Genomic DNA, 288358 nt, shown 5'->3' on the forward strand with positions numbered 1-288358 from the left:
TGGATGAAAGCGGAAAAGCAATGAATGGGGAGATGTCAGCCAGGATGGAGGAGGGACCTACTGCCAAGTTCATTTCCAGACCAACTATTTGGAATTTATTCCAAAGACAGCTGTCCCTTGATTTACAGTAGGGAGAAAATGACATTTGTAAGACTATCGTACCATACTTCAATAAACTTCTACAGTTGGGGTGGGGGCTAGCTTCAGTTTCTGTGGTCAGAACCCCACCTGGAGGAAGCCAGGAAAAAAATATCTGGGGAACGAAGGAAAATCCTTAGGAAACACAGGAGGGCTGCAATGTGGTTCTAGCCCTGGAGAGCTGTTCTGATTTGTAGCCAAAGCCCACGAGGGTGGGGGAGGGGAGTGGGTCGTGGTGCAGATAATGGACGGGAGAAGAGGATAGTGCAGAAGACAAAACCAGAGTATAAACCCCAGGGAATTCCATTTTCGGAGCAGACAAAGAAGAAAAATGGACTGCAGAGCTTGAGGCACACAGACCCGTCTCTCTGTTTCCTTGTGAACTGGGCAAGCCTGTTCGTTCCCTTGATTGTGAAATGAAACACAAAAGCTGTCAAAAACTCCCAGGCATGTGTCTAACATTAGTCACAGGTGATGCCGAGCCAATCTGCACTGTATTGAGCACAGTCGAGGGGCGGCTTGGGTGGAGGACATACAGTCAGCCGGGGGTGGGGGCCCTGTTTTTAACCCTCCATATCTCACAGTCTGTGGGAAAGTGGCTTGGGTATAATGTAAGTCCTGTGTTACACCCTGTTCATCTGGGGTGAGTGGCAGTTATGGGGCCTCACCAGGAATGTTCACGAGTGACTTTTAGAAGACATGCCAATTCTGATTATATGATTATATATATATATATATATATATATACACATACATATACATATATGTATAAATATATATATACATACATATATATGTATGTATGTATGTGTGTGTGTATATATATATGTGTGTGTGTATGTGTGTGTATATGTGTGTATATACATATATATATATTCCTTTTCTAGATGATGAAAATATATCAATAAAAGTATCCAGGAAGCATGAACTGCAGGAGACTCATGAGGGGGTTTTCTTTAGCTTGTTGAGGGCATTGGTGTCCAGTGTACTCTGGTGTCCAGTGTACTCTGGTGTCCAGTGTACTCTGGTGTCCAGTGTACTCTGGTGTCCAGTGTACTCTGGTGTCCAGTGTACTCTGGTGTCCAGTGTACTCTGGTGTCCAGTGTACTCTGGTGTCCAGTGTACTCTGGTGTTCCAGTGTACTCTGGTGTTCCAGTGTACTCTGGTGTTCCAGTGTACTCTGGTGTCCAGTGTACTCTGGTGTTCCAGTGTACTCTGGTGTTCCAGTGTACTCTGGTGTTCCAGTGTACTCTCGTGTCCAGTGTACTCTGGTGTCCAGTGTACTCTGGTGTCCAGTGTATTCTGGTGTCCAGTGTATTCTGGTGTCCCTACCCCCCACAGAGTTTCCTTTCTCTGCATATCTTCCACATCTCTTTTTCCCTCCTCTGTCTAGCTATATTTTATTGATGACTGTAAGTACTGCTTCTTGGCATAACTCTTTAAAGAGAGAGGGAGGGCTATGGCTTTTACATAGAACAGGAGAACAAAAAGAGGAAGGGAGGGAGGGCTGGGTGGGGGGAGGGGGGCAATCCATCCCACACACATTTTGGTTCAACCATTCAATCAGACCAACCTAGCTGAGCAATCTCCTTGGTTGGTTGAGAAAATAGATTCACTGAGCTTTGGGCTTTGTTTGCATAGGACTGTCTGTTGTGTTATATGGATCAGCATTGGGATGTGTGTGGTGCATGTGTGGTATGTATGCAAGTGTGGATGTATGGATGTAAACCCATATTTCCTTCATAATACTGTTACCTGCGTCTGCAGGCCACTCCATAGCTGAGACCACTGGCTTTCAAACTATACGGGCAGAGCAGAAAGCACTTAAAAATTTCCAGTCAGTCACGCTTGTGTGAAATATAACAAAACAAACGAAAAAAAACCATTTTGTTAGAAAAATAGAACATAAAAAAGTCTCTAAATCATGTCACGTTCCTCCAATGTTTACTATTTAATTTAACAGACAAGAAGAAATCATTTGCTCAGTGGTAAGAGAAGTTTCTGAGAGCTGACGCCTCCTTTTGTGCTTAATGTTACCCTAGGCTTCCTTTAAAGAACAAGGCTCCAGAGCAGGGGGTCTCAAAGATCCTGACGCTGTCACCCTTCAATACAGTTCCTCATGTTGTGTGATCCTCCAACCACAAAGTTATTTTGTGGCTGCTTCATATTGTAATTTTGCTACTTTTATTAATAGTGATGAAAATATCCAATATGCAGGCTATCTGATATGAGACCACTGTGGAAAAAAGTCATTTGACCCCCAAAAGGGTCATGACCCACAGGCCGAGAACTGATGCCCTAGACAGGGCGGCAAAGGTACAGCTTAGGACTTTCCAGTTCAGAACCACTAGCGATGTGTTTGTTTGTTTGTTTGTTTGTTTCTTTGTTGGAGACGGAGTCTTGCTATCTAACCCAGTCTAGACTTGAACTTGTGACCTTCCTGTTTCAAATTCCTGAGTGCTAAGATTTCAAGTATGGGTCATCACACCTGTTTATTTGTTACTGAAATGTAGACAAGATCAATTCTTTGTTTTCTTATCTATTCAAGTGATCTTATTATTTCAAACAAAAATATTTAGTGGCCTGGGTAGTGTTGACTCATAAAAACCACTTGAGAGTTTGCTTAAGTAAAGATACTCACTGTACAAGGAATGGCTCTCTTAGAAGCTCCCCGTTTGTGTTAAAAAAACAAAACAAAACTGGAATAAGCCATTTGCTTTAACACTGAAATAGTTTTAAGAACAAAACCATTTCGAAAATGTAAATAAAGATGCAGTATTCTGAAGTGTACACAGATGGCCGACCAGATATACACATATAAGCACGCCACGTTAGCTTTCCCCCAATTGATCTTTATCCAAATATAATGAGTGAATGTGGGCTGTTGCCCAAATCTAGTGTTGACTGAAGCGGCAGCCATGAGTATTCAACCAGCAATATCACAGAGAGCCGAGAAGTTTCTAATGTGAACGGCCCACTTTGCTCTTAAACTAGCAGCCATTTACCTGGTCCCACTGGTCCCAAGCTTCCCTAACAAACTTTCTGCACACAGCCTAATAGAATTTATGCGCCTAAAAGAAATAACTTGAAGACATGGACACTTGAGTCACAAAGAAATTCCCTTTGCTATAAATTTATTATTTGCCAGGAAGAGTTTTTCTTTCTTTTTCTTCTTCTCTTCTTCTTTTTTTAAACAAAGAGAAAAACGCAGAGCAGAGCTATGGCTTATTGTCCCCACATGGACGGAGTGGTGAAAGGACTGTGGTAGCGTGGAAGCCATATTTATTTTTATCATATGTTTCCCTTTGCTGTAGCTATCAGAGAGCACCTTCTGGAGAGGGTATTATTCACAATACCCTATTGTTTGACATCCAACTTCACGGTCCTATTTCAATGGTTATTTCCGATGGTGGTTTATTTCTGTCGAGTCCACTCATGCCCCTGCTAGATTTGATTTGAGATTAAATGGGACACTCAAGTAATGAGATTTTAAGAATTACTCAGCAATTGGAGCATGAGAATTCAAAAGTCTGTAAGGCTGGAATCTATAGAAATTAACCAAGCAAGCAATGTTGGTTGAGTGACCATGACAGAGGTGCACTTAAATATGTCACTTGGAAAACACAACTAAAATCTGTAGAACAGGAACAATGGACTGATGTGAATTGGCTTTGCCATGATTAAGGAGAGGACCTGGCTTTCTGATGACTTCATTCAAATCAAGGACAGTGTCAGGTTCTGATAGGGGCCTCTGTAGGTAATATATATATGCCCATATGTAAAGGTTTGGTCCATTGCCATAGTGAAGTCACTTTAGGCTGAATTTAAATGACTACCCTCCCTAACGGGACTCTTCTAAGGTTCCTAGATGACAGGAACCTTTAAAAAAATATATATATACATACATATATATATATATATATATATATATATGTAATGTATAAATCTCTGGGGGAGCTGTGATCTGTGAAGACAATCACTATCTGTGTCCCTTGAATGGATCTGGGTTTGACCCAAAGATGTGATTCACAATCTTTTGGTATGCATGAGTCTTTCTCTTCCATTTTCTTGACCATTCTCATACATCCCAGCCCCACCTCCAGTGGCCTCTTTGTTTTCTTTCTTTTTATTATTTATTTTATTTATTTACATTTCAAATGTTATTCCTCCCATCCCTTCCCCCTCCCCCTGCTTCTATAAGGGTGCTCTCCCACCCACCCATTTCTGCCTTACCACCCTAGCATTCCCCTATGATGGGGCATCGAGCCTCCACAGAACCAAGGCCCTCCCCTCCCATTGATGCCAGATAAGGCCATCCTCTGTTGCATATGCAACTGGAAACATGGTCTCTCCATGTGTACTCTTTGGTTGGTGGTTTAGTCCTTGGAAGCTCTGGGGTAGGGGTGGGGTGGGGGGGAAATGGAGTCCAGTTAATTGCTACTGTTCTTCCTATGGGGTTGCAAACCCCTTCAGCTCCTTCAGTCCTTCTCCTAACTCCTCCATTGTGGTCCCTGTGCTGTCTGCTGGTTGGCTGTGAGCATCCGAATCTCTATTGGTCAGGCTCCTGTCAGCAAGGGTTTCTTTGGCATCAGTAATAGTGACTGGGTTTGGTGTCTGCATGTGGGATGGAGCCCTAGGTGGGGCAGTCTCTGGATGGCCTTTCCTTCAGTCTCTGCTCCACTCTTTGCCTCTGCATTTCCTTTAGACAGGAGCAATTCTGGGTTAGTATTATTGAAATGAATGGGTAGCCCCATCCCTCAACTGGGCCGTGTCTAACTTCTGGATACGGTCTCAACAGGTTCTCTCTCCCCTTTATTGGGCATTTCAGCTAATGTCATCCCCTTTGGGTCCTGGGAGCCTCTTGCTTTCCTGGCATCTGGGTGTTTCTAGTGGCTATCCCTGCTTCCCCATCTTTCTAAGTATTGTTTCCACAGTGATGATCCTGGTTGCTTCCATTTAACATACAGAAGTAGCTGCCAATCAAGAGACAGAGAATGAAGGATAATCCTGAGTAACTTGGCTCATGATGCTGGTTTTTAATTAATTCTTCTTCCTCTTCTCTTCCTCCCTCTCCTTCTCCTTCTTTTCTTCCTCTTCTTCCTCCTCCTCCTCATCCTCGTCATCATCCCAGTGCATGTTCTCTGGAGGTGAGAGGATTGCTTTTGGCACATGGTTCTTCTCTTATTTTGCTGAAGCAGGATCTCATTTTCCCTAGTGTATTTGCTAGCAGACCAGCAAGCCTCCAGGTTATTTTGTCTCGGCCTCTCAACAGGAATCCTGGGATTTGATGCCCGTTGGCTCTCTATGGGCATTCCACGGGTCAGACTCAGACTGAGACACTTCCATACGTGGCTTTTTTTTTTTCCACCCTCTAACTCATTCCACCAGCACCATAACATTGGTATTGGGGGCTTTGTGTTTTTACCTCCTGGGTGGTGCAGATACAAAAAGGATACTATCCTTTAATCCCAGCACTTGGGAGGCAGAGGCAGGCAGATTTCTGAGTTCGAGGCCAGCCTGGTCTACAAAGTGAGTTCCAGGACAGCCAGGGCTATACAGAGAAACCCTGTCTCGAAAAACCAAAAAAAAAAAAAAAAAAAAAAAAGGAAAAAAAAAGGATACTATATAGAGAGTTGACAGCAGAGGAGGCCCATTGTAACCTCTGTCCCCTTGAACTCTTCTCTACAGATCTGACATTTGCATGTTTTAAGAGGCAGGGCAGGGCAGGTTGTACACTCTGATTCTGGTTTATCCTTTGCCTTAGATAGGTAGTTTCATTTTTCTAGTGGAAACATACGTTTCACATCGTGAAATGAATCCTATATTGACTATCCTTAACCGTGCTGTGCAGCAGATCTCTCTCCGAAGCCCTTTCCTCCTGTGAAATGAAACTTTGTATCCCTCTTCTGACTACCAACTTTCCATGGCCTTGGCTACCTCCAGCCTGTGTAATCACAATTCTGCTCTTCTATTGCTCTGTAAAGTTCCACTTGTAAATGACACTGTGTAGAACTTGTCCTTTGCTTTGTGCGATTTCTGTGACCACATTGCCCATCCTGGTTACCACGAGTCATACAATTTTCTAAAGGAGTTATATATTCTAGCTAGCCCATATGAAAAGACACACGGTCCAGGTATTTTATTTACAATCTGTGAGCCTAGATTGGGCAGGTTTGGAGCTATTCTAACTCATATCCCAGCCATATGTCCCTTGTTATTTGCTGTTTCTCCTGGCCACGTGCTCTCGGTCCATCTCCTCTCGTGGCAGTCTCCTCCTCTCTTCCTGTATTCCTGTCCTTTCTCTTTTCTCTCTCATCTCTACCTGTGACTCCCCCAGCCAAGTAATTGAAAACCCACTTACCTCTATCTACTGCCCAGACACACTCTTTAGCTTTTCATCGACCAACTACTTGGGGAGCAAGGTTATATAGCATCCATCGCCTGGTATATGACGAGATTATCCTCTTTGAGGGCAACCAGATCTTGGAGGCCAGCATTTGAAAACATAGCAGCATCAGACCAACCCCAACAGAATTTGGTTTTATTTATTTATTTATTTATTTCATTTGTTTTTTTCCAGACAGAGTTTCTCTGTATAGCCTTGGCTGTCCTGGAACTCACTCTGTAGACCAGGCTGGCCTCCAACTCAGAAATCCACCTGCCTCTGCCTCTCAAGTGCTGGGATTAAAGGCATTGTGCTACCACTGTCTGGCAGAATTTGTTTTAAAGACTGAATAGTGTTTGGTTTTATATTTGCATATGTATATTGTCTGCTGATGGAAACGTAGGTCTTACTGTTTCCTCAGCTGTGACTAGTACTGTAGCACACAGGCGAAGGCAGAAGTCACTTCATCCTACTGACTTCAATCCCTTGAGAACTGGGATAACTGAATCACATGGAAATTTTTGTAGTGTATTTATTTTTAATCCATACTGCTGTCCATAATGTCTATTTTAATCTACCTTCCTGCTAGTAGTATAGAAAAATTCAATTCTTTATAATCTTCACCAACATTTGGTGTGACAGCACCACATAGTCTGTAACTTTTTTTTTTTTTTTTTGCATTTCCTGATAACCAGTGCTGTTGAGCATTTATTTTGGTCATTTATTTATTTATTTTTAAACAGGAAAATCTTGAACTGAATCGTATGTGTTCTCTCTCTCTCTCTCTCTCTCTCTCTCTCTCTCTCTCTCACGCACGCGCACACACACACACACATCCTGTTTTAAATATTCATTGAGCTTGGATTGAGAATGAAAATGATACAGCTCTACCATTGCTTGAGTAAACTGAAAGTTATTATTTGTAAAAACCCCCTTCACTTCATGTCTACTTAATCAGGACCCTTTTGATCTGGACTTTACTGAAATATCATTTCAAGGTGGGAAATGTCAGTTGCCCATTTGAGAATCAGTGATGACAAACACATTGTGTTTTATTAATAAGTGTGTCAGATGTAGGACTATAGTAACCCAGAGGAGGAAATATGTATGTGTGAAAACCTATTGGCTATGGATCTGACGAGTGCTAAGAGGGATTTGGGCGGAGCCACAGCAGGGGACGCCTAACCATTTGTCAGTGTTTGCACACTAACAGGCTACAGCACAGAAGTGACCACAGTGAAGAACTAGGTTTTCTGAACAACTACAGAAATGTTTTCTTTTAGTGTGAAATTTGAAGTATTCTACAGAAGGGTTCTCTCGTGTCTCCACATCTGAAACAATTCAGTGCTGTCTTATTTGAAGTCTTTTCTTGCTAGGGAGCTGGCTGTTGGAGACATATCACATGCAGTGGTTTTCTGTGATGTGGGTTGCTGACCACAGCAAGATGGATGAGGACCGCAATCACATTAACTCTGAGGGCCACGGTTGGTCGTAAACCATCGGCCTTGAGGGGCATGACTATGTTGATTTAGCAATGTCTTCATTTTTAAGAACGAAATCTTCTTAAGGTTGATGTACACCCTTGTGCTGTGTACAAAAGAAGGTATGATCTTATGTACTCTCCTACCTTCACCGATAAGAGTACATTTTTTTTTTTGAGGAATGGAAAGAAATGGCAAGCTTTATTGAGCATCTGTATATTCAGCGACCATGAAGAGAATAATGGCTGCTGGCAGCAGGTCAGATTTCTCTGATACACACTATCTCCCAAGTGCTTCTCCCTGGATACGTGGTGTGCACAGTTCTATTTATAAGTGATGGTGAGTTTACTACATCATTTCCAACTCATTTGAATAACAGCACTCTGGGATATTTTCCCTCCTGTGTGCAGTTCCCAGTTTGGTGACATTTCTGCTTTCTAATAAATTCCAGAGGGTCTATGTGGACACCCAGAGCTTGCCCTGTGCATTTCAGGTCTCTGGGCTCATCTACACTTTGTTTGGAAGGTGTCTGACTAGGGAGTTACTTAAATTTATGAATATTTGGAGAGCTATTTGCAGAATTGGGGGGTCGGAGACTCACATAATCCCACTATGTGTAGAATACCATTTCTTGCTTTGTATTTCAGTTTTGGGGGATTTTTAATATAATGTGTGGCGTATAACCTGTGGAATTAATCACATTGTTTACTTGGTTTTGAACGTAATCTCTTCCTAACTTACCATGAGAAGGTTGTAAAAGAAAAAAAATCTTATGTCAACTCTTGGATAGATACAAAAGGTGTCTCCTTTATTCCCATGGCTGCTTTGTCTTTGAAAACATCAACTCTTTAACTCCTACAACCATCATGGGATTAAATATAAATGCTTTGGCTGCCTTAATGTGTTAGCAACACACAGTAGCCACTTATGTCTGCTTTTTTTTTTCTTCACTTTTTTTTCATTTTTCAAACAGAAGTCAGCTTTTTCTATGTCTTAATAAATATCAGAATCATATATATGTATGTACTTATTCTAATATTTCTTCTGATATTCTGATATTTATGTTGATACTAACAGCATTAAGTAAATGTCTTTGGACAAATAACTATTCAAATAGTTACCACCAAGTTGACAAGAGTTGGCTTTGAGTTTACTAAAACAATAAATAAAACAGGGAATGCATTGAGATCCAAGCATCCAGTCTCTTAGAGTGAAAGAAGCCGTGCATACTCTATTGAGATATTGATGCAGATGTTCTCAAATTTAAGGAAAAAGTCCCTCTCCCATCTCCAAGATATGTGTAACAGAATGGCTCAGCTGTCCGGCTCAGTGGGCTAGGACCCCATCGTATGGGAATGCAAAGGAAATTTCAGTGTAGCATTTCTGGTTAATGGTTTTAACCACCCATCAATCCAATTTTCACTTCCTTTGACTTAGGTGGCTAGATTTATGCTGCAACAGGAAGCCCCGAAGGTAGGGGTAAGAGAAAGTCCAGTCCTGTCCAAGACACAGCCCATGCAGACCAGCAGTTACCTGAAAACCAACTGCCGCGTATGCCGCTCGGCTGATTTCAATACTATATTCTCTACTTTTAAGAAAATCACATGTGGGCACGCCCGCCAATAAACACAGGGAAACAATCCCAAACATTAAGGATTAATTGAGGCGATCATTTGCAGATAGAATTCCTGTATTATAGAAGGCTCTGTCTCAACCCTTTTCTCTTTAACTCAAGCTGTTGCGTTAAAAAAAGAAAAATAGTCCACATAAAAACTAAAACTTTCAGGGTAAAATCTTAGTAGATGTGCTCTTAACGGGTTTTTATATAGCCTGTGAAGTGCCAGTGCTACTCCACACACAGGGCTAGTACTGAATTTTGTGGAAACGTTTTCCTCGTCTCCCATGTAAGAAAGTCTGAGTTTTCTTATCCCTCTTTCTCCCTCAATACCAATTTATGGCATCTTTGGTGTGTGAACCAACTATGAACATTTGGTCAGAGCCAGGCAAACAAAGAACAGAAACTGATAATTAAATGAGAGTCATTAAGGGGCGCTGGGTTGTGTGTGTAATAGTTATGGGATGGGTGGCTTTAGTGTCTGATTTCAAAGTGATTGTTAAATGGTGCCAGCCCTGTTCAATGCATTTTAAATTATTTAGAACATTTTATGTTCTTTGGTTTTTCAAGACGGGGTTTCTTGACATGGAGATTTCTGGTTTCTTTGAAGACTCCGTTGTGTCATTTGATGTTTTTCTGGAAACTATCTTATTAGGGGAGTTTTGGCTGAGGACACGTGGTGTTCTTTCTGGAAGCTTCCTGGGGGAAAAGGCATGCGATGTTTTGCTCTAGCGGATGCTTGAGAGGACACGTGATGTTTGGAAAGGGTATAAGTATGACCCACCAGACAGTAGAGGGCGCTCGCTGTGTGGCAGTGGTTTGCCTTGCCGCTCTTTGCTGCTCTCTGTTGGGCTTTGCTGACACTGGTCTTCCTTGATGACGCTGTGGCATTGGTTCTCCTTGCCTTCTTCGTTGATCATTCTTTGTCATGACTTTGTAGAGAGAAACACACCAAAGACCTTCTGGTGGTGTTCCGGAGGCTTCTTGCCGCTTCTACCTCTCAGGTATCTTCTGGATGGAACTTCAGTTGCTGATTGGTGGAAAGGCGTTTGCAAGTGGATAGCGCCACTGCTGCTGATGCCTGTGAGCTGAACTGCTGCTATCCTGACCACGAAGATCAAGATAACTCCAAAGAACCTATTTCTATACGGGGGCACATCCTCTTTTGCCCTCTTAACCTTTCTTTTCCACTAACTCTGGTGTTAAGGCATTTAAGTATGCTTATTAAACTAGGTTCTGAAAAATATAAGCCTATAGTTTTTCTTTGTAGCTCTGGATTCCCTGGAACTTGCTTTGTAGGCCAGGCTGGTCCTGACCTCAGAAAATCCATGTGCCTCAGGCTACTGGGTAATGTGATTAAAGGCATGTGCCATCACTGCCTGGTTTAGAATTTATAACGTTGTGGTTTCCCTTCCCCCACCCTGGAACCTGCTTGCTCAAGGGTGGAGTTTCCTGCTCATTCGTTCTGCCACGCCCACTGCTGGATCCTGTCGCTTTGCTGCTTGGAGGCACACACGTGTTCATCCTGCTACTGGACCCCGAGTTACTTGGCGGGACATCGGGTTCCCTCCCCTTTCCTTTATAACTGAATGTTGGAATTAGTAAAGGGGGGCCTTGAACATGAAATCGTCTTGGCCTCGTTCTTTCTCCTGCCCCGTCTAGCTTCCTCTCTTTTCAGCTCGAACTGCCATCCTCAGTTGAACCGTTCGCGTTGCGGACTGCTGGAAGGGCCACAACATAACGTGACATATCTAAGTAACTTGGTCAGAAAACATGATAAAGCCTACCCTGATTAATCTTGATCTTTCTTTTTCCCACCTGTCTTTCTCTCCCATCCATTTCACACCCACGTGCTCCCTTAGTCTATCCCTGAGATGGTAGAGATACAAAGGAGCCATTAGTTCCTGCCTGCAGGGAGCTTGATATTAGACATTGATAAGGCACTCTTTTAGACAAGGATATAAACACTGATCCAAAAAAAATGCTAGTTGTCTACCATATTGGCCAGGAAGTATATAAGCACTCTGAACAGAAATATAGTGGGGAGATGGGATGAGATGTGGACATTTTGTTTTTATCATTTTAAGCAGAGGTCAGAGAAAGATTCAGTGTTCGAGGACATCTGAGCAAACCCCTACAGGAGGAGAGGGGGTAGACCATTTGTGTATGCTGTGCATCCCTGCAGGGATGTGATTTTCAGGCTCAGGGAACAGTGTGGCTAGAACAAAGGAGAGATGCGAGCCTAGTAGGAGATGAGCTTGTCAGAAAGGTTCATCATGGGCAGACAGGGTCATCAGCTACAGACTCATCAGCTCAAGTTTCAAAACACCATTCCATTTTCTCAGAGTTCTGGGGACTGCCAGGAGACTGTCTTTGTGGGTGAGCTTGGTCTCTGTGGATCCCAGGCTTTGTCTTGGTGGGTGAGCTTTCGAGGGGCCTGTCTTCACCGGTATCAGAGTCTGTCTTCCCACCTGTTACCACTGGACTTTTCTCTGTTTGCTTTGGTGTCTTTTCTTAATGTTTTGACATCAGTCTTTCTGAGTTAGGGCCCTACCCTCAGTTTCCCTTTAAGCTTCTTAAAGGTCTTAATCTACAGTATGACTATGTAGGGGAGCAGGACTTCAATGTATGAATGGGGGCAACACAGTTCTGTCTCAAGCAGCTCATTACTGCCAATGGTTGTGACCAGAGGTGAAATGGGCAGGAAAGAAGCAATGCCCAAGTGTCTTTTTCAGTGGACTGCCATGGTGGACAGCCAGCAAGGAGAGGAGGGGATGGTGACAACCAGGGTGGACATGATCACCTATGCAGAGGAATTCAAGCATCCTCTGTGTCTTGCCATTGAGCCTTGCTGTGGGTCTCTCAGTTCTTCCGATGTGAATCTTTCTGACCTGACGTGACTGCTGGATCTTTATTATGAACCACATAGAGAACGGCACGTTATTATCAAGAATAGCAGAATATCAAAGCTCATGAACAGACTTGGCAGTTCAGGAGTATGACTTGGCTCTTCTTGGGCTGGTGCTCTCACTCACGTGCAAGCTCACAAACCCTCTGGGGAAGATAAAAGGCAGGGTAAAGAGAGCATGGTGGGAAAGCCTAGTAAGTTCTGCTGCAGTAGAAGCATGTCTTTCCTTCTGTCTTCATGTGCCTGGCTGCAAAACCTGAGTTCATCTCTGACTCAGATTAATGCTGTTGTTTTTCATATGGTCACTCTGCTTTTATACACACACATACATACACACACACACATGTATATATATATACATGTGTGTGTATGTATATATACACATATACATATATATGTGTATGTGTGTATATACATATATAATATACTTAATATATAATATTTCAATTAATTTTATATACTTTAATATATCATATATACATTTTATCATATATCATATATACATTTTATATACTTTAATATATCATATATACATATTTATATTAACATTTATTACATGTGTGTTAACATTATATTAGCATTAGCATATATTAACACAAAATATATTTATATATTAACACATACATGTTAACATTCTTTAACATTGTTAGTTAAATGTTAATTATTATATTAATTATATATAATATACAAACATATTTTATAATTTAATATATAATATATGATTATATAGTTAACTGTATATTTGATTTTACATATATATAATATATGGTATGTAATGTGTAATGTATAATGTATAATATGTAATGTGTAATATATATAAATATATACACAATTATATATACATATATACGTGTATATATATGTGTGTATATATATATATATATACACACACATACATACATGCACGTATATGTATGTATATATATATATTACTTTGCTGGAAATAGAACCCATGACTTTGTACTTGCTGGTCACGTGGTAAGCCCTGGACCCATAGCATTTACCCTCCTTGATTTTTCTATAACACTACTCATGGGCCTCTTGTCTTTTTTCTGCTGCCCGTCTACAACCCTCAGTCCTACAGAACAGACTCTCTTCCTGTCGTCTACACCGGTACCTGGCACATATTGACACTTAAGAAGTATTTGTAGAGAGCCGGGAGTGGTGGCGCACCCCTTTAATCCCAGCACTTGGGAGGCAGAGGCAGGCGGATTTCTGAGTTCGAGGCCAGCCTGGTCTACAGAGTGAGCTCCAGGACAGCCAGGGCTATACAGAGAAACTCTGTCTCAAAAAACAAAAACAAAAAAATAAGTATTTGTAGAATGAACAAATAAAAGACCAGCCGTGCGAAGCTGGTCCTGCAGCTAATCAGACCACAGAGTGTGTAAGAAGAAAGGAATCGCTCTGTCATGCTGCTTGGAGACCAACAGGGACCATACAGCAGCCAGAGGTCTCAGATTTAAAGGCTGGAAGGTTTGTTCTTTGGGTGGTTCCTACATCAGCCTAGGAATCCAGAGGCCGGGGCTTACATCTGTTCTATCTCTGGCTCTCCAAGTGAGAACAGTACAGGTCTCCAGCTTTTACTAGTGTTAGTCTCGCCATCTGCGAGGTGTTACTGGCTAGTTTAAATGTTTAGAAACTGTCATTGGCAAATCCGACTCTGTTTACGCTGTTTCTTTCAGGAGACTGAGTGTTTTGTGGAAGGAAGCCCTTTGGTTCCTGCACTGACCCTCGTGGGCAGGTGAAGTGATTGATTGTCCCAGATTTTTACCCCTGTCCCTTTCCTAGCCGTCATCTTCCTGGAGTGCCGCTGTGTGAATTGCATGGCCTCCAAGGTCATAAACCCTTGAGCCCCCACTTTAATGTCATAGCCCACACTCATTCCTCTTGACCTGCCTCCTTCTGTTAGTTGAAGCCGCTAGCTCACACAATCCCGATACTTAAACCCGGTCAACATGTGGGAATGAGGGGCTGGTGGGTAGCTGTTACTTGTCTTTTCACTTTGCATTGTCATTGGGAAAGGAGCCAGTGTCCCAGATCCAAGAGGCTGTCGGTAGACATTCCATTTTCCTTCCTGGCTAACCAGACCTCCTGTGCCAGTGGTGTTGGGTGGATCTCAACCCCAGGAACCTTAGCTGTTGTGTAAGTTCCTTCTTGGTGACATTTTGCCTTTGACTCTAGGCTCCGTCTTCTGGCCCTGCCTAATTCTGAGTCGGGGTGGGTATTGTGAGTGGCGGCCAAGGGACTCTGCTTTAGATTGAACCAGATGTGGCTTAAAGCCCCTCTATGGGACGGATGAAATAGTTGTGGGTTAAGACCTCCAACTACGGTCTGGAGGAAGTTGCACTGTCTTGCTGAGCAACAGTTTCCTCATCTGAAGCTTGAAGACCAGTAGGGCTTATCAAAAGGAAGTCCTATGGGCGGTAGAGAGGGCTCAGGTGGTAAAGTGTCTGCTAGATAATACAGATCCCCAACACTTATGGATAAGGCTACAGAGTGGCTTAAGTTCAGGTTGTATGCAGCTCTGAAATTCCAATATGGGTGGAGCTCATAGGGTTTACCAAATTGCTGTGGAATGTGGAGAAGCCCTGTCTCCAAAAAAATTAAGAGAGAGAGTGATCAAAAATACCTCCTGTCTACCTTTAGTCACTACACATAGGAAAACACACATATGTGTAAACACATGAACTAACTCTCTTTCTCTCTCTCTCCCTTTCTCTCTCTCTCTTTCTTCCTTTCTCTCTCTCTCTCTCTCTCTCTCTCTCTCTCTCTCTCTCACACACACACACACACACACACACACAAAAACACAAGCAGTAATAAGATACAGCCAAGAATCAAATTGAGAGCCTGAGAAGCAAGCCTGGTGTTTTCTAATACGGATTGTATATGCCCTCCTCACAGAGCCAATGAAACCGCCTATGACTGGTCAGAGCTCATTCCTCTCACTCCCAGAGGTTGTTGATGAGAGCCCCTGTTTCATTTAGAAAAAGCTACTCTTCACCCTTTTGAGACCTCTCATTTGTGCAGTGAGACAGCCACCAAAGTTTAGCCCAGTTGTCACCTACTCAACAGCTTGTGTCTGAAGGCTTTTCCTGGTACCCTAAAACATAACTCTAAAAAAGGACAGCACCCAACAGGATGTCTGCACAGACAAGATCAAAGAGGAGTTTCCTCTGCTTTCCAGACAATGAGGATCATAGAAACAGCAAATGCCGACAGTTTTAATCAGTTTATAAATGTGAATATTTTATGGGCCATTTACCTTTTCTTCAAATGTCGATGCCGGTTGTATTTTTTGAAAAATAATTTCATTTTGGAAAGTGACGTGGCCTAATCTTTTCCATGCAAAGAAAGCCGTATACATAGGCTTCCTGGATGGCATAGATTGATGAGATATTTGCTTAGTTCCATGGGTGGAATTTGCATCCCTTTAAAAAGAAAATCTCCCCATAGGGTGTTTAACATATGTCTTCTGACTTATCAGGTTGTATAGCAGACTTTCTTCAGTGGTGTGTCACGCTGCTGTCTGTGTGTAAGCCCTGAGCTCTCCTGTACTTAGCAGTGAGGCAGAACAGAGCCCAGAGCCCACCGATGTTAAGAAATGTCTACCGTGGAATGAGAGAAAGGGGAGGGGAAGAAGAGAATGAGGAAGGAGCCATGGTGAAATGGACAATAAAGGCATTGTAAGAAATATTTATGAGTCATATGTCAACAGAGGAAAAACTCCAAACCAAAATCCATTTCCAAAAATGTTGGAGGAAATGGTGTATCTTATTATGCACTTGAGAAAACAGTTAAAAAGAAGAACAACTTTGAAACATTGGGTCCCTGAAGTACACTTATTCCAGTGATTTCCCAGGTATTTCTAAGTTCCACTTAAAACAGAAGTCTCCTGTCAAGCAATCCTTTGAAATTATTTACTCTTTTGTGGTTGTAAAGTACAGAAACCTAATACTTTTAATGGAGGCCATAATAAATGGAGCACGCTAAAAAGAGTCTACGGATGTACTTTATAGGTTGGGCTTGTGTATCAGCAGAAATTTCTAGCCTCCTCCTCTGCTCCGGTAAAGTGCTCAGTGATATGGAAGAAGGCATGGGGTGGGGTGGACCGTTCAAACTCAGCAATAACAGAAGGGGAGCTTGTCGGGTCGGAGGCGGATGTGCCAAGAGCTGGAAGCGGAACTGTGTTTGAAGGAAGGACTTTGTTTCGGCGAATGGTTGTTACCAAACCTTGAGAAGAGGGATGATGTCCTGCATTTAACCTAAAATGATATTCTGTTAAAACCTGGAAGTGAACTCCCAGAATAAAAAAAGGATGTGACCAATTTTTAGCACATATGTGATTGGAAACGATGAAGTAAAGGCACTCAACTTAAGACATTGCTGTGGATCACAGAGGAAATCAACTTCCAAGCAAAAGCAATTTTAATATGTGCCCCCTACCCCACCCCAAGGCATGCTTCCAAATCAGTGTTTAAGCCATAGGCCCTTCGCTTTATCCTGAAATGATACTCTCATTTGCATTACCTCCCTCTGGCAAGTTAGTTCTTACCGAGATGCTTTCAGGTCACCTTGTTCCCGCCTGGGTCCATGTTAACAATTTGGCCATTCTGCATTAAACACTAATTGACTTAGTGACATTTGATAGATTCATACTCACGCTCCACAGTTTAAATATCTTGTTAAAGTGTTGTTAATAATCTGTGGGTATATATTTCAAATAACTGTCATTAAATGCAGAATAACTGTCATTAAAGAGAGAGAATTAAATTTAATAGAGTAGTTACTATATACTTAAATACCAATGGGTGATTAGAAACAGATTTATCGGGGACTCGATCATGCCTGGGTAGATTCGTGCCTATTTAGCGAGGTCAGTCCGCTGTATCTTTTTCTATTTTAAATCAGATGGTGAGCAGGTGCTTAAGTTAGAGGTGCTTAAGGTGGTACAGCGCCAATTAACCAGTGTTCAAAACGTTGGAAGCCATTCCACTTCTTGGGGCAGTTCAAAAGTGTTCCTTCATCCCCCAGATATGGAAAAGATCGTCTCTGTGAAGTCACAGCAGGAGGAGGGGCAGAGAGATGGGAAATCCACCCCAGGCTGTTCATATTTCCCGCTCAGTAAAGTGGTCACCTGACCTTTTAAAACCGTCTGGGATGCTCTGGGTAGAATATCAAAGACCCGTACTTCCAACCACACCATTCAGAGATGTCAGTTTGATAAATTCAGACCATCGTGCTTTGGTTTTGTTTTATTTTGAAATAACAAGACATATCTCCCGAGCTATCTGGAGAGGTTGGTTTCTTTACATGGCTTTTGAGCTCAGCCCACTCTGAGTTTGAAGTATTTTGTTGAATCTCTTTGATCTTCTATTTGACTTCTGCTTCATGGTGGGGGGGGGGGACCAAAAAACTGCTCATAAACCTTCCAAGGAAGGCTTTTTGACTTTCAGCTTTATTTAAGAATTATAAACAGTGGACAGGTCTATAGCAGCATGATTTTAAGAGCACTTAGGACCCGAATGCTAATTTATTTCCTCACCACCGAAAAAGAGACTTGTTTGGTTTAAAAAAAAAAAAAGTTTCGGAGAGTTCAGCTTCGCTCAGTGAAAAAGAATGCTACTTTTAAGTGGCTAAACGTATTGCCTTTCTTCTCTTTCTTTCCTTTTTTTTTTTTTTTTCCTTTAAATATTAAGATCTCTAGAGTAGCAATTTCCTCAAAGATGTTATGTACCAGGATTGGTATGACATTTGAAATGGCTTCAAGAGAGCCCGGCTACCCTTGACATGCTGGCAAACACTTCACAGATGTGCTTCTTGTGGCTGCCACACCGAGAGAGAACACAGGAGCGCTGACTGCAAACAAGCATCTCCATGTGTCAGTGTGAGGGAGAGGAGGCCTGAGGTGCTAACCACCTCCATCCCAGTGCATCCCAGCTGTACGAGAGCCCCTCCTCGGATCTTGGCATCCACAGCTGATATCACATTAGTGGATGGATGCTCGTTCGTGTGATTTCCCATAACAACAACACACAAGCCAATAAGGAGCATGAAAACACTTTGGCAGCCGACTCTCGTGACTCCCAAGCAAACGGGTGCAAGACTGCATGCTTCCTCTCTAATAGTACATACAGGCTTTGGAAGTAGTCCTGAGCTGGCAAACGCGTCTCGAGGGCTCAGTCAGTTATATCGAGGGGGTGGGGGTGGGGAATCACTTAATTTTATGTAGAAACTCAGATGACAATATCTAAGATCAGGTCACACTGTATTTCCTCCAGAAATATCAATTAAAAGTAATAGTGTTCTTTTTTTTTTTTTTTTTTTTTTTTTTTTTGGTTTTTCGAGACTGTTCTTATAACGATGGTTATGCTTAAAAAAAAAAAAAAAAAAAAAAAAAAAGGCCATTGAGCCCAGCAAGATGGCTGAGCAGGCGACACAAACCTGACCACCTGAGTTTGAGTCCCAGAACACGTGTGAAGGTTGAAGGAGAAGAGACCTGACCCCTGAGTTGCCCTCTGACCCCTAGGACCCGCCCTCTGACCTCCATGATGCCCACCTGCACACCGTGGCACGTGAATTGCCCACACCTTCCTTCCTTCAGGTTTCTTTTAAACATAAAACAATGGTTTGAAACATCAGGCTAACCCGAAGAACTGATCGGAAGAACACCGGAAGCATCCGACCAATTGCTGACGTTGCTTTTTTGTTCTACGGAATCGTTTCACCGGCCAGTGGTGGGCACTGCAGGCAAGCAGGGTGAGCGAACTGGGCGCAAGGAAGTTGTCGGTGAAGCCTGGATCCGTGAGTATTAAGATGCCCTGTGTTAAGGTGGATTCTCAGCTTTAGACTCCCTTTCCCACATTTGACCTCCCTCACCCCATCCTTTCTCAGCAGAAAACCTGAAGGGCTGAATTTCCTCTGGACCTCCCCTTTGACCCTCCGGACTTGAAAGCCTACCTCAGACTTCCACAGCTCCTGGCCCTTGTCCATGCTTCCTGTTGCTTGCGTCTGCTTTGTCTCAGGTCTTCATAGTTGTGTGTACAGCACCGTAATCCTACTCCAATTCCTGATTTCTCCCTTAGCCTAGCAGGTTTGGGCTGTGGATCTTTGACCTTGAACGGTAGCCAGACACACACAGCACTGCACTGGGTGAGACGGGAGGCCCTGGCCTTGCAGCTGGACTAGTCTAAACAAGTCAATACTTGCCTGACTTCTGTGATTGTATTTGGTTTTCCTTGTGGTGGAATTATGGGGTAGCTTAGCGTTGTTTTAAAAGTCATTAGTTGAGAAATGCTTATGAAAGAATAAAATCAATGACTTTGTATCTAAAAAAAAATAGATAGCAAAACACTAACAAACACTAAATAATTATAAACCCCAAATGGAAAGGTAGACCTGAAGCAAAGGGAAAACAGGGTGACCATCATACTGGGGTTCCTTTTTGTCTAGATGGCACATTTGTCTATTCTTTTTGATAATTCATTTATTAAAATATAAAAGCTTGGGGGTTGGAGAGATGGCTCAGCGGTTAGGAGCACTGACTGCTCTTCCAGAGGTCCTGCGTTCAATTCCCAGCAACCCCATGGTGGCTCACAACCATCTGTAGTGGGATCTGATGCCCTCACCTGGTGTGCCTGAAGACAGCTACAGTGTGCTCATATACATGAAATAAATAAATAAATAAATAAATAAATAAATAAATAAATAAATAAAAATTTAAAATATAAAGGCCTAATTTCGAGGCAGTGGAATTTACCTTTTGAAGTATAAATTTTTTATGAGTTAGGTAAAATCTATGCTTTCTGGCAGTCACCTTGACCACTGAGTCATCATTTCAGACACTCTACCTCATATAACTCCCGCCTCACTTGAAATATAAAATAGTTCTATCGTGTCCCTCATCACTATGTCTCTTTGTAGTCAACCCCACCCCCACCCCCATCTCCAGCTTCAGGCTGTTCTATAAAATATGTGAGTGTTTCAACCACGTGCAGTTGTCCTGGGGTACTCATATAGGAAGTGCTAGAGGAGCCAACAGAAGGAAAAGCTGATGCTCTAGTGTAAACGTAACTTTTATTTGTCTGATACACCCTCTCCCTGCACTGATCTTAAATAGCTTTTCTCCTGAGACTTGGGTGTATTCTACTTTTGACTCATTCTGTCAAACCTTTCTCTGAGTCGTCACTTTTTCTTCCCCTCAAGTAGATGGCATTATTTGGGATTAAAGACATGTACTAAGGGTGTGTCTGAATTCCAGCCAATCACACAGACCTAGAAGGTCTTTGGATGTGATCAGAGCAACCATGTTGTTAAAATTCCTCTACACTCTGAGAACAAATGGGAAAGAAAATATTTTTCTCTGATCAAAGGGCATTATACCCTCTGCCAGCATGAGAGAAAGGCAGCCAGCTTATTAACGTGCAGGTAGAGTGAAATTGCAGTCCCCTTACATAGTTCTTAACAGTTTAGTTCTTTCTTTCCAACTACAGGCATTTGGCTGATTTTTGTGCCTTATTGCTTTGTCTAGGACAATCATGTTTTTAGTAGAAGTATTAAATGTGGGTGAGGCTAGAGATGTAGCTCGGTTGCTAATGGCCGACTGCGAGAGCTCGGTTGCTAATGGTCGACTGCGAGAACATGAACACCTGAACATGGTCCCTAGCACTCCTGTAAAACACTGGTGTGCTGTTGTCCCTCTAATGTCTTCAGTGTCCCCCAAAGTCTCGTGTACTGGATGTTTACACAACCAGCGCTGGGAGCCCATTCGTGTGTTGTGGGACTTTTTAAAGGATAGGGCTGGAAAAAACTTCAGGGCCCAACCTTCGAGTTTTTAAGTTCTGACATTACTAACTGTAGTTTTCTCAAAAATCTGTCTTTCCTTGCTAGGCTACTCGTTTCTGTTGCTAACATTTCCCTGTGTTGCTGACTTTGCTCCATGTCCTAGGTTGAACTAAAGTGCTCATGTGTAATCAATCCTTCAGATAAGTGATCGTTTTTACCACTTAACTTTTACATCTTCCTATTGCCTTTATTAATTTTGGTCCCTTTGAATCCAGTGCCTGAGGAATCTCTGTCCTTTTGGAAGCGCCATGTTGCCTTGCGTTCTCATGTTGCTTGCATCTCGGTGTTGCAACGGGTTAAACCTGTTGGTTTGGATTTCTCTTATAATTCATCGTGGGCACATTTTTAAATTAAAAAGATACACTTATTGATTTTGTGTGTCTGAGTGTTTTGCCTGTGTGTATGTAGGTGGAACACTTGTATGCCTGGTGTCTACAGATGTCAAAAGAAGGCATTGGGTCCCCTGGAACTGGAAGTATATATTTTTTGAACCATCATGTTGGTTCTGGGAACTGAATTCTGAATTCAGTTCTTTTAACCACTGAGTAGCTTTAATATCTAGCTTTTATTAGCTTCATACAAATCATTATGGAGTTTCTTTCTTCTCTAGCCTCCAGAACTGTAAGGACTTACCGGAAGATAGATATATCTTGGAAAGTTTGGTCAGCTCCTTTGGCTCTTTAAACCACATTGACAATAGTTTAAGATCCTTTGTTTTATCTCTCCTTCTGTCTCCCTTCTTCTTCCTCTTTTGAAGAGTTCTACCACCTTGCTGCCACACTCTCTTTGTTCTTTCATGGGAACTAAGTAGTTCAGGTTGCTCTGGAATTTTTCATCCCTCTGCCTCAGCTTCCTGGAATAACTAAGATTGTAAGTCTATATAACCAGGCTGAGCTAATGATTTATATTTGTGATTTTTGTCTATCTTTTGTGAGCTTAGTAATTCTTCTTGATTGAGTAAGCTTCAAAAATTTGTATTTGACTCAGGGTATTCAACATGAAGATAATAGACCACCCAATCACATGCCCATTCTATTGGTGTTCTTAGTGTGTGAGATATTAAAAAGCACAAAGAGTGTTGGGCAACTGACGAATAGGTACATTCCATTTTAGGGGTACACCTGTGATGACACACGTCCTTCAACAAATTCACATTTCCTCATCCTTCCCAAACAGTTCTACCAACTAGAGACTAGACATTCACAGAGATGTGCCTATGGGAGCCATTCTCATTCAAGCCACCACAGCTGGTATGAATAATTAAGACAAATAGTAACATTCCCTTTTTAAGAATATACGCAAACTTGGGAAGCGATACATACAAATGACAAAGTAGTTGTTGTTTGAACTATGAAAGCGTATCAATGAATCGGACACTTGAAAAATGTACACTCACTTCTACGTATATATAAATAGTATGCTCCATAATATAACAGTAAACAATCAAAAGTTTTTCTATCACTTCCCAAGTCACAAGAAAAATACTCATTACTAATAAAGCTGGGAGCGGGGGAGGAGCATACCAAATGGTTTAGTGCCAAGCAGTCAGCCTTGAAAATGTACATGCCAGCAACATTGTAGAGGCTCTACAGGCTATATTTGGGAGTATATGTGTATATACATATATGCATGTAATAACAACTGATAAAAAGGGACTATAAATTTGAAGACGAGTGGGGAGTTGTCTTAGTTAGGATTTTACTGCTGTGAGCAGACACCATGACCAAGGCAACTCTTATAAGGACAACATTTAGTTGGGGCTGGCTGACATGACAGGTTTGGAAGTTCAGTCCATTATTATTGAGGCAGGAGCATGCCAGTGTCCAGGCAGGCATGGTGCAGGAGGAGCTAAGAGTTCTTCAGTTCTTCATCTGAAGGCCACTAGGAGAAGACTGATAGCTCTAGCATGGATTAAGTTAACACACTTATACTCAAGCAACCCCAACATACAACCACAGACAAGACATGCAGAGGAAGCAACCCCAACATACAACCACAGACAAGACATGCAGAGGAAAGCTACTCCCTGGCTTCTGTCTCCTTAGTGCTTACCGAGTAACCTGAGAATTACCCGACTGTAGCATTAAAATCTTCCGAGGATCACAAACAAAGGGATTCATAGGTAAAGTCAGTTTTTGACCTTTCTCGTGGAGTCTTGCACTTTCTCAGCGGTCTCTGAATGAACCTCGTGCATACCTAAAGTATAAGAGGAGTTTATTGGTTTGAATCACCTCAAGCCATTTAAGCCACTTCCCATGATACCTTGCTGCTAAGGTGTTCTACCTCACCACAGACTTAGAAACCATGGAGTCAGAGGACTGTGCGCAGAAAGCTCTGAAACCCAGGGTCAAAGGATTGTTCCTCCTTTAAGATGATTTTCTGAGGTTCTTTTGTAACCCTGATGCTGCTGCCTAACATGCAAAGGGGTGGAGAGGAAGGGGGAGAGGGAGATGGAAAGTGAGAAGGAGAGGAGGGAGATCTTAACGTCTTACAATTTGAAGACATCATGTTGATGTCCTTAGACCACCATGAGAACTGCTAATGTCTGCATCGAGAGAGCCAGGAAGCCTGTCGGCATGTGCAGGGCCAGAGTCGGTAGAGGATCGGTCCATTGAGGAGAGGAGGGCAGAAGGACCTTTCTCAGATGAGTTCTTATGGTCAGAGACTGAAGAGTTCTGCAAATGGCTATCTGCTATCTGGGGTGCCGGGAAGCCAGTTGTGTAGTCCTAAGAAAAGAGACTCCTCGAATCAAAGGAGAGAGACTGATGTCCCAGTTCTAGTCAGAGAGTCCTCCCCTTTTCCCCCCAGGGCCACCAGAGCAGATTAAAGTCTGATATCCAGAAATGAGAACTGCAGGAAGTGTGGCTCTCTGGAAAGAAAAGCAGGAAGGGGTGGGGGGACACTACGACAGAGTCACAGAGAGAGACAGAGACAGACAGACTGAGACAGAGACAGACAGAGAGACACAGGGAGAGAGAGACAGAGACACAGAGAGACAGAGAAAAAGAGATTGAGAGATAGATAGAGACAGACAAAGACAGACAGGGTGCAGGGTGTGTGTGTATGTGTTTGAGGAATGAAGTCCCCCTGTCTTTCACTCTTTCTCTTTATCTGGGATGCGGCCTACTCTACGTGCAACCCACTCTGTCAGGATGGGTCTTCCTCTCATTCTGCTGAGCCAGAGATCATAACTTGCTTCCCATTGTGAGGATGGTACTAACCATGACATCACTGATGTGTTTGGGGCCAAGTTCTCCTAGTCTGGGTCCTGATGGTTCTTTACCTTTAAGATTTGAGGGTGTCATGGATACCACAGGTTCAAAACCTCACTTGGGGTTTTCTTTTTACCAGTCAAGGGGCGACAGTGTACTGGCTGGTTTTGTGTGTCAACTTGACACAAGCTGGAATTATCACAGAGAAAGGAGCCTCCCTTGAGGAAATGCCTCCATGAGATCCAGCTGTAAGGCATTTTCTCAATTAGTGATTAAGGATGGGAGGGCCCACTGTGGGTGGTGTCATCCCTAGGCTGGTAGTCCTGGGTTCTATGAGAAAGCAGGCTGAGCAAGCCAGGGGAGGCAAGCCAGTAAGCAGCACCTTCCATGGCCTCTGCATCAGCTCCTGCTTCCTGCCCTGCTTAAGTTCCAGTCCTGACTTCCTTTGGTGATCAACAGCAATGTGAAAGTGTAAGCTGAATAAACCCTTTCCTCCCCAACTTGCTTCTTGGTCATGATGTTTTATCCAGGAATAGAAACCCTGTCCAAGACAAACTGGAAGTGCGGTATTCCTGTGACAACCTGACCATGTTTTGGGGAGGACCGTGGAAGGACTTTGGAATGACTTTGGAACTTTGAGCTAGAAGAGCCATTGGGTGTTAAGAGCTCTGTGGAATGTTCTGTAGGAGTACGGAAGATAATGTTGAGAACACTGCAAATGACGGAGGCTTGGCTTGTGAAATTTCAGAGGTAAGATTAAAGAGTCTTATCAGGGCTGTTGCTGTTTTGATTGTGAAGATTCTGTGGTTTTGGTCAGCTGGGGCTGAAGAATCAGCTGTGATTAACAAGATACCAGAGGTACTAAGGGGAAACCTTTGCATTAATGGGACGATTGATGCTGGTTAGCTGGAGCTAAGAAACTAGCAGTGATTAAGAAGAGACCAGCAGCACTAAGGTGAAATCATCTGGGAAGTGTTTTCTGAGAGCACAGAGAAGCTGTGTTCCAGAGGCAGCCACAGTTGTACCTCATGTTGGCAGCCAGACTTGGTAATGTGTAAGAGTCACCCGGGTGGTACTGGTTTTGAAACATGAAGGGGTAGCACCTGATGCTTGGCACTGTGAGAGGCCAGGAGAGGCCATTGGTGAAGGTGCAGCCTCTGTGGCAGTTGAAGGCCCAGGACTGAAGGGGTCATGCAGAGAAATTGAGGCTTAGCACCATGAAAAGAGCCTATGAGAGGCTGCAGCAGAAGATAGCAATGTTTTGGAGATGCTAGTACCATGAGATGACCACCAAGAACAGCAGCAGCAGTGGAGTACAGGCAGCTGGAGCCTAAAAGACAGTGTGTATGCTACAAAGGGCAGAGCTGGAGAAGTGACCCAAGCCCATGGAGGAGACCAGAAGATCATGAGTGGATCCCAGACAGTTAGAGTTTGCTTTTGCTTTTGAATTTATTTATTTATTTTATGTAGAAGAGTATAACAGTGTAACTCATAACTGATGGTTGTGAGCCATCATATGGTTGCTGGGAATTTGAACTCAGGACCTCTGTTCCCTCCGGTCCACCCCACTCGCTCTGGCCTAAAGATTTATTTATTATTATATCTAAGTACACTGTAGCTGTCTTCAGACACACCAGAAGAGGGCATCAGATCTCATTTCAGATAGTTGTGAGCTACCATGTGGTTGCTGGGATTTGAACTCAGGATCTTTGGAAGAGCAGTCAGTGCTCTTAATCACTGAGCCATCTCTCCAGCCCTTGATTTTGTTTTTGATTGTGACCGTGCCCTAATACTTTTCCCTCTTGAAGAAAAAGTATTTTAGTGGAGACCACAGTTAAGATTGTAAAAAGATTTTGAATTTCAAAAGAGGTTGGATATTTTAAGGAATTGAACTTTTAATATGTAAAGACTGTGGGACTTTTAAAGTTATTTAGATCTTGGGAATAATTAAGAAAGTAAGGGTTGAGGCTTAATAGTGATGTGCTTGTGTGTCTAGTTGAAGAGGGGTCAGTTGTACTAGCTGGTTTTGTGTATCAACTTGACACAAGCTGGAGTTATCACAGAGAAAGGAGCCTCCCTTGAGGAAATGCCTCCATGAGATCCAGCTGTAAGGCATTTTCTCTGTTGGTGATCAAGGGTGGGGAGGGCCCATTGTAGGTGGTGCCATCCCTGGGTTCGTAGTCCTGGGTTCTACGAGAAATCAGGCTGAGCAAACCAGGGGAAGCAAGCCAGTAAGCAGCACCCCTCCATGGGCTCTGCATCAGCTTCTGCCTCCAGGATGCTGCCCTGTTTGAGCTCCAGTCCTGACTTCCCTTGGTGATAAACAGCAATGTGGAATTGTAAGCTGAATAAACCCTTTCCTCCCCAGCTTGCCTCTTGGCCATGATGTTTTGTACAGGAATAGAAACCCTGACTAAAACATACAGTCTTGGATGAGAAATAAGAAAAGAACCTGAGCTCTCACAGCATCCCTGGTATCGATTTTACAAAGAGACTCTTTCTGCCACAGTGTTGCTTCTGTTCCCACAACTTAGGAGCCAGCAGGCAGGAGCTGCCTCGACTCACACCCAAGCCCCTGCATGCCACCGGCCTCACTCACAGCTCCTGTGGGCTTGTTTTTATTTTTGTTTTTTTAAACCAGGACGGTAAAGTTTCAAAACATACTCTCTGAGGCAAAATAGCGTCAGGAAAAGATTTGTGCTAACAGAGTCAGGCAGGTGGTGCAGCTCATTCAGACCTCTTACCCACAGCAGGATTTGAGAATTACCAAGGGTTGTTTTTTTTTTTTTTTTTTTTTTTTTTTGAAAGAAAAGTGCACAACTTCATTCTTGTGGTTTTGCATCCCAATTTCAGACAGGCTTGGACAGATTCTCCCATCTATTCCTAAGTGATGGATCTGAACCGGGTTTCAGAACTTAAGAGGAGAAGAAAGACAAAGACAGCAGGCTAGGGAAGATGTGCCGCACCCCAGGGACCACCCAGACAGCCACAGGAAACTGTTGCCACTCACCTTTCAATCCTTTTCAGTTTGTGTCATTTCCAAGGAGGTTGGCGGCAGATTGTAGGAGGCTCCAGCCTGGGGCAGCTTTGGTACTGCAGTGAGTAGCATCCAGAACTGATCCAAACAAGCCCAGCCCTTTATGTTCTGAGTGTTCCTTGCAAAATCTGAGGCTGAGTATTTGAACAGTTCTCTCATTAGTCCATGCTGTCAGCCCTTTAAAGAGCTACTTAAGACAGGCTAACTGTAAAGGGTAGGGATTTATTGAGCTCACCTTTTGGAAGAATAAATTCTTGTTTTTTAATTGGATATTTTCTTTATTTACATTTCAAATGTTATCTCCTTTCCCATTCCTGCCCCCAGAGACTCCCATCCCATCCCCCTTCCTCCTGCTTCTATGAGGATGGACCTCCAATCCTCCCACCCCACCCCCACTCCCACCTCCCTGACCTCCCATTCCTCTACCCTAGGGCATAGAGCTTTCATGAGACCAAGGGCCTCTCCTCCCATTGATGCCCGAAAAGGCCATCCTCTGCTACATATGCTGCTGGAGCCATGTGTCCCTCTGTGTGTACTCTTTGGTTGGTGGTTTAGACCCTGGGAGCTCTGGTTGGTTGATATTGTTCTTCCTATGGGGTTGCAAATCCCTTCAGTTCCTTCAGTCCTTTAAGAGCACAATGCAGGTTCTGGTGAGGGTCCCCTTTGGTAGTGTCATGCATGGCAAGTGGCAGTGTGGGAAGAGGGGAGGGAACCCATGATTACAGACAGGCCAATGGGAATTCAGCTGAGTGATAACAACTGTAGAGTTTTCCAATAACTCTCTTGAGAGAACTACCGGAGACTCAGGAGAGAACTTTAGTCCTTTTTCAGGCCTGAGGACATCCCATTATCCAACCTCTTCAAGAGTCTGCATCCCCTTCCAATCCCATGGCCCTGGGCCAAGCTTCTAGCATGAACTGGGGCCCCACTGAAATATATCAGGTTTAAAACATGATGCGCATCAGACAGAAAGAAAAAAACCATGAGTCGGGTGCAGACAACGAGCAATCGGCCCAGAACAGGTTTAAAAGCAAGGTCAAGAAAAATGCTCAGAGTGTTTTGGAAGGAGACACAGATCACATTGGCAGTGTGGTGAGAGAAAAGGTCTACAGAGCCCAACAGAGAAGCAAATCTCAATGTCAGCGATGACACAGTTGTACACACACATGCATTAGGTCATATGGGAAAACACGGACATAACCCTGTTGTCAGAACAGTGTCTTGGGAAGGGCCAAAGGAGTAGCCTCAGCAGGCACAGATGCGTGAACACACTAGGTAGGGAGACAATTCTAGAGGGTGGCCATTGAGTCAGGACAAAGGAGGAGGACCCACTGACAGGCAGGTCTGTGATGGGACTTTGTCCTCACTGAGAAGGAGAAGGACTTGCTTTGAGTTTCATCAGAGAATGATTGGTGTGTTTGACCAGGGTGGCACTCATCCTTTTCGGGTTTCTTGGCCACATTGGTCTTCTCAAACACTCCAGGCATCCCCCCCACCCCCTGTCTCATCTGCACTTCACACATGTCAGATGCTGACACTCTGATCTTTCTCCAATCCCTCCCTGCACCAATATTAGCTTATTTAAAATGATTTCCCTTCCCTTCCATATAGCAGAACCCATCCCCCCATGAAGCTTTTGTAGAGGTTGATTGATTTATCTTACTAGTTTACTGGTGTGTGCATGTGTGTGTGTGTACACGTATGTGTGTGCGCGCACGCACATATATAATGCATATGCAACGACACTCACAGAGATGACTTTCAGGAGTTCATTCTTGCCTCTCACTCTGTTAGAGCTGAGTGTTTCTTGTTGAGCCCACTGTGCTTCGTATTACAGGCTGCCCGGCCTGACCATCTCTGGAGCTAGTCTCCTGTCTCCACTTCCCAATAGGGAGTGGGGTTATAGACATAAGCCACCATGTGTAGCTTTTTTTTTCCCCATTATAGGGTTAGGATTCACCATTTAGCTTGTGCATTTTTGACCACTGAGACATATGGCTTCCTTTACCTGTAGCTTTTTGTTATTGTGATTATTCCTACAGACATCTTAGCTTCTAGAAGCTTCTAACTTCTAGTATTAGAAAAGGCTCATTATGTCTGATAGCCCCCACATGCTAGTGTTTAGGTAAACAAAAATTTACTTTTCCCACAACATAACCAATTGGTTCATCAGTTCATGGTTATTATTTATGCCACAGAAGAAGAAGTAGTAATTTTTTTTTGTTTTATGAGACAGGGTTTCTCTGTGTAGCCCTGGCTGCCTTAGAACTCCCTCTGTAGACCAGGCTGGCCTTGAACTCACAGAGATCTGTCTGCCCTGCCTCCTGAGTGGAACGCTGGGATTAAAGGTATACTACCTCCTTAGCCAAGGGAGAAGCACCCTTTAACACAGATTCTCACGTCACTGCCACAGTGTGAAGGACAGTCTTTTGTGCACTGGCCCTTAAAGCTTCTGCCTGAAAATGACACACAAAATTCAACACCTCAGTCATTGGTCATAACAAGTCATGTTTAATGCCACAGAGGAAAAGCCATGTCACCACACACCCAGTAGACAGGCCCAGAGACATGTGGCAACTACAGCAAGCTGGGCATAGTACAATAGATAGATTATATAGTTATTTCATTATTTGTCTCCCTCCCCAGAATACACAATGACTTTTTGTGTTTCCTACAGTTTTCCTATGCTGGGAGTGTGTTTGCTGTGCAGTCCGTGGTATGCAGTAAGCACTTAATAAATACGTGTTGAATGATTGAACACACATCTGAGCACTCTCTCCAGACCGTAACTCCTCCAGGGCATACACAGTGCTCATTTATCTTGGTTTCACCTTTCATTTCTGGACAGCGTCTTGGACCTAAGCATTCATTAAACATCATCTCAATGGAAAAACAAGCCAGGGCGGAGGAACACACTTCCTTATTTTTCAGAACTCTAGAATATTTTCCAGTTCAGAGAATACTGGAAACAAAGTAGAATAGTGAAGGGAGACAGGAATGCAAAGGAAAGAAAGAAAGAAAGAAAGAAAGAAAGAAAGAAAGAAAGAAAGAAAGAAAGAAAGAAAAGGAGAGGGGAGGGGAGGGGAGGGGAGGGGAGAGGAGAGGAGAGGGGAGGGGAGGGGAGGGGAGGGGAGGAGAGGAGAGGAGAGGGGAGGGGAGGAGGAAGGGAAGGGAAGGAAGGGGAAAGGAAAGGAAGGGAATTGGAGGAAGAAAGGAAAGTAGGGGAAGAGAAGGAAGGAAGGGGAAGGAAAGGAGGGAAAAAGGATGGGGAAGAGAAGGGAAGGAAGGAAGGGAAGGAAGAAGGGAAGGAAAGGGAGGAAGGGGAAAGGAAGGAAGAAGGGAAGGAAATGGAGGAAGAAGGGAAGGGAGAAGGGAAGGAAGGAAGGAAGGAAGGAAGGAGGGAAGGAAGGAAAGGGAAAGGAAGGGAAGGAAGAAGAGAAGGAAGGAAGGAAGAAGGGAAGGAAATGGAGGGAGAGAGGGGGAAGGAAGGAAGGAAGAGCAAATGAGCAAATGAGTGAACAGGGGACAGGCTAGAGCCTTTGAGTTTAGAGTGAGTGTGGAGAACTCATGTAGGCCACGAGGTCATCTCGGTGAAGATTTCTCAAAGGATGCTCGCTGCCTGCCCTAGATTAACACTAACTTACAGTGCAAAGCCTTCCATGCTCTTTAGCCCTTGTCTCTGACTTCAAGGGGAGGGGGCAGTTTGAAACCCAGAAAGGTACAAGGCTCTTGGAGATATATTAATGAGAAATCGACCTTCCTTGATTTGTATCAGTCTCTTTGCCAGTTAACTTTGAGTTTCTCAATTAATCAGAAACTTGACCTCAGGGGAGAACTCAGCAGTGGTGACACCGCAGGGTCCAAATGGGAGTGGGGAACTTAGTCACCATTTCATGACTGAGAGAAAACAGAAGGGAAGGAAGATTGACTTTGGACCATGGTTTCTCGAGTTTCTGGATGTGGCTGCTTAGCACTCTCTAGACCAGTGGTTCTCAACCTTCCTAGTGCTGCGACCCTTCAACACAGTTCCTCATGTGGTTGTGACCCCCCCAAGCATAAAACCATTTTTCATTGCTACTTCATAACTGTCATTTTACCACTGTTATGGGTCATCATTACCTGATATGGCCTTGGGCGACCTCTGTGATGACCAAAAGGATGGAGACCCATAGGTTGAGATCCGTGACTCTGTAGGCATGTGGCAGAGAAGGGCATCTAAGGGGAGTGTATGTAACACAATGGGCAGGTGTCGAAGGTCTGACTCCTCCCTCGTGATCCTACTGGGAGGTCTGGGGTGGATGGGCTTCCGTAGAGGAAGGAAGCCATTAGGGACCATGTCCTTGATAAATATGCTGGGACTCCGGCTCCTTTTAAATGCCCAAGGAGCATTTAGGAGCCAAACCATAACAAAAGCAAATGGAACCCTGAATCTGAGGTGTGTCATGATGGGTTGGAAAGGAAGTCAGATTTGCTTGCCCTGGAGGCTGTTGGCAAGCATGGCCACTGTTCCCTGCTGGCCTCTGGGTCTCATGTCAGGAGCTGACCCCCGAAATGGCCTGAGCAAGTGAGTGAACCCTCAGCCTTGTTCAGAAGTCCTGTGTTCAGACGAATGTATTTGTCCTAATGTTCCAATTTATGAATTGGAAACACCATATACATACCTCCCTGCTACAGAAAGACATGCCCAGACCTATGGTTTGGAAAGAGCTTCGAGGCGTTTGGGTGGGCACATGTGTATGGAGGCTAGAGGCTGTCTTTGGCTGTCTTTCTCAAATGCTTCTCTACTGTATGTTTGACACAGGGTCTGCCGTGGGGTCTAGAGCTAGCCGAGTTGGCTACACTGGATGGCCAGTGAGCTCCGCGGGAACACTGGACTTACAGACTCACCCAGACTCCTTTTTCTCACATCCTATAGCAAACACCTGATCCTAGTGATGACAACTTCAGAAGAACTCTTCAATGTGGTTGTGTGTGGCGTTTCTGTCATTGGTCCTGTCCTCTCTCACGGCTACTCTGCCTCTTAGCTCATCTGCTTCCCTTCTTCCTCTACTACTTGATCCTCCTAAAGTTTGTAAGAGCTGGTAGTCAACCTCTTAAAATTTAAGTAGCACTCAGTCAGCCCTGCACCTAAATACCTTCAGTAGACATACTACTCCAAGAATCCAATCCATCCTACTTGAAGTCACGAGCTGTCCTCCGCTTGCCTTCTCTCCACCTTTCTCTCCTCATGTCCTACCTGTTGGTTGCCCTCGATTCACTGTGATTCACACACGTGGTCCGTGACTGTCTCTCCAATATTCCCAGCACACACCGCCTTCCCATTAAGCTCTTGTTCTCCTCTGCTCTTGAAAGAGCAACCCCACTGTGTTCCTTTGCTTTCTACTCTCACATTCTCTTGGCCCTTTTCTAAAACATAACAAAACAAAACCAAAACACCTTCCTCATCTATTTCTGATTTTACATTATATTTATTTAAGATATTTATCACCGGGTGGTAGTCACGTCCATCTCAGAAGGCCGGGGCCCCGCTGCCCCTGTCCACAGGGATCAGTAAGAGGGACAAAAGAAGCGAATGAGTATTCATTTCTGAGCTGCCCCCACCACAGTCTAGAAACCAAAGCTCTGGTTTTGTTGAAGAGGCCAAATCGGAGTGATTAGCAGCTCAACAGCCTGTGAGAGAGACTGCTTGAGAAATAATGACCACAGAGAGAAAACAGAGTCACAGAGAGAAAGAGCGAGCCCTGAATACCTAATTGGAGCACTGGCATTTTCAGTTGAGTGACCTGATTCTCTTTTCACTGGCCCCTGTGGTTCATGGCCCCAAGTGTCTGACACATGTGATTATTCTGTGCTGTGTCACAGCATCCTTTTACAAAGATGCACACATCAAATTTCACCAAAGGATGCAACTTCTAAGGAGAATTGCCCCGTGAAGTTGGTAGCAATATGTTAATATTATGTTTGTAATATAGCACAACTCTACAATAATATAATAATGGGTTAGTAATGAATTGGAAACTGTATACCAAGTGCCACAGGAAAAATAACCTTAGGAATTGGCTAATCACATGCTTCCCCCTCAAAGTCTCATCTAGCCTCCTCCCCAGTCCTCAGCTTTGTAGCTCTCTAACCTTTTCCCTGCTAGACTGTCTTGGGAGAAGCTATAGCCGCCTTTTACGAAATCCTGTGCTTCGGCCAGGATTTGCTTTTATTCCAGGGCTCATCCTTCTTCCTCTCTGCTGCCTTGACCTAGAATGTTGTTGTCCAGTCTACACCAATGTGCAGAAGCAGGAGTTAGATGAGGAAGGGGAGAGGAGGGAACTCCACAGGACCGTCTGGTACCCGGCATCCCAGCAGCATCAGTGTAGCCCAAGGAAGATACAGCAATTCTAGATTCAGACTCCTTTGGAGTTTCTGCTGGGGTGAATAGCAGAGCCTTGTCCAGGACATGTTGACTTCCAGGCAGTGAATGATTGGGTCACACAGAGACACTTGTGTGGCGTAGTCCTCTGAACAAGTGAGAAAGAAACATTTTCTACACATCTCTCTGGAGCCACACAGGGTGCCGTCAGATCTTTCTCTCGATTTTGCATCCAAACTCTATCAAAAATGGTGCTCTATCAAGCAAATGGAAATCTGAAAAGGTCTCAGTAATACTGAAGCCTGCAGCCCAGGTGCCTGTCCTCAGTACAGAGAGGGCAGAGGAGGGGAAGGAGGAGGAAGAGGAGGAAGAAGAGGAGGAGGAGGAAGAAGAGGAGGAGTTGTTTAGGAATGGGACAGCCTTGTTATTTTAGTTAAAATTGCTTTCTCTGTTTTTGAATCTGGGGCTTCTTGAGTTTCCCATCGAGATAGACCATGGATAACTAGGTGTTCAATAACTGGCGAAGATGACCAGCATCTCAATCGTAGCAATGAATCGCTCCTAGCTTGTAATGAGTCTGACTTACAGGTGTTACTAAACACACACCGTTTCCGAATCTTCTTTGGGCTAAGTTCTTGTGTTTTCCAGACATTGCTAATTATGATGACAATATGGTCTGTGATGAAACGTTAATTAGGTCATAAGTGCTCAATAAAATAGATTGGTTCCTATAGTCCAGAAGAAGGTGGAGTCCTATGGAAATGGGACAGGGACAGCTTTATTTGGACACCACAAAGGCTTCAGAGCATGTGGCACCGCCCAGAGGAAGCAGTGATAATATTTCTTAGGCTAGATGTGTAGGCAGAAATAAACTCAAGAAGCTGTTAGGAACGAGGTTCTAAAGAAGTGTATTAAACAGTCTCCGAATCTGCCGTTTATTTATTAATTCATTCCATCCGATATCACCAACCACCTGCTATGTACTGGACACAGTAGCTGGGAATGAGAATATATCCTCTAGAGAGAGAGAATATAGAATATAGGAAATAAATGCATGTCTGACCCAGGGAGCTATAGAAATGAAGACAAAACTACAATGGTAAGCATGATTGTGAACTAGAACCATAAACAAGACAAAACATAGAAGAGCATGGTAAGAATAACTTTAGGGGCTGGAGAGATGGCTCAGTGGCTAAGAGCAAAGGCTGCTCTTCCAGAGGTCCTGAGTTGAAATCCCAGTAGCCACATGGTGGCTTACAACCATCTGTAATGGGATCTGATACCCTCTTCTGGTGTGTCTGAGGACAGCTACAGTGTACTCACATACATGAAATGAATAAATCTAAAAAATAAATAAAACATTAAAAAAGAATCACTTTATGCCCAGGGACAGCTAACACACTCTGAGGTGTTCAATTGGAGATATTTGAAGGGTGATGTGGAAAGTTGGGAGAAATGTGGTCCAGGCCTTGGGCATAGTGAGAATGAAGCCCTTGAGGTGGAGAGGAGTGGAATGTCCCTGGAGGTGAAGAGGCCTGCACTGTATTGAGGAGGGTGTTGGCCTAAGAAAGATTTGGTGACTTGAGGGGAAACTGGAGCATTTGAATATTCGTGTATGGGCAATAGGAAGCTGTTAAGGGTCCCTCCATCCCTTTCTTTCTTCCTTCCTTCCTTTCTTTCTTTCTTTCTTTCTTTCTTTCTTTCTTTCTTTCTTTCTTTCTTTTTTATAAAACAACCTTATTCTAATTAACTCACAAATAGAATCATTACACAGCTGGCTTGAGAAAACCACTTAAAATTTTTTTTGCCTAGTTCCCAACTCTACACACATTGTCGAACTTCAACCCAGTTAGAATACCCATTTTGGATCAATGGAGCTTTGCTTAGGAATTTAAGGTCTTCCCTATCAATTACATTTTAATTAATTAATTAATTAATTAATTAATTAATTAATGTTCATGGCTCTTGTTTCTTCAACGCCCAGAAAGCTGAGTTTACTTATTCACCAATGGGGGGAGGGAGACTATGACAGAGCTGATACTAGAGGATACAAAAATTACAGCTTTGTATCCTCTTTGATGTCTGACTGATGTCTCTTCATCCTTATCTGACACTACTCTCTCTTTGGTCTTTCTAAATTTTAGACTATACCTGCATTTATGCATTTTTACATTATGCATGTATACATTATAGACTAGGACCTCCAGACGAAGGAGAACATGCATTTTTGTTTTAGTTTTCTGAGTTTGGGTCACTCACTTGGCATTCTGCTTCATGCCATATCCCTGCAAATCCCACGATTTCCCTTTTCCTTACAGCAGAATCATATTCCACTGTGTGTGTGTAGCACAATTTCAGTATACACTCCTCTGTTGATGGACATCTGGGTCGGCTCCATCTCCTTGCTGTCTGTCATAAGCTGAATAGAAATAAGTGTATATCTAGATATTTTCACTATAGGGAAATGAAAATAGCAAAAGGAAGCTAAAACATAGCAAACAAAGGTTTTAGGTGGCATTGTATTCACTCTGTCCTGAAACTCCTTGTATCTCTTTATCTGATACACTCCTTGTATCTCTTTTATCTTGCTAAAGGGTAGATGACCAAGCATTCATACAAAGGAAAACTACCCAGGAATACAACAGGAAGTCAACAAAGTGGATACATTTGTAAAACATCACCAAGAGAAGGAATCCAAACTCAGAAGGGATAGTAAGTAGGAGGGAGTGGGCAGAGAGGGAGGGAGGGAGAGACCCTGGTATAGTCTTTTATCAAGTCTCTTTAAGCAACAGCCCTTCTGAGATGTGTCACAGGGAGATCAGTGAACCGGGAGTGAGGAAATCCAGATTCCGGTACTAGACAGTGACAACCATTAGCTCAATACGTGATTTGACACAAATCACTTGAACCTTTGGTACCGCCGTGTCCTACTTAAAATGTGAATAAATGACCCCGCCTACCTCGTGACATCTTACGATTATAAAAGCCAAATGGAAAGGTTCATGGAGGTGCTTGTCAAAGCTGTTTCCTTCTGCCTCAGCATATGATCTCTTTCTAACTTAAATAGCTTTCTAATACTTAGTAACCTCTGACTCTGTGTAGCAATGCAAGCCGCAAGCCTTGTGTGCTTGGTGATCTGGAATTGTCACACAGTCCAGCTGGCTGCACTACTACGGAAACTGTCATGGAAATGGACATCACAGAGGCTCTGTAGGAGTACCCACATCACCCAGCTAACAACAACAGGTAAAAAGCAGAGACAGAATTTCCTACCACCTAACCGATAGGCCCCTGGTCATATTCTTCATGCTATTTCTGCTTTTCTCAGAAATGTTTTCAATTTGGAACTATCGTGTCCAACTTAGGGTATTATATGTACAGACAGAGAATTATAGTGCCCATGGCTATGCTTATTATATAAGCATTATATATATACACACACACACACACACACACACACACACACACATACATAAGACATATGAGAAAGCCAAAGACCTTAAAACTCAATGGTTTGGATCAACCCAGATATAAAAGAGATGGAAAAAGTACAGTGAATGAGTTCAGCATTCTTTTTACCTGACTGATAGGAATTTCAAAAGCTCAGGGAAAGTAAGGATTGCTTATTTACACAATAATGCATATAAACTGAAGATGGCAACTCACTCTGGTCTCCAGAGTGACTGGTGGGCTTTCTGGAGGTAAGTGCTGTTTATTTACAATATCCTTTGAAAGAAACAGTCGAAGCCTTAGCCATATCTTTGAGCCACTTTCGATATGCCCCGTAATTTTCTGATATACATTTTGTGGTTGTTTAGATTTTAAATATGTTGTGATTTTCAATGTCGTTTCCTCTTCTTTTCATGAGTTGTTTGTAGGCACAGTTAACTCAGATGTGAATCAAAGTGTTTCTCCCTCCGAACTGTTATTGTTGGTGTCATAAGTGGAGGGTGAAGTGGCTTTTAAAGCCTAATCTGTATGTAATCGAAGTATGGAGAAATTTTGAGCTTTCCTTTGTGTCGTGGTACATGGTCATTTTTAATCAGTATTTTGTGTGTGCTTGTGTAGAGTGTGTTTTTGAGTTTGTAGAATAAAGGGTTTTCTACCGCTGTAATTGGAGACCTTAACCCATGATGCTGTCAGCAACCAAACAGCAATCTTCAACCTAGTGAGTGGGTGGAAACATCTCTGTCCCTGGTTCAAGTTGTGGAAACGTGGTCTCTTTCCTGAGAACTTTTAAATATGGGTCCTGCTTTCACTGTGGCCCCAAATCACTTCTTCTAAAGCTGTGTTGGGCACTGTTTTTCAGCATATGGCTGTGCATCCAATGGAGGGTGCTGCTTGGTCTGCTGAGGTCTGTGGATGCCTCTGGCTCCTGCTCCCTGCTCCCCAGCCCTTAGCCTGCTGCTCCTTAGAGAGTGGACCAGCATCCATAGCCTGGATCATCCAGACTTCTCACCCTGCTTGTTAACTCTTTCCTGGCTGGACCCATCTTGGTTCTCTGCCTTCTGCATCTCCTCACTCCAGGCCAGGCACCATTTGTCACATCTTAGATCACTGCAGTCCCCTGGTGACTTCATATCTGTTTGGCCACTGCTAACTCTGTCCTGTTGGAGCCACTGACTTTTCTAAACTGTCCATCTTAGGGAGTCATTGTCCATTGAAGTCAGAGGAGACATCTCACATTGATTATTTGTGAGTCTAGCTCTGTTTTCCCCAGCTCTCTGAAGTACTATCTGTGATCATTCATGTCGCCTGAAAACAAATCTAGGCCCTAGTCTTTTTGCAATTCCCAGCGAAGTTTTATGCCTTGCACCTTAAAACATGATGTGTAATATTTTGTATCTTTGACAGTAATAACATTCATTTACTTTTTAAAAGATTTATTAAGCTGGGCGTGGTGTCGCACTTCTTTAATCCCAGCACTCAGGAGGCAGAGGCAGGTGGATTTCTGAGTTCGAGGCCAGCCAGGTCTACAGAGTGAGTTCCAGGAGAGCCAGGACTACACACAGAAACCCTGTCTCAAAACAACAACAACCACAACAACCACAAAAAAACAAACAAACAAACAAACAAAAAAGCCACTGAGACATCTCTCCAGCCCAATTTATTTACTCTTTAAATGGGGAAGACAGTAAGGTAGTTTAGTGACTAAACATACTTGACATACCACCCCAGTGACCTGAGTTTGATCCCCAGAACACAGAAGGAGAGAACCAACTTCATAAAGTGTCCCTCTGACCTCTACAAGCATGCTGTGAAAGGTGTGTCCGTGCACACACATCATGCACAATACTAATAAGTAAACTTTATCTTTATGTTTTGCAGTGTATTGTTTTGACACAGGGTCTAATTCTATAATTCTACAGCAGTCCCCCTGCCTCAGCCTTCTCAGTGCCAGGATTACAAATGTAAGCTACCAGAACCAGCTTTTGAAAGTAGTGTTTACATAATAATGGAATGATGGGAAAGAGATTACACACACACACACACACACACACACACACACACACACACCATCCATATGTGCTCAATTTCTTGCCATTGTGACAAAATGCCCAAGGAAAACAACTGAAGAGGGGTGCTTTCTTTTAGCTCAGGATTTCACATGCCCAGTGCCCGCAACTGGCCCTGGTTTCTGGGTCTGTGTTGAGGCAGTGGATCAGGTGGGAAGGAGTGGTGGGGTTCACTTCATGGTGGTCACCACTTCATGGTGGTCAGGGAGCAAAGAAATGGGGCCCGATCATGGGACAAACCTTCTGATTCCCCCATTGACTCACTCACTTCTTCCAACCAGGTCCTGTCTACTAGTTTCTGCCACCTCCCAATAAAGCCATCAAACAAAGACTTGGTTAATGTGCTTGTCAGGTCAGAACCTTCATGATCATGTGACTTCCACAGGGTCCCACCTCTGAACACCGCACAGGGCACCAGCCTTTAACATAGGAGCCTCTGGGGCGGGAAGAATAGTTTATATAAACTCTAATACTTCATATAAACTCCCCTCCCCGCACCACACACAGTGAGAGAGAAAAAGAGAGAGACACAGAGCTAGAGAGAAACAAAGACAGAGAAGGAGTAATATCTATTCATCTGTTGATGGTCATCTCAGCTGCTTACATAGTTTGTCCACTGTGAATCCTGTCACAGGAAACACATGTGCATCGATGTGGTGTCTTAACTTGCATTCCTTTGGGTATTTTCCCAGGAGTGGTATGTTGGGTCCTATGATATGACTGTTTGCAGTTTTTCAAGCAACCACCGTATTTTATTTCTACTGTGGCTGTGTTACACACTCAGAAGTGAGAGTTTAAGTGAATCAGCTTCAAAGGAAGGTAGAAGATGGTTTTTTTTTTTTAATTCCTTAACCTTTCCTTACCTAATTTCATTGTTCTTCATTTTGTGTTTGGAGAGAGCCTCAAACTTGTTCTGCGTGTTCGTTTATGGCGTGCTAATTATACCTAGGATGGGCACTCAAATTCTGTAATCCTGGGACTATAATTACCAGTTAGCTTTCCCTTTAGGTGTCTCACCTACTCAAACACCGCGCGCACACACACACACACACACACACACACACACACAGAGAGAGAGAGACGGGGTATACATACATGTTTGTGCATGTGATGGGGATTATAATAATTAACACTTCTCAGAATCACTCGTGGATAGTTACTGATAAACAGCAGATCAACGAACACATTAATTTCTTCCTCCTTAGACCCCATCAGAATCAAGGTTAGATGATGAGATATATAAGTTGATGGGGGCCAAAGGACTGGAATTGAAACACATACCTCACTAGGGTATGCATCAGACCTAAAGGCCTCTCAGCCTACATATGAGTGGAGAAGGCAAAAGCAATCAGGAGGCTCCCAGGAGATGGAATTCCAGGCCCAGTTGTGATGAGATGTAGGCTCAGGTCTAAAATCAGGGTGTTCAGATGGCTCCATTGACTGACAACTATTTATTCAGGCGTATAGCAGCAATATCTGGGAATGTGTCTCAAGCGAGGGGTTCAGGTGACTTTTAAAGAGCTCCAAAGTCTCTAAGGAAAAAGACTTCCACATTCCATTTCCATGGAGAGTTATAAAACCAAATTAGGAGAACCTCCCAGAGAATGGCATGCAAAGATTAAGGTAGGAAAACACACAGAAGCCAGGCAGTGGGGGCCCATGCCTTTAAACCCAGCATGTAGAAGAGAGGACCAGGCAGATCTCTGGTTTGAGGCCAGCCTGGTTCTACTGATTGAGTTCCAGGATAGCCAGAGCTACACAGAGAAACCCTGTATCCAAGAAAAAAAAACAAACAAACAAACAAAAACACACAGCAGAAAATCCAGGTGCTCAAGAGGATAAAGCATCAGGGTCACCATGTAAACCACAGGGAAACCAGAGAGACAGATCGGAGACAGCAGAGGTGAAGACATTAATAAAGAAACATAAGAAAAATGTCAAGGTTAGATAGAGGCTGCTCAAGTGCTAGCTTTTTTTTTTTTTTTTTTCCGGAGCCATCTAGAGTGTAGCTGTTGTTTGTGTCTTCTTTGTCAGTGTCTGGCACATTGTGCGTGTGCATGTGTGCACGTGTGTGTCCTGCACTGTGTACTTTTCCACTGAATGTGTGACATTTGACTTGCTGTGTGTTGTGTCTTCGTACTTCACTTTCCCTGCTGGAAGAAGGGCATCTTGAAGGTGTGGTCCATCACCAGTTTCTTTCCCAGTGTTGCCCTGGAACATCGGTCCTCAGGCCACAGGTAGTGTCTTTAGCCCCATCTCTTTCTTCTGTTCCTCTGTTTATTTTAGCATATTTCTTTATAGACTCTGTACTGCCCGCTTTCCCATACAAGTGACAACTGTTGATGGCTGAAGATTCCAACTGTATACTTCTACATAAAGATACCTAACTGATGTAGGACCAGCCTCTAATTCAGTGGTTCTCTGTGGGAAGCCACATATGCCATTACAAGATGGCACCGCTGGCTACCGCTGGCCACCGCCCGTAAGTTCGGGTAAACAACCAATGTGCACATGTGCATAAGGGTTTCGCGCCAAGTCACAGCCCATCCTGGGGAATGTAAATGAGGTACTGAAAGCACATCCAATCAGGTATAGACACGCCACTCCTAGGCCTATATAAGCAGTGCTAGTTCTGGGGCTCGGGGTCTTTCGCCTTCGCTATCAAGCTCTCCCAATAAATGTGTGCAGAAGAATCCTGTTGTGGCGTCTTCCTTGCTGGCGAGTCGGGCGTCCACAGTTCTCAACCTGTGGGTCCCTGTGACCCCTTTGGGGGTCAAACAACCCTTTCACAGGCATGGCCTGAGCCCATCAGAAAGCACAGATATTTGCATTGTGACAAACAGTAACAAAATGATAGGAAGTAGCAACAAAATAATGTGTTCACAGGTGGGGGTCACCCCAACACGAGGCACCGTATTAAGGGTCGAAGCCTTAGGAGAGGTGAGAGTGCTGTCCTAAAGCATTGCTCGTGCCTAGCACAGTGCATGTGCAAAAGTCTTAGAGAAACGAGCGCTGCAAGGGAGTTGAGTGGTGTCAGCTATGAAAGATGGCATTTGGTAATGGCTCGGGTGTCCTAAGCAGTAGCAGGTTAGGTCTATAAGGGAGAGGCACGGTGGCAGTCACTGGAGGGGACAGATAGTGAGCTAATAACTGACTCAGATGCATCTGAAGACTAGCACAGGAGGAGGCAGGCCACTGTTGCTTCTCATTATAAGATTTTTTATTTTTTGCAAATGATCTGCTTTCTTTCTCTTCGCCAGATGTGTGTACTGTCGATTTAAAGGGTGCACACGCCTCTGACAACACTGTGTGTGTATTTACTCTACATACGTCACATCAACAACAATACCAGGTAACATCTATGGAGCACTTATTACAGGCAAGGTGTTGTGCTAAGCTGCCTATGGATTATTGAAGAATATACTACAGATCTGTCAGTTTGCATGCATGGAAAACATCTGGATTTACCCTATGTAGAAAAAAAACCAAATCTCCAGATATAAATATTCAGCGACATGAACCCAGCTGAATAAGTTCTGCTCATCAGTCCTTACAACAGAGGGGGAGGGGGCACTGGGTAAGACTCTGTAGGAGCGCAGACAGTCGTCCTGTCAGTGGGAGATGCTGCAGTAGAAAGTCCAGAGAAGGAGAGGAAAGCCGTGCGAGACTTCATTTGCAAATGTTTGTGAGTGCCATCTGTCTGCTTCCCTCCATCTTTCTCTCGCACAGTCAGCTCCTCTGGAGGGTACTGACCTCCGTGTCAGGAACCCACCGAGCTCGTCATAGGCGAGGCAGCTTCTGACACCATCTCAGAATGTTAGCTCTGATCTCCCCAGCCTGTGCTAGCTTGTGCCTACCACAACATGGTCATCTGCTGGATGTGGTTGCTCCGGAGCACTGGATCTCATGGCTGTAGTGATTCATTCCTCAGGCAGTCTGAGAGTGCGATTTAAATAACACTGCTTGTTCAGAAAACATTCTTTGGCATAGTTCTTTTGCTTGGAAGCATCTGCTGTTTACAGTGTGGATCTATTGGGGGATGTCCTTCCCTGCCTCATTTCTCTTTGCGTGGCTAACCTCTATTCCGTCTTCCATGCTTCCATCTGTGTCCTCCCCGCTAGAAAGCCACCCTGTCTACATGGACATTCTGCACTCTTCTCAACTCCTGGCACACGGTACTGGCTTGTCACCTCACAGACCTACAGCCACCGCGTGTTTACTGTTACATTTTGTGTGGACACAGAAGCTGGACTGGGCAGTAGTTTTGCAATAGTCTAGAGGTCTTTCATTTTTTGACTTCTGTTAGCTATGAATTCAGAGAATGACTCCAGCACGCCTCTCTGGATAGAGCAGGCTGGAGTGTCCACTGAACCCAGGTATGTTTCTTCCAGCCTTCCTTTCCTGATTTTCTTTTCTGTTCTTTTTTGAAAAGTTTTGTTTATTTTATGCATATGAGTACACTGTAGCTGTCTTCAGACACACCAGAAGAGGGCTGGCTGGGATTTGAACTCAGAACCTCCGGAAGAGCAGTCAGTGCTCTTAACCTCTGAGCCATCTCTCCAGGCCCCCTCTTTCGTTATTTTCCTTTACCCGTTCAGGATGTTATCTTGACTCGGATTCTTTCATACTCTGTCTGCACATTATTCCTCCTGGCAAGACTCTTAGTCTGCCTGTTTACAGCAGTGCCAACAGCATGATGGGTGACATTGTTCGTTCTCATAGTTTTAGTTTCGGGTCATTCCTTCTCAACAGGTACTTATTTTCTTGTTGTCTGTGATATCATCCTTCTTGGAAAAGGGTCTTAAAGTTTCTGCAGCTGAGATAAAAACACCTCGACTAAAAGTAACACTGTAAGGAAAGAGTGTATTACATTTTATACTTCCACAGCTCAGTCCATCATCAAAGGACATTAGGGCAGGAAACTGGAGGCCCTGGACTGATGAGCAGGCCATGACGCAGTGCTGCTTACTGGCTTGCTCTCTAAGGCTTGCTCAGCCGGCTTTTGTATAGCATCCAGGGCAACCAGTCCAGGGGTGGAACCACACACAGTGAGATGGGCCCTCCCATATCAATCACAAATATGGACTGGCAGTTTGCGTACAGCCCAGTCTGTTGGGGGCATTTACTCACATGAGATTCCCTCTTCTGAAGTGACTCCAGTTTGTGTTGGGCTGACACAGAACTAGGCAGCACAGAGATTCTCTTGTGAGTGGTCCAAGGGATAACTCCAATGGGTTCTAAATGGCATAGACAACATGCAGAGGTAAGAGTCCTCTTTCTGTTTCTGTTTGATATTTTGTGGAACTTACTGTTGGATGGTAGTTCTGCTAGCCCCGGTTTCGTGACTGCCAGAATGGGGCTCAGTGCCTGGTACATAGTGGGCACTCACCAAACATTTGCTGGGCGCGGAAGCAAATGGGCGAACGTCATTGCCACTACAGAACAATTCTGCTGTAGGTTTTGCTTGCTGTCCCTGAAAAGTGAGCACTTTGAGGGAAATGCTGTTTATTTACATCCATTGAAAGAAAGAGTTGAAGCCTTGCACACATCTTGGAGCCACTTTCGATATGCCCTGTACTTTCTAATGTTCATTGGTGGCGGTTTTGATTTTAGGTAGGTTGTGATTTTCAATGCCATTTCCTTGTCTACTCATGAGCTGTGTAGAGGACCAGGAGACAGAGCCCACAGAAGACAATGGGGCTTGGGGAGTAGCAATGGCAATGAGGTTGAAAACGAAGCAGAAACATTTTTGAAGGTTTTGAAGGTCTTGAAGCTGCGAGTACTACATCAGTTAGGCAGCCAGGACACTGTGCTTTAGGAATCTGGACAGGCAGCACATATTCATTAACTAGTTGAATTGCAGGTTTTATTTTTCATGGCAGTATGAAATTGGCCAGGGAGTCAGCTGCACATAATGGCTTTATGGCTAAACGCATCCCGTCGTCATAAATAATAGTCATAGATCAGCCTGCCTAGTGCCTGATTTAAGAGACAAGGCCACAGGGAACTCTATCCAGCCTATGGATTTGGAGACTAAGCTGGAGGTGAAGGGATAAGACCCTGAACCCCGGGCGAACAGGGTGAATCCTGCAGCCAGCATGCTTGCTGCCATTAGACCACCCATTGTGTATGTCAGAGCATGTTACTACTCTTCCTGGGTCCGTTTCTCAATGGGTTATACATCCAGGTTACAGTGCTCCCTCTGTAATGCAACTGAAGATTTCCATCTGATAACACTAGGGGGTGGTGTGTGTGTGTGTGTCTGTGTGTGCCCGTGTGTAGATTAGGTAGGCTGTCCTTTCAGTGGTTCCCCAAGAAGCCAACTTTGAAAGTAAGGAGGAAAGGCTAGCTTACATAGGAACCAGGAGGATAACAAATACCACATAATACTTAGGCCAAATTCTTAGAAGCATTTTACTTGCATTGACTTATCTAATTTTCTTTTTTTTTTTTTTAAGATTTATTTATTTATTATATGTAAGTACACTGCAGCTGTCTTCAGACACTCCAGAAGAGGGTGCCAGATCTCGTTACGGATGGTTGTGAGCCACCATGTGGTTGCTGGGATTTGAACTCTGGACCTTCGGAAGAGCAGTCGGGTGCTCTTACCCACTGAGCCATCTCACCAGTCCGACTTATCTAATTTTCAAGACTAACATTTGATGACGTAATATGTAAAGGAGTGACTGGACCAGGCGATTTGGCCTAAATGATCAAGGGTGATGGATAGATTTCAGTCATCACCTTTGTTTTGTCTTCTTTTCGAGACAGGGTTTCTCTGTAGCCCTGACTGTCCTGGAACTCACTCTGTAGACCAGACTGGCCTCGATCTACCTTCCTCTGCCTCCTGTTTTGGAAAGGTATTGACTCATATACACTTCATTATTAATGTTGTCCTTGTCCAGAGCATGATTTGGCCCAATGACACTCCCTGACAACTCCTCTTTTTTCCTCTCATCTCATCACCTAGAGATGCCCATCTCTAATCACTTCATGACTCCTCAGCTTCAGACTTGTCCTAGACCTGACTTACCAGCTCAGCAGAGCAGCCAGTCATGGATGCAACACGGCTGGACAGGAGTTGAGATCCTAAGGAGTTCAGAAAAAACAAACAAACAAACAAAAAAACATGGTGTGTAAAAGATTTCTGTTTCTTCCCATCTTTCTGGGTTCTCGGGGCAGCAGCCACAGCTGGACCTCTATTTACCCTTCAGCTTTCATGGTAGTTTTCTTTGAAGGTAGCTGCCTCCGTGTCCTGGGTAGGGTCTGGTGGTTCACAGTTTTTGAGAGTTGTTATTTCATGTTTCCAAGAATATATGTTTAATCTAAGACAAATGCAGCCATGGGATAGAAAAACTCTTGGCAAGAAAATAGGTGATCAGATGACAGGACGAAAGAGAGTGGATAGATGGACAGGTCACATAGGCACAGCCCCACACTTAGTCACATGGGCTCAGCCTCCAGCTTGGTTAAATTCAGGGGAATGAACTGAGGCCCCAGGAAAGATGGTTTAAGTAAAGACAAGATCTCCATTGTTACAAATGGGTAGTTGGAAGCAGCTCATTGCTGCCTTGAGTCAGGCTCAAAGGAGTAAGACAAGATTTAGAGTATTGTCAACTGGATACAGAGGGGTACTTCACACCAACATGAGGTGTGTTCTCAGACGCCATAAGTGGATGCTGTGATAAGAACAGAGGAATGCCTGGCTTAGAATGGATGAAGTCTTGAGTGCAGAGGCCCACATCTACAACAGATTGCAAAATTTATAGACAGCTGACACAGAAGCTATAACCCCTGCCTTGACTATGGTCATCATCTATGTGCATAACACATGTCAGAATGATCATGACTAAAGGGGCTTCTTGCTCACTTTGAAGGCAGACCTTGTCTATCTCAAGAGCCAATGCTCAAGGATAACTTTAGTCTTGCTCAGTTAGGCAGCCATGTTGTACAAATGAGCCTTGAAAAGCAGCTTGTCCCTTGCCCTGGTCTCTTGGGCTTCTTAATCTCCCAGGTCTACGAAGTTTTATTGTGGTCTGGTTTGCATCCTAGGCTCCCACTGGGTGGATCGCTACTGATTTTGTTATTACTCTGTTTTTATTTTTTTGTGTTTCTGAACCACCAACCATTTCTGAACTCACCAGATAGTTGAGCATTTCTGGCTGTATTGAAAAATATACTTCCTCCCTACATCTCTCACACTAGGTGGTACCTTGGCTGTAAGTCACTGTCTATGCTAACCTAAGATCTCTTCTGTGGTGGGGCCCTTACACTCTTTTCTAAGAGGGCTGGCGACTTTTTTCCCCTAGTACCAATGGAGAGTACAGGATGCATTCAGTTTTCACAATACCCTCAGGCTCCTTGGAATCCACTCATTGATTTTTGACACCATGAGCCAGGGTAGAATCTCACTTAACCTTTATTGCCCCAGACAACATTAAGTGCACACAAGGACTCACTGTTGCTGTGTTGGCTGATTTCTTCAGGACATGATTCTTGGAAGTTACAGATAAACTTGAGTTTCTTCCATATATCCGTCATGAATGTGTTTTCATTGTGTGAAGGTAATTCTTTAGTTGAAACACACCTTATTTCAGAGGTCAGTTACTAAGCCTCACGTCTGGAATATAAACATCTTAATCATGCATTTATCCTCATCTGGAGATCATGTCTTCTTCCATACTCTCTAGCTTCAAGGCAATGATTCACTTTTCGTTTGTTTTAAAGTAGTAATGCTTGTTATATGCTTCAAAAATGAGCAGATTAAGTATGGGCTGTGTTAAATGTACTTGGCCAGTCTCTGTACTTTGGGGCTGAACTAATGGTAAAGTTAAGCCCTTTAGGAAGAATGGCTTTCATCCTCTGACTCCTTGCAACTTCTTCCCTGCAGTTCACCTGATCCTTTTCACATAGGGTCTGCACTGTAACTATTCCTAGATCTACACAATGCTCCCAGTTATATCCTGAAGCAATACCTCTTGGTCTGGGACCTAGTACAGCTGGACACTCCCTAAATATCAGCTGTGAGAATGGATCTGCGAATGAAGGGATACATCTGATTTAAAAAAAAAAAATATCTCAACAATCGATGTCTTAGACAGGGTACATTCTTGGAAACAACCTTGCCTTTGAAGGAGCCAAATGAAATTAGTAACTGTGGCTGTAGCTCCAACCAGAGGCATTAGCTTTCTGAAAAGAAAAGCTGGGGATTGGAATGTAGAGATGACATTGACCTTAGTGACACCATTCTGGTTCTGCTGGTCTGGTAATGGTTTTTACAGAATTACAAAACCATTGTGTAGAACCTTTGTGGCTTTTGTTTATTTATGTCACTAACCCTCTGTGTGTTTTCTCCAAATGTTACTTCATGGACAGCTGGCTTGCTGGTTCCTTGTTTCTTTTACTACGACTACTATTATTGTTGTTGTTGTTGTTGTTATTGGGTGTGAGTGGGTGGGGGTATGGTGTGCATATGGTACTGTATAAGTGTGTGCACATGGGTGAAAGTATGTGTGTACGTGTACACGCACAGAGGCCTGAGGCAGATGTCAAGGGTCTTTCCTTTATTACTTTTTACTGTGTTATTTATTTACTTATTCTATTTTTGAACATTATAAATTACTTTCAATCTATGGATAGTTTGTCTGCATATATATCTGTGTACCACTTGCATACTTGGTGTACAAAGAGGCCAGACAAATGGTATCACCCTAGAACTGGAGTTATAGGTGATTGTGAGCCACCATGTAGGTGCTGGAAATTGAATCCAGCTCTTCTGAAAGAGAAGCCAGCCAGTTCTGTTTACCTCTGTCTCTCCAGCCCCTCCACATTATTTTCTTGTGAAAGGGTTTCTCTATGTAACTGATGCCCACTGATTTGGGTAGGCGCAGGTAGGAGCAGGGATTGGCCTGTTTCCCTGCCCCCGAATTCAACCCCCAGGCTGGGTTTACAGGCATATGCTACTATGCTCAGCTTTTTAAAGTTAATTTTTAAAATTCTATGTGTGTTTCCTGCATATATGCATGTGTACCACATGCATGCCTGGAGCCAGAATAGGCCAGAAAATAGCACTGGATACCCTAGAATTGAAGTTACAGATGGTTGTGAGCTACCATATGGTTCTGGAAACTGAATCCAGGTCCTGTGTTTAAACTGCTGGGCCATCTTTTCAGCCCATGGGTCCAGCTTTACATGCGGGTTTTGGGGATTCAAATTCAGGCCCTCATGCTAAGGGGGCTGACATTTTACCGACTGAGTCATTTCCCTGGTCCTACCCTGTTTCTTTACACAACTGTTGAAGGCACTACTCCTAAGGCTGGGTGGTTTTAAATTACACCCTTTTCTTCCTTTACATTCCTTCTCAGCTGGTTTTTGGTGAAATTCAACATCAGACCAGCCCAGGTAAGTTCAGCTGTGTGGTGCTGTAAGAGAAGTAGACTTTAAATCACATTCCATGTCAACGTGTGCCTAGAGGCTTGTAGTACATTCCAGGGTAGACCAGATGGACTCGATAGCCTCCCCTCTTGTTTTGAACCAACTTTATTATTTATTTAATGGAGGTGAGAACAAGAAGAGGAAACTGAACGCACACACCACGGGGCCCACAGAGGCTGTTATGTTTATTGTGCAGACAGTGATAATCCACTAGAGAAGGTATTGCCACAAGCAAGCCGTCCAAGTACAATCACAGACAGCGACTCTACACAAGGAACAGAGAACGAAGTCAGAGGGCGCACAAAGGAACGGGAAGAAAGTCGGATGCAGTTAATCGTCTTGATGAGTTTCTCCTGCAAACATGCTTAGCTTGCAGAAATGGTAGAGAAGTTAGCTGTCCAGTCTCACTTAGCTGTGACCAACAACAGTAAAAAACAGTCTTATAAAATTTATCTCCCACAAAAATAAACTATATATATAAAAATTTTATGATGTTCTCACTGTTCCATTGGACACAAGCCTTTTTTTTTCTCTTTTTTTTTTTTTTCTTTTTTTTTCAGTATGAGAAATGAGGTATACTGGGACTTAAGAGGTAGTAGTGTGTTTTGATTGTACAACATACAGGAAATAAGGAATAACTTCATCAGAGATGGAAATTGCTCGGTGTGCCGAGTCTGGCCAACGTGAGAAACTGCTTCAGTTTTTAGGAGCTGGCCAAAATGAGGTTTCTGTAAGGCCCATCCGAAGACCCGGAATGAGAATCTGATATTTATAAGCCACTGTTTATTTGATTATTTAATGCATTGTTAACAGTCACGTTGAGTTTTAATCTCTCCATAGCTCCTTTGGCGACTCACGACAGTGAGTCATCTGCCAGTCTCAGAGTAGCGCATGGCCTTTGAAATGACCTCCCTGAAAACAGCTGGAAGAGACACGGTTGTTTGTTTGTTTCACTTGGCTTCAGTATTAAAAGTCATACTGACACAAGCCACTATGAGAAACTACCTCCTGGCCCAGTGGGTAACACTCAGGAAAGTCAGCACACTTAATAGGAGAGAAAGGCATAGAACTCTACACAAGAAGCGTCCAAAACAAATCTGCTTGAGACATTTTTTTATAAAATCACATTGTGTAAAATACATGAAAAAATATCGGTCAAGCATATTCTTCTAGGCAACTAATCTTAAAAATCTATTTTTTTTTTTCCTTTTTCATTGCATCAGGCAAAAGGCTGAGCTGGTTGTAGCAAAATTTCAAGTTTCTTTGAAGGTTGGCTTGATTTTAATTCATTTATTTTTGCAAAAGTATGTAAAAAAAATTGTGTTTCTATCAAGGGTCTTTTACAAAAAAATAGTTTCGATGAGGGAGAGGTGAGGTTTGAGCTCCTTCAAACATGGGGGAAGGAAATCAATGAGTGATATAGGCTGCAAGTTTGTTCCTTTGGAAGGGTGGAGGTAGTTCCTTGCAAATCAGGAAGTCCATTTGTTTCAATAATTCATTTGAGGTACAAACTTGGAGACTTATATTTGAACACTACAGATGTGTGTGTGTGTGTGTGTGTGTGTGTGTGTGTATGTGTGTGTGATACAAAATAGTGTCACTGAAAAAAAATTCTCCTTAAGAACCTAGGAGCAATTTGACTCAAAAATGTTTCAAATTAATGTAAGAATCTAGCAGGAAAGCTGCCACAAGCATTTGTAACATTTTAATTAAAAAAAAAAAAGTCATAGAAATATGCATAGCCTGCTGAGACGGAGTAAGAGTACAGACAAGAATGGTCAAGAACTGGGGATGGCTGAGATGCCGACCCAGTAAGGTTTGGTTTGGTTTTGGTTTTGGTGTTTGTTTTTTTTTTTTTTTTTTTTTTCCTTTCTCTTGCAGGGCTTGTGTCTAGCAGCGTGTAACAAATGCAGGGCTGTAAATTCACTGTAGCATTCAGAGGTAGTATTGAGTAGTGGGGATTATTGCATCTCTGGCTAAAAGTGCAGCGTGAATGCAGAGATGGCAGTCCGAACCAAGATAATGCACCCCGGCTAGCCATCTTATGTCAAAACGAAAGGTGTTACAGGATGTAACACGCAGGCTTCATCTGAGGTAAGTGGTACTGCGGTCTTTCACGGACACTGGTACACAATGAAGAACAGAGAATATAGAGAGGAGAGAGAGGCGAGGGAGAGAAGGGAGGGAGAGAGGACAGTGAGCGGGAGCTGTTTTTATTATTTTTTTAAAAATAGTGTCCTTTATATAGCAAAAGAGATTTCGGTTTCGCTCCTCCCACGGCATCATTTGGGTGAGTTCATTGGGTACTGTTAACCTTTTCATTAAATTCCAAAAAAAGGATCATTTTACTCAGCTAGTTATCTCAGATGCTTCAAGGCTGACAAGTGTCATATATGGCTAAGTGGCTTTCGGCTGTGTAGATCTCCCGAGGCGGGAAAGAGAACTTGTGGGCTTATCACTCCTGCTGCTGTGTGTGAGTCCATAAACGGAGGAGTCAACGTTTCTCGTTTACTTCCCTTTTTTGAAAAAACAAAACAAAACAAAACAAAAAACGAGCATAACCTATTCTGGTTTGCTAGCTGTATGAAAAGATACACCAGCATTTTGTCTCATTCAGAATTGAAAAGTAAAGAAAAAAAAAATCAAGTAAGTGTCTACAAGATTATACACAAAGGAGAGTAGTGTCTTGTTCTCATCTTTGGTGTCCTAAGCAGATTTTCTATGATCATGGTGGGGGTGGCATCTGAGTGGACACAGAGTCACACACAATGCTTTTCTTATACGAATGCCCCCGGTCACCAGGGTGCCGGTTTAGGGTTTGCATGTAGTGACTGATTAAGCCCACCACAGAGGTTTTCCTCAACCACACACCCTTGCTTATCAGATCCACAAACTATTAGTAAGTTAAGGGAAAAGAAAACAGTCATTAAAAGTTGCATTGTTAAACTGTGTCCCCCGTGTTTACAGCAGTTTTTCACTAAACCTGGGACTGTGAAGGGATTACAAAGTGATTAATATAGTCCTTCTCAAGGTTATGCGATTTCTCCCGCCCCGCCCCCGCCCCTCGCCCAGCCCCGCCCCGCCCCTGCCCCACCCCGCAGAAAGTAGAAAGACCGTGGCAGTTAAGAATAAGTGGTCACTGCAGTGTCTTCTCCCTTCAAAAGATCCAACTGATGCTGAGGTAGAAATTGAATGTCAGCGCCCCCTAATCCTCCTCTGCAGACTCTTGCGAGGATGTCTCTTCGGTCTCCTGCAACACACGGAAGGCAGGTGGGTTAGGCCTTGTTTTGGGACCAATGCTTGCCCAGAGTACCACTCCTGTAACCACCGAGTCGCCTGCACCATGCTGAGCTTGCTGAAGCAGAACATGGTGGGGGACACGGCCTGACCTCTATTCCCAGGCACTCGACCCATGTCATTGAGGAATCAAGGGGTTGTCTTTTTTCCTGGGCTGTTTTTTGTCACTGTTGACTTAAGGCACCACGGTTGCTGGTCAGCAAATTCAATTGTTTACTGTCAGGAGGAGCCTGTGGGGTCCCTGGAGACTTTACTCCCCATGGTGTGCCACAGTCATCGGGTTTAAAAAACTGGCATAGCTGCTCTTAAAATAGTGCTAAAGAAAGTCAACCCACCCACCAGATGTTGGTAATGGTAGCTGATGCTATTTGAACTTTTGCTAGTTGTTGATGCTGTTTGGGCATTTGCTAGATGTTTTTTTAAAAGGTGGGTTCCTTAGTGTACAGACAAACAATATTCCCCTGGTTATAAGGCAAGTAGGCGCAGATTTGGGTCAAACAGCGCTGGAATACAACTCCCCAGCCAAGGCTGTGGGAGAGCGACAGCAGACCCATCCTGCAAGTACATTGCTCCTGAGAGCAGTTTCCTTATTTTTACATTTATTAAAACACATTTTAGGCAATGGGCTAAGTTTGACATAACTGTTCAATCTCAATACTAAATCCGTCAACATCAGGCAAACATTTAACGGTGGGCCAGCCAAGCAGAGAAAACCTAATATATATGTTTTCTCAGGGCCTCTCGCCCATATAAATCTAACTCCACCCCAGCCCCCCTTTCCCCTCATTCCTTACGGCTCTGGAATTTGTTGGGGTTCCTGCAAGCTGGTGTGAGCTACAAAGTTCTTTTTAACTTCTGCTTATTTAACAAACCTGCAATACCTTTCAGGACATGGGCGGTAAAGCGGAGCTAATAAACATTTCCGATAAAGAGTGTCATTAGCGGGAGGATGATTTTTATCAAACGCTGCCGGCTGGCTCCAAAGACGGCATGTGAAACAGATCTGGGAGAGGGTAAACATTTACTCCAGCAGCCAATGGAGCCCCTTTAAGAATGGCCAGCTTACAACAGCCTTCATACTTTAATAGATTTGATTTTCCACATGGCTTCATTTTGTCTGGGTGGCTAACTGACACAATTTATACCCCGCTTCCTTTCCCAGGTCACTACAGTATACCACTCAGTAAAGTATGCCTCAGAGCCCGTCTGTGCTACACAACCGAACTCCCATTCATTAGTGTCTGAAACACTTCAGCTGTGAAGGTGCTCCTAAATGTTACCATGTGTGACGAGTCTTCGAAATCATAGCAAATCATAGGAGGGGAGGGGAGGGGAGGGGAGGGGAGGGGAGGGGAGGGGAGGGGAAAGGAAAAGAGAAGAGAAGCCCTCACGGCAGGCGGCTCATGCCCTCCCATGAATGCGAGCATGCGCGCGCGGGCACACGCGCGCACACACACACACACACACACACACACACACACACACACACACACACACAGAGTCATGGAGCCTCTATCCTGGCTTGCTACACAGCCCACGACTTCCTTAGTCCTTCACAAGAGGTTTTAAACATTCATTCTCTTCCCCTTAAAGACCGAGGGGAATGTAAATCCCAGGAATAAACACACATACAAATGAATGGATCACAGCTTCAGAAGCAGAATGGCAGCGGCATCCAGTCACGGGAGTTCACACCGACTTTGTTTAGTCTGCTTTTGGTTTTGTGGGAAATGTGGAACGCATGAAGCTACCTCCCTTCGCCTCCCAGGCCCCGCCACACTGTGGGCTTCACATCTTGACGAGGCAACAGGCCATGACCCTGAGATTCTCTGCGGAGTCCTGGTTAGAAAGGAGGATGTAGCATGATCAAAGCCATGGGCAGGCGAATGAGAGACAAGCCGAGGACCCAGCGACCTCTGACCCTGTCTTTTCACTTAATATTTAAATTCCTGAAAGTCACTAAAATGTTTGGCAGATCCCTCCTTTGTCCCCTCCCAAAGGACTCACTTCCCCTTATGACAGGCGATACGGACTCACTTTAGGTTGCTCCTCTGGAAGAGACCACAGCAGAGGAGTGGGTAGCTGTGTCCCACCTCACCCTCGCACAGTGAGCAGATTTAATAGGATGAAGTCAAGCTGAAACCACCCCTGGATGGAGCTATGATTATTCCGTTTCTATCAGCTTGATAGTCTTCTTTCTAGAAACCTAAGTACTTGAAGATTGGGAAGGAACTGGGATTTCTCAGCTTATGGGAGACCTTGGACCAGATGGAATGTGACCAGCCTTGCGGAAGGTTCCCGGAAGCCTTGCTGAATGTGAGTGGCTAACTCTTAGATACAACTCAGCTCCAACGGGACAGTCCCTTGATTCTTTTGCTTAGCAGTTCTTAACACAACACGGAGAGTGGCTATATTTATGTCTCTTTCCGCTGACCTTGAAATTCTTCTGCTTCTAACTATCAATTAGGATTGGGAACTTAACAAGGAGCTCAGGGTGGGAAATCTCACTCCACTAAACGTTGGGTGGCAATGTGGCTCTCATAAGTTTGGCATGGTGGGTTTCTCAGAGGTTTAGTTAGTGGAGAGCTTATTGCTTAGCCCAGCCTCTGCTGGCCTCCCTCCAAAACAATGCCAAGGTTGGCCAAGAGAGGGATACTGGTAGGGTGGGTAGCTCTTTCCAACTCTCACCTTTCTAAGTGACCTGGGTTTTTGCTCTCCCCCCACCCCCACCCCAGGGTGTAAGCAACTAATAGAAGAAAAGAAAAATCGAGTTGGGTACAAAGATATGGTTGTAAAACTGACTCTGGTCTTCCTGTTCCACTAAACCTATAACCCAGGGCTCCTGTGCTGTGCAAGGGACAGACAGAAACAAGGGGTATCTGGGATAAGTGACTGTCTCTGCTGTCCCCAGAGGGATGATATTGCCACCACAGAGATCAACCTCTAGGCTCAATCCTCTTTAGTTACTTAGCAGACATGGCGGTGGGCTCTGGACCACAGCTTGCACCTCTCCAGATGTTTCTAAAGATGGCTTCCCATTGGCCACCAGGAGCATTGACTGCTGTTAATTTCCCATGACAGCCTTGAAATGCTAAGGAGATTGTCATAGTGTGCCTGAGAGTCGCACACACCCCATTAGGGGCTGGTTAATGGACTGGGGAAGCCAAATGCCAGCACTCTGGTCAAGGGTTACCTGTTCAGAGTGCAGCTTCCGGAATGTTATGCTAAAAGGACTTTTCGGAGCAGATTTGCATGGGGACGTCACTCAGTAAATCCACGAGACACTAAACATGTCCCTGCCATTCACTGCTAATTAGAACAACCAGCAGAAAACAGGTAAGAGGAAGTCAGGGAACTATATTTTTGTTATAACTATCAGATAATTGCACTCATTCTGCCCCTGGTTTTCTTTTGTTCGCATGGAAGTCTGCCATTGCTTTGGAAGCTTGCTGATAAAACCCCCATATGTCCCTCTTTCGTGTTGGTTTGGCACCATGCTCACACCTTTGGGCATGCCTTAAGTGACTTAAGAGGATGGCCTGGTGCTCAGAGTGAACTCTTGGTGTCCGGTGGTACAAGCAAGGCTGTGAGCCATATTAGATAAGAATGGAGCCTGGGGCGAAGAGTAGATAGGAGGTCTGTAGTGGAAGAGACTTCCTTGCAAACTTGGTGGCAGGTGACAATATGAATCTTTGTGTTGTGTGTGGTAAGGAGGGCGAAAATCACAGAAGTTCACACTGGTTGTAATAAACCTTTTCTATTTTTCTTTTCTTTCTGTTTTTTTGTTTTTGAGCAGGTTTTGTTGGTTGGTTGGTTGGTTGGTTGGTGCAGCCTTGGCTGCCCTCAAGCTCAGGGATGGGACTAAAGGCACGCGTTACCACTACCACCTGGCTGTATATGTCTCTCCCCCACCCCCCTCTCTGTGTTGTGTCTGTGTGCGTATGTGCACAATTGCATAGATGTGAGCATATGTCTGTGCACGCACATGCATGCACAAATCTGCATGTGCACGGGCAGCCAGAGGTCAATGGGTATTTGCTAACCTGCTTGCTATAAGAAGCTCTAATGACTTATGCCCTCTGAGGCTGTCATCAGCAGACTACAGTGCCCACTGGGCATTTACGTGAGTTCTAAGGACCTGAAGTTTGTATCCTCTCCCCAGCTCTGCCCTGAGTTGACTCTTTGAATGAAAATACTAAAAAATGTCAACAATTGTTGTAGATAGTATTATTCAGTAATTATTATTAAGTAGTATTATTAAGTAATGATTCCACAGCTACGGGAGGGTTCAGTGACCCTTTCCTGCCAGAAAGCCCATTCTGTTCGGTCCACTGAGGACTGGTTCACAACGACCAGCCTTGACAGTTCCTTACTCTTCTCTGTATTTAACGTGGGTTGTCAAGCGCAGACAATAATTTAGATGCGTGATAAATTTGAATTTGATCCAGCTTACATCAGGGTGCAGAGGGATGACCATCTGTGATGTGAGCAGGAGGACCAGACAGCACTGCTCTTTCTTGGGCAAGCTAACTCATACAGCTAGGAAACTGAACTAAACAACACCAACGAAAACAACAACGGTGACGACAGCAAATCTGTCAAGTCCAGAAATGCTGAATTTGCCTTTTGGAGTTTTGGAAATTGCCACCATTGAGTTTTGGAAATTGTCCCCTCCATTCAGGAGCTGCTTTATTCTCTGTAGCCAACCCCAGCCTGGAAGCAGCAGGCCTTACCTGCCAAGGCTCCTTCCTGAGGACTGGGCTAAGCTAATCACTGCATCTGTTTAGGGTTAACGATCAGGATCATTTTTCTGTGCTCCCCCTGCCCTTCGCCTCCCCTCCGCTGCTAGGCCCTCCAGCTGGGGTACCTACTGGTTTCAGCCTCACTCTCTCCTTTTCCCTTGACCTCTGCAATGCCAGGGGTCAGAGGTGAAGTCAAAAGAAGTTATTTCTTATATAGCAAAACATTGAAGCCTTCGATGGGATCCTTCGTGTTTGCCACTCCGTACCAAACATTTATTGGCCCACAAAATGTTTTACCAGCTCGGAGGAATGTGAGCAGGGGCATAAATCAATCAATGCTCTTTATGACTTAGGTGAATAAATCACAGGCTCCCGAGGGAGCCGGCTGGGGACCGTAAGTCTGATTTATTATGAACCGTTTATGGCATTTTGGCCAACGTACCATGTAGAAGGCGAGCATTGGAGGGAGAATGCCTTCTTCCTCCCTCCTCCTCGCTCTGTCTAGACTAAAAGCACCCAGTAAACATGCCTTCTTTGAGAAGGATATGCTGGCTGCGATGTATCAGCTTGCCTGTCCCCAAATGAAACCTCTCATTTTGCTCCAAACAATGTTTAGGTTGTCTGTCATGTAAACAGCCTTGAAAACCACCCTTGAAGTTTCTGTGAAAACATTCAACATCTTGGAAGGGCTGAGTGCCACAGGACAACGGGGGTTTCCCAGGATTCCCTCGTCCCTGTGCCACACCACACATGGAAGATCCCCACAGGTAGGAAGTCTGTTTCGAAGTGGAATGCTTTGCTTTAAGTCGTTCAGAGGCTGAACCGTTTTCAGTTCTCTTGATGGGAAGTTGAAAAGAGAAGGTTTATTCCTGTTTCAGTAACTCAGGGGATGCTTTCAAATACTGAAAGAAGGAATGCTGGGAGAATTTAAACAAAACAGAGCCAAAAAAAAAAAAAAATCCCTGTTTTCCCTTTGATGAGCAAAGTCTGGATTATATATAAGGGGCCACTTCTAAGCATGATTCAGTGTATCTGGGAAACAGTAGGACACAGAAAAGCTAGTGGGGCTTTTTAAGAAAGCAGAGCTAAAAACAACAGGAGGAAAAACAGTATCTTCTGTCAATAATAATAACTTGAAGGGAAAAAAAAAAAACCCTATCACTCTTTCCTTCTAAAACAAGTTTTCAATATATGTGGTGAGAGGACTTATTTCAAATTGCTGAAGACTTTGCCGATTTCTAATTAGCTAGTTTCTATGCATTGCTTACTTTAGGACTTTAAAATACAGAGTAGAGCTTCTAGTAAGCTTTGCTTTCTGTGGTTTGGGCATTTAAAGGGGAGGGGGGTCACTGTGAACCCCGCAGGTTTACCCCGTTAGAGCGGAAGCCATGAGCTCCCGCCCATAAGGACGGTGGGGCAGACTTGAGGTTTGTGATTCATGGCACCTGGTGCGTTCTCCAAACTCAACCCCCTGCGTAATCGAGCTTGCTGTAAACTTTTATAAACACATGTGCTTACAAATACAAACACAGATGTTGAGAGTTAGCATCAGGCTGAACTTGCCCCTCACAGTGACCGTATGGTGCTTGCTAGTCCCTATCCAGTGGACCAGAGAGCCTCTGTAATCCAATATTCATGTGACATTCACATAAGGAAGGGGGTTCTGATGGCTTTCATCTCAATTACAGGATTTAGCAATTGCTATACAATTCCCCTGATTTTTTTTAATCTTATTTTTTTAAATTTTTAAACATTAAAAAAAATGCAATTAAAACATGAGGTGTGGGGGGGGGATGTTTTTGAATTAAAACTTTTAAACATTTTAAAAATGTAAATCATGAGATATGAGAAACTTAGCAGCCAATAAATGAGTTCTAATATAATATCCTCCTTGGGTATTCACATAATGATGCATTTCTCATGCTTTTCTTGAGAATTCGGGAACAATAATTATTAGGCCATTTTTGTTTCCTAGATGGATACACAGGACGAAGCCCAGGGATGGCCAGAAGGAAACACTCACATCATATGCTTGACTATCTCGTTGTTTTACATGTGACATACTTAACTGTGCTAACTGTCACCAGTTCAAGGCGTGAGCCCGAGTCAGTGCACACTGTCCCAGGGAAAAGTCATCCCTGTGTGTGTGTGTATGTGTGGAAGGAAACAGATGGAAAGGGAAGAGAACATTTAGCTCTGAAATATTTACATTATCCTCCACGAACTTCCCTGTAGTACCCATGTTTACATAACTCATCACTGTGCCTCAAGACGATATAAATTAGATACTCCAATGAGCTGTGTTCTCCTCCTGGCTAATTCTGTCTGAGCTGCTTTCCTTTAAAGGGAAAATTTGAACAACGTCTGTAAAGACAGCCAGATAGATCAGTGACAGCTATTGCCTCCCCCGTGACTTCTTTTAGATTCTGATTCCCTGGTGTGTGTGTGTGTGTGTGTGTGTGTGTGTGTGTGTGAGAGAGAGAGAGAGAGTGTGAGAGAGAGAGAGAGAGAGAGAGAGAGAGAGATTTCACTTATATTATCCTTGGTGCTTTCCTTTACAGACACACATTAGTGATTTCTACCTATTAGGCATATGCATATATATATATATATATATATATATATATATATGTATAGACATGTATATATTGCTATATACACAAATATATAGGATGTATAGTATATCTTATTCCATACTATATACTGTATACTATATTCTATACTATATATACTGTTTACTACTATTCTATATATAGTGTATATAATATATACTCTATTATTCTCTCTCTCTATATATATACATATATATATATATATATATACATGTTTATATGTATATAGTCTACACTGTAATACTCCACTATTGCACATGACTTCCCCTTCACTCTAACACCTCCTTTTGTGTCTCTACTTTCCCTTACTCATGACTTTACATATGCATTGATATTCTGTGGTCATTTGCTCATCAAACAAATGTCCAAACGTCTTGCCACTTTTTTCCTTTCATCACTGAGCATGTTTGTTCTCGAACACCCATCAGGATCACGTAGACGGCTCCTAGAAAATAAATACCTACGCAAAGGTCTTCAAACCAAGTCAACAGAATGGATGGTGTGCGTGGCCAGTGCTTGTAGGCGTTTCGAAACACGTTCTCTAGGTCTGGATAGCAAGCTTATGCCGGTTTCCATGGTATCAAGGCTCTCACGTAAAGAAACAGAATTCAAAAGAGATGCTCACAGCTGTCTCAGAGTTTCAGTGTTTTGTGTAAGCACCTGATTCTTCCCTCAGCGTGGCTACGGTAGGAACCTCACCTCTGCATTTCACCGTTCTCTTAAAGCACTGCTTTTTGTTCAGTGCGCCTTCCCTACAATCCCAAGAGTAGACTCGGAATCAATGCTTACAAACCACATAAGGTTATTAATCTCTAGACTGTGGTACATGCTGAGGCCTGTGGTATCCTCTGACTCAAATATACAGCATTTATCGCATATTTTTTGACACTGCTGTCATATCACAAATTTGCATTTATCAATAACAATGCATGTACATATTTTAGTCACTCCCCCTGTATCCTTATATGTCTTTGAAAACTTTAGTTTTATCCCAAGCAGTAGTATTAGAGAGGAGCGCATGTTGGGGCTGCCTGCGTGGGCTTTGTCTAAGCAGAGCAACATTCTTTTGAGAGACAGTTTTCTAGGGAAACCAACATCTCTATGGCTATTTTTAATTATGTAAAGGGGGGGGGGGCGTCTACATGACGACTTAAGAGAAAACCTCATGACACGTGGGACTATTTAGCGACTTACTTTAATAGGTTCTACCTTTGTGTCCTGCATGTCTGTTCAAATCCAAACAGGAAGAAAAGAACAGGAGCTCCCAGATGCTCTGCAAGCCTCTGCCGTTGAGTTATAGCCTAGCCCAGGAGAGGGATTCTCATACTGCCTTAGTTTACATTCTTGGAAATTGTGATTAATTTATACATTAGTTATATCTTCTTAAAGATCTCTGTCTTCAACAAACACAAATTCTATGCTTCTATATATACACTGTAGCTTAGACAAGGATCTCCAGGTTCATGGACCAAAAGAAGTCAGGGTACTTTTACCTCAATAGAGTTAGGACTTTTCTTTTTTCTTTTTTTTTAAAGCAAGACCTGAGAGTTCAGGAATGGGAAACATTGACACAATTCCCAGTGGGTCACCCTCACTGGAGGTGTTTTAGGATATCACAGAACAATTCAGCGATCAGCTATTTTCAGTCATATATTAAGAGTCATTTACAACTAGTAAGTTATGTATCAAGTCAAAGGGCTACAGGCAGTCAGAAGGCAAAGACAAAGCTTAGCAGTTAAAAATTGGTAAAGTGCCGGGCGGTGGTGGCGCACGCCTTTAATCCCAGCACTAGGGAGGCAGAGGCAGGCGGATTTCTGAGTTCAAGGCCAGCCTGGTCTACAGAGTGAGTGCCAGGACAGCCAGGACTATGTAGAAGGACCTTATCTTAAAACAAACAGACACCAAACAAACCCAAAAGGAAAGTATTGGTAAAACATACAATAAAATTATTTATTTAAAGCCCTGACACAGTTTTATTTTGTACATTACTGATGCTTCTTTGACACCAAAGACTTTGATGGTTTCCTGTTGTTCACGGATTTGTTTATCTGCACACAAACATGGCCACCCTGCAAGTGGACTCTGGCGCTAGAAGTCAGTTTAGCAAGTGCCTTGACCGGCTGAATTAGTTCACTGGCCCTGTCTGGAGTTTGTAATAATATAATCTCAGACTATCTATCTATCTATCTATATATACACATATACATATACATACACACACACACACACACACACACACACACATATATATATATATATATATATATATATATATTTCCTGGTTCTGAAGGATACAACAAATGTTCAATGCTTTTTCGACGTTGTCATAATCAGAATAAGAAAATGCCAATTAAAGGCTTGGAAACCTTTCTCCATATGTATTTTACTTGAGTTTTTTTTTTTTGGGGGGGGGCGGAGAATAATCATAAGGGGGCATGTCTTACCTGAGCAGGCTTCTTCTGAACGACTTGTTGTGGCTGAGGGAGAAACAAACAAAAGAAGTGGTGTTAGTTTACAGGGAAACCCAGGGAGGGAAGAACCTGAGTGTTCAGTCACTCGTTCAGTGTGGCTGGGGACCTGCAAAGCAAGGAGAAAAGTGAACATCCCGAAAGTTCATCTAAGTTAGAGGGCCTCCACTCACCTTCTGCACATGTGGCGGAATGACAGAATAGGGTAGTCAGTACTTGTATTGGAATAGGCTTGCTATAGGAATCACTTGGTTTTAAGTCGGCTATCATAGAACTAGAAGAGTTGGAAGACTCTTTACCAAGATAAAGCTTACAAACCACACAATTCACTCATTTGAAGTCAGTGAATTGAGAAGAATCTTTACTACGCAACTGGTGCATAATTAGCACTGCAACCTAATTTGAGAACATTTTTAATTTTCCATAAAAGAAACTTTGTATCTATTTGTAGCCACTCCCCATGGCTCTCCACTTTCCTGGTCAACCTCCTGAGCTTAATTTACCATCAATCTGCCTTCTGTTACCTAAATTGCCTTGTTTCAGACATTTCATAGTGGAAGAATCACGCAACAGGTGCTTTTGTGTTCTCTCTCTCTCTCTCCAGGTGAGGAGGGAAAGTCATATGGTAATATTTGAGATATTATAACTGGATTTACAATCACCATGGAAACACACCCCTGGCTGTGTGTGTGTGTCTGTGAAAATGTTTCCGGAAAAGGTTTAGCCAGAGAGAAGACCCGCCCTCGAAGTTGCCAACAGCAGCATCCCACTGTCTGTGTTCCAGACTGAAGAAAACAGGAGTATGGAAGCTGAGCAACCACCATCACCTCTCTCTGCTTCCAAACAGAGTGAGTAAAGTGGCCAGCTGCCTCGGGCTCCTGCCGCCCTAGTTTCCCCAGCCACTACAAACTGTGTGTCCTTGAACCGTAAGCCCACCTACATCCTTTCTGCCTTAATCTGTCAACTCTTTTGTAACAAGATCGGGAAAACAACTCCTATGACGTCAACAGTTAACTGTTTTGTATGCCAAGCAGTACTTCCCCAACTTACTTATCTGGATGCTCATTGGTTGGTGTCTACTTGGGCTGTTTCCACCTCTTGGCTACTGAGAGCATCTCCTGTGAGCTTTCATGGACATATTCCACCACGGTAGGTAGGCTTTCATGCATTGTGGGTCACCTAGGAGCAGTATTGCTGAGTGGTAATGATAATGCTCCACCCCCACCCGACTCGAGCAGTGGCCGGATGGGTTTCCAAAGCAGGCGCACTATTTTATAGACCCACCACTGGTGTGGGAGAGAGTGTTCTAATCTTTTCCCCACGGATGTGCCAGCACTTGTTAATCGTCTGTCATTTTTTAAGTCTTGACTTCCAACCGGGTGGAAAGTTAAATGCCAATTTGAATTCCCCTCCTCACTAATTACATGAAACATCTTTCAAGTGCTTACTAACTAGTCATCCATTTATCTTCTGTAAAGAAATGTGTTTTCAAATGCTTTGCTCATTAAAAAACAGGATGAAACAAAAAAAAATTTTTTTTTTCAACATTGAGGCCTCTGCTGGCTACATTTATGTCAATTTGACGCAGGTTAGGGTCATTTGAGAGGCAGAAACCTTATCTGAAAAAATGGCTCCATAAGATCAGGCTGTATGCAAGTCTGTTAAGCTTTTTCTTAATTAGTGGGTGGTGCCATCCTGGGCTGGTGGTCCTGGGGTCTATAAGAAAGCAGGCTGAGTAAGCCATGGGGAACAAGCCAGTAAATAGCGCCCTCTATGCCAGCTCCTGCCTCCAGGTTCCTGCCTTGTATGAGTTCTTGTCCTGACTTCTTTCAGTGATGAACAGTGCTGTGGAAGTGTAAGCTGAATGAAAATCCCTTTCCTCCCCAGCTTGTTTTTGGTCATGGTGTTTCACCACAGCAAGAGAAACCCTGACTAAAAGGCCTAGGCGTCCTGCTGCTGCTCTGGATATAGTCCTTCCTCAGATCTATAGTTTATTTTCATATCTACATCCATCTATTTCCCCTTTTGAAACTTCTGAAATCTCTCTGCAGCCTGGATTAATTTTCCAATCAAGCTCCAGAAATTACTGTTATTCTTCAGTGATACAAAAGACAGATCTGAAGTCCCAGACCTTTGCTAACTCACTTCCTGACAGCAGGGTTATGTCTGATTATAAGCCCTGTTAATTCCATTTACACATTCCTGAAGTTTGCAAGTATAACTGAGCCACCTTGATTTAGAGATTCAAGCCAAAGAGATGAAATTGCTCCAGTCCTTCAGAGACACGGGAGGTGGGTTAAACTCACTATGTTCAGAATACAGAATGTCTGTAAGGGAGTGATATTTTTCTTGGATCTTGAAAACATTATATAAAATTAGCAGAGTATTTTTTTAAAGATGGATGAGATTTTTAAAAGAGAGATATTTTCACTGATTAAAAAAAAAAAAAAAAGTCTGCCTCATGACTTTAATTCACAGCAGAGATAAGAGCATCAAAGCCCAGGTTTTGAGATGTTGGTTTCCTTTTTTCCCTAGGCGGACTTGAACCCAGGAAGCACAGTGCGCTTCACGCCTCTTAGGAGTCAGAAGTGTGTGCCCAGAGAGTGCTCATTTTCCAAGGGTCGCTTTTAAGTCGAGACAGCCTTTCTTCCTCTTTTCTCCTGCCGCTTACACCTGTACTTCTCCTCTCAGACCGTTTCGAATGCTCACACATTCTCGCAGGCTGTCTGGCTCCGACCGCTCGTCATCCCCCTCCTTTTTTGGCTAAGGAGCTCCATTCATTCGAGTCCTGAACAGCATCCGAGTCTCAATGAAACTTGGAGAGGGCTGCCAGCTCGCCCAATTTTCCATGAATTAGGTCCTGACACTTCAGTGAGGGGAAAGGGGAAGACAATGTCTGAACTTTTGCCAGCCTTGGCTCCCGGCCTAGTTCATGTCACAGACCTTCTCCCGGCTACACTTAGACACAGCACTTCTTACTTCTCAGGCCACCAAACAAACAGACCCTTGAATGCCTTCAACACTGGTTGCGGTTAAGGCCTCTGGGATGTTTTCCCAGCCGTTGGCACCCATTTGCTCCAGACTGTGCCCAGAAAGTTTTGTTGTTGCTGCTGCTGCTGTTCTTCTTGTTATTTTGTTTTGTTTTTAGTTTTATGAATGGCTCTGGTCAGAAAAAACACAGACCAAATTATAATATGACCGCCATTCATAAAAACAGAAAGGAAGTAAACTGCCAGCTGGATGCTTTCTGGGCAACACATTGCGAGCTTCTTTATTATCTACCTTGGAGCATCACTTAGCTCAGAGTTAAGTGTTGAGACAGGGAAGCAAACACACACTGGCCACTCCATCTTCCTCAGGATTGAGTGATAACTCTGCTTATTAATCTCTAGAGTGGATAACTTTATATTTTCATAAATCTAGATAAATATATATTATGGTGTACACACACATCCTACAGAGAGGTAAAAATCCTTTATCCTTTGTCAAGGAAGGTACACTCCTCATTGTTTTTATTTTCTCACCGGGAAACTAAGGCATAGAAACTTTAATCTCCCTGAGTTTATTTCTGAAACGGAAACAACCTGAACCTATCAATTCTCTCTCCTGAGGAAACCCCTTCACTTCCATAGAACAAAGCGTCTAGTCCAGAGCCAGCCCAAACGGAACAGCTGTGCTTTCTGACCTACTTGGGGGTGGGGCTCACTGTGGGGGCCAAGCCCTGCTAGGTCAGCTCTTTCTTAGGTGCTGATGCCAATAGTCAATGATGCCAATAGTCAGTAGGAGCTGTCGAGGCCCAGGTAGACCAGTTCCCTCAGAGTCTTCTCTTTCTAACAGTGGGAGATCTCTGTGACATGTTTTGAAAGGCCCTGATCTCATAATGATTGTTGAAGAGGCAGCAACATGTTTCAAGGCTTTTCCTCAGACAATTCCAGTGGTTCTGTTTCTACTGAGTGTGTGCACACAGCAGGCTTGCTCGGTGGGGGCAGCTGGCTGGTCTTCAGCCTCTCCCTGCATGGAGAATTCACCACAAGAGACTGAAAGAGCTTATTTGGGTTCCCTTCATTTAAACTTCTTGCAGGTGAAGTCTAGATGCATGGGTATGTGTGGCATGTGTATGTTCACCTGTGTGTGCACATAGAGTCTGGATGCATGTGTGTGTGTGGCATCTATGTTTACCTGTGTGTGCACATGTACGTGGAGTCTGGATGTGTGTGTGGTGTCTATGTTCACCTGTGTGTGCACATGCACGTGTGTGTGCGCCCATGGAGTCTAGATGCATGTGTATGTGTCGAGACACAGTTGTATCTGTGTTCACCTGTGTGTGTGTGTGCACATGCACATGTGTGTGTGATGTCTGTGTTCACCTGTGTGTACACGTGGAGTCTAGATGCCAGTGTCAGGTGTCTTCCTCCTCAGTAGTTCTCTGTCTAAATACAGTTTTTTACACTTACATATTTTATGTCTGCATTCATTCTCAGAGGCTCATGTATGGCTCCCATCACATAGATAGGAACCCAGAGGACAACCTGTGGGAGTTGGTTCTCTTTTACCATGTGGGTTCCATGGGACTCAGACTGTCCATCTTGACAGCAAGTAGCCTTTATTCGCCAGCTACATGCATTGCCAGCCCTCTTTCTGAGACAGGGACTTTCAGTCAGCTTGGAGCTCACTTATTTGGCTGGGCTGGCTGACCGGCACATTCCAGGAATCCATCCATCTCTGCCTGCCCAGCGCTGGAGTTAGGGTCGTGAGCCAACATACCTGGCTTCTATGTGATGCTACGGGTCCTGAAGCTGGGACCTAGGCTTGTGCTTCAGTTGCCTTATTCACTGACCCATCTCCCTGGATTCCACTTCAAACTTCTAAAATTCAGCTCATGCAGAAAAAATAACCTTCACCATCGCCACCAAGAGCAACATCGAGAAATTTAGAAGAAATGCTTTGCATTAATGGGACATTAATGGGATCCTGTCAAGACAAAGAGGGGCCTCTCTAACCTTCAGTGTACTGCTGCACAGGTTAGCTTATCCAAGGTTAGGCCAACCTGAACCCAAAGCAAATAAATGACTGTCTTAACGTCCAGATAAACAGCTTGGGGTCTGAAGCCCATGACACTGTAGAGCAGATATGAATAAGTAAATAGCATAGCTTGGGGATTCTGAGATCCATAAAGCAATAGAGCAAAGTAATAATTATACCCCCCGACCTCCACCCCCACCCCGTGACACAGGGTCTCACTATATACCTTTGGTTGGCCTGGAACTTGCTACGAACACCAGGTTGGTCTTAAACTCAAGAGATCTGCCTGCCCCTGCCACTCAAGTGTTGGGTGTTGGGATTAAAAGCAGACACCACCACACCTGGCATATGTACGGTGTTTATGAGAGGAAATAATGTGGTTATTTTCATTATATTTTACTTTCCATAAAAGATACAGAATCAATTCTTGCTTCATTGACCTAAAACATTGTTTCCGGTCTTACACTGAATCATGTAACGTTTTATATTATTTACCTATTTATCTAGGGTTTTTTGGGGGGTGGGTGGGTGGAGTGATGACAGGGTCTTATGTAGCCCAGGATGGCCTCAAATTCACCGTGTAGCTGAGGCAGGTTTTGAATTCTACCATGATAATGGGTGTGCTGGGTGACATCACACCCAGCTCTGAAATGGCTGTAGAGAGTCATTGGCCTACCTAAGTATTTCCTAGAACAGGTAGTCACAAAAACAATTTTAAAAGCTGAATGAATCATAGTTTGAGGGATAACCTCCCATGTTCTCAAGCTCTACAAAGGGATGGATGGCTTATGAGGTGGGAACCTGGTGGCACTCGACAGACTCCTCTCTCTCCTAGACCCCAGGACTCAATACTCTCTTCTTGGCACCGGTGGGTGGCTGACTTCAGCTGCAGAGTCATTTTCCTCGGAGGAAGCGTAACATTCAATCCAAGCTATTCCCGATCTCGTCAGCTTACGCCGTGAAGCACTGTCAACATTGGTGGAAGCGAATCCTTCCTTTTCCACATTCTCACGCATCCTGGATGCCTTCTTGTTGGCCCTTCCCTACTGTTCTGTGCATCCGTGACTTTTTTTTTCCCCCTGAATCCGTGAATTACGAGGTCTCTATCCCTATTTTAGAAAAGCCACGTGGCTGGCTGGCTTCCCAACTCAATTCCAAACCCAAGTGGAACTTTACATCAACCCCAGAATTATCTCCCTCAGCTTCTCCAGCGGGCTCCCGGTCACACGACAACTACGAAGTTGTAGCTTAGGACTGTTTAGCATTCTCTAGGCGCATAGGTCTGAACTCTGCTTCTGCATGTCACCAAACAAGAGCATCTTTAATTATAACTCAGGTGAGGTCATGGCTGAGGTGACTTAATTTTGTATTCCTACAGCCCAGATGGGAGCAGTACAGTACGTATTCAATGAAGTGATTTAATACACATGGGCCCGGCCTAAGTCTCACAATGGCTGTCTGAAGTAGGAACATTGAGTTTCACAGGAGTAGGTGAGGTGACCTTCAGGAAGCTACAAGGTCACTTGTTAGGAAGTCCCAGCTCTGGCCCAGAATACCTAGTCTGCATCCCCATCTCTGTACCACATGGCCCCAGAGGGAGGTCTTTTGGGTAATCATTCCACTTACCCCCATTCTTTTATTTTTTTTAAATGAAAGTGTTTTGCCACTTGCTTGAAAAGGCATCATTTAAAGAATATATAACTAAAATATTTCTGGGACGATCGCTTCATGAGGGCAAAAGGTGACCAAATGAGAAAATTGTATTTTAAAGTAACACTTTTTTACAGATCAGGATTAGGAAGAACGATTCCAATATATTTTAAGGACAAATCAGCACTAGAAAACCAATTTTTTTTATGGTAACTGTTTGGCTCAGAAAAGAAGTGTTTTTTGTTGTTGTAAGTTCAATATGTCAGGCCAGGTACACGGGTACACGGGTACATGCTTGCAATCTCAGAACTAGGGAGGCTGAGGCAGCCAAGATCCCGAGTTTGAGGCTAGCCTAGGCTACATGGGAAGGCTCAAGTGTTTCACAAATCAAATAACATCTTGTTTTTCCTCAGACTTCGAGGAAAGTCGACATTCCACCTCATCAAATAGGCGCTACCTATACCCCTCTTAATCCTCATCTACCATAATGTTAATTTTTATTCCTCTTTTATTCTTTTCAAACTCTAAGCATTCAGATAAGGCTGCGGATGCAAAGGTGCCTGGGATAAATGCTAGTGACTCATTCCCCTGTCTTATTTTTTCGTCACTTGCTCTCATATTTGATTATAGGACAAATGAGAGCTATACATTTTATGGTGCGTATGACCCAGGAATGTAAGATGTAGCCTCAACAGCGATGCGGTTTATAATCTCATGTTATGTTTTATTGGCAGGATGAAGATGCTGGCCTTCTCTACGGATGCTGTACAGGTCCCCGAACAGCCCATCCATCTCTATCTTCCCACTGTTCTCCCCTCACTCCCATGGCTCCCTACTAAGGAAATTCATACATTTCTTGCCTTTAATCCCTTGTCCTGAGTGGTCTCTGTGCTCACCGCCTGATGCCATTGGGACTGTGACCACCCAGGATACTCAATTTTCACCCATGGTACATTGCTTCACTACACGGAAGAAGTTATTTAGAACAGCTCATTTCAAGCCTGCTTATACATACAATGTTTACGCATATTTACATCAAGGCACGACTACTAGTCAGAGATCTCAATGCTGAGCATTTCTTGCCCAGCTGGAGAGAGAGCTAAGTTCACAGCTCAGAACAATCCACGCCCCCAGTGTAGAATGAGATTGGCCCCAGAGACTGGGTCCAGCCACCTGACCCAACCCGACACACACTTTTTGTCTTCTGCGTGGAATACATTTTCAGAAAGGTTTCTATGTAATTTCTAAATCCTCTCATTGCCTGGAAGAAAATATTTCTTCTCCAAAGCAAAAAAGCCAAACCTCTGTGGCCTGAAATGTCCAAACGTTGAGATAAAATAACATTTTCTTCTTTTTAACTTGATTCCCTCAGGTGTTCTGTTATAGTAATAGAAAGCTAACACACTTTTTAGATATGATTTTATCTTTTTTATATCTTTTTATCTTTTTTCTTATAAATCCGTTCATGTGATGAAAGCTAACAAGAATTAAACCAAGATATAAGAACCTAGATAATGAGTTCTGATGAGTCTCAAGTAAATCAAAGAAAATGACTGTAGGCTTTTAGGAATACAAGGAGACCCCAACGCCAACTGACTAGCAAGGATGTAAATTTTTGAATATAGCCAGCGCTGTGATGATACACCTTCCACAGTGGTAAATTCTGGGAGTCAAAAGTTGCTCAGAGTTCATCCTTCTACCCTGTTATCTTACGTCCCCCCTTCCTTCTCCCCTTCCGTCCCTCCCTCTCAGAACCACAAGAGTGAGAGGTGTTGCTTTAATAATGAAATGTCCAGCCAAACAGTGGTTCCCAACCTTCCTAATGCTGCGACCCTTTAATACGTTCATGTTGTGGTGATGCCCCCAACCATAAAGTTATTTTTATTGTTATTTCATAACTGTCATTTTGCTACTGTTATGAATCCTAATGTAAACGTTTGATGTGCAGGGTGTCTGACATGCAGCCCTCTGTGAATGAGTCATTTGACACCCCGCCCCCGAAGGAGTCAAGACCCAGAGCCAGGACGAAAACAAACAAACAAGCAACACTAACACACTCTTCCTTCATGCTGAGCAAATTTCCCTGTCAGGTAACCAGACCAGTTCCAGCAAGTTAACCCATCCCCGACTCTTGGAAAAGATCCCTTTGTGTCACCAAACCAAATGACGATAATAAGGAAGGGAGACAGAGGGACAATGGAGTTTGGCTTCAGTCAATTTGGCTTCCACTGTGCTGGCCTGCCCGTGGTGGCTGGTGGGAACCCCTTCCTGGCTCTGAAATCAACTCACACAGACTTTTCCTTGGATGCTGCTTTGCCCTGCCTCTGTGGGCTCTGTCCGATGGGGTAGAACAGTCCCTCTTTTTACAATGTACTCTGCTTTACCTAACCATGAGATGGCTCTCCTGGCTTGTCTGGGCTATCCCTGGAAACTGCTGAGTGCATTCACTTGGTCACGGACTGAAGAGTGAAGGAAGCCATTCCTGACACCCAGCGAGTGACAGTGCCACTGCTGCCTAAACACTGGCTGGGACTCATTGTCCCCTTCAAGGAATTCCAGAGATGATGGGTAGTAAATAGATAAATAACGCTAGCTTCTGCCCACACTCAATCTGACAGTGCCGACAGGCTTTTCCTGGGAGTCGACCGGAGTTCTGCTCAGTTACACTGAAGAGCAGAACCCCAGGGCATGCAGGGGCCCCTCCGAGAGGGCAATAACCGCTCTCTTTGTTTTAGGATGCTCTTCTGACGCCCTGTCAGTTCGGCCAGGAGGATCCCAACTATATGAACAAGCTGTCTGTTGAAATGAGATGCTTGTCTCTCTACAGATGCAGTGGTGTAAAGTCCTTGGCTCTAGATAACAGGCTTTGGTATGTCTGGGCTTGCTGCCACCTGTGTGTATGCACCTCTGATCTTGGGAGGGAATGTCAGCGCTGTAACTTTTTTTTTTTTTTTTAAATAAAGGGAGGATGTTTAGGAGGCACTGATTGTGTTTGCCCTTTCAGGATATGGAAGCCAGTCAGTCAGGTGGAGCTATTACAAGGCAGCCTTTTTTGGGCCTTGGGGTGGGGGTGGGATTACCTCCAAGAAATTTAATATAGTTTGGAGGTTACACTCTCCTGGTACCTGGGGAGTTCTGCTGGGAAAGGACTTTTAAGATAGCTTTATAAGATACTGTTTGGGAATAAGAAAGACCAAAGGTGGGGTCTGGGACTCACTCTGCGCAAGGAGTTCGTACGACTCCTTCAGCAGTTTAAATGTCACTTTCGTCATCGGTGTAACGTGGATGCCTCGCTGAATTGTTGGGGGTAACTAAATTGGAAGTCACTAAAGTGCACAGGGCAACTGCGGGTGGTAGGAATGTAATAAACACCACTTAATAGCACTGGGGCGGGCTGTGCTGGTAGCAGCAGCGGCAGCGGGGGCAGCAACAGTGTTTATGATTTCATTGTTCAATATCAAAGACCTTGGTGGCACCCTTGGGAGCGATCACAGGCTTCTGCACTATGCACTTGTGGTGCACACGGTCCTCCAGTTTGCCGGTCTGTCACTGGAGTCTTGTCATTGTGGTGGCCTTGAGGATTCTGGCTTCCAGCCTTCCAGGAGTATCCTTGATCACCAAAACAGGAGTGTTCCGTGTGCTTTGTTCAGCTCCGCCCCCAAGCCCCACACAGGACAATGGAAGTTTCCTTTGTGTCGTGTGATAAAAAGTTCACAGGTACACAGTTCACAGAGATGTTATCTAGACTGACTTCCTTCATTCACCACTAGCCTGGCTATTTTAAGTACCTGATTAGTGCCCTCCCCAACCTATCTTAAGGATGGGGGGGAATCATGAATGGAGTAACGTGCGTGCACGCGTGCACCACACACACACACACACACACACACACACACACACACGGAAAGAGAGTTGTCACAGGAATCATGGTTAATAGTGGCTTACAAACTACCTCTGTCCCATGGGTTCTGTTTATCCATGGATCTAGTCAGTAAACAGTGAAGTAGTATGTACTGGGCATTGATGAGAATTCCTTATAGCTTTTTCCTAGGATTGCTGTAATATGACACTGCATCAAGAAGGTAGCCCCTTAGCACTCAGTGGCTGCCTGCAAGGCTCAGCTTTAAGTCTTTCCTGTTCTCCTACCTGTGAGGCTCTGGGGAGGGGGAGGGAGGGGGTGTTTCTGGGAAAGAGAGACAGTCTTTAAAATGGACCACTGTGGGGGATTTCTTTAGAAAGAAACTTGTAGTTTATTGCACTTGTGGATGGAGAGATGGCTCAGCCCTCAGGAACACTTATTGCTTCGGCAGGGAGCCTGGGTTCGGTTCCCAGTACCCACACCAGGGCAGCTCACAAATGCCTATAACTCCAGTTCTAGGGGAGTGGACACCTTCTTCTGTGTTGCTTTCTGCTGGGATTCCTGTAAAGGGAACAGCTCTTCCCCCAGTCTGCTCTGCAGTGCCCTTAGGTCCTTCAGAGAACAGCTAGCTGCTTAGTTGCCTCACAGTGGCTGGGTCTCTCTCCTGACACCTGTATGGCTTTCTCAGGCTCCTTCAGGAGTCAGCTAAGAGGGTACAAGTTAGTCCTGTGACAACTGCCAGGCTGCAGGGTAGGGTGTACTTTTCCCAGTCCTTCGCCCGATATGTAGATCACACTCACTTACAAAGCTCCGGTTATATGAAGAAGGTTACGTGTCAGCCGAAACGCTCCCCAGTTTTGCTCAGCATGCATCCGTGCACGCTGCATGGCACTGGGGAAAACGGGCATGACGAAGCATGACTTGGTAAAAAATATAGGGGGCCAGGGTTCTTCTGAAGGCATGCCTTGCATTCTCCGGTTATGGCCACCACATATTAGATAGTAAAATACAGGAGTGCGAATGTGCCGGTGGGCTGCGTGGAACAAACCATTTGGTGGCATGAGCTCCAGTAGTTCTCTAATAAGAAGCCAAAACATCAAAGGATAAGAAAGATGCTAACACTATTAAACAATGTGGCCATTATTATAACGTGGAGAAAGTACTGAGCACAGGAAACGGTCACGACTCCTGCAATGCTAGTTTTACCCTCTCTGTGACTTAGGAATGCTCAGAAAGCCACCACTGTTGAGAAGCTGTAGCCCGCTTATTTGGCTGTGTGGGATAGCAGATCACCCAGAACGCTCACTTATCTAAATCAGGATTAAAAATGCTCATAGCACCTTCTCTTTAGGAGATGTGAGGATTCTCTTCTCTCTGAAGGGGTGCCGTGAATATATAGGTAATTTTTAGAAACCATATGTGAGGGAAAATTTAGGCAGCTGACAGATACTTTGAAACCATCCAGGAATAACAGTGCAGCTCAGATAGATGTTAGAAAAGAGATACTTAGAAACCATCTAGGAATAAAGAGGCTGCTCAGATGGATGTTAGAAAAGAAGCTGAAGGATGGGATGTGGTGGTTGATCCCCAGGGTCAGTTGGATTGGAGTTAGCATCACCAGGGAAACGTACTTCTAGGTGTGTCTGTGAGGGTATCTCCAGAAACCTATAATGGGGAGGAGGAGTACTCTCAAAGTGGGTGGGCACCATTCTCTGGGCGAAGGTCCTTGGCTATTCAGAAGGAGGGAGAGAATAGGAGGACTTCTCCTTCCATCTCTCGATTGCAGTCAGGACAGTTCTGCTTCTGCTTCATGGGCCCTAAGCTGTTCCTTTCACTTGAGAACCTGGACCCCCAAAGACAAATTTCTACCGAGAGATCAAGAAACAGTCAAGGAACGGGGCTAATTGACGCAATATTTAATTAGCTGAGCCAAGGGCCAGAGACTCAGACAAAGCTCGGTGTCTTGGATTTCTTAAGTAGTTTAGTCTGCTACTGACGGACGGTGTCAATCTTCCCCCATCAGCTAATAGGTCCCACATTCAAAATTGTAGAGGGGATGGAAAACTGTAGATGTTTAATTGGCAATTTGTATGCTAAAAACGCTGTGAGCATTTGGACACACTTGAGGATATATGGAGACCTCCCCGCCTACAAACACGTATATTCATAGACACATAGCTATAAACTCAGTTAGCTCCTGGCTCCCGTTCTTGTAGCCCTTGATAAACAGGGGGGTTATAATCATATAAAAGGTCTTTATAGGAGTGAAACTCTTTCAACATTGGATGGCTTTATATAGTTGGGAGACGGCGGTTTAGGAGGAAATAAAGAAGGAAATTCCAAAACGTGAATGGTATTTAAACCTCTTAAATTTTTTTTCCTTCAAAGGAAGAGAGAAAAAAAAAAAAAAAAGAACAAAATTATGTTTTCCTATCGGCGCAACGGCATGCAGAAGGACCATGGGCAAAAAAGTAACTTTGCAAAGAATAAATAGAAGAACTCAGTGCCTCTCACCCCTCCGTTTCATGGAACATGTGGGTCAAAAGAGAAGGAAAAGGCAGTTAACTATAAAACAACCTTTCTTTGATGCTGAACAAAAAAGCAAGCTTGAAAATCTTAGGGCTACTGCACAAGTGAATGAAAAATACAGATGTCTTTCCCTCCAGTGCAGCTCCAGTCTGCCATCTTAGAGGCCCCATGCCTAACTCTGTATGTGGATGGGAAATATCCAAATACCCAGTTAACAGCTAGGCTCTGCAGTAAACCTTTAAAAATATACCTTTTCCCTTCTTTTTTTTTTTTTTCAAAGTCTCAAATAATTAGGGAAAAAAAAAAGTCTCAAATAATACTTGGAGCCTGCCCAGGAGATTTGCATTTCCACGTTTCATTATTTGAAAGGAGGAAATGGCAGGCTGCTTCGTTATTCCAAGGCACAGAGTCCCAGTGGCTGCAAAGGAGCTGGCAGGAGACACAGTCAGGGTCCCTTTGGGGGCTGAGTGTCACAGATGTTGTAATTTCAGCGGGCAAAGGCAGAGTGCGTATATGAGCTCTGGTTCCCCCAAGCTCTCCTCTGCCCCTGTTAGAGTTGGAAGTGAGCCAGCCCTGCAGAAGGGCAGGTGTGGGCACATTTTTCAGTCTTTTGTAGACAGTCCCGGAAGGACAGAGGTGGTAGTCTTGGCCATGCGCTTTGACTTAACTCCAAGAGTGAAGAGGAACAAATTGGAGAACGCCCGCCTGTCTAGAGGTCAGTAGACCCCTTTCAGAGTTTTATTTACAAACCAAATAGGAGTGAAGATAGATTACTTCCTACTGTCCAGCCACAGGAAAGAAGCGTTTGTGCAGACATTAAGACGTACATCAGAGGACAAAGGAGTTCCCGGAGGCGCCTTTTTCTTAGAGGCATTCAACTAGGTCAGGACTCACAATACCTTGGGCTCTGAAAATGGTCTCTGCCAGTTTAGCTTCTCTGAACTGTCACACACACACACACACACACACACACACACACACACACACACACACACACGTCCACCTTTCTAGATTTCCTTCCACCTATGGGCCTTCCTTACTGTCACAGAACAATTTCTGTTTCCTACCAAACGCCCTACACTTTTGTGCCTGCTACATCCTGACACTTTACAGAAGTTCATTTAATGGATCAGTGACTTACTTGGGCAAGGGCAGACAGCCAGTTTTGCTGCCGGTTCAGTGACTTGACTGAATAGTCTCCTTAAAGTCAACTTTCAGCTGAGCTTTGTATAAAGTGGACTCGAAACAGGTATTCCCCAAAGTGCTCGACAGAAAAGACTTGAAATACCTCGAAGACTGATTTCCCAGGGTGGATTAGCTACTTCAGTACACATTCTTTTAGAAAGATCTAATTGAAATCGATTTTGTTTTTGCGAAAAAGAAAGGAAAAAAAAAAAGAAAAAAAGAAAGAAGAGAAGAGAAGAGAAGAGATCAAACTAAGGTGAGTCTTTAAAATTAGCAGCATCTTCCCAGGATCTGAGAGGAGTTGGGAGAAGGAAAAGAATATGATCAAAATGCACAGCATAAAACATTCTTCTCATTCAAAACAATGAACAGCATCTTCCATTCGTCTTCAGATGTGAAGCTCTGTGGTCCGTGAGCTCCGAGAAAGACCAACAATCACTGCTTTCCATAGCCAGTATGTGGACGGCACCATACCTCCACAGGGAAGACACAGATCTGAGGTGGCCTTGTCAGAGTCCCTCACAGGGACTCTGCCCCTGCCCCGACTATGGACACAGGAAATGGTTCCAAGAGCAGAGAAGTGTAGCCCTCGTGGGCTCAGTGTCCAAGACTATACAAAAACTAGGGCAATTCCCTGAATGTCTTGTTTCAGGTTCTGCCAGTTTGCTGTGCACGGTCCAAATTTAAATTTTTAAAAATTTAGAAAATGACAAAGCTTAAAGTAAAGGAGGGGTTGGGTTGTTTGATTGGAAGGTCAGAATGTTTGTGACTGTGACCTGTTGGGAAGGGAGGGAGGGATAGAGAGAGGGACAGAGGGAGAGGGGAGAGGAGGAGAGAGCAAGAGTGAAAGAGCAGAACTTGAGAGGGAAAGCATGCTGGTAGAGAAGGGGGGAGAAAAAGAGAGTAGGGGCAGGGAGGAAGAGGGGGATATGAACGAATGGAACCCAGTGAGTTCTAGGGTCTAAGTGAGGAATTGGAAGACATTTGCACTGATCTAATAAAGACATTTGGAAAGCCCACATCACAAGGAAAAATCCCAGCTTCTAACTCATTTTCTGCTCCCAAGTCTCTCGGAAGCATTAAGCAAATCTCTTAAGTTCTCTGGTTTACACTTCTCCCGTGCAAATGTGCAAATGTGCAAATGTGCAAATGGAGATCACTTTCAAAGTCTGCCAAGTACAGCTTTTTGTTCTTTAAATACCAATTCTATCTCTTACCTGGCCACTTCAAAGGGCTGGTTGTTTTCAGTGTGCTTTATATACTGAGCAGCAAAGCAGAAGGAGTCAAAAGGTATACAAGCTGTTTGGGCAACACCCCATGTCCATACAAAATCATGGCCCTTTTAAGGGCCTTAGATGGTACCTCACCAGACAACATTTTGAGAAACTGTCATGTCCCCCCGCCCCCCATGGGAATCACATTCAGTTGCTCTAAGTATGGTACCTGGTAACCATCTTGAAGTGAGGAAAGAGGAAGCCATTTGTAAAAAGTAAATTTTTTAAAAAATTAAAAAAAAATTTTTTTTTTCTTTTTAGGTCTGGATGAGAAAGGCCCGTTCAAAACCTGTGTGCTATGTGCTTCTTTTAAAATTAGTGATAGAACTCAAAGGTGCTGAAAGAGAGCCACAGAGCAGCGCAGTTACTCCTGTAAGAGGAAGGAACCCTGGTGATGCTCAGCCAGAAACTGCCATGACACACCTTGTTCCCATTGCAGTCAGGCAGCAATGTTAGCCACAGTTAACAGTGGCCAGCGGTGACCACACCAAGGGCTAGAGGCAAGAAGACCTTTGTTTTCTTTCTCGGGTGATCTGAAGCTGCTTCGGGAATTGTGGGGTGCACTTTCTGTACCCCGTAGCTCCCTCCTGTCAAGGGCCGCCTGGCTGGATGTTTCCTGTGACAAGGGGGCTGTTTCAGAGCTCCTGGCACTGTGGCTGGTGGTCCCCCCAAAAGCACTTCCTTTGTGACCTTTGTAGTAAATAAGACTATAAACCAGCGTCCGAGCTGATTGAAGGTGGGTTTAAAGGGCAAGAGAAAATGGTGGTCGTTTAATGATTAAACAGACGCTTATTACTGAACATTACGGTCGCTATCTTTTAATGTTTTAAGTCACTGCCCGTACGGAACGTGCCAACTGTGGACACGTGGGAAAAAAGAAAGAAAGGAAAGAACCCGTTCACCTTGTGGCACACGCGGAGGTAAACGGGTGCTGCCACCTTAAATCTCAAGGGTGAGCTCTGCTCCCCGAGCCTCGGAGGAGCCCTCCACTTCTCTCCCTACCTCCCAGCAATAGATTCTACAAAGTTAAACACGCAATTTGTAAAGCTATGGAGAAGTAAACTTGTCCGCAGTAACTGGAGGAGTTGCCAAAGGCTGATAAATCTTCAACCCCGAGGAGGAAACCCCATGCTGCTCGGAAAACAGAACGGAGCCCTGGCTGCAGGCAGCCCCTGTGGCTGCAAGCAGCTCTGTTGTTCCCCTTTGCTTGGGAATTCTAGGGGCGAAAATTCACACTTAAAAAATTCAGCACTTCCTTAATAAACAGCGTGATTTAGTGGAGATGCTGATGGTCCTGGGTTAGCATCCCTGTGAATGGAGAAATTATTTTGGGCTGAGCAAGTGCTTAATGAGAATAGAGGCTGTGTTGCTCAGAGTTGACCATATATTATCCTCTGTAATTTCTTCCCAAAATAGACTTAATGGAAAGAGGATGCATAATATCACCCTTCTCTAAGGAAGCGCCTCCCCACCCCCACCCCCCCTACAACAGTCTTTCTAAAAACAGCTTTATGGGCCTTCAGTCAATAATAGCTCTGTTTCGGCCCCTCTCACATCTTACTTCCGCCATGTAGGAACTCATGGGGCGACAGACACATTCACCTCCAGGTGCACAGAGCTGAAAAACGCCCAGGGTCTGCAGCTCACAGCCTCCTGCAAAGGTCTACCGGATGCCACATGCCTCGATTCTCACCTGAGCACTTTATAGTGGTTTGCATTTAACTTCCCTTCACTCCACAAGGATAAAGAGTGAAGAACTGTGTGCCAGCCTAGGATTGACCTCCTTTCAGGGAGCAAACACTAAATGCCCCTACTGTGTCTGAAGCTCAGACGCCAAAGGCAGATAAGAACATAGGCACAGAGTGGGAACTCTGGCGTCCAGACTGCTTCAACTCAGTCTCAGCCATGTAGGTGAGATTGGGGTCAGGTGACTTTCCCAAGGACTTGGAAATGAACTGTTCTAGGGGTCCTGTGTGTGTTTCCCTCAGTGTAGTTCAGAAACCAGTAGGGCATTTTCTCCAGCTGCTCAGGTCTAACAGCATCTTGAAGGCATCCAGTCCCGGTGATGAGTTGTGATGACTTGTGGAGGAATGTTTTGCAACTTTGTAGACACATTCTAAGTACAAGGTATAACCTGCTGGTAGTTAAGACTCCAAGGCAAGGAGGCAAAGGCTTATCACTTAGAACACACCGCTGCGTTTATATCAGAAACTGCAGGAAAATGTACCTTTGAGCAGCAGCATAATTAATTAAAAGAGTTAAAAGTTTTCTTCAAAGGATTTTTAAAACTTCACCTTTGGGATTAGGCATCCTGGGAAGACCAGGGTTTAATAAAAGTCAGTGGGCGGAAACTTTCCAGGAGTCTTCGAGGAAGCTTCTGGACGTTCTCAGCGGCCAAAGATAAATGGCATTCTTCTGTTAAATTTTTACCTCAAAACACATGGCTTCTCCCTTCTCTAACACGTTTATTGCCAGGGCCACTCTAGAAATCAGACAGGATGGTGGGAAAATCACAGAGTGGGTGGGGGGAGAGACCTGTGCCCAGAGACTTGGAGAAAGTTGAAGAAGAGGAAAGCAGAAAACACACTTGTAGGGAGTGAAAAAAAAAAAATCTAAGTAAGAATAAAGTCTGGAGGGTACAGAGGGCAGGGGAAAGTCCATCCTGAGCCACCCAGCCTTCTCCTCCATCCCAAAGCGAATACCTTCTGCCAAACGACAGATTACTGTCTAAATGGACTCAGAGGCCTCCATCCCCCCACCCCCGTGTGTGTGTGTGTGTGTGTGTGTGTGTGTGTGTGTGTGTGTGTGGTTAAAGTAGGTGAGACAACTAAAGGGACAACTAACTGGTAATTATAGCCCCAGGGTTATAAAAATTGAGTGCCTGTCCTGAAATAGACATCCCATAAACGAACACAGGGAAGAAGTCTGAGGTCCTCTCTCCAAACACAAAAAAGAACAATGGAATTAGGTAAAGAAAGGTTAGGATTGGGGGGGGGGACCCTTTTAATACCTTCCTTTGAAGACGATTCCCTTAGAAACTCATTTCTGAGTGTGTAATGCAGCCACAGTGGAAGTGAAAAGCCTGAGAACCTGCACCTAGCATCCAATCCAACAAACATGCCACTCCTGGGGAAAGACTCTAAGGAAGGCAAGTCGGGACGCCATGCGGATGCACGTGTGCTTACCGTGGACAAAAACATGTAACCAGCAGAGGTGAGCATCAACAGATGAATGGGTGTTCCATATTCTCTCTCTCTCTCTCTCTCTCTCTCTCTCTCTCTCACACACACACACACACACACACACACAGAGTGGTGGTAACTCTGTCTCGCTCTGACACACACAGGGTGGTGGTAGCTCTGTCTCTCTGTCTCTGTCTCTCTCTCATACACACACATACATACATACACACACACACACTCACTCACTCACTCATACAGGATGGTGGTGGTATTGAAGAACTTGGAACTTGGCTCAGCTGTAAAGAATGGAATTATGTAGAAAACTGGATGAAATTGAAGATCATTGAGTTAAAAGAAAAGAGCTAAATCTAGAAAGACAAATATTACAACTATCAATCTATTATCTATTTATCTATCAACCATCTATCAACTATCATCTAACATCTATCTTTATATCAATCCAGCTGTCTGCCTGCTATCTATCATCTATCTATCTATCTATCTATCTATCTACCTATCTATCATCTATCTATCTATCTATCTATCTATCATCTATCTATCATCTATCTATCTATCTATCTCTATCTATCTATCTATCTATCTATCTATCTATCTATCATCTATCTATCTATCTATCTATCTATCATCTATCCTCTATCCACCTATCTCTCATTTATCTAATCATCGATCCCTCTGAGCTTAGAAGGGGGACTGTGCAGGAGAAGACAGAGCTAGAAGAGGGTGGCGAGGAGAGGATGCCATGTGTTCTCTTGTATGCAGGTCTTAGGAACTCTCTTTATGAACGACCATACTTTTATTTACTGCTTGTCTTTTCCCTGATTGGGCCCACGTTTGCCAGTGTGCCACCCAGACGAGCTTGCTACCCTCCTACCAGCCAGTTGGGGGTGTACAGCTTAACCTCAATTCCCAACTGGGGAGACTGAGGAAGGAGTATGGGAATCCACTTCCCAAAGCCAGGCTTAGAAGAGCAAGATGGAAATACACATTCCAAGCCACGCCTTTCCCTTTTCTCCTGCCCGCCCCCTCCTCTTTTCTCAAGAGCGTGCTATTATATTTTAGTATGCCCTTGATATTTTCAAAGACTTGGCGTATCCCCAGATTCCCAGCCTCTAAATTTGTGAATCCAGGAAATATTTTGCTCAGTATATGGATTTCTTTTGAAACCGTATTACTACCTAGAGGCACAGGTTTCCTGTACACGCCCGCACCAGGAGTCAACAGCCCTTCTATGCAAAACCAGGATTCATCGCTCTCTTAATAGCTACTTTCACAAAGAAAGTTTAAAAGGTGACTTTTGTCTTCTGAAGGGCGTTACTATGCAAAACTCAAATTAGTGACTACCCTGAGCTCCGCTGAGATGTGCCTACCGGAAATGTGTTGAGTCATAAATGGAATTATTTTCTGCCAAATATGAGCATTCAAGAGGCTTAACTTCCTGCCTGAAAAAAACCAACAAATTACCAAATGCCAGGGACAGCAGGCTCCGTCTTTAAACACTGAACGCCAGTTGCCTGAAGTGTGTGGTGCTTTTTGTAAGCTGTTCTGAATTCTTTGCAGACCGTGGGGTAGTGTGACAATGTTAATCCACCCATGGATGAACAGCAGATCTGAAAATCCTCTAATGAGGCAGCTGTATTTTTATTTACTTTATTATTATTAATTATTAATAATATAGCTGTTTTACCATTAACATCATGTGTATGACCTGTGTTTTAGTGTTATCAGTGGAATAACGACTTTTTATTTTTTTAATTTTTTGAGACAGAGGTCTCTAGCCCGGTCTGGCCTTGGATTCTCTCTGTAATAGAAGAGAATGGGACTTGAGCCTTTGGCTTTCCTGCCTCTACCTCCTGAGTACTGAGTACACTTCCATCTCCTGAGTACCAAGTATACTACCAACTCTTGAGTACTGAGCACACTACCACACCAGGGTCATAGGCATCTTACTCCTCACTAGTTTAATGATGATTTTATCTTCCAGGGTTAAGAAAATTAACCCTGGAATTAACAGATGATGGAGAATGACTGGTTTATGCTTCAAAATAACATTTTTGGGGTAAACATTACATTTCTATTTTATTTCATGTGCAGAGTTTATGCATCCCTGGCCCTTCCTCCTCGCCCTCCTCCCAGGGAAGGGAGTCAGACCATCATCAGCTCTCACGTCTGTGGACTTCTTCTGAGTTGCAGATCGCTTGCCACATTGCTTGATGTGTTTATCAATGTAAGTGACACAGATGGGCTATTGTTCTGTTCTGGAAACAGTCTATATTTTTATAGTGTTTTCTGTCTGCTGTTTGCGGGACCTAACCAAATCTCTCTCTGTGGAGTAAAGTTTCCAAAGGGACATGGTTGCAGAGTTTATGAGGTCTAAAAAATCCTTTTATCTGATAGCAATTGGTTCCAGTAGAAAATTTCTGTTAGATGAATCAAGACTAGCTCTACCTCTCCCTTTTCCATCCTGTTAAGAAATTTATCACAGCGGTACTCTTCTTCTTCCACAGAAATTGAATATTTATTAATGGTAATATATAAATAACTTGTACTTATATATTTATATATGAACACTTACATATTTATCATCTATTATGTCCTCATATCATACACATAAATGTATACATATATAAGGTATATGTATACATGAATAAATATATTAATTTATAAATATACACATGAAAATATGTATGTATATTTACACACACACACACACACACACATATATATATATATATATATATATATATATATATATATATATGAAGTTTTCCAAGTGTCCAGAATAAAAGAGACCTTGTAGACAAATTGTTGCAATTGCCCAGGTTCAGAATTAATAAGTGGGTATACTTATCTCCAAAGGCCCCTTCTCGCATCTCTGTAATGCACCTCTTACTGCACAGCCAAGCTGCCTTTACTGATCCTCAGGTTGTACAATTAAATGAACACGTGATGTCCTTCAAGACAGACTCTGTTGTTAGATCACTCACAAACAGGGAGGGAGAGACGAAGTCTATGTCAGATCTTTCCGTTTTCAGTGACCAGAAACGGCACTCTGCGGAGCCGATGCAGACGAATTTGCCACAAGCAACACACCTAATGCCTCCTTTGGAAATGATTTACTTAGAAAAATCCCAATTTAAAAGCTTTGCCTCTGAAGGGGGGAAAAAAGAGTTCTTTCATTTTCCTTATCGAAACAGGGAGTTCTCCCTGATTAATTTTCTGGGTAATTATTCACTTTTAGTAATTACGAGGTAGAAAACATACCTCGCTGTCAGCTTGTCATTCAGTGTAGGGATAAGTGCTTAGGTAGCCAGCCTCATTAGAGTCTACAGAGACACTCGGGAGTAATTCGTGTCTTCCCTAAGAAGCTGCAAGTCCCATCAGAGAAAGGAGGAGGAACAAGAAACAGATACATAAACGAACCAAAGGTCCAATCCATCTATTAAGATGGCAGATCCAGGATCCGCACAGACCAGGGAAACCTTGACTCTCTTTCCTTTCCCTACCATGCCTTCTTCCCTCAACTCCATTTCTCCTTAGTGCCTAACACTTTGGATCGCTTGGTGATGTTTACAGGCAGGTATTTATTTATCTCCTCTTTCATGAAACAAAACCAGGAACCGGATAGGTAGCAAATCACCTGCTTAGTGCACGTACTCAATTCCCTCACGCAGCCATTCATAAAAAACGAGTGCTACGGCACTGTGCTAGGTCACGTGACAGTTTCCTCTCTTAGATTCTGCACACCCCCCTCCCCACCTTACCCCCTAAACTCCCGCCTCTCTGAAAAACAATCAAACAAAAAAGAAGCCAAGGCTCTTGGTTTTTGCCCTTGGCTTTTATAGGAAGGTCAACAGGCATACTCTAAGGACCCGCAGCGATGGGATGGGAAAGCAACAACATTCTCAGGTCCTCAGTGGTCCGGACACGGCACTAGGCCTTCTCACTTCTTCTGCTTCCTTTCTGCAGTAGTTAGCGCTCCCTGGGCTCATCCAGGGGCTGCTCGTTCGTTCGTCTCCTTCTCCAGATATTCCCTCGGTGCACCCACATGGATTCAATTAGCGCCCATCACAGATGAGCCCCAGACTCCTATCGCCAGCCCTGACCTTTCATCCGCTCTTCAGGCCCATATTTCTTAACGTCTACAAAATATGCCGAGGAGATAGTTCACTGCCATCTCCAACAGACACATCAGGACCAGATTTTACTATCTCTTCTCCCAGAATAGCCTCAGTTGGTTACCCCCCCTTCCCCCCCCCCCCCCCCCCCCCGCCAGTGGAGCCCTGGTGCCCAAGTTCTGGGGTCAGTTTCAGCAGCTCCCCCACCCCCCCCCTCTTCTTTCTCCTCTGTACCCTTTCCGCAAGACTTCAATAAAGACTCTCTAGCTCTTTTTCTGTATTATTTTTTTCAGGTGTGTGTAGGGGGAAGAGGCGGGGGGGGGGGGTAAAACAGGAACTTTATGCACAGTCTCAGGCTGGCCTCAAACTACCAGAGATCTCCCTGTCTCTGCCTCCTGAGTGCTGGAATTAAAGGCGTGCATCACCCTACCCGGCCCTTCCAGATTTTTTAAAAGTTCCATAGCTGAAGAACTATTGTAGATATTAACTGTCTCAAAGTCAAAACCTCAAAGCCACCGTCAAGGACAAGCCATAAATAAGTACATTTTCTAGGGGCTCTGGATTGAAAGAGAGACCTGGAACACTTCCTATCATGTTTGGTCTGCTGATTTATAAAGCATAAATAAAGGAATGCTTTACGATGGAATCATATGAGAATTTATTAGTCTTTACTACTTACTTAACTCAATGGTTTTTATGTTATTGTGTTCCCAGGTACCCGCATGCAAATGTGTTGAGGCGCTGGCCTCAACAAGCACAAGAGAAATACAGGAAGAAAAGTCCAGACAAGGTAAATTTAAGGGCACTGCAAGGTTAGCCATCAAAAGACCCATCTGTAAGACATTAAGATGTCAGGGAGGTTTTCCTTGTCTCATCTTCACATTTCCCAATTCTTCATTTCCACCTCTTTCTAGGCTTTTTGTTCCTTTGCTTCCAAGCTGTCTTCTAACTTCTGGAGATCAATTTAGGAGTGCCGGTGCATTGCAGGGAAGAAGCCTCAGTCAGCCAAGTCTTATAGATTCACCAGCCAGCACAACTGATTTGACCAGCCTCTGAAGAACGGGACTCAGTCTTCAGCCTCCTCTATCCGAGGAGGAATGTCGCAGGCTCAGGAAGATAGCCTTGTAAACACAGACCTCTCGCTTCCCATAAAAACCATGTTGTTCTGTTGCCCAGCCGCTCTTCTCCCTCCTAGTGCCTCAGCTCAGGCTGCTGAGACACTCACTCACTCAAGTGGCAGAGGGGGACTTATAAGCCACACTGACACAAGCTCTTGCCAATCCACCGCTCGTTAAGACTCTGTTAAGACACTTCAGTAAAGTCTGTTTTATGAAATCTCCAGTTGCACACAGTGTAAACACAAAGAGAGGGGAACTCCTCAAAATATGCACCTCACAGTGGGCATTAAAAGGCTCGCAAAGAAACAGCCAGGTGTGGCAGAATTGGAGCTACCTTGAGTAAGGGATGAAGTACTATTTATAAGTTGCATGGCAGCGAACAGATACAGGGGAAGGAAAAGGAGGAGAGGCTGGTGTCATGGAGCGCTGGAGAGGCAGGAGCAGCGTGTGTATGTATTTTGAGCATTTTATTTATGAAGTTAAATCACACCAGAGCCAAGACTGTGGTTACTACAGGTATAAAAGCACCTGAAACCCTGTCCAGCCTCTGTGTTGTAAGCTGTCTTCCCAGGCACACCTCTGTGTCTGCCTCTGTAGGCACCTTTGTCAGCGTTGCCAAAGAGTGCCACATAAGATGGCTGTACAACTGAGAGCGAGTAAGGAACTTATCCTAAAATGATCTCTGAATGAGTCCCAGTGGGTCCCTGATGTTGAAAAAGACCCTAAATAAAGAACTAACTTTGGAAATTCCTCAACGTGAACATGAGATAAGAGAATGATCCTAACTATGTCAACACCAGTTAAGGGACTGCCTTGAATACTGCTCTTCTTGAATGGCGATCTTTAGGAGGAACGTGTGTGTGTGTGTGTGTGTGTGTGTGTGTGTGTGTGTGTGTGAAGATATGGAAATGGCATCAAAATATCTACTAACAGATAAAAAACAAAAACAAAAAACCCGGGAAATAATTAAGGAGGTGTTTCAGAGGCGATAGGCAAAAAGAATTATTTGAAAGTCTCAACCCTTTATTCCGATCTATGCCTGTAATGTAGGAAACTGACCCGGATAAGGAGGAGGAGGAGAGGAGGAGGAAGGAAGGGAAGCAACATCTATCACAACATTGAGAGCAAGCCAGGAATGCTCCATGCATCAGAACTTCTGGCAAGGCCCCTGTAAGATCGATCTCATCAAGCCCCACCTAGCAGACAAGGGAACTGCCATTCAGGAAAGTTAAGGGCTCTGACTGGGGGTCAAGCAGCCAGTGAGTAACGGGACTCTGATTCAGACTCAGGTCTGACTCTGAAGCCCATATTCTTTCAATTATATCACGCTGCTTATTAAAGGGCTGAATAATATGCCTTGTGAGAAAAAGCTAAAGGGAGTTCTATAACTCATGTTGGACAAAAAAAGACTGGAAAATGATATAATGATTTTGAAGTACTGTCTAGGAAGGATTAACCTAAAGGATGGTAACCAGCTGTTTTGAAAGCTGCTCTGAAGAAAGAGAATAGGAAACGGGCTTCAGCTGCCCCGCAGCATAAAGAGAAGCTGCCTTTCCAGAAGGCTCCCTTGTGCTGGAGTTAGTAGCTGGGGAGCGAACACCGCTGTGGAACCTTCTTCCTGTGCAAGTCAAGATGGCTGACCCAGAAGAGAGAAAAAGAGGAGCTCCCCTACATGGAGAGTATTAAATGAAGAAGTGGGCAAGAGAAAATCTTCCTTGGAATAGCACAGTCACCAAACCAGTACAGATGAGGAGGGAAAGGGGCAACTGGAGAAAGGCTGGACCGGGCATCACAGCAAATGGCAATTGTGATCACAAATAGAAACAGAAGCTGTAAGTCCATCTAGCCTAGAGCTGTCTCCTTTGGTAACGTTCTTCCATGCAATCATGAGGAGCTGAGTTTGACCCCAAGCACCGTATAAAGCTGGTAACAGGGCCTCAGATCATAGCAGCCACTGAGACCTTTGTATGACTCCAGGATGGAAGTGCCATTCAGGCTATAAAAATCAGCTGTAGACAGCACCGCCTGCCAGAACTCAAAGGCCCAATCATCAGAGTCCATAATAGTTCTGGGAAAGTCCAAAACTGTACTAACCTTAAATTTTAGCTTCTGTCGTTCCTCTTCTGGCTAACTGCTCTTGTTAACTGAAGTTCATCAACTCAGAACATGGTTTTTGTGCTTAAAACCACTCCCTAAGAAGGCTCAGGGCTATACTGCCATCCCGAGCGCCCAGTGTAGTCGATGGCTGGCTAATAAAGACATTCTATTGTCTTACACTCAAGTCAGAGCAGTATTCTCTGGGAAATAATCCGCAACAATAGAGGTGCATGCTGGTAATCTTAGCAACGGGGAAGCAGAGGCAGGAGGAGCCCTGGCAGGAGGGGCTCACAGGTTACCATCCTAACCGAATCAGCAAGCCCAGGTCTCACTAGGAGACTGTCTCAAAACAGAAGGTGGACAACGCTTGGGGAATGATACCTGAGGTTAACTAACCTCTGACTCATACATGTACACACATGCACACACACACGCACACACACACACACACACACGCACACACATGCATGCACACACACACATACATACACATGAACACACACACGCACACACTCACACTGGAACACTCCCAGAGAAAGTCTGGTATAACTAACTTGTACCTACAGCACCTGCTTCTCCAAAGATATTTTCACACTATATCCTCATTTGAGTGGGAGAATTTAAGAATGGTCCTGCTTCCACGAAAGAACTCATTAAAGCATTTAAAGGCTAACTGAGCACTTGAGGGCCTTTTTGTACTCTCAAAATAGTTATTTTTTTTTAAACTTGACATTTACATAGGTTTAATAAAATTCACATTTCAAACACTGTATTGGCCCATGGTGTCCCACTAAATAGCAGACATTATCCTAGGACAGTCTACATTTTAAGGCTTGTGAAAGCTGTGACCCAGTCAAGCCAAGGAACCATCTAGCTAAAAACCAGCAGAGCTGAAGTCCAACTTGAAGTCCTTGAATTGATTTCAAACCCAAGACTTCCCTGCCTCCCACCCCCTGGAATTTTAACCTATTCTGCCAAGTACTCTGTGAGGGCTGGCTTTCTGTCAACCGCACCATCTTGGCTCATTTTTTTTAACATCCACGTGAATGACTGTAATTCTATAGATTGCTTCCTTGGGTGGCTGAAGAACTGATAAACACAATGAAGAATCCCAAGGAACAGAACCACAGAGAAGAACCCCACATCCTGGCCACTGACGTCATCCTGCACACATACCAATGAGACGAGTTTTGGACACACTGAGAACAATGTCTGAAAGCTTTGTTCTTTGTTGAAACCTACTCGGCTGCCAGGGAACATTCTTTCCTTCATTTGCTTATTCATTCATTTATTCAAATGTAACACAGATGAGGTCACAGGGTTGGGTCTATTTTTTTTTCTCTGTGTTGAAAAGTTTTAAATTAATGTTCTTTGCAGAAAACTAATTCCTGAATATAGAAACACACCAATTTCACTTTGATGTTAATTTTTTAAAAAGCTAATTTAGCTTACGAACACAAATAAAAATAATTTAAATATCCGTCGTCACTTGCCTTTAGAATCGTCTGTGGAGGGCGTTGAGGAAAAAGGAACAGAGGGGTGTTCGGGGCTTTAACAATGATCAGAAGAGACGAGAGCTTACTGAGTGACTAAATCAGGAATCAGCATTGAAGCCTGCTCATGAGAGCTCCCAAATGTGTATATGCGTACACATACATGTATGTAGTGTATGTGCATATATATGTGATCACATACACAATATATTTGTATGTGTATAGATACAAATATACACGTGTGTGTTGTGTATCTATGCATACATACACCTATGTGCATGGGTGTGTATATATGTGTGTATACATGGGTGTCTGTGTATTGTATGTCCATGTGTGTGCTTTAGCCCACAGAACATAGTCTTTAGTAACAAGATAGCACTGCAGTTGCCTCATTCCCCTTTGGTCACGATCGTAAAATAATTTGAAGCATGAAATTGTTAATAAGCATACAGCTACACATAGTGAATCCCAAATCTTGGCTGTTCAGTGACACAGAACCTTGACCATGCTCTGTGTCACTGTTTTCTCAAAGATGCCCTGGGTCTGTGTGTGTGGAGAAATGTGAGCATTCTTTATAATGTAAGAGACCTCAATCTCACAAATGTGACAGAGGAAACCAGGTGAGAAGCTAAACGGAGTTCCATTTGTTGTTGATGGAAATTCAGATGAACTTTGGAGTCTTGTCTTTGGGAAGAGCCAGTGTTAGCTGTCATTATTTAGCATGGAATTGGCCATGCTTAGATAATAGGAGAATCAGTGCAGAGCTTAGTGACTGTGACCCAGCCTGTTTTCTGTGTTCTAATCTTGCTGTCACTGCCCAACTTCCCTTGGACCTCTGCCAAGTGGAGTGCCAGCAGAGAAGCCACTCTGACAAGGTTGTGGAAGCTAGCTGCTCCATCACCTGCTTCGGGGAAGGCTGGAAGCCTAGAGAGGTTTTCAGGAGCCTGATTCTCAGAACAACCAGCTCCATTATTAAGCCATTCTTTAATCTATAAAAGCTAACTTTAATGTCAAGTGTAGATTTGGTACATTTGTTAGTCCAGCTTTTGAATATCTACTTTCTGTGACAAGACCCGGATCGTCCCTGCATCCAACTGTGGGGCCCGGAGGCATTTTCAGTAACTTTAGTTGGCCTTGAATGCTATAATTATCAAATATCCCAAGTGTGTTGGATGTACAGAGGGTTGTTCTAAAATGAAGGGTTCGTGGGGGTTGGGGAGGGGGATGAATTCAATCAAACTGCTTCATGCACATAAGAAAAGTTATAACAACCCCATTTTGTATTTTAGCGCACATCACTGAAAAGAGTGAAATGTCGTTGAGTTGTGTGTCAGGACACAGCACTGTGTCTTATCCTCCTACGACTGGCCATTCCTGCAGTCTGTAGGGGCTCCACTGAGGAAGAGAATAGGGGTCTAGAGAAAATTACCAAGCAGTTCCCCCTGCTGCTGACATTCAGTGACTCGTCACTGCTACGCCTAGTCTGTATTTCAGAAACTTGAGCATTGAATTCGAGCTTCCAAATTTAATGAACCCAGAGAACAGCGGCTCCACAGCCTTCATCTTTAACGAAAGGGAAAGCTGTGGAAAATGGAGTCTCTAGACACCAAGGAGCCCAGGTGAGGCAAGTGTGTTTACTGATATAGCTCACCTAGCCTCCTCCTGTGATCTCTCCATTTCCCTGTCTCTTCTTCCTTTCTGCCCATTTTCACATATCCTCTACTCTCTGCTGTAACTTTAATTTACCCTTTTCTTTGTCCTACTGAATGTGGATAGACTTCACAATCAATGCCCAAAATGCAACATGTACAGTCTCCAACCAAAGGACCTCAGTGGGCTACAGAGGAATCACACTATACCAATGTGAACTCATGAGAAGGGTTGAGGCTTTCCACCCCAATGCTGAGTGATCGCATGTTCTACCACAGATGTGGAGGCTAACCATAGGGTATACAGCTGTGCTGAATGGACTTGCACACAATTCTGTCTCTGAGTCTCTGCTTATGGATGCTGTACTTCGGTATGACGTCTATGTGGATAAAGCAGAGGCATAACTTCATGCTAGAAGCACAATGATTTGGTTAATTGGGTCAAGGAGCCCCATTTTTATGTCATTACCTTCACCCCTCTCCCTCTTCCACTCCCGCCTTCTCTTCCTTCCTTTTCTAAAGTTTTTCCCTCACATGAGAATTTGTCACTTTTAGCCTAAAAAGGGATGTGAGAAAATTTGAATTTGTCTTGCCTGTGAAGGCAAAATTCAAAAGATGCCTGTAGAAAGATTAAACAGAAAACTAGGGCCGCTAAATATTCTGCATAAGAGGAACAAATCTGAGATTGGGAAAAAAAAATCAATCCATAGTTTAAATTTCCTGCCTGTGGGGCACAGCACACCTTACACCCTCTTAAATGCCACAGGTAATATAATTTATATTAAATGGGGCAGGTCCCAGCAGAAATTTGTACTGGCGCCAGGCAAAACAATTACTTGATGTGCGCTTTGGAAAGTATTGTGGCTTATACAGGTATGGGATGAATGTGCAGACAAACAGAAGGCTTGAATGTACATTTTGGAGTTAAAATGATTTAGTTACTAACACGATTACTAAGGGTAGTACACCAACAAATTAAAGTTAATCTCCTTTATTCACTTTTAAAAATTAGATCAACAGTTGAAAAGTAAGGGAACCTCTAGGAGTCTGTAAAGCTACAGCTCCCTAGAAAGGCAGCAAAGCTAGCGTTCTGCCAGCGGATGTGTCTAGAGAGAAACCTTTCAGAGCTGATGGCAGGATGTGTGTTGTAAAGGCAATTACAGTGGAATTCAGGTGGGGCTGCAGTATATCAAGATTAGCTTTGTAACAAAAAGCCTCTTGCTAGAGTTTGATCATGTTGCCGGAAGTCCTCCATCTGCGTAAGGAGTTGTGTTTCTGAAGTTAGGTCCTTTGTAAATTGGCTATTTGGAAAACAGAATAAACTCCTATTGAAATTATGATGGTAATAATAATAATGATGATGATGATGATGATGATAGGAAGTCTCCAGTAAGTCCCAGAGAAGTTGCTGAAGATGAAGAGTTCTTTCTAGACAGAGGCAGACATGTATGCAGCACAGGAGAGCGCCTCCTATGGATCAGAGAGCTAATAAACAGCAAAGCAGAGCGCCTCCTATCGGACAAGAGAGAGGCTACAAGGAAGTGGCACCTCCACCGCTTTTCAGAGTATTTCTATCTACAGTGAAGTAGAAGACAAAGAATCGAGAAGAAAGGATGCTGTGGACATATCCCATATGTAAGTCACGAGAACAAAAATTTAAAGTGGCGGTAAGGACCAAAGACACTTGAATGTATGGCCAAGACCAATGAGAGAACAGAGAGACTGAACAGGGAAACACTGCATCTATGAGATGGCCCACGCAAAACAAAGAAAGGGCTGACTTGTACGCACAGCCCTGGTGGTGCCGCTCACCTGGGAGCATCCACAGTCTGGATGCAGGTTTCCATTCTTACATAGAACAACGTGAAGGCAAGGTTCTGGTAACCCAAACAGTGCTTTTATATTACATCATATTTCACTATAAAATAAAGCAAGTTCTTCCAAAACTATACCAAATTTTACTTTGCGTGACTGTTTAATCTGGCTTTAAAAAAAAAAAAAAACACCTCTATAAAGTAAAGCATTTCAATTCCTTTAAGCACTCTAATATCGGCCGACTGCAGATACAGCACTGGTTTCGCTTAAGATCATAAGAATCAAGACATTGGGTAGAGGGGCAGCAGGCTTCCTCTGATAACAGAAGCTAATTGGACTGCTGAAGTAGCACTTAGACCCAGAAAGCAGAAAAAAGATGGGAAATTGTATTGCATTGTTAATTGTTACATTGTTACTATTCAGAGCAGCTGTTTAATCCCATGCCTACCACACCGGAGAGCCATTGGGTCACAGCATGATTGTTACCTTGTAACATCCTTAGGAGGGAGGGGGAGTAAATAAGTACGTCTGGGTCCAATAGATTCCTGTTAACCAATTTCCCTAAATGCTGTCTTGAGTTGCCACTTTAATTTTCTGCTCTTTGTTCCCAAACTACAGTCTTTCATAAAGAACTCACCAAAGTAAAGGCTTCCAAGGAGGGCTACAGAGGCTCTTTTAGTTTTGGTAGCATCCCCGCCCGTGGTTATTAAGTGCGGAGTGTTACCCTAACTGGGATGAAGACTCTAAGGCTTGGGACTCCCAGATATGAATCTTTCTCCTTTTCTCAAAGACAGAATCCTGGTACTCCATTCAGTCTCTGCTCCTGCCTTCGTAGCCCCACAGGAAAGTGCTAGTTAGCACTGCCTGGGTCCTGGCATGTTTTAGTTCATCAGTGATTGTGAGAGAAACTCAAGTTGACAAGATCCCTGATCTTTAATGCACCCAGCCATCACAACACTCTCGTCTGATGTTGGTCAACGGGACTGGCTTTAGACAATGGATTTTCACCCTAAGCCTATAATACCTTATAGATAGGATTTTCTGCCTTCAAAGAACTTACAGTCTAAACAAAAGAAAACGTAAAGCCCTTACTCTACAGAACTGGATGTCTAACAGTTTGTCACTTGGGGTCTTCTCTGCCCTTCCCTTTTCCCATACGTGCCCCTTAGCCAGGACCACCAATGTAATCAACATCAAACAAAAAATACCCTCAAAGAACTGGATTTTTTCAGTTGAACCACCTCATAACTCTGAATCGAAATGCTAATGGGAGCCTGGAGCTGCCTTCCCATTGAAATATAAGAAGCCAAACCATCCGCATCTCACCAAGAGTGTTCTGCCTATACTTTCCCTGCAAAAGCCACAGAGCCCACTAATAATAGCAGAGATGTATATAAACAGTCAGTAATGACTCGCTGAGCTTCTGTGAGCCCACTTGTGTAGGAAAGGTCTTTTGAGGGCATGTGCAAGACAGCAACCATCTGTATGCCTGCAAGATGCTATCTTCAGAGGCACTGACCCCTGTCCCCCCATGCAACCCGCTGACAGTCTGCCTGCATCTCTCACAAGACTTCCAAAGGAAAGCTCCCTCTAGCCATCGTTACATGTGACCTTATGGCGACTTCCTGACATGAGATTAGCCTCGGGCTGATGTCTAAAAAGTTCAGTCACTATAAAAACTGGTTTATTGGATGCAAAAGAGAATTAGGACTTCAAAGCTTCTTACCCTGTCAAATTAGATTAACATATGGAGTGGCGGCTAGGCTATGACTGGTATTCATAGCATCAGCTATTTGGTAAGGCTCTGGCTGAGGGTTACAACAGCTTGTTCACTGTCTTAAGTGAACTATTGCTGTGATGCTATAGTTTCTTAAATGAATATCACATGAGGTGGGATGTGCATACACTAAAACAGGAAATGTAAAAGGTCAAATGCCAAGTTCCATGTAAGGTGAAATTCAGACTTTCCTGAATGAGTTAGGTTCCGTATTGCACAGAGTGAACCAAAGTTCTTTACTTCATAGCTGAAAAATGTATACTAAAATATTATCTCTGACTTTCTTTGAGCAGTAGGATTAAGAGAAAATTACATTTTAATCCTTGTATTTTTTTATGAATCATCCCGGGAAAGTGGACTTCTTAACGAAAAATACTCTAACTGTGAGTGCTAACAGTTCTGTGTGTGACTAGGGATGAGCAAATATGTCCACCCACATTACTGAGTCTCTGTGAATATTCTAGGAACAACTGTAGGCAAGGACCAGTGTGCTCATGACATTGGAGGTGGGGGGGGGGGGGCTTTGAAATGAGCTACTTTACTGTTTAACTTCTATTTATTTATTTTCCCTATCTTTCAGGTTGGAAAGCTATGCTAATGTGTAAGCAATGCCTTACATCAGTAACAATATTTCGTTCCCTGGTTTGGTTTCTTAAAACAAGTAGTTCACAACTAGAGCATGGTGCCAGAAAGCTTGGTGGAGAAAAAAAAGAAGAAGAAGAAGAAAAAAGAAGGTAAACAAAGGTTTTGGCACACAGACCGAAGCCTAAGGCACGGACAGTGCTGCCCAGGCACTTTATACAAACAGGATGAACAACGCTGTTTGGTCTAATGGAATACTTCAGAATTGCTAGTTATATATAATAGATGTCCATCTTAATGTTCATGGTTCATCCCATCATGTATACATCTACATACTAGTCATTTTTCCCCAAACCATCAGAAAGCCAATTCTCTAAGAAATAGTAGGGCATACATTTCAAGGTCTGCTATATGAGCTGGTTCATCTGCAGTTGAGGTAAAGAGATGCTGTACAAGCCCCAAGGCCTTACACATGCTAGACAGATAGGCACTGTGACACTGACTACGTCACCACCCCTACTTATAATGTAAAAAAAGAAAAAGATGCTATTTTAGCTCATAATTTGTCAAAAAAAAAAAACAGCTGACTCTGCTACAGAGTTACAAATAACCAATCAAAATAAGTCACTAGTGCCATCCGACTAGCAGATGAGCTAATCCCCAAAATATCAAAATGATGGCTGAAACTTTGAATGGACGGCATCATTCAGAATCATTTGAGTAATAAGCTAGGCATGGCAGATGATCGTCTCTGTACTTTGTTTTACTACCTATAAAAGAGTAACATTTAATGACTATAAGGTTAGAACAACAACAACAAAAACCCAGCTATCCAATGGAGTGCTGGGGCTGGCCCTGCTGTCTAGATTCTAGATACTTCTGGCTAGAAAATTAGGATGAAGACACAGCCATGCATTGAAAGGGAAGATTTGACTGGGGAGCTGAGATTGACACCAGAAGTCTTTTTAAATGAAATGCCCCACAGCCAGCCACAGGAAAATGAGTGTAAATCAGAATCTACAGTGTGGCTTTGCTCACCAGCACACTGACAGACTGGCGGAAGGCTCTCAGTTCAGACCGTCCTCCGGGCTTCTCAGCCCGCCAGTTCTGTGACCTTGGACAAAGTCTCTCCTGACTTGTCATTGTATATAGGCACTGCTCTAGCCCAGCGCCTTCTTGCCGACAGAGTTAAGGATAAAAAGTTCTAGACAAATAAGTGGGGCTTCACGCCTTACAGAGATGTCAGGACTACTCTCGAATATCACTAGAGGATGCGTCTTTTTTTTTTTTTTTTTAAAGTGTTGCCGGCCATTGTGACTTCCCGTCCTTCAAATAAATAGAGCATCCTCTCTTCATTTCTAGTAGGAAACCAAGCTCCTCTAGGCAGAGAGCATTCAAGGGAATCAGTCAGTGGTGAGCCCCATTTGAATACAGCAACAAAAAGGAACAGGATTTGTGACCTGCATGCAGTCTGCTTGGAGCTGTGACCTAACTGTAGGTTTGTGTATTCTGTGACTTGATCCATATTCATTCTTAGAATGAAGGAGCATTGTCACTGGAAGGCAGATGACCCCTCTAGGTCCACCCGTGCAGAGTGACAGGGCTGCCAGAAACAGTGTGCTTACCTTTGACCTAAAAGATATTCACTCTGACATCTTAGCCAAGGGCCCATGCTCTGCCCTGCCCTCCTTAGCCACGGGAACATGCTCATTTTTGTGAACGCTCTTTCCAGCCTGTTCTATGAGACACCTACTTTCCCCAGCTTGGATCATCGATTTTTGCTGTTAGCAGTGTGCTACAATTAATGTGCATGAAAAGAAAATGACTGGAAAAAAAAAAAGGAAGAAAAGAAAAAGGAAAGGGAAAGGGAAAGGGAAAGGGAAAGGGAAAGGGAAAGGGAAAGGGAAAGGGAAAGGGAAAGGGAAAGGGAAAGGGAAAGGGAAAGGGAAAGGGAAAGGGAAAGGGAAAGGGAAAGGGAAAGGGAAAGGGAAAGGGAAAGGGAAAGGGAAAGGGAAAGGGAAAGGAAAGCCTCTATTTTCCTTTCTTGTCTGGTACACGTCAACCATAGATGTGTTCAGTGTTGTGGCATGATCTTTTGGGCATTGCTTTAGTGAAGTGGCACAAGTTTCAGGTGTTTTGTTTTGTTTTTTAATCAGTAAAGCCACTGTTTCCAAACTCTGGGGTTTGTAGGGAAAGAGATAAAACAACTTCTAGATTAATACTGATGGCAATACAAAACAAATAAGTGGCATTCTTGCCTTAATAACAAGGCTGAAGGCATGCTGTGCTTTTTTGATAATTAAGCACATAGCATCAAGATGTACGTCAACAAACAAACAAACAAACAAAAAAAAAACAAAAAAACAACTGTATGAGAGAGGAGACATAAGCATGGTTGTCTCCATCCAAATATAAATAAGAAGATGCAGACACACACACACACACACACACACAGAGCTGTCTGCCCCACTTCCTCGTCTCTGAGCAGCTGCTCTCACAGTGCACTATCTACCACAGGAAAAAGATCTGGCCACCCAGCTGTCGCTTGGGTTTGTTCTCACACGTGTTGAAAAGCATTTCCCCAGGCCCAATGTGTATCCAATGATAACATATGAAAGAATATAACTTTTTTTTTGTTTTGTTTTCTTTTTAAGAGGTTTCAGGGTTAAATTCTTTGCAAGAAAGATTTTTTTTTTTTAAAAGTCAGACTGATAGAGACTTGGGTCTCCCCTCTGTCATATTTTACCAGTAAGAAGCTGTGCTGATATTGCTTCTATGGGAAAATGAAGATATTAGAATCTCGAACATGATGAAGGCCTTTAAAAGATTGGTTTTGAAGACTGGGGCTTGTGTAGAAGGTAGTAACAGCCACTTTGCCTTATTGTCCTGCCCTATGGGATGTAACTTCAGGCTCTCATCAGCCTTCACAGCTTCTTACTTCTCTTAACAAACTGAGACCAGCCTGGTCCCTTGCCATTTGTTTATAACAGGGAAAATAAAGCCAAGCAATAAATGACAAACAAACCAAGCACCTTTGAAATCGGCTGATCCATATCACAACTAAGCATTTGGGGTTGATCTAGAAGCAAGAGCTGTGTCTTGATTGTGTGGAGACAGAGTCCAATAAACAGCTCGCGTTCAACAATTAAGATGAACACTGGCCATTGGAGGTACTCCAGAGGCCAAGACAGAAGGATCAGGAATTTGAGGTTAGACTGGCTAAATAAGTAAGACCCCATTTGAAATAGAAAGAAACCATCAGGAAGTTGATAATCTTTTTATGAAAAGTAAGTTAATTCACATCAATTTGAGCTGTTCTTGAAATATGATTTTGGAGGTCTCCGATAAAATACTTGGTTTTATATCCAGTATATTTCTGATATGTCAGTTCAGGTAGGTTTTCCTAAATGAGAATAGGTTTGTGGAGCTGCCCCCCACCCTCCCACACACACACTTGTGTGTGTGTATGTGCATACACCTAGGTGTACATATTGTACACTTGTGTGTAGGTATGTGCACTGCTGTGTGTACCAGTGGATAGTTCATCTTATGCATGTCATTGTGTGTATATTATACACTCATTATGAATGTGTGTGTGCCGCTGTGTGCATATTGTACACTGGTGTGTTTGTGTGTGTACTGCTGTGTGTGTGCCCGTGCACATTTTCACATTTTCACCATATGCATGGTTTTCATTCTATTTCAAAGGCTCCGCTGGTGTCCTTGGAACAAAAGCTAGAGTCAACAAGAACTCTGAAGGATTTATGGATTCAGGTCGTAGGCTTCCATTGTCTTCTGTTATCTAGTAAATGTTTAACACCTGGCTCTCTGGGAGGAAATATAAATGTGTGTGCACATATAGATTCATGCCAAGTATATTGTTGGTTTTGTGAAGGAGTGCAAACATTTCATAAATAGCAAAACATAATATTTAGTAAATTCTGGGTGCTTATGGCATCAGAGTCGATTGCCATTGCTCGTGGAATTTGCTATTAATTTTCCATAATCCCATTACCAATAATAACATCATAAATTATACCACAAACAAAATGTTTGACTGATATTCAAATCAACAAAAATAAATAGCTCATCTCGTTAACAAATTAGTACAACTCCAACATGGACTAGAGCTGACAATTTTGCATTTAACACATAACACCAAACAGGAGGAAAGCCTTCAGGAAAAAAAAAACAAAAAACAAAATGCCATTTATTCAGAACTTTACTAACTTATCAGTGCTGTGTCTCCTTTGCTGAATCACAGCAGAGTCTTTGATCACTCCAGGAATACTAACTGCTTTTATGCCATTCACAATGCATGTGATATTAGGCATGGTTAAGATGTTCCTGGGACTTTCTTAGACAGCCCTTCAAAAAACACTAAGTTCTCTCAGCAGCATTTGCCAATGTCTGAGGTGTAAATGTTCTAACTGTGGTGGACTTCATTCTTACAACGAGTCACCACTGGCCAGGGCTGGAGAGAAACGGACAGCAGGCGTCCTACTTACAATGTCTTCTCCAGACAGATGTAACAAACAAGAGAATCCTCAGATTGGAACTGAGAGTAAAACAGAAACATACTTTGAAACAATGAGCTCTGCCTATTGCTTTTCTAATTGACCTGATTTCATTATAAATTGATATGTCAATCTGTGAAGAATGACCATGTTATCAGCAAGCTCACAAACTTTCTGGCTCTAAGCTAGCTCTCCGACACAAAACCAAAACCCAACAAATAAACAAAACACCCTTAAGCTGTGGCCAGTTTGGCTGTTGCTAGCTTTAGAAGTGGATTTAAGGAGTCTCTGAAAAGTACTAACGCGTCTATTATAAAAGCTAAGCTAATTCTGTTCTTTGATTTGTCTTTCCCAGACTGATTGCTAACTGTAGTCCTCAAGACTGTGTGGTTTGGTTTAGCTGTAGCCCCTGGTCCGGGCTCAGGCCTCTTTGGTGCTTTGTATCCAGTACCTAGTGTGAGCTCTTAAGAAATGACATGGGTCTGATTCCTAACATACTCAAGGCTCTAGTTCCGTAAACTCTGATTAGGAAATAGACCTCCTCTTCCTTGAACACACACCTTGGAAGAAGAGTTTGGAGACCTGAGAGAGTTAGTCTTGCTTGCTGGCTTGATTGAATCTGGGATCAACTAAGAGCTACACCTCTGGGCAGGGCTGTGAGAATGTTTCATTGAAGGGTTAGCAGAAGAAGCAATGCCTAGAGTTACTTCTCAGCGCACAACTGTAAAAAGGTCTGGGGAGATTCCACCATGCCTTTGCCTGCCCACCTTTGCAGGTGAGCGCATCTACCCTGTTGCAGCCGCTCTGGCTGCCACATCCATCACTCGCAAAGCTGCTTCTCCTGCCTCACAACACAGACTGAAGTCCAGTGGTTCTCTGGGAACTTTCCAGGCCTTCACTTCAAGGTTGTACTGCTGAGGTACCCAGCCTCCTTAACTGAGCAATTCTTCCCTGTAGAGACAGCCACCGCTGGACTACCCAGCCTGCCTCTGTAAGCTGATCTAAGAATCTCTGACTTATTTATTGCCTTTGGTGTGACGATGAAACGGATGCCTCCAGACAGTCTGCTCTGCTAATTATTCTCATCGTGTCCAACACATTGAAAGGGAACATAACACATAGTAGTTTAGAACACAGTAAAGCCCAAACTAGAAAAGGCAGAACAGTGACTAAAATAACCCCAAATCACTTTCACTGTTAATAGACTTTCCTACACAACCGCCTCCATACTTGACTTCACGAGTGGCAGAAACTCTAAGCATCCTGAAAGTAGCTGCGTAGGTGGCGCATTTACAATGTGACTTGGAGAATTCACAATGGAGCAGAAATCCCGAGCCTTCCCAGTGTGCAGTGGGGTCTTTGTAGCCAGGTATAAAGAGCTTCGACTCTTTATCACAACCTGCAAAAGCCATTGTTTTCCTTTAGAAGAAGGCTCAGGCTCGGTAAGGAGCAGTGTGTAGTAAGCCAGGCCGTTCTCTAATCCGCATCCACAAACATGGCGCATGCCCACCTGACGCCTTACACCTGAACTCTGCTGGTCCAGGGATAAGCGCAAACACTCCCTTTCCTCTATCATGGCTTCCAGAAACCCAGAAAATACCCTGCGAGAATCGTATCGGGCAGTAGATATTCCAAGGTGTACGCGTCTCGTGAAAGAAAAGAGCGCACACGTGCGAGCAGACCCGTCATGGGTTGTTGGGGAGATGGCTCAGTGGGTAAGAGAATTTCCTGTGAAAGTTAGAGGACTTGAGTTCAAATCTCCACCACCGACATGAGAAACCGGACATAGCCGCAGCTGCCTATGACTCCAGTGCTGCCAGAGGAGGTGGCAGAGTCAGAGGAGGTGGTAGAGTCAGATCACTCACCAGCCTGCTAACATAGCCCAAACAGCCAGCCCATTCAGTGAGAAGTCCTGTTTTTAAAACAAGGCGAGGAGCAATAGAAGAAAATACCTCATGTTTTCTTCAAGCGCATGTGCATACACACACACACACACACACACAGGCATGCACCACTCCCTCTGCCCAATATGCTTAAAAGAAGTCATGGGGGGGGGGGGAACTCCTTCAAAATGTAGATGCAATGCAGAATATATAAACATTGAAAAGGGCTTGATCTCCAGTGGACCGTAAACTACCAAGAATAGTTGGAAATATTTGGAGACTGAAGAAAAACTTTTAAGTTCTCACAGATGATCTATATGGAGCCTGACTTAGAAACTTAAAACCCAAATCATTTGCCAAGCAGAATTGCAATGTAGCATCCAAGCTCTTTCAATACCTAGTGCCCGGGGCTCCACTGTCCTCGCTGTTAACCTGGAAATAACCCAAATGTTATTTTGCAGGATGGCTAGGAAGACAACAGGTGAGAATCGGGGTTGGACATTTAACATATGTGAAGGTTGCCGCACTGGGATTACTATGCGTGGAAGCAAAAGTGAAGCCTTTGAGGGACAGCCATCAAGTACATCGTTAGCCCAGAGTGTGACATTTCAAGTAGTAAATGATAGAGACTTTCAAATGTGATCCCCCAGGGAAGGTAAATAATGTCTCCCTAGCACCTTCCCAGGACTCGGTATAACTTAGTTCTGCAGGACTCTTTAGCTACTCCCTGAGTCTGTCGAGGTGGATGGATAACTACTTTTCATGGAGAGCAGATGCTAACACTAAGTCCATGGTTTATAGTTGCCTATACTACGCAAATTACGGCAACAGTATTCACCAACATTTAAAAGCCAGAAAGACAATCAGCAAAACTACTCTATGGAAGAAAGCCATGTTCTCCCTTGTGCCTGGCTGGTTTTCCTCACACATCTGTGTATTTAAAAACTTACCTTGACAAGGACTTGGGGCTCTAAACGTCATCACTGTCACACGTCAGCTCAAAAGGGGTCTGCCATGATGTTTGTTAGCCACAAGGAGGCTGAGGTTCCCGAGGAAATGGCCGTGTGTGCGCAGGTTAGCCTCAGCCACTGGTGGGAACGTTGCAGCACGAAGGTGTGGTGGCATCTGCACCCACCAAAATACCATTGGGTTGACCTAACCCTCCCTTTGAATTTTTAAACTCTTTTCTTTATGCTCCCTACCTTTCTGCTCTTCAACACTTTTTTTTTAAAGTCCTTTTGTCTGGGACTCTAGTAGCAAAACAAACAAAAAAGGGGAAAAATGTTAAAAATAAATAAAATAACCATTAGCCTACTTTGAACTACACCCCCCCCCACCTCCCCAGAAAAATAAATGAAATAACACTTTCCTGGAAAATGTAAGCCCAACCACATATGTTCTACTTCATGGTACTGGCTCTTCCCCACCCCCATCAAAAAATGATGCTGCAGCATCTCATATTATCTCGAATAGGAAGACTATTTTTCACCAGTTTTTATGTTTTGTTCCCCCACTACATTAGAACCCCGCTTCCAACTAGTCAGCTTTCCACTCTTGTGAGACAGAAACAGGAATGAATATTATCCAGAGCAATGACGGTGAAGTCTGATGCAGGCAGCCCAGCCAATGGCGAAGCTGACTGAGCAGGTACCTGAGGTCACACTCTTGTTCATCTCAACTACAAAGCATCTCCCAGCAGTTAAATGACAGGGCATACAGAGGACGGCGTGTAAAGCAGAGGCTTCGGGCTGCGTTCCTCCAATGATGTTCAACCCTTTAGGAACATGCAGATCCCCCTGCAGGCCGTGGAACTATTAGGTATGGGTTTTAGAATCATCCTGTTGCCAACAGAGGCCTGCGATTGGTGATCGGCTCGCCGGCGGCAGCGGGGTCAGGAGATCTGCTTCCAGAGATGGTCGTACAGAATATCCAACCAAAAATGTATATTTGTAAAAAATAGAGGAGGGGAAAAAGACTAAGGGGAAGAATGAGAGAGAGAGAGAGTGGTGGGGGTGGGGGTGGGGGTAGGGATGAGGGGGGTGGGGAATGCACACAGCACACCTCCCAACAACAGTCGCGTTGTGGTTCCTCTGGTAATGTTACCCAGTTTTTGTTTATCATGAAAAGACCCCATTAATGCTTCGGCCCCATGAACCAGCAGACCAACTCCATGAATGGCACCTATCAGAACCCAGGCTAAATCCAATGATTAGAGGGAATTTGCCAAAGGGCCTTTCTAGCTGAGAGAAATGCCTACTCGGGAGAGGAATGCAGAAAATTCCTGGGCACACAGGCCCCTCTTTGTTGGCAGCCTGGTGGTATGCTGAAGCAAATAAAGGACAAAATGGGATCTTAGATGCAGTGAACATTTGAAGAAAATGGTTTTCAAAGACCTCCTTGAAACATTCCTTTTAACCTCCTCCCAGGAAGGGAGAAAAAAAAAAAAAATCCTGATAAAGATGAATGACAGAGACCTTCTACCCAAAGCACCCATTGATAGCACAGCCTAACCTTGGCCATTCTTAGTTGCAATATAGCCTTAGTAAGATCTCCTTTGTCCTGCTGAGCCTCCTAGTTAAACAGTAAACCAGAGTTAAAGCTTTACAGATAGGAACACACACACACACACACACACACACAGAGAGAGAGAGAGAGAGAGAGAGAGAGAGAGAGAGAGAGAGAGGCTTTCCTGACAGAGTAAACTGAGATTTAGCATAACATGAAAGCAACTAGCAGGAAAGCCGAGGGGTGGGGGTGGGGGAGTGCATGTAAGAGCAGACTGGGTGTTTTAACCCTTTGTAGACAAAGCAAGAAAGAGTATGCTGAACTGTCACGACCATCCAAACACATATAAGCAACCAGAAAGAGACTCCGCAGGCAGACTGCCGGGTAAAGGAGGGGAGGGGGCTGCATTGGAGTTTACATCTGTGCACAAGAGCAGTGTTTATGAGTCAGAACCCAGAACACCAGTCAGACATAACAGGCTTACACTGGTTTGCCTGTACAATGGCCCCAGGTCTATGGGAATGCTACCGTACCTCACTCGGTATGCTAGCCCAGGAAAACAAACTCTTGGTTTTGTTTGGTGGGAAGCAGCTAGCAGTGATAGGGGGTGAATCAAAACCTCACACAATTCCCTTTTTGTTGTTTGTTTGTTTTACAAACAAGATTTAGGTAGTCCCTCAGCAAGTCACTTTGTATATCTGAGTTTCTCATTTTTCTGAGGAGGACTCCCCCCACCCACCGCCCCCACTCCCCAGCTTCCTAAGGCCCAAACAATTTTAATGACTTTTCTGCACAGTGTGCCCCTAAGTGCAATACCTTTGCTCATAGCTCTTGTTATAGACTTATTTTATGTTCCATTTTAATGTCTGCTGGGCTGAGAGGAAGCACAGTAATAATCACGTAATTCTGGTTGAAGGTTTCCCTCCCCTCTCTCCCCGGCCGAAATCTAATAAAATATTATTTATTTGTATCTTCGGAGAGTCGTTCACTAACATTTTTCAAATCCATAGGAAAAGGCTCGCAAAGGTGGTGTCTTTATTACTTTGTGAATGCCATTCATTTTACCATTTGCTTTAAATGCTGTTTTACTGGTACCAGTGGATTTACATTACAGACCTGGAGGAGGATACTATTTGGGGTACACACAACAGATGCAAACCTTGGGTTGTGTTTCTCAGTACTCACTTCATGGTTTGCTATATAACCATATAAAACCCTTCTCCCAGACTCTCCTTGCAAATAACCACGTGCACAGAACTGTGGGGTTATTGCGCCCCTGTTTATGGCCACCCTTGCCCTTTCTAAGAGTTACCCCAATAAGTCTCCACCTGGGGGTGTGCTCCTATAACGTTTATCCATCTGCACACCAAAAGAGTGAGTGCTCAGTCTGCCCTTTGTATTATTAAACATGAAGTTTTGCAAACGCTAATGAACACAGTCTTTCTGCAGCAGGCAATAGTGGCTTAGGAAAACGGCTGGCAAACCCCTTGAATGCATTTAACAAATTCCCTCCCAGGTCTGGACTGAAATAGCTTTATTACTAGAGTGTTCAAGGATAAAACCCTTAGTTTTGTCGACCTAAAAGAAAAATCCATTTGAAAGAAACGTCCAGAGAAGGAAGGCATTTAAGTACAGCAGAGGGTAAATGTTCAGAACGACCCCAATTCAGATACCTTATAAACGGAGGGTACCTCTCCACCACTCCGGAGGCCTCTGAAAGCCTGCCAAAGGCATAAATCCTGAACACATCTCCTAAAAGATAAGAAGGAGCTTGGAAAATGGATCATCAAAGAAACTCGCAGGGCCAATAAAACAAACCACACACATACACATAACTCTCGTTCGCCAGATCCCTCATTCACAAACGCCGCAGCAGACGGTGAGAGTTTTAAACCTAGGCTTTGCAGACGGCAATCTGATTTCCTATTTAAGTCTGGGTCCTTAGCATGCTGAAGTAAATGCAGGTATCCTCATACCATTACCATCACCATCACCAGGGGCACACCAGGCTCAGGCTAAGTTGGAAAATAGAAATATGAATTGAAAAATCAAAAAGGATGGAAGGAAGGAAGGAAGGAAGGAAGGAAGGAAGGAAGGAAGGAAGGAAGGAAGGAAGGCAGAGAAGGAGGGAGGGAGGGAGGGAGGAAGGAAGGAAGGAAGGAAGGAAGGAAGGAAGGAAGGAAGGAAGGGAAGAAAGAACACCAGGTATCATTATGTACGTGTGTTTTTATATTTTGAGATCACTTTAATAGTATTACAAGCCTTCAAAACTCAACTAAGATGACATCATAGATAGCACTTTAGCTAGTGAGATGTTTGTAATTGGTTTGGTTTGGTTTGGTTTGCAAATTCTGGGCAAAACCTTGTACAAGGGCCTAAGGTAGCTGCCTGCCTTGTGAGAAAGGACTCTCTCTGCGTTAGGCGTATTTATTGTATTTATTTCCTTTTTGAAGACTTGAACCACTCGCATCTTAATCGCTCACCCTTTGGCTCGTATCATCAAAGGAGACCAGGTGACTTTTATCCCTCGGCCCCTGGAGGAGCTTTGGTTTGCTGTTCTCTGTAGCTGTCACTACTCTGGGACTTTTGTTGAGTCTCACCCTGACTGCTGGGGTCTTTGGGAGCCACTGATTTGGGGACCCTGCCACCTTTGCAAGAACGAAAGCCTCAGGAGAGAAGGATGTTTTGAAGACAAATCCTACTTTACAGATAATCCAAAAAGGATTAAAAATGTTTTTTAGATTTATCTTGTTTTACGTGTCAAGAGTGTTTTGCATGAGGTGTGCGTGTGCACCACGTGCATATGTGCGTGCATGCCCAGTGTAGGCAGAGGTCAGAAGAGGCCCTAGAATCCTCTGGAATTGGAGTTAGGGATGGCTGTGAGCCAGCATGTAGGTGCTGGAAATTTAACTGGAGTCTTCAACAACGGCAAGCACTCCTGACCTCGGAGATGTCTCTCCAACTGCAAATTTTAATGCTACCTTTTTTTTTTAATTTTATTTTTAAAGATTATTTTTCCAAGTGTTAGGATTGTACTCTCAAGGAGGAAAAAAATTTAAAAAAAAAACATGGAGGAAATGAATCTTACAACAAAAGAGGAGGGTGTGTTCTTTCCCAAAACATCCCTTTGAGCTCTTTCCACAAAGGGTTGAATTGTGGGCTGCCCTGCCACCGCGGAACTTGTCATGAAACTGAACGCCTGGTATTTTAGTTGTGACCACACCTTGTGAGAAGACAGTCAAAGTGGCTGTGAACAGAGCGGGGCTTGCTACGGTCCTTGAAGGATCCCCTGTATTAACAGCAATTAAAGAGTTGAGATGTAATTTCAACCCTTCGTGCAGGGACCCTGCCTCACCTTCAGCAGGAAATGGGGCCTGAGTCAGTGGGGCATGGCTATAATAGGAGCCTGGGAGTGGGGTGCAGCGAAGCCATCAGTATAAATCTGTCATAGACACACTCGGAGAGGAAGAAGGGCCTCCACACACTGTGGTCTTTACACTTTCTGATGCAGATACTGATTTATGGCGCACGGGAAGCAGAGAGCCTTTGAGCCTTGGGAATCAAGGCCATTTTGTAGGTTTCCGCCCGTCCCGAAGAACTGCACATTTATAATTGTGCTTGAAGTCAGACTCCTTCCAGCCCCAGGAGGCAGCACCATTTGGTGGAAATAAAACTAAGGACTTTTCCCAACAGCTGGCCGGTCCTAGTTTTAAGTTTTAACAACAGGATGAATGGATTGGGAGTACCGTGGAAGGCATCAGAAAGTATTATGCCAGGCTTTCAGAGACCCTCTAGGCCCTAGCTACCCTGTTCCCATGTATATCAGGTTCATTCCAAGACGACCAGCCCCACTTTGAAGAGTTCCCAGGCTCTGTGACCCCATACCGATGACTCGCTCACAGAGACAACTTAAAATTAATGCAGCTGAGACCAATGTCTCTGAAAAACTGTCTCCAGAGTTTCAGGCAAGGGAAGAAAGAAAGAAAGAAAGAAAGAAAGAAAGAAAGGAAGGAAGGAAGGAAGGAAGGAAGGAAGGAAGGAAGGAAGAAAGAAAGAAAGAAAGAAAGAAAGAAAGAAAGAAAGAAAGAAAGAAAGAGGAGGGAAGAAAGAGTCAGCTAACAGTATGAGAGAGAGAGAGAGAGAGAGAGAGAGAGAGAGAGAGAGAGAGAGAAAGAAAGAAAGAAAGAAAGAAAGAAAGAAAGAAAGAAAGAAAGAAAGAGAGAGGAGGGAAGAGTCAGCTAACAGTATATGAAATACCAGCTCAGAGTTTGTGTTAATTAATTAAAAACACAGTTTCAAAGTACCCCTAATAGAAGACTTCCTCTGTGCAGTGAGTATCTGATACAGAGAACGACTCAAACATTTAAAAAAAAAAAAATCACACTCAGGGCGATTCTCGTGGTGCTGGCAGGGCCAAGTTCAATATTTTCCCTGTGAGGCATGCCTGTACTATAAAAAGAATGTGATGTTTGAAAACTAGTGTCTCTGCTCCGGGCTGCCATTCAAAGCCTCCCCCTAGCTTGCCAGCCACATTTCAAGAGTACAGTATGAATCACGATCATGTGATGAGCCCCTCCTTGCCAAATTCTTTCATGCTGCTACCACAGTGTGTTCCCTCTTAGGTCTCTGCCAGCAGCTCCTGTCCCTTAGCCAAGACCATCATCGTGAGTACTGGTGGAGAGGCACAGAGCCCTTTGCTCCTGGCTCCCCAGTAAGGAGACATGGAGGCGCGTTCTTGTAAACACAGTAATGGCTGATCTGACAGGGGCGAGGGACAATTGAGAGATGGGGCAGAGAAACAGTAGCAGAGAGAATGAGATGCGCAGAAAGCAGGTTGCCGAACCAGGAAGGTTGTATCTGTCAGGCTGGCACTGGATTGGGTTCCTGAAACTCAAATCATTGAGTTCTCCTGATACCTCTATCAGGAGAATCGCCGCCGACTTTGGGTGGGGATACTGAGGCCTGACACGTAACATGCAGCAGACCCACAGCAAAGAGAGGCGGTGAGGGCTGGAACCCTGACCTATCCAGGCATCTTACCCATCTCGACTGTACTCCTGATTCATCAGCTCACAGTTGGAACATCTGTGAAGTCCTTTGACCATCTTGGGCTGCCTACAGGTTTAGGGTACCTCTTTCAACGGGACATACCATATGTTGGCAAGTATCTGTCACCCAGATGAACAATCACAGGGTCATTCCTCCACAGTCCTTGTCACAGAACCATTCTTAAGCCTTACTGTCACCTCAAATGCTACTCTGGGGTCACCATGGAAACCAGGAGTGTATGGAGAAAAATATTGTCCTTTTTTTTTTTCTTTTTTTCACATGGTGAATCACTTCTGATGGAGCCACTCACGGTTTATCCCGTCCTTACCACGGGTTTCCTCTGTATTCGTTTATTGCTGTGGTTAACTGCAGATGGCTTGCCAGTTTTCTGTGAGTCTTCTGTAAGCCTGGCACTATGTGGAGCCTCAGGGGCAGACATGAATGGTGAACCTGGGATGCTCTCTGGAGCTACAATGCCTGTTTATCCCAGCCTTTCTAAAAGGCCTGTTAGGTCCTAGGGTTTGGCATCAAAGCAGTGTTTACATCAGAAAGACGTCTGTGCCATAGGGCAGATGAAGGAGCTGAAGGAAACACAGAAGCAACAGTTGTGTGGACCTACCCACCGCAGCCTGAGCTGGGGGAACTCAGTATTTCTGTTCTGCACGAGGACAAAAATCTGTGTGGAAGTATGGAAAAATAACGGCCCATGTGCCTCGTTTGAGACAGCTGTGTGATACAGCTGTTCCCAGTCACTCCCACCCCACCCCCACCACCCTACCCCAAGGTCTACGTTTCACACAGAATGTTAGAAATGAACTAATTTGGAACGACACCAGGTGTTAGCTTTGCTCTTTCCCATTGACCAAGTCCTAAGAACACGTTCCTAAAAGAATAGGAAGGATTATGTAAGGACTCTAGCCCACGCCTACGAATTCCGCCCACTTCACCCAACAAACAAGGACATCTCAGGCTTTGCTAAGGGCTGGGTACCCAGAGATGTGTAAACTATGGTTTCTATCCTAGGGGAACTGAGATTACTAAGATCCTAAGATATTTTAAGTTCACTATTTCAGTTGTACCCTACGCCTGCTAACTACTAACTCTGCAGTATATTTGGGAGGGTAGTATTTGGGCAACTCTCCCTGCACTAAGTTGATTCGTAGCTAAAACCAGCCCACAGGGATTTGTTTCTTCCTGACTCTGTGACTTGGTGATGCCACTGCTCTGTGAAGCCTTACCTATTGTGATGATTATGAAAAAAAATAAATGTAGGTAGAACAGAATGAGAAAGGTCATTTGGATTTCCTTTAGAGGGGAGAGCAGAGGAAGTTTCCAGGGTGTCTGGCCACAGAAGTGGGTCTCGGACATAGAAGCAGGTGGTAAAACAGGACCCCTCTGACGCCCAGCTGCCCTGCCTGCGCTGTCGTCGTTGGCCATCGGTGACTTCATCTCCGTGTCTTGCTTCTTTCAACAGTAGGATGAGGCCGATGGCAACGCTTATCTCATGGGATTTATTTCTCAAAGGAAACACAATCCTCACAAGAGCCCCGGTATGTGCTTTCCCATGACCTAATCCACTTCCCAACTCAGGTTTGTCAACAGCCACCTACCCACGGCTCTAAAGTCACAGGCTGATGATCGGCCTGCCACTCTGTCAGCTGCAGTCCTCTGCCCCACTCCCCGCTGGCCTTCAGTACTGTTTCATATCATCCTCAGACCAGAAGCGTTCTCTCTCTCCCCCCCCCCCCCCAACCCATCTGCTTCTAGCCAGAGGTGTGCATGTTTGAACTCTCACTGATTAGGATACGTGTTTACTATGTTAGTAGTATGCCGGTTGCATCATGAGCTTCCTGTGAACTACAGGAGCTCTGAGAATCCTCAACTCAGAGCCAACATTGCTCTGTCCTAGCAACAAGTGCAGAACCACACTGGAAGCTTGTGGTATAAATTCTTTTTCTTGGGGAGTGAGGTGGGGGGAGGGCATATGGCTCAGTGGTTAAGAGCAATGACTGTTCTTCCAGAGGTCCTGAGTTCAATTCCCAGCAACCACATGGTGGCTCACAACCATCTGTAATGGAATCTGATGCCCTCTTCTGGTGGGTCTGAAGACAGCCACAGTGTACTCATAATAAAAAAATAATTTCTTTTTTTAAAAAAGGTCTTTTTTGGTAGGGGGACTTGGGGAGGGGGTGATGATAATAATCCTGTGTTCATTCCACCAAATTTTAGCAAAATCCAAATGACCTAGGGGCCTCGGAAGATGGTTCAGTGGCTGATCGTCCAGAAGACCAGGGTTCTATTCCCGGTACCTACACGGTGGCTCAAAACCATATGTAACTCTGTCAGATTCCTGGGGATCTGACACCCTCTTCTGGCACCTGTAGGCATCAAGCAAGTGTGTCGAGCACAGACATGCATGCAGGCAAAACATCCATACACATTAAATAAATAAATAAGACATTTAAAAAAATCTAAATGAGAGAAATCTTGACTACCTAACTACCTATCAGAGTACTCAAAGTCATGTGACAGATACAAATATGAAGTATGGGACTGAGTGGTACAACCTGGCAGGAAGATCACAAGTTCAAGGTTAGCCTAGGCTGGAACTCAGGGCCAACCTAGTCAACTTGATGTGATAAGACTCTGTTTCAGAAAGATGTTAATGAGCAGGGTCAGTGAGAAGCTCCGTGGGTAAAGGCTCTTGCTCCCAACTCTGACAACTTGAATCTGTCAGACAAGTCCCAGAGCCCACATGACAGAAGGAGAGACTTGATCCCTGCAGACTGCCCTCTGACCTCCGCTGCTCACACACGTAACACCTTGAATTCAGCCACATGCCCAAGTTGGGTTTGAATCCACATCCCCTCCTCTGAGGACCTCTATGTTGTCTTGTAGCCAACTGATGCCCTGCAAGAAAGGTGGATTGAGAGGATCTTCCTTCTAAGAGATACAGGATGGATGAAGGAGCTGAAGGGAACACAGAAGCAGCTGTGGTGTGGACCTACCCACAGCAGCCTGAACAAGATGATGGCAGTAGGGACAAAGGGAGCCTGAGAGTCTTCCCCTCAACGGACAAGTCAGTCGGAAACAGCCTAAGAGCAACCTTTGAAACCCTGGCTCAGCACCCCAGCTTCTTCACAAGTCACCCTTTCGTGCTGCATGCTGCTTCCACAACAGCCATGGGGTACACGTGCCACCCATGCTTAAGAATCTGGTCTTTTTCTTAATCAATGTAATCCAGGGACTCCCTTTCAAAAAGGGTAGTTTTGTGGCATGCAACTTGATATTATCCAACCACGGGGTTTTGAAATTTTACGGTTAGTCACCACTGTTCTTATTATTTCTGTTATTGTGACTCGAGGCAGGAAAACATGGAAGGGGCAGCCAGCCTTGCAAATTCTAGCATCTCACTTATCCCCAGGAGCATACACCTTCCAGAGACCAGGGCACAGGCAAACAAGGGAATGAGACACACATGGGCTCATGTGACATATCGCAGCATTTGCCAAATGGAAGAGAATGAAAGCTCAGAGGAAAATATTTTGTTTTCAATCTACAAGGATATTAATAAAAACTCAAGCCCAGTATTGTGGCTACGGTTCCCAGGAAGAACTGTGTTCTCCAGCCAAAAGAACAGAACAACAGACTTTTGTGTCTCTGAACTGTGTATCTCGTGATGTCATTTAAAACTCCACTAGTCATCACAGCTGCCTGGAAAGCATGGCTCTCTGCAACCTGGGTACCAGGAGAGAAAACCCGAGGACGAATTTCCGCGGCAAAATTTGTAATTAAGACACAGTAAAGCCAATCAATGCAGCTTGACCCGTCATAGGACAATTCAAAAGCAAGACCCTTTTCTGGATAAAAATCCTCAGAAACTGCAATTAAATTAAAACAAAACTAAATTTCCCATAGGGCCAGAAGAGAAGATAGAGGGGCTGGAGAGATGGCTCAGTGGGTAAGAGCACCCGATTGCTCTTCCGAAGGTCCGGAGTTCAAATCCCAGCAACCACATGGTGGCTCACAACCATCCGTAACAAGATCTGACTCCCTCTTCTGGAGTGTCTGAAGACAGCTACAGTGTACTTACATATAATAATAAATAAATAAATTAAAAAAAAAAAAGAAGATAGAGAAGCATACACACTTCATTAAAAAAAAATGACTCTCAATGCAAATAGAATTCATAGTACAGACAGAAGAAAAGGGGCAAATTATACACTGGCAGCATCTAGAAATACAATCCCGGAAGGCTTGCTCGGTTTGTATTTGACACCACTGGAAGAAAATCCCCATTTGGAAGCCCCAAGTGGTTGGTGCTTTAAGTCAGCATTTCTATGATACTTGGTATGCTCCAGGTGCACTGTGAGCCACTTTACCTACGAACGAATTTAATGGCCTCACACTCCCGTTATGGACAGCGTTATTGATTACATGGGGGCAAGTAGCCCGGACAACAAAGCCAGAGTCTGAGAGACTGCTTGAAAGCAAGAACAAGCAAGACTGGCCATTGTTCATTGTGCTGTAGCTGGAAATATTTACAGTTTTGAAGGTAGCCCTGGCAATAAGGGCACCCAGCCTTGAATTCACAGGTGACAAACAAACCAAAAAAACAAAACAACAAAAACCAGGGTGCAGAAGTATTCATCTATGTCATACTTAGAAAAAAGGCTGAGATTAAGAGGCAACCAGGATGTAGCACAGCCCCGCCTTCCTTCCCGTCAGAGCGTCTCACTGGGCTGTAGACACCCAGTGAGCTACAGTAAAACCCTTGTACAATGCCTGGCATCCAGGGAGGGCTGACAATATGTCCGATGCTGTTACATTGATCAGTATTCAATAAGTCACAGGTTGGTTTCTGAGAGACAAAACACTCTGAGAGCCAGGGGATTAAGTTTTTTATGTCTACGCAGTCCTTATCCCTAAGGAGACAAAATTCGTATTAGCAATAGCGTTTTCTCCTATTATTCACCATTAGCCACCTTGATCTTCCTCTTCTACCCCTAGGACAATCCTTCCATCCTCAAGGAAGTGTTTTCTATCTAAATATCACTTTGAACTTGAGCTTTGGAAACTCCTAGGTGCCATCATTGAACGGGAGAAGTCTGAACACAGACACTGTTCTTTACCTGTGTCCTCCTACTTCAAGCTGGGTTCTTCATGGAAACAAGTAGGCACCAGGCATGCAGGCACTGCAGCTCATGTGAGGAGGTCAGAGGACAACCTCTATTACATAGGCTCAGGGGACTGAACTTGGGTCATTTGGTTTGGAGGCAAGGACCTTTACCAACTAAGCTATCTTGCCTGCCCAGTCACTGTGATCTCAATTGAAACGTATTCCTTAAGTGGGTGGGGGAAGAAAAAAACGCTACTGTCTTAGAAACCCTCTTTTAACTGAGCGGATACTAAACAATTCCCTGACCTTCTTGTTACACCTGCAAAGCAAACTCAAGTCTTACTGGGAACCCAGCAACGCTGACCGGAGGCTTCCGAAGATGGGCACAATGCCACCTTCTTTGTTTACACTTTCTCATTCAGTCCATACGACCCTTAAAAACTATTACTGGCATCCCCATCTTCCAGATGAGATATGAAGATATGAGATATCAATGGATTAAAGCACTCTGTCAAGGTTACTGAATCCTTAGCAACCGGTCTATTAAAACCTAACGTTAGTAAAGATGGAGTCGTTTTTACTCCAAGTTGGGCGGCTACCCAGATGTGCAGTACCCTCTCTGGGCCTCAGTTTCCCAACCTTGGGAAGATTCAACCATGCTCCAGGTTCCCTTCCAGCCTCAGGCTTGGCACCTGCTGCAGCTACCCTCAGGGAGAGCGGCTTTGTTTTGAGTGCTCAGCTGCTCTAGCGGGGCCACCCCGGGCTCTGCCCTGTTTTGTTTCTGCTGCTGGACCCAGTACAGACACAATCCTGGCAGCCAGCGGCATAGCGGGACCGCAGAGGCTTCCTCCTTCCCCGAACTGCTGGCCGTTTCAGTATGAACCAAAAGGGTGTGCAGGGGCCAACTGGCACGACTGCGCAACTAGCAGCAGGATTCTCCCGGGAGCCACAGAAGCGCGGGCACGCCTTAGGCCCAGCTCGCTGCAAAGGTTGCGTTGGGCATGCAGTCATCAGCGGGGTCTGTGCCCGCTTCCCTCTGGGCAGAGAAGACGGCTTTGGTGAGAGGCTGATTACTGGGAGGTAGTGAGGCTCTGTGGTTCCACGCCAGCAGCTGACCGCCCAGGGACAGGAGATGGAAATACCGATCAGCAAAAGCCACATCCAAACCTCACAGCCTGGACCTCCGAGTAGGCTGCAGAACCAGCCCTGCTAGACGCTGCCCTCAAGCCATGTCTGGGCCGAGGGAAAGGCTACAGTTGCAAGAAGGAACGAGAGAGGGTGGCTGTACCCTTACAAGTTGTAAGACTGGGTTCTATGATCAGCGGGGGCCCTTCTCTAGTGCTTGCTCTGTGCAGGAGTTGCGGATATGGAGTGGATTCCCCGTTCCTTCCCCTCCCTGGCTCTCCCGTGGCCTAGGACAAGGCTGAAGCCTGGACTGTTCCAATCCTAACTGGATTGTTCAGCGGATTGGTGGGAGTGGTGTTGTGTTGTTTTGTTTTGCTACTATTAAGGAAGATTGCTTCATAATCCTTTAAATGTTTTTAGCCAAGCGTTATTTACATAGCCTGGCCAGCAAAAACGTGATTAACACTGCAGAAAGAGAGAAGGCAAAGGGAATGACGAGGCTCTGTGACTCAGGAGGCACAAACAACATCTGCACCGAGGAATGAGGAACGGGGACAATTGTCTCTTGCACCCAAAACTCGCAAACTGGGAACAGGCTGGGACAAGGAGAAGCTGTGGAAATAGGTTGGAAGAGGCCATCAGTGCTCGCCTGATTCCTCCTTTTCCCTGTCTACGCTCTGAAGGCAAAGCCTTGGATGCCCATAGCATCTTCAACACCGGTTCACAGCCCTAGTAATACACGGCAGAGACTTGGTACCGTCCCAAACTCCCAGACCGACAAGGAAACCAGCTATGTTGGTGTGGAACTGTATGGAAATTACCAAATGCAGGAGCGTGGCTTTAAAAGGAATGCTGTCATCAATATTTACTGGGTAATGTTAGATCATGCCAAACATCAGTGTGGAAAGGCTACACTACACGGAGGCAGTTAGGATTAATATCACTTCTCAGAGTGAGCTGCCACAAAGCCCCAAACCTGATGGTTTTGTTTTTGTTTTCAAAGTAAAAGAAACCTTGGCCTCAAGATTCAGAGTCTTGGAACAATGTCTTCTCATCAAGGAAAACTCATTTCATATTCTCCAATGAGAACTTGGAGATTGTCCAACTCTCAGAACTCTCAGGCTACATATTCATTCATATTTCTCCCCCAGCCCCTCTGTGTGTGTGTGTGTGTGCCTCTCTCTCTCCTATTTCTGGCCAGTCCTTTCATACAGCCATGTCTGACACCCTATTCAAGCCTTGGATCCTCTCTAAGCTTACATTTTCTTATCCTTAATGTTTATTAAACTTTCTATTTTCCCACTTAGTTCTGAGATGAACTATTTGAACTCAAGAATTGAATGAGATTGTCAGCGGAGGTCTTCCTTTTAACCTTTAAATACCAAGGGCAGCTCAGGCTCTCCCAGAACAACAGTTGTAACAAGATAGTTTTCGAACCGTTTTCCTAGCTCTTTTGGAAAAAGGCAAGCAAAATAACAACAACAAAACCAATCAAACAATGGGAGAACTGACTGAACCAGGAAGTCTTAAGAGTGAGACGAGAAGGCAGTGCCACAGCACAGTGGGCAGAGGTCTTAGCAATCTGCCCTGGACTGAAGTGCTCTGCGGCTGAGTTCATTTTTCCTCTGGAAAATGAATCTTCCTGGGATCGTATTCTTCAGTGACCAGGAGGGACTGTCAAAGCTCTGTGAATGGATTTCAGGATGTATAAGTGGCACCTCCCAACTTTAGCTGGCTACTTTTTTTTTTTTTTTGGTAACCACTCGCATACTTTTGGTCAACCGCTGTAAAATAAACAGTCCTTCCCAAATGTTTTTGTTGTCTTTGACAGCACAGCAATAATTCACTTGGAATGCCGAGGAATGGAGTCGCACTAATTGCAGCTGGGAGGCTGGCTTTTATGATTTCTATTCATCAAATTGTTTTCACATGAAGAGATGCCAGAGCATAAAACAGTCTGGAGATGTGTTAAAGTTTACATCTTCACTCCGAGTTCCCATCGAAATACCTAGGTGTGGACATGTGTGTATGTGTGGACACGCACCATGTGCATAAACAAATCTATATGCACACTGAACGTATATCTGAAATGATAGTCCTCTCTGAGACATTTAGTGGTTTTTGTATTTGGGCTTTTGTTTCAAACTTGAGAAGTGTAGCTTCTAAATTACGGCAATTTTTATCCATGCAAATGAGGGTTTAAGTTAATACTTATTCCTCCTTGGAAAAGTCTGGAGGAAACATGTCCAGGCATGCTTTATGCTTATTTAGTTAATACTCTTGATCCATTTTCTCTGGATCGTATATATATATATATATATATATATATATATATATATATATATACATACATATATACATACATACATATATATACATATATATGTATATTTATCAAGCATAATATCATTTATTCAAAAGAGCTTGACTTTCCCTTGGAGTTGGGATTATTGATATAGGTTATTGATATAGATGTATAGAACAGAATAAATTATTCTCCTGTGTCAGGAATGAAAGGAAATAACTTGAGAAACCCCACAGACTCCGTCACTATTACCCAGGATACTTCTGTGGAGGGCAATGTTTGCAGGAGGAGGCTGAAGTCTGGATGGTTTTGCAGTTGTATCTTCCAGCCTGAACAACATGACTGGAGCCTTACAGTTCCTGATTGGCATGGGGAAAAAAAAATCTTGCATTGAATTTAAATGCAGAGGCTGGGAGACTCGCAGGCAAGTCATCACCCCTGTGTTCCTTCACAGCCTTTCACCCTCAATGCCTGGGCTGGCCTGGGCTTCTCCAGCAGAGAACAGTGAAGCACCACAGGAGACTGCAAGCTAGGTGCCCCGCCAAAGTAGAACCGACAGGCCTAGCAGACTCACAAAGAAATTGCATTTACAGATCTAAAAAGTAGTTATCTACACCCACATACAATTAATGCACTGGAATTATTACATCATCGCATATATTTAGGTAGTTACCTATTAATGTCCCTTGGAAATAAGGAAGATAATTGGAAGGGAAAGAAGTGTTTTCCCGAAAGTGGCTTCCTCTTTTAATTCTGCCATCTCACAAGGCTGCCTGCCCATTTACTACAGTGTTCTCTCATCTGCATTCAGGATCACCTGATGGCTGCTCTTGACTTCCCCAGTACCTACCTTTGCAGATCTTCCTGCATCCTTTGCTGACAGCACAAGGAAACCTTGGGGGATGAATGGTAAAGCAGTGCATACAGGGCTGGAGGCAACACTGTTGCAAAAAAGATCCATTTCTGGAAGACTAAACCTGACTTTTAATGGCTAGAGTTCAAACCGAGGCATGCATGGGCAGGGCATGGGAAGGCTGCTTCCAGGTGAAGCACGGACTTGTTTACAGTGTAACACCACATGGACTTGTTTACAATGTAACACAAAAGGGTGCCTGCTACCCAAATCCCTCACTGCTAAACCGGGGTGGGGCAGTGCCTTGCCATAGGGGGCGCCTTGTAAGGAGGTTCTTCTTCCAATCAACAAGCCCCATGACAGAGTATGAGTGGAACAGTTGCGCATCACTGCCTTGAACAAAACCAGCCATTGTCCCCAAAGGACGTGGGAGGCTTTCCAGTTCCTCCGAGGTGGCACACATGATCGATCTGATCTGTTACTTTTCTCAGGTGCAAAGAATGCAGTCTTTTTTTCTCTTTAAAGAAAGGATATCAGGGAGGAGATCTAAAAATCCAGATGGACCATTCACTTGCTTTACTGATGTGGGAGAGAAGACCATCTGTAAACATTACACACAAACCTTTGGCCAGTCCCCACGCCAAAACCGTTCTCCTCTTCCTTGTCTTTCAAAGCACTGGACTCAAACGCCAGCCTCTGTATGCAGACTGCCAAAATACGAAGTGGAGCCCCGGGGCCCTACACATCAAAGGGGAGAGGGCAACATGGCGCTGTGCCCAAAAAGCACGCTAGAGTGCTGAGCAAACTTAGCAGGGACCGGCTCACATCAAAAGTTACAGCCCTGAGTTTTAGTCTTCCCAGAGACCTGTGTCATTCGACCCTGCTTTGCAAGCCCTGCTCAGCCATTCTATCTGCTGGTCTTGAAGAAAGCCACTCCCTCCCTCTTTGCCCCCTCCAAAGTCCTCAGAGGAAAACCTCCCAGCAAAAAAGAAATAGCTCTGGAGGGCAGACAAAGCTTCCGGTAGTCTCAGTCCACCCCAGCTTCCTGCAACTTGAGGCAGAACTGCAGGAGACACAAGTCTTCCCATGTCCGGTCAGCTGCCTGCCACTTTGTCTTTTCCCAGGGGTTTGTTCAGAAAGTCTCTAACTCTTTCTTTCTCCCCAAACCCCATTTTGTTGTTGTTGTTGTTGTTCTTCTTCTTCTTCTTTTTTTCTCTCTCTCTTATCAGTTCAAACAAGAACAATGAATTCCTCAGACCCACAAGAATGTGACAAGGTGTCACCAAAGGCAACCAGGAAGGTGATGTATGGCCCATGCAGCTCCCATAAATCACTTCACAGCCAGAGCTACAAAGAAAAAGCCAGCCACCCATAGCTGAGTTTGAGGCCCTCAAACCCTGCTCCAGCTCCAACGTCCTTGAAGAGGCTCACCTGTATATAGACACACACACACACACACACACACACACACACACGCTCACCCAGGTGTACACAGCATCCCAAATTATTTCCCTGCTGTGGCAAATACTGCACAGACACCGTGGAACACTATATAATTTAATGGGCTTTAGGGACGTGTGTTTACACGACTTCCCTAAAGGCTGCCTGGAAAGTTCTATTTGAAACTTTAAAAGTTTGTAAATGGCAAAAGCATTTGTTCTTACGTCACAAAGTGATTTTCTAAGAACCTTGGGACTTCAAGTGGTGAAAATGATCCTGAGGTTTCAAAGATCATAATCCAAAGCCCGGACGGAGAAGCATGAGTTCCAGGCTAGCCTGGGCTACATGTCTCAACCAACTAAAACCATTCAGAAGTAGAAATTGGTTTATTGGTTTTGACTGCTTTATGGTGACAAAGAGAATAACTGAAAATTACCAGTCTAGACTCTCCTACTAGGCTCACACAGGACACGGGTTACTTGGAGGAAAAATTTAGTATGTTGTTGCGCATGTACGAAAATGTGAAGTGGGCTGACGTCATCCGGCTGACGTCATCCATTACAACCTTATGCAAAGTAGCCTATGGGAAAATAGGTGTTTTCTGCCCACATTTTAGTATACTGAATCCTGCACTATGACTTGGGAAGGAGCTTGCAGCATCCATTTTGAGGGCAAAAACTTTAGAAATATTTAAATTTGATCGAGCACCGGACTAATTTCATGGCAACTTAGAATCCATTCTGAGGATTCTACGGAATAGAGTTCCTAATATTTTTTAGAAAGTACCTCGCACGTACAGTTAGGCGGACCACAGCAGCTAGGCAAACTATTTGTAAGCACTTAATCCATATGATAAACTGAATTGTAGCTACTGTATCCCTATAAAACATACTTAGAAGAAAAAAAATAAAGATTTTTCCAAAGAAATAGTTTTGTCAAAAAACTATAGGCGATAACAAGTCCCTCCCTAATTTCCACACTGAGGGAGACCAGAATCAGGCAGAAAGAATGCAGTTCTATTTCTTCCAAGTACCTTTAATTTGAATAAACTATTCCAAAACCGAGCTGGAGAAGCAGAGCTGAGCGCATCCCTATTTGCTAACCCAATTTATTCTCTCATGACAATCAAAGGGTTTCAAAGAAAAGAGGAAGCAGGGACGGAGCCTGGCTCCCACATCGCCACTTCTGACTGCCGGCTGATAGTGGTCTTCATGTGGAAAACGACAAAGGGAACACATGAAACTGTGTGGAAGATTATTCGCTCTACTTAGTGGACTTTGAACTCAGGAACCAGTGGTTATTAGACATCGCCGTTTCTAGTCCCTGTAAATAAACCTCCTGAAGGTAGTGTCATAGATTCACTCCTTGCCTCCAACGCCCAATTAAATAGTGAAATAACCTGGCTACAGGTGCCGTTAGCACAACCAAAGAAGGATGTGGCACAACACAGGAGCGTTGTGCTCTAGGCTGAGAATGGAGGAAGAGAAATTCCATCTGGGACTATACTGAAGGAATTATTTTTTTTTTTTTTTTGTAGTAACTACTGAATGCTACTTAGCACGGGAAATTCTTTTGATCTAACTTAAAACAAAACCCAACTATGGTTTGGGTATCAGGTTACACAGAAGTTCTAAAACGTTATGGGGGTGGGGGGGGGAGGGCAAAAGTCTTTCTGGCTGTCTGGAGGAAGGTGAGAACCTGCGAGTACATGCAAATCTGAGAGTCTAATATTTCTTCAGCGGGGGAGCGGGGGTGGGGGGTGGGGGGGATGGGGGGGTGACTGTAGAAAGGCCTCTTGCAAAATTCGACTCTGAATTCTTGAGAAGAGGTGACACACTGGAAGTGGAAAAGAGGGCATCAGGGTTGGCTGTTTATATGCTGCTCATATTTTTAAGACTCTCTGAAAAGATATTAACCTTCATATTGTTACGTGAAGGTCCAGGATAGTGGGCATGTTAGAATTACAGTCATCTACAAATCATAAGGAAAAAATATCTTGTCCAGTTTTCAGGACGTCTTGAGGGTGAATCTGGACAGCCCGTGTTAGAGCATCCATCCACTCAGAGCATCCATCCACTCAGAGGACCCAGCTCTGTGAGTCACCTGGACTCTACTCCAATGAAGGTAGCTGTGCCACCTGTGGGCATCTTAGGCCTCTTTCTGAAAAAGAAAACTAAGATAAAAACTTAAACTAAAACTTTAGGTGGCTTGCACCCCTGTTGGCAACCTTAGATGTGCGCAGGACAGTGAATTGTTCCCACTGGAAAGATGATTAAAATTTCTCATGCCCTTTGACATCCTCAGGGATCTAGCTGTATGCTTGCACTCCGTGTGACCAAAAGAGTTTCCAACCGTATATAGTAGACCTATGTACCTGTAAATGTGTATTTTGCATATGCCTGATAGATTATATCGCCTCGTTACTGATGTGCATTTACTCATTTTGATTTCAAATGTGAAAGAAAAATATTTTTAACTTTGTAGATAATAAATGGATTATATGAAAATGTGAAGGGTAGATCCTTACATCCCTGATGTAAGGTATCAGTAACATAGCCCAAGACCCAACTCCATTTAATAGATAATAAAGGAAATCTGAAATTTCCCTCAGAGTCTCCTGCTTCATTATGACTGCACTCACACAGAAGACGTCAATGTGTCAAAAGTACAATAGGTGTGTTGTGAGGTGGGACCCAGTGAAATCTCACATCTTGTTTGCTATTAATTCGTATCTGTCAAGCTGCCTTACAGGGGTACTGTCTTTTTTACTACGGTGACCTTTATAATTTCACAAGGGTAGGCACCATGCGTTAATCCCTATTTACACAGTGCATCTTAATCATCTAGTAAGACAATGTCATTACGGTCACTGTTCTAGAAGCATGGGAAAATACCATGAGCAAGACTTGGAAATGGAATCCTGTGCCCCCGTCTTCACTACTGGGTCCACGATGACCATCTGCTAATGATGGATGTTGCCAAGTCAAACCAAAGGGATGTGCTAGGCACCACAGAAGTATATGCAAATACTCAGGGACACAGAAGATATGTTATACATGATATACATGATACATATACACGTTATATGGATATGCATAACATAACAGTGTCCAGTCAGGTACTGAATTTCTGCCAAGTCATCTACTTTTTCCAAGGGAAGTTAAACTTATCCTGATTAATGTGATTCTCTGACAGCGATACTGAAAGATTCTCCTTCCCCATAATGATTGCCATCCTCCAAGATGAAAGGCACACCGAATACCATAACTGCTGACATCTATAATTAACTTGACTCAGTGCCATAAAGGAAAGAGAAGATACCAAGAGGAAATAGGGCTTTTATGTTGGGGATCTGTTGTCAAAGTTCCCACGGAGCCATTCACTCCTAACATACCTGGCACCGGAATCCAACAGCCCTGTCATGTGGAACCAGACCCAGAACTTGGACACAGTCATCCCGCAGATGTTTTTCATGGTAAACACTGTGCTCTGCACGCCAAAATCAAAGATCAATGAAACATAGTGTCACGCAGGAAAGGTACATTGCTGAATAGTCACAGCACAGTGTGATATGTGCCCTGCTTCAGGCGTGTGTTGACTGCCTTGACAGAGAAGATACGGGGCATGATTCAAAAAAGCGACTGCCATACTGGAACTGGGTTTTGGGAGATGAAGTGAGATTTGTTCTGACGGAGAAAAGGGGGTAGAGAAAACACAATCTGACCACGAGTGGGGAAGAGCCCATGCAATATGGGAAAAAAATAAGATAAACCAAGACTATTCTTTATGAATAAGGAAGTATAACCTGCAGCTATCTGGGGTGGGCTGAGCAGAGAAGACCAGAGACAGAGAAAGCAGCTACTCAGAGTACAGTTGAGTGGGCAGAGTAGAGAGACCATACAGGGACGAATCGTGGAGGGAGGAGGAGGAAGCTGGAAACGCATGGATCAAGGTATACCTGGGAGCGCTGGAGACAGGAGATGGGTTAGGGGTGGCCTGGTGGAAGAGAACACCGTCTAAGCTAAGAGCATAGGCGTTGAGATGCAATTAACTGAAATATAGGATGTGGTTGGAGCTAACTCAGAGCGAATGCATGGAAGGAAAACCAGAGAAGGTCTACCTCCTAAATAATGGAGCAATAAGTGCCCAGCAGCCAGGGTGAGAAGAACATATCAGACTGTCCGGGCAAGAAAGGACCCGGAGGTTAAGCATTTGTTCTGGGATCCAAGATGGGAAGCCATGAGATGGGTATTTTAGAATAGACATTAACAGGGGACTGGGGAGTGCTCTGGCCTTTTCAGTGTGAAGTGTCCACGAAGCCTCATTTAATCTGTGTTCTGTCTGTGAAGGACGGGTGGAAGCCAGCATCACACTCTCTCAGGAGTAGAAGACATAAAGAGGCAAAGAGGAGCTCCCATTATTACTTTTTGCTTCCCTGCCATGACATGCTTTCAACCTACAAAGCAGAGGTTGTGCTGACTGCTCTTGGCTATACCTGAACCCTGAAAACTCAGGAACGTTCTGGTGTTCAACTTCAAGTCTGCGATACTCATAGAACCGCATTAGGTGGAGCAAGGAAGTTAAGTGTGTGTCATTGAAATCAAAGGTTGTTTCTCTGTTTCTGAGCCTTCCTGGGTGATTTTCACAGACCCCAGCAGCCCGCTTGACATAGCTCCGTGGAGCTGGTCACACCAGAGTGCAGACTAAAAGTGCCTAGAAAAAGAAGGCGCCCTCTCACCTAGAGGGAAATCCACACTTTCCGAATCCCCACAGGAGAGGGAGAAGGTGATGGAGAAAACACACCTCTACCTCATTACCTTTTGGCTTTGAGAATTTAGACACAGACCGCGCAGAATCCCCCAGAGAAGGGGAAAAAATAATAGCTGGAGGCAAAGCCAAAAATGTCTCCTGCTTCTATTAATGGCCTTAAATTTATTTTCCATCCACACACTAGAGGAAAAGGATGCATTTAAATGGATTTAGAGGCCCAGGAAGAGACACTGAGGCAGGTGTTGGTGACCATGTTCTGTTGTCAGATAATAAATATTTGAGGCTTTGTTAGCTAGATGGTCTCCAGGACAGGCCCTACCTAACTTCTGTTACCACAGAGAAAGAGCTGTCACCAGCAACAACAGGCACAAACAGGTTGCTAATTTTTGTCAATACAAAAACTCATTAACATTTTCACGCAATAAATAAAGCGCTAGTTGTTTTTCTATAAGTCATTTGCAAGCACAAACATCTGCTCGATAGACGTGTATTTTGGAGGCAGGGAACACAGGGTCTTGCTCCCATACACCTACCTACCCAAGACCTCATGAAGTAGTTGGAGCTGCAGGTACTGAGCCTGTGCACCACTGAGCCTAGAAACGCATGGTTTTAAAACTGATTTCTAAAGCACAGAACTGGTACAGCAAATAGTCTCTGTCTGGGTCTCTAGACCATGGCTGATAATTCAGGCTACAGGTTTACAGTTTTTCTATGCCGGTTTGGTCATTCCCTTGCTTAGAGTCTGTGCTGGTTTCTCCTTGGCGGTGCTGGCCTTCCTGACTTGAAACCACCTACTATGAAAGCTCACTTTCCATGTTTACCCCCATGCTATGGCCCTAATTTACACTATCCAAACTACGCTTGGGGAATCTTGATGGTACACATCCTACACTTCTCTCTACCGCCATTGATCCAGTGCTACCCTTCCGTGAGACGCAAGCCTTCTCTGTGAAATCCCTCCAAAGCTACTCCATTAAAATCCCTTTCATCCCTCAATGCTCAACTGAAGCACTACACACCTCCTCCACAGAAAGCCCCCCCTTGCATTACATGGCTGGAATAAGAGTCTGGTAGATCGCAGCTTATGGCTCACATCTTGACACATAAACTAAATAACTACCTTGTGTGACTCTCACAAGGCTTACACAATGAGGTGAGACGATGTTAATAAAGCCCACCATGGTGCTTGAAATACAGCTGGAGTTCAAAATAAATAGAGGCGTCATCTCGCCTATCCTTAAACTATAAATCTTTGTGCTACAAGCCATGTATGATTTACTCGCACAAAACTTATAATGATCTGCATGTACATATTATGCGCTTAAGAAATGTTTATTAAATATAAGCTAGCTATTAAGAACTGTGCCAGTTATTTTGTAAAACAAAATCAATGGTTTGAATAATAATGCTAAATGTGAAAAGGGCTAAAACACAAGATTCCCTGAATTTTTCTAGTTGAGTTGGCTGTATGGTGCAGAAAAAAAAAAGTCATGGCACATATGGGTTATACACCCAGAACCAGGAGTCAATTTGATTACTGTCTAGCTTGTGTTTCTGTATAAGTTACTTACAAATTCTGACATTCTGTTTCTTCTTTTCTAAGACTCTGAGGAAAAGGTCTTAAAGGAGCATTCTGGACTACTGTGACACTTCTTTCTATTTGGTAGGTTCTTAGTGCCTACAGATTGGAAATTTTTAAATAGGACCCATTTATCTTTTGCCAGCCTTGTGGAACAACACTCAAAACAGCACACGCCTGAATGAAATGGAAACTGTATCTCCCAACCATGATTTTATAATGTAGAATCAGCAAACTCTGGGTCTTCCCCATGGGAAAAAGCCAGGTAACTGAAGGAGCTCTCCTACAACATCTGAGGATTGATTGATCCAATGCCCAATACCCTGTTCTTCAGCAAACAGCAAGAGTGAACTTGAGCCATGACATCTGACCAGACTGAGACTCCATCCAGCTAGCTTTCAGTGTGTGGCTTTCAATGTGTACTTGACTCTTGAGTAAGGTCCCTGAAATACAGTCGTAAGAGTTCTTCCATGTCTTGGTCATGACTTTCATCCTTCTGAGTTAGTCTATGGCCTACCATCTTCCCTTTCCAGTTTTGACTTGTGAAGGTGACAGTGATGGGGATGGTACTCTCCTATCTTGAATGATGTACGTCCAAACTAATGCGGCCCAGGTTGCATTCCAGAAAATAAGAACAACAACAGCAACAACAAAATCAACCTCAGCCTACATGGTATTGAGCCAAATGAGTTGAATCCTTAGAAAACTACCCCTAGCTACAGTCTCACCAAGTGTTCCATAAGTTGAATGTTTCATAAATAGGTTTTGCCTCAGTGACCAAGGAAGTGCAGCAGTTTAGAAACTGCCAATCTCTTAAAGCACACAGTACAAAAAAATAATGATATTCCATGAGCCTCATGTGGATACGCATGCGCTGTGTCAACTTGCAGTGCCAGGGAATTCGTGACACTGGCACAACTCTTAATTTAGTTTCCACCGCAAAATGCCACGGCTCATAACAACCGTGCATGGTGGCTACTCAGCTCTCAAGGCCAAAGTCTGGGTGATTACAAGTTCAAGGTTAGCCTAGATAAAATGGTGATTTCTTTTTAACTCAACAATGAGAACAAAGCTGAATTACGAACCAGTAAAGGCAGTCACTGAACTGGCAACTCACTAGCACTGACGTGAGCATTCTCTTCGGATCTAGTGGAGACTTCAGAGACAGTGTTTGTAGATAGAAATAGATATGATCTAGGTTATTCTGACAGCTCATCCTTGGTTCTTTAACCATCTTTTGCAATGTCCCGAAATTGGACAAGAACCATGGAGAAGAGAGCGATGGCCTGTAGAGTATCTAGAAAAATAAACTCACATCTCGCCTTTTCTCCATCTCTGAGGTAAATGGGACTTTGGGCCCAGAGGGTGTAGTGTATCACCTCAGCGCTCCCTTTCCCTTTTCGTGTTCAGACACCACTGGAAGTAACTTGACCCCTCTCCATCTTCACTGGACAGCTGCCAGAATGAGACTCGGCTTTCTTTCTCCGTGTGCTCCGGAAAGCCACCTACCACTCAGAGGGACTCTTTGACATGCTCCCGACTCGAAGGACAAATGAAATTGACATTTTTTTTTTTTTTTAAATCTGAAGACAAAACAAAGGAGTCAGAAACACAACACCACAAGACCGGGCACTTCTCTGTACTCCCAGTGAAAAAGGAGGCTCCGGGCTCAAAGAACTCTGCAATTGCATTTCCAGGAGCGGTTTAGTAGATTTCTCCCCCTCTCATTGTGGGGGTCGGCCACAGGGGGTGACTGTCTGTCCCTTCTCAGATGCAAAGGTTCCTTTGTGAGCAACTGAAGGTGAAAGGGCTCAAAGGGGGAAAACACCGAACAAGAGAGAGAGAGAGACTTACACTGTGTTCCTGACATCTGCTCTCCTTGTGTGTCATGGCCAGTGGCAGATTGGGAAGCAAAGTTTTGTCTTTTCAGCAACATGGTACCTAAATCTAGCCATTCGAGCTTTTGCTAAGTTCTGCAACGGACACTCTAACAGGCACAAAGGGAATTGCAGGGACATGTGAGACAGGGAGACTGCATGCTAGTTCTCGAGGGGTATTTTTTGCCTTACAGGTGAAAGGTTAAATATATTGATTCCCATCTTTTAATTTTTTTCAGAATCCCGCCCAAATTTCTCCAGCCATCCTTCCTGGCCAACTAATGGCTCTCACCTCGACTGTGTCCCCACAAGACTGAGGTCCTCCAGTTTTATATTGTTTGAACTTGGCAGCAGTGTTTTTTTGTGTGTGCATGATCCAACTAGTTTCTCAGCATCAGGCGGACGGGCTTTCCAGCTTCTTGGTCCCTCACGTCCTTCTTTGCACAGTTGTTACTTCTGGGGCTTTAACACTATTCACACTTAATAAGCGAAGTCTTGGTGGCCAATGCTGAGGACGCCTGCTCAGATGCCACTCCAAGTATGTCCCAGTTCTCTCTCTCACAGATTAAGTTCCTAAAAGTTCCCTTTCCTGACAAGGCTGTCCGTGTGTCTATCCAGGAGCAAAGGTGTTCTTGTCTGAACGAACCGTGAAGAAAGGAACTGGTCAGAACTACAGTGGGTTTGACCTCTCTTTGTTCATCACAGAAACAAGACAGGTCCACGTCATTGGCTACCTTGAGAGATATCAGTCAACAAGAAGGGTGGGCCCTTGAACCTGTCAACCAGTGCGTAGCCGCCATGATGTAAACCAGTGGGTTAGGTCAGTGGAGGACTCTTCCTATCCAAACTGCTCTGTTTTTGTTCTACAATTTAGAAACCAAAGAACCCACCAGAACTCATTCCTTTCCTCCCACCCTCTTCCTCTTCCTTCTCTACTCTCCCCAGATACAATGTGGGTTGAACCGGTTGAGGGCACGCGACGCCAACCAGTATGGATGTACATATGTTTACACCTCAGGCTCATGTCATCCATTTTACAGGTTATCACTACTTACAGGAAATATGGCTGCTCACATTAATGGGGACTTTGAACGCTGCCTAAAGTTTGTGGTGAAGCACGTGAGGGGGAAGAAGTGGAGAAAGATAATAATTATTTCATTTTCAAACCTCAAATAGGTACACGAATGTCCCAGAGAGAACAGATATAATGGATCAGGTCTCCTTTTCTTCAACCCTGACAATATTCACAGCACATCCTCAGGTAATTTTTTTTAGTGTATATATATATATATATATATATATATATACACGCTTAATTATTACAGTACTTTACACATATAGTATAAAAGTTCATTCTCACAATGTCAAAAATGTATAAATGAGCTATGTGCATAAAAGGTACCAAGATATTTCTAGTCACACGTGAACAACATTAAGAAACATAGATGAAATGCTTCATGATGCGATTTATTGTGGCTGCCACTTAACCCAAATGGCTATATTGCACGTAGGCTAAATGGAAGCACAAAAATTCATTTGCAATATGTTCTTGGAAAAAGAGGATTATAGTCACACTGCAACATTAACGCTACTTGAATTCAAACCATTTTTCCTACTGCATTAAATATTTCCCTGTGTTGGGAGCAAGATCTTGAATAGGGAAGCTGGTGCTGTTCGCCAAATGAAAACAGTGAGCTTGTGCTATTCATAAAACAGCTGAACAACCACGTTGGTAATAGAAGACCTCAGAGAGCCACCAGAAACAAACGAACAAACAAAAACCCACCATTGTTTTCTTAATAATCATAATTCTTTCTTTCCCTGTGTGATTTTTACCTGCATAACACTACTCAAATAAATTGACAGTTGGACCCAAAATTACTGTCTTGGCTGCTACGTGGCATTCTGCAAATCTCTCAAAACCCCTTACTTAAGTCTGCTTCACCCACCCCCCACAAAAGCACTTACTTACTCTCTAGAGCGTTACACGAATTAGGTGTCCTGGAGCCCACAGCACCTACGCCTGGTTAGCAGGTTGGAAAGTAATAAGCACAATGGAAAGGGAACCTACTTGGTTACCATGGATACCTTAGATCTGAAGAACTCCTATTTGGGGTGCTCATCAGCCACTACTTGCACAAAATCCCTCACGCTGCCTGGACCTGCATGCGGTCATAAATGTTTACTGCATCCGTACAGTGTTCTCCAAGTGCTCTGAAATGGCAGAGCCATGCTGTGGGAAACCAGTCCTTCCCCTGGAGCATCTGCACTGCCTGCTACCTGTCCAGAGACCTGAAGGTTTTATTTGGCCATCCGTTTTGCAGGACTGAGCATTTCTGCTAGATCGCTAAAACTGCTTAGCTAGAATCAGCCCCAAGTTTAATTTCTGCGGCAAGTCAACTCACCCCAGGATGCTACAGCTTACAAAAGGTTTAAAAGCTCTCCCCGCACTGTAGGGGTTCTAACTCTAGTAGTCTGAATAAGAGGGTCCAGGGAGATTAGTAAGGTACATAGCCTTTACCTAGTCATGTGAAAGCTTCCAGGGCATTTCCTCTGGATGCATCCCAAATTACAACTGACTTTTCTCAACATCTGATCCATGCAAAGGAAGTTTCAGTGATATATATAATACATATGTATACATACATACATTACATACATACACATTAGATCTGTGAAATCTAATGATCCTTGAAGCCAAAGCAGTTAGCTTAAACTCACCAGAGACACGTGTTAGTCCTCTTCCCAGATGTTCATTTTATCCTACAAGGAGGATGGTACAGGCGACTTGGGAGACCAGGCCTTACACTGGTGCCCTGTTTTGGCTTAACGGTTTTAGTAGACCAACAGAAACACTCCATCCCATAAAGATAATTGCACAACAAAACTTTTATCTTTTCCAGATGGCAAATGGGATGTCACTCAGTGTGACTTAATGATCCGGCCCCCACAGGACTCTCTCTAGATTCATTTGAGTGCCTACTCAGTACCGCAATAGGGAGGCTTCTCTCTACACTAATGAAAGTAAGAGCCAGGCTGTTGTCAGGACCTGGGCATGACTGGAGAGAGGGGTAAACAGGGGAGTGGCTGGGGACGATTGGTCATCAGGGACAGCTGGCAAGATTGTATATGTCCTCTACATTCACCATCTCTTTCCTCTCCATGGTCTACGGGTGCTCTTGTCTTCACCATTCTCTTGGGATCTTGGCCCACAGCCACAGTTTTGACTCCTTCACCCGTGGCCCCTGTTTTAAGTCTTCAGCTCGGCCCTCTCCCCTAAACTCCACATATATATATAGTTGGGTGTGTAAGCGTTGCCTCTCCACATAACCCTTCATGTTCATTATTTTTCTACAGAATTTTTTTTTTTACCTAGTAGGTATAATATCTGTATCTTATTTCTTAGCAAACATTTTCCTTATTATTTTTTTAACGTCCTAGAATACAAGTGACTTCTAACAGCTAGCTTCCTCCGTACACACACCATACTGGTTATTTTAAAATAGTATCTTAATGTAATTTCAGAAATGCTTACTTTTTCCTTTTATAGCATAGTCTCCATGTTTGCTGTAAGATTCTGAGAACAGATAAAGATCTAGTCCCAGTGTGCTTGAAGTCGCATGGTGGAATTAGGAAAATGCTTGTGTATAAACTGATTCTTTTCACAAAATAGTTCGGCATGGTAGCATATCAAGTATAGTTTATTCAGAAAAGAGTCACATATGTCTTTACTGAATTCACTCTTTACAATTTTGTTTACTGGGATAGAAAGACGGCTCAAGAGTTAAGAGCATCTGCTCTTTGTTCAGAGGACCCAGGTTCAATTCCCAGCACCCACAGGTTGACTCACAAACATATGTAACTCCAATTCTGGGGACTTTGACAACCTACCCTATTCTGGCAGACACACACAAGGTACTCAGACAAAATACCTATACACATAAAATAAAACAAAAACATTAAAAATTGCCACAGATACACAAGGTGCTTAAATCATGCAGATAGATACATTCATGGATGATCATAGACAGAGGACACTGAAAATAGTGTTTTGAAAAGGAAAGACATGTACTTTCATAGTGAACTACATACATGGATTGATGAACGAAATATAAAGAAGTCTGATTTGCCCAACAGGAGCTCGGTTTTGTCCTCCATGATCAGCAAATTTTTTTTTTTTTCCTGTAACTGCCGGCTTCCTCTACTCAGTTACTGCCTAAGGATCTGTTGAAGTGATATGCCTCCTTCCCGGTCCGCAGAAGTGCCCTCCCCCACCCACGTCACCATGCTCCATCTTCTAGAGCGGCATCTTAAGCCCGTGACCTTGAACAAAGCCTAAGCGAGGGAGCCTGGTCATTCTGTCTTTAAAGATTTCGTTTCCAACATGTGCTGCTTCCTCTTTTGCACTCCCACTTGCAAACAGTGATCCTCATGTCCTGGATAGTTATGTATCTACGTGTCAGGAGCCAAGAGCTTAATTAGCGCGAGCAGCTACTCTTTGGGGTAGAGTAATTGATGACATAACACTGCAGAAATACATTTAAAAACAAAAAAAAAAAAACAAAAAAAACTTTCAACTGCGTGGTTTTAAGAAGCCATTTTGTGAGATTTGAGTAGACCATTGTGTGCTTTTTTTTTCTTCTCCATTCAACAAATATGTACACAGAAGCTACTATTTAATACCTAGATATTAACACACAACACACACACCCAAACCCTCTATTCAAGGAGCATGGGGACAATCATAGAGGAGTACAGAGACAACCACAGAGGAGCACAGGGACAACCACAGGGGAGCACGGAGACAACCACAGGGGAGCATGGAGACAACCACAGGGGAGCATAGGGACAACCACAGGGGAGCATAGGGACAACCACAGGGGAGCATAGGGACAACCACAGAAGAGCACAGGGACAACCACAGGGGAGCACAGGGACAACCACAGGGGAGCATGGAGACAACCACAGGGGAGCATAGGGACAACCACAGGGGAGCACGGAGACAACCACAGGGGAGCACGGAGACAACCACAGGGGAGCATGGAGACAACCACAGGGGAGCACAGGGACAACCACAGGGGAGCACGGAGACAACCACAGGGGAGCATGGAGACAACCACAGAAGAGCACAGGGACAACCACAGGGGAGCACGGAGACAACCACAGGGGAGCACGGAGACAACCACAGGGGAGCACAGGAACAACCACAGGGGAGCACGGAGACAACATTCTGACTCTGGCCTGGCTTTCAGGTGGCTTTGCATTAAAGGATCCCCCTTACTGCAATAGTTAATAGACTTTTTTAAACCCTTAGAATGCTGAGTTTTTAGGCTGTATGTTACTCTCTTGTGGATTCAATACATAAAGGCAAAAACATAAGGATGTCTGTTAAATATCACAGAGAGATCGAAGAGACCCAGCAAGGTCCCTATGGGGGTGGGAGTTGGTTCCCCCCCCCCATTTTTATTCTTGGAGGATTTTATTCTAGAAGAAAAGTAATCACCACACACACACACACACACACACATGTCTCAGTCCTTCAGATCATATGTAAAACCTAAGTGTAATTTGCAAAAGATAAGAGTAGCAAGTTAAACACTTTATACTTTCAAACCTCAGACCAAGGTAGGATTACCAAACAAAATGGCTTGCTTCCTTCCTTTTTTTTCCTTTTCTTTCCCTCTCCCTTTCCTTCTTTCTTTTCTTTCTTTCTCTTTCTTTTCTTTCTTTTCTTTTCTTTCTTTTCTCTTTCGTTCTTTCTTTCTTTCTTTCATTTTCCTTATGGGAAAGAATGGGTAAGAACCATAAAATCAGCCATAAAACACATAGATTACTGGGGGATGAGTCAAATGACCCAACCTCCACGCTCAGTCTCTTGAATTGGTACACACTATTGGAAAGGACATCAAACCATAAAAATAACTCATATGTCTGTTATGTTTTTCCATTTTAAGCTTATAATAGCAGTAACGACCTCAGCAAAAGACATTTCCTTGGAGTTAATGGCTGGCTGGGAGGCAGAGCCGAGGGCCACTGGTTCTTCCCAGCTGGTCATTAATCCCCAGGAAACGCCTGCACCTCCATCATTACTGCTAAAGCACCATTACAGAAATTTCTCACAGTTCCAGGGTACGGAAATCTGAGGCTACTTTGCAAGCCCACGGACTTCATGTGAGTTAATAGGCCACCACTGAGCACAGCACACACGTAATTATCAAAATGACAGAAGGGAAAATATTGTTCTCCCAGGTCTGTAAGATTATAGGGAATGGGGACTAGCCTTATGGGAGGGGTAGGGTTGAAGCTAAACCACATTAATTTAAAGGCAGAATAAAATCGCCTATATAAAAATCAGTTAAAAAAAAAAAAAAGACAAGGCAATTTACTCCTATTACATAGTCTTAAAATATTTCTAAAAGATACAAATTAAGGTTCTATAGACACTTCTTCCTAATCCAATAATGTCATATTAAAGAGAATGGTTATAATAAGGAGAGAATTGTATACAACCGGTGAAGTTTAAAGGAATGAGTACCTTTGAGAATTGGGGGATATGTTTGGTAAAATTCATAGGCATTCACCATTAAATATTTCATGCAAACATTTCACCCTAGACTTTCTGCCCAGAGAAGCAAGCAAACAACCACCAGAACCTCACTGACCCGAAGTTCTGCTTTTTGTCTTAAATAGAGGCTCAGCATATGCAAACACGTGCCGGGAAAGTTGAAAACCACAGGCACACTCTTAGTGTTCCGCCGCACTGCCGTATTTAGATAGCTTTTTAGAAATTCCCAAGCTTACAAGCTTCATTAAAAACAAAAATTAGACACTTTCAAATCTATTCATTCCCCACTTTTAAAACACTGGGCCCAACGAACAGTTCAAAGGAAGGGGGTAATCCAAAACTCACACCCCAAACAGCCTAGAAATCTTTCCAACGTGTTCGCATAACAAACTACAAATGTTGGCCATGATACTTTAGATTTAATGAAACTCCTTGGACGTTCTCCTGGTGGGTTACAAATACCTGCCTTATTCTAAGGTGAGCTTGAAGCTGAGGAGGCCTGGTACAGGTTACATTGCATCCCTAAGACTTCTTGAAGTTCTAACTCATGTTGCATCTACAGGAGTGAAGCCTTACTTGGGAACAGGCTCTTTGTATTCATAGTCAAGATAGGGTTACTAGGGATCCTTGGAGGGGAGGGGAGAGGCATTTCGAATACAAGCCTGCAGGACCTCGCTTGGCAACAAAGTATACAGGGCATGGCCACACCTTAACAGAGTGGGGTGCCTAAAACCTAAGGAACATTAGTAATTATGAATGATCAGGAAAGCTAAAGAAAAAGCACGGAAATTGATTCTCATGTACAAGCATGTCGAGTATACATACGGCCCCACACCTGTAATGCCAGCATTTGGGAGGCCCAGTAAGATCACTGTGAATTCAAGGCTAACCTGGGTGAAGATCTTGTCAGAAACAGGAGAAAGAGACAGACAGACAGACAGACAGACAGACAGACACACACACACACACACACACACACACACACAGGATGGGGCTGGGGGACAGAAAGAGGCATGAACAGAGAGAGAGAGAGAGAGAGAGAGAGAGAGATCATGCATTACTGGCTTCTGGAGAGCAGCATGACCCTGTAAAAACTCAATTTCTACTTCCCAGAAATGTGTGTGAGAGAGAAAGAGAGAGAGAGAGAGGGAGAGAGAGAGAGTAAGTTTCTATTGTGCAAAGGCACCCAGGCATGCAGTACTTTGTTACATCAACCCACAGAAAACGTACTACAGGACCTAGGGGGTTGGGGGGTGGGGGGAACCAGGGCCAACATTACAAATGGTAATGGAGGAAAAGTCAGAAAGTCAGGCCAACAAGATGAAGCCATTTGTTAGTTAAGGGGAAAAGCAACGGACTGGCAGTCAGGAAACCTGGCTCCCGTCGGGATAATGATGCTTGCGACCAGGAGCTGGACACTTAATTGCTCTCTGCTTTGACACTGTCACCTGCAGAACATGAAAGGCTGGGACTCCATAAGCTACGGACCAAATCTAGGCTCCTGGGGAAGTGGAACGCGAATCAGAGCAGCATTTTAATGCTTTCACAGTTTCCAGTTTGGGCACCGCAGGGGGCCTCAGTGACAGGACACAGGAACACAGCTGCGTCTTCATCTGCCGCCAGCCATGTCCACACCGGCAGGCTGCACACATTCAATGTGAACCCAGTAAGAACGGAAGAAGCCTGCCATGAAATAACAGCACCCTGCTCTGGTACTGGCTTATGGATGTTGTTCTTTGAAATGCTGGGTTTGCTTTTGTGGGGTTTGCTTGCTTGTTTGTTTTCATTACTAATATATAATAAATATATATAATTAAATAAATGTATATGCATATATATATGAACATTATTTGTTATTAAGAAATATTTTCTTAAGCTGGGCGTGGTAGCGCATGCCTGTAATCCCAGCACTTGGGAGGCAGAGGCAGGCGGATTTCTGAGTTCGAGGCCAGCCTGGTCTACAGAGTGAGTTCCAGGACAGCCAGGGCTATACAGAGAAACCCTGGCTCGAAAAAACAAAAACAACAACAACAACAAAAAAGAAATATTTTCTTTTAAAGTGCCAGTAGGAATAGTATTAGCCCAAAGAGGAAAAATAAAATCACTCTTGGAGAATACCATGGAGTAGGGACTCAGGCTCCAACAGGGCACTGGGTATATTACTCTCTATGTATCTACATATTCTCTAAAGGGCCTGCATAGTAATTACTTGTGGAGATGGTTCATTATATTCAGGTATAATCGCTGTCATCTAACTACTGAAATCCCAGACATGACCAGTAGAATACAGCGGGCCTTTCCTTTCTAAAGTGGTAAGGTCAGGCTAACGCTTTGCTTCAGGTGTATGCGTGTGTGTGAACATGCATGCATGTGTACATATGTGTTTGTGCACACATGCGTGTATGTGTGTGTGTGTATGCACGTGTGCACATAAAAAGATGCATGGAGGGAGACCCACTGCAGTGATAGTGTTGCCTACTGCAGGTGCTCCTAACAATGTCAAGGTGATAAGGTTTGGCTGCAGTCCACGCTAGAGACTGGGTTAGATGATCACAGTACAATTAAGAGGGTAGTTTGCTTATGTGGACACATAAAAATCTGTGTAAAACAAGTAACCGATGATTTAATTTTTATCTACTTCATCCATCTATCTATCTATCTATCTATCTATCTATCTATCTAATCTATTTAGATTTGAGGGTTGGCAATCAAACCCCAAAGCTCTGTACCTTCTACACCCATGATTAACCACGGAGCTACATCCCCAGCTTCTAAGTGCACGACTTTGAAGACAGACTTGAACGTATCCCAAAAGACAAACAGGTACTCAACGAGGCGCGGTGCGTGTGGCCTCAGGAAAAGCAGGTGTGTGCTGCACTTCTGTGCCAGTTTCCCTCCTTGGCCGCTCAAATTGGCACGACTCTTAATGCAGTAAAGTAGAGCTTACTCCAGGCAAGTCAGAAGCTGTGTGCCAAGCCCACCTATGATTCTGCTCGGGCTAGCCAGCTATTCATAAGAAGGAAATCTCAAGAATCACCCATACAGCCACAGGTAGGAAACACGGGCCCCTCTGCCAACGCTTGACAGCCAGGCCACGTTCTAGGATATTTAAAAGACATGACGTATCTCCGTGTCTGTGGAAACGGGCGAAGTTGAAAATTCTCAAGTAACTATTTTATATTTTATATTTCTGGTGATATATTTCTGAACCTATGTGGGATAAAAGTAGTTCACAGCATCATCTTTACACAGACACACACAGACAATTACACGCAGAGCTGGGAACCCAGAGTATGATAGCTAGGAGGTTTGGATAACAGCAACATCCTAGTTGAGAGAGTGTAACTCCAGTTTATACAGGCCAGAGCATCATTGTTCAGTAGTAGAGGCTTTGGGCTGATTCCCAGAGAAAAACAGGAGAAAAAGGCACCAGGGTGAGGGAGCTAGACAAAAATATACAAGGCATTTCTTACAACTACATGTGAGAGTCTCCAGGAAGACAAGGATCGTCCAGATTTTGGAGGAACGGGGGAGGAAGAAATAAATAAAATAAAATAAAATAAAGGCAAGAAAGCCACTTGAACAAATATCCACAGATAAGACTATCAAAAGATTCTCTTCCAACTCAATGCTTTCCTTCTCTAGGAACCTGGAGGAATGGAGAAGGCTTTTCTACTGGGGATGTGTGTGCATGTATATGTGTCTGTGTTTGTGTGTGTATGTGTATATGTGTGTATGTATGTGTTTGTGTCTGTATTTGTGTATGTGTGTGTGTATTTGTGTATGTGTGTGTAGGAGTGACTAAAACACAAACAATATAGGCAAAACACAGGATGTCTCAGAAATGATACCAAATCAGCTATTTTTTTTTAATAAAATGTGTTCTCAGATGCCATGATATTATGCAGAGCTTAGAGATGCTGCATTAAGTTAAAACCCATTCGTCCTGACAAAAATCTTATTAAGAGCCTTTAGCCCAGTCAGTCCAGTTATAAAGCCAGAGCAATGACCTTTCCCGGTTTGGCTAACTGGAACTGTATCCACACACGTTTGTCTCAGCTTTCTCATGGGAATTCCAGTTGGGGGACCTAGGGCTCTGGGGGGTGAGGACTGTGCTCACATTTGAGGGTTTCTACTTCAGATCCCAAAAGAGACAGAAAAACAAGTCAATTTATTGAGTGTTCACTATGTGCCAAGCACTGTGCATTGAGCTGTCCAGACCAGGAAGGGTGGGCCCGGTGTGTGGTGAGGATACAGGCTCAGGCCCCAGACATAACATCACTCTACCACCCTGCCTGTTCCCAATCACTGGCTTGGGAGGCCAGAAACAATTCAATGATTCAATGACTAAGGTCATGGGCAATCACGAAAGAAAAGACCTCAGGGAGGTAGCCCCCAGGACTCTCTTAAAGACAGCTACCCCCTGACAGCTGGTACTCCCAGGATGTAAGAGCATGCAAAGAGACTGCAGGAGCACTGAACCAAATTCTATTTAGAATACCCAAATGTATATATGATCAGGGCCAAAGTTAATACGAAACAAGCCTAAGTTGAGCAGCCAACCCCCCCCCCCAAATATATATGTAGAAGGAAGGACACTTGTTTTGTGAGCCCTGGCTGTACAATTGGTGGCTTTCAAATCTAGAAGCAAGAGCGCATACAAATATTCTTTAAGCGTTACGGTGTTTAGCACACTCTCTTTTCACCCCAGTTTTAGTCTGGGTAGATTCAGATGAAGGATTCGTTTTATCGAAGGTCTCCTCAGCTTACCAACCTTCTTCCTTCCCAACCTTCCCACTTAAAGAATATGCTTCTATAGACGTGGCTATACCTTTTTGTCTGGAGTCCCTACAACTGTCTGGTCACTTTCACTCCAAACAACCTTCAATGGGCCATGCCATCTACATGTTCTAGTAGAATGTGACAGCTACTACCTCAGGAGGTGAAGGTCTCCAAGTCTTCCTTCCCACGTTCACCACTCATCTCTCTCATTGCCACTAACATCACTTGTCTCTTTCTAAACATTACCCAGCTCAACACACAAGTGGCACCTCCAGTGTCAGAACTCTAACCTTCTAATACCAAATGCAGATGGAAATGAAGTATGAGTTAATGCTGCCTAACTTCAGGGGCAGGGGGGCTGTAGAGGTGGCTCAAAAGCTAGGGACAGTGGCTGTTCTTGCAGAAGACCTGGGTTTGGTTTCTTTGCACCCGCACGGTGGCTCACGACCCCAGCTCCACGGGATCTGACACCCTCTCTGGCCTCTGCAGGACTCGGGCTGACAAGGGGAAGTCCACCATGCATGTGTATAGGCAAAGAGATCCATGCACATGAAACAAATACCTCCGATGGGAGACAAGGGTGAGGGTGAAGATTTTGAGCAAAGTTTTGAAACTTAAATGGGTGACGTGAGCAAGTCCATTCTTTTGTTGTGCGACAGTGTTTTTATGGTTGAGACTTACTAGCGTCTCTTTAAGATTATATGTGTTCCAAGAGTTGTAAATCTCCTTCTTACCTTACTCTGATCTTCAGGAGGACACAGAAGGAACAACTGTCATCCCCAGGTATGATATGAACAGGTTGGACTGGAGAGATGGCTCAGTGGTTAACTAAGAACACCCAACTGCTCTGCCAGAGGTCCTGAATTCAATTCCCAGCACCCACATGGTGGCTCACAACCATCTGTAATGGGAGCTGATGCTGTCTGATGCTGTCTTCTGTCATGCAGGCTTATAGGCAAATAGAGTGCTCATGTACATAAATAAGCGACTCTTTAAAAATTTAACATCCAAACCATAAAGCTAGAAACTCATTAGGTCAGAAGCCAGCCAGATAAAATTTTCATTTCAAATATAGTGTTCCACCTAGCTTAACTGAGACCTGTGTATCAGCAGATTAGGAAAAAAACGAGACTTAAAAACACCTGGGATGCAATGGGAAAAGGGAAAACTGATTTGATGCATACCCACGGCTTTTAATCATAATGACACAAGTCACACCATCCTGAGCATCCCTTGGGAAGGAGGCTACTGCACAGGTATCAACAATGGCATGTCCCAGATACTATTGTAAATATTTAAGAGATCTGCCTAGGGAGGATGTGAGATGGACTCATGGTACCTGAGCACAGGTAACCAGCCATGTGGCAAAATGTAGATTAAAATGAATGGCTTATTTTAGTTCTGATCTAGTCAGAGCAGAGCCTAGCTATATGCCCAAAGTATTTATAAATATATTTTGAGTCTGAGTCTTATGTCTTGGAGCATGGGGCTGGAAGGAAGAACTGGGCATAACTTCTACATCCAGAAGAAGAAAATTAGGTTCAGAAATGTATACACACATACACACATATACACATATACATACTTATATGTACATATGCATACATACAAATACATGTACACATACACACATGTATACATATATACACATATACACATACATACATATACACACATACACAAACACACACACAGGCTAGCACTTGAAGAGTTAAGAGTGTTAAATAAAAAATGCTTTCTGCATTCAACAACCTCCCCATGAAACATTGGTAGTACACCCACTACCTCTCTACATCCATGTAAATTATATAAGATGCCCACGAAAGATTTTTCTAAAAGCATTATTGACTGATTTCCCCCCTTTTCTTTAATGTCGTGCTAGTAGTAAAGTGTATTGGTAAGGGAACGGAACACAAATAGGGCATTGGAATGAGTTTCTGTCTACAACATGAGAAACTACCTTAGAAAACTGTTTTATGAGGTTTAAACCAACAGTGAGTTCGTCTTTTGGGAGATGATCCAAAATTGGGTCAAAAAGTACTTTCAAGGGGCTGAGCTCAAATCTATTTTAGAAAGCAGACTGCCATTTCCAGAAGTAAAGAGGCGGAGGCAGGAGTGACACGAGGCGCAATCCTTTGGGGGCCTGTGAAATAGACCTATCACCAACTTACCAAACCTCAAAACATAAGCTCGCATTTGAAACTAATTGGGGGCAGTGCTTTAGAGACTGCAGGTTGTGTGCACTTAAACCCAGCACTCAGGAGGCAGAAGCAGGCAGATTTCTGAGTTCAAGGCCAGCCTGGTCTACAAAGTGAGTTCCAGGACAGCCAGGGCTATACAGAGAAGAAACCCTGTCTCAAAAAACAAACAAACAAACAAACAAACAAACAAAACCTGCAAACGGTCAGATTTAAGAGAAATCGAAAAGCCGAAGAATGAATGCCCATCTACATTCAGAGAGCTTGCTTTATAACATAGAGCTTATCTACAGTAAAGAAAAACTGCATTCTAGATGCTAAATATTAAATATTGCTTTGGCCTGAAATGGAATGAATGCCAAGAACTACAGCGAACGTATGCATGCTTGCTGGACAAAGCTGCTTGTGTATGTCTTCTCCTCACGGGGCTCCTCACACCAATGAGAAAGCTTTGTCGTGTACGCATGGGCCTGGCGACAGTGAGTGACTTGCTATCTGAGCCCAGGCAGGCTATTAATGACTCTGCCCGCTCAGTTCTCTCCAGTCTCCAGTGCTACAGGTCAGAGGTCAAACATGCATGCCTCTGACCAGCAAAGAGCTCATTTTTTTAAATACAAAGGGTATTCAAAAATACTTAAGTATGCAATGAAGCTGCCTTAAGACCAGGTAACTTAAAATATAGCTTCATAAACATAAATTGCACACAGCAATCAGTGCTCAGAAACACTAAGACCAACCTATAAGGAAGTGATATCTAAATAGAATGATCAAGGCCTTTCTAATTCCTCTTCTCCATAGAGCGTGGAAGGGACCATCAATGCCTGGATTTCCAAGCCTGTACTAATGGGATGAGGTGTCTCAAATCAAACTGTACTCATTTCCTGCTGTCTGAATATCTGCTGTAGCCTCGGGAAGAACACAGTACCGGCCCCCACCTCCACACCATCCATTCAGACATTACGTATTAAGTAGAGAAGTCCATTCAAATGAGGGGTTTCCTTTGCAGAATCCCCAGGCAAAACCAGGTCCCATCTACTTTGCTGGCCCTTACCGCCCCAGCCAGGACTTAGCACTGGTTTTACCCATATTATCCTTAGAAGACATTAGCCGGGGGCTGGTGAGATGGCTCAGTGGGTAAGAGCACCCGACTGCTCTTCCGAAGGTCCAGAGTTCAAATCCCAGCAACCACATGGTGGCTCACAACCATCTGTAATGAGATCTGACTCCCTCTTCTGGAGTGTCTGAAGACAGCTACAGTGTACTTACATATAATAAAAATAAATAAATCTTTAAAAAAAAAAAAAAAAGAAGACATTAGCCAAATTTGGGGGACTGGAGGAAGTCACACAATACCGGAGTCTCCTCCTGGGGATTAAATGGCGCAGCATCCAAGCAAGAGGTAAGCAGCACAAACAGGAGATCAAAGCCAAGTTCAGAAAGCCACTATTTCAGTGCAGGCCCCTGCCATATTCAAGCTCCACTGTCTGGGCAAAGTTACTGAAACCGTAATACACAGAATCTCGTGGACCTCTTTTAGACACCCGGGTAAGGCTGTCCTCTTGACATTTCCTTCCATTAAATTTATTACATGTGTCGGATGGTAGTGGCACACGTCTTTTAATCCCAGCACTCGGGAGGCAGGGACAGGTGGATCTCTAAGTTCAAGGCCAGTCTGGTCTATAGAGCAAGTTCCAAGACAGCCAATGCTATACAGAGAAACCCTGTCTCAAAAAACAAAAACCAACAAAACCAAAACTTGTTACATGCTTAAGGCATGGAAAGCTTTGTAACCTTTTAACAACCAGATAAGAATCTTCCAACATCATAAGCAAGCTCCTCCCAGGTGCATGCATTTAAAGAACTGTTATTCCACAACACACAATCTAATGCAGTAACAGATTTGGTGCAATTCTTTGAATTTAAATATGGACAAAAAGCCTTAGGCCCAGTATAACCTGAGGTTACTACTCAGTGTTAAGGAAACACTCATGAAAGGACAGTCGGGTTTTCTGCGAGTCCTGGGATGACGCTTCCACAGTTGTACGATTATACTTATTGTGAGAATGGATACATGCTGTGTAAGGAACAGTCTTCATTGTCATGGCCACATTCAGCTCCTCCTGCAGACAGTGTTTGGGACACTGTATATTCAGTTAATCTAAAGACCTTCTGTTAGACACGATTTCCCAGGCTTCTTCCCATCAAGCTGTTTCCCAGAGTTCGCCCCTTTCCTTGCTCCTACCTGGTTGAGCTGCTAATAGTGAACTGGCCAAAGGGGGACTGCACAGCAAAGAAGGAGCCCAAAGGCTCCATCATCAGTCAGTCCCTGGCTGATAGAACTGGCTGTAATAATAGGGGATCTTACGTCTTACAGCTACCAGTGCATGACACTCATTCACATGGACAAGGTTTCTTTAAAGTCCTGGAGTATGAGAAAATGCATGAATAAATGAAGGCAACCTGCACAAAGGAGGTTAGAATGAAGGGCAGAGGTCCTTCATCACACTGGCGAATAGAAGGGAGGCTCGATTTAATGCTATGAAAGGTTGAAATTTTGTGTGTGTGTATGTGTGTTTTAAAGATCACTTTATTGTACTGAACTTGGAAATGGAAGATGGCACAGCTAGATGATAGATTAAGGGTGCCACTCTAACAGACACTTGCCCTCTTTCAAACTCTGTCCATCATATGTCAGTGAGCGTCCATATTGATAGAATGGACATTCTGGAGCCCTGGAGCTTCCCTGAGGGCTTCACGGAGGCTTATTATCAACTGCATTTTTTTTTTCTGCTTTTCTGACACAAAAGAAAAAAAAATGATGACAGAGTCGAAATGATATTAAAATATTAGCTTTGGATGCTCTCTCATGACCAGGATGCTGTTATGACCTGGATGCCCTCTGGCCCACATCCCCTCCATCTTCACTACCCAACAGCAGCTTGCTCTTTGTTCTAAACTTTAGACTATACCTATGTGCTCACCTGTTCACACACATATATATGTATTCATCACAAGTTAGGATCTGCATATGAGAGAGAATGTGTGATTTTCTTTCTGGGTTACAAGTCCATCCATATTCCTGCAAATTCTACAACTTCATTTTTCTTTACGAGTGGATAACATTCCATTGTGTTTAAGTGCAGCACATTTTCAGTATGCACTCCTCTGTTGACGGACATTTGGCTTGTTCCATCTCGCTATTTTAGGTAGAGTGGAAGTAAACGTCAACTATATCTACTGACAAGACATGAAATATTCTTGTGCAACAGCTGGGTGGTGTGGAAGCTCTGCTGGTTTTTAAAAAGCATGTTATTATTAAAAGTTTTTAAGGGAAAATAAATGATCTTGTATTTACCAATTCCATTTAGCTGACTTCAAAAAAAAATTATATATCAAGGTTGTTTTGTCCCCTCTGGCCCCCATTCAACCTTAAAATTGTCTGCATTCTGCATTACTGGATAACTCTTCCTAAACATTGAAGTTACATTTCATTGTAAACAAGGCAAGTGTTAAGTAACAATGGGTACAAGTTTTTCAAAAGGAAGCATACATCTGGACAGTGAAGAAATGGAAATGGAGACCTAATGCTTTTCTGTCACGTAGATTTCCAGGTTTTTCAGCACATGGGTGCTTAGAATCCTTGAAAGAAAACAGTTTCCATTGGTCGGATGAGATCCAAATTTATTTTGAGTTAGTATCTCCTGCTAGGTCCTCAAATCATCACTTATGTTATGAGATGGCTACAAAGCCGGCAAGACAAAAACTCCCTTCTTGTTGATCTAGACTCTTCAAATGTGTGACTAACAAACAAAATGACATCACTTTCCTGTGTGCCGCAAGCCCTTTTTAATAAAAGTAAATGCCCCTGGAAGTAGGCGAAGTGGAAATGTATATTTTTAACTTAACATCCTGCACACACCCCATTGCCAAATAAAGACTATCGGCAGCCAAGGAAACAGCTGGGACCGTTAGTGACTTTCTAGTGACCCTCTAAAGTCGGCACCTGATCCTTGGGTCAGTTTCTGGGTCAATTTTATGACCTCCAGAATATTTTTTTTCCTTTTGAAAAAAATAAGCATTAATTTCTATTAAGGTGTATTTTCCTCTCTTGAAAAGGTTCTAAAAACAAACCAGGGAAAGGCACTGCTCGTCTTCGCCCTCTCATTCCATGTGCTATTCCCTTGCTTCTCTTCTCCCAGAAGCCCTACTGGCCTTCCTTTTTTTTTTTTTTTTTATGGTTACAATAGACATTTATTTAAAGTGTGACATAGGGTAGAATAATTCTTAAATTGTGATTTGGGTTGAAATAACTGTGAAAGTATGGTGAGACCGGGCAAACCCACAGATCTTAACTAAAAGATCACTTCTTTGCCCACTCTTCTCTCTCCTTTCTTTCCCGAATAACCTCTTTTAGATAGGGTTCAAGGTAGAATTTGTCCTCCTCATATTTTGTCCACTGATCCTTAGGCAAGATCTGATGCCTCATAGACAGGTCCAGGGCTCTCTTAATTCGAAACATCCTGTCATTATAAAGGTCCTCAGGAAGCCTTCTTATGGCTTCTTTTACATCTTCAGTTTCATGTAGTGTATCATCTCGCATTAACCCCAGTTTATTGAATCCTGCAGCATTATAATACCACTTTCGAAAACCATCCAGCCACTTGCTTGATGCTAAAACAGCAGATCGGCCGGCCATTTTGACCTGAGAGTGAAGCGCTGCCTTCTCCCTACTGGCCTTCCTAAGAAACATCTGGATGGGATGCTTCTCAAAGTGAAGAGAGCATCTTTCCTATTTCCTTATATGTCCCTGAGCCTGAATCCCACATTCTCAGATGTTTTCTAAACATTTTCTGCCTCTGGACCAGTTCAATGATAAGCACCTCTTCAAGGCAAAATGGAGACACACAGGTCCTACCTGGATGGTGTGGGTCAGAGAACTGACTACTGGGATGATACAGATGCTCTGAGATCTAGAACTGTCAAGTTTCTATAAGCACATACTAGGTAAACAGCAGAAAAAGTACTTTTCAAATTAAATTAAGGCACAACATCAAAACTACCATAAAGAGAAAGGGTTTTGGCATCAATGTAAAAAAATTTCCCTAGTGTGAACAGACATAAAACCTAATTTAACATCACCAGCAAGCAAGTCTTAACCTTGATGATAAGCAACAGACACACGCTGAAGACACGGTACACCAAGAGAATGTGGTCAGCATGGTGTGTGATTCTCACTGGGGCTCATGCCTAACTACTGCTGCTGTGTATATCATTGAAGTGCAGGCTGTGGTTAGCATTAAGGGGGGAGCATAACAAGGTGTTAAGTATGATCTCTAATGTTTACCAAGCGCCATACCTTGGGAGTTGGACTGAGCCTTCGCACACTTCTCACTTAACACTCACACAAATTCTGAGACTCCTACCTTGTCCAGAGGAGAAATGGAGCCTTGGAATGATCACATAATTTGTTCAAGATGATAGTTAGTTGAGTGGTGGGTCAAAAACTTGAACCCCCAAGCCCCCAAACCCTGCTCTTTGGCCTTGGCTATGAAGTGAATGTAAGTTCTGTTCTCTCCCTTCTTTTTATGTCTGAATTCTTATTTGCGCACACAGAGACTGAAAATCCAGAAGACGATCAAACTAAGAAATCTGAAAACTATTCAACCCAGCAGCAGAAGAGACCAAAGGAAGCAATGGACAATCGTGGTCCTAATCCTCGCTAGTCAAGATGCTCATGGGATCACTGGGCCCTCCAGTTCCTCATCCTCTCTCAGGGGCAGAGCTCTCTTCAGATTCACACATTTTTGGCAAACCAACTCTTGATTAAATACCCAACTACTGATCCTCGTTACATTAAACGCTCTTTTCCAGAGCAGGTTATGTAGGTTTGTAAGATTAATAAGACAGGGTGCGTATCAGGCCAAATTTATGATGCGGCATCTGAGAGGGATCCAACACTTGTCATGATTGGTAAAATACCCAAAGAAGGAGTCAAGGCTGAGAACAACAGTCATGTTAATTTGAATGGGAAGGGCAGGGAATTCTGTGGTGCAGTTTAAGAAGCAAGCAACAACAATAAACTAATGAAAGCCTGTGGTGAACAGCCCAGTCTGTCAGGGAGGTAGATGAGGGTCCAGATAGGTGATAGTCAACCGAGAGCTCAAGCACACACACATTGGTAAATGGAGGCTGAAGATGTGATTGGTGTGCTCCAGCAGCAGATGTGGGGGTGGGGTGTCTACTGAAAAAGGGAAGTTGCTACTTTACTCCAGAATTTTGTTGTTGATAAGAACACATTCTCGATTGGAAATCCTGAGTTTGGCTCCACCCCATCCTGACTACCACAGTGTACTTTTCTCTTTCATTTCCTCTTCCCCATTCCTTAATTACACACACTGTAGTAATCAGTGTGTGTGCACAAGCATACTGTTCTTTCTTTTTCTTTATTTCTTTAACGAAATGACATATGCTCGTTTTTGGTCTCCATCCGTTGGAGATGGTCTGGGGAGAGTCACTGAGTTCTGTGAAAATATTCCCTTTCGCTACTGGTGGCGTGCCCATCATGCACCCATATCTTAATAATCCAAGTGGGCTGTTTTGCTCTCATTGATTCAATTAAAAATAATCTCAACAACACAGAACTACCTGCCTACCTTGTTTCCTTGGAGAACTTTAATGGTTTTCACTTATTATGGAAACCAAAGACAATTTTGTAACTTTTCTGTATATAAATGTTACAAGCAAGGTGATCTGCCTTGAGAAGGGGTAAACTCCACTGGAAAAAGAATGGATCCTGGAACTCCCTTTGAGTCAAGCATCTTGTTTTTTAAATAAACTTCTTGTTTAAAAAAAAAAAAAAAAGATTCATAGGATTTTTTTTTTCAAAAGAACTTTAAAACAAAACCTACAAGAATAAAGGGAACAATCTGGCCTCTAAGTCAAATACCAAGACAATCCAGTCGGTTCAAAGCTGTATCTCCAACTCAAGGATATCGGTGGATTCAACTGTTGGAAGAGGAATCATCCCTGCATAAAGCACAGCCCATTTCCTATGGAAACTGCAGTGATTTACTCTCCATGCAAACTTCCCAGGAAGTAATGCCACTGAGTAGGAGGCCTCGCTATGACTGATTGCACAAGTCACCAGCAGAAGATATACAAGCAAAGAGGAAACACGTTGTCTAGAAAAAATATACCGTTTCCTTTGATTTCCTCTCCTAAGTGGAGGGACTCTTCTTCTAAGACCAGATCAGGGACTTGCTAAAATGCACCACACAAAACTTTCCATTCTTCCAGCCAGGAAAAATGAGAGACCAGGTAAGTCAATTGGGGGGGAATGGGGAGGGTCACACAGCTGTTCTCAGGAAGCCAAGGTCTCCATGACTGATGCTTCCAAGTTCTTCTTACCCAGCATGAAGAGCTAATGTTTACAGTCTAGTGACCCTCCAGATAAACAAGAACCCCTTAAGAAAAAAATTAGCCAGGCAGTGGTGGTGCATGCCTTTAATCCCAGCACTTGGAAGGCAGAGGCAGGCAGGTTTCTGAGTTCGAGGCCAGCCTGGTCTACAGAGTGAGTTCCAGGACAGCCAGGGCTACACACAGAGAAACCCTGTCTCAAAAAAATTTTTAAAACTTATACAATTTTAATTTGTTTCATGTTTAGTAGAAACAGCTTTGTGAGCCACAAAGGGAGAGGTCTCTGAAGCACTGGGGTAGGCTATAGTCAACCCGTCAACCACTTCTGGAACAGCAGAAGGTTTCAGAGAAGAGCAGACATGACTAAGACCTGTGGAGGTTAACTCAAGAACCTGAGAGCATACCCCAAAGGTGGTGGGTATGAAAAGCAGGGGGTTACTTGCCAGAAGGTATTTGCCTAGTTCATTTCCTCTGTAACTGCTTACAGCTTATTTCATTTTAGCCTTACTAATCTTGACTTCAAAGATCTTTGACTGACTATTAGAAAAAGTATACAGGTCTTTCTTGTTGTGTCATCAGCAGGACTGGGTGTGCATTCAGAGTCCAGATACTCAGGAAATATCAGGCAGGCCTGCAGTTAGCCTGTATGACTTAGTGACATGTCAGCACTGTGCTGGCGACAGTTGAACAGCAGCGGTATTTTCTGATTTCCAGGAGCAAGTTTGTGATTCCTGCCCAGTAACTGAACTGTGAGTGCAGATAAGAAGTCGGACACCATCAGACTAGAAAGAGAGACCATCAGATTACAGTGTGAGCCGTCTGGGGACACTCACAGGTATGAACAACTTGCAACCAATCAGCTAGAGACCATCAGACTACAGTGTGAGCCGTCTGGGGACACTCACAGGTATGAACAACCTGCAACCAATCAGCTAGAGACCATCAGACTACAGTGTGAGCCGTCTGGGGACACTCACAGGTATGAACAACCTGCAACCAATCAGCTAAAGACCATCAGACTACAGTGTGAGTCGTCTGGGGACACTCACAGGTATGAACAACTTGCAACCAATCAGCTAGACCTGGAGTTTAGAAGCTTTGAAATTCTAAGCCTGGCGCTTTAGAGGTATTTTTAAATGCTAAAGTCCTCTTAGCAACAGCTTCTGACCTCTCCATGTAGAGCTTTTCTGTTCTATCCTGTCCATACTCTCCACCCAAAGAACAGGAGGGCATGATGAAGTAGCTTGTTCACACCAGGGAAGTTGGTTAACATTTAAAGAACAAACTTACTGGGCAATGAGTAAGAAATGTTCCTTTATGGGGGGGGGGGGGGGGCAGAAGGATTGGAGAGAGTCATACCAGAAAAGAGAACAAATGGGTTGTGTAAAGATGATGGGGGGGGGGGGGGGGAGTGGAGTGAAGATTCTCCATGTCCTGAGCATTTGTGGAAGGAGGAGGCAGCCTAGGGGGCTATTGTTTAAGGCACTGGGCTTTAGACTGAAGGATGGCCCCGAAGATACAACTTGGAGAGAATTCACTTCTTGGGAAATAGTCTAAATAAAATGCATTCACTTTAAGGTTACATTGCAGCACTGAGATGTTTTTAATCTAAACATCATCCCTGCTTCCTTGTGCTAAGAAATCTAATCCTAACACATGTGGGAGCAGAGGGGAAAAAATACAAGATGAATAAATTAAATGAAAGAGAACACCAAAGTATAAATAGAAAGCCATGCAGAACTGGGGGAGAAAGGGCCGGGCAAACTAGCAGGGGAAACACAGCCCAGAAGAGCAGGAAGGAACGGTACAAGGGAGGGCAGGCACAAACTGGGGAAATGCTTTGGGGGAGGGGAGCAAAGAAGCAAGGCAGACTGGCTGGGGCCAGAGAAGCCAGCCACCTTCTTGAGAAACAGCCTTGGAGACGCCAGTGGGAAGGACATTCCAGGAGAAGGTGGGTAAGGTCTCTGGCACCCGTGCCTCTCTTGTCCCTAGGCAGAATAATCATTAAAGTTTGCTGGGAACACTGGAAATTACACCTGCTTCCTGAAGAAGTCAGTGTGCTAAAGAACACACAGAGACCACCTAGAAAAGAAGATTCGACCGAAAGGAGAGCCGGAGAGGAAACCAGAGAGAGAGAAAAACATTTCTGAATAATGATCTCATCCATGTTTCCTCTGAGTGCTATCGGCCTCAGAGGCAACTTCTGAGGGTTCAGGATACCTTTGACTCTAGTGACCCAACCCACAAACTCTTTGTTACTCTTTAAGGGAGAGTGAAGACTCCTTTGGTGTAGCAAGAGAAAGAAGAAAGGAGGAAACATGCTGTGAAATTGTGGAGCCGAATGGTAAGGAGTTGTCATAGGTCCCCCAACCTTGGTCTTCCAAGGCTTACCAAGTCAGAAATTATCAAGTCACACCATCCATGTAGAAAACAAAAACTATTGTTTTCATTTTAGCTTTTAAGATACTCTTTTCCTGTTAAGCACGGGAACTGTATCTCCTTACTCACCCATTTCCTAGGTCTGCCTCTTGGCCGTTTTTCTCCAATGGTCTCTGCTTTCTGCAAAATGAAAAAAAAAGAAAAGAAAAGAAGCCATGTAGTCTCCTGCCTGGCATTGTTTATAAGCACTGTACCAAGGAATACATTCCCAGCTAGAATGGTCCGGACTGCAGGTGAGGCATCAAGAATGTCTTAGCAACCTCCTTCTCTTGTACACTTCATTCCTCTGGTTTTCCGTGGCTGCTGCTTCTTCACTGTTTGCTGCATGCTATAGAGGTATCTATGCAACCCCTCACCATAAAAGACTCCCGCGGAGTGACCTCCGCTGAAATTCATGAATATGCCTTTGTTTCTGATTATACAAAAGAAATATTCCCACATCCCATAATTTATGCAAATTAGTACTTTACAGAATGAATATTCCCTCAGTGGTCAAGACACTCCTTTTGCAACCAGTTAGAAAAATTGATATGGACATATTAATTTTAAATAATAAAACAGTTCTCTCTGCATTATTATGGAAAGCAAGCCTGAATGTAAGAACTAATACATAAACGCTTTAATATGAAGCAGTAAACATCTGCCAACTACCAAATGACTAATTTCCTGTTCTATGCCCCAAAGCACCTGCCAATCATCCAGCCTCAAGTAGGAAGAGAAATGGAGGGAGGTGGGGAGGGACAGAGAGAGGATGAGAAATGGAGGGAGGTGGGGAGGGACAGAGAGAGGATGAGAAATGGAGGGAGGTGGGGCGGGACAGAGAGAGGATGGAGGAGAGAAATGGAGAGAGGTGGGGAGGGACAGAGAGAGGATGAGAAATGGAGGGAGGTGGGGTGGGACAGAGAGAGGATGAGAAATGGAGGGAGGTGGGGTGGGACAGAGAGAGGATGGAGGAAAGAAATGGAGGGAGGTGGGGCAGGACAGAGAGGATGGAGGAGAGAAATGGAGGGAGGTGGGGAGGGATAGAGAGAGGATGAGAAATGGAGGGAGGTGGGGTGGGACAGAGAGAGGATGGAGGAGAGAAATGGAGGGAGGTGGGGAGGGACAGAGAGAGGATGAGAAATGGAGGGAGGTGGGGTGGGACAGAGAGAGGATGAGAAATGGAGGGAGGTGGGGTGGGACAGAGAGAGGATGGAGGAAAGAAATGGAGGGAGGTGGGGCGGAACAGAGAGAGGATGGAGGAGAGAAATGGAGGGAGGTGGGGCGGGACAGAGAGAGGATGGAGGAGAGAAATGGAGGGAGGTGGGGAGGGACAGAGAGAGGATGAGAAATGGAGGGAGATGGGGTGGGACAGAGAGAGGATGAGAAATGGAGGTAGGTGGAGCGGGACAGAGAGGATGGAGGAAAGAAATGGAGGGAGGTGGGGCGGAACAGAGAGAGGATGGAGGAGAGAAATGGAGGGGGGTGGGGAGGGACAGAGAGAGAATGAGAAATGGAGGGAGGTGGGGCAGGACAGAGAGAGGATGGAGGAGAGAAATGGAGGGAGGTGGGGCAGGACAGAGAGAGGATGGAGGAAAGAAATGGAGGGAGGTGGGGCGGAACAGAGAGAGGATGGAGGAGAGAAATGGAGGGGGGTGGGGAGGGACAGAGAGAGGATGAGAAATGGAGGGAGGTGGGGCAGGACAGAGAGAGGATGGAGGAGAGAAATGGAGGGGGGTGGGGAGGGATAGAGAGAGGATGAGAAATGGAGAGAGGTGGGGCGGGACTGAGAGAGGATGGAGGAGAGAAATGGAGGGAGGTGGGGAGGGATAGAGAGAGGATGAGAAATGGAGGGAGGCTGGGCGGGACAGAGAGAGGATGAGAAATGGAGGGAGGTGGGGCGGGACTGAGAGAGGATGGAGGAGAGAAATGGAGGGAGGTGGGGCGGGACTGAGAGAGGATGAGAAATGGAGGGGGGTGGGGAGAGAAGATGGAGGAAAGAAATGGAGGGGGTGGGGAGGGACAGAGAGAGGATGAAAAAACACCACGAAAATCACCAATCACAGAGATTTAAACCACGGCTGCAGAAAAATAATTGATTATAGATTGGCATTCTTAACAGTAATTTCACATTCAACATGAACTTGACATTAATCCATTTCCTCTTGAGTTTGCTTCATTGCTATACTGAATAGATTTTTTTCCTGATATTATTCATTTCTATTTTATTCCAATTTTAACATTCATAAAGTAACTAATTAGCCTTAGCCACCCTGACTCCAATCCCTAAGTGCATCAATGCGCGCACACACACACACACACACACACACACACCATCTACCTTCTTTAAGAAGCACAAGTTTGAGGTTGGAGAGATGGCTCAGTGGTTAAGAGCACTGTCTGCTCTTTCAGAGGTCCTGAGTTCAATTCCCAGCAACCACATAGTGACTCATAACCATCTATAATGGGATCCGATGCCCTCCTCTAGTGAGTCTGAAGAGAACAACAGTGTACTCATATAAATATAAATAGACTTATCTCATTTCTAACAGAAATTTCAGTAGCTTTTAGGATCTTTAGCTAACTGTAAGATTTGAGTCTGCCAATTGCTTCTGGCTTTGATCACAGTCAACCAAGGATTCCTTTATGGTCAAAGTTAGAGCACTGCCTCACCTTTTAGTCATGAGAGCATGGATCTTAAGGTAAGTGAAGGCTGGGGACAGCCAGAAAACCACAAACCCTTTTCAAATTGTCCCCTGCATGGCTGAAGGTGTCTCTCTCATTTTATAAAGCTTAGGTCCAAGACCTTTCTCTGACATCGTAGCTTCATGACCTGTTCCTGGAAGCCTTAATTGGATTTCCTCAGTAAAGTAGAAGTAAACTTAGCTTTGAGGGGGACATCAAGGTACCTGAAAGTGTCCACCCCACACAAGATGCTCAAAACTGTCTTTTCATACCTAACAGGGTAGAAGGCTTGAGGCAAATATTTCCTTCAAGCCGCTCCAATCCCACAGGCAGTTGAATCCACACAAAACTATTCCAGTATACTTGACTTTGTCTCCTCTAGAAGGAAACTTTACAGAAAAGCCTGGCTGTGTACAGTGAGTTGTAAAGGCGCAGAGTCCCCTGGGAGAGAGCGTCATGGGAGCTCATCTTTGGATGCAGCTTAGAGTCCACAGTTTACCCAGGAATGAATTACAGGAACATGAAACACAGGAAGACATTCTCATTCCAACTGGGGTGGTCCCCCGAGTGGAGGGAAAGCTGTTATTAACCTCGAAGGTAGCAGGGCTTTATCAGGTATTTCTGTTTAATTCTTACATCCTCGGGACTACGATGTGACCTGGTTGTATCTGAAATCTACTGAAGAAAAGGACGGGGATTTTTTTTGTTTTTTTAAAAAAAGATCTCCCTACACTTTACAGTCTGAGAAAACAGATCTCTCAAAGAGGGGGGTGTGGGGGGAACCTTGCAAATAAGATAAGTTTTAAACCACTATGCCATTTACAAAAAGCCCATTGAGAAATAAAATTCATACCATTAAGGAAAGGGCACAAGATGACGGTTATCATTCTGACTTGTTAAAAGTAAGTGCGTTCCCCTGGTCTGAAAGGCTGGTGTCCCATGTAAACTGAAACCCTCTTCTGAGATGACATCTAGAAAGAACACGCTGGCTGCTGCTGTGTGGCCCGATCTGGGAGGCTCGCTTGTTCTTTAAAGCCCACATTACGGAAACATTCTGACCCAATCCACAAAGGCTGCAAAACAAGCTGGGGGTTTAGTTTGTAAACCTGAGTAGCTCCAGTATATTTTATTCAGATACTGGAAAAAATGGTGCCTTGAACAGGCTTTTGTATGTGTCTTTAACGCTCACTGGGGCACACTCACTGGGGCTCTCTCTTTCACAGAAGGCAAACAAAGCCCTGAGGGTTACTTGGTTTGAAGCACCAACATATACAACTCTGTAAAGGCGATTATTTACCTTGCTTTCTCCGGGATAGATTTTTGTGTCTGTACTCCATCCACACACATGGTTAATTGAGACATGACTAGTTCTAAGTGTTTTTCTGCTGTTATAGAGGGAAAGAGAACCAGTAGGCTTTCTGCCTTGGAGAAAACAAAAATTTCAGACTTACCAGCACCATGACACTGGTATCCACATTCCCCATACCTCTAGGTGCTTTCTTCCTTGGCTGCCTTCATTATATTATATTCCTTATGCCTTGGGAAGGCGCATAGTTCAGAATTGTATCCTAAATTTTAAGTGTTTAGAAACAAGTCCATGGAAGCCTGAGATGACACTAAATGGGAGATGTATCTTTCTTTAAGAGGTGCTGGTACTCCAAGCCTGTGGTTTATTTCCTGATTTTAAAAAATTAAAACAGAAAATTTACCTTGTGAACATCTCCCCTGATTTGGGGGATGGCGATGAAGGTTGGCGCCGATATATTGGAGGCAGTTTTCACTGCCTGTTTGTGAAAGGAAGAAAAAGAGAGATGAAGGGAGGAAGGAGGTGGGAGAGGTGGGGGAGGTGAGGAAGAGAGACAGTGGGGGAGGGAAAAGGATGGGGAAGCAAGAAACACTGTGTGGGGGTGGGGTGAGTTCCCTATTCCCATCAAACCTCAGGAGCTTGGTAAAACTTTAAAGCCATCTCTTACAGCCTTTACATTTGACACACAAGGAAACATTTGGATTATGACAATCCCCAAACCTTATGGGTTATTTTGGGGCCCAGGGTCTCTGAGCATTAGTGGCAAAACACACAACGTTTTTCATGTCTTGGAGACAGCCACACTTGGATACTGTATAAACACAGGGCAATCCCCAGAAATGGAATGATGACCTTCAGAGGGGTTTGAACTCTGGACATGTGGCAGTTTACAATTTTGAATCAGGTTTATCATTTGTGAAGACCACAGTGATCTTCACACTTTAAATGACCAATCTATTTATGAGGGGCCCAGCAAGAATGCAGTATTGAACAGGAACTCAAATGTAATATAGCACTTCTACTTTTAAACACTGCCCTTACAGCGAGTCCCTACCGAGTCTGTGGGTCTCCAAGAACACTTCTACTCAAGTAGGGCAGTCATTCCCTCCCCAGAGTCCCACTTCATGGGACATTCAATGATGTGGCGGACTTCTATACAGGGAGTAGAACTTGACTCAACCTGATGGAAAGTCCGAAAAGGTCTTTTCTTCACAGAGATGGTCTCATATACAAAACGAAATGGCCAGAGGCAAGGTGTGAGAAGAAGGAATTTTAGAAAGGGAAAAGACCAAGAAAAGAACATTTTAAAGAGGAGAAAGAAAGCACCCTGGGATAAATGAGTAGTCACAACAAAGTATTTTCAATATTCTTATATCCCCATTAAGAAATGAATGAGAGCAGAGGCTGGGAAACAAGAGTCTAATACAAGTCTAACTTCAGGTCAAGCTTAGACATTTAGATAGCTATTCAATTTTTACCATTCTAAATTGTCTCATTGTATGTTTCTGTTCTAGTGAATGTTACCTACGAGCCAGGAATCCCTATTTCAAACTAGTAAGTGTTTGAACAACAGAAAGAGAAGTTAAAACAAACAAACAAACACGGCTGCATGTGAAAGAGGCTTGTCTTGTCTTCCAATATCTGCATTTCATTTAAAAAAAAAAAAAAAGATTTAACCAAGCTTGAGTGTATAAAACATAAGGACATCTAATCAAAACCTAGAAAAATAAACTCTTTCAGGTTCTCTGTAATAATACAAAACCTAGAAGGTAAACTCTTTCAGCTTCTTAATAATAAGTGTGAACCAGTCTACACTAGCATTGAATCCAGCTGAACCAATCACTTGGACTAAACAATGGGTAAAATCTCATTTCATCATTTTGATAACCCAGTTCTGTGGTTTCCCAAGGTTAAGTATGACCATTTTTAGTCTTGAAAAGATACAATTCCCATCATGCATTGCGGCTCACGCTCGTATACCCAAGGAATGGAGTGCCCGAGTTCTCCTGGTATTATTTCGCTTATCTGCTTCCACATACATACACAGTAACTTAAAAACCAAAGCTGAAATTGTAGGAAGAGTTCTCTCCTCCAAAGCTGGAGACTTCCCTACTCTAAACTGACTCCCTACCTCTTTCGCCACCAGATAAAATAGCAATGACATAAATAAAGGTTTACAGGAAAGCTGGGGGTATAGTCCAGTGGTCAAGCGCTCTCCTAGCGTGTGCAAGGTCTCTGATTTCACTTGGGTCACTAAAAGATAAGCAAAGAAATAAATGGCAGAATATGCCATTCAAAATCGTTCAGTGTGTGAAACTATACAAGTAAACATAAACCAGATTTAAAATATTGCTGGTTCTCTATTCACCCTTCTCTCCGGGTTAACCGAGCACAGGTACTTGGCTAAGAACTTTAGCACCTGGGGATCCGAATTTAGTTTCCACCCCATGTAAGCTCCGTGGTTCCAAGATGAACTCTGTAAATGGCAAAAAAGTGTCAGCTCACAAGACAAGGCAGGTTTGAATGACTTAACCGGCATAAAATGTTCCTCGTCACTCCGTCTTTTCTTAACAAAGAGCTGAAAGGCAATAGAGTCCCAGTGTGGAGCCTTCAGTCTCCTCTGCAAAGTGATCTGTTTAGACCCTGAATAGAGATGGGCCAAAGATATAGGTCAGCTAAAGTAATGGGGGGGGGGGTAGGGCTATGGAGGAAAGAGGTAAGAGGGCTGGTAGTTTCCAGAGAAATAGGAATGTGGGTCTCCCTGGCGTCAAGTAACTGGATAAAATAACCCTGATATATCCGAATCTCCCCGATTTGCATCCCATTCCAAGGATGGTTGGATGGCAGTGTCATGTAGAACTTATAGCTGCATTAAGGCTTTTTCTTCCCTGGCAAAGTGGAGCTTTAAAAACTGAGTTTACTGTTGAAGTAAGTCAACGCCAAGTATTAAGAGGGCAGAGGCAATAGCTGCATACTCCTTCATGATACCTGCCTTCTAGAAGTATGCTCGGCTGGGATCCTGAGTCTCACACAAGAACTTACCTGCTTATTAAAACACACAGCAATCACATATTAGTCACACTAGTGCTGTAGAAACTATGGGCTAGAGCCTTATGGTCATCCCCAGGGTCATCTTGGATGAATCAGCAAAGACTGCCTTCGGTCCCTCTCTTCCATGGACTTCAATGCTCTAAAGACACTCCTTTCTGGGCTGGAGAGATGGCTCAGTGGTTAAGAGCACTGACTACTCTTCCAGAGGGTCCTGAGTTCAATTCCCAGCAACCACATGGTGGCTCACAAGCATCTGCAATGGGGTCTGAGGCCCTCTTCTAGTGTGTCTGAAAAGAGCAATGGTGTACTCATATACACTAAATGAATAAATTAAAAAAAAAAAAGAAACAGAAACTCCTGTCCTCATTCAACAGCTAGCCTCTGCAGTAGATATGAAATGGTGAGTAAGCCCCACCTTCCTTATCTATTCCTAAACTGTCTGTCATTGATATTAGTAATAGTGGGAAAAACAATAAAACCATCACCTCCAGGAATGCGAATGCTGTGGACTCGGACTACAGAGTACCCAGCTAGCCTCAGGGCTTGGTTCCATGATGTCTGAAGATGGAATTAAATGTTTTTTTGTTTTTTTTTGTTTTTTTTTTTTTTTTTTTTGGTTTTTCAAGACAGGGTTTCTCTGTGTAGTCCTGGCTGTCCTGGAACTCACTCTGTAGACCAGGCTGGCCTCGAACTCAGAAATCCGCCTGCCTCTGCCTCCCAAGTGCTGGGATTAAAGGCGTGCGCCACCACGCCCGGCGGAATTAAATGTTTATTCTGAGTGTGTTATTCAAAGTGTACAGACTTTGCCCAGATGCAACTTGCATTCTGTGCTTCGTTCTCTAGTCTGGCCATTGCACCTCAAGTCAAAGGGGTGGGGAGGAGGGAGTGCCAAGCAAACCTCTGAGATTATGAACTAGGGTTTCCTCAGGCCTGAAATCTTTCAACATTCAACACCCTCAGAAGGGCTCACATGAGAGCGGCTTTGAAGCTTGAAGCTCAGTTTGATCCGTGGCCTGAAGTAGAGATTTTAGTGTCAACGCTCCAGCATTCTCTCCTGATTAAAAAGGAACGTCAACATTCTAAACACAACATGAAGGAGGTGAAAAGACGAAGCATCTCCAGGAAAGCCCAACCACAAGGGGAAAGCAGAATGCAAAAGGCTAGGAGACACACTCACGTGCTCAGGCAAACCATTTAGTTCAGAAGACTTCAACTTCTAATTCCTTTTTATTAAGGGTATATCCAAAGTAGAAGAGTTTCCAGGAATGACTAGTATGGACATACAAGGGTTAGCCATGGAATTAATTTTCATGGAAGAATAATTATCATCTCCTCCATACATTCTAAACACAACAAATTGCCTTTTCTCAAATTTGTTTCTTGTGCATGTCCCACAAAAATCAACCCTATTGAACTTTAAAGGATAGCTAATTTGCTAACTGTTCATCCACCTGGTCTTGCAGCATTCTGCATGCACCGTCAAGTCTCGATGTTAATTTTCTAATGAGCAATTTTGTTTTCAAATGCCCAAGGCCAGTTGCTCGGTCCAAACATAAATTTAATTTTTAAAAAAAAGTTCCAAAAGAGCAAGAACATTTAAACAGCATCCATCAGGACTCCAGTGTACACCACGTCTCTCCTTATTTGAAGGTTTGTTTCTCTCAAGTACTTACTAGCTCTGTGTGTGGCTAAGTTTGTCTGTGTGTGTTTGTCTGTGTGTGTACGTCTGTGTATGTACGTCTCTGTGTGTGTGTGTGATTCCCAGAGTTCAGAAAAATACTCACTTCATTAAGGCTTTCTCCCATGTATTCAGCTTAGTCTGGTAATGTATTTTCATCTTGCATGTTTTGAACTGCATAACTCTTTCTAAAAAGGTTTTCAGTTCAAAAGAATCATTTTGAACCCTGCCCTGTTAGAATGCAGTACACAGTTGGTAGTCCTGTGTATAGAGGCATAGGAGCATCTCCAATAAAAACATCTGGAAGCCGGGCGTGGTGGCGCACGCCTTTAATCCCAGCACTCGGGAGGCAGAGGCAGGTGGATTTCTGAGTTCGAGGCCAGCCTACACTACAAAGTGAGTTCCAGGACAGCCAGAGCTATACAGAGAAACCCTGTCTCGAAAAAAACAAAACAAAACAAAAAAAACATCTGGAAGTGAAACACCTCAATGTTATCCATTCCAGAGATGACTTATCAATGCCCTCTGTCTCATCTTCTCCAAATGAAGTGTGATTTATAGAGCTGAAGAAAAATCACAGTTACCTTCTAGGCTAATGGACTTATTCACATTTGTAACATTCATTTACATTTGTAGACTGTTACATTTGTAAACTGTTACAATCTTACATTTTAACATTGTTAACATTTGTAACAGAAGTATATGAAACGATGCTGCCTGGAAGATAGAAGTACTTCAGAGAAAAGTCTTCTATGAGGGGAGGGGGATTTGTGTTCTAGCAATTACCCAAGTATGTGTATGGACAAGAGGAATTACAGGAAGAGGGGCAGCCTAGTGGGGCCAGCTGTAGATACTTCTGGCTAAAGACACTGAAAACCAAACAAGCTTGGAAACAGATATGCTTTCTCTGTTTTGTTTTGTTTCCTTATATGTTAAACCAGGCACAAGTTTTACCATTCCTTTTGGCCACAATAAACCTTTTAAAGCGAAGAGGCCAGGATGAGACCACTCCCACCTATTCATTCAAGGGGAAGCGTTATACAGGAACGTCAAGAGGATAATCTACCTTCCTTCCTTCTTAACTTTCAGATCATGTATTTGTGGTGAGTTTTAAAGATGCCTTACTTACATTGTGATGAGGCATTTTCAGAGTGATCACATCATATTTTAAATATTTGCTGATTGATACCTACCAAGACCCACCTGTACTGCCCCTGAGGACACAGGTAACTAAGTGTCATAGAAACATAACACAGAATATTTTGGGTTTAAAAAAAAAAAAAAAGTCCTATTTTAGTTCATTTGTAAATAGAAGAAAGGGAAAGCATTCATATTAGGAATATCAGATTATGTATTGTTACTTAATAACAAGGTTATTTAGAGACAACTGGGGGATAATTGGTTAAACATTCACAACCGATCTCAACTCTAAAAGGCAATTAATTCAAATGTTAAAGAAATCTGCTCTTTCAACTCAGTCCGACCCTGTTAAAATAAAACAGCCAGAAGTGATAATTACATCCTAAACGGCTTTTCTACATCACTGGTGTCTATGGCAGGAATGGACCACTGGGAAGCACCCCATAGAATGTGGTTAGTGCTACCCGCCTCAACACAGGAAAATACACACAGGAGTTTAATTTCCCCAAAGATGAGCACAGATTCTTTTTACACAAATGATGTGTAGATTTCAATCCATTGAGAAGGTTTGTAGGGATTTATTTCTAATACTGAACCATTACTTTCTATTATAATGCATACTTACAAATAAGATGCAAATTATTCTCTCTCTCTCTTTTTTTTAATAAAGGCCAAAAAGTGACATATAGTCCTCATCATTTCTCTTAATAGGCATTTTCTATTAGGTAACTCCTCTTTGCTACCACACACGACCAACATGGAATGATTTTAAAGGCGTAATTTAAAGTCTGGTTTTTTGTTGTTTATTTTTTTTTAAATGATTGTCACACTTGACTGGATTCTATCACATTCCACCACCACCACCACAAAAATATTAAATAAAGCAAGTATTTGTTTTTAATACTTAAAATTGTCTAACTGAGAGCACAACAGTTTGGGGGGAAATTATGACATACTACTATGCAGATCTGACCCAAATAGTATACTTTATCACCACATTTAAAGCTGTAAAATTCATGAAACTCTTTTCAGTAACCAGTAATTGGATTTCTTTTTAATTAGCATCTACTTGGCAAGTCCTTAACATTAATAGGGGGCGTGGCTTCGAGTCACCATGTAAATAAGCACTGAATAAATTAATCTCAATTATGTTTTCCCCAGAGGAAATTGCAGGAATATCACCACCCGTCAAAATCTCCAGCTTTGATTTATTCTCAGCTAGCTCACCATGGATGTAAATATTAACAATATCATTTCTGCCCCTGTCCCACCCAGCCCTTCCTTTCCCCATTCCCCCCCATCCCTTCAGGTTTACACTGCTTGATGGCTTTTTGTTTGTCTAAAACACTGTATCTTCAAGAAGCTTTTAAGCTAAGCCTCAGCACAAGAGGGAGGGAAAAAATGGTTAAGACCCATCTAACAAATACAAGGAAAAAAAAAATGTCTTGGGTTACCCAGCTGAGACCAATCCTCAGATTGTAGATTTAGAATTGAAACTTTACATGGAAGTCATTGATAACATTGGAAGAGCTTGACATGAGAATTCTCACCTTCTGGGCTGCTTTAGAGGGGCTCTTGTTTTTGCTGCCTTTGGGTCTTCCTCTGGGTCTCTTAGGAGAGGGCTCACAGGTTGTCTCCTGGTTGTAAAGAGGAGAGAAACGCTGTTGTGGCTAGAGCGGCTGAAGGAAATTCACCCCGACTCTGACTGTGCTCTCTGCCTGGGCTGCCTCACCAACCTGCTGGAAGCCATTCGGTTCAACATAGTCGGATGGTGGTGGTGCAGCCTTGACAAAAGGGGACATAGAGCCGTAGTTTGAACACCAGTGTTTAAGGAGGAAGCTACTCTACGTGTGAAAACTGAATTATATTTCAAAATCAAAAGGATGGCAAGCCCCCGGGACAAGCTGCACGGTCTAGAAAAGCACATGTTTTTAAAGGTACAAAGTAGAATCTACATGGCTATGCCCTTGGCAACTCACAGAAATAATAAACATTTTATATGACTACTGCTACGTATTTCTAAACAACAAAAATAGTCATAAATAGATGGAAAGATAGGAGAGGGGGAGAGAGAAAGAGGGGGGGTGCATGGGCTGCAGTCACCTCTATGTGCCAGTGTTCCAGGTGGTTTAGGATTCAACCCACACAGTCTGAGTGAAATATTGGAGCGATTATCCAAACTCTTCAGCTCTGAATAATTCCACACCCCCTAAAATTTCCAAATAATTATGGTAAATCTGAGGTGGGAGGTTTTGCTTGAATTATCTAGATAATTGCTTCAATTCTCCACTTCCTTTTGGAGAGACAGGCATGCTCTCCAGTCGAAATTTAAATATCTTTTTACAAACATAAACATGTTGTCCTCAACCCCCCCTTTTTTTTAAAGAGACTTTTGGGCGGGGGGGAGGGTGGACTGGAAAGAAAAACGGGGTAGTGGGGAGAAAAATCCAAGTATCTGGGAAAGAGAAATTGAAACATCCACGAGGTCACCAGGTATATTAACGTTTGACTTTATTGGGTGCTAGGCTAAGTAGCCAATACTCAAGCAATTAAGAAAAAGTGATAGATTTGCCGCGGACGCTGAACGTCTCTCCGGTGAATCATCTACTCTTGTTTCATTCAAATTGGGTGCTTAAACGAGACTAATTACAACTCCGGAGCGTTCTCCAAGGAAGTTCGCAAGCTAGAGAGCGGGGGGAGGGAGAGAGCGGAGGGGGGTGCTTAGAAACTTCCATTGGACACCAGCGCCAGTGGGCACTTAGAGCAAACACATCGGAAACACATTTTTCTTTGTGAACTCGGCCTTCACTCAAAGGTAAAAACTCCCAGCCACCTCCGGATCCCATTGCGTTTTCCTTTAGCCTTTGGGGGAGGGGTGCGATTAGTAGGATTCAGAAAACCTGGGTGGCTGGTGGGAAGCAAGGGGGAAGAGCGGAGACTTCCTAGGAGGTGTAAAACGGGATCCCAAAGCACTGTAAAGTGTCGCTAAGGGCAGAGCGGGAAAACTCGGCCGCCTCTAGACTAGTTTGTTTCCTTTGATGATTTCCCAAAAGGTACACTCCTTGTTTTTCTAAAACACAGCAACAAACTTTCTTCGATTTCCCACCTAGCTCTACGGGGGCAATTTAGGACTTTAGGATTATTTTCTAATCTGCCTATTGGCCCGAGGGAAGCGATTTAAAGCAAAAGAAGAAATGAGAAGTTTTTGGTTTTTTTAAAGGCCGGGAAGGGAGTTTTACTGTTCTCAATAGACGCGTCCCTAGGCTTGGAAATTGCTGCGAACGTCCCAACCCCCTGCCCGCCCGCCCGCCCCCGGCCCTGGGCGCTGCGCACAACTCTGCAACAGCCGGCTTGCACGCTTAATTGGTTGCATCCGCAGACAAAACCCTCCATTCCACGGGGTCCTGGGTGCCCCTCGACCGTCCCTTCCCAGCCCCCAGCCACTCGCCCAAGAGGACGCTAAAATTTGGGCTGCTCGGAGGCGCGGGATCGAGGAGCCAAAGAGGGACCCGACTCCTGGCGGGGAAGCGACCCTGGCTACCGTGCACTTTCCTTCCAGAGCTCCCTGGGAGAAGCGCGTTTCCCGGGCCCGCGGGGGCCTGGGATCCTCCGGGATCCCTTCCCCGCCAGCCCCGGCGGCTGTAGCAGCTCGGCGGGCATTTAAATATCCTCAGGAGGAGCACCAGGCGGGCAGTCGGCTCCGCACGCGCTCTTTGTCGGGAGGGCGCGAGCCTTGGGCCATGGAGTGTGGGGAGGGCACCGAGGGGGCGGCCGCGGCGCATCAGTCTCCTACGGGAAGGCGGCCCCGAGAAGCCGGAGGAAGCCGCGGGTCTAAGAGCTTCGGACTCGCAGTCCTGACCCTCCTGAACTCCCCAGTCCCCCAGTCGCCAAAGCGGCTGACAAAGCGACTCTTTTAATCTGTGGGACCCCCGAGGTTCGCTGTCCACCCCCACCCCGCCACGCCGCGCCGCTCCGGAGCTGCGCACAATAGCGAAAGTCCCTGTCCACGCCTCGCGCGACCCCACCTCCACCGGGTGGCTGCGGCTCGCCGCGGGACCCCATCTCTTGGAGCCGGGGAGCGCGGGGACCCAGAGAGACTGCGGCGCGCACTCTCCAGGGGGACTCGGTCTCCCGCCCCACCTACACCCGGGTGGCAGGCGGGCTAGCTTGCGCCGCCGTGGCCGCTGCGCTCCTGCGCTCCGGTCGCCCGGCGTGTCGCGGGGCCCCGGGGGCAGAGGCGTCGCGGGTGGGCTGAGTGGCCCCTCCGCGCCGGCGTACTGACTTGCAGCTGCTTCCTGGGTCGGCCGCGTCCTCGCTTCTGTGGCACCAGGGCGGCAGGTTGTCCCTGGGATGATGTGGACGGCTGCCCGGCGCCCTCACCGCGTGCGCTCATCCTGCCTCCCGCCGCCGCTACCACTGCCTCCGCCGGTACCGCCGCTACAGCCGCTCGGTCTCCGCCGCCCCGGATCCGCCCAGCACCTTTCGGGAGACGGGATGGAGAGAGCTGGAGAGGGCAAGAGCGACAAGAGCAGGCGAGCTGGCGTGTGCGCCGGGGACTGCTGCTGCTTAGGCTGCCGCCGCTGCCACCATCAACACCGGACGTCCAGCGGCTGCCAAAAAGAGAGAGGGGAGGAGGAAGCGAGGAGGAGGAGGAGAGGAGGAGGAGGAAAGGAGGAGGCGCTGCGGGCGGTGGGTGGCGGAGGTAGAGGTGGAGGTAGCGAGAGGAGGCGGGAAGCGAGGGAGAGGGAAGAGTTGGAGGCGGAGAGGGTTCCTCTCTCCGCAAAGGCTCGGGAGTTGCGGGTACTGAGACGCTCGGCAGCAGCTTGGAGAGGGAAGAGACTTGGAGTGAATTGTGTCCCTTGAAATGTTAGGCGGGGAAAGAATTCCGCCTCCTCTCCCCCACCCCAGAGGGAGAGAGAGAGGGAGGAGGGCGGGAAGGAGAGACAGAGACGCAGAGAGCCAGAGAGAGACACAGAGAAGAGGGACAGAGACAGAAACACAGAAAGAGAGTCAGAGACAAAGAGAGACAGAACGGGGCAGAAACAGAGACTGACTAGTGCGGTCTGAAAGCGAGGAGAGAGTGGAAGGTTCTGCCAGGATCCGGTAGGGCGCCCAGCTCAGCTCTAGCAAGGAACAGAGCAGTGGGTGGCACCGCGCCTCCTCGGGTGGCAGGGTCAGGCGGCGGCGGCGGCAGCAGCACTGCAGAGATGCAGAGGGACAAGCTGCTGGCCTCTGCGCTCTGCACCCGGAGCCCAAGTTTTGCCCGTGCTGCAAGTTTTCAGAGTTCCTGCCCGGGATTCAAGAGGGATGAGTGTGTGTGTGCGTGCGTGTGTATGTGTGTGCGTGTGTGTACACGCGCGCTCGCACTTACGGAGGGGGTGGCGGGAACGGGGAGTGCCCACCTCTGATCGTGGGCGGATAAAGGGGAGGGGGCTGCAGGAGAAGCCAGAGGAGGGGGCAGGCCAGGCGGACCGCCGAGCCCAGGCGCCTGGCCGCCGGCCAGAGGCAGCGTTCGAAACACAACTGCCTCGAAGGCGGCGGCACCCGGGTGCCACCCGGATCCCCGGCTTACGTGCTCCCGCCAGCAGTAGGGTTAAAAAGACAGGGCCTGGGCTCTCCTGCCGGATCGCCGCTGGAGGCCACCCCTGAGCGGTTGTCCTAAGAAGGCAAGAGAAAATGACTATCTCAGAGTCACCCTGGAGAGCTTGGCTTCTACCTGCGCTTCCACCGAGGGGTGCCCGAAGTTTCCGGAAGCATTCAGGGTCAACCGCCTCTGTCTACTATTTCAGCCCCGGGAAAAGAGCGACCAAGGAGTCGGAGCGCCACCCCCACCCCCCACCCACCCACCCCCCCCCCCGCTCCACTGAGAAATGCCCTCACCCCAGAGCTCACGGGCCGGCGCACAAACACAGCGTGCACAAACATACATACACGCGCCCACGCGTGTGAGCGCAGACAAGCTTGCACGAAGATTCACGTGTGCGCGCGCACACACTTCACTAGCAAGCAGGCACGCAAACAAACCCGTGCTTAAACACACACTACCAGACACACGATGGTGCCAGTAAGCACATTCGCAACAAAAGCACACACTTGCACACTATACACAGGAACACCGAGTGTGTCAGCTTCTTTATCGACGTCCCCGCCCCCAGGACTGACCACTGGAGCAGGCGCTGCACCCCCGTGCCCATAGAGTATAAGGGATATTACAGATCACTTATCCTTCCACCGCACCAATTGCCTGAAGTTTGCCTTCATTTTAACCTTCTCCCTCAGAATTCCTTTCTGCCAAGTCCTAATTTTATAGCCTGGGCTGTTTCTAGGATATGTGAACACCATTGTGGCCACAGTCGGTTTTTTGAAAGGCGTAAAACCTTTTAAAAGACACCTCTTTCTCATCCTTGAATAACACGAATCTGGAAGGGGGAAGAAAGAAAATCTTAGGGTCAGATTTTCCCACATCGCACCCAAAATTGTGTTGGACTGACTCCAGAATAAAAATGTTCACCCAGTGAAGTATTTTTTTTTTCTTACAAAGATACGGAACACCATGGAAAAAAACGCCTTCTTTACAGCTCTAACGCCTGGATCTAGGCTCTGCCAGGTTCCGCTGTACTTGAGGCACGTGTAAATGTCTGCTTGGGCGCGACTGTGCTGATTGGTTAGCGTTGCCGTTTTAAATCCGTTTCCAGCTGCCCTTTGCAGAGTTGGGACACTTCTCTGTATCTAGAGTGCTCTGCAGGAACCGAGGGCTGTCGTTGAGTCTGGGAACGCTTAGCTCTGATGGAGAGGAAGAGCCACCCATACCTCCAGATGGAGCCCAGCAACTGAATACCGAGGGAGGGGTCTAACAGGAACCAAAGGTTTTGTCAGGGCTTGGCTGAAAGATGGTATCTTCATCAAAGGGACTGAAATTTCACATTCTCACGAGTGCACTGACATTTCCTAGCTGAGGAGTTTGCACGTTTCCTCTGTGTGTGTGTGTGTGTGTGTGTGTGTGAGAGAGAGAGAGAGAGAGAGAGAGAGAGAGAGAGAGAGAGAGAGAGAGATTGCACATTTACTCTTTGATGCGTGCATTTTACACATGTGCATAATATGGGCTTCTGTTTTGATTCTTGTTTGATTGGCCATAGGGACAGACAAAGTTCTAGGAAATGGATTTAAGCAAAAGTCACCCAGGATTTTGGTCAGCTAATTTTATGCTGAGAATCACATTATCTCCCTAGATTTGTGTTTGTTTGTTTAAGGTACAAATGCTAGCAAGCACGAGATCCCAACCCCGGGTGGGGATGGGTGGTGGCAGTGGAGAGTTTTGAACTGTTTTTTGTTGGTGGTGTTGTGTGTATGTGCATGTGTGTTGGTTTTGGGTTTTTTGCTTGTTTGGTTGGTTGTGTTTTTTGGTTTTTGTTTTGTTTTTTGCAATAACCTAGAATCTAAGAGAATCACATTTTAAAAAAGGGGAAATCCAGCCAATTGTTTTCATTCCATTTTGTTCTCAGATTTGAGCCCTTTTGAGTTTATGGAAACCAGGGTATAAACAAGTTTTTCCTTCAATTTTATCAAGTTAGCCTTATACATTGTTATTCTTTGAAGCCTAGAATCCTTACAAGTTACTGTATACTTTTTATTCTTGCAGGCAAGGCATAAAACTTTGTTTTCATTTTCTAAATTATCAAGATTTTTATTATTGAGGTGCTATCTTTATATTCCAGTCTTTTAATTACGCTCAATGGCTATATTTTTTGTCTTAAGGAAACATTTTTTTTCTCATTTACATTTGAGAAGTTGAATCCCCAAATTTAGGTTTCTCGATCATTCATTCACTTCCCTCTCTCCCTTCCTCTGTAGCATTCATTCCAGGATGAGTCTTTTACGTGAAATCCCTTTGTCCTTCACCTGCTGTCAAATCAAGCATCAGCACCTTGGGTTACATCAGCAAGTTCTCTACTGATCTGGGATGCGGGATTTAGACGGATGCTTAGCTCAGGTAAGTGCATTAGTGGTTTGGTGGAACCCAATGAGAAGACTCAGAACTCGCTTCAAAAAAAAAACAAATAAGATAATATAGAAAATTTGGGGCCAAGGACTTCTCATTTCATTCTGTGCACAAACATAATTGCTCTAAGATCTCCTGCCCCATGCTTTATAAATGTGGGTGCACCTGGGCAATGGTGGCACGTGTCTTTGATCCTAACACTTAGAAGGCAGGCACAGGCAGATCTTCCAAGGCCAGCCTGGTCTATAGAGCAAGCTCCAGGACAGCCAAGTCTACCGAGAAACCCTGTCTTGGGAGAATGTGGGGAGAAAAATAAAAGAAAAAGAAAAAGGGAAAAAATTCGGTGCTGCGAATTCATAATGTCTGCTACGGTATATCAGGCAGAATCATTCTCATTTTAGTAAGACACCTGATACAAGGTACATCCTAAGTCTGCAGACAGTGCTTGTTGATAGTGGGTCACAATGAGACACTTTTTATTTTTTATTTATTTTTTTTATTTATTTATTTTTGTTTTTTTTTTGAGACAGGGTTTCTCTGTGTAGCCCTGGCTGTCCTGGAACTCACTCTGTAGACCAGGCTGGCCTTGAACTCAGAAATCCGCCTGCCTCTGCCTCCCAAGTGCTGGGATTAAAGGCGTGTGCCACCACGCCCGGAGAGACACTTTTTAACGCAACTGATCTGGGATGAATTTTAGCCCTATCTTCACAACCCGTGTGACGTTTAGTCCCCTCCACTTTCCTCATGATTATATGAAGATCACATCTACAGTCCCAGAAGACAGATAGCCTGTCCACTTGCCTCATCGCCGTTTCTGTCTTGCTCATGTTGTCTGGATGTTATTTGGTTCATAGCAAGCTTTTGGTGATTATTCTTAATTCATTACTAAGGCAAAGGTCATCTTAATACAATGTTATAAAATATACCACAGAGGTTAAGAGAAGTAGCCTGCAATAAGATGTCTGCAGTCTTCTTACAGGAAGGCTCAGATGTGATGAGGGAGGGGATCAGGGTTCTCGAGACTTCTCTAACATATTCCCATGTTGAAAATAGAGTTTAGGCTTCCTCTCAGAACTTACTGAATTCATTATGAATGCATCTTAATATATGGGATTATTATAACCAGGTATTTGAAAGTGACTCTGTATGTGGGGGCGAAAATGTAGCTGATATTTACTAAGCCGTTTCATACATATATAAATTTACTTAGAAACAGAACAGTCTTTCTCTCTGTCTTTAGGGGCTTGCATTATCGTTTTGCTGAAAAGCATTTCGAATGTTTAAAACGAGCACATTTGCACGGCTCAAACCCAATTGTGTTTCTTTGTGCTTATTATTCAGTGAACTGTAGAAAGGCTTACCTCTGCTGGTTTCCCTCTAGTATCACAATGAAAGACTGGTTGCTACCAAGGTAGACTTTTGGTGGTGGTGACGCAGTACATCCTTGGAGATTACCAAGCCAAGTAAGTTTGTTTTCAACAAATGTTGAGTTTGAATGCATTGAGTGTATGCTGACTTGATTTTGCAGACATGCCACCTGTCTTTTGTATGTTATCCAGAAAGACACTTGAAGTGCATAGTGTGCTAAATACTTCCAAGTGTTTATTCTCGATGTTCTTAATAGTTGACTCAAAATATATTTATTGAATGCCTAACACGTGGTACTGGCAAAAGTTATGGAAGGAAGATAGATTTTTCTGCCTCATCTTAACAGATGAAGCCAGACTTTTGAAGCTCAAAGAAGAAGTGACTCCTTGTTGCAAGTCCGAGGATGGACAGGCAATATGACAGGGAATGTGAGCAGTATTTAGGAGCTGGGGACAACTTTATACTAACTGCCAGCAGGGGCACACTGACAATTGTTTGTCAACAAGGGTTCTCCAAACAAGAAGTGGTCAGATCTCCCAACAGCAAGAATGAGTTTGAGATCAGACCCACCTCTTCCCAGAACCTTGACGAAAACTCAAAAACTCAGCCTTGCCAGTGGGTTGATGGCACAGGTCACAGGGACCGTCAGCCATTGGATAACTGATTTCTGATTTACAAAATGGTGAGCTAATCACCCGCTAATATATCAGCCACTTTGATTGTTTGTTGTGCACGACAAGGAAGAATTAAAGCTGAGTGATTTGAAGCACAGTTACTGGAACATTTGTGTTGAGTTGTGCTCCCTGCAATAGTGCCCCTCCTCCTGTAAGACCCTAAGTTTCTTTGAGCCTAGAGAGAAGCTGTAACCAGAATAAAATAAAAAAAAAAAAGCACTGTCTTGATTTACTTTTACTTTCTACCCCTTCCAGCCTCATCTCCACATCTGTTTACTCTTAAATAAAATGAATTCCTGCTTCAGAGTCTATTGTCTATGGCCCAACTAAAGCACCCATCCTTATCTATGGAACTCTTAAAACATATTGGTAGCCAGCATGGTGCCTTGTGCCTTCAATCCCACCCAGCAGAGGGTGGGAAAGAAGAGGAGGAAGGCAGATCTCCGAGTTTGAGGTCAGACTGGTCTACAGAGTGAGTTCATGACAGCACTGCATAGTAAGACCCTTTCTTAAAAAAACATAACAGAAGAAAAATAAAAAACAAAAACAAAGGCACATTGGTAACATTTTCAACACCTCTGCCCCAAAGTGTGGAATCTCACCCATTTTTATCCTAAATCAAAGCAGCAAAGCCAGGGCTGTGGGACTCTGGGAGCTGGGAGCTAATGAAAGCTTCCCTCAACTCAGGCATGGAATTCCAAATCTTCCCAATCCCTGCATTTAAACCAACCCAGGGTGGTGGGAATTGGGACAGAGAGAGGACATGTGTTCTACCTCACTTACACACACACACACATACATATACACACCACACACACATACACACTACTATACACACACATGCACACACAGACACACCACACAGGCACACACATACACCACACATATATATATATATACATACACACACAGAGGCACATCATACAGGCACATACATACACCACACACACACACACACACACACACACACACACATATATATATATATATATATACATACACACACACAGACACATATCACACATGAATGCCACCATATACACACATACACAAGTACACATCATCATACACACACACACACACACACCAGTTTTTGTTTGGATCATTAGGTATGGAATCTGACTCACCATTGTCTCTTAAAAACTAGATTTTAGGGCTGGAGAGATGGCTCAGTGGTTGTTAATAGCACTCACTGCTCTTCTGAAGGTCCTGAGTTCAAGTCCCAGCCACCACATGGTGGCTCACAACCATCTGTAATGAGATCTGATGCCCTCTTCTGGTGTGTCTGAAGACAGCTACAGTGTACTTAGATATAATAATAAATAAATCTTTAAAAAAAAAACCACTAAATTTTATAGACACAGCATTCCAATTAGTAGTCCCAAATTGGAAATAAAGTAAAAACCTCATGTCACTTTTATCTGGGATTTCCACACATCCGGGAGTAATTATCTCTTCCACCCATCCCTCATCCCTATGGCTCTGCCTTCTGGTAGGTCCTTTTGTTGTGTGTTCCACACTCAGAGCTTCTCTGTTCATTTTAGATGGCTCCATCAGCAGTGCCCCTGATCTAGCCTTTTGTCTCATCCTTTGTAAACCCACCCTCATGTCATTTCTACAAGAATCTCTTTTTAATAATTTGCTGTTGTTTATTTTGATGCAGAGTCTCAGTGTAGAGTGAAGGCTAGCCTCCAACTAGAGTCTCAGTGTAGATCAAGGGCTAGCCTCCAACTCTTTGTGTTTTTCTTCCTTAGTCTTGTTCTATCATACTTGGCTTTGATAAGTTTTTCACCTATTTTTTATCACAAATGTAACTGAAGATGCACTGATAAAAATAAAGGAGTTAGAAAAGTCATGGGAAAATATCTCATTATCCTATCATGCTGAGATAACCCTGAAACATGTTAGCCCTTCTAGAATTAAGTGAACAAATCCAGGTTCATGCTGTACTTCTGATCTCATAGCTTGTTTTCATCTAGATAACATGCTGTACATATTTTTCATATTAATAAATATTCATATACAACACTACTTGTCTCATGGCCCCACTGTATATATTCTAATTTACATATAAAACAGAACATGTAAAACACACCTGGAATTAAGTAAGCATTTAATGGCGGTGCTCATGACATCCTTGTGGAGAGTTAAAGAAATACAGCTTGCTTGTTGTACGTTCCTTTGTGCTGACACTGACTTCAAAGGCGGCCTCTTTTATCAGCATCCTGGTACAATTTTCAGATTTTCAGATGTCCTAGAGGCAGAAAGGATCACTAACTCTACCAGTGCTCAAATTAAGAGTCAAGACTCACTCAGCCAACCATAATACAATCTAAGAAAAAGAATGTAGTGTCTATTATGGGTTTCCAAGGATGGGGGAAGTCAGCATGCCAGCAGCAGCAGCGCAGGAAAGAGACCTACAGTCACTGTGGTTACTCAGAAGACTGAAAAGCCAGTCCTAATGTGTATTTCTGTACACATCTATATGACTTACCGAAAGAACACCCATGGTATTCAGATGGGAATGTGACCAGAGGTAAGATGCAGTGTCTCCTGTCCCTTTGGGGTCATCAGGGGAAACAGAGGCAGAAGTCTTAGAGAAGTCCTCTGCCAAAGCTCTTTAAAGAGAGGATTCAGCTGGGAGGGATCCTGCACTGTCCTTCGATCTCTTCCTTATTTTCTTTCTGTTTCCAGTCAGGAATGCAAACAAGATAACTAAAGCTCCAGAAACCATCTCTGAGATTACGAAGCAGCTACACACAGAGGCTGGTGACAAGGGAACACAGAAAGCAAATTCTGTCCCGCCCACATGTGGGTTACTATCCCAGCCCTGACCTGGTGACCCCTACGTGAAATTTATGAGCAATGACTTTGATCTTGTTTGAGCCACTTCTAAATTCTCTTGGGATCTCCAGTCTCTGCCAGCTACAACTAAATGTAATTGCCAATTGATAGATTCAGGCGCTGCATGCTTGGCATAAGTTATATAACATTGCTGATATTTTTTTTCTCCCCTTTAACTCAAATTTTATTTTAGAGAAGTCTCAGGAAAATAGCAGAATTGAAAAGAAAAGCTTCCTTCCGTGTCCTTTCATGCACACACATGTTGGTACCAGTGTCAAATTTATCAGTATCCACAAACGTATGTTAATGCATTGTCAGTAACAGAGTTCAGCCTCCAACACTGATGTGCGTACGCTATGTTGTTGTTGTCCCCAAATATGTAAGGATGTTTCCACCACAATAGTCATCTGCAGAATAAGTTTCACTGACCAAAAATCCTCTGTGGTTCTGCCTAGGTAGCCCTCTCTCCCCACCCAGTAATCCCAGGCAACCATACGTCTTTTTACTATCTGCTCAGCTCTGTTTTTTCTAGGTTTTCAGATTTTCCTCTATCACTCAGAAGCATTTAAGAATCTTCCATGTTGCCGGGCTGTGATGGTGCATGCCTTTAATCCCAGCACTCGGGAAGCAAAGGCAGGCAGATTTCTGAGTTCGAGGCCAGCCTGGTCGATTGAGTGAGTTCCAGGACAGCCAGGACTACACAGAGAAACCTTGTCTCGAAAAACCAAAAACAAGCCGGGCGTGGTGGCGCACGCCTTTAATCCCAGCACTTGGGAGGCAGAGTTCGAGGCCAGCCTGGTCTACAAAGTGAGTGCCAGGACAGCCAGGGCTACACAGAGAAACCCTGTCTCGAAAAACCAAAAAAAAGGAAAAACCAAAAACAACAACAACAACAACAACAAAAAAACAGAACAACCACAAAAAAGAATCTTCCATGTTAAAAAAAAAAAAAAAGTCTTCCATGTTTTCTCATGACGACACTGAATAATATTCCATTGGCCTAGAGGTATAGATATGTGATATTTGGTCCTTTTGCAGACTGGAGTATCTTTTTTTTTTTTTTCTTTTTGCTTAAAGTTTGGGCAGTTGTGAATACCAGTGCTTATCTATTCCCAGTACTATTGTAGGGAAGAGGCACCTTGACCAAGGTAAGTCTTATCAAAGGAAAACTTTTACTTGGGATTTGCTTTCAAGGGCTTAGTCCATTATCCTCTTGGGGGAGGGGAGGGGGAAGCCTGAAACAGGTATGCAGGTAGGCAGGGCACTGGAGCAGTAGCTGAGAGCTACTGATCCAGAGGTGGGGGAGGGGTGGAGGGACTGAGGAGGAAGAGGAGGAGGAGGAAGAGTGGGGGAGGGAGAGGGAGAGGCAGAGAGATACTGGGTCTGACATGGTCTTTTGAAAACCCAGTGATTCACTTCTCCCAACCAGGCCACACTTCCTAAACTTTCTAATCCTATCAAAAAGTTTCCCTCCCTGGTGACTAAGCATTCAATTTTATGAGCCTATGTGGGCTATTCTTATTTAAACCACCACATTCCACTCCCTGGCCTCCATGGGCTTGTAGCCATATCATAATGCAAAATGCATTTAATCCAACTGCAAAGGTCCCCATAGTCTTTTTTTCAGCTTCAGCACGGTTTAAAAGCCAGAAGTTTGGAGACTCAGGGCAATCCCTTAACTGTAACCCCATGGAAAATCAAAATCAGGAAAATAAAGCAGATCTTGGACTTCCAATATACAGTGGCATGGAACACACATTACCATCCCAGAAGAGAAGAAAGAGTACAGTGAGGGAACACTGGACCAAAGCAAGACTGAAAACCAGCAGGGCAAACTCCAAAGTCTGCATGTCCACGTCTGATGTCAAAGCATTCTTCAGTTCACCAGCCCCTTCCAGCTTTGTTGACTGACTGTCTGCAACACACTACCCTACCGTCTCTTGGGCTTGATCCACAGGCTGTCTACAGCTTCCCTTGGCAGGTATCCTGTGACTCTGGCATCTCCAACATCTTGGGATCTCCAACACAATCCAGGCTCAACCCTCATCGCTTCACACAATGTCCTTGCTGAGGCTCCATTCATTGACACCACCACCCCACCCCACCCCCAATAGTCACCTGGCCACTGCTGCTTTCCTAAGTCACAGTCACAAAGGGAGAGTCTCAACTCCTTCTTTATATCCTTGACTCTCAAGCCAGAGCCATGTGGCCAAAGCTACCAACTTCTACTGCTTGCTAGGGCTGAAACTTGCCACCACCCCCCTTCAATTATACTTACATCATCTCTTTGTTGTTGGTTTTGTTCATTGCTTAAACTTTCCTTTAATTCCTTTTTTTTTTTTTTTACAAGTTGGAAGCCTAGCTGGGCCCTGATGTCACCACTTCCTTTATGCCCTTTAGCATCAGGCTTTTCTTTAAACTTTTAATTCTCTTGAGCACAGGACTGACTCCAACAAAACACTTGCCCATGCCCCCTTTCTCCTCAAACAGTACAGTTTGCATTTTCCTTGCTGTTTGCTATGCATATAACACAGTCAATCTTAGGCTGTCCTGGAACCTTCTCTACCAATGCCATCAATACAAAACTCTTTCAATTTAGCCTTAGGCAGATTTTAAGGACAAGGGCCAAAAGCAGCCACATCCTTTGTCAAAATATCACAAGAATGATTTCTTTCTTTTTCTTTTATTTTAGATTTATTTATTTAGTTTATTTGAGTGTAGCTGTTTTCAGACACACCACAAGAGGGCATCTGATCCCATTATAGATGGTTGTGAGCCACCATGTGGTTGCTGGGAATTGAACTCATGATCTCAGGACCTCTGGAAGAGCAGTCTGTGCTCTTAACCTCTGAGCCATCTCTCCAGCCCCACAAGAATGATTTCTAATATTGGTTCCCCTCTGAACTCTTTTGAGCTGGACCCCGATAGTTCACATTGCTCTTAGCACTATCTCTGCAGCCTGTGACAGCAACACCCCACTCCTGGTACCAAATTCTGTCTTAGTCACTATTGTATTTCTGTGAAGAGATGCCATGAATAAGGTAACTATTATAAAAAAAAAAAAAAAAGAAGCATTTAACTTGGTACTCACTCATCTTTCCAGCCCCCTGCATTGATTTTGAGACAGGGTCTCCTTTATTTGCACAGCTGGTTTTGAAACCATCCTACAGTCCAAGAATGCTTTGAAGCTGCAGTCTTACCTCAGCCTCCTAGGTTGCAAGGATTGCAGGTCTGTACCCTCAGCTGTACGTGAATATTGAAGCATACATAAGTTTTTCCTTAGACACCTGTGGGGCACATGGACAGTGCCACCTGTTAGATTCACATAGATCTAGGGAGGTGGAGCATGCTCAAACCCTGGAAATCTCAAACTTGAGACCAGCAGGAGTGGAGCTGGCCCCCTTCCTATTTCCATGCCTGCCTTGGAGCATGTTAACCCAGAGACACCCCCCCCCAAGGTAGTCACAAGTATTCAGTCACATACATAGCACCTGAAACTCTCCATGCTAATGAGGTATCTCAATAACATAGCTTTCAGCCAATGACTGTTTTCCCTCCCTGGATAGTCTCACACCTTTACCCCAAAACTAAATAACCCTTGGTTCACCTCAAGCCTAAAGGAGCCATAACATAAAGAAGACACCCCTCTCTCCCTCATTTGCTCCCAACCTGACCAGGATCCTGCTGGCCAAGGACTCTGCTTAACCCCCTCCTGGCCTGGCAGGGAGCAGCTTTTGATACCACAAAGGGAAAAGGCAGATTGCAGACCCCACCCATTCTGGACTTTGCCCTGTGCTCACCAAGCCATTGTATTCTGAAACCCTGAGAGAAGAGGCAGAACACAGAACCACAGACACCTATTAAAAGGAAATCAAGAGCCGGGCATGGTGGTGTACACCTTTAATCCAAGCACTTGGGAGGCAGAGGCAGGCGGATTTCTGAGTTCGAGGACAGCCATATATATATATATATATATATATATATATATATATATATATATATGGCTGTCCTCGAAAATATATATATATATATATATATATATATATTTATATATATATATATATATAAATATATATATATATATATATATATTTTTTTTTTTTTTTTTTTTAAGATTTACAATGAGTAATCTGTCGCTGTCTTCAGATACACCAGAAGAGGACAACCAATCCCATTACAGCCAGTTTTGAGTCACTATGTGATTGCTAGGAATTAAATTCAGGACCTCTGGAAGAACAGTCGGTGCTCTTAAGGGCTGGGCCATCTCTCCACCCCCCCACCTGAAAATTCTTAAGTAAAAGCGGCATGGTTTGAATGAGAAACGGCCCCACTAGGCTTGGGTATTTGGATGCTCAGTCCCTAGTTAGTGGTACTGTTTGGGGAGGTGTAGGAGGTAAAGTCTCACTGGTGGAAATACATCAGTGGGGGCGGGCTTTGAGAGTTCATGACCCTCACCTGCTTTCAGTTTGTTCCCTCTGCTTCTTACTGAGGTGAAAGATGTTAGGTCTCAGCTTCCTGTTCCTGTCATGTGCCTGCTGCTTGCTTCGATGCTTCCCCACCATGACACTCTCTTATTCCTCTGGAACCATGGCTCCAAACACACTCTTTTATATGTTGCCTCCAGCATGCCATCCCAGTAACAAAACATAAGTAATAAAATCCTCCACGACAAACACTTAGCCCTCCATGCTGAGAGTTCCATATCCGGACATTCAACCAACAACTAACCCTATTTATTATTTGATTTATTATCTGCATAGAAGACGTACAGATTTTCTTCTTGACACTATTTACAAAGTGGCTACATCGTGTCAGGTATTATTATTATAAGCAATAGAGAGATGCATCGAGAATAGTAGAAGGTGTTTATAGGTCTTATACAGCATTTTATAAGGGACTTGGGCATCAGCAGATTTTGCATCTGCAGGAAGGTCCAGAGAAAGTTCTTTGCAGACACCAGGAGGCAACTATGTGTATCATAGGTGACTACTGCCTGTGTCGAGTGTAACACATATTACTGCCAAAGAAAAATCTGCATATCTGTTGTAAAAGGTCCATTACCGCCGGAACTGACTGTAGCTCTAGGACGGAAGTCTAAGTCGTAAACAGGAAGTGCTGATAACAACAAACAAATGAGCACCCACTTGGTGTCAAGCCTTGCTTTGGATGTAGGCCAAAGGTTGGAGAAGAACAAAAGGAGAAAGAAGGAAATAAAAGTGCGTCAGACCTGGATGGGGGTTCCAACTTCAAAACGCTGATCAAGTGGCCCAGAGTTACACGTAGACGCGTCACTATAAGGTAAAGCAGAAGGAAAGAAGAACCGCCGGGTATGTGTTGAACACGGGGACATGGTAGACTACTTGTGGGTAATGGCCCTCCAGAGGGTCTTGAAGGACAGCTAGACCCAGAGATGGAGCAATGGAATTTGAAGCAAAGGGAGGGCTCTGAGGAAAAGTTGCTGAAGTGCAAACCTGAAACCATGCAGCAGAGAGGGTCGGCTTTTCCGTTAGGCAGCTGGCAGCTGGAAGCAATTCCCCGCAGATGGTCCTCATGAAACGCCAAGGCTGAGTACAGAGATCTCCCAAGTTTATAGGAACAAAAAGAGGTGTTGAGCTACCTACACACGGGTAGCACTGAGGAGTGATTGTCACTGTAGGGCTGAAGAAAGAGAGGGGAGAATTCATGCAGTAGACTTAGACACAAGTCAGAACCCTGGAGGAGGAGCTGGGCTGGTAGGAGCCCAGGCTATGTTGGAAGAAGCCCAGGCTAGGAAAAATATGTGACCAGTGTCCGAGAGGAGGCTCTAGAGAAGGGACAAGGTGAGAAAAGTGCCCTGATCTCTTCTCCTTTCTCGTCAGAGTTCTTAGGTTGTACTTCCCACTGCTCAAACTCAAGCACAGCCACAGTCAAGGTACCCTGGATAACTGAGACCACCAGCCCAGGCCCCTAAATAATCAGTTCTCAACCTGTGGCTCGTGACCCCTTTGGCAAACAAACCTCTGTCTCCAAAAATATTTACGTTACGATTCACAACAGGAGCAAAACTACAGTCCACGGGTGTCCCTGCCTGCCTTCCTCTTTCCACGCTCTGCGGGTGCTCAGCCTCTTCCTCTCACCTAGATGGTTACCTCATCTTTAAAGTATGGCCACTCCACCTCAGGTTCAGCAGCCACGTGCTAGACAAAACAGGAGCAAAATAAGGAAAACAGACTGGTCCAGAAATCCACAGCAGATTTTCACAAGGTCAGTCTCAGCTCCAGATGAGAGAGGCTGCAAAAATAAAAAATAAAATAAAGTAAATAAAATATAAAATGTTTTACTTCTCTGAATAAGATCAGTTGGAATTTGTTTGCTCATTGAGATAAGGTCTTGCTTGCTATGCAAGTCAGAAAGATCTTCAACTCTCTCTGTAGCCCAGGCTAATTCACATTTTATGATGCCCCTGCCTTAGCCTTATTGGGATTAGAGCCATGTGCCACCACACCTGATTTAGAATCTGTCATTTGAATATATATATATATACATCTATATATATATATATATACACACACATATATACATATATATATCACATGTATATACATACACACACACATACACACACACATATATATATACATATATACCTATATACACATATATACACATACATATATGTGTGTATGTATATGCATATATACATATGTGTATATATATACATACACACACACATATATATATATGTCTGTGAGCTGGGTGTATGTACATGTGTTCCTTCACATACTTGAGGTACACTTGTGTGTGCAGGTACTCATGTGCACACGCCTGTGGAAACCTAAGACTGCTGGTGGATAGCATCCTTAATGGCTTTCACATTTTATCTGAGGGTCTCTCGAGGTGTGGAGCTTAGCCAGTCAGCTTGCTCTGGGGATACCCCTGCCTCTACTTCTGCTTGCTGGGGTCACAGGTGGACACAAGGCCTACTCAGCTTTTCTGGGGGCCCTGAGAGTATGAACCCTGTGTCTCACACTTGTCCCACAGGTGCTTCAGTGGTTTTTTTTTTTTTAAAGAACAAGTGATAGTTTATTCTGGAGTCATTACCAGTGACTATGACCCAGAAACAAATTCCACAATCCAGTGTGGAAGAAGTTTCATGAAGTTTTATAGTTTTACTCTTCAGTGATTTTTAAAGAAAGAAGTCAACAGATAAATTCTGGGTAGCGGCTAGCAAGGTTTGATACAAAAGAACAGTTTTGGTGTGATCCAGCACTCTCGTTTTTAATTATTTCAGCTTCTAATAATTTCAGATTTTAATATAGTCTCCCAAATGGAGGCCTTGAGGAAGATGTTACTGGGGGAAGGGATGGAATGTCTGAGATCTGAGATGCCCTGAAGTCTGAGTTCACTGTGTGAGTAAATAGGAAACAAGATGCCATTGAGACAGAGAACTGAGTGGAGAGGGAAACTGGATTGTTGTTTTCAATAATTCACTCCCTTCCTCTGTAAAATTACACTCTCTTGCTCTTTCACTCCGCAAGCCAAACTTTGCGATACTGGCTGCATTGAAGTTGGGTTTGGTGACAGGAATTTTTTGGACAGCAGTTGGAAAGCAGAAGTGTCATGTGCCAGATCCAGGCCACAGGCTGTTCCTGCTTGTCATCTGAGAGTGGATACTCCATCACGGCAGAAACAGTCTCAGTCCTGCAATGAAGACACATGAAATAATATCAGAATGGATGCTTCGCCCTACAGAGTGAGGACTGGGTGCCAGTGGTCAAAGCCGTTGGGCTTTGTGGTTGCTTATAATGCTGTTTGAGGGAAGGGCCATTGGTTCCGGTAGTGGTAGTCATCTTCCGAGCACAGGGAAGTGACGTCACTCCCACTAGGATGCTGCGCTCCGATCATAAACGCATACGGCAGAAGTGCTGCTGAGGGCGCAGGGCCACTGGCGCATTGACACATTGCTTCTTGAGATGTGATACAGTTGCTTGAGGAAACAAACTTTCATGAGAACCTTAAGAGTACAATTTCCACAGGGCTCGTCCTTAGGGACCTCAGAGTCAGCTCGAGACAACCCCAAGTCCAGTTCTCAGCATAAAGGAGATTTATTTGTCTCAAAGGGACAGAGAGCAGGGAATTAAAGACAGAGGCAAGAGTTAGAGGATGAGGGAGATGGGGAAGGGAACAAGGGAGAGGGGAGAACGGGAGCAAGGGGGAGGGTAATGGTATATTAGTCCAGGGTGGGGGCGGGACATAACAAAGGACTGCCTCGGGATAGAGAGAAGACAGCCATGACCCACAGACAAATGTTGGTTTATAAAGGTGAAAGGGGAAATCACGTGTTAGGATGAGTTGACTAATTTTAATTGGGCACGATAATTAAAGTGGCCAAAAGGGGGCTTTTGATGGTTGGGCTTCAATGCTTTGATAACTGGACCTTGGTGGTCAGCCTCAGGGGGAGGAAGTGGCCAAATAAGGGACTAGCCCTTGGTGGCTAGCTTTAGGAATGTCATCTAATGGCTCTTAGCAAGGCAGAGGGAATAGAAGAAGTGCAAGGCTTTCCAGAGCCATGTTTGTCATGCTCGCACCAACTAGAGTTTCTTCACTCAGCATGTCTATTCATATTACATATCATTTATGTATGTGTATATAAACAGAATGCAAACATCCACACAACCATGCTGGCTAAAACACAGAAAAAGCACAAACATAAAATGTTCACGATCCGGTAACTGGAAAAATAAAACATCTGTCCATTCACGATATGGGATAGTACTCAACACTGAAAAAGACACGAAGCACTGGCATGCGCTACAACATGCTACAACATGTATGATTCTTGAAAAGAATGTGCTGAGTCAGACTCTGAAGGATACTATTGTAAAATTTCATTAATGGGTTAGAGGTTAAGAGCACTTACTGCTCTTCCAGAGGCCTGGAGTATACATGTTGGACAGCTCACAACCATCTGTAATCTCAGCTGCAGGGAATCTGAGGTCTGACCTCTGTGGCCAGTGAACATAGACTCACGGGCCCAGACGCATGCGCGCGCACATGCGCACATTCACCCCTCCCCCCTCACTCATATTAAATCTTTTAAAATAGTCCATTTATGTAAAATATCCAGAATTGCCAAAAGTACTGGTATGGAAAGTCTGTTCCTGTTCTGTGAGGAACAGAAAGCAGTGAAGAGCAGCTGCTGGCACTCAGAGCTTCACCTTTCAGAGCGAGAAAAAGAATTCTAAAGCTGGTTGTAGTAACGATTTCACAACTGTGAGTACACTAAAGACTAGTGAACTGGGCGCTCTAAATGGGCACATTGTTTGAGATGTAAACCGAATCTTAATATAGTCATTTAAAGCAGTGAATGAGGATGGAGCGCGGCCCTCCCTCAAGGCACCTGCTGTGACCTGGGACTCATCAGAATCACGCTGTCTCTGTCTCGCCAGATCTGGACCGTGACTAATGGGACACTAGACTGAGAAGTCGGTGTGATCTCTGTCCAACAGTGGTCAGATTTTCTCTTTGTGATTCCAGGTGGCGCTTTGGCCGGCTGTCCTCTCCAAAACCCTTCTTCAAATTTCACTGCAACTTTAAGACTCCTGGGAAGGACCTCCGTGGGTACTGTTTGTGCTGTTATAAAAACACAGCCAGGACCCCTCCTCTCATTTGCCCTCTTCCTTTCTGTTCTGCCTTCCCACCTGCTACTACACAAGGGTGAAGAATTCCCTCTCTGAAGATGAAGCAGTGTTTGAGGTACCATCTTGGGATGTGAAAGAGGAACGCACCCGGACCTTGGGAACTGTTCATGGTAAAGAGCCTTACCTGGGGCCTTTTTTTTTTCTTTTTTCCCAGCAGCAAGAAGCACACTAAGAAACTTGCCTGTGTAGGATAAAGACAGCTACTCTTGGCCTTGTTGGATCCGAATCCAACTCAGCGGTTTTCAAGCTCTTATAAATTGTCTCCTCTAAAATGTGCACACACTCTGCTAAAGGAAATCCCCACTGTAGAACATTCGAACAATTCAGAAATATTTGGACCCAAACATGAAAGATTCTCTTTCCCATCCTTTCTGTTTTGTATTTATTTTTCTTCTCAGAGGCAACTATTAGAAACAGTTGATATATATTCCAGTCCTTTACTTTAAGAATCTACATATGTATATGTATACAGGTATATATCTCTGTCCACATTCATATCCATTTTAATGTCTATATATTTGTTTTAGGAATGAGATCATACTATAGACATTGTTTGGAAACTTACTTTTAAAAACAAAACAAACTTATATGGTGGTTTGAATAAGAATGACCCCACAAGCCAGGCAGTGGTGGCACACGCCTTTAATCCCAGCACTAGGGAGGCAGAGGCAGGCAGATTTCTGAGTTCGAGGTCAGCCTGGTCTACAGAGTAAGTTCCAGGACAGCCAGGGCTATACAGAGAAACCCTGTCTCGAAAAACCAAAAACAAAAAAGGTTCTTTTAAACTTTTTATAGAAGCCTGATACTAAGAGAGTCAAACGAGAAAATGCACCATGCAGGAAAGCAGGCCTTGGAAGATCTGCTTCTCTGCCTCTCAGCCCCCCTAGGCACCTTTGAGGGGACACAGACTCCTACAAGGCACAGAGTGGAAACAACCATATTAGCCAATGGAATTGATATGTTCTTCCTCAGGATACAAGGATGGGTTTTGTACATCATTCATATAACAAATTAATTCCAAAACATAGCTTTAGCTCCTTTCAGAGTTGTATACTGTTTCATGTTCAAAAATGGCTACATGGTCATCTAGAATAGCTTATTCAAACAATGGTAGACCCTGCACGTCCAGAGGGGAGTCCTGAGGGAGTGCATCTGATTGTAAGCCAAGGCTGGATTCCTCCTGCTGCCCCCTGTGAGTAGTAAGCCCCTTGCCTGGTATGGCCTTGGGAGTTAAGCATGATTGTAGAGGATGGGAAATGACATAGCCTTCTCCAAGCTGCCACTTGGCTTAACCATATTGTAAATGTTTTATACATCAAAACTATGTATCAAGAAGAGAGACTAAATCCGATCCTAGATGCTATATGTCTTTATTAACTATGGCTTTGTTTTAAATCATAGGCTTATAAATATGAACTCATCCAACGCTACTATTACTGTTCTATAAAGAAACACATGGGGATATAAGTGAACTTTTTTTTCCCTTTTTCAACATGAAACATAAGGTGATGCCACACTGATTGTAAAGAAATCTTTAAAAGGTGCAGTTCAAGATCACAACATACCTTCACGGTAACTTTGTTCAAAGAGATCGGCTGCAAGATGACGCAGCAGAAAAAAGCACTTGCCACCAAGCCTGATGACCTAAGGCATCCAGAACCCACATCCTAGAAATAGATAACAGACCCCTTCAAATTGTCCTGTGTGTGCTCCACTGCACATACATACACAAAATAAATAAACAAGCATACACAGGTATACATTTCACTCATGTGTGTATGTGTGTGTTTGTTTGTTTGTATGTAAAAACAGACACAAACATAGTTTACCTTGGAAATGACCAGGACTACAAACTTATAGTTTCTATTTCTGTGTGATAGCTGAAATGTAAGTAAGTCTACCTAAATGGAAACAGATTAGAGGTACTATGGAACCATAAGCCAAAATAAACTCCTCGCCCTGTAAGTTGTCTTGGTCAGGGTGCTTTATTACAGCAACAGAGAAGTGATTATTCCTTTTGTGAACTTAAAGTCTCATCTATATTTAAGAAAAAACACCAGCACTCGGGAGGCAGAGACAGGCGGATTTCTGAGTTTGAGGCCAGCCTGGTCTACAAAGTGAGTTCCAGGACAGCCAGGGCTACACAGAGAAACCCTGTCTCGGAAAAAAAAAAAAAAAAAATAGAACCACACTTGGTGAGATATCATTCCTATTTCTTTTTTTTTTTTTTTAAAGATTTATTTATTTATTATATGTAAGTACACTGTAGCTGTCTTCAGACATTCCAGAAGAGGGTGCCAGATCTCGTTACGGATGGTTGTGAGCCACCATGTGGTTGCTGGGATTTGAACTCCGGACCTTTGGAAGAGCAGTTGGGTGCTCTTACCCGCGGAGCCATCTCACCAGCCCCTCATTCCTATTTCTTGTCCAAACTGTAAACTCTTTCCTTGAAATCAGATTCTTCGTGTCTGTATTCTTTTTGGGGTTTTGTTTGTTTGTTTGTTTGTTTTGTTTTGTTTTTTGAGACAGGGTTTCTCTGTATAGCCCTGGCTGTCCTGGAACTCACTTTGTAGACCAGGCTGGCCTTGAACTCAGAAATCTGCCTGCCTCTGCCTCCCAAGTGCTGGGATTAAAGGCGTGTGCCACCACCAACCAGCTGTGTCTGTATTCTTTGGCCTCTTCCTATGACTCACTGGAGAGAGGCTCAGAGGTTAAGAGCAAGTGCTGTCCTGGCAGAAGACCTAAGCTCAGCTCCCAGCACCCATGTCCGATAGTTTACAACCATCTGGAACCGCAGCCTCCAGGGAGCCCATGCTCTTTTCTGGCCCGCCAAGAGCATTTGTAATCACATGAACATACTTACATCAGAGTTACTGGCATACACACAATTGAAAAGTAAGAAACCAAAAGTTAAAAAGAAAAATGTCCCACTCACCCTCCAAACTGTAGCGCCAGGTCAGAATATATGAACTGCTTTTTGTTTATTTTAAATGCTTCTGCAGGAGGCTGCGTGTAGTAGGCGTCTGTGGTGATTTACAGGAGACTGGCTCCATAGCTCACAGATGTGCATATTTGAACCCCAGCAGCTAAGGTGTCTGGGAAGGATTAGGAGCTATGGGCTTGTTGAGAGTTGGCTGAGAATTGGCTTAGAGGTTTCAAAAGCCAACAGCAGGCTCAGGGACTCTCTCTCTTTCTCTCTCTCTCTCTCTCTCTCTGTATGTATCTGTCTGTCTCTGTCTTCATCTCTGTTTCTCTCTGTCTCTCCTTCTGTCTCTCTGTCTCTGTCTCTGTGTGTATGTGTATGTATCTGCCTGTGGACGCCAACTCGCCAGCAAGTAAGACGCCACAACAGGATCCTCCTGCAACAAGTTTATTGGGAGAGCATGGACTACGTAGGCGAAAGACCGCAACCCCAGAAATGGTGCTGCTTATATAGGCCTAGGAGTGATGTGTCCATACCTGATTGGTTATGCTACCGGTACCTCATTAATATGCCTCAGGCCAGGCAGTGACTCGGCAAAAAACTCTATGACACATGCGCACATTGGTTGTTTACCCATATTCATGGGCGTTGGCTTACTGAAACCAGCGCCATCTTGTAATGGCGTTTGTGGCTTCCCACATCTGCCTGTTTCTGACTTCGTCTCTGTTTCTCTCTGTCTTTCCTGTCTCTCTGTCTTTCCTTCTATCTCTCTGTTTCTCTCTCTCTCTCTCCCTCTCCCTCTCCCTCTTCCTCTCCCTCTCCCTCTCCCTCTCCCTCTCTCTCTCTCTCTCTCTGTATGTATTTGTCTGTCTCTATCTCTCTCTGTCTCTCTGTCTCTTATTCTGTCTCTCTGTGTGTGTATGTATCTGTCTCTGCCTCTCCTGTCTCTCTGTTTCACGTTCTGTCTCTCTGTCTCTTTCTCTCTCTCTCTATGTGTGTGTGTACATGTGTGTGTGTGTGTGTGTGTGTGCCTGTGGATCAGGATATATCACTTAGCTACCTTTGCAGCACCATGCCTGCCTGAGAGCTGCCATGCTCCCCACCATGATGATAATGGATTAACCCTCTGAAACTTTTTTTTTTTAAGATTTATTTATTTACTATATGTAAGTACACTGTAGCTGTCTTCAGACACACCAGAAGAGGGCATCAGATCTCATTTCGGGTGGTTGTGAGCCACCATGTGGTTGCTGGGATTTGAACTCTGGACCTTCGGAAGAGCAGTCGGGTGCTCTTACCCACTGAGCCATCTCACCAGCCCCCCTCTGAAACTTTAAGTAAGGCCCCAATTCAATACTTTTATGAGAGTTGCCTTGGTCATGTGTCTTTTCACAGCCACTGACCAGTAAGATGGCACCCTTAACTCTTTTTCATCACAGGATCAACGTACCCCCCAACTCTCTTTTGAAAATTTACACAGTGTAGAAGACCCGTTTTTCTAGTTACCCATGGGGAGTATGTGTCAGTCCATAGCTGGGATGCTCAGGCTGATGGTACCAAACTAAGATGGGAATGCTTAGCCCATAAGGGGTGGCACTATTAGAAGGTGTGGCCTTATTAGAGTAGGCATGACCTTGCTAAGAGTAGTGTGCCACTGGAGGTTTTGAGGGTCAAGCCACACCCAGCATGGTATTTCTCTTCTTGCTGTCTGTGGATCCAGATGTAGAACTCTCAGCCACCTCTCCAGCCCATGTCTGTCTGTGTGCCACCACACTTCCCACCCTGATAATAATGGACTAAGCCTGTGAACTGCCAGCCCCAATTAAATGTTTTCTTTTGTAAGAGTTACCTCTTGAGGACATGGAGGCCAACCACAATCTGAAAACTGGACACTGAAACTGTAGGTCACGGAGAGACCGCAGTAATGAACGGGGCTGACTTTGTCCATTTCTTCTAGCTTGCTTCTCAGTATAGAAGTTTAATATGTCAGATATTGCCTTTTTAATCCAACAGTTGTGGCAGAGCTATAAGTATGTCACCCAGCACCACTGGGCACTAAAAGCTTGAGGCACCAAGAACAGGTGACAAGTGGACAATGGATGATGTGTTTGGGAACCTGAAGTAGCAGTGGCTTAGTGGCACCTGCATGGGTACCAGCAGCGTTCGGATGCCCAGATGTCTCAGAGTAGCCTCTTGGTGTGGACTGGAGCATCTCACAGGCTTGCGGGTTGAATCTGTCTGCCCTTGATTGGTGGCTTGTATCTGGGCCTGATCCTAAACCCTCTGCTCTCAATCATATATGTGTGTGTGTGTATACATATATGCACTTATATACACGTACATATATACACACACATATATGTGTGTATATGTATATATGTGTGTATGTATATACATATATATATAATTTATATATAATTTTTAGAGATCTATTTATTTTTATTTTATGTATATGAGTATTTGTATTCTCACTTACAAACCCATACATATTTATAATATATATGTATATTATATATAAATAATTGTTATATAAGATCTGTTTATTTTTATTTCATTTTATGCATACGGATATTTCGCCTACTTCTATGCATGTGCACCACATGCATACTTGGTTCCAATGGAGGTCTAAAAAAGGCATTGGGTTCCCCGGAACTGTAGTTATAAACAATTGTGAAACACCAGGTGCATGCTGGGACCTGAACTCAGGTTCTCTGCAAGAGCTGCCATTGCTGTTAACCACTGACTCATCTCTCCAGTCCCCTTTCCCCTGTATCTTAGTGTGTTTTATTTCCAGAAGCCACTGGCTATGACCTTGACTCAAGAGTCATCCAACCCAGCCTCTAGAACTGGCCTTTGCTTTAATGCAAGGACAGCTGAGAGTCCTAGGAATCCCTTTACTGAGCCGGAGGTCCCATGATCACAGGGCCACACTGGGGAGTCCCACCCACTCCTCAGGCTGTACCTCAGGTGGAAGCCATGCTGAGACACAATCTCTGCTTCAGAGTTCACCTGCAGGGTGAAGCCAAAACTAGCTTGCTTACCATTGCATCCAGAAAGGACTCTCTCTCTGCCTCTGCCCTTCTGGTTCATCCTGGGGCTATTTGATCAATCCGCTGTCCCTTTCTGGTTCCTTCTGGGATTATTTAATCAATCCCTAGAGGGAAAACCTTCCGGGGTTTGCCTTCTGAGAAACTAATGCAAAGCATACAACCATAACAGACAAATCCTTATAGAAAAACATTTTCCTTTTATTGGAATCAACATTTTAGCTCTTTTTTTTTTTCAGTTCAGTATAGATACCTACATATTCATGTACAAACATTAATATGTTGTTTAAATAAAATCAGAATCATGGAACTGTCCCAAGTTCTTATCCCTAGCTTTCTTGTATTTTTCTTTTTAAGATTTATTTATTATTATATGTAAGTACACTGTAGCTGTCTTCAGACACTCCAGAAGAGGGAGTCAGATCTCATTATGGATGGTTGTGAACTACCATGTGGCTGCTGGGATTTGAACTCAGGACCTTTGAAGAGCAGTCAGTGCTCTTACCTGCTGAGCCATCTCTCAGCCCCTCTAGCTTTCTTCCTATAGCCACTAATTGATCTTACATCTGTTTGCTCACTGGCCTGCCAGATAAGACTCATTCTTTACTTTCCCTTTTGTTTGTTTTTGTTTTTTCTAAGACAGAGTTTTTCTGTGTAGCTCTGGCTGTTCTGGAACTCACTGAGTAGACCAGGCTGGCCTTGAACTCGGAGATACTTCTGCCTCTGCCTCCCAAGTGCTGGGATTAAAGGCCTGAAAGTACCACCATATGGCCCTTTTTATCTTCTTCTCCTCCTCTGCCTCTTCCTCCTCCTTCTTCCTCAAGATTTGTTTATTTATATGAATACACTATAGCTATCTTCAGACACAGCAGAAGAGGACATCAGATCCTATAACAGATGGTGTGAGCCACTATGTGGGTGCTGGGAATTGAACTCAGGACCTCTGGAAGAGCAGCCACCTTTAACTGCTGAGCCAGCTTTTTTTTTTTTTTTTTTTTAAATCTCCAGGTGCCCCCTTTATCTTAATGATTCAAAAACCTATTTGTGAATGGAATTAGGCCCACCCAGTCTCAGGAATGATCTGTAACTCATTTAAAATAATCAGCTCATTTGGGACATCCTCAAAACTGTGTTTGGTCATGGGATGATTGCAAGAGCAAATCTGACCATGTGGAGTGACAAATTCAGGGACTTTGGCTTAAGCTATATGGGATGGCTTATATATGCTTGGGCCAGGGAGTGGCACTATTAGGAGGTGTTGTCTTAGTGGAGTGGGTGTGTCACTGTGGGTGTGGGCTTTAATACTCTATCCCTAGTTGCCTGCCGATGAGTATTCTGCTAGCAGACTTCAGATGAAGATATAGAACTCTCAGCTCCTCCTGCACCATGCCTGCTTGGATGCTGCCATGTTCCCACCTTGATGATAATGGACTGAACCTCTGAACCTGTAAGGCAGCCCCAATTAAATGTTGTCCTTAAAAGACTTGTCTTGGCCGGGCGTGGTGGCACACGCCTTTAATTCCAGCGCTCAGGAGGCAGAGGCAGTTGGATTTCTGAGTTCGAGGCCAGCCTGGTCTACAAAGTGAGTGCCAGGACAGCCAGGGCTACACAGAGAAACCCTGTCTCGAAAAACCAAGAAAAAAAAAAAAAAAAAAAAAAAAAGACTTGTCTTGGTCCTGTGTGTCTGTTCACAGCAGTGAAACCCTAACTAATACATTACAGTTCTACCCTTTTGTGACAGAACAGAATAAAAGGCCTAGCTTACAGCTCTAGGCAGCCGATCTGGGAATAAGAGCAGAGAGGTTCCTGGGTCCAAGGGTCCATATAGTGACATCAAAGGGGAAAAAAAAATGAAAGAAGAATGCACTTTTGAACACTAAAAAAATTAGGTTATGCAATTATATAATCCAACGTATCTCCCTTTGTATATCATTTGTGTATGTGTGTGTTTGTGTGTGTGTATGTGTGTGTATGTGTGTATATGTGTGTATGTATGTGTGTGTGTGTTTGAATGTGTGTGTGTATGTTTGTGTGTGTATGTGTGTATGTATATATGTATGTGTGTGTGTGTGTATGTATGTATGTGTGTGTGTGTGAATGTGTGTTTGTGTGTGTGTGAATGTGTGTTTGTGTGTGTGTGAATGTGTGTGTTTGTGTGTGTATGTGTGTATGTATATATGTATGTGTGTGTATGCTTGTGTGTGTATGTGTGTATGTATGTGTGTGTGTGTGTGTGTGTATGTGTGCAAGCACACATGAGCATTTGTCTGTAGATACCTGTAAAGGGTAGAGGTCAGTGCCTAGCATTCCTCTGGAGCTGCCTTCCTTGTGGTTTATTTCTCTTATGGTTTTTATTTTACTTTATTCTGTTGTTTATGTGCTTGTGTGTTTTGTACGTATGTGTCTCTGCACACCGCACGCATGCCTGACAACTGTGAGCCACTGTGTGAAAGCTGGCAGCTGAATCTGGACCCTCTCAAGAGCAGCTGTCTCTTAACCCCCGAGGCGTCTCTTCTGCTCTTCCTTGTGTTTTGCAACAGGGCTGGCCTGGGCTTTGCTGATTAAGTGAGTCCCAGGGACCCTCTTGTCTCTGCATCCCAATGCCAAGCATGTGTACTGTGTCCATCTTTTCTATGTGCATTCTGGGAGTCAGACCCACCTCCCCAGCCCCCCAGCCCCCTACCCCTTACCCCCCACCCCCCACCCCATGCTTGTGTGGCAGGCCCTGAGCCATCTCCATGGCCCACATTTGCTGTACACTCAATCTAGTTTATGCCTCTTCCTTTGTGGTACTTTGAAAGGTGATACTGCACAGCCTTTGGTGTTAATCAGCAAGTAATTAAACACTGAAATCATGTCCTGCCTCACTATTTATGAAAGCAAGCAGCTGCTGGAATACTTATTAAAGATGCAGTCAGTTTAGAGGCCTTACCTTTTCTATTTGAATCAACCACTCCCGGAGGAATCTGTGCTGTTTTATACCTTTTCAATTGTCTCCTTTTGCATACCTCTTCCCATCTAATGCACACAGGGTGTCAGCACTCCTGTGCTCAGATGAGCAATCATGGGGTGGGTGGGGGGCAGGGGTCATGGCAGGGAGCTCTGCTCAGGTGACGGAGCAACTCAACAGTGCAGGCCACTGAATTCTCCCTCAGTGACTTGGCATCCTTAACATTTCAGGATCAAATCTTGCGGTTGCCGTCTTTGCCTTAAATCATTCGTTTGCTCAAGTTTCCATCGGCGGGGAATATCATAAAATTTTATTGATAGTGACGTGACATATTATCATTTTACAAACGAAATGGCCTCTTACCAATTTGACTTCACTGGAAACTCAAAAGGGTACACAGACATTCCCAGTTCAAATTCTAACACGTGATAAAGATATAAAATGACTCAGAAGACAGTCCTTTAACTTGATACGCCAATTAGACGTGATTCAAGTTGATGTCCCACAAGTTATGCGGTTATTTAAATCATGTAATGTTCATCTTCAGACCTGTAGTCTAGTCACATATGCAGGCAAGGCTCCAGAGGGTAAGCTGTGCACACAGCCGTGTACTTCGGAGTGGAGAGGGCTACAAGTGACAGAGTCCTTTGGCCTACAGATCTTATTGTCAAGTAGTCACAACTCTCCACAGACAATTACTCTGAATATAGTGTAATGCTATGAAGTAAGAGGTAGGGAGAGAAAATCACTATGCCCAAACAAAGAACAGATGGTCAAAGGAAGAGAACAAACACTGTGTAGCTACGTGACATCAGGGATTCCATCTGGAAGACTGTGAAAGGATCAGAGTATGGATAGAGAGTGGGGTGTGGCAGGGGTGGGGGGTGGGGGGGGGAGACGCGCTCTAAAGGCCAGTAAGTGCCATATAACTGCCGTGGTTTGGGTGTGGTTTACGTATCTTCCAGACACCATTGCGATTTGAAAGCTTGGCCCGCAGAGTGGTAGCATTTAAGGACCATTTGGGGTATGGGTCCCACTGGCACTGGGAGGTCTTTGGGTGGTTGGGGCCATGCTCTTGGATAGTAGGTATCCTGTGGCCTCTTGAGTTTTCTTAAAAGAGTTTCCTTAAGAGAGAGCCTGGGTCCCACCACTCTGCCGCTTGGTATGAGCTGTGACTGCTCACCTCCACACACACCCCTATACACTTTCCCTTCAGTCATTTACCATGAAGCCCCGCCATATTTAAACAGATGCAGGTAACCTGCCCCTGAGCTTTCAAACTGTGAATAAAAGAAAGCTTTTATTTTTGTTAACAGCCTGTGGTGATGAAAGCCATTGCACCCATAGACGAAGGCTAAAGGTTTTCGTAGGAACTCATGTGATCGGACTTGGAGTTTAGGAATTTTCGTGTAAGAATTACACATAATGAATAGATACAAGGCCTTATCAACAAGGAGGGGACAAATAGTATCCTTTTAAACATGCATGGCTTTACCAATACTGTTATGCTGCTAAATGGTACTTCTGTATGAATGCGGGAACTGGCAGACATGGAAGAGATGAACCTAAGTCAAAACAAAGGAATCTAGCCCTTCTGTGGAATCCACAGTGGATTTGCTGAGGAACACAAGACAGTTCTAGGAGGAAGGGGCTTCCACCACTCCTGGGACCTTGCCGATGGAGATGGCAAATTGGATCCACCTTCTTTAAAGCCATCAAGTTGCACCACATGTTTATAAATAATGCTTTCATTATGAGCCCAATCGAGGGAGATTTAGTGTAGCAGCTCGCCAACGTCAGGGTCGTTATTGTCTAAGATCTTGAATTCTTTTAAAAGTTGAAATGGAAAACTAGACTAAATTACGCATATCTGCTGCTTGGAGGATTTATATTTTCCTTTTGTTTGTCCTTCAATACCGTCATTCTTCTCATCTGCAGACTATTCCATTGCAGGACGCCCTGGCACAGAGCCAGACACCCTGTCCTGTGAATCGCCCACCTCCTCTTCTGAGAGGGAAGAAGAGGGGGGAAAGCAGAGGAAATTCTGTCTTACTGAAGGCCAGATCCTCCCAAATAAGAGAAAATTGGGTTAGGATAAATATCATTATAAAGACTATCTCTGGTCAGTCCAAAGTGTTCTTGATATAGAAGGATTGTAGTTCCCCGATCTCTGCTATGTGAATATAGGCAGCATGCACTTCAACTGCACATGAAAGAAACTTGGGGTGCACTCAATCTCTGCACACCTTACAGAAGAAGGTGGCCCTTGGTCTTGCTGCCCAGGGCTGGGTGTAGACTGCGGGGACAGAGAATACTTTCAGCTGTTCCACAGTGACTAGGCTGTGGGTTTCCCTTGCCATGGGGCTCCTCTGCACTCCCCTGTCCCTTATTGGTCAAATGAGCATATATCTGTATGTGGTTAAAAGTGCACCAAATACTTTCTCCAGGAGCAGTCTGATTTTAATAGTTAATGTGGTACATTGCAGATATCCTCCAGGCCGGCTCCTCCCTCCTTACCATCTGATTGGCATATCACCCAATTCTGCCTCTTCATCTCCCTTCCTCCTTTCTCACTTTTCTGTTTCAGTTATTTCAATTATAGCTTACTTAATTCCTTCCTCTCTCCCTTCTATGCTATTGTAAGCTATTTCATATCACTCCAATGAAAGGGAGTTAAATCGAGATTCCAGTGGCTCAGGAAATCAAACGCCACTCTTGGGAAAAGCTATATGTTGGCATGTTGTCACGGTGGAGATGGTTTCATTTTAAATTGCTCTTAAACTCTAAATTGTTAGGGTTGACATACCTTCTCAAGGAAATCTATCTTTTGGAGGGCCCTAGGGGTAAACTGAGCTGTTCATCCGTAAACAGGAGACTTCCAAGGCCACCCTGGCCAATTGTTTCCACCAACTGAAGCCAGTGCACGGCTGCAGGGACTACCCATCTCCTTCAGGAAGCAGCTGGTGAAAAAGCAGTTAGATTCTGTCTTCTGTAGCTGTAACTAACATATTCTGACAGCACTGGGGACAAAGACAGTCTGGAGGGCCACACTGAAAATTCCCTCTGTGTATCAGTTTCCTGCGGCTGGCTGTGTAGCTCAGAGGTCAAGAAGCCCACCTTTAGCCGGGCGTGGTGGCGCACGCCTTTAATCCCAGCACTCATATTTTCCCAGCTAATATCATATTTTAAAAGAGATAATGGCTACTAAAAGAACCCTTCTGTACATTTATATCCTGGGTGATGGCTTTCTAGATTGCTTATTGCTGAGTTTGGTAACTTATTCCAACATGACAACAGATCAAGAACGTACCTGTGAGCCGGGCGTGGTGACGCACGCCTTTAATCCCAGCACTTGGGAGGCAGAGGCAGGCGGATTTCTGAGTTCAAGGCCAGCCTGGTCTACAAAGTGAGTGCCAGGACAGCCAGGGCTACACAGAGAAACCCTGTCTCGAAAAACAAAAAACAAAAAAAACAAAACAAAACAAAAAGCCCACCTTTTCTTCTGGAGGCTCTGAGAGAGAATATTGTCTGTGCTTCCCGTCCATCTCAGGATGGCTACGGGCGTCGTCTCTTCTTCATTCTAGCTTTATCTCTATTTCCACACTGCCTTTATGCTCCTGTACACTAAACATTCCCTTATTTGCTCTCTTAGATACCAGGCATTACAGTTAGGGCATACCTTGTGGTGGTCTGAATAGGAATGGCCCCCATAAGGTTCAGTTTTTGAATGCTTGGCCATAGGGAGTGGCACTATCAGGGCATGTGACCTTGTTGGAAGAAATATCTCACTGTTGGGACAGGGCTTTGGGGGTCTTACACACTCAGGCTCTGCCCAGTATGACACACAGTCTCCTTCTGCTGCCTGTGGATCAAGATGTAGAACTCTTGGCTCCTTCAGCACCATGTCTGCCTGCACACTGCCATGCTTGCTACCATGATGACAATGGACTGAACCTCTGAAACTGTAAGCCAGCCCCAAATTAAATGTTTTCCTTTATAAGAGTTGTCTTGGGCTGGTGAGATGGCTCAGTGGGTAAGAGCACCCGACTGCTCTTCCGAAGGTCCAGAGTTCAAATCCCAGCAACCACATGGTGGCTCACAACCATCTACAACGAGATCTGGCACCCTCTTCTGGAGTGTCTGAAGACAGCTACAGTGTACTTATATATAATAAATAAATAAATCTTTAAAAAAAAAAAAAAGAGTTGTCTTGGTCATGGTGTCTCTTCACACCAGTAAAACCCAAATCAGAAGGTAAAAGACATAGCTTCTACCTAGTTTAACTTCATTTTGAGACTCTTAATTATATCCAGATAATACCATTTGCATGTTTGGTGAGTCACAGGAATCAATGAAACAGGGAGTAATTTGTAGGGATAGCTTAGCAACCAGGGACACACTCAATACTGATCCCTGCACATATACACCTCTCCATCCAAGGCATACTACACTCTAATAGTTCTCTGTTAACCTTCCAACAACTCCTCTTTTATTGTCTGACACACTGGGCCATAATCTTGACCAGGGACAATGTACCTACCCAGCTTGGGTGGCTTCTAGGCCCCATACACAGGCATTGTTCTTTGAGTAAAATTTTAGGGAAAATCCTCTATTTACCATCATATGCCGATGTATGACCAGGAATACATGTGTATATGACCATGAATGCATGCATATAGTTATGAATTCATGTGTATGATCATGAGCACATTATATAGTCATGAATGCCTGTGTATGGTCATGAATGCATGTGTATGACCATGAATGCCCATGTGTGATCATGAATGCCTGTATATGATCATGAATGTGTGTGTATGATCATGAATGCCTGTGTATGACCATAAATGCCTATGTATGATCATGAATGTGTGTGTATGTGTATGTATGATCATGAATGCATGTGTATGTATGATCACGAATGCATATGATTACAAGCTGAAGCCTCATGAGAGAAGGCAAGCACAGTGAACACAGGCTCACACAACCCAAGCCTAGAAGTCAGAACAGAAAGCCACACACTTTGTCCTGAGCTACCAACTCCTGGTAGACTCACAAAAGGAAGACCCAAGAAACAAGCCAGGGCTCCTGAATAAATCTCACTCTACCCACTTCTCTGTGCAGTCTATCTGCCTTGTGCCTCTGCTTTGCTTCTGAATAAGAAGCCCTCTGTGCTTTCCTGTTTGTGGGCACATCTTTGATGGTTTGAATAAGACACCAAGAACTTGGAAACATTTCCTGCAAACAGAGATCACTGCCAACATTAAGACTTGGGTGGATCCTTTGGGGACTGCCTCAAAACAAAAGCATTCAAACCTGTAAAACTACCCCAACGCAGAGACAACATTTAACCAACAGGACAAAAAGCTTGAGCTCTAGAATTAACTCACAAGTTGTCATCCAACAGAAGAGCAAATACGTGCCTTTGTGCTCATAACCTGCCTGTCTGTAATGATGGCTGGTCACAATGTAAAAAGCAATTGACTGTGGGTATCCATCCCATTTACAACACAACCCTTACACGTAAGGCTCAAGGAGCATCATGGAGGAGGGGTCGGGAAGACTGTAAGAGCCAGAGGACCAGGACATCTCTTAGGAGATGGCATCCTGTCTGATGTAAAGTGACGCCCATGAAGTCTTCATAATATAGCCACCCCAGCAACACCCGCACAAAGACAACACAGATTCATATCCCAGTGTGGATGGGGGAAACTTCACGAGGTCCCAGCTCTAGATGAGGGACTACAGGCAGTTAATGCTAACACAGAGAGAGAGAGAGTCTTTCCATCAATGAGCCCCTGATAAATTATCCAATCCCAAAACACATGTTCCTAAACACGTATGCATGTGAACAGCACAAGGATTTTCATTTATTATGCATGCACACGTACACGCACAGAGTAGAAATGATGTAAATTCAGTACTTTTGTGTGAAATTATTTTTGAAAGTAATTGTTTTTTTTTTGTTTTTTTGTTTTTTTTAAAGAAAAGCTAAATAATGAAAACAAGAGGTTATTCTCCTGAAGTCCTCATACCACAGCTGCAGCCATCTAGAAACCAGGCAGAGGAAAGTGATGTAGTTCCTCAAATGTTTTATTAAAAATGATGATAAGAGAAACAACAGAAATGGCTTCATTAAAAATCATCTTCCAGTCAAGAACCCAGCTGTAAACGGGTGTGGTGGAGCCTCCATCACACAGGGAGACCTTGCATGAAAACAGAAGAGAGAAAGAAAGTAGCAAAGAAAGAAACAAGAAAACAAAAGGAAGAGACAGAGGAAAGGGGAAGGTAGTGTGTGTGGGGGGGAGAGAGAGAGAGAAGAGGAAGAGGTGAGGAGTGGCCATGAAGGGGAGAGGGGGAAAGGGGGAGGGGGAGGGGGAGGGGAGGAGAGCTGAGGCAAAAGGAAGGAAGAAAAGTGCCTGCTGAGTTAACTGGGGCTTGGTTACACAAGAGTCCCAGTCCAGAGGAAAATGGAAAGGTAAAATTATTCAATACCTCAGTTTATCTGGGGAGGAGGATGGTTGAGACAGTGTCTCTCTATGTAGACCTGGTTATCCCACTTGCTGTGTAGATCAGGCTGGCCTTGAACTCACAGAGACCCTCCTACCTCTGCCCCTCAAATGCTGGCATTACTGGCATGTGCCACCACACCTGGCTGATCCAGTTGGTCGAAAGAAGAAAACCAAATGATCAATTTGAAAAACCAATCTGCCAACATCATTGTTTGAAGTCCAAGCTAAAATAAAATGGTAGGCTTCATTTAATTATCAGAAGATTTGCAGTAAACAGTAACTAGTCCACCTTACTAACGTTAAAAATCATACTTTCCCCTGATTTAGGATGGAGGCTGGCATCTGCGAGTAGCTTTAAGAGATGAGTATTTTCTGCGAGCAGAGCAGAGTGTACAACTTAATTACAACTGGTAACTCTACACATGCCCTTTTCACTGCTGGTTTGATACATTTGCTCAGTGGAATGCATGTGTGTGCTGAAGGCCAAAGCCTCACCCACCTATTTATTTTTTGAGATCTCAGCTATTGACTTTGTACACAGAGAGGTTCTTTGAAAATCAAACACTTCAGGAAGATAACTCGGTGAGCACCTTTTATCTTCAGTCCCAAAGCTGGAGATGTGGGATGATGTCATACAGTTACTAGGGTAACCAAGCCTGAATGCGGGATTTAGTTCTCGGTGCCCATATTTAAGTATAATCACAGCATCGTGGGCAACCAAGGAGAGTCTCCTAACCTCTATCACTTCAGGTGCACTTCAGGTGCCCATTGCCTCTGCTTCCTCCAGTTTGGCACAGCAGCAGGTCAACAAGAGCTTGCTGTCATCTGGCGTTATGTTGATGGGACTTTAATGGGAAAACCCTAGCTTGAGTTATTGGCTATGCAGACATTCTGCGTTACACATATGTACCATGAGAAACATAGAGTGGGGGGCTTCTTATAAAACCATATGATGCTTTACTGATCCAAACACGAGCGCCTGGGAAAATGCCCATGAAATGTGAGCCTTATTTGAAATATGTTTATTATGTTTAATTAATGTGTACTCCCACTGAATGCAGAGAGATCTGTGCCTATATTTTTAAAAGTACAGAATAGGGCCCAGATGTACCACAAAATTCTTGCAGCAGGGATTTTTTTTATTTAACTAAACTGTAAAGCAAATATCTAACATGCTTGGCTCATTAACAATAGTTCCTTTTATCAGAATTAATAGTCTACATATTTTCTTTGGAAACAGCAATGTTGATGTTTATATGAAATGCAAACAATGATGTAATAATTCCCATTTTTTCCAGTATTTCCACTGTGATATATTCATTCTTTAGAATTTTGTGTTATCTCAGCTAAAGAAAAAAAAATTAGGATAATACACTCCATTGTAGTAAGTGAAGCACATTACAGACTTAGGAAGCAGAAGCTAAAAAGCAGTATGTGTGCATCGGATTCTTAGTTCTTGACGATGATTTTGTAGTTCTTAGACCACTGGTGAGTTACTGAAAGACTCAATTTCTAAGCAAATTTCACAGATCTCTTCAATAAATAAGTGTATATGTGGATACGAACATTTGCATGGTGTGGAGAAATAGTGCAACCTTTGCAGAATATGGTCTTAGCACCCCAGAGAAAATTATGAATAGGTAATTCTAAAAATCTGAATCAGCTTCGTAAGAAAAGAGAAAGATGAAGTCAAGTTAAGCATTCTTCTCACTTAAGCTCAACTGAAAACTTTAAATCAATCAAGGAAATTTTCGATGAAAAAAAATCTGAGCGTAGGGCATCAAATTACAAGCTGTTGGATGGAAACTGACAATTTTAGTCTTTAATACATCACCAGCTTTTGTTAGTGTGTTGCTGTGTGCAAAACACACGTGCATTAGCTCACTGGTTCTTTGACGTAGAGTCCTATACTTTATAACAAACAGCCAACTCCGAAACTCAGAGAAGTCTTTCCCACCATCGCGGCTCAGATAGAAGAAGACAGACGCCACTCTCTTAACCACAACCTGCATTATGCCTCTAAAGTGATTCTAATTCCTAATCCCCTGCTTCCTAGACCTCACCTGTGTGCTGAAATGTCACCAGGAAATGTTTGCTCTGGGATGCTAAGAGTATATTCTGCAAACGTCGCAGTATTGTCCCACACCGTGCAAATATTTTCCTTTCCTGTTGAAACAGACAGATGTCGAGAGAAATGGAACTTTATGTTGTTAAAATATTTCAGCAATGCACTGTGGAGCCAAGTACTAAATAGCCAGGATGGCATTACACATATTTTCTTAGGAATCAGATCTTTTCAGGAGGTCATAAATATTTAAGTATAGCATAGGACAGGATAAAATGCCAGAAAGGATAATTCTTTATTCTGTGCAGTTTTTTTTTTTCTCTTTTTCTGGAGTTGTTATTATGGACTCAAACCTATGGTCTTCTGTAGATGAAGCAAGCAGTCTTTGGACCGAGCTAACTCCCCTGCCACACAATCTAAGTGGATTGTCAATTGCTACATACGCACTTTATTTTGAAATGTATAGATATAGCCTTTGACCTAGGTCTGTCTGTCTCTCTCTCTCTCTCTCTCTCTCTCTCTCTCCCTCCCTCTCTCTCTCTCTTTCTTTCTTTTTCAATCTAGATATTAACATTCAAGAAGTTGAACGCTCAAGACTTTGGTAAGTCTCGTAAATGTAGCGTGTAAAAGGAGGTGTCCACGCTGGTCACTTTCTTGTGTTCTCGCTCAACTCAATTCAAGGATTCCCAGTTTGGAGCAAGTTCTCCCTTACTGTACCTGCTCTGGAATTAACCAGTGTGGCTGAAATGATTAGCTCTGTAAGTGTTCATTCTTCTCTTACACAACATGATGGCCTGTCCCTTCGTTGGTCATATAGCCTTCTGGAATGAAGACAGGATTTTTTTAGTGTCTCCTGTGACTATCTGAGTAATTCTAGTTGTACTGGTTAGTCTTAAGTCTAGTAGACACAAGGTAGAGTCATCTGAAAAGAGGGAATCTCAGTTGAGAAAATGCCTCTATAGGAACCAGGGTTAGAACATTTTCTTAATTAGGAATTGATGGACAAGGGCCCAGCCCATTGTGAGTAGTGCTGCCCTGGGACTGGTGGTCCTGAGTTTTATAAGAAGGCGAGTTGGGCAACCCAGAAAGCAACACTTCTTCATGGCCTCTGCATCAGCTCCTGTCTCCAGGCTCCTGCGCTGTCTGAGTTTCTGTCCTGACTTCCTTTGGTGATGACCAATGATATGGAAGTATAAGCCCAATCAACCCTTTCTTCGCCAACTTGCTTTTTAGTCAGGGTGTTTCATCGGAGCAATAGGAACCCAGACTAAGACACTACTAGTCCAAGGTATGTAAGTGGAACTGAGAACACATCGAACCTCTTGGTGCCTGTCTCACATAGGCTAGCCTGGGGGTACCCTATTGAGTTTTTCTGCCATCACTGAGCAGAAAGCTCTCTTGAACTTCACATAGATGGCAGAGCCTGGAAGGAGGTTAATCTCTGATAGGAAAAGCCATTTGGCCAGGATCAACTAACTACCTTCAGACTGCACAGTCATAAGACCTACACTGGCCATCTCTTTGTGGTTTTGAGCCTAGCTAGAAATGACTGAGCCATCTCTTCCACCTTGTTCCCAAGTTGTTAAAACTGATTTTATCTGTCTGCCTGCCTTCCTGCTGCTACTATCTATCTATCTATCTATCTATCTATCTATCTATCTATCTATCCAGCAGCCAAACCAACCTAGCTGAAACACAGTACAACTTAATAACGCATCTGATCATCTCTGTTTCTGGTTCCCATACCAGTTACTCGCACACTTTAGCTTTAAAATTCTCTCAGATAAACTCAAGTGATCAGAACCTGGTTGACGTGTGACATCTTATAAGTTTGCCTCCCGCTTTGCCTTCCATGCCTCTGCATAGCACAGAATCGTCTTTCTTTGTTAGCCAGGACAATTTTAGTTCACCAGATCGTTCACTACCCATTGAAACACCATCATTAAATACATCGTGTGCCTGTTTGTTTGTCTGTACTGATGTAAACGACCTAGGAACTCTGTCGTGAGCAGAAGCAGCTCTGGTGTCCTGCATTCTCTGGTGCTCTGGACAGATGGGGGGTGTTCAGTTGGCCACTCTTAGCCTGAAGGTGAAGGTGAGCCTTGCTTCTGTAGGTCCTCGGTGGTCACTGAGCTCACAGCCAGGGAGACCTTCCTTAGTGGAGTGTCACTGAGGATAGAGGCCAGGCAGAAAGTCATCCCGTAGCTGGGCCCAAGCCTTCATGACATCTGAAGACCTGAGGATGCTTACTTATTCTTGACTAGGATTGGTTGTGAAGACAAACTGCAGCGACCCAAGCTTCAGTCAAGTGTTTACTCGAGTGCGATCAACTGGTGGCTCTGCGTCACTAGTCCTGCCTTCACTCTGATTTTTAATAAACCAACCATTTATTAAACTTTGAAAGATGCTAGGTATGTTTGCTTATAACTCTAGATGTAATTTGTTTGTAATGGATACAACAACAACAACAACAAAAACCCAATAATCGCTGAGTGCTACAAATTTTAAGTAAAATTTCCAGCATTTGAAAGTTTCAGTTTTGAAGTACTTATAGTTAAAAGTCTTTTTTTTTTTTTTTTAAGTGGTTGAATAGCTATTTCCTTCTTGGATGGCGAAACAAATTTTCCTTTCACTTAAAAAAAAAATCACATTTGAGAAGCAGCCACCAGGGACACTTGGAAAGAGACTTTTTGAGAAGGTTCCAAGTGACTGAGAGAAGAGAGTCATAATGGAATTTACACCACAGCTTTTATTCTGACAGAGGGGCTATTCATCCTATGGAATTCCTTTAAAGTCACTGACCCGAACAATATGCTTCTGAGAATGTTTTCCTGCTTAGCTTAGAAAGATATTATTATGTATCTATGATATAATCACTAGGAAATGCTCCCTCTGGACCTGCGTTGTTTCTCTAATTATCAGAGTCGATTGCGGAGTCGATAGACCTGGCTTGCTTCAAGGGGCAACAGGAAAGTCGATAGAATCTTTTAAGGAAATTGCAAGTCTTCAGAATAAACTCTGCTGTAACGGATAACGATGCCATTGATTAAAGAACAGCCCGTAAACCCAGTTTCTTTTTTTTTTTTTTCTAAATGCAACAGGCCAAAAATGATGGGGAGAGGGATAAAATAATGATCCCTGTAGTTATTTGTGATTTTGATCTCAAGACAAATCTACTTTCAACTCTAATCTCTTATATAAATTACCACTTGTCGCATATTTCTGTGAACTAGCTAGACGCATCTCCTCTCCCAAGGAACTGATTTAAGGCTAAGGGAAAGGATGGTGAGGGCAAGCATCTAACTCCATGCTTAGCTCTGTTTCTGTTCCTTTCAGCTGAGAGCCCGTACGATCCTGATGCACTGGGCAGTAAATAATCTAGATTTATAATGCAGCCATGAGTTTGGTTGTGAAACTGACAAATGGTAAGTCCATAAAGTTACTCAAACGATAAAGAAATCGCAGGCTTTAATTGTCAATTAGGTCTACTCGATTATTCAAACTATTTGGGGAAGATCACAGGTTAGGGTAATGGGAAACAGCTGGTGAAAAGGGGAATGCCTGGTCATTGGATTTTGCAGTGTGTTTGGCTCTTATATTTGAAAATTAGTGTGCTTGGTGGTCTAGAGATTCACTTGGAAGAAAGAGACGAGTTCTTTCTAGTCAGTTCTAGTTCTAGTTCTCTCTAGTCAGTTCGTCCCTGAACCCACAGAGAGCAAAAGGTATCTGATTTTCCTTAATTGGTGGAGAACCTGTGCTTTCTAGAAATGTCCTCTTGATGACTGCGTTTCAGAGGCTCCCTCCCATGCAAAGTAGGTGAAGATGACGGAAATGTCTAGGAAGTGGTAGTTAAGCAGACACCATCCTAACTGCCTGGATCTTGAGCAGGAGGCTGCTTACAGACAGAGCCAGCCTCCGAGAAACAGTTTTGCAGACAATGCCGACTAGTAGCTATGCGCTTTGGATTCTTGACATTTACATCTGCCCGGATAAAACAAAATCTTTACTGTAAATGTTTTTTTTTTCAGAGAGAAAGATCTGTCCCTGAGAAATTCTCAAATCCTTTATTTTATGTAAAAATATTTAATTCTTTTTTTTTTTTTTTTTTTTTTTTTTTTTTGGTTTTTCAAGACAGGGTTTCTCTGTGTAGCCCTGGCTGTCCTGGCACTCACTTTGTAGACCAGGCTGGCATCGAACTCAGAAATCCGCCTGCCTCTGCCTCCCGAGTGCTGGGATTAAAGGCGTGTACCACCACGCCCGGCTTAAAATCCTTAATTTTTGATTTTATGTTTGCTAGAAATTAATTAACACGGCACAATGAAATAAACTGAAATGATAAGACATGGAGTATATTTTTATTTATGTATTTACTTGTTGGTTTATTTATTCATTAACTTACTTTTTGGGTTTTGTAGTTGGTTTTGTTTTGTGTGTGTGACAGGGTATCTCTGTGTAGCCCTGACTGTCCTGAAACTCTGTACTCCAGACTGACTTCAGTCTCTTGAGTAGATGAGACTAAATTCATATAGGAATATCTGTCTAAGAAGAGGAAAGGCAACTATTTCTAAGAAAAAAAAAGTGACATTTTAGTAGAACAAAGATGTTAGGCAGGACATTTAGATCAGTCAGCCTGTGTGGCTTGTTGAACTTTGTAAAATTCAGGACTTTCTTCTAGTCCTTTTTTTTTTTTTTGGCATTGTTTTATTAGTAATCGTTGTGTTTCCACTCATCTTTAGAGTGCTCCTGAAGTCTGTAGCTACATCTGTCTGAGGCAGAACATCCTGGAACTTCAGCTCCTGGAGTCTGGCGTCCTCTCTAACCCATACATTAATATTCCACTCCCGAGTGAGTCTGGTGTATGGATCCACGTGCTCTCCTTTAGTAGTATCCTATTATAAGTGCCTTTTAAGATTAAATTCTCTTTCTTCTAGTTCTAAGTACAATTTATTTGTAATTGATACAACAAATACTGTTTGACAGTTTTGTTTTTTTTTTTTTTAATTATGTTTTTGGACAAACTGTTTGGTTTTCAAAGTTTTAGTTTATAGTGCCTGGAACTCAGAGATAATCATCTGCCTCTGCCTTCTAAGGGCTGGGATTAAAAGTGTCAGTTCATCACACCTGGGAGGGGAGGGGAGGGGAGGGGAGGGGAGGGGAGGGGAGGGGAGGGGAGGGGAGGGGAGGGAAGGGAAGGCACAAAACCAAGATTCTAGAAAGGACTGCAGTGTTAACAGCCATCTTTTGGGAATATACCATCCAGTTCTAGAGTGGATTATAAAGATAAACCTTTTCCATTCTGCATTATCTATTGCTATCTATGTTTTTCCTACATTTAACAGTTTATCCGGGTCATTCTGACTCAGGGCAGCTCAAGGCTACTATTACTGGAAGACTAGATCATCCTTGATCGTGGGATCATCTAGATAGTGCGCCCTGCAGCTGACTCCTTAGTTGCTCATCCCGTATGCAGGATTTAACACCTTGGCAGGGATTCCGGGACTATGAAAACTCTCAGAAAATTCAAAGGAGCTCACTAAGTTAGACATGTGGAGATCCGTGTACACATACCAAAACTTCCACGGTAGTGTGAGTTGAAGCTTAAAAATGTAGGGAAATAGACATGCCTGGCTAGAAAACAATCAATCCGCAGGAGGCCTGGGGCAAAATACCATTTCCTAACATCAAAGGACATGCTAATGAGGAGAGTAACAGGATCCCTAAGTGACCACTCCCTGTATGCTGAGCTAAGGAGCGAGATACCATTCTCAACAGTAATGAGGACAAGGAGAAGCCTGAGTAGGACAATAACCAGGATGAAAAGCAAAGCCATACACAGGTAAGAAGCAGGATCTCCTGCTCAAAGCATCATAGAAACTGTTCACAGAGCAGAATCCCTATGGGCAAAATAGATGGGCAGCCAACAACTCAGTCGATAAAAACAATGAGGGATGAGGGATGAGGCATGAAGCATGAGGGATGAATATCAGGAGGGTGCTTTTGAACCTGAGTCAGTTTCTGATCCTGGTATCCAAGGACTAAAGAAACTAAGTCCCCAGAAAGAGCCCCCTGCAAGAGCCCAGGCACCAAGGTCTGTTCCGACTGGAGGCTACCCGATGGCCATTTCTCCGGTTTCCAAATATATTACTGTGAGATATATACATGTGATAGCTGGCTGACCCCTGACCTTCACTGCTGGGCCTGCTGGGTCAGAGTATCAAAGAGCTGGAGAGAAGCCAAGTGGAACTGCCCCGAGCTGCCACTCCTTCTCAGCCAAAATGGTAAATCATAACTAATGTCTCTTTCCTGGGGAACGATAGAAATTAGGGAAGGAAGGAATTCCGAGCTCTGTATCTCCTCTCAAGATCCATATGTTCCTGCCTTGTTCACGTGGAAGAAGGCTCCTAGTAACAATTTCATCAAAGCCATTATAGCCATATTCCATTTGGGGGGAAAAATCCATTAAAAACTCCCCAAATGGAATTTTACCTATCTCTAAAGGTCTTCTAAAAATAACATCAGCTAATTGTTTTTAACATTACTTGCATGAGGCTGGGAATGTAGCTCAGTGGTAGAGCGCTTTCCTTGCTTGCAGAAGGCCCTATATTCAGTTCCTAGTACTGTAATAATAGAGATGATGATGATGATGACGATGGCGACGACAACTACGACGATGCTTCTGAGACAGTAAAGCTTTTCTTACAGATATTTTACTGTGTTGTATATGTGTGTGATTGCTTTAGTAGTCATGGTTTAATATTTTTAGTGCGTGGTGGCTTCGCTTTCTTGGACGTGAGATCTAGGCTTGAAGAGCATAAATGAGACGCATTAGACTTTTGTGCTTTTCTCCACCCCAGATCTGCCAGTTTCTGCTTTCCTAACCTAATTCTCTTTCAGGGACTTTCTGTGAATAACTCTACCATGTCTCCGAGTTCAGGAAAATGAGAACAGCTTCGGATGTTCAGCGTTTAACCAAGTTATCCTTTCCAAAGATGACTGAGGCTCTGCAATTTAGAGAGAGTTTGAAATGAACAGAACTTAAGAAACGATTCTTGTTTTTTGTTTGTTTGTATTTGTTTTTGTTTTTCAAAACAGGGTTTCTCTGTGTAGCCCTGGCTGTCCTGGAACTCACTTTGTAGACCAGGTTGGCCTTGAACTCAGAAATCTGCCTGCCTCTGCCTCCCAAGTGCTGGGATTAAAGGTGTGCGCCACTACGCCCTGCGAAATGATTCTTCAGTGGGGCACTTAATTCACCTTACATGAGAAACGTTTGTGTTGTTGATGGTATCATCTTCCCTGACACTTTCCAAAACAACTTGTTCTTTGGACAGATGACAACTGACCGTGGAGTCATTGTGGAAACCATAAATCCTCCTCATGCCCCTGTGTGCTTCCATCCACCAATGTGCACTTGGTAGGTGACAGTGAGAGGAAACAGACTCAGTCAATAGGTCTGACTTCTCAAGTGTCCCAAAAACGTGCATGGGCGTGCCACACTCCCTGGTAATGCCGAGCCTGCCCTACCCGTAGGAAGCTTCTTTAATGGTGAAAGCCCATCCAGAGGAACTGGAGACGGTGATTTATAATGGCCTCCATGTCAGTCATTTTTGCTTCTGATCTGTAAATGCGGAAAGGGTAGACATTCTTTGGGTGTTAACGTGATGCTTATTATCATTTAGAATTAAGAGTGGACCGAACTCTCATTCTGGGAAAGGCTTTGCATGGCCTCCTTGTCTGGGGATGTCACTGCGGGTTCTACATCCAGCCACTGTTGCAAATGAGTTCTAGTGGAGAGTTTGAACAGCCATTGAGGCTATTTCATGAAATGGGGTTTCTTTCCTTCTTAAAGTGTGTGTGTGTGTGTGTATGTATGTATGTGTGTGTGTGTGTGTGTGTGTGTGTATGTGTGTGTGTGTATATGTATATGTATATGTATATGTATATGTATATGTATATGTATATGTATATGTATATGTATATGTATATGTATGAGCCCCAGTAGGAAAAGTTAAATCTCTTCAATCTCTTTTACCAAGAATTCCCAGGCTGTGGACTGTGCCACATTCTAAACAAAAAGCATCACTGGCAATTTGAAAGACACCAATTACTCCGTAATTGACCATATTTAGGTGTTTAGTTTTGCTTTTTAATGTGTTGCTGTATAAGTATTTAGACAGCCTTGGAAAATTATCTTCACTTTCGTTGTTTGCAAGCCAACTTACCTTTGTTTTCCATCATTTCTTGGAACGAAGATTAACTGAAGATGGCATACACTTGCTGCCCAACTGTAGGGTTTTCTGAGGAGGACTTAGTGTTTAAATCCTAAATTTAATCTATTCTTACTATAGATTTTTTTTTTCTCCCAACAGTTCCACACTGACAAATGTGAGTTATTTCCCTCATTCCTTTAGTAATAAATGAGGAGTTTCAAGGACTGAATGCAGATAGTCCAGACATGGGCTAGGGATGTAGCTCACTTGGTAGAGACCTCTTCTTGCATTTCAGAAACCCAGGGTTGGATCCCCAGCACCAAATAAAACTGAGCCTGGGTGCATGCCTGTGATCACAGTACTGGGAGGAGGGGTGGAGGCCTTAGAGATATTCTTGGCTGTATAGTCAGTTCTAGGCTGCTCTCAACTACATGAGATCCCACCTTAAAAAGGGAAGGGGAGTAGCATCCAGATGCAATTGGTTCCTTAATTTTGCATCAAAAAACTTCAAAGGGCAGGAGCTCGTTATTCTTATAAATACCAGGTCCAGAGTGTGTGTTCCTAAGCTCCAGAGAGTCTACATGTGTCTTCTGTGGAGATTCTAAAAGAACCTAGTGGGGAAACCCCCACTCAACTCCCGATTCAGCGTGCACCCAAGAATCACGAACAAACAGACCGTCTTGATGTAAAAACATGAGGTAGTTTTAATGGCGGAGCTCCGGGTTGAAAAGTATCTCACGCAGTAGACAGTGTTTTTGACCATGAGGCTTGGAAGCTACGGGTTCTTATAGAAAAGGGGCTGGGGCTGGGTGAGGAATTGGTGCGGTTTCACATGATTGGTTCATTTAAACATCAGCAGCCTGTTAACATTTAACTTAGGTCAGAAGGGCAGAAGATAGGGAAGGGCAGGAGATAGGGGGTCACAGGGCCAGTCCAGTCGTCATTCTCTTTATCTTTATGGCCAAGCAGCCTCAGGAATGTCTTAACGACGGGCCTGCCTGGGCATGTCCTGGCCTGTTCTGCTATGTTCTCAGCCCCAGGTTTCAAAGCTCACAAACAACTCTTTGGGCTATTTGTCATAAATTATATGAATCGCAGGTCTCAAGTTTTATTTTCTTTCAATACCTTTTAGGAAGTTTGTGTTGAAGTAAAAATCTAACTTTATAAAATATGTATATATACATTAAAATTTTCCGTTTAAATTAAGGGTATGATACTGGGAAACCTGTAGCTTTGAAGTTTTTCAAAGCCTACTCTTAATGGCCATTCTTAAATATTTTAACCTCCCTTTGAGACCATCACCCACCAGAGGTAGTGGGAAAGAAAGGTTATTACGATAGAAGGGAAGTGAATCTGTTTAGAAATTGTTCTTCGGAGCAAATTCCATCTGCATTGTCAGGAAATCAGCAGTTCGGTTCACAGGTCAGCAACAGCAGCTCTATCCACTCGCAAACACTTCACGGATATACCAGCAGTCCAGTTCAGAAGAGAGACCAAGAAGTATTGAAGAGCTAGCTGTACAAGCAAGCCTTTCTCACAGTCCATTGACTCCTGTTTATACTCCCTCCAAACTTCATGTGTGTCCTCCATGGGTCTTGCCTCAGCACTTGAGTCTGTCTCTGTTGGGAGCCATTAAGACAACACAATTGTCCTGATCTCTGAATTGGGCCTCTTCCCCCCCCCCCCCCCCCCCCCGAGAACAACCACAGATTGTTCCAGCCCTAAGTCAGCACCGGATGTCCTGACCTCAATGTACCCTGATACCGCCAAGTTCCTGCTTCCCCGTGTAACTGCCTAAAGAATGTGCAATTATATTGTCCCACCCCTCCCGCTGATAAGTACCTGTACTTCCCCTTTTGCTTGTGCAATTCTACTGCCCCATCCTTCCTGCTGAAAAACACTTCCCCTTTTGCTTGTGCATTTAAACCTTGGGCCTGGCTAATACAGTGGAACCTTGATGCCACTCAGAATGTTTCCGTGTCATTCTTACACAAAGTTCTCATCTCTATATCCCCCATTCGGTTCTTAGGAGAAGGTCCCCTCGAGACCCTCGAATAACTGGACCTACTGGACGGGTCATGTCTCAGCTGACATCACTCTGCCAATCAGCCCAAGTCAGCGGAAGCACCAAGAAGCCAAAGCACACCACCAGAAGTTTTTTTGTTTTTATTTTTGTTTTTTTGGTGCATTTCTCGCTATGGAATCATGACAAAAGGTGCTCAACTATGAAATGTAAAGCCAGGCAGTGGTGGCACATGCTTTTAATCCCAGCACTTGGGAGGCAGAGGCAGGTGGATTTCTGAGTTTGAGGGTAGCCTGGTCTACAGAGTGAGTTCCAGGACAGCCAGGGCTATACAGAGAAACCCTGTCTCAAAAAAAAAAAAACCAAAAAACAAAAAACAAAACCAAAAAAACAAAAAAACAAAAAAAGAAATGTAAGGCAGACCAATACAAATTTGTGTCATTAGTGAAGAATCCTTCATCATGTGTCCTTTCACGTGCTCGCTTTAACAGAACATTCTTTCACCTGTGTGTCCTTCAGGAAAACATTCCTCTACATATGTTTGCCCCAGGAAATCACAATCCAACACAACTGACTTCTTAAGAACCCTTAAGTTTCCACTTCAGAAACCATCTCTGTTAGTGCCTCTGTAAGCCCAATGTCCGACATCTAGCTCTTCCTATCTCACTGGGAAGTACTGGGATCTTCCCAGTCTCTGGCAGCCCTACCCACAGTGAAGCAGAATGACCCTAGATTAATCATTTAACGGCCGAATGGGGCTCAGTGGCTTGTTAGAACTGGTGTTTCCCACTGTCATTATTAAAATTTAAGTGACATATAACTACAACCAGATGAAATATATTGAAAAGAAAGATTATAAATACAAAACAAAACAAAACAAAACAAATCCAGTAGTCCCCTATAGCCATGGGTCCTGAATTGTGTTCTAAATCTATAGGTTTAAGCAAACTTGGGCAGAAAAAAAAAATTAAATTTGTACATACCAAATCTGTGCTGACAGATTTTCTTATTGTTCCCTAAACAATACAGCTATGCCAACTGTTTGCACATTTGCATATAGGAGGATGTCATGGATTATGTCGTTTTATAGATCAGATTTGAGCATCTTCAGAGGAGTCCTGTAACCATTCGCCAGGGTCACCCAAGGATGGCTCTATTCAAAGATTATCATCATCATCACTCCTGGTCATTGCACTTCATTGTGTGATTAGCTTCCTCCTGAGATCACCTGCATCAGTACCTATGTCTGGGCATCTTACGATGGCGTGCGGTTGGACATTTCTTCCCACTTCTGCAGCCATGACCTCACCGACAGTCTGCAAGCAGCTGTGGTACGAGTATTTACACCAGTGGTTCTCAGCCTGTGCGCTGGGCCCCCTTTGATAAACCTCCATCTTTACAAACATCTACATTACAATTCATAACAGTAATAAAATTATAGTTATGAAGCTGCAATGAAAATAATTTTATAGCCGGGTGGTGGTGGTGCACGCCTTTAATCCCAGCACTTGAGAGGCAGAGGCAGGTAGATTTCTGAGTTCGAGGCCAGCCTGGTCTACAAAGTGAGTTACAGGACAGCCAGGGCTACACAGAGAAACCCTGTCTCGAAAAAAACAAATAATAATTATAATAATAATAATTTTATGGGTTGGGGGTCACCACAGCGTGAGGAACTGTATTAAAATGCCCCACGCAGCATTAGGAAGGTCGAGAACCACTGATTTCCACAAAGGAGACTTGCAGATAAAACACAACAGGCTCTCAGACTCCCAAGATTGCTCTTAAACATTTACTGTCTCTGTGGTGCTAAGGATCCTCTCTTCGGAGCTGTAAGGAAGTGTGTGTAAGCCAAGGTGAGCTAGGTCATGTCCATCTAGAAAGGATGCTTCCCAAGATTAATAGACGCAGGATGTCCAGCCCAAATGTCTCCCCCTCTCTGGTGCTTGCAGCTCCAGGGACAGCAAGTTGGTTCCTCTTCACAGGTATCCACCCTTAATACGTTTTCAATTGCAAGGCAAAGATTAGAGAAGGAAGTTCCTACAGCTGCAGATTGATTCCTTGGCAGCCCACATCATAAATGCTTTCACAAAAATGCCTCACCCAATTTTTTAAACGGCTCTGGACTACATTTAATGGACGATGAGAATAATGACTTTTAAATATGCCACTGCACAATTAGGCCACTAAAGCAACTGGGACAGTCTGGGATGCACCAGCCTGGAGAAATAATACAAAAGGAAATATAGGAGAAAGTAAAATAATCTACAGGAAAGAAGGTGGAACTCGGAGGTTAAAATTTGCATTTGCACCGTCATCTTGAATAAATGTGAGTGACTGTGTAAAAGAAACAAAGAAACAAAAAGAAACAAAGACTTGCCTTTCCCTCCTCAATGGGTGGTATACACTTGAGCAGCCCAGGATTTCTCCATTTTTGTTTCTCTGGAGGGATGTAGGGAAAATCTAGTGGTATCATTGTTTCTCAGAAATGAGGGCGGTGCAAGGAGCTCTCAGACCCCCTGTACGTGGAGCATCTTCTGCAGATGCTAGAGGGGTCTGTGGAAATGTGAGCACTTAAAGAAATGAGACACCAAGGCAAATGCTAAAGGGACAGAGGAGGTGTTGAGTGGAGACAGCCTCTCTGTAAATTTGACCTCCCTCATGCCTGACCCTGTCCTAGGTTGTCACACATCTTTATTCGAACCTGAAATATGGTCGCCATCTGCACTATACAAAGTGTTCCAGTATAACAGGCACGGCCGCTCTTCATATAGCCAGCACTCTCTCTGCTTATGTCTCAGATGTACTGTGCTAGTTACTAAACACGGTTAATACTAGTTAATACTAGTTAATCCTACTCTGAAATCCCCACTGTTCTGAATCCCAAGTTAAAGTTTCGGGTGCTCGTTGGGCAGTGGTGGCACACACCTTTAATCCCAGCACTTGAGAGGCAGAGGCAGGCGGATTTCTGAGTTCAAGGCCAGCTCGATCTACAAACCAGAGTTCCAGGACAGCCAGGGCTACACAGAGAAACCCTGACCAGCTCAACTGACTCGCTACATCCTCCAGGGTCACCTGTACTGTCATCGGCCCAAACAGTCCCGCTCAGTAGGCATCAGTGATCCCATTTAGCAAGTAAGCAAGCCGAGGCTGCTAAAGATCTCTTCCGGTAGCAAATGTACACAGTGAAGAAGTAGCCAAATGCATAATTGGGATCTAAGCTTGTGAGGAGATATCCTACCTGAGAGCTAACGGAGGGGGGGGGGGGAGGGGCAAAGGGAGGGAAGGGAGAGAAATTCATGAAAAAGGAATGCAAAGAATTTCCATTTCTCTCCGGGAGAACACTGGGCCCTTTACCCTCAACAGAGAGTTCTGATTTTCCAGGTTGCAATGGGCCAGGATTCCTAAAGCGAGAGAAAAGGACTCCTAAGAGTATTTTGTGAATGGGGAGTAGAGTGCACACACACTAAAGTTAGGGATGGAGATCAACTTCTCTGAGACTTGCTGCTAGTTTATAAGGGCCATACCGGGCAACATCATTGTTTATATATTTCAAAATCTCAAAATCAGAAGAAGTAAGGTCAATGGCACCACAATTCTGTCTTTCGAGTTTTCTGAGTCCATCTTCCCACTCATCAGGGGGTGGTGAGCCTACTTACAATTCCTAAACTGAGAAATGATACATACCATGGTTGGGAAAGCTGACTCCGTAGGTCGCCATGGAGGCCAGGAGATGCAGTCACTGCCTGGACAAACATGGTGCCACGCAATCACGATTCAAGTTTTCACCTGGTTTTCTTTGGTTTCGGCTTCATGCATTGTCTGAAAACTGACTCAAGTGCGGGCACAAGGAGGCAGGGGGGCAATGTGACTGACAGGACTTTGGAAGAAAGGGTGTTAAGAGAAGTGGTTTCCTTCTTTAAAATTCTTTGAAAGTTTAATGACATGCTATTCATATTTTTAAATTTCTAATTGTGTGTGTGTTTGTGAGAGGGAGGGGAAGAAGGAGAGAGAGCGAGCTTGTGATTGTGTGTGGGTATGTACACATGTGTGGGTGCCATCTTCAGCTGGGGACTGGTTTCCTTCTTGTGTTGTTGTTGTTGTTGTTGTTGCTGTTGTAGTTAAAAAACGACATCTGTCTGGCAGTTGAATTAACAAAACAAAAAAGTTTTGAAGATCTTGCTCAATGTTCTAAAGTGAAAAAACAGGATCTCTAAAGCTACATCGATAGCAGAAAGTGGCTGGAGCCGAGTCTGACAACCTCCTCACACCAACAGCCCAGAGAGAGTCAGAGAGAGCTCAGTAGCTGAGTAGCTGACATCTCAGCTAAAGCTTTGGAGGATGACACCAAGCCAAGAACACTGTTATCGGCTGAGATAACTCAGTCCTAATCAAATTAGACACTCTCTTGCTAAGCTGTAAAAACCTAACTCTACAAAATGGCACAGGCTTAGTGACAGGTGGCAGGCAGATACTAAGTGACCGACCACTCTGTATTCATTTTCCCCTCTTCTTCAATAACAATATTAGGACATTTTGGCACAACAGTGTATCTAGCTGAGACTGTAGCTTCTAGCCTCTCTTGTGGAAAAGTTTAGACAATGAGCTATAAAGGAAATTCTTTGCCAATATTTTTTAGGCTAGCTATTTAAAAGGCGAGGATGGATTTGGGAACGGCATCCCACTTACTTTTGCCCTGACCCCTTCTTCCTGCCTGGATCTAAAGGCAATGGCTGGAACACCAGCAGCCATATTGGGTTACCGATGACAGACATGAGTCAGCGTGACAGGGTAGAAAGACAAAGAGGCACTGAGTCCCTGATGATGTCACAGAGCCTCTGTATCGGCTCTGGGCTGAACTTGTACAGGACTTCCTATACATGAGGGAATAAACCCTTTACTAGTTAACCTTTCTGTCAGAGCTCTGTTACCAGCCAGTCAAAGTCAATTTGTGCTACTGTCAGCAAAATAATTGATGGTGAAAATAGCCCAAGTGGTCTGACACAGCATTATAAAACATAGCTAGATAAGAGAGAGCAAATAAAACAAGAAACTCATGACCATGATAGAATACTTGGGCCAGAATTTCCTTCTGTCATAGTCCACCAAAGATAGACAAAGGCATTTTCTTTAAGACCTGGTAGAAGGCTCACTGTTTTAACTTAATTTAGAAATATAAAAGTGCTTTCTTGTACATGCACAAGGTAAAGTAAAATTCCTGTTTTACAGTAATTTCTAAAAGAAGAGGAGGAGAGCTGGGCGGGGTGGCACATACCTTTAATCCCAGCACTTGGGAGGCAGAGGCAGGCGGATTTCTGAGTTTGAGGCCAGCCTGGTCTACAAAGTGAGTTCCAGGACAGCCAGGGCTATACAGAGAAACCCTGTCTCGAAAAAACAAAAAAAAAAAAAAAAACAAAAAAAAAAAAAAAAACAAAAAAAAAAAAAAAAAAGAAGAGGAGGAGGAGGAGGAAGAGGAAGAGGAAAAAGGCAAGGCAGGGCAAGGCAAAGCTAACAATTCTTTCATTCTGACTGGAACACTCCAGGAGGCACAAAAAGGCACAAAAGGACACAGAGGGAGTTGCTACCCAAGGCCATCCCTTCTGGAGCCGCAGCAGTTCTGTGCTGCAGGAAGCAGGAGTCTCCCTGGAACCCTGCAGTTCCCCTCTCTCCTCTACAGAAGGGCTGGTGCAGTAAAGCTTCAGTAGACCATAGCAGATTTCCCATGAGACACTGCACACTTTTAAATCTCCCCCATCATGCTGCTTAGAAGTTGGTCATCACCACAGTGACCTTGACATAGAATCTACGTCCCAAGGAGCCACAAGATGGGCTCAGCCTAGGTCTGAGATCTTATGGAACACCTTGCTAGATATGGAGCACCGACCTAGAATTCTGAGAAATGTCTCCTGTCTTCTCTGTAGCTTGTGTGGCAACACCTAACTGGCCCAGCTGTTTGTGGGAATTTATGGCTACAGCCAGGATCTGCCGGAGCAGAGTCTGCCTGGCCCGAAGGAAAGGCACTCAGAGAGCCCAGGAGCCTGTTTTCTACAACATGACCTTGTTTTCTACTATGTGAATCTTCTTGCAGAACAGAGGTGAGCTTTATCCCATGTGGCTCCTCCGGGAAAAATCCAACATCACTGAATAGACTCTAGGAAGGCAGATGTTGGCAGAGGACGAGGTGGACCGAGTGACTGTATCATTGGTAACTGAAGCAAGTCTCATCTGGACTCCATGCCTTGGACTGTAAGCCCAAGGTGGGTACCACATCCGCGTACTTCCCGGGTATTCCAGCCCTCATTGGAGCTGGACAGGGCTTTACTTCACTGGAGACCCAGAGACAGAATTTTCACTGGGACGGGAGGAAGAGGCTCTTGCAGGGTGTAAGGTCTGGGATACAGAGCCTCCCCCACTAGTAAGCAGAGTCTGTAGATGTTTAAACTGTTGTTTTTCACACTTGGATCGTCAAGGTAAAATCTATAGAGAATGCTGGGGTGGAGGCGGGGGGATAACTTTCTATCAGAAGAAAGGTTCTGGGTTGTAGCCATTCTAGGGAGGAGAGCGGAAGTGTACGCATGCATGGGAACACTTAAGGAGAAGTTCTTGTGAAAAGTCGAGGCCTTTGTACGTACTCTAGAGTCAGGTGCGTATGCATTTCAGGCGTACTGCAAACCCAGCCATCTTGATCCCATTCAGAAATTGTGGACTTTATGAGTAAAACTATATCAGCTGGTCTGCTCTCAGTCAAGTCTCTTTGCCTTGCTTTTATCCCCAAAGCTAATTCAGGTGTGCCTGTCCATAAAGCACAAAATACAGTACCTTGAAGCCTAATCTTGACAACATATAAATTAAGGGGTGGATAAACTATATTTTCAAAATATTCTGAGAGCTAACTTCCAAGGAGAAGGACAAAGCTGCTGCCTTGAGTGACAGGGAGCTCTCCCTCAAATGGTGCATGAAGCAATGGGGAAACGCTATTTGAAGGACACAAATTCCCTTGAGATATCTTTGCAATGAGGCCATTCATTGCCCACACAAGCAATCTGATATGCTAGGGACTGGCAGTGAAAAAGAAAATCTATCACATAGGGCTATTGAATAGAGTTTGCCATATGCTAGGTGGGAAGTGTGTGTGTGTGTGTGTTTGTGTGCACATGTATGCACATGTGCATACCTGTAGATGCATGTATGTGCATGAATGCACAGGAGGTAGATGTTGGGCATTTTCTTCTATTTCTCTCTACATTCTCCCCACTCCAGACAGGTCCCCCAGTGAACTTGGAGCTGCTTGTTTCTGCTAGACGAGCTGGCCCAGAGAGCCACTGGGATCCAGGGTCACCCTGTCTTGGCCCCATCCCCAGCTCAGAGGTCACAGCCCAGCATAATAATAGGTGCTGGAGATCTAAACTCAAGTCTTCAGGTTTGGTCAGTAAGCACCATCTCTGTAGCCCCAGTGCACAATTCTTGTAAGTAAAATTGATCTGTGGAAATGACCAAAGAAACACTGACCTCCAGGATAGTTCATGCAGAGCCCATTGTGCCCTGGGCATTATGTGTTTGGTCATTTAATAAGCACTGTCCCAAGTGCCAGGCTGGGTGCTGGGGATTCTAACCCCAGGTCACGGAGGTACTTTCCAGTGGTCCATTTATAGGTACTCATTCACACAGCTTGCCAGCCAGGCATTGCAGTTTGTGCCACTTCCTTCAGAGTAGGCAGCTTTGGTAGATGACCATCAGTGGCAGCTCCAGGCCACCCCAGCTCAGCAGTTGGAGCACAAAGACTGCCTCAGCAACCGAGGGTTTCCTTCATATTCTCCAGCAATCAAGGCTACTGAGAGATTATGACTTTAAGTTATACTCTGCTTCAACTGGAGATTCTAGAAACAAATATGGAGAAACAGTGTTTTCAACCTTTTTTACCTCGATATATGATTCTCTAGATAACTAATGATCTCCCACAAGGCTCCCACAAGGTTCACAGGTTGATCCTCAGCAGTGAAAAATAAAATAAAGTAAAATACCAAAAATAAACAAACAAGACAAAACAACAACAAAGTCCTTTAAAACTCCCTAAGAGAATCTTTCATTAGATTCGATCAGATGTAGAAAATGGAAAGAAGTATTTCTTGTTTATCCCCTGACTTAGTTAGGGTTTCCACTGCTGTGAACAGACACCACAACCAAGACTATTCTTATAAAGCACAGCATTTAATTGGGGATGGCTTACTGGTTCTGAGGCTCAGTTCATCATTGTCAAGGTGGGAGCATGGCAGCATCCAGGCAAGCATGGCATTGGAGGAGCTGAGAGTTCTACATCTTGTCCCAAAGGCAAACAGGAGAAGACTGACTTCCAGACAGTTAGAAGGAGGGTCTCAAAGCCCACCCCCACAGTGACACATTTCCTTCAATAAGGCCACACCTACCAACAAGCCTATACCTCCTAAGAGTGCTGCTCCCTCGGCCAAGCATATTCAAACCACCACATCCCCTATGTGCTGACCCAGGGATACTTGGTAAAGAAATTCTGCAAGGTATTTGTAACCTGAGAAATACTCCATCCTTCTGTGAACAAAAACTGACACCCAAATTAAACTGAGTGTATGAAGTTCCCATAGCAAGAGATGGAAGGAAGCATTGAGTGGCACACTCTGTATTTCTCCTGACAAACCACCTTTCCCTGAAGCCTGAAGCATAATGTCTCAAGACAGCACAGGAGATTGTCTTCTTCCCCACAGTTGTAGAAGTCAGAGCTGGTTGGAGGAGTATACACATCTTTTGCAGGGTTCCAAGTCGAGTGTGTTTCTCTGGCACGTGTCTTCAGAACACTCACAATGCAGAGCAGTGGAACAGCTGAGAGAGATGAGACCTTTGTCCATGGAACAATGACAGGAGGGTTCTAGCAACTGTTGTGCCAGCAAAGAGCATCCCAGGATAGTTTTCTGGGCCTGTGGAAGATGCTTGGCAGAGTCAGGGAGTAGTGCTACAGGTGAGGGACAGGCAGTTCTACCCTAGATGGAGTTTGCAGGGAAAGCAATGAGCCCAGCAGAGATGTTGAGTAGGATAGAGAGATTTGGGTGTGCTTAGGAAAAAAAAAAACAAACCCAAAACCCAGAAAACAAAACACCAGAGGTTTTGACCAGCCCTTTCTTGTTACTTTGTTTCTTGTTACGTTGTCTCTTGTTACTTTGTCTCTTGTTACTTTGTTTCTTGTTGCTACTTTGTTTCTCGCTACTTTGTTTTGGAAATTGCTTTTCTAAGAGAAGACAGGCATTGAACTGCTTTATCTCCTTTATGCCATGGTCTTCAGAAAGGCGCATCACTTCTTGGATGAGGAGCTACAGTGCCTCAGTGCTGACTGTGACTGTGTCAAGTTTGTCTGATCCTGAGAACCAAGTTGCTGATGAAGAAACAGGTGGACTGGACGGCAGCCCATGCACCCGAGACATTTGTCTTCTTCCTTATTTGGTCCAGAGCTCAAGTGAGAGACCGTGGATGTGTTTACTTTGCTAAGGAATTGGAGCCACTGGAAATTTACCCGTGTCGTGGTTTTCCCTGTAGCAAGGCACAGAAATGCCTATTTGACTCAGATAATACACCAATAGACCAAAGAAAGCGTTGCCCACAAATCGAGCTTGGTGGTGAATCTACAGATTTTGCTACTTATAGGAGCATGGCTGAGTGTTTACAAGAACAGGGGTGAGTCAAAGACAGTCACAGCGAAAACAGAGACCATTGCATCTTCTAGCATTTAGCACCCCAAGACCACAATTAGCTGGGGATTACAGGATTAGATGCAGCTGGCAGGAGGTGGGGTGCCAACTACTAAACCCTTCTCTTCTGTACCCTGCCTCCTCCGGCCAGCCAGCTGCTTATAATCCCACATGACCCTCCTTAGCTTCTTCTACATGGGAGTGCAGGCTGAATCTCAGAAGGTCTTGTGGAGATAAATCACAGCTACTTTGATTTCAAGATGACACGGCCATGGACTCCTTTGAGGACGGGGGTCCATAATAGCTCACTATCCAAAAATAGGAAGCAGCCTCCTGGCTTTTTCTTAGGTTTAGCCATGGAGTGTTTATAGGCAGGTGGCATCTAGAGTTGAAGTTAGCTCCATTCCAGCTCACAGCCCTGACATGTCTCCCTTTCATTACAAACATCTTCTATAGGTGGTTTTCTGTTTTTAGAAGACTGCATATGGCCTCACAAGCTTTCTTGTTTGGTTTCTTCGCTTTTTCTAGTGCTCTTGAGCCTTTTGATTTTGTTTGTAGGTAAGATTATATGTACCTATTTGTAAAGGATAAACTGTCCTGGTTAGGTGGTGGTGGTTTTTGTTTTCTTTTGTTTTGTCACCTTGTCACAAGCTAGAGTCATTTGGGTAAAAGAAATGTTAATTGAGAAATGGCCTGACTGAGTGGTGAGAAGCCTGTGAAGTACTTTCCTGACTAATGACTGACATTTGAGGGCCCATTCCTTTCGAGTGGTATTTTCCTTGGACCGGTGGTCCTATGATATATAAGAAAACAAACTGAGCAAGCCATGAGGAGGAAGCCAGTAAGCAGCACCCCTCCATGGCCTCTGTTGGTTTCCTGCCTTTAAGTTTCTAATTTGAGTTCCTAGCCTGAATTCCCATTGTAAGATGAAATAAAGCCTTACCTCCTGAGTGCCCTTTGACCATGGTCTTTATACCAAGCAATAGAAACAATAACAAAGACACTATCCAAGGGAAAAGGTTGTAGCAGTAGAGCTATGAGAATGTTGATTGCTATTTAAAAGAGAAAAAAAAAAAACTTCAAAGTTACTCTAAGGAGAGGGCTTTGATGAAATTGTATTGAGAAACGGCTCTGTTTGAGAGAATTACCTACCTACACTAGAGACTGCATTTGCCAATTCCCTCCAGACCCCAGAATGCATCTCATCTGGGCTCACAGATTTGTATGTTCAGATATTTCACATCTTCTCTTACCTGTGTTGACAGAGCATACACTTGACAGAATAATATTTTTTTAAAAAATAATAAGATGGCAAGCAGATGGTCAGAACATTGAGAAAAGAGATGTTAGTAAAAAATGCTTTGTGATTGCAGACTGTACTTCTGCTTAAGGAATGCGTTAAGAAACATATCCGGTTTGATCTCCAGTGGAGGTCTTGAAAGAGTGGAGCTCAGTGACTGTTGGGAGATACTAGGTGGCTCCCTCCATCTGAAACAGTCCCTCCCTTCCAAACAGGAGGGAAGAGAAATGTAGAGAAGTTCGTTCGCTCCACTCCTCCCTGCCATGTGTTCGTATTGCTACCCAAATCACGGAAGTGCAAAAGCCTTCTCCTCATCCCAGAGGCCTGAAGCAAGAAAGGCATGGGATTCAATCTTGCAAAATCAGGAAAGGGACTAAAACTAAGAAATTTCTTTCTGTGTCCCTGGTATTTACAGAAGGACTGGTTAGTGAGACGTGTGCATTCTGCACTGGTACTTGCAATATAAAAATTAAAAAAACATCCTTTCTGAGTTTAGAGCATATCATAATCTGTTTAAAACCCTGAAATCTGCTCTGGTTGCCAAGGAAACTTAGTCAAACACCTTTGAGAACTTCCTGTAAAGTCTTTTCTTTGGTTGATGCCCATGTCCAATGAAGAGGAAACCCAAAACAAAATTAAACAAACAAACAAAAACAACGTAGATCAATGTTTTGGCAGAGACATTTACTGGCTTTCATTATTCAGAGAGTCCTTTCTACTACCTTCTCCTTATAATTTCCAGCTGCTACCACTGAGAATATCAGAGAGGAGATGGTGGTTTATTGTCACATACTGTCAGATTCCAAAGCGATCTGAATGCAGTCTCTGACCCCTGCTCCAGTTTCTAAGGTATATTGTCAGAGGAGCGTTGGCAAATAAGGCACGGTAATTGTCTTCCTCTTTGTTACCGTATTTGGGGAGGGTTGGCCGCGAGGGAAGTGGACCATCCATGGTGTATGTATATCTATTACTTTCTTCCCGTCTTCGGAGAGACTACACCTACATAAAAAAGTATCCAGGAGATGGAAAGAGCACTTACCACACAAACACTGGACCCTGAGTTTGAATCATCAGGTAGAAAGTGCCTGTAATTCCAGTGCTAAGGAAGCAGAGACAGAAGGGTCCCCGGGGATGCTGGCCTAGCCAAACTAGTGAGCTCCAGGCACAGTGAGGGATTGTGTCTCAAAAAGTAGGGTAGAAATGATGGAGGGACATCCAGCATTGAACTCTGGGGCTTCCACCTACATGTCTACACATCCAAACACACTTATACATATACATGAACACAAACACATACACACACACACACACACACACACACACACACACACACACACACGCATATACACATGTATCCACTATACTCAAGTGGATCTGTACCATTTAATTTTCTTCTGTTTTTTTTTTTTACAGTATTATGTATTTTACCCACCTTTTGCATTTTTTCCCAATTTTTGAATTACCTTTTATTTTTATTTTATGTGTGAGAACATTTTGCACATATTTCTGTCTATATACCATGTGCACATAGTGTGCCTCCGGAATCCACAAGAGGGGATTAGATCCCCAGGGTTTAGCATTATAGAATATTATGTGGGTGCTAGAAATTGAACCTGGGTCCTCTGGAAGAGCAGGCAATTTTCTCAACCACAGAACAATCTTTCCAGACCACATTCTTCCATTTATTTTTAAACCCTAAAGAACTTTTCTTTCTCTACAGTAAGTTGCTTAGCAGCCAACTTTGCCCATACATAAATTTCTGTTATATTATTCACTTGTTGGACAAAACGGGCCTCATTAAATAAGCAAATGGGCCATTGGGCCCATTCATCTATAGACAAATTGCTATTATGCTAAATAAACTTTAGAGTAATGAATTATATAGTATAACAATACAAAGTATTATATGTTTTCTGTTAAATAATTCCAAAACCTATAAATTGCCTCCCCAAAATTTTCTTGTCTCCAAGAGATGCTCATCATACAGTCTGAGAAGTTGACCGATAGTGAAGTCAGCTATCAATAAATATTAAGTACCTAACTTTAAATATTTTATTATACACATCTAGGTGAAAAAAGAGAGGGTCTATTTTAAAAGGTATGCTGAATACTCATTTTACTCCCACAAAGAAGACAAAATATTCATACATTAGCCGACGAGAATGACAAGGAAACATCCTGTCTTAGTTAGCGTTTTATTGCTGTGAAAAGACACCGTGACCTTGGTAACTCTTAAAAAGGCAAACATTTAACTGAATCTGGCTTTACTGAAGTTCAGTCCATTATCATCAAGGGAGAAAACACAATAGCATCCAGGTAGATGTGGTGCTAGAGAAGGAGCCATTAGTTCTACATTCAGATTGGCACAGGAATAGAGAGACACACTGGGCCTGGCTTGAGCATCTGAAACCTCAAAGCCCACCCCCAGTGACACACTTCCTCCATCAAGGCCACACCTACTCCAACAAGGCCACACCCACTCCAACAAGGCCACACCTACTCCAACAAGGCTACACCCTACTCCAACAAGGCTATAGTTCATAATAATGCCACTCTCTATGAGGCTATGGGGGCCATTTTCATTCCCTCAGAACATGGTCACAATGGCAGCTCCTCCTTCCTGTAGAGTTGTGCCCACAATCTATTTCCAGTGTGCATGAATGAAACAAAGCCTCCCCCTAGAATGTTTTTTTTTTTTTTTCCTTAGCAGGTAGGATCTCTTTCCATTTTGAAGTCATAGGTATTTTTCTCTCTATGCAAATCATTTTAAAATGTCCATATGTATTTCTATTCTATGACTCACAGATGTTTGTTGTGATTTTAAACTCAACAGGAGGATAATCTATATTCAGTGCATTCCTAGTATGGATGCTTGAAAAATACACCAAATGAATATTTCAAAATGTATATATATGTATGTATGTATGTATGATCATCCTAAACAGTACATCTGGGATCAGATGTCTTTAAATATCTACTTTTGAAATCCTTCATGTATTCAGGGAAAGTCTGGCTCAAGTTAAAAGACCAGGTGACTAGTGAGCCAGCCAAATGAAGACCTACAGAGAATACAGGAGGCTTATAAACCTGCAATTTCAAAAGATGTCTTTTCTATGTAAAATGCAGTCAACGTTCTGAGGGATGCCAAGAGGCTTTAAGTCTCAGCCTCTGACATTATACACAATTTCTCAGACATGCGAAATCTGAGATCTTAATTACATGGGAATACTTTTAAAAACTAATCAAAACATTGAAGGAGATCCTGAGGCCTGGGGACAGAGTCCTAGCGGCACTGTCCTCCAGGGAGGGCACCATCTCTCCACTTCTGTAGCGGTGTGTAGAAGGTTACCGGTCAATAAATAAATTAATAAAATGTTCACAAAATTATAAGCTTCCATGACTAGAGGGCAGTTTTTCCACAGAAGGCACGGATACTATTTTTACAAACACAAACAAGCGAATCAGGCCAATTATGTGACTGGGTTTCTTTCTGGCCCTTGTTGTTCTCAGTATCAATGGGCACGGCTTGTTTTCATGGGCCCCCTTTGCAGTGTCTTCAGAGACTAGTCAAGATTGGATGGGTGTGCCGCAAGTAGAGGTCCACTTGAGCCTGAGTGTGGTTGGAATTGGCAGAGCAGAAATGCCTGTTTTTAATATACTTCCTGCAACCTGTGCGCATCTGTTGCCCCGTCCTTTCCCTCCAAGCTTCGCTTTGGAGAAGGAAGATAGATGTCGATGTTCAGGTTTTAAGTCTTTACAATGCAGGGTTCTAAGAGCCTGGACATCAAAGTCTAAAGCCCTCCATATTCATGTCTAGACACAGAGTTTCCTCACGGGATTACGTCAGTGACAGTTGCCTTAGAGCAGTGAAGGGGGTGGGGCGGGGGTGGGGAGGTCAACAGACAATTTTTGCAAAAGTTCAGAAAGAGTTTCGGGTTTTATGGGCTGCAAGGTCCTCATGGCAGCTTCTTTTACTGCAAACAACCACAGCAGGGAAGACTGAATGTGGCTGTTAAAAACCCCACTCCCAAACTCAAGTGGCGACTTGGATTCAGCCCACCCCTGGTTGGCAGAATCGGCGATGGAGTGAATAACTTCAGCAGAATCAGGAGAGGAAAGCTAAGATCAACACCGGCTTCTGTCTTCTCCACCGAAAGGGCTCGGGTACGTCATACTTTTGTAAGATCTAAGTAAAAATTATTTCCCACTCTCTAATTTCCTCTCCTTTTGCCAGTCCCAACACCAGGCAAAAGGAAGACACAATAGCCACCCTGGCAATGACATACATGTATTCTGGATAGTTTCAAGGATAAGCAGACACCCTGTGCCCGATGAGGTAAGGATGCTGTATTGTAAGTGGGTGGTACCTAGTCACAGTCAGACAAGAAGATGCAGAGACACAGGATCAGGAAGGGAAACGGTGCTCAACTCCAAGGTCCTCTTGGTAAAGCTGATTTTGGAAACAGAGGGGCACATGGCTAGGTATAAGGCACAGACGACATGGATTGGAACGGTTTTAGCACCTTAGCGATTCTCTGACAATGGGCGTGGTTTCTACATTTTCTTGAGCCTACTCTGCTTTCCCTGTAAAGTGTAGCTAATATTTATTTATTTTTTCCAGACTGGTAGAAGGTTTATGGCCCACAAAGTACTTAGCATGGAGCTGGCACACAAGAAGCACTGACATTCTAGACTTCACTGGATGAATAATGGATGCTCTGTTATAGAATTTTGACAACTGTTTACTCATTGGAAAAATCTACAGCCTAGGCCACAAAAGCTGGGAATTTTAAAGAAATGACTATTTCTTTGGTGTCCCTGTATTTCTGAGGGGAAAAAAAATGTCAATTGCTTCCATCTTGCTAAGTAGCAGTGACGATCAATGCTTAGCAAAAGCTGTTGAGCCTCCCAGCAGTTACCTGCTTCATTCTTCTGGGTTTGCGTTCTCTGAGTTTGGACTGCTTAATTAGGGTTGGGACTTGATTTGGCCGTGTAGGCTTCCCCTCAAGTGAGAATTCATGGGCTCTGTCACCATAGAGTCCAGAATAAAGTCCAGTTGTGTTCCAACCCAGTCTTCAAATGATTGGTAATGAGAGAGAAGGCCAACGTATTCCCCCCCACTTTGAAGGCAGCCTGGGACCACCCAGGAGCTGGCCTCGCTGGAGAAAGTAGACGCGTGTTTATGTAGGAATCCGAGCTGTAGAGAACATGGAACACCTGTGCTCCGTAGGCTTCATGGCCCCAATTAGCTTCTGGAAAGAATTCAGGGTAAAAACTCCTTTATGCAATGCCCGCACAGTGCCTCCATCCCGAGCCCTGAAATGGTTTCCTCAGTTCTGTGAACTACGCGTCAGTCAGTAATAGCTCACTTACCCATCCCAACGGAGGGCCATTCAGAAAAGAGACTTGACTTACCAGAAGACAAGATAGAATGCTTGCATAGGAAGCTGACTATGAGAAAGGACGGCCAGAGTCCAGAACCATTCATGATGAAAACGTGGAGCAGAAGGGAGGACCTACTGGAAGAATGGAGGGAAAGATGTTCCCAAGGGAGGGAAGGTGGTTTTTGACTACACTGTTTATTTAGGAAGCATTTCTGAGCTCCCAGATGTGTGAACTAGTGCTTTCTTAGTTCTGACACATAGAAAAGGCTTCAGCATATGAAGGTAAACACAGCAATGGTTTTCCTTTGATACATTTGAAGATGAGATGGTAAGGTAAGGATCATACCAGGACGACAGGTAGCTAAAGATCATACTAGGACACTCTCAATGACAGTAACGTGTCACATCAGGGCACACTGAGTGAGTCTCCCTGTTAGCTTCAGCTGTCAACACGACACAGTCCAGAGTCATCAGATGAGAGTCTCAACTGAGCAATTGCCCGAACCAGATTGGCGTGTGGAAACACCTGTGGGGAGGATTGTCTTGACTGTTTAGTCGATATGAGAGGGCCGAGTCCCCGGGTAGGTTTTCCTGAGCTGGGTGTGGAAGCTAGCTAGACAGGAGGAAGCATTTGTCTACAGTGTCTGCTTCAAGTTCTTGCCCTAGCTTTCCTCAGAGACTGCCTGTGGCTAATGAGCCCATTCCTCTTCAAGGTACTTTTGGTCAGAGTGTTCTATCACAGCCACAGAACGGACACTAGAACAGCAGGTGCTACTCAGGGAAGGGAGCTTGGAGCAGACAATAGTGAGTCTTAAATATCAATCATGGGAATTATATGGAAGAAGGGGGCATGAAGCAGTTCCAGGCAGAAGGAACGCCACTTAAAAAAAAAAAAAAAAAGAACAATCAGAAACCCAGTGGTGCTTCGACTGGTTAAAATACTGTCATGGAGGTGGGGATGGTGGTCCGTGACTGGAAGCCACCAGGGATACAGGGACAGGAGAATCAGTTACATTCATTCTCACCTACATAGTGAGCCAAAGGCCAGCATAGGTTATTTGAGATCCTATCTTCAATAAATTACATTTTACAAACTAAAACACTATCACTAGTGGTGGCTCACAGAGCTGTCAGCAAGGTGTCTCATTTGCTGCAACAACACATGATCTAGGAAGAATCAAATTCATGAATGTGGAACTCTGTGATGACATCAGCAACACATTTAAATAGTAAAAAAAAAAAAAAAGAGAGAGAGACAGTAGAAAGGACGTAGTAGATATTTTACAATTAATTGTAGAATCAACAACTCTTAACTGTTTTTGTTTGTTTGTTTGTTTTTTGTTTTTGTTTTCGAGACAGGGTTTCTCTGGGTAGCCCTGGCTGTCCTGGCACTCACTCTGTAGACCAGGCTGACCTCTTAACCATTTTTACATACATTTCTTTATTTTGTGTGCTTGTACTCGACACCTCACGGGTATAGAGTTCAGAGGATACTTTGTGGGAAACTGTTATCTCCTTCCACCATGGATCCCAGGAATCAAACTAAGGATTCAGGCTTTGCAACAGATGTCTTTATCACACCGAGGCATCTTGCAGGCTCTCAAATCAACAATCCTTAGCATGGCCTGGTGCAGAGGTACAGTGTGGTAGACATGGGCACAAAAAAAGCATATATTAAGGAAGATTTCCAGCTGGATATGCTAGTGCATGTCTGTAATGGACAGCTTGGGAGGATGGAGTTGGCAGATCGCTAGTTTGAGGCTACACAGCAAGATACTGTCTTTGAAAGCAGAGAAGAGGAGAAAGAAAGGAAGGCACGGTAATCTCCAGGGAAGAAAGACAAGCTGCTAACATGTTGCTCTTGGTGATGAATCCGCTGACATCTCCTGCTCTGCTTTCGGAATGCTGAAATATTTGCAACTTTACAGCATACTCCAGTTGTTGCGAATTGTAACTCAACAATAGGAACAAGTTGCCAAATGGAAGTTTTGGCTGGAGCAACAGACGTGAGCGCTCAGCTCGATGGCGTGTGTATCATCACCTCTGTCTGGGCAGTTTGATCAGACCTGGGATTTGCACTTAAGGACACGTGTTCAGATCTGTCGTGAGGAGAGAGAGGAATGAGAAGAGGCTTCACCTCGCAGCCATGTTCTGTGGGAGACTTTTGAAGAAAGGATGATATGTGGGAACTGCCTCAGGAATTCTAATGACCACCTTCCAAACACTTTCCCAGTGAAGACATTGCCGGCGAGTGCTCCTCATTCAGCTTCAAGAGGCAGGCTTACCCTGGTGGTACGTCTGTCTTTAATCGAACAAATAGAATTATGTGACCCCATGCACAAATAACCTAATTTTTAAGAGAAAAATGCAATTATACAGTGTAGGCCACACCTCTAACTACTCCACTTAATGAGAGCCTGTGAGCCACAGGTAAGCTTGAATTTCTTTTCTTATGGCCATTTCCCCTTCCAAGCATGAGCATCTAGTCTACAGGAATACCACAGTAGCCATGAAAAATATATTTGGAGAGTTATGACTTTAGGACTTTGCACATGTTAGGTGTGTTCTCTACCACTAAGCTATGACCCTTGCTCTGAAAATAAAATCCCATTTTTATCCATTTATCTCTAAGATATAAGTTGACCACCATCTCAACTTTCAACCGAAGAATCCGTGATCGGTTCCAACTGAGGACGGGATAGATGTTGGTGGAAGAAGGAAGGGCTGAAAACTCTTGGTTTTTTCATGAACGTGTTTGGTTGGCCATGTGCACCTACTTGCCTCATGTTGAGTTTAGGAGCAAATTTCCTGTAGAAGAGGCCACTTCTCAGCAGAATCACAAGGGAAGAGTTCCAGGGAGCTTTCTCTAGCTCAATCTGAGGAAGAAGTTTCTAGCAGCTCTTTGAGCGAAGTTACGTCAAAGCCATCCAACTAGGGACAAGAGGGTGAATTTTCATTGCAGATGAGACGAGGGGGTGAGTTACTGAATCTACTTAGCCTCTTGTGATCTACAGTACAAAGAAAACCTCGCCCTGGATCTGAGACTTCACTAGCACCAGTTTCTGTCTGTTCAATCCTTCCTTCATCTGGTGCTTTTTCTGGCCTTTTTGAGACAGCTGTTTCTATTAAGAAAGCAATTCTCAGTCCGTCCCAGCTCAAGTGCCATAAGTAGGCAGTGCATTGTAGCTGACAAGGCTGCACTTCTAACAGTGGCTCCATTGCCCTTACTGTTGTTTCTTCTTCTTTCCTGGTCGTTGTTTTATAAGGAACTTGTGCTTTTTCTTGGTTTAGGTGATTTTTCGATAGGTAGTTTCTATGCCGATATTTGAATAACCAGCAACGTCTCAGAGAGGAGAATCAGGGTTAGAGTCACAGGGCAGAACATAAGAGAATAGACAGAACTTGGTGATTTGATGCAATCACCTCTTTTCCTTCTTTCTTGCAAATGGGTAGTTTGGGCAGAACTCAGCAGGGATAGCTCACTCAAATGCTGGTGATGGCTTCTAGGGACTGGACCCACTTAAAGGTTACCCACCAGTGATTGCTATGGGCTGATAGGAGGGACCACAACCAGGTCTGCCAGTTGGAACCTACACGGGGTTCTCTGCATGTGGTCCCAGAGATCTCTTGACTCGTTCTCTGGGGTCCAGGAGCAGTGTCCCCAGAGAACAAGGAAGAAACTAGATAGTATTCAATGGAACTGCCTTTTGAAGCCACAGTGTCACATCTGCCATGAATGTAAGACCTGTCACTTCTGAGGCGGGAACATGAAATCCTGCTTCTTCATCAGAGGAGTGTCAGCATCAAGTCGTAAAAAGGTTCTATGGCATGGGAGATCCTACAGCAACCCTCTTGGGAAGTAAGATCTACCATACAATGGATGGATGGCCAAAAAGGAAGGCTGGAAACACCTGTCTGTCTGTCTGTCTGATAACTTACCTTTCTTTGTCATTTATTAGTGAAAAAAGAAAAGTAAATTTTATTAGTGAAAAATAAATGAAAAATTTTTTCATTTACTAGGCCCATATTTCATTGGGGGCTGGCTTACAGGTTCAGAGGTTCAGTCCATTATCATCAAGGCAGGAGCATGGTAGCTTCCAGGTAGAAGGAGATGAGAGTTCAGCATCTTGTTCCGAAGGCAAACAGGAGAAGACTGGCACCTTCAGGCAGCTAGGAGGAAGCTCTCAAAGCTCACGCCCACAGTGACACACTTCCTCCAACAAGGTCACACTCACCAACAAGGCCACACCTCCAAATAGTGCCACTCCCTGGGCCAAGCATATTCAAACCACCACTCCTTATTTATGACATTACCCTTAAGTGCATAATTTCAAAATCTTTTTTTTTTTTTTTTTTTTTTTTTGGTTTTTCAAGACAGGGTTTCTCTGGCTGTCCTGGAACTCACTTTGTAGACCAGGCTGGCCTTGAACTCAGAAATCCGCCTGCCTCTGCCTCCCGAGTACTGGGATTAAAGGCATGCGCCACTACGCCCGGCTTCAAAATCTAATTTTTAGGAGGCATGGTTAACTTACTAAGTGTATGCGCGGCAGTTAAAGCGGGTACCTGAGTTACGGTCAAGTTCCTGTGTTGCATAAATGTGACGCAGTCTCTGCTAGGACCACATCACGGAGCAGAGCGAGGCCACTGTCAGCGCTCATCTGTAAAGTTTCCTTTACTCTCGCAGTCAAGCATGGGCTGGGGCTTTGTACTCCTCGGAACAGAACAGGTCTGCCACCCACCCGGCAAGCGTGCAAGCCGGCCCGGAACAGAACAGGTCTGCCACAGACAGAACAGGTCTGCCATCCACCCAGCAAGCATGCAAGTCGGCCCACATGCAAGTCGGCCCAGGGGAATGGAGAAGGGATGCTCCTCCCTCATCCCCTGTCTCTTTTGTCCCTTGCTGAGTCTTCTTCCACTGGGACAAGCATTTCCATAAAAATTACTCTTGCCTTAAACTGCCCACTCAATTAGGCAAAAGAACCAAATTAGACACTTGCTGCATAAAGCAGTGGTTCTCAACCTGTGGGTTGTGACCTTTTGGCGGGGGAGGGGGGCTCAACAACTCTCTCACAGGGGTAGCCTAAGACCATCAGAAAACACATGGCGGGGGCAGCGCTGGAGAGATGACTCAGTGGTTAAGAGCACTGACTGCTCTTTCAGAGGTCCTGAGTTCAAATCCCAGCAACCACATGGTGGCTCACAACCATCTGTAATGGGATCAGATGCCCTCTTCTGGTGTGTCTGAAGACAGCTACAGGTGTACTCACATATAATAAATAAATAAATAAATAAATAAATAAATAAATAAATAAAACCAATTAGGATTCATAGCAGCAGTAACATTACAGTTGTGAAGTAGCAATGAAAGTAATTTTATAGTTAGGAGTCACCACAATATGAGGTTGAAGGGTCACTGTGTTAGGAAGGTTGAGAACCACTGGTCTAAAGCAACAAAACACCGTTTTGAATCTCAGCCTAGCACTGAGCAATGGTTAAGCAGTATAAGAGTAAGTGTGCTTGGGAGTGTACATGCGCAATGTACACTCCAGAGCTTCAAGGAACAATTTTAAAAATCACATTTGGAAACGTTCAGATTCCTGGCTTCTTTTGGTTCACTAGAGTAAGAGAAGAAAGGAAAGGAGGTGGAGGGAAGAGGGATCAGGTCTGACGGGAACTCTCCCCAGGTAGACACATTGTTGCTGTATCATCTCTCACTAATGAACGTGGTGAGCAGCCTGAGTCTGGTATGACTTCAAAGCTTCAGAAATGCCAGAAGAACTAACGGGGAAATATTCACAGGACAGTTTCTTAGAAACTCATGGTACTAGTAGGAACTCTAGCCATCTACAAATTGTTTTCTCTCTCTCTCTCTCTCTCTCTCTCTCTCTCTCTCTCTCTCTCTCTCTCTCCTTCTTTCCTCTCTTCCTTTCTTTCTTTTTCTTCTTTTCTTTCTTTCATGTATGTGAGGGGGATAGTGGTTTGCATATAGGTTTTAAGACAAAGTTTCTCTCTCTGTGTAGTCCTGTTTGTTCTGGAATTCTCTATGTAGACCAGGCTGGGCTTGAACTCCCAGAGATCCTCCCATCCCCAGTGTTCCCCTAACAGCGTTTCTGTGACAGGGAACTTATTACTCTTATGGATCTTTTACAAACTGTCGGGGAGATGCACTCAGTAAGGCTGTGGCGGCTGTTACAGTGGCTTGAATCAAATGCTAGGCCAGTGGGCTACTCTAGACGAGTTTTAGCTCTTTGTCCCTCATTCCTCAGAAGAACACAACATGTCTTGACTTGTCTACAACCTTAAACCCATCATCAACCCACCACACCCCCAACACAGACACAGACACAGACAGCCAAAGTGCATGCTCTTCAGGATTTCCTGGAAAGGGAACTGCTGAATTCTACAGGTGTGGAGGTGGGACACAGCGCTGTGCCTGCTCTCTACAGCCCAGTGCAGGGCTTCATCTGCTGAGATGATCCAGGTTGAGATAGATTGAATTAAAATTCTATAACAAGTAGAATTCAAGTTGACTCCCCCAAGGCTCAGGGACTGAAAACTAGGTGTGTGTCTGCTAAGAGAAATTTAGTCTCCCACCTACCTCAGAAATATTTGGGACTGTAAATTGCTTTAATCATTTTTTTTTTCAGGGTCAGACCAAAGACTGGCAATAAGCATAAATTTAGTTTTAAAAAAAGGGGGTGGGGTGGGGGAGAGGAGTTTACCTGCAAGAAAGGGTCATGACTTAAAATCCCAGTGGTCAGCTGGAGTCAGACCAATCACACACCTTGGGAAGCCAGAACATTAATCTGTCAGGCTCATGGGTATGAAGTGAGGGCCGAGGGACAATGAGGTAGACAGGAGTGAGGGGGATGAAGCTGGATTTGTGAACAGAGGTAGAGTGGATAAAGTGGGCAGGAATTATGGGTTTCTGTCTGCTGAGAACAAACAAAGGATTTCTGGTGAGATGGATTCGGGCACAAAAGAACCCAAAAGACCAGGTGACTCCTGGAGCCAGACAGAGAAGGCTATCCTTACCTTCGTGGTAATATAAGGGTTTAGTTTTGGTGCTCAGAAATTGATGGAGTTCTCAAGCAGACATTCCAGTGTGAGCTGCATCAGTCTGGGAAAACGGATGGTGGTACCAGCAAGCATCTCCCCCCTACCCCAGCCCCCAACAGTATAACTCAGGGTGGTCTCTGGGGGCTTCTGGTAGCTGGCATGCCTCCCAGCTAAGCGCCAAGTGTCTCTGCCACCTTGGCAGATGCACAGGAGCTACGCAAAACCAGGAAAGCGCTGGGTTGGCAGAAAGGCCGTGCGTTCCCTACAGAGAGCATGTCCTGTCTCTGTAAGGGTCTTCACAGATTTTTCTAGTTCTTTTCAGGTACCCAAAAAACCCCAGGCCTCCTTTGGCCAAGCCCAGTCAAAGCTGGCTTCAGTGAGTTGTCATTTTCCACAGTAAAGTTGAGACACAAATTCAGAAAATGAGCTCCTTGGACAGTTGTTTCTCATTAAAATTCTTACCTTAAAGATTTAAAGTGTGATTTCACTGTATGTGTGATCTCTCTCTCTCTCTCTCTCACACACACACACACACACACACACACACACACACACAAAACCTAGCAAAGAATTGCAGCAATCTATTACAGACTACAAGGCCTGATGTCATTTTACTAAGGACGAATATCCTGGGTTTTACCCAGGAAGACAGCAAGAAGGTCATCTGGATAAGGAGGTGAGGGTTGGGTTAGCCAATAAAGATAGTGCCGCGCCCGCATTGCAGCAGAGGAGACATTCCTGTTCCTTGTCTCTAGGAAGCCAGCATTTAAGAGAATCCAAGCCATTACAAAAAGCATGAGGGGACCTAAAAGAAAATCCTCCAAACCTAAATCACAGGACTTCTGACAGAACACTGCCCCAGAGGATAGTCCATTTAGATGTCAAGAAACCCTCTTGTTTCACATCAACATTGGAGCACCTCCTTGCTTTCAGGAGGAGGCAGGATGCTCCAATGGAGGCTGTTGGCTGATGCGTCTCTCACATATACTGAGTTCTCCTGCACTGGCTTCTGAAAGAATTCCTGGTATAGCCCTGCTGAGAATAACTTCTATATAAACACTATAGAGAAGGTAGGATAGCCTGGTCTCCTAAAGAACAAAACAGGGAGGGGAGAGGACAAGTTGGGTATGGTGCAAAGGCCAGGCTGGCTCATCTCAGCGCTCTGCTCTCCCGTGACAATCAAAGGGTATCACTCTGGCTTATCTCAGGGCTGCTCTTCCATCATGGCCGGATGTCACTTGGGCTTTCCAAGCCAGCTAAGCACAGAGGCTGGCTCATCGATGAGAGGAGAACTTAAAATTTGCTGAGGCCTCAACAAATCTAAGTCCAGTGGCCGGAGTTTAGAAAATGGTGTTCTATAATTCTGGAGGGCACTATGTGCCCCTGACAATACAGAATTGTTTGGATCATGTGTTTCACCAGAACCTTGTTAGACTGGCTTTTTGTTTCAACCGTGTGGAGGAGCTCTTCGGACAAAAGCGTTCGCTCTGTTTTGTTTGAGGGCATTATCAAGGCAGCAGCCAGTACCAAGGTCACACGGGGCCTCTTGACAGCTTGCGCTTGTCAACTGTGTTCTCCTTCCTCTACCTGATGAAGTTCTCACATAGCTCACATAGTTTGGGTACAAGAGTTTTGAGCCATGCGATGGAGACCGCCCTAGACTGGTCTCCAGGGGATAAGGTATATCTGCTTGTACAATGTACTCCATCTTCCAAGTCTTTTGGAACGCACAGTCTAATTCTGGTTTTGACTAGTATATCATTTATTCCTTTCATCCACAAAATTCAATTTGTGATTCTATATAAATCTTACCTATTATTTTCATAGGATTGTGAAATACAATCAGTTCTCAGAGCCTTGTAATGACTTGAATAGCCACTCGGGGGGTGGGGGGGGAGGGGAAGGGAAATGTTTAACCTTTGAACTTAGAGACTTGCTTTTGCTCCAGACTCCAAGGTGTGCAAAGACCTCGTCTCTTCTACCTAAGTAGGCATTTCAATTGGCTTTTGATTTTAAGTGAATTATGGAACTTCCAGGAAGTACGCTCATTTCTGATATCTCCCAACCAGTGATTTCTATATGGAGTAGCATATATTTTAAAAAGAAGTGAAATACTTTATAGCTAGATGGTTACATTGGCCTGGACACAGGCTAGAGCTTAAACCCAAGTGAATCTTTCTGTCATGTGGTAACACCCTGAGGAGTAAACACACTTTCTGACGTTCTCATTTTGAATGGCTGCTCTGGAGAGCTACAGCTCCTTGCTAAACCATGATAAGCAACTGCTTCGGAGGGAGACAAAGACGATCCTATCAACACCAAGGTGCTCAAAAGCGAGGGAGCCCTGCCATTTCAAAGGGCAAAGTCATTTAAACTCAAGCTAGAGAACATTTATCAGACAGGAATACTTGTTTCCTACAAACAAATCTGAAATTAAAACACCACTTTTCCTTTTCTGTCTTGGCAATGGCTCTGGAGTGGAAGGCCTTTTTTTTTTTTTTTTTTTTTTTTTAATTTTTAATTTTTTTATAGTGACTGATGGATCCAAAGGAACTGTGGGTTTTCACCTTGAAGTTCATGTTTGCAAAGATTGTGAGAGTTATCTTTGTTACTTAGAGGTGACTTTAGTCTGGTATGAATCTTGACTTAGTTGTTCTCAAATGCTTTTAAAAATGACAAGAGGGAGCACTGTACACACCTGTAATTTCAGCATTCGGGGGTCGGAAGGTAGGAGGCCAAGAGTTCAAAACCAGCCTGGGCTACATAGCAAGATCCTGTCTCAAAACTAAGCAAAATAAAAATAAAAATAATTAAAAAAAATTCCCATGGTACGGTTGAGTCATGGCTAATGCCCTCTTTTAAGGATTTCTTTCACAAAATCAATGTGCTCACTTCGGTATTTCAGTGAAATGCTATTTGGTCTGTGTGTGCCACACAGGGACACCACCAGAAGTCACCTGATGCCTTACAGGTGGTGAGAATACTTTAAATGTAGCATTCTTCATTATGGTTGACATCTTTCTGTTTTGGTTTGGTTTATTTTTCTTTTAGTATTTGTTTTGAGACAGGGTTTCCCTGTGTAGCCCTGGCTATCCTGGAACTCACTCTGTCGACCAGGCTGGCCTCGAACTCATGGAGATCTGTCTGCTGTTGCCTCCCAAGTGCTGGGATTAAAGGCGTGTGCCACCAAACCCAGTCTGTGGTTGTGTTTCTCATCGCCTTCCTATCACAGCAGCCTTGAAAGCATTTTAGGTCATGTTTGAAATAGCCACTTCTCCTGCAAAAACCATATTTCAGTAACAAACCAAAAACACTAATTGCCGGGCGGTGGTGGCTCACGCCTTTAATCCCAGCACTTGGGAGGCAGAGACAGGTAGATTTCTGAGTTTGAGGCCAGCCTGGTCTACAAAGTAAGTTCCAGGACAGCCAGGGCTATACAGAGAAACCCTGTCTCGAAAAACCAACAAAACAAAACAAAACAAAAACAAAAAACAAAAAACACCCAAAAACCTTATTGACAGTCTTACTTTTTAAATTAAATACTTATTATATTTACTCATGGTGGACATTAGGCTAGGCGTACCACTCACAGCCTTTGTGGGGATGTTAGAGGACAGATTCCAGAGCTTGGTCCTTTCTTTCCACCATGTACATTGGGACTCAGGTCACCAAGCTTGGTGGCCAGCTTCTTCACCCACTGAGCCACCTCACAGGCCACCAACCGATTTTAATAGTAACACGAAAAAATACTGTAAGTTTTGCTCGTCCCCACACTTGATTCTAAGAGCTTTCTATGTGTTTTTGTATCTAAGTCTCCATATTTCCCCACAATTCTCTTACCCACCTACAAATAAAGACATCGAAAACCTCCTGAAGTTAAATAACTGAATCGGACAGTTAGTGAGTCGCAAAGCCAGTAAGTTGCCGACACAGCTGTTGGGCTAGCTCTAGGGTGGAAACTAGATACAAAATGAATAAGGAAACAGTGTTTTGTCAGCAGGAGACTCAGTGGGGATGACACAAAAGTAAAGAAACAGGGTGGGGAGGAATGGGGAGAAAGAACAACATCAAGCTGAAAAGGCCCAGTGCTCCTGATCTTTAATATACATGACATGGTTGAAGCTTTCAGCATAGAGTAGTGGGGAGGGGGTGGGGGCTGGAGGCCCAAGACAGGGGGCTGATGCTATATAGCAGGCAGGAATCCTTCATGACCAAGCCTTAGAGTTTGGTACAGACTATAAACCAGAGGTAGTCTGAACTTTTACAAATCTGTCCTATTTGAAAAGTGTTGGTTTGACATAGGGAGAGATTTCTTTTGCAGGAAATTAGGTAGCAATTTAGAAAATAGCCCAAAATGAACAGAAAACCATGAAAGGGCACACAGGTTTACCCCTCATTGGGACATTCTATTAAACCATGGTGCTTTCAAAGATTGGAACTTGTGGTTAAAAAATACTAAATTAAAACTGTGTATTATTTCACACCCCAAACTGAGCAGAGGTGGCCGTCTTCTTAGTGCATCCAAGGAGCGTATGGAGAGAAGGGCAAAAGATGAAGACACGTGACCATCCACCTTGGCAAATTCTACTTCTGGGGACAAAAACAAGGGGCACAATTTCATATTAAAGTCAGGAGCCCACCTTATAAGAGCTGTTATTACAGTGTTATTTATCTATTAGTGAATGGGATGTGAGTACTAACTCATCACTTGGAGACTTGTGTACTTACTCAGAGACAAAATAAAGACCAATATTGCCTCAGAAGAGATACGCAGAAATCCATTGGTAGATGAAATAAATGGTCTTGACTATCAACCTATTACAGGGGTCTTTTGTGTTCAGGAATACTGTCATGAACTGCTCTTCATTTTAGTTTGTGTTCTGTGTTGCTGCTAAAAATTAAATTTTCCTAAAAATTTAAACTTATAACTTCTGTTCATACTTTAAATGAGATATAATTCTAATAACTTATTTTGCTGTTTTATTTTGTTTTTTGTTTTGGGTTTTCTGTTTGTTTGTTTGTTTGTTTGTTTTAGACAGGGTCTCTCTACTTTTGGTTGTTCTGGAACTCAGTATGTAACCCAAACTAGCCTCAAACTCATTGCGATCTGCCTGACTCTGGCTCCTAATGACTGGGATCAAAGGCACATAGCACCATGTCCAACTGGGATGTAACCACTAAGTTAGGGAGATCCTAAATACCCCAGGCTGGGTATTTTATAGAGAAACAAGGGTTATTTGACTAAAAGTTTTGAAAACTGAAATCCCAACATCAGTCAACTTCTTTGGTATGGGCTCTGAGGAGCCTTAAGCTCGTCACCTCATGGACGGCTGAAAGGAAACGCATGTGGGAGAGGGAGCAGTTACATGATGGCATAGGAAGCCAGACAAGATCAGGACCACAACTCATCTCGTCAGAACTAACCAGGGTTCCACAAGAACCACCTTAAGCTAACAGGTTTTGAGATTGGTGTCCCGAAGACCTAATTACCTCCAGGTAGGGTCTGCGTTCCCCCATCCACATTGGTACTGTAAGGCCCAGGCACCACTAGACGACAAAGCCTGTGTAAGTCAGAGCAGTTGATGTCTTCCACCTTTGAGCAATTCCTGTCCATTGTTAGGGTGGAAAAAGCTGTGAGCCTGAGTTGTTTAGTGGCAGTCTCAGGGCTTCTGTGTTCTCCCTTGTATGTATAATATGTATCTTAGTGTTGAAGACTAAGTTTAACCTAGTCCTTTCAAAGGACTCGAAGTTATGCTGAGACACGCCCCCTCCCTGCCCCCTCCCCGTAATCCCCCCCCCCCATCTTTTCTTGGAGTGTTTTACCTACTGAAAACCACAGCCAATCAAAATGCAGAACTGTGGAGCCCAGCCCTAATAGTTTAAAATGTGTGAAAAAGAATGTTTAGAAAGCCTCATGCAAAAAGCTGGTTCGCTTGAACTCAACATCTCCAAACACACAGCCACAGTTAATTATGCACCGAGAACACACCATCACCCTCCCCGAAATCTCACACTGTAGTTGATTATAAGTATAAATCAATACATGTACCCCGGCAGATCGATGGCGAAGAACCTTAAGGATTCCCGCAAAGCCGCCTTTATAGAGTGGAGGAGAATACACAGCTGACAGGGAACCGCTGGGTTATGGCGACCACCCAGGTGGTGCCAGAAGTTGGAAGTAACCCTCCTCCCCCTGCCCTCCATCAACGCAGCTCAGAACGAATTGGCTTTTCAGGAATGCTGAGAGAAAAGGAAAAGCCGGCCAAATCTTCCCGGCAGAAGTAGTTCCGATCCGGGGATTAGAGTCTGTCAATTAGGGGTGTCCGAATGGGACGGAGGGAAGAAAGAAGGAAGTGCTGTTTAAGTGCCAGGGGAGACTCTTATTTTTTTTTTTTTTTCATTTCATTTTATTTTATTTTTAGGAGGGGGAGCAAGCGCTGGGAACGATTTTTCTTATTCTGCTTGGAAAGGAGTCAGTCCTGATCCAGATTTCCTTCCGGAAGAAACGAATCAAGGACCTTGCTGGGGGAGGGTTGGGACTGGGGGGTGGGGGATAACCCTAGGTGGCCCGAGCGTGGTACGGCCTTGTCAGAGGCTATTGTATGGCTAGACCCAAGGCATTTCGGTACCCACGCAGCCACTTGCAGGACCGAGTGTGTCAGGATAAGGCAACTGGCCTCCCTCCGCGCCGAGCGCCCCAGCCGTCTGCTCTGCGCAAGGGGTCAGGGGGCCCCCCCGCGCCGGCAGGGGCGCCTTTGAAGTCTCAGCAGCAGACTGGGTGGGAGATGGATGACCTAGGAGGGACAGGGACGAAGGGGCCCAGCCTGGTTCCCACGATCCGCGGCTCGAGAGGCCACCGCGCAATGCGGGCTGTGGCTGGGGCAGAATGAGAATGAGAGCACGTGGGTGATCTCGGAGAATGCGCGCGCGGGGCTATGGTCCCTAAATGTGAGCCAGGAGATTTAGCGCAGGACGAACCCTAGGGGACACACAGAAGGCGGCGCCGCCACTGGGAGGGAGGAGGCTGTGACTCTAGGTAGCCTCGCTGAGAGTGAAGGTGGTGTACGTAAGAGGACCCGGAGAAGGATGGAGAGTGTCCCACTGGTTAGAGGGTGGGGTGGGAGTACGTCAGGAGAGGGGCCTGGCAATGTGCGGGCTCCATGCTGCTGTGCAGATCGGTGTAGCCGTGGGTGCAAGCAGAGAAAAGGCTACCCGGACAGAGGCACGGGGCCCCTGGCCTGGACCGCTGGGCGGCGTCTGCGGAGCATCTGAGCTCAGCCTCCGGGAGCGGGGTTGGAGGGACTAGTTGCAGAGCAGGGACGTTGGTAACTTTTTCCCAAAGAGGAAAAAGAAACCGCCAAACAAGGGACCCCTAGAAGAGGTAAGGTGGGAGCAGTGGCCCAGTTGCCGATAGACTCCACCCCCTCCAGACTCCGCCCCCCTCAGACTAAGGGGCACCCAGCCTGCAGCCAATGGGCAAATCTACGTTAGGCGCGACTTTGTGGTTCGACCTGAGCCAGGTGTGGAGCTGGCTGGTTTTACCTAGTCTAGACTTTGGGTCTGGAGAGAGCTGAAGGTGCTGACTGGCGAGTCAGGGAGCGTGCATCCTCCCGTGGCTTCTTCCAGACTTTTTGGACATAGATCCTAATCTGCCCAGAAACACGTTAGGTAGAGAGTACATGCTAAAGGTTCTCCTGAGAGAGAAGAAACAGTGTCCTCTCTTGCCCTAACTTACTTCTCAAGAGCTCCTCATGTAAGCTTACAAACACATCTGTTCAAAACGGTCAAATATTTGTTGACCTAGGAGTGAAAGTGACATAGAAGGGAAGAGATTCGGGATCTTGGAGGGACAGGATGTGATGGACAAGAAAGGGTTCCGAAGGTCGCCTAAATCATAGCCCCCTTACATTGTGTTTTCCTCTTCATGTTCAGGATGTGATCTCGGGGTGCGAGGTAATTTGGATCCCCTAAGTTATGGTGGCGAGGGACAGAGTATGGAAAGGAAGGAAGAGAGAAACCGAATAGAACAAGTTGTAACAGTCAAAACAAAAAGATGTTTAAGCGGATACATGGTATGGGGATCTTCACAAAGTCACTTTCTGTGGTCTTCAGACTCAACTCACATCCTTGCGTTTGTTGCGCTAGAACACAGATCTGGATCTGAGGTAGCTGCAGGTAAAGGTGGGTTGCTGGAGGTAGTGGTAGCCCTAAGGGACCCACCTGCTGTAAGTGTGCTGTGCTGGTGGGTGGCACTCTTGTTTAAAGGTGAGCTATTGTTTAAAGTTCTGGGTTTGAATCCAAGACCTGGTGTAAATGTCTCTCTCTCTTTCTCTCTTTCCCTCTCTCTCTCTCTCTCTCTGTGTCTCTCTCTCTGTCTCCCTCCCTCCCATCCTCTCTCCCCCTTCTTTTCTCCTCTCAACTTCCAAATTAGTTCACATTTTTCTTCCCTCTCACCATGTCTACTAACTTCTAATCTCTGAACAAAGGGAAGCACTGGTCAGCTGACTTTGTTGTATGTAGCAGCAAACAGTTGCTCACCAAACAGTCTGTCTCAAAATAACTTTATTTGATGAAAAATGGTTGATTTGTAGCAGCAAATATATCTTATCAAAGACACTATTGTAATCGAGTATACTGGTGCCATGGGAGTGGCTCAATGGATAAAGTGCTTGAAGAAAAAGAAGAGAAGAGAAAAGAAAAGAAAAAAAGAAAGGAAAGGAAAAGGAAAAGGAAAAGGAAAAGGAAAAGGAAAAGGAAAAGGAAAAGGAAAAGGAAAAGGAAAAGGAAAAGGAAAGAAAGAGCTGGGTATGGTTTGGCCTGTAACCCCAGAACTGGAGAGGACAGTGATGGGAGGATTTGTTAGTTGCCAGCCAGGCTACCTGAAATGATGGAGCTCCAGGTTCCGTGAGAGACAGAATCTCAGACACTAAGAGGAAGACACAAGATATCATCCCTGGCCTCCACACACAACGCAGATGGTACGGATACAATCACTTGACATTAATGTTAAAACAGAAACATGTCAATAATGTTTGCAGTATTATAATTGGCTGAGGATTTGAAATTAAGCTGCATGTTCTTTTTTAAAAACCAGCCAGAAGGTTTCCACTACTCTACCCAAGACCATGTAAGAGATGAGAGGAGAGATGTTACTTTCTACGCATCGAATGGGGACATTTCCCATGGTGTTGCAATGTAGCCTTTACCCCAACTTGCTGTCTCAAAAATCCATATTGTAAAACTATTAGTGAAAAAACAACTTTTTAAAAGTGAAACAACAACACCCCCCCCCTCTGATTTTTATCCTCCTTTCTCAGCTCAGGGTTATGGATCTTATTTATAGCTCCAAACTATACACAGAAATCATCAAATTCCATATTCCCTGTCCTGCCATAGAGCCATCGCTTTCAGCGGGAATGTTGGATAGCCTTGCTTACTGGTTTCTCCGGCCCTCCTCAACTCCCTCTTCTCATTCCCATAGAGTAGGACTTCCTCAGATCTGCCAACAAATAATGACAGATTGACTTTTGAGTAGTTTAGAGCTTAGGTCTTTTAGCTAAGAGGTCTCTCAGTGAGCTATGCAGTTTAACCTGACTAATCCCAGCACTACACCCCTACACGTGGCTAGCTCTACCTCTCTGCTCTGGTCTGGTCCATTCACCTGCTAACCTGTGTCCCGGCATCTCCTGTCTTCTCCTAGTCTCTCTCTGACTCTTTGCATTTCTGTCTCTGTTTCTCTTTCTCCCTCTCTCTCTTTTCTCCCTCCCTCCCTCCCCCTCCTTGGAAATTCGGCCCTCCATTTCCTGCCCATTAGATCCTTATTATAGCCAATCAGATACAATCCAAGATTGCATCTAGGCTAGTGAGGCAAGACGGACATTTACAAAATATGAGGCCAGTGGTAATAATATCAAGATCCTGACAGCATTTTAGCTCTCTGCCTGTACAGAATTAACCACTGGCCATGCAGAGGCACAGGCACATCTTCACACAACACCCCCACCCAGTTCCTTCTTCCCGCTCTCTCCACACTTTCTCCCACACAGCCAAGGTGACAGTGTTTAACTGTAAGTGGATTCTATCACTTTCTCTTTCAAGGCTCTCTCTCTGTACCTTGGCCTGTTCAACCCCTATCATGACCCTCTGCCGACCTTTCTAAATTCCTCCTGGGTATTTACCCCTGAGCTCCTGGTGTTCTGGTTTCTCTTCCCAATGCTCCGCTAGCTCCGCTAGCTCCGCTAGCTCCGAGGGAGTGGTTTATCCTTGGGTTTCAGCTTGCAGGCAACCTCAAAGAGGGCTTTCCCCAGCAATGATCTACATCTTCTTAGCACTTTTTCATTTTGCATGAGTTCCGGTTTGCTACTTTGGTGTTTTCTCAGAGGGAGGGATCATCTCATTTCTCTATATTCAGAGTCTAGTGTAGTCTGTGCCTTCTAGTAAATACCAGTTAACTAAACGCACGATGACCAAGCTGTGACGGCAACCATCTCAGTACTGGGCTTCACTTCACTTCTGATATTTCCTTTGGCATACGAGCCTCAGTCTGTCACAGGGATCTCACTATGGGCTACCCCTTCTGTTGTTGATATCACCTCTGTATTTGCCCCACCTAGAACTCTGACAATCCCACAGGATTTCTCCCCTTTCCAACACAGACCCAATGTCTTCAAGGCCTTGCCATTCCCTTTAATATTCAGGATCGGTGTCTTTCTTCCTTGTCCCCTGTCCTTTAGAGTCAGGACTTTCTAGTGCTGCAAATGGCCACTTGTGAGTTCTTTTGATCTTGCAGACGAAGTCCATGGATCTTCCAAGGGCCAATGCCCTGAGCATTGGCAGTCCTGAGTTCTAGAGGTTCATGGTACCCAGGCTCTCAAACTTAGCTTTCAAACTCAGAGACTTATAGCTCTGAGTTTATAAAATAGAGACTTATGGATCTGTGGTGTCATTTTCTCCGAGATGGTAAAAACGTCCTGGCTTAAGTCACTTTAGGGAAGGAAGGGGTTGTTTTGGTTCACAGTTCCATGAGGTGGCCCATCATTTCCGGAAAGTCTTGGTGGGCGGGGCTTAAAGCGATAGCTTCCGTCTCATCCCCAATCAGAAGCACAGAGATAAATGCTTATGGTAAGATCACATACTCGGTGTGTGTGTGATTTGTGGACACATGTGAACATAAGTGGAGGCCAGAGGATATCAAGTACCCTTACCTAACACTTTCCACGTCATTCTCTTGTTTGCTGTTGTTGTTTTCCGAGACAGGGTTTCTCTGTGTAGCCCTGGCTGTCCTGGAACTCACTCTGTAGACAGGGGTGGCCTTGAACTCAGAAATCTGCCTGCCTCTGCCTCCCAAGTGCTGGGATTAAAGGTGTGTGCCACCACCGCCAGCCCTTAGCTCTTTGAATTCTGACAAGTGTGGGGGTTTGTTCCTCACAATCCTTGCTCATGCAGCCACGTCTTACCAGCCTCTCAGCCTCAGTGCCTCAGCTCTCAACCATCTCTCCCTCCACACGCTGACCATCCACACTCGGAGCTTCCTGCAGATTCTATCGTTGATTGTTCTCCAAATGACATCCTTGAGCCATCTCTTAGTGTTAAGGCTCAGAGCTGCGGGCAGAAGACCCTCACCTCTCAGGGGCTCTTCAATTTAGTAACTCTGATATTTGCGCATCAGAGACCTCAGCTCCTGGGACACTGGAGCTCAGCAACAGCATCCTCACTGCTGCTTCCAGGGCCCAAGGGCTTGGGGTCTGCTCTTCATGGCTCTATCAGCAGTAAAGACTGGCAAGCAGGAAAATACCATTTGGAAGGAAGCTTTATTGTAACTCAATGCTGGAACACAAGAGGAGAAATGACATTTGTATACAGCTAGAAAAGGTCTGGAAGCCCTTGTGTTCAGATTGCCATTTCACCAACCACAGTCCTGTATATACACGGCTTCCCGGCTCTACCAGTCGCAGGCTCCTAGATATGCCACCGGGCAGGTGTTTCCCTTCCTACCCTACTTGAGAACCTGGAGGGTCATCCAGAGTTCACAGAGGTTTGTTTTACCTGGGGCGGAGTCTTCCGAAGCAGATGAAAGGTGCCTGCAGCAGTTGGGCCTAAAATAAGATCTTCTAAAGCAGGAATCGCAGCTTCTGCAGCAGCTGCAGCTGGGCTGGGCCGGGCCTCCGAGCAATCAGAGAATGTTCAAATAAGGGAGCGAAGGAAGGAAGGGGCTGCTTCTGCTGATAACTCCGTCCATGTTCAAGGCAGCCAGGCACGAGGGAAGGCTCTGTCAGCTGTCATTCAAGGGCACAAACAGCTGTTTTCTGCAGCTTTGCTCATTTATAACATCAAAGCGTACTGAGGGTTAAGCCAAGAGGTGGGACCAACGTTATCAACATTACTGGGTTGTACTTCACCTGCAGCCAAATACTCCTAGGGACAGCTTGGCTCCCCTGAACTGTCTGTCTCCTGGTTGGTTGGGTTTTGTTGCTTGTTTGTTTATTGTGGTTACCACTCTGGTCTCCGATAATTGTGATAGTTTGGGTCTGGAGTTCTCCAAAGGTCATGCATCAAGTGATCAGTCTCGGCCTATGGCACCATCCGGGGGAGGGGGTGGGGGACCTACTAGAACCTTTCAAAGGTGAGGTTTCTGGGGTGCAGCTTAGGTTTAAGGAAGTTGTGCTTCCTTCTCTTTTTGCTTCTGTGTGACCCCGAGATGGCCAAGCATTCCGGGGTGTGTGTTTTTACCCAGGTCACAGGTCCATAGCAACAGGGTTAACTCACCACTGACTGAAACCCCGGGAAAAAAAATGACTCAAAGTAAAAATTTCTTTCTTTGAGTTGTCTGGCTCAGGTATTTTTTCATGGCTAATAGAAGTCAGGCATACACAATAATGTCCCCAATGGTCCTCCGTAGGCCAGCATGCCCCTCCCTTAGAATGACACACGTGTTCCTACCTTCTGGAATGTTTTCCCTCCAGTGTCTACACACTTCACTCTTTCACAGTTTTAGCCCTTTTCTCAAAAATCTTCTTTCCCAAAACACTTTTTTTGTGGTAATTTGAATAAGAGTGGCCACCAGGTTTGAATGGTTAGTCATTAGGGAGGGGCACTACTTGGTTGGGATTAGGAGGTGTGGCCTTGTTGGAGGAAGTGTGTCACCAGGTGTCTTAGTTAGGGTTTTATTGCTGTGAAGAGACAACACGGTCAGGACAACTCTTATAAAGGACAACATTTAGTTTGGGGCTGGTTTACAGTTTCAGAGGTTCAGTTCATTGTCATTATGGTGGGAAGCATGGCAGCATTCAGGGAGACATGGTGCTGGCGACGGATCTGAGAGTTCTACACCTTGATCGATAGGTTTGGCCCCATAGACTCCTGTGTTTCAATAGTTGGACACAGGAAGTGACACTATTAGCAGGCATGGTCTTGTTAGAGGAAGTGTGTCACAGTGGAGTTGGGGCGTTGAGGTCTTAAATGCTCAAGCTATGCCCAGTGTGAAACACACAGTCTCCTCCTGGCTGTCTTCAGATCAAGATGCGGAATTCTTGGCTGCTCCAGTACCCTGTCTGCCTGCATACTGCCGTGCTTCCCGCCATGATGATAATAGACTAAACCTCTGAAATTGTATGCCCTTCCCCAAATTAAATGTTGTCCTTTATAAGAGTTGCCTTGGTCATGATGTCTCTTCACAGCAGTAAAACACTAAGACACTAGGGTTGGGCTTTGATGTTTCAAAAGCCCAAGCCAGGCCCAGTGGCTCACTCTCTTTTCCTGTTGCCTGTGGATCTGGATATAAAACTCTCAGTTACCTCTCTAGCACCATGTCTGCCTGCACGCTGTCATGATTCCCATCGTGGTGACAATGGATCAAACCTATGAACCTGTACTTCAGCCCCAATTAAATAGTTTATTTTCTCTTTTTCTAAGAGTTACCATGGTCGTGGCGTTTCCTCGCAGCAATAGAACATTTTTTTCTCCCCTGTTCTCAGCACCCCAGCTTGTATCCTTGACGGGCGCGCAGTCAGGTCTCTATGGTCCCTAACTTTTCTCCCTTGCCCCACTATCTCCTCCTTCAAGCAACCCTCACAGTTCTGCCGCCCTGGTCCTTTTTCCCTGAAATGCCAGACCCTCGGGGCTTACCACACACCATATTGTGTGCCTCTCTGTACTTTGGGATCTGATGTTCCAACCTCCAGGAATTTTCCGTTGCTTCTCCCTTAGCTTATAAATTCCCACTCCTCTTCCTAGAGCCAATGTAACCCACAAAATTTCACTGAAAGGAAATCTGCTGTTGAGAAATCACGCTTCAGTCTGTCCACTCACACTAATTCATATCTATTTCTATTTTAGCATCATCACTTCTGGCTGCAGTTGTTTATTATCATTGTATTGAGTACTTGATCAATACCATATTAAAGGATTTTTAGATAGTATTTTTGTAGAAGACCCATATTCGCTTGCCAGTCCCCAGATAAGATAGCTCACGACCATCTGTTCAGTTGTTCCAGGGAACCTCAGACCTCTGGCCTGTTTAAGGCACCTGCAATTATGTGAACTCTCTTCTTCCCCAGACACATATATTTATTAAGAAGGTAATAAAAATTAATCTCCTTACACAGTGGTTGATTCCTGACTGGAGGCTGTGTCCAGCTGCCTCATGCTGCCGCTACTGTGTCTTCTGGCCGTAGTAAACTGCAGCCTCTCAAACTGTAAGCCAAGATAAGAAACTCTGTGATGGTTTGAATATGTTTGGCCCAGGGAGTGGCACTCTTAGGAGGTGTGGCCTTGTTGGAGTAGGTGTGGCCTTGTTGGAGGAACTGTGTCACTGTGGGGGTGGGTTTTGGTCTTCCTAGCTTCCAGGAAGTCAGTCTTCTTCTAGCTGCCTTTGGAACAAGAGATAGAACTCTCAGTTCCTCCTGCACCATCCTGGCCTGGCCACTGCCATGCTTCCTGTCATAATGATAATGGACTGAATCTCTGATCCTGTGAGCCAGCCACAATTACATGTTGCCATGGGGTTGCCGAGATGACTCAGTGGGGAAGGGTCCTGAGTTCAAACCCCAGCAACCACAAGGTGGCTCACAATCACCCATAATGAGATCTGAAGCCCTCTTCTGGTGTGTCTGAAGACAGCTACAGTGTACTTATTTATAATAATAAATAAATCTTTGGGCCAGACCGAGCAGGGACTGAGTCACTGGGGTTGACCAGAGCAAGAGAGGTTCTAAATTCAATTCCCAACAACCACATGAAGGCTCACAACCATCTGTACAGCTACAGTGTACTCACATGCATAAATAAATAAATAAATCTTAAAAAAAAAAAGTTGCCATGGTCATGGTGTCTCTTCATAGCAATGAAACCCTAACTAAGACACTCTCTTTTGAAACAAATAGCTGGAATGGTAGATTTTGTTTTGAATGTTTTGTCACAGCAAAAGAAAAAAATTTTTCATACCAACATTCCCATTAGTATTAAACAAAAAATATCTAATATGATATTTATACTCCTGAACACCAATGGGATGGCTTCTTTGTTTTTCAATTGTCCTCTGTCTCAGTAAACAGGAAAGCCTGCTGACCTGGGTTGGCGCACGCCTTTAATCCCAGCACTTGAGAGGCAGAGGCAGGCGGATTTCTGAGTTCGAGGCTAGCCTGATCTACAGAGTGAGTTCCAGGACAGCCAAGGCTATTCAGAGAAACCCAGTCTTGAAAAAAAGAAAGAAAGAAAGAGCCTCAAAACCAAATGTGTGTAATATCTAACAGTGGTCACAAACATCAGCACTTGATTCCACTCATTCCCAGCTCATGCTGGAGTGTAACGGGGAAGCCAGCTTGTCCAGTCTGAGGTTCCTACGGGAATCCTGCTGAGCCCTTTGACCAGCCTGCCTCCGTGGGTGGCATAGAAACAGCAGCTTTGAAATGTTCTCCATGCCCAAGTAGTGCGGAGCTCTGGGGACTCAATTAAACATTTGCTCAAGGATCGGAGCTCATTCCGAGCAAAGTCCTAAGGAGCATTTTGGCTCACCTTCAGGATGGCCTGGTGGCTACCTCTGAGGCAATCTAGGCTGGTCCTTCTATATAAAAACACCGATGTTGTTGCTGTTAGAGAGAGCTACGTTCTAGCCTTCAGAGCCCACAAAGCTATCCTCTATGATCTAAAAGTGATACTAACACACTGGGCGCCCGCGTGATTTAAAAATGTACTTGGATTTTATCAAGACCATTGAAGAGACTGTCTCTAGGGAAGGCAGAAGTACGGTGGCTATGTTATTACTCAAGGAGGACCCAGATAATCAGGATAGGTTGCGGAGACTCGTTTCCACTCAAAGCTTGGTTTTTATGGGAAGCCACGACAAGAAGCAGGGCTGTAATATAACCTTTCGCTTTTCTATAAAAGTACTGTTAAGGAGTTGCCCGTTACACACCCCAATGTCACTTCTAGGTGCTCTAGATTGGAAACCCCTTCTGTAATTTCTTTTCGTTTAAAGATGGTGGTCTTGACTCCTTCCACTGGTGAGACTGACGTCACTTAGATCGTTCTCCTCTTTTGTCTTGGCTGCTGAGAATCTCAGACCCAAAGCTGAAACCGAAACTCACCTCAGCATGACCATACTTAGATTTGGCTCATTTCAAATTTTCATTCAAATGAAATTCAAATTTCCTTTTTTCCTTTTTCAGATTTCAATTTTGATTTGTTCAATTCATTTTTTGAAGGACATATCCACCTAGATGCTTTTTGGAAAAAAAATCATAAATAGAATATCTTTAGCTTATAACTCTTAGCTTCCTCTGACTGGGACATCTCAGCTTAGCTTCGTTGACAAAATCAACCCTAAGGGCCTACAAGATGGCACAACTGGCAAGGGTGCCTGTGGTTAAGACTGACAATCTGAGTTCAATACAGGACCCCATATGGTAGAAGGAAGAAGTCACATCCATCAGTCTACACACACACACACACACACTCACTCTCACACACACTCACTCACACACACACTCTCACACACACTTACATACACACTTAAACACACACTCACACACACTCACACACTCACTCACTCACACACACACACACACTCTCACACACTCACACATACACTCACTCTCACACACTCACACACACTCACACATTCATATACACACACACTCACTCTCACACACACTCACTCACATACACACTTACACACACACTCACACACACTCACATACACACACTCATTCACACACACTCACTTACACACACACTCTCACACACACTCACATACACACACACTCATTCACACACACTCACACACACTTACATACACACACACTCATTCACACACACTCTCACACACACTCACTCTCACACACTCACACACACTCACACATTCACACACACACACAGGCACACACACACACACTCTCTCTCTCTCTCTCTCTCACACACACACACACACACAGGCACTTGTGCTTGTATATGGACACAAGAAGGGGGGCGGGGGTTAAAAAAAGAAACTGACTCCTAAAATGAGCACTTAAGAAATTGTAAAAAGAGCTTTAAGCTGGGAAAGGAAGGAAGCACAGTGGAAGTTCTAGAATAAGTATATAAATAATAGACTTCTTCTATATCAGGACCATGTTATATAGAAGAGGTACCTGCCATAAACTTTCCTTCCATGGGACCCAGAACACCTGAAGTTTGGTCAGACTTGGTTTAATGCACAGCAGCCATTCAGCTGGAAACAATCTCCGAGGCTTTGTCTCCACCCTATGTGGAGGTATTGGGGCTTTTTACCCCTTCTATTGGGAACCTTTTCCTTTTCTTGCCTGTTACTAGACTGGATGATCTCTGAGGGCAGGAACCCTGGGTTTCTACACATTCTAGAAATCCTCTGACTTGTTGCTGCTTTGCTCATCAGAAACAGGTGGTTCAAATTTTCATTGAATGAGAAGCCACACACTCTTCGCTAACTAAATAAATGACGTTCCTTGGAAAGCTCCCTTGCATGTGATACTCACTCTTTGGATCTGCTGCACAGGTCCATCCCTCTTTGTAGTGTGGAGGGCTGGATACTTGCCCAGAAAGGATACCAAGATCTAAGAAGCCTGTGACATTCCTCCGGGGACTTTGTTCTTGGCTGTGATAGCTGTAAACCCAGTTCTTTTGGTTCCTCTCCGATTATCTTGGTCGTTAATTTCCCAGCCTAAATTGCCACAATTATTTGTGTCAAATGATGGGAACTAACAAAGTTTGGAATTTGGGGATGCAGTTCTAGAAGACGGGATTTAAACTACCGATTTGTTAGAATGTCATGTGTGATTTCAAACAGGCATTTATGAAAAAAAGTACAACTCTTCTGGAAAAAGTTATCAACAAACTTCCACTCTGAAGTTAAAAAGGAAAACCCTAGTAGCTGCATTCGCGCTGCTGGAGAGAGGAGAAGGGAAATGTGAGTGTGTGTGTGTGTGTGTGTGTGTGTGTGTGTGTGTGTGGTGGCGGGGATAGGGGAGCCAGGGAGTGGGAGGGGGGAGGAGAGATGAGAGAGGGGAGAGCAGGAAGAGAGGAGAAAGGAGAGTAGGGAGGATGGAGAGAAGGAGAGGAGGGGGAGATTAAGATGGGTCTATTAAGCTAACCCTAAGCACACATATACACATATACACAGTGCTGTTTATGAATAGGCACAGTGCATTAGTATTCCTTGAACGAGATGTATGGTTTTGAGTTTAAAATAGCTTCTGGGTTCCTCCCTTCCCTCCTGCAGAGCTCTGAGTCTGCCCTCTACCCACTTAGGTCCTGCACCAGGTGAAGACACCAGCAGACAGGCATGTCCTGCATTTCTCTACTTGTAGCAGTGGAACACTCTAGGTTAAGTGGCCCGCCTGACCCCTGGTGCCTCCAACCCACATACAGCCCTGGGGTCTCCATGCTGTGCTGTCCTGTCAGCATGAACGCTGCACACTACAGAAAGCTTCATTTCCACTCTGGGAGGTGGTGCGCAAAGAGGCTTGGGATGCAGGAGCCAAGATGGATGCGGGGAAGATGTGGGGGCCGAAGGGGCCCGGTTGATGATGAGGGTGAGGGTGGGGCGAAGGTGCGGGAGCATGGGGGGTGTTGCAGGGTGGCGAGGATGCGGGTGACCTCTGGAAGATGCTGGGGAGGTGGGGAAGAGGTTCAGGCCACCTCCTCACAAGCTCTAGTCTGCCTTTGCACAGAATGCTTTTAACTCAGCCACATCTTACCCCCTGAAACAGGATGGACTTCAGGGGGGGATATTCAGAGATGCTACAGGCATTTAAAATTATGACTGTAAAACAACTTTGCATTAATGGATTGTTTAAAAAAAAAAAAAAACTTGACCAAATCACAAGGAATCTATCTAACTTGCTAGGAGTCTGACAGTTTATTGGTGGTCCCCAGGTGTCCCCAAATTAGCCTGACAGTTCTTTGCCTAAATATAAAAGCTGCCATACTGGGAGGAGGTAAATGGTGTCAGAGAATTCATACTCAGCAACTGCACATTTGATTCTCATAATAGGCAAACCGTAGAGATGACAGGTTATTATGTGAATATAGACAAATTGTTACATAAAATATTTTGATACCAATTGTTTTATTAGCCCTTTGCGGCTGCTGCAGTTTCCTGGGACTGACATGTTAAACAATACTCAGTGGGGGTAAATAAACCTGAATGGTGTAAACTAATTGTCTGTCATATAACCACAATTTTATAAGAATTAATAACATGGTTATCCCTCTGGGACACTTACTCAGAAAGGGTGTTTTGGTTTTATTCCTGACACATTTTTTTTTCTTCACACAGAAAAATATGCTAACATAAAGTCAATTTGAATGACACCCAAGTCTGAAAATTGATCCTACTGGTGCTTAAATATATTTTAGATTGCTATGTTCCAAGATCCTTAGGGAATTTCTGATGCATGTATGTCCTGGTTTGTTAAGAATAACTGCATTTTTTCAAAGTTAAGGAATATGTTATCATTAATCAGAATCCTTTAAAAAATATATTTCATTCTAGAGAGATGGCTCAGCAGTTAAGAGCACTTATTGATCCTTTGGAAACCCTGAGTTGGGTTCCCAGAATGCAGGTCAGCAGTTGACAACCGCCTGCCAGTAACTCCAGGTCTAGAAGACCTGGCGCCCCCTTCTGGTCTCTCCGTGCACCTGCATACATGTGGTACAGATAAAAGATTAAGGTCCACACACCTGCATATAAAACAGCATAGTAACATTTTTAAATTTTTCACTAAAAAAAGAGAGGTGAGGATTAAAATTTTATTTTGTTAAAAAATAACAAATCCTGTTCAGTTACTTAATTACTTATAGATACACATTCTAATTTTAATAGTCACAAGCGTATCAACTCAAGTTGATATTTTGCTGAGAAAAGAAACACAGAGACCCCTGCGCCCTTTGTATTTTAAGTAAAGCTTTAGTGTCAAAACCATTTCAAATTATTAAAATGTGTGTGTGTGTGGTGTTTTGCTTGCATGGATGTCTGTGCACTAAGAGCATGCCTTTTGCCAGGGGAGGTCAGAAAAATCCCCTAAAGTTACAGACTGTTGTGAGCTACCATATAGATACTGGAAATCGAACCTGGGTTCTGTTGCGTTGCAAGAGTTTCCAGGGATTTCAAATGCTTGAGCCATCTCTCCAACCCCGACAAAGCAAAAAAAAAAAAAAAAAAAAATGCTGATGGGGACCCTAAAAGTGAGGAATGACATCACCATAGAAATAGATAGATAGAAGGCCAGATTATACATTCATAGTCTGCATCCAGATCATCTTCTTCTTCTTCTTCTTCTTCTTCTTCTTCTTCTTCTTCTTCTTCTTCTTCTTCTTCTTCTTCTTCTTCTTCTCCTTCTCCTTCTCCTTCTCCTTCTCCTTCTTCTCCTTCTTCTCCTCCTTCTCCTCCTTCTCCTCCTTCTCCTCCTTCTCCTCCTTCTCCTTCTTCTCCTTCTTCTCCTTCTTCCCCCTCCCCCTGCCCCTCCCCCACCCCTCCCCCTCCCCCTCGTCGTCTTCTTCTTCTTCTTCTTCTTCTTCTTCTTCTTCTTCTTCTTCTTCTTCTTCTTCTTCTTCTTCTTCTTCTTCTTCTATCTTCGTCTTTTCCGAGACAGGGTTTCTCTGTGTAGCTCTGACTGTCCTCGAATTCACTCTGTAGACCAGGCTGGCCTTGAACTCAGAAACCCATCTGCCTCTGCCTCTGCCTCCCGAGTGCTGGGATCAAAGGCGTGTGGCCACCACTCCTGGCTCAGATCTTCTTTGAGTAGCCAGAGCCTTACCTCTAGGGTGAACTGGACTTGAGGAGGGATGGAGGATGGTAAAGAAAAAAAGAAAGAAAGAAAGAAAGAAAGAAAGAAAGAAAGAAAGAAAGAAAGAAAGAAAGAAAGAAAGAAAGGACTTAAAAGAATGTTAATTTATGAAGAACAACCTAAGTCCATCAAGAATCATAAATATTAAAATCACAATAGCACAGAAGAAGCAATCCCACCCACACACCAGTTTTGATCTCTTTCTGGACACCAGTTTAGCGAACAATGTATCTCCTAATAAGAAGTGAAATTCAGAAGGATCCCCAGAGCTGCGCTGCTTCTCAGGAGTGCAGCTTCCTCTGCAGTAGGCACAGCCTGCCTTTAGCTTAGAGCTCAACTCAGCTCCAGGAAAGGAGAACAGGAGCCTCTAAGGCTTCTCAGAGGAAAACATGGTGAACCAGACTGTTAAAACACAGCATTCAAAGTGTTAGAGGAGCCGGGCGTGGTGGTGCACGCCTTTAATCCCAGCACTCAGGAGGCAGAGGCAGGCAGATTTCTGAGTTTGAGGCCAACCTGGTCTACAGAGTGAGTTCCAAGACAGCCAGGGCTATACAGAGAAACCCTGTCTCAAACAAACAAACAAACAAACAAACAAACAAACCAACAAACCCCAAAGTGTTAGAGGAGTTAGGTTTATAACTCCGGAGAGGAGGCTGGAGAGGCATAGTCCCGGAGAGTTATTTAAGTCATTCTTAGAGCACTGGGGTCAAGCATGGCAAAAGATTTAGTGTAAAGAAATGAAATTTTAGTTGACAATGGGAGAGATGCAGACAGCAGATTTACCGGAGTCCTTGGTATTTTGCCTCCTGCATTTGGATATTCTGAACTAACTGTCAGTGAAGGCTGAATGCAGGGTCCTTCTGCCTGCTTGCTGTATAGTTCTACTTGGAGAAAAAAAAAAGTTAAGTATAGCTCATTAGGATAGGATTGCTTTCTATTCTTCCATTGGAAAGTATTTCTATAATTTTTGTATGACTAGTCTGCCATCTACTAACTTAGATTGATTGGATATAAGTCCCTGAATTTCATTATCATAATTTCTACTTTCATAAACTGTCTTGATTACAAAAGTATTACAGTGAAAGTAAAGTCACACTTTTTATTGTGTGTGCATTGGTGGTGGGGGCCAGGGGAGCGGGGCATTGGGAGGATCGTGTGCACGTGGGAGCAAGTGCCCTGTGGAGGGCAGAGGCATCGGGTTCCCTTGGAGCTGAAATCACCAGCAGTTGTGAGTTGCACGATGTGGGTGTTAGAAACTGAACCGTGGCCCTCTGCAAAAGCAATGTTCCCTTAGCCACTGAGCCAACCCTCCACTGCTAATATCATATTTTAAAAGAGATAATGGTTCCTAAAAGAACCCTTCTGCACATTTATATACTGGGTGATGGCTTTCTAGATTGCTTATTGCTGAGTTTGATAACTTATTCCAACATGACTAACAGATCAAGAACGTACCTGTGAGTGTGTGTGAATGTGTGTGTGTGTGAATGTGTGTGTGTGTGTGTGTGTGTGTGAGTGAGTGTGTGTGTCTGTGTGTGTGTTGTATTCGCATGAATATGAGTAGAATGAATATTCGCATGAATATGCCTTGTAGACAGGGCTTAGCCAGTGAGCTTCCAAAAAACTACCAGTTTTCACCATCCAATTTTGAGGCTATAGAGATTTTTATGTGATTTTATGTGCCTGGATTTATGTGAGTTAGTGTGGAGATTTGAACTCAGATCCTCATGCTTATACAACAAACAACCTTACCCACTGGGCCACTTCCTAAGTCTCCACACTTGCCTTTTCTTGTACACTTTTATTTTTGCTTTTGAAAAGTTGAGTGAATACAGTCTTGGAGAACTGCCTTTGCTTAGAAGGCTTAGGGTGTTAGTTGGATGTTAGACATGAACAGTACGTTCCATACTAAATGACCCCAGGGGCCCAACTTAGACTCAGTGAATCAGAAGAATCCAGAAATCATAGTTTCTACGAGTTACATAAATCAAGACACATGTCCCCAAACATGAGAGTTCTTGGACGGAGAGCTGAGTGGATGTTCGTTGTTGGATAACCAGGAAGAATATTGGTGTTAGAGTGTTTAGACCACCAGAGGATGGTTCTAGCTGATGACTGTCAGTCGTTCTAATTCCCCAGAGTTCAGAGCTCAGGTGATGTCCTGGGCTGGGGTGTGAGCTTTAATGGTCCTCGTTTATTAGCTCACAGGGGCAAACAGAATCTTGGGCATCTTAAAGATGTCAGAGTTTCAACTTCAGAATAACTTTGAAATTCATCAGCCATCTCTTTTGACAGAGATGCATGTGCCAATGACTGTTATGCTAGGAATGTAGGTACAAACCATGTCCCCTGAAGACATTTCAAAAGAAGAATATGGCCAGCCTTCTGAAACCAGATGCCATGTTCTGGAACCAGGCTGGGAGCCTGTACTGGCTAGTTTTGTGTCAACTTGACACAGGCTGGAGTTATTACAGAGAAAGGAGCTTCAGTTGAGGAAATGCCTCCATGAGATCCAACTGTAAGGCATTTTCTCAATTAGTGATCAAGGGGGAAAGGCCCCTTTTGGGTGGTGCCATCCCTGGGCTGGTAGTCTTGGATTCTATAAGAGAGCAGGCTGAGCAAGCCAGGGGAGCAAGCCAGTAAAGAACATCCCTCCATGGCCTCTCTGCATCAGCTCCTGCTTCCTGACCTTCTTGTGTTCCAGTCCTGACTTCCTTGGTGATGAACAGGAGTATGGAAGTGTAAGCTGAATAAACCCTTTCCTCCACAACTTGCTTCTTGGTCGTGATGTTTGTGCAGGAATAGAAACCCTGACTAAGACAAAGCCCCAGAAAGATTGTATCTACACAACCCAAATGGTATGGTCAGTCACCCTGGACTCCAGGATTTGAGTTAGACTGTTTGTGTGAAAAGGGAGAAGAAGAAATAAGAATGGTTGTAAAAGTCACAGTGGTGGCCCTTAGAAGAAGAGCAGGCCTGCTTTTACCATCCTGGTAAGTGACTTTGTTTTTATATATCTTGAGGTTAGTGTGGCCAGGGGAACCTGAGCTTGCAATCTGCAGCAGGGCTTTGGGCATAGTCCTAATGACAGGAAGCTAAGGGCTAGCTGAAACTTCCCTCTCATAACTGGCTTCCTTCTCTTCTCCCACCTTTTCTCTGAAAAGCTCCTGTGTTGTGCAAGCCTGGCATCATTAATCATTCCTTTCTTTTCTTTACTTTTCTTTTCTTTTCTTTTCTTTTCTTTTCTTTCCTTTTCTTTTCTATAAAGATTTATTTACTTTTTAAAAATATGTAAGTACACTGTATCTTCAGATGCACCAGAAGAGGGCATCAGATCTCATTACAGATGGTTGTGAGCCCTTGTGTGCTTGCTGGGATTCGAACTCAGGACCTTCAGAAGAGAAGTCTCTTAGCCATTGAGCCATCTATTCTTTGGCTTTCCCTCTGCTGTTGGGGCACACAACGGCTTTCATCTTTGCTCTCCTATTGGTTGACATTTTTATTTCCTTATTCCCCTCTTTTCCATTGTTTTCTCTCTGGAGTCATGCACGATAGGAAGTCTGACCGAAGGAAAAGCAAAATTGGCAGACAGAACTGAGTGAAAGGGGAGCCGAGCCTGAATGGAAGGAAAGGAAGAGATGCCCAAAGCTTATCAGCCTCACGAGTTTCTGGGGAAAGGTATAATACACACTGTGGGGTGGAACAACAAAGGACCATCCTGTCAATCACCTCAGTGCCGTTTGGGGAAAATGCAAGAATCTGAAGCATGTGTGCACATCAAAAACTCGATCTTTCCTAAATTTTCTGGATAAGCCAAACTGATCTGCCGTATCAATCCACACTTTTATTTCTGCACTTTTCTGTTTTAGGATATTCTATCCTCCCCTCATAAGGAGGTTGCTCAATTGTCTCTCATTTTCAATCTATATTAAAATTTGTTGTTTGATTTGTTTTATTCCAGATATCTTCATCTTCTCATGTATAATATATATATTTAGATTTTTATTTATTTATTTATTTTTTACGTCGTGCATATTTTTAATTCCCCATTGCATGTCACTGTGTCTGAGGGGGCACACATGCTTCATTTCTCCCCCTCTTCTTCCCCTCTCCCTCTCTCCCCTCCCTCTGTCTCCCCCTCCCCATAAATCTCAGTTTCCTCTACATTCTTAAGGAGGAGAACCGTGAATGCTTTTCCTTGTAGTTCAGTTCTGAACTCTAAGCCCTGAGCCTCTGTACATTATCACAACCCCGAACTCCTTGCAAATGACTTCCCTCCTCCTGACTGAAAGATAAATGAAAAGAGCCTTAGAAAACTAAGGCCGGCATTTCCAGGGGTGGGGGTGGGGGGGTGGTACGGACATTTCATATAATAAAACTTGAAGGCAGGAGAGGTCATGCCACCCTGGCTGCTGCTGCCTACACAAACCATTCACCATTTTTTATCAAGCTTTTCCATAAATGTGGCTTACTTGGGGGCACATTCTTGCCCTTTTGGAGGTGAAGGGAAGGATCAAGTTAAAAACCATAAAAAATCCTGAAGTTTCAGTTTTCATTCTTAGGATTATTGGAGTTCGAAATAATGAGTCCCAAAATTAAGGGTGCAAACGCTTCGAAAACCAAAACCTTACTAAAATATGGGAAAGGAGAAGGGGACTCAGCTCATGTTACAGGGACCTGGTCTCCGGTGTTGCTCTCTCTCTCTCTCTCTCTCTCTCTCTCTCTCTCTCTCTCTCTCTCTCTCTCTCTCTCTCTCTCTCTCTCTTTCTCTCTCTCTCCCCGCCCCCCTCTCCCTGGGAAGTTTATCACTTTACATTCCTGCATATCTAGGAAAAACAAAGCCACCCATCCGAGGATAGGAGCTTAAGACAGGGGGTAAGGAAGGCGGAAGAGTTTCAAGAAGTAGGTGTGAGTTTAAAGTGTGATCAGATGTTTTATAAAACTTGCTCTCTCTCTCTCTCTCTCTCTCTCTATATATATATATATATACACACACACACACACACACACACACACACACATATATGTGTATATATATATTTCTTTTTAGAACTCCACAGAAAGCTTTTCTAGGAGAGGAATTGTATAGAAAAAAAAATATTTAGGGAAAAAAACCTGACCAAATAAATAAACAAAACCCTAGCTTTAGGAACTGCCTCATGGGGGTGGGGGGGGAGATCTAAGACACAGAAGCATACTGACAAACTAACTGGTAACTTTTAGTTCTTAGTTTATCAATTCCACCTAAAGGAACATTGATTTGAAATGAAGCCTACCTTTTCCCTCCATCAACCCGACCTTCATTCAAAATGCAGTGAGCCCTGCCCTTAAAAAAAATCTTCATCTGGGACACTTACCAACTAATCAAAGAAGCGTACCAAGATGTGGACCAGACACTGAAGGACTGATGGCATTTAGCACGTCCTTTTGGTGGGCATCTTTGTTTATCACAGGATGTCCCACAAATCCCTGGAATTCCCTGAAAAGTGAAGATTCCCACGGGTAATTGTTCTTTTAGCTGAGAGCAGCCAAATCCGGTTAAGATGCTAAGTGGTCTCAGTGCCAAGGGGAGAGCATGCATCTGGAGAGATGAGCATCAGTTTGGGAAGGTCTTAGCAGGACTCTGCATCTTTATCTGTTTCATCCCGGGAGATAAGTGTCCTTTCCTTGTTAATGAAAATCAGCTCCACTTAGAAATCAAAACAACCATTCGCCAGCCAGCCAACTCAAGCACCTTGAGATATCTAAGGAAACAAGCTTCCACTAGACATGGTGATCTCAACTGTCTCCTCAAATACCCGTAGAGCTGTTTTGGATTTTATCACTAGACATAAAACAAAACCCAGAAACACAAGACCCCATCCAACTGCTTGACTTGTTTGTAACCTGTATGGACACACTCACAAACAATAAGCGCACATACAGACGTCTGGCTTCCGAGGTTCTAAGAGTAGATGCCTCTGAATCATTAGGAAAAATGTAACAGGCAGGTCTGTCTTAATAGAACACGAAATAAAAATCTTTGTACAATTCAAGGGTCCGTGCTCCACTTGTATAAAAACTGATAATAAATGCCGAAGTCTCCTTGATTCACTATCGAATCATTTTAAAGGTTCTGTGTGCTCTTGTTGGGGATTTAATAGAATGGGTAATAAGCTGATGTGGGACCATGGAAGTCATGGTATAATGAAGATGGAACAGGTTAAGGGAGGGCTGGGCTTGGGTGTTTGGACCATGCTGTTCATCAAAATAGTGACTCTCACTCTCAGTGCAAGCAGCAGCGCTGAGATGATGTATTGTGTGGCCCATCCTGAAGCATTGTTAACCGCCATTACCTACAAACCTCAAGACTTCCTCCACATCACACGTCAGCCTGACATTCGTCTTACTTCTTTATTAATGCTCCCGTAATATATCAGCAGTGTTCACAATATCAAAATGCTGCCTTGGTACGAATGTAGCGTTCACATGCTCATAATCGAAGGCGCTATTTTTCAAGTCATGAAGTTGTCACCTTGGTTTAGTTTAGGCTTGCAGGCTGAGCCACAGGACCCTTCTTCCAGGTGACTGAATGCCAGCACACTGCTGACAGAATAGGTCTTTTTTTTTTTTTTTTTTTTTAATCATACGTCTATGTGTGCTGACCCGGCATGCACATCTGAGTACCATGTGTGTGCAGTGCCAGTGGGCCACGTGTGCGCAGAAAGGCAGTAGGATTCCTTGTGGCTGAAGTCTCTACCATGTGTGTGTTAGGAATTGAACCCAGGTCCCTTGGAAGAGCAGCCAGTGCTCTTAACCACTGAGTCATCTCTCCAGCCTTGTGTATGTTTTAACAATGGAGTTCAGATGCAGTTCACAAAACACCTACAACTTGCACCTCAGGAGCAGACGTGCCTTCTTACTCTCTAAGTTATGTTGCATCTTCACACGGTACAAATAGGCATTCGGTGATCTAGCATCCATCCTAACCACTATAGGATAACCAGAATCCTCTCATGTCTCCAAGCAGAAGCCCCGTGAGATGAATAGGAGCAGTTTAAAGGCATAGCCTAAGCATCTCCCTGGCACATCCTTTACCATACCATCCCATACCGACTTGCGCCCATTTCACAGAAAAGCATGGCAAGGTCCGGGGCACCTAACTAATGTTCCAAGGCTACTATAGACACATAAACTACAGACCTTATATATATCTATGCTTACTCCACCAACACAGCCTTTCTCATTTTGACATCCCACCACTTCCTCCCCTGTCCCGCCCCCTACCTCCTCCTCTGCAACCCTCCCCCCACCCCAGTCTCCTCTGTTCTTGTCCATGTGAGGAGCATCTGTGGACTCCACTTAGACTCTTCTTTACCCCAGACTTTGTTCTGAAAGGTTCGTTTTGTGCCTGGAGTTCAGAAAGGACCATGAGAGGGAAATAGAGATGATGTAATGCCTTGAAATTGTTGACTTTCACAAGTGCTTTTATCCTGGGCACCTCTCTAGTCCCAGTTCTGAACTTTTCTGGCTGATTTCTTGTCCACAGCTCATGATTTGGTTCTCGACATCATACGTGAGACCTGTAGCATATCAGAAGCGACAGGGCAGGAGCCAGGACTGTGGTGCACACAGTATGCATAGGGGCTGTGCTCTCCTTAGGTCCCTGGGGGCTTCCTCAGCTTCTGAGGTTGTTAAGAAGTGGTTCACCTGACTGTATAAGACACAATTCTATATACTAGTTCTGATAAAACTAAACTATTGGTTACACTTGAAATTTTAGGAGAACTGAGCATAAATGGTATTTGATGCAATTGGGGAAGGGATTTGGGGGTAAGTTGGTAGCAAACTCACTGTACAGGAGAATAACATGTATCTCCAACAAATGACTAGTGGAGGAAATCTTAATTCTAATTAAGATGTGAGCATTTATATTAAATAAATAAAGGAAAAAACTAACAAACTAACAAACAAACAAAAGACCTCTGTATCTCCCTGAACCTATGTCCCATGGATAGAGAACACAGATTTATCCTTAAAATAACTGTAGTCTAAAAAATAATCATTATTCAATGGGGAAGGGAGGAGGGGGGAAGGGAGGAGGGGGGAAGGGAGGCAGGGACCAAAATAGAGAGGTGATAAGAGGAACGAACCAGATGTGACACCAACCTTGATTACAAAAGAGGGAGGAAGGGAGGGAGGGAGGGGCTTGGACACTGAGCTGCCTGGAACTGTACTGAAACTATGAAAAAGCATCCTGAAGCTTCCAGAAGATGCTGGTGGAGACAGCTGAGCTGGGCCCTAGGAAATGCTCCATGCAGGAGAGCCACACCTGGGGGTTAAAATTCTTAGAAAAGGAAAGACATCAAAGGAGGCCAGATGACTATGTGTGGGGCAGTGTGCCCTGTGAGGTGTGGGTGTGGGTATATCTGGGAAGGATGCTCGGCTGAGAGATAGATAGATCTTGGTATAAGCTGGAAAGCCTTCCCGTGATGAAACTGAATGAAAACCTTTAGTGTGTGTGTTGGGGGGTGGGGCGGGGGGAGGAGTACACTGGTACCTTCCATCCCTCACTGAGAAACTCCACTGTTGGTCCTTAGTCATATATAACTTAGGTCTCCAAGTTCTCCAGACACACGAAAGTCATACAAGTTGTAAAACGGGCTTTGCAGTCTGTACAAAATAACCCTGAATACAACCTCTAATGTAACACTTGAGTCTTCTCCATCCAAACACTTTTTCCAGAGGCAACCACTCTTAATATTGCTAAACAAATAGTGAGTTTGGGCAGTTGGGCACCACCCCACATACATGCACTCTATTCCATATAGAATACGTATGTATTCTATATGTCAACAGCATATAGATCATAGCCCTCTCACATTTAAGTTCATGTTGGTCTGCTTCATCCTATCAAGGACTGCATATGACTTCAAAGTGCCCCACTATTGTGATGTATTTAGCCATGTCCCTGACTGACCCCATTTGTCTTTGGCAGACGTCCTTCTCGTTCATTCATTCACCAAACTTTAAACATCACTCCCCGGCATGTCAAACACGCAGTGCGCCTGAAAATTCAAAATTGACGCTGTCTGTGCTCTGGCCTTACCATCAAGCAGACATACTTGAGATATGGTTGTATAGACACGGTTATGAAATAGAAGACAATTAAAGCCACCTTAAATCCTGTGGACTCTGCAGCAGGGGGTGGCTAGTAGGATAGGAGTAAATAAATAAATAACCAGCTTGCCACAGCAGATCAACACTGCACCAGGAGCATAAACAAAGAGCCACAGGAATCCAGAGGGGCAAGCCTGTTCTCAGCAGGGCTTTCCTGCCTGGGTCCAGGACGCAGTCACCAGACCAATCTTTCCACAGCAAGCCTTTGATCAGGTCTCTGCTCTGCTCACAAACCTCCTGTGACCCTTGGTGGCCTGGCCTCTTCCCCCATCTGCTGCAGAAATTACTGCGGTGACATCACTGTCTCTCACTAGAATGGGGGCCATTGTGATATGGTTCCAAAGCGCCCTGGGATTGCTATTACAAGTCCAGGGTGTGAGTTCTGTCTCTGTCACTTTTTACTTGGGTGATAATGGCCAATCGACCAAACCTCTGAGATTTACAGTCCTCACCTGTTAGCCGTTGATACTGTGCAGCTCATACATTTGATACAAGGATTAAATCAGATGGTACAGGTGACAAAAATTTAAATGTAAAGTATTTTACAAGTATCAGACATATTAATTTATATATATGTGTGTGTATACACATATATATTCCACAACCTATTTGATCATGAATTTATAAATATGCTTATATGCTCATCAGTAGTAGTTATACACACACAAACACACACACATATGGAGGCTATTGTATCTGTTTTAGATTCTGAAAAGTTGGTAGGAAATTGAGAAGAAAATGGGGGGAAAGCTTTCTAGTCTTACGGGATGCTGTGAGAACAAGATAAGGTTTTGTTTGTTTTGTTTTGTTTTTAAAGCCTACAGTGTGCTAGTAAAACTGCAAATTATCCCATATGTCTACTAAGCAGAGAAGCTGGTGACCACACAGAATAGGCCTGGCCAGTGAGACACCGGGCTAGGAGTGTAGAGGGATGTAGAGGTCAGAGACGGTCAGTTTCTCGGCTTCCTGAGAGATGAACTGATTGACTGGCAGGAGGCTGGTGAGGAACTGTGACTACACTGGGTCTCAGGAACTGGGGACCAGGAAATCAGCTGCCTTGCTGATACTTTGGACCAAGGTAACAGAAGCACAGAAACCCGTTAGTGAGATCACTGTGAACTGTGGGATTCTATGGGTACTTCCAGGAGGGGAAAAAAATGAGGATTTTTCACTTGATGGTGTTATGGGGTTGAGTGGATAAGCCCACTGAGGAAGGGACAAGGCAGAGCTGGGGGACATTCCTTCATCTGCCTGGGATACAGTGGAAGAGAACACAGGAGGTCCAGTTCTAAAAGTTGAACCAGATGAGGAAGCAGCAGCTAGGGAAGAGAGCAGCCCCCACCCCAATTTCTCATAGGGCCCTAATCTAAAACACTATCTAGGGATAAAAAGTGCACCCAGAAAAAAAAATTCATAGTGAAAACTAGACTTGAAGGAGAAGTCTTCCAGGGACAAACAGGTTTTAAGATCCCAAATACTAGAAACAATGGGCTTGCTGATTATAATTTACTCTCAGCTGCCCTTACAGTTCATAAAAGAGTTCCTTCAAAGGCTTTGGCTTCGGAACTTTATTAGCCATGTTTCAGCGACTGTACGTCCTTGAAAGGGACCCAGATGCACTTCTGTGCAAATAATCTTCGATTCAGACATTTTACCAGGCCAAGCCCACTTTGATTTCTAATATGTTCGAATAAACAAGGCTATGCCACAGAGCTAATCTGTTTCCCAAGGATTTAGAAGTTGGAAACCAACCGTAAAGTAGATTCCTTTAGAAAACCCCAGTCTTTTGCAGCCAGATGTCTCTCTCGGAGCCTTTGACCAAGGAAAGCCTCCATTTGTGCTCCTCCCCAAAGGAAACGGAATCTCTCCCCATTGTCAAAACTAATCCAAGTTTCTGTATTTCATGTGGGTTTCCTCCATTCTGTCTTAGAATACACCAGCATCTCCACTGAGAACAGCAACCGAATACAGTTCCTCTTAAAGTGGTTTTTGGAGAGATGAGAACCTGTGGTGGAAATCAGTTCCCTTAATATGGCATCAGTCAGCACAGAGAAAACAAAACAAAACTCCAAAAACGAATGGTATTAAACCCCCCAGTTTCAATGTGTACAATGTTTTAGCCGCCTTTCAAATCCTTTCCCAGAATGCTTTAGATGTTTGCAACATTTTAAAGGGCTTAGATTTTTGTCTTATGGCTTTTCCGAATTAAAATTATATTATCAAACCATTTTGAAATTTTGCTACAGTATGTACTGTCGTGGAATAAATAGTTCAGACTCTGAGTGCGTTACGTAGTCAGGAGGGATCGTTATGTTCAAAGCCAGCAAACATGTCTGATGGGAGTCGGAAAGGCAAACCCGGGGTGCGGACTCCCTCAGCATATGGAATGGAGTGTCAAGAAATTGATAGGCTTCCTGACCAGTTCATTTTCTAGCAACTGAGACTAATAGCCAATGTCTTTCTTTCTTTTTTTTTTTTTTTTTTTTTTCTTTTTTAAAGAAAAATGAAAACAGTTTCCTCTTTGGTCTAGCTGAGCCTGCTGAGGATAAAAAATGTCGGAATGAATGTGTGGCCCGTCGGAGGCACAGAACCCTCTATCTTTATTCCATATGTTCTGAAGTGAAGCCTGATGGGATTTCAGATCGTGGCCGAGATAGCAGAGGATGGGGCAACACTCCTGAACAAAAAAAAAAAAAAAAACGCTGAGCTTCGAAATCTCAGATTCGGGTCAAGTTCGCTGAGAGGTTTGCCGAGGCTGGTGGACCTCTGGGTGAACTTGCCTGGAGCCCTGAACTAGATAAGGGCAGATTTCAAATGAACCCAACATGAGTTATGGTTTCAGGTGCTGATCACGTGGTACGGCTCCTGCTGTGTTTCTGTTTCAGCTGAGGGTGAAGATCCACATGAGGTAAAAACGTGCGTCTCTTCCCAACTTTTCGTGAGTCACTCACAAACAGAACACATTAACCCTCAGCAGCTGGAGCTGGCGAAGTTCTTAGAAGAAGCAGGCTCAGCCATCGGGAGCGTCACTTCCACGCAGTGGGGGCTTCTGGGATCTGGAGACAGGGTGGAGGCAGGCATGATCTGAATATGTTTTATGTGGGTGTGGGCTTACTTCATCCCATGCCTAAATTGGAATTTGTGCTGAGGGCTTTAAACAAAAGCTAAGCACTGTGTAGACAGGCTTCATAACCTTGTAACTGGCCGGAAGCATGGTCTACTTTTTCTGGAGAGAGAAACACAGAGGGCAAGGTTCTGGGCTCCAAATTGGAAGGTCTGTCAAAGCCCCACACAAGTTATGAACACAGTAACTGAGAAAGACCTGCTGGGCCCTGGTCTTCCAGCATCTTGTGTCCTCTTTGTTGTCTCTTCAGGGATGAAGTTAACAGGACTTGACGACTGTACTACGTTGATCTTGGGAGTTTTCTTTCCTCTCTTTTTCCTTCCCTCCCTCCTTCCCTCTTTCCCTTTCTCCTTCCTTTTCCTATAAACCATGCTAGCATTTGTTGACCTTGGGGCTTCCTTCCCGACTCCAGTATAATTGATCACTAAGGGAGACCCCACTGTAGCTTCCATGAAACCAACATGGAAACTGTCCTCGTGTTCATTTCGAGCAATGATTCTCAACCTTCCTAACTCAGTGACCCCTTAACCATGTTGTGAGGGCTCCCAACCAAAAAATGATTTTCATTCCTACTTCATAACTCTCACTTTGCTACTGCTATGAATCATAATATAAATATCTGATATGTAGGGTATTTAATATATGACCCCTGTGAAAGGGTTGTCAAACATGCCCCCCAAAAGGGTCACGACCCACAGATTGAGAAACCCTGATTATTGGCCCGGGCAGTTTCCACATATCTGTTTTTAAATAAGCACCTTAGATTCCTTCCTGAGGTGATGAGAAGACTCCTAATGTTGTCTGCTGTGTGCTTTAAACCTACGTCTCCATATGTGAGGAACTGCTGAGAATCTGTAGATGCTTAGCAGTTCTCCTGAGGACACAGAAGTAAGCCTACAGGCATTGCCTGAGCCTTTGAGGGACACTGTGCCATCCTCAGACTCAGGAGAGAATGGCCAGATGACTACTATCCAACCCCAGCTCCAGCTCCTTTCAGTATGCCCATACTATTCCCCGAAGACAGGAGACATGGGCTTGACTTTAAATCATCAGTTCTCAGAGCCATGTCATCTCTCCTGAATTTATTTACCTCCAGATTAAAAATCTCTGAGCTCTTCCAGTTCGTGACATCTTACAATCCTTGCAGGAGTCTTGAGATGATCAATCCAAGACTTGCCTGTTCATTCTGCTCAGATGACCTTAATTAGATAGCCATTCTGGGAACATGACTGGATTATTTCAAACCTTCAACAATTTAGTCAACAGGCAGTTAAAAGACACTTTGAGGAAGAAACTGAGATCCTGGAAAGCACCCTCTAAGATCTGGTGAGATAAAATGATTAATATTCCTGCAGAAGGAGGAAGCCGGCACTTGAAGCAAAGCTCAGGAGACAGCAGGAGAGCAGTTTTGTGCCACAAAGCTTTTTTTTTTTTTTTTTAAATTTGTTTGATTTTTTGAGTGCTGGAGATCAAATGCCAAGTTCCAGTCATGTTAAGCAAGCCCTCAGCTGTGTGGAAAATGATTGAGAGGAGTTACATTCTTTTTAAAAAAAAGATTTATTCACTGACACCCCCTACCTCCATCCCCATGGCTGGCTGCAATAGATGTATTTCAATGAAATCCCAAAGTCGTTCTGAAGAAGCCTTGCAGTAATCTAAAGATGGGAACGCTCGTGGGTCCAGCTGATCATCAAAAACTCAAGAAGGACAGAACCTATCAGCACCATTTGTCCACAGAACTAAACGGTAAAGCTGCAGTTGCTGAGTGTGAGAGTGATGGCTACTTCTGGCTTCTCTGAAGCTTGCACATCCATCTCGATTTTCATTCTAAAGGAGAAGGCAGGTCTTGTCTGCAGCTGAACATGACTCCGCTGACCTTGATGTCTGGTGTTTCTGGAATCCATCCCTGGGAAGCAGGCTGGATGGGAAGCAGGGTTACCTCTGGCTTCCACAAGTTGTCACGGTCTTCCAGATTGCCTCTGTGGTCAATGACTGTCCGGAGTTGGCCAGCCTCCAGCAAGCTTGTTTAGACTACTTGACGAGTTGACATAAGCAATGATTCTTCCCAGTGCTGCTGGTGTCTGAACATTAACAAGCAACGGGTGTTTGATGGAACAATTAAAGAGAACAGGCATTTTCATCTTTGTTTTGGAAAGGAGCCCTCCAAACAAACCCATGGTCTGGAAGCCCTGGGAGTAAGGGCTTAAGTGGTGGCTTAGAACAGAGGGAGGTGGGCTCTGAGGTATCAAGGAGATCTCTACTCAGGTTCAACATAACTGGAAAAGGAAGGAAAGCTGGGGAGTTCCCAGATTGTCACCCTTAGGGACAGAAACTGCAAAGTACAAGTGTGTGGTGGGACGGACTCTCAGCACTCTGTCAGCAATACTACATGCTTAAATTCCGAGCAAATCATTCGCAAAGGACTCCCCTACTTTTGCTAACAGCAGAATAAACAACTTTATTCAAGAGCAAGAGTTTCTCATCTTATAGGAGGTCTCTCATGATTTCCAGATCCCTGGGATGGTGTTTATAAGGAGCGTTCTGGGAACTGGAAGGGTCCCAGGTATATCACTGGACCAGTACCGGTCTCATTTGAAGAGTACAGGGGGCAAGAAGAATACATCACAGGAGGCTGCCCCTGCCGCCAAGAGCGAGTACTCTAAGCAGAAATGAAGAGGAGCGGTTCACGTGTGAAAGAACCATTTATCCTTGTGCTTTTTCTCTTGCTCTTTTGATATCAGACAACTTAGAATCCTAAACTTAGAATCTGGCGTGGGGGAGGGGTAGGGGTGGGGGTGGGGAGGGAGTCAAGGCTTTGTGCTCTGAGATCAGTCTCTTTAATGTATTATTGAGGTAGAATTGGAAGATGAGCGCCCCAATAATATTTTTCATCATATAGAACTAACCACTTAATTTTTTTTTCTTCCTCTAGAGATCTCCCAAAAATAAACTAGAAAAGTTGAACTTCTCAGCATCCATTATGATCTAAAGAATCATTGGTAAAACTGACCTACCAACTCCACTGCCTTCTGAGTTTTCAGAGCAATGAATCTTTAATCATCAAAATGTAGTCTCTACAGAAAGCGAGAGATTCTTCGCTGTTCCACTAAATCTGCTTACGTCACGCTATTCAGAAAGCTTGGTCCACCATCTGTCTGATGTATTCAATGAGGCCAAAATGGAAACACAGAATTCTAACCATGGCTTATTCCAGATTCCATGGAAGTGTTTTGAAATAGGAGTGAGACACACACAAAACCATCATGTGATGGTCAGGAAGAGGAAGAGACGAAAGACCTCTCTATTCCATCAACCTCCCCCTCTATCACTGAAGAAAATCTAAGTACCAGATTGCAGGGAGCTCGGCGAAATAGCAATCTTACTGAAATTTCTGATCAGAGAAAACAAAACAAAGAAAGAAATGTTAGCATACATATTGGTATCAGTAATTACAACCAATAACAACGGTCCTGTTGGAAACATGGAGAGAAGAGTGATGGCGTCTAATTTCCTGGTTTTAAAATGGAGAACAGCGAGGTTCATTTGCCTATATGTCTCCTGTACTCATATCTTAGAAAGTTGGTGGTCTAAATTCTGAATATAATTACCTTAGCTTATGCCCAGTTTGGAGCTAACACTTCATATCATCTGCCTTCTGCATCAGTTACACGCGTGCCACTCTACTGAGTGAAATAATACCACCTTCAGAGCCAGGATCCCGGGTCATCTGAAAGTTGCTTTCTATAACCAGGAGATTTTGCAAGACTTCGCCAACTATGTTAAAGTTTGTGAGATGAGGCGAGGGTGGGGACATAAACCTGGATTATCCCAATGAGCCTTAAATACAATGTTACGAATTCACAAGAAGACAGCTAGAGACAAAGAAAAGGCAACCAAACCAGATGCTACCTTGTAGCCTCTGAAGAGAGAGGAAAGTATTGTGAACCAAGACTAGCGACCAGGGTTAGAAAGCTGAGAGCAGGCTTAGAAAGCTGGGCAGTGCAAGGAGACTGGCTTTGTTCCAGTGGGCAAAAGCCCCTGCTGGCACCGGGTACCAAATAAGACCACTGTGGACTTCCTGTTGTTTTCAAACAACCAAGTTTGTTATAGCAAACACATAAGGCTTACACAATCACCTTTCCTTTAAATGACTTGGCAAATTGACTCATAAAATTGACAGTTTTTCTTATAAATATGTCAGGTACATATAGGAATTCTGTGTTTCCTAAGACTTTTGGGAGTACAGCAAATTAAGACATTCTTTTAAAACTGGTCATATCCTTTAGTAGGATATGTTCTGGCTTACTAATTTTTTTTTTTTGGCTCCACTAATTGTTGGCTTCCAACTATACCATATGTAACAAACATTAAATAGAGTATCTATTTCAAATTAGTACATATTTTCAATTTATTCACTTGACTTAAATTTTTATTTCTTGATATTTAATATTTTCCCCCATTTTCATTCACTGTTCACTTTAATAAAAATGGTTTGGTTTGGTTTGGTTTGGTTCCACCCGCTGAGAAATTTCATGAAGAAATGGTGTCTATAGATGTTAAAATGTTAAAATGTTTGTTCATTAGGTGGTTTTACATGTCTCTGGAACAACTGCATCCTTCTCATCTCGGAATGGCATATGGCCGTTAGCAGATGATTCTGGAGAAAGCTGTGAGAAGATGAGTCCAGCAACCTGCACCTTTCATTACTAAGGGGACCTTCTGCCACTCCACTGATATTTGGCTATGACACCATTAGAGGAATGCTTCTCTTTCTTATAACATCTCTGCCTGCCCCCCAAGATGGAAATGCCAAAGCAGAAAGTATTGGACATGAAGGAACAGATCCTGCCCACCTGATAATATCAGGGAGAAAGGACCAAATGATCGAAATGCCGGCTCATCTGGCCATTCACATTCAAACCACCACAGGTGGGGACCATAGTGCTAGGTGAGGAGAAGCAACTTTACCCAGCCCTGTTGGAATTGGGTCACTGGATAAATCAGACTCTTTGGAGAAGGCCAGCCTTCACAGGATGCTGCCACAGTGTTCCTTCTTATCAACACCTGGGATCACTTTGGTTGGCTAATACTCACTCTATCCACAAAATATTCTAAATTTCAATTCCTTCCGTGATGAAAGTTCTTTTCAGGATAAAGGTGGTTAATGTGATGATGGATCTAGGGTAATCAAAACAACCCTATAAAGTCTAATGCCTTTTAAAAAATATCACCCCCTGTCATTCTTACTACAGTTTCCATCTGTATACCTGGTCTCCCGGCTCCCAAACTCAAATATTGAACACTGGTCTCCAGCATAGAATTGTTCTGAGGCGGAGCCTTCAGGAGGTGGTTAGATCACAGGGCTTTTACTCCATGAATGCATTCATTCATTTGTGGGGTTATAATTTAGTGGGCTCCTGGGAGACCGTAGAAAGCTTAGGAACTGGAGCCTAATTGGAGAAAGTGTACCAGTGGGGTTGGGTCTAGGGAAAGGGGTCTACTCTTTATTACACCTGGCCCTTTCCCTTTCTCTTCCCCCACTCTCTTTCCTAGCTTCAATAAAGTGGGCAAGCTTCACCGTGTTCTGCCTCACTCTGGGCTTGGAAACACAGGAGCTCAACAGCCATAGACTGTAAATGGTTTTGCCTAGGTATTTGTCACAACAACGGAAGGATAACAGAACCCTAAAATAAGGTGCAGAGGTAACTGAAGTCATCCACCTAAAACGTAATACGTAACTGTTAGGAGAGGGACAACCAAGGGAAAACAACGTAATAAAAATCACGTGTGCCTCCATATGAATATACACAGACAGCGAGATACTGAAGACACAACGCAGGGGTTATACGCGTGCACTTACCCAGAGTGAGTAAGTGCAGTCCAGGAGGCCACAAGTCATCCTGTACCAGATGCTTGGTGAAATGAGACAGGAGAGTAGGCATGGGTACAAGGACCAAAGGAACTGATCGATGGCAGAGCATCCACAAGCTGGGCAGCGTTGTCTCCGATAGTCAGAAGATGGGGGTCTTCTGATTCCAGTATGGGAAAATATCAATGAAAAATAAATTCCAAGTCTGGAAATACTCTTGCAAGTGAGCTGGTCCGTGTTTATAACTGTAATGTCAAAATAATTCTCAATGTTATGACATGGATTAGGGACGCAACAAAATATCAAAGAAAAATGTTCTATCTTTTAGGACTCGCAAGCCTTAGATCTCTCTTAGGATGCATTTCTGTGACATCTACAGATGCAGACAAATAGGTTTTACAGTCCAGCCGACTCAGGACTGAGTGGAGCCTGGTAGCTGTGGGCATCACTTTCCAAAATGCAAATGGGTCTCACTGGGAAGGATCTTAACAAAGCCAAGCTATCTTTCCTTTGCTTTTTGGTTTGTTGTTACTCTGAAATTTCAGCATATTTTAAGAGTGTTTTAAATACTTTGTGTCTCTATGTGAAGTAGAATTTAGGGTTAGGCTCAAGTAAATGCAGACAATTTTTCTTTTATATGACTGTTTGCGGGGGCAGGAGGGTGTTTAAAGAGTGAAGATTTAACCTCCTTTTAGAGTTTATTTACTCTGCTTTTTAGGGCATGTAGCAATCCAGCTCTGTGAAAGGCTAAGGAGTACAAGTGTGGAAGCTAGTGTACCCAAGCATTTCCGAAAAGGCCTCTAGGGGGCGGTACCACCACTACTGAGAACCAACAAGATGGATACTTTTCGTAGTGTTAACATAGGCTGATTTCTATCAGCCTCTTTTTTATTTGTTTATTTATTTATTTTTGGTTTTTCGAGACAGAGTTTCTCTGTGTAGCCCTGGCTGTCCTGCAACTCACTTTGTAGACCTGGCTGGCCTGGAACTCAGAAATCTGCCTGCCTCTGCCTCCCAAGTGCTGGGATTAAAGGCATGTGCCACCACAGCCCAGTGCCTCACTTGTTTTTTGGTTGCCTAGAAACTAACCCATTGATTCCTATCCTGTCTGAGACCCTCATATGAGATTACTGGCTCTCTTGAGTGGCCTTCAAGAGCAATGTGTGAAGTAGAGGTCCTGGCACCAAGTTGGAGAAGATCTGTCTCTTCATGAGATCTGGAGAACTAAGCCAGGAGACAGGCTGACTTCGGAGCAGAGCCAAAGCAGCTTGTTCCTCAACAAGTGTGGGACAAGTGCAGAGAGAAAGAGCCTATTGCAGGACTCTAAAAGGAAGCAGTGGTCTTGGGCCTCTGATGTGCCTTATAGAAAGTAATAATTCCAGAGTCTTTCAGAAAGATAAAAGTCTACTGTTGGACCCTTGTGTGCTAAGTTGGTATGTTGAGTTCAAATGAAAGAGAACCTGTGGTGGTTTGAGTAACTCTTGGGTTTAATCTGGAAAAGTAGGCTCTGACTGCGCGGAATGTTGAAGAACTGGGTAAAACAGAAGAAATGGAACCCAGCTGGGTGGGTGGTAAGAGAGGGGAGGGGTGAAGTAGAAACTGTCATTTGTCAAGAACAAAGTCCAGGATGGTGATATATTCGAGCCTATAATGTACAAAGTATTTGAGTTCTTATTAGTTTTCACTCTCTAAGTAAATCACGGGAACTAAGGCTTAATTCTTAGTGTCCCAAACAGAGGGCTGAAGCAGATCAAAATTTCCAGGTTTTATTTTCAGTGAGTCAAATGTTGGGGAATGGTCTAAAGTATTCCAGATGGAACGTGACTCGAAGCGGGAGGGCAGGAAGGAGGGAGAAGGGTGCGCTGTTTCTCACCTTGACTTTACATCTGTTATTACTTTCTTATTTCCCTGAAATACCAGACTTGTCTCCACAAAAACAATCCCCTCTTCGTGCACACTGCTCCCGAAGTTTCCCCTCCAAGAACACAAAGAAAGCAGACGCAGACGTGTAAGATTCCTTTGTTTCTAAACCTATCACTAGGATTGGTTTTATTTGAGCGAGAGTTAGCCTAACCTTCAATATCGTCTTATTTCTCAACAGAGCAATCATATCACTGCTTAAAGAAGGGGGTGCGATGTCAGGGTGCTTCAGTATAAACAACAACAACAACAAATCTCATTTGATGTTAAGGAAACCTTAAACTTCACAAGCAGCACAATAGGACTTGTGGTGAACATCTTTTCAGGCAAGATGCAGTAAGGAACCCATTTATAAAACCTAGAAGACATCATTATTTCAATGTGTGTGTGTGTGTGTGAGAGAGAGAGAGAGAGAGAGAGAGAGAGAGAGAGAGAGAGAGAGAGAGAGAGAGACAGAGAGAGAGTGAATGCAAAGAAACTGAATTGCTTTTAAAATGAAAAGTTAAAAAAAAAAGTATCTGGGAAGCCATGCTTGCTGGAAAAACATTCTGTGATCTCTTTGTTGGTTTGTTCCTGTGTTAGACTTAGAAAAGGTACATTTAGACTCTGGAGATGTTAAAACCAGGCAAAGATGAGGTTTCCCATAGTGAGGCTTCCCGATGGCCAGACAGCTGTAGACAAGACCTATGATGCTGTGACCCAAGTACAATAGCTACTAAGGCCTGTTTCACCTGGGTGATGACTAGCAAAACATTGTTTTTACACCACATGGGCCCATTCTCACTGTCTCCCATGTCCCTCCACACAAGCGGAAAGCTAGGTTAACCCACAGGAACGAGAAAGCCTTGTACACTTAATAAAAAACATGATTGGAAAGATGGTTTAAGAAAAGAAGAAGAAGAAAAAAGACCCTAGCCAGGCTGGATACATTTAAGCTGTCCTTGCTATTTTGGAAATGTACTGCGTTTTCCTTTCCCTTAACTACAATTCAGCAAGCAAGCACACAGGGTGCTGATCTGAGCACCACGCCTCAGGCCGGGGAGAAGTCATTTATCACCCTAGGCCCTGGACCTCACTGCTTGTGTCCCCATAGACCCAATAAATCACAACTGTGTAAATGGACTTGCGTTTCTCAGTGTGATTATACATTGCTGTTGTTGCCTTCTTTACTGGGGCAAATATCCCTCACAGTGAGTTACACTGGGCTGGCACAGAAATGAGTATCTCTTTTTTTTTTTTTTTTTTTTTTGGCAAAATGACTGGCCAGTTTATAAAGCACTTCCCAGTCTACCCAGTGAGTTGCTGTTACAATCATTACTCTCATCTAATAGACCAGGAGAGAGGTCACAGAGGTCAGACTATTGGCCTTTAAACCCATGGGAAACAATATTGCGGTGTTGTGGGATTCTAAGTTCTGACGTGTACTTGTGGTGATGTCCGGCCAGATCCTTCCAAACAAGCTGCTAGAGCAGTATTTCTCAACCTGTGGGTTGTGACCCCTCTGAGGGCTGCATAGCAGATATCCTGCATATCAGATATTTATATTACAATTCATAAAAATAGCAACATCTGAAGTAGCAACAAAAATAATTTTATGGTTGAGGGTCAGCACAACGTGAGGAACTGTTTTAAAGGGTCGCAGCATTAGGAGGGTTAAGGGCCACTGTGCTAGATGGACCTACAATTAATTGCATTAGAGAGTAGCAGAGAGGGGGACAGCATATTTAACTGTGTTTTATAGGAAGGAACCCAGTCTATGGAAATTTAGATGTTGTAAACTACATCTAAGAGCTTTACATGAATCAATATTATTTTAAAAAGATGGATGTGAACTCCTTCTCCATCATTGTCTGGGGGCTTAGAGCCTTTCACATCTATGTCTCTATATTTAATATGATTTAATATGTCGGATGGAGTTAAGTTATAGTCTTCAATATAATCTTGTTCATACTCAGGAAAGAAAGCTATTTCACCATCTAGCTACCATGTTTTGTCTGTAAATGGTGGATATTTTGACAGTTAAGTCGTTCTAAAGCAGTGGTTTGCAACCTTCCTAATGCCCTTTAACCCAGCTCCTCATGCTATCCTGACCCCTCAACCATAAAATTATTTTCGTTACTACCCCATGACTGTCATTTTGATACTGTTGTGAAACGGAATGTAAATATCTGATGTGAAGGCTATCTGACATGTGACTCCCGTGAAAAGGTCATTGGATCCCAAAGGGCTCGTGACCTACAGATTGAAAACCTCTGATCTAAAAGAAACTTTAATATTCTGAGAAGATACAAAACAAAAGTACCAAAGGAAAAAACATAGATTTGTCTAAATTCTCTCTCAAATGTTATTGATATTGTTCATTTAGCTGTGTAGTGACATTCTTAGGAATATATTTTAGTTATACACAAAAGTGTAAAAATAGTAATACCCGCCGGGCGTGGTGGCGCACACCTTTAATCCCAGCACTCGGGAGGCAGAGGCAGGTGGATTTCTGAGTTCGAGGCCAGCCTGGTCTACAAAGTGAGTTCCAGGACAGCCAGGGCTACACAGAAAAACCCTGTCTCGAAAAACGAAAAAAAAAAAAAAAGTAATACCCACACGCTGACCTTACCACTAAGTTTACAAAGTTACCTCATAGCCGGGCGTGGTGGCGCACGCCTTTAATCCCAGCACTCGGGAGGCAGAGGCAGGCGGATTTCTGAGTTCGAGGCCAGCCTGGTCTACAAAGTGAGTTCCAGGACAGCCAAGGCTACACAGAGAAACCCTGCCTCGAAAAACCAAAAAAAAAACCAAAACAAAACAAAACAAAGTTACCTCACAAATAGAGTTGAAAACCACTACATACTCTCTCTTTTTGTCTCCTAGATTGTTCTTAGTCTGTGTGAGTTGTTACACTTTTCGTAAGCCCCGGAGTTTTCATTTTCCTATGACTTTTAGATCTCTTGAGATTTTTTTTTTCTGTAGTATTAAATACAGCTCTAACTTATTCACTTTCGCCACTGTGAACAATCCCATGAAATGTCTGTGAGATCATGCAGCATCTTCCACATAAACACCGCTGTTCTGGGGTAGCATTGTGCATGTCTCCTGTGCATGTGTGCTGGGGTTTCTTTGCAGTCAACACCGCAAGTGGAAATGTAGGGTCCTTCACCTGAAAGTGGAATTGCAGGGACCTTAACCCGGAAGTGGAAATGCAAGGACCTTCACCCGGAAGTGGAAATGCAGGGTCCTTCACCCGGAAGTGGAAACGCAGGGTCCTTCACCCAGAAGTGGAAATGCAGGGTCTTTCAACCAAGGTGTGTCATTAACTAGCCATTCGTACTGACAGTTATTTTCAGACTTGGAAAAAAATGTTTCCAGAATGATCAGCACAACCTTGCATCTCTGTGGTTTAAATGAATTTTTCTAATTACCAGTACAATTGAACCCCTTTTTCATAAATTTATTGACCACCTTATCTTCTGTGAACAATCTATTTATAGTCTGTGTTTGTCTTCCTGTTTTCTTGAAATTCTCCTTACTGGTTTTGGTAAGTTCTCAGTTGTATGTGCTGTGAAGAGCATTTGCTGGCCTGCAAGGCTTTACCCATGCGAGTTTGAATTGTTAGTATAGACCTCACTATGGGTTTTTAGTTTACTTCTAAAATAGTTTTCCTAACTTAGGAGACATGGATATTTCCCTAAAGGTTTCTCTCATGCTATTATGTTCTTTAGTTCACCTTGTTTCCTGGGAACATATGGTGTGAGGCAGGGATTTCCTGATTTTCCATCTGGAAGTCAGGGGTCCTGGTACTTCATACCGCGTTACCCAGCTCTGACCATCAGCCCTGCTTCTAAACCTGCCCAGTTTCCACATATATTCGGGATGCCTGATTTGGACTCCAGTTTATCCACCCCGTGCTAACAGCTCTGAAGCCTCTTATTGATTAGAGGTTTCTTACTCTAAAAAGTCACTCTGACGCTCTTATGGCTCTTTATTCTTCTTGGTAAAATTAAAGTCTACGTCATCTAATTTCACAGAATCTTTTAGCAACTGATTACATCAATAATTGCATTGAATTCATAGATATGTTATAACCATAACTTATAAAACTAAAATTTCAAAAGTCTCAGCATTTAAGATAATAATCTATATATACATACATATACACATACACATACACATGCAAATGCATATACATGCATGCATACATACATACATGTAATTGCCATTAGAAAACCAATTCCTTGAGAATCAGAATTCTGCCTGTTCTGTTCACTTCTACAAGCCGGTGCCTACAAAAGCGTGTAGGGCTGAGTAGGCAGTTTGTACTACTTTGTACTACAAATGAGTAAGCAGATGTGGGTGTGCTTCCTCGTAAACTTCATCTCTCATAACTGCATTCTGAAATAGCTTTGAAAGCACTACAGCGACGCTAAATATTTCTCCTTGTAGATTCATGAAAGATAAAACATTGCTCTCAAAATGTTTCCTGTAGCATGCTCTATAAGAGCACTTTTATCACACATGTTTCCTACAGTGTGCGACACAGACATTGGACTGGGAGGAAGCTGTGGAAGGGAGCATTTGGGAAATGGCTTCATGTCGTGTTCACCTCCCAGTCACTGTGCGCATTAAAAGTCCTGCTGAGGAGACTAGTTTAACTTTTTATAAAAGATATGTGACTCCATTTTGGAAAAAAAAAAAAAAAAAAAAAAAAAAAAAGCAAAACCTGCTCCTTTCCCTTACCAAACACTGTTATTCAAATTTTTTTGGTATTGCATCTAGGAAAGGGTGAGATTGAAAAATATTTAAAATATAAAATTATTTAAATCTCTTCTATTAGGCACTTGAGTGTTTGTTGGGGTTCAGGCTATAAGCTGTAGGGAGCATTCATTCATAAAACTGACACACCTATGGAGGAGTTTCATAGTTTTTTTTTTTTTTCTGCTATTTGTAAATCAACTAGACACAATCAGTTGGCTTGAGCATTCGGATTTCCACTAATTAATGCAAAGACATTTGAGGCAGAGGAGTCTCTAAAATGGCGATTTCTTCTCTTTTCCTCTGGATATGACAGACCTGTAAAACCGGTCTTCCATCTGTGGATCTGTTCCTTTCTGTCCCACACCTTATTCTCACCCTTCAATTCCGATTGAACCTCACTAGCTTCTGCATTGACACTCAATAACCCTTCTCCAATTTCTGCTTACATGGCAGGATAGCCTTCTCCAACCAGGAAACCAAGTTAAATAAGGAAATCTTTACACATCTCCAACAACAATGTGAGATTGTAGAGTGTGAAGAGCTGGGGGCTGCTTAGAAGGAATCTGACATTGGCCAAGGACAAGGAAGAAAGCTTGGGCAGGAATCTAATTTTAGGCTAAGAACCAGGAAGTAAGTTCAGGCAGGAATCTGATTTGGGGCTAGAACAAAGAAGTAGGCTTTAAGCAAGAATGTGACTTTGGGCTAGGACAGGAAGTAGCCTCAGATATCTTGGTCATCCTGATAAGCCCTTAGAAACAGGCATCATGGGGCTTTGTTTATTGCCTTGCTTGTTCCTTGACCTAGAACTGACCTTATGACTTGCATGTCATTAAAATGATCTAAAAGCAGTTTGGGAAAAAAAAAATAAATCCGCCTCAGCCTCAGAACTGGCTGGGATCACGCTACAGTGTTGTCTAATTGTCTTTTTTCTTTTTAATCCTCGCTCCTGTGCTGGAGAACCTCTTGACTCACTGAGCTGGCTTGTCAGATGAAGACTCAACCATGGAGCTCCAGTAAGCAGGGTCCAGTGAAGGACACCCCAGGAACTGGAAGCACGCACAAAGGAAAATAAAAGAACATAATTGAAATAAATCTGTGGTGTATGGGGGTATAACTGTAGGGTATATGGGATTTTTTTCACTTTTGGTTTTTACAACAGCTCATTTAATACCTTATTTTTATACAGCAGTCATAGTAATGACCCCCCCCCCTCCATTTTCTCAAAGACTAGCATCACCTTGGTGACTGTGATGCTACTGTTTTGTGAAGATAGGACCTGGCACATTTAGGCTTTAGTCTCCATAGTATCTAATAAAATTATCAACATAGCGAGATATGCATTAGATACATATGCTGTATGTAATTATCTATTTCGCCCACCAGGAGTTCCCCCAGAGGACAGTTTGCATCTTTCAGAAATACGTTAATCAATCAGGGCTTTAGAAGCAGAAGAGTGCGTTGTGTATCCCACTGGATAGTAATGGCTGTACTTGGGTTAAATGACACATGTTGAGCTGATGATGGTGTAGGTGTAGATGATGTAAGTATGGATACAGGCAACTGTCCACAAAAACACAGATGCAAACTTAGAACGATGCCTTCCCTGTTGGCGTCCCAGCTCTGTAACAAGAACAAAGGCCTACTTTTAGTGCTGTTGACTTTGCTAAAAAGATACTTTTGCCTTTACACCTATAAAGTCACATGATGAAAACAGACTTCTCTCACGTGTTCACTTGAGCCATGTACTTATTCATACAATAACTAGCTTAGAAACGTCTTCAGATCTGTGTTCTCCTGGCTCCCTACCCTGAGGATGAACAAAGATCACTAGTGTGCAACAAGCACAGATGTGTGCTATCTGCTGGGCTATGGCATCTACTCGGAGAGGAGGTCCTGACCACTCCAGCAAAGAGGGTATCCCCCTCAGCACATTCATTATCTAATGCCTGTGTCTTATCTCCTTATCTCTGCCATTCCTCACATTCTTTCCTTCTCTACCTTCCTTCCTTTCTGCCCCGCTCTCCACTGTCTTTAAAGGACTAGGACATAAGGTACTTGGTGTCATCAATTTCGATGCCTAGGAGAGTTGGTATAGAGTAAGTGTCAAATGTATTTAAAGATCAGAGGCAAGAAGGAAAGAAGCAAGAAAGGATGAAGGGAGGGGAGTGGGAGGAGAAGGGAAGAGAGACGCATAATTGATATGTCTGTTGTACTGGCTGGTTTTATGTCAACTCTACTCACGCTAAAGTCACCTGAGAGGAAGGAGGAGCCTCAGCTAAGGAAATGCCTCTACGAGATTCAGCTGTAAGGCATTTTCTCAATCAGTGATCAATGCAGAAGGCCCAGACCATTGTGAGTCATGCCATCCCTGGGCTGGTGGTCCTGGGTTCTATAAGAAAGCAGGCTGAGCAAACCATGGGGAGCAAGCCAATGAGCAGCATCCCTCCATGGCTGCTGTATCAGCTCCTGACTCCAGGTTCCTGCCCTGCTTGAGATCCAGTCCTGACTTCCTTTGATGATGAACAATGATGTGGGAGTGTACGAGGAATGAACTCTTTCCCCCACGTTGCTCTGGTCATGGTGCTTCATCACAGAACTAGTAACCCTAACTAACTAATACATTCATTTTCCACAGATAGAAGGAAATCACATTTTTCCCCCTAATGTCCTCTGTGGTAAGAAAGGCTGCAAATATGACTCCTCAGGGACACGTGTGGGATGGGACGGTTGTCTTACATCTTAGTTAGATTTCATTTCTGTATAGTCCTTATCCAGGGGGTCTGGGCTTTGGTTAGCAGTTCCATTTTCACTTTCAGGGTTATCATGTGTGAGAGTCAGGGCTTGCTTGTCAGCTGTCCATTCTGGCATCTGATGAATCCATAGTCATTACTCCATACAGGTTCCTTAAGATGTGGCTGTTTTAGCTAATCCCTCATAACATCAAAGCCTAGGGTGAAATTCAACCTGGGAAACCCTGCTTTCTTTGCTTCATCAAGATACATAGACTATATTGCTACATCTGAGAAAAGAGACTAACTCATTGGCTCTCAACCTTCCGAACGCTTCAACCCTTTAACACAGTTCCTCATGTTGTGGTGACCCACAACCATAAAATTATTTCATTGCTACTTCATAACTGCAACCTTGGTACTGTTATGAATCACAATGTAAATATCTGCTATTCAGGATATCTTCTGATATGTGACCCCTGTGGAAGGCTTGTCTGACCCCTAAAGGAGTATCAACTCACAGGTTGAGAACCACTGACACAAACAGTGGAAGGTAGGACTTCAGCAGACAGTTAAGCAGACCCGAGATCAAAGCATGGTGGCTACAGCTCTGCAGAGAGACCAGAGGCAAGATAACCAAGTGGCGACCTGGAAACCTAGGAAAGGGTTTGTCAGGGAGATGGCCAAGGCTGTGAAATATGTCGAACTGAGAAAATGGAAGACCAGAGAGGGATTGAAAAAGAGAGATTGGCAATGCAACATGTAACAGACAAAACAACATGAGTGTGTCTGTGTGCACATATATGTGCATGCGTGTGTATGTGAGAAAGAGAGAGAAAGTGTATGTGAGTGACTCTGTGTGTGTATGTGTGTGAGAAATAGAATGTGTATGTATGTGAAAGAGAGTGTGTGTGTGAGGTGACTGTGTGTGTAATTGTGAATGTGTGTGTGAGAGAGCAAGTGTGTGTGTGAGAGAGAAAAAGAAAGTGTGTGTGAGTGTGTATGTGAGTGACTGTGGGTGTGACTGTGTATGTGTGTATCAATGCATGTGTATGTCTCTGTGTGTGTATAAGAAAGAGAAAGTTTGTGTGACTGCGTGTGTGTGTGTGTGTGTGTGTGTGTGTGTGTGTGAGTGACCATGTGTATATGACTGTGTAAGCGCATGTGAGAGAGTGTGTGTGAGTGCACCTGTGTGAGAGTGTGTCTGTGCACACATGTGTGCGGTGTGTGTGAGAATGTGTGCATGCATATGTTCACATGTTGATTGCAAAGTTTCCACACAGGAACCTAACAGCAAATGCTGGTCCGGTGTGACCTTGTCACTTTTCATTGTGAGATCACTCACAGCAAGGTTGGTCACTGGCTGTTTCCTCTGTCCCTGACTAAACTGGCATGGCACACTTTGAAATATTTAACATTTCCTCCTTCGCTCAGCGCTGTTGCTTCGAAGTCAGTGACCTAGCCTTCGGGTCAGTTTCTCACTTGCTTGCTGCCCTCCCAGCGCTCCCTACAGGGTTTCCTGGGGGCACCACAGGGAGCAGCTGCTTGGAACATGCGCGGGCCAGTTTACATTAGGCTGTTTTTTCTTGAGAAAGTCATAGTTTAAACAAATGGTTGTGTCTATTTTAATCATTTTTGCCCTCTTTTGAAGTGATATTTTTTTCAAACAAAAGGGTTTTTTTTTTTTTAAGAATGGAGTTTTTGCATTATAAATTTGTCTGCTCCACCACGTCCCTTTTAAACACAGCTGTTACTACAATGTAAACAGAGTTTCTAAAATGTAGATAAACAGTTACTAGAGGAAGGGTTTCAAGTGTATTTAACACATGGTCAGTTTTTGCTTACTTGAATACTGTGGTTTGAAAGTTGGATTCAAAATACAGGTTTGATCTCACAGACTTCAGCCTATTCCATACAGCTGTTCTGGATGCCCCCCCCCCCCAAAGGCATTTCAATTTCTCAGCCAGCACAATTTTGACAATAATATCACATATTTGAAGTCATGTCACTAGTAAACCTAAAAACAACAACAAAAAAGAAAGTTCTATAATAGTGCATTGGATAATACTCCTTTCAGGCATAAATGTTGAATGGAAAAGTTATCTCGTGGACTGGAGCTAAATTACAGAAGAGTTTTTCATGGTCAACCCAAGAACGTGAAATTCGGACACAGAGTGGTGTTTTGAAAGGAGCTGCTGCTTTAGTCCTGGGGAGAGACAGTAAAAATATCAGCTCATCAGTGGGACGATGGTATGCTCCAAGGACTTCCTTCCAAGCCCATACCTTAAAAGTTTAAAAGTTGATGTTATTTTGGTTAGAGAGATTTTGACTGCTCTAAGTATATTATACTTTAATAAAATTTAAACAAAGGAACATAAGTATAGCAAACATTCTCTCTCTCTCTCCTCCCCCTACCTACCTACCTGTCTCGTATGTGTGTGTGTGTGTACACATGTGTGTATATACCTGTACTGGTGTATGTGTGCACACACGCATATGTATACATACATGTCTAAACAGAAGCTAACCTCTGTGCTGTCCTTAGGAGCCAGGTACCTTGTTTTTTGAAACAGGGCCTCTCATCAGGACCCAGGGCTCACCTATTTAGCTAGCAGGAAGTCCCAGGAATCTATCTACCTCTGCCTTCCCAGCCCTGAGATTATGTATGTGTGTCCAAGTGTCTGGCTTTTCATGTGGGGGGTGGGGATTGAACTCAGGTCCTCCTGCTTGTATGGTGAACATTTTATTAGGGGAACCATCTGCCTAATCTTAAGAATCTCCTATTTATTGATGTCAGATGCAACTGTAGGTCTCCCAGGTACAAAAGAAATGTAGCATTTGAACCCAGTTAAGTATTAAAACTAGAGAATTTCAATACTTTTAGAAGCTGGTATAGTTGAAGTCAATTCTTGCATGAAATATATGAAAAATCTATGAAGATATTCTAGCCTTATTGTCATCTTGAAAATTACTATTTAAAACACGACTTCAATTTATTGTTTGTCTGTAATAATGCAATTCTCATTGCTTGAGTGATAATTATTTGACCACATCATTTTCAAAGATTAGTTGGCAACTGCATTTCTAGGCAACG

At 43.9% G+C, this 288358-nt stretch overlaps 1 protein-coding gene, 2 long non-coding RNA genes and 1 pseudogene across 6 annotated transcripts; 2 read left to right on the top strand and 2 right to left on the bottom strand.

The window, feature by feature from the left end:
* Positions 1-19248: 19248 nt before the first annotated feature.
* Positions 19249-48937, top strand: LOC110303674 (uncharacterized). 2 transcript variants are annotated; one of them, XR_015048476.1, is made up of 6 exons: positions 19249-19331; positions 25114-25333; positions 36576-36693; positions 37084-37227; positions 41799-41979; positions 42758-48937. It is a non-coding gene; the product is annotated as an uncharacterized LOC110303674 (long non-coding RNA). The 2 variants fall into 2 exon arrangements; XR_002378943.3 differs by lacking the exon at positions 41799-41979.
* A 4084-nt stretch (positions 48938-53021) lies between these two features.
* Positions 53022-71620, top strand: LOC110303673 (uncharacterized). 3 transcript variants are annotated; one of them, XR_003837804.2, is made up of 6 exons: positions 53022-53201; positions 54391-54491; positions 54822-55544; positions 58587-58737; positions 63655-64199; positions 70457-71620. It is a non-coding gene; the product is annotated as an uncharacterized LOC110303673 (long non-coding RNA). The 3 variants fall into 3 exon arrangements; XR_003837803.2 differs by having other exon boundaries at positions 63655-63898; XR_002378942.3 differs by lacking the exon at positions 58587-58737 and having other exon boundaries at positions 63655-63898.
* Hmga2 (high mobility group AT-hook 2) lies at positions 53047-167250 on the bottom strand. The gene is made up of 5 exons (XM_021174849.3): positions 166962-167250; positions 164230-164316; positions 152910-152960; positions 63027-63059; positions 53047-53181 (listed from the first exon to the last, which is right to left on the bottom strand). The coding sequence occupies exons 1-5, from the start codon at positions 167070-167072 to the stop codon at positions 53137-53139; spliced, it is 327 nt and encodes a 108-aa protein (XP_021030508.1). The 5' UTR covers positions 167073-167250; the 3' UTR covers positions 53047-53136.
* LOC110303671 (cytochrome b-c1 complex subunit 7 pseudogene) lies at positions 147207-147706 on the bottom strand (annotated as a pseudogene).
* Positions 167251-288358: the final 121108 nt, after the last annotated feature.

The sequence above is a fragment of the Mus caroli genome, unplaced genomic scaffold, assembly GCF_978045245.1.
Source record: "Mus caroli unplaced genomic scaffold, Mus_caroli_1 scaffold_9, whole genome shotgun sequence".
Classification (NCBI taxonomy): Eukaryota; Metazoa; Chordata; class Mammalia; order Rodentia; family Muridae; genus Mus; species Mus caroli.

Excerpts from the sequence above, each read along its gene's own strand:
- Hmga2 (XM_021174849.3), bottom strand. The coding sequence starts at position 167,072 with ATGAGCGCACGCGGTGAGGGCGCCGGGCAGCCGTCCACATCATCCCAG. Across the intron at positions 164,317-166,961 it reads GACCCAGGAAGCAGCTGCAA|GAGACAACCTGTGAGCCCTC; the intron begins GTCAGTACGCCG and ends CTTTACAACCAG. Across the intron at positions 53,182-63,026 it reads TTCAGAAGAAGCCTGCTCAG|GAGACCGAAGAGACATCCTC; the intron begins GTAAGACATGCC and ends CGTGTGTTGCAG.